Source organism: Haemorhous mexicanus, chromosome Z (genome assembly GCF_027477595.1).
Source record: "Haemorhous mexicanus isolate bHaeMex1 chromosome Z, bHaeMex1.pri, whole genome shotgun sequence".
Taxonomy (NCBI): Eukaryota; Metazoa; Chordata; class Aves; order Passeriformes; family Fringillidae; genus Haemorhous; species Haemorhous mexicanus.
In genome coordinates, this window is record NC_082381.1 from 79,514,314 (window position 1) to 79,801,355 (window position 287,042).

Here is a 287,042-nt window from a genome sequence, read left to right on the forward strand (position 1 = left end):
TCCAGTTTTTCCTCGGGCTGCATTATTCACCAGTTTGAGAAACAACTTTTTTTTAAGGTTTTCATCAAAGCCTAAGCTCTGCTTCAGCTGGGCTTCAGGCAGTTCAAGCAGCCAAATTCTGTTATGTCCCAGTTATCACTATTGTCCATCTCTCTCTGTGGAGGGGGGGTTTTCCAGCTTCAGAGAAGTAGGAATTTTTTTATAAAATAATTTATTTTTGAAAAAGTAAGTTTATTCTGTGGAAATGCTTACTGCTTTTAACAATTTATTTACTTAAGAAATGAGATGCTGTCAGGTGCTTTGTAAGTGTTAAATGTAAAGTGGGATCTCAGGTGTGTGTGTGTGGGGTGACTGCCTTGGGGCAGTGGTTAGGGAAGAAGCCTGGTGAAAGCTGCTGTCCTTGTTAATCTCTGAATAAGATCTGGAGTTTCCTCACAGTGGGTCTTGCTTTCTCCTGCCCACACAGCAGCAGCATGAAGCCTGTGGAAAGCTGATGGTAAGAAATGTCTTCTGACCCTGAAGAAAGCTGCTGTAGAAACACATGAAATCCTGAGTCCCAGGACAGCAGACAAAACTAGGGAAAGAAGTGCTGATAAATAGTAGCCTTTGGCTTTCCCCCTAACCTCTACCTTTGTGTACTTCCTGATAATTTGCTGTTTCAACTTTTTTCTCCCCTGACTCTGGGCTCTGGTCTTCTCTGTTCCTTGTCTTTTTGCTTGGTGACTTCAGCAACAGTGTGTCCAGAAGGACCAGGGCAGTGATTGTCCTCCTGTACTCACCTGGTGAGGCCACACCTGGAGTTCTGTGTCCAGTTCTGGGCATCTTAATTCACTGTGGACATTTCAGGTGCTGGAGTGTGTCCAGAGGAGGGGAACACAGCTGGGGAAGCATCTGGGACATAAATTCTCTGAGGAACAGCTGAGGGAGCTGGGGATGTTTATCCTGGAGAAAAGGAGGCTCAGGGGGGATCTTGTCACTCTGCAACTCCCTGAAAGGAGAGTGTAGCCAGGTGGGGGTCAGGCTCTTTTCTCAGGGACCAAGTGACAAAACAAGGGGTAACAGCCTCAAGTTGTGCTGCAGGAGGTTCAAGCTGGACATCGGGGAGAATTTTTTATTGAAAGGGTGGTTAAGCACTGGAATGGGTTGCCCAGAGAGGTGAACCATTCCTGGAAGTGTTCAGGAAACAATTAGATGTGGCACTTAGTTCTGTGTTTTAAGATGTGGTTGATTAAAGCCCTTTCCCCTCTGATTTGATTCCCCCGTGGGTTAGTCAAAAGTAGCTGCCTTGATGGCTGAACTGAAGCAGCTGGTGGCCTGCTACAGTTCGTAACACCTGGTTTGTTAAGGTGATCACAACCTGGTGCTAATTTACCTTGAAACTTCTCTTTGCCAGCTTCTAAAGCAAGTTATAGTCCATGCAGCAGGGAGAACTTGCAGCTGAGGGTGATGATTTTACTAGTTCTCCAATATAAATAGGTTTTGTGAGCCAGTGCTTCAAGGACTTGCTATCTCTCACTCAAGCTTTTCCTACAGTGAGAGTATTCTATACAACAATAATTTTCTCTTGGGCTTTCTTGCGTGTTAAAAGAGTTGAGTTTGTGTTGCAGGTCAAAGAAGCAGCTCTGTTTGGGTATTTATTTTTCCAAAAGTGTAGACCCATATTATTTACAAGGTTTCTTTATGTGTATGTTATGTGATTAAATAGGAGGAGTGGGAGAAGAAAAAGGTATAATTACACTAACAGTGCGATGGAATAAGCCATTTTTATGGCACAATGTACTGAAGTGTTTTTGGTCTTTCATTTGTTTTCTTGATTACCACCAATTCGTCATTCAGTTAATTCTCATGTAGTGCCTCTAATATCTGCTCAAAAAGGGTTTGCCATCATCTAATGTACTAGTCCTTCAAGATTTGTGTTCTGCTGCCCCTTTCTTTTTTACATTTATTGAAATCTTGGCTTTTTTTGTCCCTTTGACATGGGATTGATTTTGAAGGTAGACGTTAAAGAAGACTTTGGTGGTTGCAAAGTGCTATGACAAGCAGTTTATAAGCTTTCTTTGCTACTGCCAGGGCATCTTTATAGGTCTTTCTTTGGTTCCTGACTGTTTAAATGAAACCAAATCATGTCTCAAGCAGCTTTTAGAATCCTGCTTTGACTCCTTAAACTTCTCAGGACTTCAGACACTTCTGAAAAATACAATTTAAGTCATGAATAGGTTTTGCAGTGCTAAACAGAACAACTTCTACACACTATTAAAAACCTCAGGCCTTGTGTTTTCAGAGAACTTGCAGAAGATATTTATCAAAGACAGATCATTTTTCCAAGCAGGAATCTTATGGTAGCCCACTCAGCAGTGTCAGTAAGCCAAGTCCTTGGCAGAGAAGTCACACTGTTGCCTGAACAAAAACTGGTCCAAGGGAGCTTCCTGTCCTGGAAAGGTTTGGGATTCCTCCGGTCATTACCCTTTCTCAGTGTTCCTAAGATCTTGCATGGATACGCGCTTCATTTCTCTTCACTCCCAGTGCATTTGATGTTGGCTGTGGGCCACAGGCTGGGAGCACCTAGTGCCTCTCAGGTGAGGTGGGAGCCGGTCTCCATCCTGGCAGGCCATGAGCTTCACATCCATGGCCGAGCTGAGCGTCCTCCCCTGGAGCCTGCTCCTGCAGTGGTCCCACTGTGTGTGCCAGGGAGACCTCTGTGGCGGGAGATTTATCCCTGGAGTGCAGCAGAGGAGGCGGGGGAGCTGTGCAGTGAGAGTCTGGCTCGTGCCCACCAGTGAACGCGCTGCAGATGTGTCTGGGGCTGCGCCTGTGCCTGCGTGGGAAGGAGCAGCAGCTGCTCACAAAGGTCCCACTCAGCCCGGAAAGCGCCACGTCACGCGGGCAAGCGGTTCTGCTTGAAACAAGGGAGTGCACGTGACCTTCCTCAAGCTGGAATACATACAAATAAAACAGGCCTGAAATAAAATGCAATTATAAACACGTAATAACAACTGGGGTCTGTTTGTTGGATATGTTGCAAACAGGAAATGGAGCTAAATTCACTGCATTGGTAGATGCCTCACTGCAAGGATGTTGCCTGATGTTAGGCTCTAGCAATTGAGAGCTTCCTTCTGAGATCCAGCTGAAGATTTGCACACATTTTAATATACCCAAATCTGAGATGCTCATCAAAAAACATCAGAATGTACAAGCAGTACTAATATGCAAAGAAATTTGCACACAGCATTTATAGACATTTCAACCAGCTCCTAACATTATCTTTTAAGAGGAGACAAAGTTGTCTTTTGATTGTACTGAAGTATCCTTTTTATAAAAAATTTTAAGTTCTTTCTTTTTGGTCAGTTCTTTCTGCCAAGATCACATATGGCTGACAGTCAGCACAAGGGTTAAGCATTTGTGAGCCACACACAGCAGATACATCTGGCACATTTTCAATTTCTCTGCACAGGGATAGAGAGAAGCAGCAGCCTTAATTGAAGTATGTCCTCTGAAGGTAATTGCTTCAGAGATAACTAGAGGTACAAGCAGTTTGGTGACTATGCTGCTCTTAGTGTGTCTTGCAGGCTCTGTTCATCAGCAGCACAGAAAGGAGTTCAGAAACCCTGTGGGGTTGCAGTAATGAATGAGGTTTAGTTCTGCTTGGTCCTCAGCTCTTCACTTATACAGTCAAATGAGTCCCAGCTCTCCCACATCAATGTCTCTGAGCTGCCCAGGGCTCTGCAGATTTGCCACTTGCCTGTTTCAGATCTGCAGGAGCTGTCAGGGCTGCCGTGGGAGCTGCTCTGCTCCCAGGCTCTTCCCTTCTCCAAGGCTAGGAGCCTCATGTCCCTGGGCTTCCCTCTCTCAGCCCTGGGGATCTATCAGGTTCACAAGGCAGCACCACTTGTGGTGTTCCCAGATGAGGTGGCCCATAGTGAGCACTGTGAGTCTGAAAGCGAGGGAGACAACCAAGTGGCATGAGAGATGAGGAAACACACAGATGGCTGATGTGTGCTCTTCTCTGCCTGCCCCAGAGCTCAGGGTGTGCCCCAAGAGCTTGGGATGGAGGCGGGCAGCCAGCATCAGGGACTGCTCAGGGAGGTTGGATGTACAGATCCATACAACTGAATGGGATTCACCCCAAGGAGCTGACAGTAAGGGACAGATTCAGCTGGGAATAACCACAGTGACTCAGAGACGGCCTTGGGGACTGGGCCAGTGTTGTACCTCTCTTTGAGGAGGAGAGCAGGGTACAGTCAGCCTTGTCTCAAATCCTGTGGAGGTGCAGGAAGTGCAACCTCTTGAGGCCACTCCTAACATGTAATAGGGCAGGAAGGCACTAGGGAATGGTAATTCATTAAATCCAACTTGGCCTGACTGACAAAATTGCCTTTTGTGATGAAATGCCTCCTGTGGGGACTGGCAGGGGAGTAACAATGGATGCTTGGCTTCAGAGAGGCTTTCAACACCATCTCCTCCTTTTTGGGAAAGAAGTTGCAGAAGAGCTTATCAGCACTAGCAATACATCAACATGTGAGGTATGGCTTGGGGTCCCCTGGTTCAGAAAGAAAGTTGAGGAAATAAGATTCAGCAAGGGGCAGTCAGGATGCTTCTGGGCCTGGGGGACATGGTTACAAGAAGAGGTAGAAAGAGCTGGGATATTTTAATCTAAGGAAGAGGAGGACTAGGGGTCCACAACTACTTGGTAGGGGAGTTACAAAACTAGCAGGCTCAACTCCTCTCAGTAGCAGAAGATAACACACCAGTGGGTGATAACATCAAACTGCACTTTCGGAGTTTCAGATTGAACTTCAGGAAAATTTCCTCCGGGAGGTGTACAGCCCTGAAATAGACTAACCAGAGGCACTGTGGTAGCTCCGTCCTTGGAGGTCTTGTGCACTGGTCTAGACAAAGCCACAGCTGACCGGATCCAGTGTTGGCAAAAACCCTTCTCCAAGTGGGAGGTTGAGCTGGATGACCTCCAAAGGTCCTTTTCAGCTAATATTTCTGTAATCCTATGATCAGTTTCATTGCTTGGACTGTGGCTGCTAAGTTGGATACTCCAACAAGCTTCCTGCTCAAAAGGTTGGTCAAATAGCAGGGAAACAGAGGGTGGTCTGCTCATTTTCTTCAAGCAGCAGAAATTCAGATCTCACAATACTATTCAGCTTTGTCCTGAATGCCCCAAATTTTCACATGTGCCAGAAGCTTTGATCAGTTCTTTCACGGAACTGGATTTAGATGCAGATTTTCAATGTCTAATTTGACAGATAAACTGGAGTTATTGCCAACCAAACTGTCACAATCAATACTTCTTTTGCAAGATGGTAACAACATCAGGCAGATAATGCACCAAGGGTCTCATCCAGGCAGCAAACCCCAAGGAAGGCACCTGCCTGCAGTTTGGCATGAGGTATGTGGGGAGAGGCAGAAATGCTGCACCTCTGCCCACTACTGTCAGAATAGCAGAGCTGAGAAGTTTTTTGAGCTTTTGCAACGTCCTTCAAGTCCATGGGTGTTATTATTTATAGTTATTTTCACTTCTTCATGAAGAAAACTCTTGTTGTGGATACTTCTGTTAAATAAAAGGAGGTGAGAAACTATTTTTCAAAACATGAATTTATGGGATATTTTCAGCAAATACATACACCTGTTGCTTTCTTCAAAGACAGGACAGCATATCTGCACTGGTGAAATACTTGTCTTTCCTAATTTATGCACATTCATTTCTATGAATGAGTATCAAGGAATTCAGTGGAGTAGCATGAACTTGTATTCCCTGCAGGGATCTCTCCTGTTGTACTGCTCTGCGCAGTAAGAGACTCTTTCATTTACAGCATAATGTTCAGCATAGGTTTTTGTGGTGTCCTGTTTTTCAATTCAACATCATTTAAGTCCAATAAGCAAATTGCCACCTCTGTCCAGCCTGCCTCAAGAAAAGAAAAAGTCTAACGCCACTTCAGAAATTAGCAGCCAGAGCACCCATCCTAACAAACATTTATTATTATGTAAGGAGAAACATCAGCCAGGATCATCTACTTTCAATCTAAAACAACAACAAAAAAGAAGAGTTAGAAAGCAAACTCAGCTGCAATTCTGGTTTGCTAAAGAGTTGTACTCATATCATAAATTGTGGTAATTGTTTTTTAATTAAATTAAGTGTGCACATACCTATATAATTAAAAAGCATGTAGGCGTTCCAGATTTCTTTAGAAACTACCCACCACTTTCAGTCTTGCTGTCTGCTTTAAGCCAAAGGGCATGTGAACCAACCTTTCTGAATCTTTTGGAAAAGGAAGGGGAAGTTTTAAAACAGGTGCTCCAAGTTTTCAAAAAGAGTGTTTTACAGCAGCCACTGGAAACTGGATCCCTGGTTACACAGCGGGATGTGCCAGAGACAGGATGGAACAGAAAGGAAGGGGTAGAGCTTTGAACTGAACTCACCGAAAGCAGAGGCTGACCCCAGTGCCCAGGGAAATCAGTGGCTCTGAAAGCATTTGTTGCCTTTGGAAGACAGTTTGTTCTGTGTGACTGTAAAACTGTTACATCATGACAATTCTTGTTCTTGTTGCCCTCTGTTAATAAGTGATTGTAAAAATGTTATATTGGTTCAATTCTTGTCCTTGTTGACTCTGTGTATGTGGATGTGAGGTCTCCAGCTTTTATCACAGAACAGATCACATGCATGTTTCAGTAAGCACCCAACATTCAAGTTTCTGTGTTCTCTAATGCATGAGCTGAACTTCTCGAGTTTTTACATGAAATGCACCTTACTTGGGTGCCTCTTCTAGGACTGAAGGGACAATTCTTAGTCTCTGCTCTGTTTTCTCTAAAAGAGTCACTTTGCTTTCTTGTTAGCCTTCTTTCGTGACCTGCTGTATCACATGGTTCCTAAAAAACTCAACCCAAACCAAAGTAAAATGCACAGTATTCCACACAAGTCAGGTATTCCAAGTTGTAAAGAGTCACTACATATCTACATCATCACTTGGCATGCTCTGAGATGGATAAGCTTCTCCTTGAAGCTCCAGGAGCTTGTGCAATGGCTGTTAAGAATGTTACTTTGAAGGTAAGGAGAGACTGTCAGTAAATCAAGTCCCATCTCCTGACCAAACCCTCTATCTGTTACCCACTGTGTATCACGGGTTTTGGCTACATTGGATTTTCTGGTAAGACATCCTGCCATGATGTATGGAGATGGCAGGAGACTGAGAGCCTTACACTTCTTTTTCATGCTTCACTAACCTCATTTGGATGAGATTACTGTGGTGCTGATACTGTGCAAGGGCTCTACATTTCCAAGGCAAGTATCCTGACTGTAACTCCCAGCCATTATACTGAGATATTTTCCCTCTGAAGATGCATTGACATTGAAATGAAGTAAATTCAGAATTTATTTCAGGACAGACTGAACTGCTTAAGAACATGTCTGTGCAGAAGAGCACACACATTTTCCTGGCACAATTACACCAGTAAAATAAAGTGCTAGGCACCAACACAGCTCACTACAAGGGCCCTGTTGTTTTGGGGTAGAAATAGGCTTTCTTTTCCTATTCTTTTAAACTCCTTCCAAAGGGATCTTGGAAGCTTTCCCAGTGCTCTCTTCTGCCTGGGGGAAGATTTGGAGGTAGGCGAGGAGCACCTGAGCCTTTGCTGTGGCTTCACCCCAAATGCCACATGTAAATCTGGAGATGCCCTGGGTCCGTGATCCTCTTGGATGTGGGACATGAGTTTTTACAAGGGCTAACAAAAGCTCATGACAGTCCCTGCCACTAGTTATACTTCTAGAAAAGCCCACCACCCAAGACCGGCTGGGACCCCACTTCACCATCACAGCCCATCAGGCACACAAGTTGAACACTTTCACAATCACTTATACAGAAGAGCCATTTCTGATTTATACCTCAAAGACAGTTGCCTCAGAGGTTGATTTAGGTTGGTTTTTTATGTTGGGTTTTGGGCTTTTTTTTTTTTTTTTTTTTTTTTTTTTTTTTTTTTGGCGGGGGGATAAGTCAAGAGCAACAGGAATATAAATGCATGAAAGTTCACTGGAGCTTGTTTCAGCCTGTAAGTGGGTCACAAGACACAAGCGCTGAGTGAAATAACACCCACACAAATCAAATAAAAGAGTAGCTAACCTGTATTTAAAAAGAATAATCTTTCTAGATGCCTTAGTCATAGATGTCTTACCCATGAAAAATTCAACACACCGAGCACTTAGTGGAGAACCAGCCACAGAGTATGCCTCCAAACCCAGGTACAAAATTATCAGACTGACATTAGTAGTTAAATCACCTCCTCCCAGTGCTTCAGGGACCTGGGATGCATGCAGTTTCCATCAGAAATAATGAAATTCATGAGTGTGAACCTTGGAAGTGGCGCCTAGTGGGAGCTTTATGGGAGAAAATCTTACCAAAGTATCCCATTTGGAAGTTGGCCTCAAGAGAAAACAAAAAGAAAAAAATCAACAAACAAACAAAGCACCTAAAGAATGAGAGAGCAGGTAGCTCTGCACGAATCCCTGCACGGACACCAGCTAACACTGCTGAAAGAGAGATGCTGCTGCGCAGAGCCACGAGTTGAGCAGGGTTATCATCCAAGCAGCTCTGACAGCCGGCACCGAGGTTTTCTCTCTGCTGCCGGCAATTACAGCACAGGCCCAACCGGCACCAGGTTTGCTGCAATTACCATGGAAGTTCTGCGTTCCGGTGGCTGTGTCTGGCTGCTGGAGGCTGCGGGCAGACACAGCCGCGGTGTGCGGGGCTGGGCAGCGCTGCAGGGACGGGGCTTGGCTCCGGAGCAGCCCCGCAGGAGCAGGGCTCGAGTGAGCAGGCTGCCTGTTGGAACTCTGACTTCTGGCATTCCAACAGCTGCCTGGGAAGGGAGACACGGGAGCACCATCCCGAAGCCTGGAGGGGCTGGAGGGGCTGGCTAATAAGCTAACAGACCCTTCAGCCTGCTCCTTGCTGGGCTGGCAGCTGGGGGGCTCCGCGTGTGGGGCCCAGGCCTCGGGCCTGCCCTGGCGGGGCTGTCCGGCCCGGGGGTGTTTCCATCGGTACGGTGGCATCCCGGTGTGTTTCCATCGGTGTGTTGACATCCCGGTATGTTTCCATCGGTGCATTGGCATCCCGGAGATGCTTCCATCGGTGTGTTTGCATCCTGGTGTGTTTCCATCGCTGTTTGCCCAGGCGCAATGCCGGGGGCAAGCCCGGCCTGCCTCCGGCTGCTCCGCACAGGCTGGGCTGGGCTCCCGGGCGCTACTGCTCTGGGCTTTTACCCACAGAGACCAGACTGAGCCAGAGCCAGCCTGAGGTGAGCTCCCCTGCCTAATCAGTCTGCGTTTCGCTGCGCAGATCTGCCCAGCTCCTGTTTGCCCGTGCGGCAGCGGTGCGGATGAAGGGCAGCGGCAGCGGGAGGTGAATCAGAGCCATGAGTCACTCGGTTTTAACTTACCTCTGCTTCTCTGCTGGGAATCGGAGATAACTGCAGATAATGCAGTTACTCTCCAGCTCTGTGCTTGCCCTGTCATCGTCCTGTGCTTTCATGGTGAAAGGGAAGAGAGCAGGGCATCTCTCCTCCTGCACAATCACATGGTACCCGGACGTGTCTACAGACTTCTGTCCTCCCATCAGCAATACCTCTGGTTTATTTATTTTTTTTTAATTCACACTAAGGCCCAGAACGGGATAATTTCACAACGAAAATGGTAACAGCTCACACAAAAGACAGCAGGAATGTAAGACTGTTTGCACCTGTCATAATGATCTGTATGTGGTGTCCTGGCATTGCTGAGGAAGGTCAGCAATGGACCTTCCTCAGACAGGTGGTTTTTCCCCACCTATTCAAGCCTGAGTTCCAATGTGCCCTGATGTAGCAGCCCATGAACAAACCGAGGGTGAGGGGCTCTGTCCCTGCAGCATTGAGTCCAGAGCCCCCCACATTGATGGTATAAATTACCAGGGTACAGAGTGGCTAAGGTGGGGATTCTTGGTAGCCAAATTCTGGGGACCAGAGAGAAATCCGACAGCAAATCACAGAAGTGTTTTCTGTATTTAAGATAGCCTCATGTTTGTCAATCAGTTTACAGTCAATGCTTTCATGGTCCCACAGTTCACGAATGATGGGTGACTCCAGAAGTGCAATTAGTAGGGCTTTTCTTATCAAGCTGTAGTTCAGCTGTTTTTGGATGATGATGAGAACAAAAAATACTTTTATTGCCCATAAATACAGACCCTGAAATCTGTGGGAAGTTCCTTTTACCGGTTGAAAACCCACTTTAGAAAGAAAACTAGAACTCTTGACCTTGAAATAGCTTCTAGATTCTAAAAGCAGCACATCTAGCTGCCTGTTACAGACATTAATCATTGCTGTATTTTTCACAGCATGTAAAATTTAAGTAATAGAATCACTGTCCCCATTGCCATTCTTGCAACTAAAAGCTGATAAATAGAAGCACTGACCTCAGCTGGTTGATTTAACCTGATGAGTCATGGTCTTGAGGCCACATATGCTTCCTCTCCTCTGCTAATATTCTTGTTCCTATTTATTTTTTTAAAGTGTGCTGGCATGCTGCGTACCATAGAATAGCTTCTCTAATGGGCAATTCCAGAAATAGAAATATCCCACTGGTTCCCTCTCCTTTGTCAGGGCTTCACAGTCCCCACTTAGTCTACACAGAGCTGCAGCAGCTCAAAAAGATGCCAGCAGAAACAGAGGATGGGCAGAGCTCGGCTGTCAAGCAGCGAATTCCTCTTGAAGTTCTCTGTCCAAGAAGCAACATGGCATATTCTCCCTTTTTGCATTCCAAGGATCTCAGCTGTAGAGAAAAGTGAAGCAGATGTGGGCTCTTCCCCTTCAGCTGCTCTGTGAAGCCTTGTACCTGCCACAGCAGGTGGGTTCTGCCCTCAGCAATAGCTCTGGTGTTGCTCTCAATGAGATTTTTCTCTGCAAAAGTCTCACTTTTTCATCACAGCTGAACAAGAGTTCTGAATCACAGTTGTGTTGGCATTTCAGTCAGGATGGTGGCCCACAGCAGGCTCCTTGCCTTGGACTAGTGTCCTCCTGGGCACCACGCAGAAATGCAGAGTGGAAAACCCTTATCGATCTCCTAGACAGATGTGGTTTGCAGCTCAGTGACTTTGGAAGTTTACACTCACAGGTACAATATTTAATGACTGGTTGTGGCACTTGGTGCTTGGTTGGCAAGGTGGTGTTTGCCAAAGGCTGGCTTTGATGACACTGGGGGGGTCTTTCCAACCCTAGTGATTCTGTGGTGCTGTGAAGGAATGACAGCTATCCTCATTTCTGTACCTATGTTGACCTAAGCTGGTGAACCATGGTCCCGGGGCTGTGTGTGCTTTCTCTACCCCCATCCAGATGGGTACAGGCAGGAGTGACTGCACAGGAAAAGGATGAGATGAGGCTGGGCAGATACATGTGCTCAGCACCCCCAGTCACACAGGTGTCCCATAGCAGACAGGATGCCAGGCCAGGAGGGGATGTAAAGGACTCTGGCACCTTACATCTTGGCCTAGGGAGGAATATAAAATTGACTGATGGAAGTTGTCAGAAGTAGGTCTACCAGTATGTAATCTGGCACCATCAGAAATGGCATTTGCTCAATGACCTTCCACCAGCTCTTTAATTACAACCTCAAAAAGACTGCAATTGATATAATTTTCAAAAGTTGTATCTGTACCCAGACATGGCCCAAGGTCCAGTGGCCTCCATGAAGACAGGAACCCGTCTGGTTTGTAAGACAGAAACTTGTCAGAGCCCAGGCTGTCACACAAGGCCCCATAGGCCCAGGCTTTCACAGCCTGTAGGTGCTCCCAACCAGGCTTGAAATAAAGACCTGATGGGGACTATTTCTCTGCTGGTCTCCAACTGGGAGACGAGATCAAGTGAGAGGCAGAAGGCTCCTTTGCCTCTGCTCCATTCCCAGCTTGCAGACTGGGTACATGGGACATAACTTGGGAGTTACCAACCCATTGCTGTGCTGTCTTTTCCTCCCCTGTGGGCAGATCTGTGGTGCTGCAGCTCCCTAAAGGAGTGGAGCAGGAACAGCTGCTTGCTGAGCTGCGCTGTGCAGGTGGGGAGTGATGGGTTTGCACCTGGATGTCCCTGGATCCATTTGGCACTAGGTACTTGCTCAGATTGACATTGGCAAGGAAGTCTTAAAAAAAAATAAAAAGAAATGAGCTGATGCAAAGGCCTTTGGTGGCCTGCATAGCAGCCACTTGGATCACACAAGTGTCACTTAGACCCCTTTGATACTCATAGTGTTTATGGCACTTACGCTCCTTTACTCCAAGCAAATTAACTCAAAATCAGTCTAAGCCTTTCATTAAACCTGACAGATTCATGATAAGGAGAAGGACTCGTTCATTTCCCACTCTCAAAAAGAAATAGGCATATAAACAGCTTTTGTGCTGATCTACTTCCATGTGGGAATTCACCAGGCTGGAGAACCTAACACGCTGCTGATTCTGGCCCACAGCTGGACCCATCTCTGTTCAGGCATAGCTTTACTCCTCCCTTCTCTGGATGATAATTCTCTGCCTTCTGACTCTTTAATGTCACTGAAATGGGATTTGTATGGGGGATATTTAGCAATATTGCATTAGTATTTGACATTTCATCTCTTGGAAGTTTTTTGATGACGTTATTTGCAAGGACATTTTTCATCACTGTAAATTGCACTCCTTCAGGAGCAGTGTAGCAGTTTAATTTTCTAGGTCTGTCTTTTTGTCTCTTCTTCTCTATCAGGATTTCTGCAGATTTATTTGATTCATAGGTCCTTTGGATTTCTTATGCTTGTTACAACGCACCTATGTCCCAATGGCACAGAAAAACATTTATTTGAAGTAACAGCTTTGGCTTGCAGGGCTTTGGATATGATACAAAAATAGAACTGTGTAGAAAACATTTTTTATTAACTTTTTCAGAGTGCTAGACCCCAGGTAGTTCAAGCTGAATAACAACATGTCTGACCCCAAAAAAGGAAAACAAATATTGGTTGCTAGAAATGACCACTGAGGGAAGATCTGGGAGCTCTGAGAGATTTTTGCTGCTTCACAGCTCTCCATATCATATGCTCTGAGGACTACAGAATTCAAGCATGCAGTTTTTTTCATTAGCCAGTTAGTATTCTGCTAGCCATGGATCTCTCTTTTTTCCCCCTGTGTTCATTTTCAGGGATTTTGTTTGTTTGTTTGTTTTTAACAATGACGTAGAATAAATACTCAAGAAATGTTACAGTGCAAATGCCTCAATGAAAAGATATTCAGACAGGTTGCTGTGGCTGTGCAATGGGAGGCTGAAAAATACTAACTGCAGCCCACACAGTTAGTGATATTCTTGTTCTTCTAGGTGTTTTTTATTATGTTTTTTTCCCAGAAAACTTTTGTGATGAAGGATTTCTAACTGTAACAAATGAATTTTGGGGACAAACCTGTAGGAACAAAAAATATAAACAAAAAAGGTTGCTGCATATACTATACTGTTAAAAGCTGACAGATTAAACTAAAAAGTCTCTCGTGAATATTGACTATCCATATGCAGTATTACAGAGACCTTCCTGAACCACTAAGACAATCTGACAGTGCACCTAATTTCTGCCTTTCCCTCATTTAACAAGATGATTTTTTCTTTCTTCAGCACTTTACATCTGAGATCCCAAATGCCTTGGACAGACATCTGCCATATGGACCCTGGGGATGAAGATGTAATTTTTTGTCCTTATTTGACATGGTAGAATATGAAGACATATCGATATGGAAAACTCAAAAAAACCTGTTGAGGGAGAGCTGCCTTTGAAAATGGTACATCCATTTCAGAACTGCTTGAATTTCCAGAAAAATCACTGCTGTTATGAGCAAAAGCTTTAAAATATCTCTTCCTTTCTTATTTTTTTCCAAGTTTAGAAAAATAGTTACTGGCAGATGGCCTGCACTGCTCAGCACTCATTCAAAGAGCACTGAAATATTAGGAATTTCTATCCATGTGTCCAGGCACACAGAGACCCACATGCACAAGCAGAGACAATTCTAGGCTGGGTTTTAATGTGATTTTTCAAATCAAAGCATACTTGGAGGCAGATGTCAGACCAGATTCAAGCTAAATTTGTAGGCTGAGCTCATCAGAAGAATGGTACTATCTGACTGCAAAGGATTATAATGATGAACATGTGTGACAAGCATTTTATTGAACAACGGGTAGACCGTTTAAGGGATTCGTCTGCAGCAAGTGCTTCCTGCAAGGAGAGGACGTCAGACTGGTTGTTTGTGTTATGAAATCAGGATGATCCCTTTGGTTCTGGTGGACTGTAACTTGTGTTGGATAAAGCAGGGGGAAATCAGGAGCAATGCCAATACCCAGGAACAGGGAAGTGCTGGCAGCTGGGTAGCCTTGGGGCAGTGCTTCTCCAGAACTCCTTAATCTCTTAAAACACTTCTCTTTGCACTGATTAATGTGATACTGACTAGGCACTGCCTCTGCTATTTGTGCATTAAGGCTGTGGACATTCCCTGCTGACAGATTGCTTTGGAAATGTTTAAGCAAGGCTTGGTATCTATTGCAGAGTTATTTGATAACTCCTTGGTGCCAGTGCTCTGCAGAAAGGCTTCAATCAGGGCTTTTCTTATCATCCTGTCGAGACAGCACACACTCAACTATTGTAAATAAAACATTCTGGTTTCTCCTATAGGTATGAGCAGATAAAGATTTTTGTGCAAAGATGAAGTTCAAATGAGGAAGGTGCTTTTGAAATGGTTCAATATATGTGACCACATATTTAACAATGAAATCTAATGAATTCTGACACACAGAGGCATTGCTGTGGGCAAAGGGAGGAATTGATGAGCTAATAACAGAAGTCAAAGAAAAACAAACACAGTGTCAGAGCAGACTTGATAAACACTGCACAATATAAAGAGGGGGATTACTAATTTGCTGAAGGAATTAGCAAAAAGTCTTACCTTGATGAGAAGCTCTAAGATCTCTAGTGACTGATTTATTTTAACCTTAGGATTTATCTATTTCTTTGGTCTCTTGTCTACAGTTAAGATCATCCAGTGGGGGCATTTGCCCTCTGAAACTGAAACAAGTGTTGATCTTGGAATTCCATGGAAGAGGGTCTTTAGAGAACTGTGTCTTATGTATACCAAAATAATCTAAGGCTTTTACCCTCAGGGACTTGGAAATATAATATTTCTATGAACAGTTGTAGCTACGTGTTTGAATCTGAGACTAATATTGACTTTGGTCCCTTAAAGTATTTATATAGAGTACATATCTTAGAGTTTTGCAGAAAATGAAAATTTAATGTATGATATTCACAAACAATATATAGCAAATGTATCTAGTGTATATTTTCCCATTTTAAATTTTAAGTCTTGTTGATAATTAATGTGATGCTGACTAGTAAAGGCCCTTTTGCTTCCTGCCTTTACCTCTCCACCCCATATGTACAGGGCAGTTATGCTTTTGTTTCATGCTAATCAAAACTAAATACTTCTTAGGAGTTGACCTCTTTTGTGCTCTATGGTATCTGTGGAACTTTACGTCCTAGTTAGGCTTGTGGTTTGTCTATGAAAATCCAGGAGTGGCATAAATAGAGAGAAATCCCTGCTGATGGATTCATAGCTCTTTGCTTGTTTTTCGCCCTTGCTGTAAAGATGTAGGGTTTCAGAAAGGAGTGAAAAAATATTGGATCAGGATCATTGTTTTTTCATTATTGCTGCTCCCGTTTGTGGTTGATGATCCAAATCAAAGCTGGAACAAAGTGGAGTGTCACTGCTACAAATGACACAAGGCTGTGCAGAGCCAAATTGTGACTGTGGCTCTAAGCCTGGTGTGACACTTCATTTTCTGTGCAAGGCTCTATCCACCTTCCAAGATTTCTCTTTTTCAGCCCTTTTAGTCTCATATTTACTGCAGCACATTATGGAGGAGACATATGTAATGTGTTCCCTCTCTTGGGCTTTGCTTATGCAAAGAAAATCACTGTCACTGCTGCTGCAGAGGAAGCAGCACGGATACATTCCTTCAAAGTAAGACAGCGTCCTGGAAAAAAATTGCTCTGCTTTTAAAGTAATTATTTCCAAATAAAATTGGAACAGTGTGCCCACCTGAGGACCATGATAACTCTGGGTTATTACTGTAATCATGCTGGTTAATTTTTCCATGTAGAATAGTTCATTTCAGCCTCCTTGTGAATGGAATTTACAATAGCACAGTCAGTGGTGGCTCGTCCTTGGTCTATTTCATACCAGCTATGTCCATGGGGGAGTCTGTGTAAAGGGCAGATATAAGACGAGAGAGAAGATTATTATATCATAATAAAAATGAAGGGTACCAGTTTTGTTCCATAAACACAGCAAAGCACAAATCTTGCCAGTGGAGCTCACAATGTGTCAGGACTCACGCTGCGGTTTTTAAATCACAGCCTGAAATTTGGAAACTGCTGGAGGACAGTCGTAATTCAGGTTAATCAGTCCCAGATACTTATTGCCCCACTTTTTGCTGTCAGTGGTGGCAGCATTATGTACACCCTACCTGGATATGATGATGCTGTGCTTTTTCATTTACACCTTATTCTGTACCTACTGTTAGACAGTCTGTCCCCAAGCCACTAAAAAAGACCTATCAAGTCAGCTACAGGAAAACTTCAGAATAATGTAAACCCCCCACATCTGGGGACTTCAGAGAGAGCTGAGGGCAGGTCACAGCTCAGCCAATCTGCCTGAATTGCTGGATGCTGTCCAGCCATCCCCAGAGCTCAGCAGAAGATGGACACTGCCAGGGTGGCATGGGTCAGGGCAGAAAATCCTGCTTGCTCTTGGAAAATGTGACAAAATTACAGATTACTGAAGATGGCATTGGGATAAAATGTTGTTAGGATGACAAAATTCTGCTGTGTAGTCACTCTGAAAGTACTCCATGTTTCTGAAAATACGCTACTGAAGTTTAGTCCTGCTGGTACAGCCACACAATGTTATATGATCTCAGGAGCATTTGGATCTCAAAAGCTGAATATTATTCAATTGGCCTAATCTGATCTTTTTCTCTGCTTTCTGGGTTCTCTCTTTTTCCTTGGGCTCCAGAACCTCTTCAAGGTTCTTCTGGCTTCCAGAGAACTGTTTTAGTTTCAGCATTCTTCCCTTATCTAAAGCAATTAAAAATGAGACTTTGGGCACTCTCTGGGAGGTGAAGTATGAAAGACATTGAGGGAGACTGCTGTCTACTCAGCCGTGTCTGAGAAAAACACAGAATGCTACTGATGCTATCAACATCTGACCAGGCTGCAAAATACAAATACTGCAATTCCTATATATCAGCGTTGGGAGGGCCATACTCCTGATACCCTATTTAATTAGGATTTTGATGCTCATAGTGCACAAGAGGTGCATAACCTTCAGGAAGAGAAGCAGGAAAAGCAGTGTTTCTAGGATATATAATAGGAGAATGTAAAATATTGCTGACAGCCTCCAGAATGACTGATTCTGGTGGTGGATAAAGCTGACCTTTCCATAGAGATCTGCAGAATGAACCCAACACATATAGCACAATATCTTTTTCCACCTTTTGGCCTGAAATCAGAAGATGTAAGCAGTGATTGATTTACATCATAAAGCCAAAGGCCAACAGCTGCCTATGAAAGCTTAGTAAAAGACATTGTTTATGAGCATTAGCTTTGACTCCAGTGTGTAATCCTGCCAGAGGCCAAATGCTCTGCAGCAGGAGCACCCAGCCTTCAGTGCTTTATATTGTTTTCTTGTAATTGATGCAGAAAATGGGGAAAACGGACACGACTGACTTTAGAGAGATTTAAATGATACTGTTATATGGGAGGAAAGAAAGATAAAGCAGTCCCTTTCCATGCCACTTCTCTGTTGGTGTAACCCCTGCAATGAACAGAATTCCTCTGATTTGAATAAGAAGTGATTCAGGCATAAACTGGTCTTTTGCCTTAGTGAGCTGTACAAATGGGCTGGACTTGTGTATCTTTAAAAAATTAAGATAATGTGTCATCAGAAGTTAGTATATATTGTATATATATTGGTGCTGTATATATTGGTGATTCTGATCCATACACTGCTGCTAAAGTTAATCATAACATTTGCATGGCTATTGGATATTATTTCCCAGCAGAACTAATCACAAGTAAAACTTGTGCTCTGAAATAAGGGGTCAGCAATCTGGTTACCACGGGCCCTCTGGGAATTTTTCATGTCCCACTGGGATATAATCACAGTTTTAAACTGGAGAGTCAAAAGGTATAATTCTCAGAGTTATCCTGCTTCACCTCATCATCCATCTTGCTGTTGTGAGCCAGCACCATTTCCAGAGAGCTACCTGGCAGCACAGAGGAGTGATTTGCAAGCATGTCTGTTCTCATGGGGATAAATAATGAACTGAGCATCATTCAAAGGCAGGTTCCTAGAAACAGGGGGGAAAGTCGCGAAAGGGGGCTGAATTAGTTCCCTGTTGCAGTGCTTTTAAAGAGGCCTTTATACCCTGTGACTTTGCACTGGCAGGGGCACAGGGCAGCATTAGCCACATGGGTGGGGTCTTGAGCAGTGGCAGAATTTGTTGCACTCCCAAATCTGTTGCCACTGTCATTACATTGAATTGTGTGCTGGATTAACCCTGGCCCCGCAGGGAACCACCTAATGGGCTCACACTGCAGAGTGAAGACGCAGGGGAAAACCAGGGTGGGACAAGGTCCTCCTGAGTGCTGTGGGTTGGTGGGGTCGGAGAGGTGTCATTCTGTTTGCCGGCATTGCTGGTGGAAAAACCTCCACTCGCTGGGAGCTGCTCTCCCGCCAGTCCCAGCAGCTATGGCTCGCTCCTGTGCCTGGGATTACCTCGCGGAAACAAAGTCACCGACAGGACTCACACACCTGGTTTTTTGCACCTCATCCTGGAGTTCATCCGTGTGAAAGGGGTCGGGTTTCTTCTCCCGCTGAATGCTATGGCCTCGGCGACGCCACGCACCTCGCTGCTCTGCACGGAGGGTGGTCGGGAGTGTGCTCTGCAGTACTGTTCTCTTTGCATGGAAGCATTATGCATTCACAGGACAATTCAGCTCAGCTCACAGCGTCATTCCCGTGCTGAAGAGTCCTAAGGCACTGCCTGGTGTCTTGTGGTGAGCCTGTCACTGCAACAAGTGCCTGTAGACAACCCTCTGCTCTAAACGCTGAGCTTGATTTAGTTATCAGCCCAGACATTGCCATCACGAGCAATCATCTTCAAAGAAGTGATAGGCAGAGCATCTGGGCCAAATTGTAACGTGATTACCTGACAGAGTCTTTAATAAAGACAATACTTTAGAGACACTTTGGTTGATCTGAATTCTTTTTCTTTTTCTTTTTTTTTAAATTTAATTTTAGAACAGCAGCGCTGGAAAAACACTCCCTAAGCCCTGTACAGGGCCATGAGTCAGGAGAGGATTTTCGCTTGAAAGAAAGCAGAGACACTGACCATTCTCTTTTGCAGTGCTTAAGGAACGCAGACCTGAAAAAGCAACTAAACACTTTAAGAATGCAGTTTTATTTTGATAATCTTGAGGTTTCTATTAAAGGAAAAAAAGAACTTTATTAAAATATTAGAAAGGATCCGCTTAGATTAAAAAAAAAAAAAAAAGTGTAATTCACTGTTCTTTTAAATCATCCTTGGAACTAGCACTGCCCGCTGAGCGAGAACCGAAGATAAAAGCGATACAAGGAAAGCGTTTAAAAGACTTGAAAAAATCCCGATGTGCCCTAAAACATTAAAACCCTGGCAGAGAGCAACGCCTGCTCGGCGGGGGCCGCAGACGCCGGGCAGCTCCTGCAGCGCCGGCCGGCCCCCGCAGCGCGATCCGTGCCCGGCCCAGGTGTCCCGCGAAGGGAAGGAGGGCGGGAGCCCCGCCCGCCCCGTCGGGCCGCCCCTCGCGGCATCCCCGCGCTCCCGCCCCGCCGGGGCCGCCCCCGCCGCTCCGCGGGCCGGGCCGGGCGCTCCAGCCGGCGAGGCAGCGGCGCCGGGCCGGGTGCGCCTGCCCCGGGCACGCCGGGCAGGTGTCGGGCCCCGTCCCGCCGAGGTGAGTGGGGAGCGCGGCGCGGGGGCGGCGGGGGCGGCGGGGCCGGGGCTGCCCCGCCGGCGGCTTCTCTCCCGCGGGGTTGGGCTGGGCTGGGCGCTGCGCTCCCCCCGCGCTGCCGCAGCGGGACGCGGGGGCTGCATCGCCCGGCGGTCGCTGTGGTTATCCCAGCATCGGCACTGGGGGCTGCATGCCCCGGCGGACGGCGAGGCGCAGCCCCCTCGCCGCTGCCTCTGGGGCTGCATCTGCCGGGGGTCGTGGGTGCCTCCCCCAGTTGGCTGGGGGCTCCGTGTCCCGCGGGAGGGCAGGGTGCATCTCCCCACCCAAGGCCTGAGGCTCTTCATCTTACCCAGAGTTGTTTGTGCGGGTTAGCAGCCCCTCCTCCATGTGTCAGTGGGATGCCTCCCCCGTGATCCCTGGGGCTCCATGCCCAGGAGAGCTGAGGGTCGCATCCCCTCGGGAATGCGTACCCCATCATGTTGGGAGCTCAGTCCCCAGGAGGCTGGTGAGTTGCTGGAGTACATGCCCAGGGGCCAGGGGTGTCCATCACTCTGTAGGTCAATGGGGCAGGTGTTGATAGGGTCCGTCCTGCCGGGGTTGGTGGGGTTTCATTCCTCTGGGGGTCAGTGGGCCATATCCCCTGATCTGGGGGTGCTTGTTGGGTCTCTGACCAGCCCTCGCTCTGCTATTCCTGGCGTGCCTGCCTGGGGGGCGAGGGGCAGCTCCATCGCCTGCTGTGACACTTTGTCCTATCTCCCGGCGTTGATTAGGTCATGTTGTGACAGTGCCTGTTACTGTCTTGCAGTACACAGGACCCGGGGATGTGAGGAAGAGGGGCTGCTGTTGCGGAAAAAACAGCAACCACCCCCCACTTCCATGTACAGAGCAGTTTAATAAAATCAGACAGCATGAAGCATGTGGCCGATTTTTCCCCCCCCAATCATCAGAAGGTAGTTCTCTGTGTCATTAAATACTCCTGTTCGCACAAAGCAGACTGTGATATATGCAGTATTGTAAGCCGGGGAGCAGTTGTGGATGAGATATGTAAGAGGAAAACATCAAGAGCTGACCTCAAACTCTGAAGTTAACTGTGCTGCCTCTCCTTCGGGTGGCCTGGGGTGCTCTCTTCAACCTGTCTCAGTTTGTAGCTACCTGACCATTCTACGTGGTCGTAAAAGGCTCCGATGCCCCTTTGAAGGCACCATAAAGCTGTAAATGGGCTTAATATAGCCCATCCCGTTAACCTCAGTGCTTTCCCTCGGTATCCTTTTAATGAGCAGCAATGCTCGTGAATTTCTCTCAATTCAAATTGGGCTGTCAAACCTTCTCTGCCTCTGGCTGGGAAAGAGCGCTGTGAAGGCTTGGGAGAGGAATGGTCCCAGAACTGCCTTCAGTCCCTCGTCCCTGGGGGCTGCGGGAGTGTGTGGGGGATTGCCAGGAGATGTTGGTCTGGCCAGTGCAGTGGCAGCGGGTTCAAGCACTGCCCCTGCACCAGCCTCATGTTTTCAGTGGAGACATCAGAGTTAGCCTTCGTTTTACTGCTGGCAGAGGGGCAGTTGGAGTGGCTGTGAGCAGGTGTTACCAGAGTGCTCCACCACCTTGGTGCAGGCTCCTTCTGCCTTCATTTTAAGGCACACTGCAATGCCTGTACACCCTCTGCAACTCTCACGTTAGTGTGCAGGATGCATGTCCTTGCAAATGCCGTGCTAAGCCCTTGGGATGACTCACAAACTTTTGTTGAGTGCCTGCTCCCTCTCTTGCATGGGTCTTTGCACTCGATGAATTATCTGGGTAGCCAAAGCTCATGCCAAGTGGAAGAAGAGCCTGTGATATTACCAATATTACTGAGTTAATAATTTTCTGAAAAACAAAATGCCTGAACTCAAATAGAATGGAAAATGTGTCTTTGAAGTCTTTTTTTTCTTTAAAATTATTCAGTGCCTAGCCTGGAGGAAATCTGTTTTTTTAAACTTTTATAAAACTCACGAACATTTTATAGAAGTGGGAAGGATTTCTCTTCTCTTCTCTTCTCTTCTCTTCTCTTCTCTTCTCTTCTCTTCTCTTCTCTTCTCTTCTCTTCTCTTCTCTTCTCTTCTCTTCTCTTCTCTTTTCTCTTTTCTCTTTTCTCTTTTCTCTTTTCTCTTTTCTCTTTTCTCTTTTCTCTTTTCTCTACTTTGGTTTTCATGACATGAGGTCTTTTCTATGCTCCCTTTGAAATGTTGACAGGGCAATGCTAGTCTAAAATCTTGATGTGTGAGATGTTTAGTCTGGTGTACCAGCTCCTGAGCTGGCAAATGCAGCTGCCAGCAGCTCTGCCAGCAGCACAGCAGAGCTGGGTCCAGCCAGGGATGCCCAGGCCTCTCAGGGTAGAAATGAAGGCACTGATTGTCTCAAATGAGTTGAAGTAGGGAGAGAAGGTGAGAGTCTAAGTGGTATTGAAAAGGATTTCCTGGGAATGCAGAGAGCTGCAGCTATCTTGTGTGGCAGGTATCTACTGCAGGGGTTATTTGGCAATGCTGGTGACATCAAACCTTAATGTTGTAAGGGTCAAATTTAAAAGCTATTGCACATCTTCATGATATTACCATAGGTGTTTTACTAGCTTTTCAGTAGGTTTATGAAATATTGAACATCTCTGGGCAGGATTTTGGCTGGGTGCAAGAGTGCACACTTGTGTTGGGAGGTAGGGAATGCTTTAATATGAGGTCCATCTGTCTTAATTCATCTGCACAAGCATTGGGAAATGCTTCCTGTCTTTTAAATCCAAGTCATTACATCTGTGGAAAAAACCCCTTTAAAAAAAATTATAGTTCTTGTACACTGCACACTTTGTGTCCTGAAAGGACAGTTGAGTTGCCCTAAATGAAAAGGTCTGGGTTTCACCACAGTAATATGTGAAAAGGTCTTATAATGCAGACACATTTCTAAACTGTTCTGAATGTTGTTGCTAAAAGTAGCTTCTTTACTATATTTGTACACATTTCTATACTAGCTAATATTTCTGTATATTATTATTGTCTGCAGTATGGAACTTGTTCTCTTGCTGGGTTTCCTGCAGGTGTTTGTGGGTGCTCTGTGTAACATTATAACCTGAAATGAGTTCAAAGCCCTCATAAACTCCATTAGACAAGTGTAGAATTTAAAAAACAAAAAAGAAAAAAGGTAGTTTTAACTGGGCCATGTTAAGTCAGGAAATACAGAGGCTGAGGCTCCAGCAGCAATATTAACTTGGCTGCAGTACACATCCTGTAAGCTCTTTCATGACATACACCTCATAATGTAAACAGGAATAAGCACGTAGATTAACGTATGCAGAGAATGAGTAGAAAAGAGTGTTTTCATGGGTTTGCCCCCCTTGTCCCTGTGACAGCTGGGTCTTGCACAGAGCCTGGGAAAGCCTGGCACTGCCTCACACCAGGCTAAGCAGTGTGTCCAGTGCTGACTCAGGCATACCCGACTGCTGATGGGGTGAGAATAGCAGCAGCAAATGAGTAATCTGGGGTCTGTTTCTGTCAAAACAATAGCACGGTAATGAAGTGCATTTTGTTCTTTAAGGTCTGAGTTGTAGCATGTATGATGCTTGAGCGTTCCCTCTTGTGCCTCTCCCCGCTGGCGTGTCTGGCCCTGCTGAGGCTGCTGTGGTTTAATGAAGTGCAGTGGCTTCACTTTGGTGAGCCTCAGCTTTCTGCTTCTATTACCCACGTGTTATAGTAACAGCTCTCCCGGCTAATTTTAACTAGATCATGTACAAAAGTGATTAAATGAATATTGTACTTTAATACAGATCTTGCAATGGAGCAAGCAGTATTGCTCTTTCTATGATGTTGTCTTAATTAAAAACTGTATTAATAATATATTTCACTGAATTGATAAATTTAGCCTGAAGGTCACATAGTCTAATATGACCTTCACCATGTCACAAGACATTATATCTTGTGCAGTTACCACTGCTCTGAGCTGGAGATTTGCATGCGATGTGGTGTCATCTAGGGCAGAGTCTGTGGTCCTTCAGCAGCAGCTTCCAGCAATGACAGAGGTGGTCTGGGTGAATAAAATTAATTTATGGGTCCTCTCCAGGAGAAAACAATTATCCTTTTCTGTCTAAAAAGGGCTCCTAATCAGTATCAGCACACTGATATTGCTGCCTTGCTGTGACATTGTAAAGCTCTGCAAGGGAGGTGGGAGCAGCTGTAATACTGCAATCTAATACTTCTCCTCTGATACCTGCCTAATGGCACCTCCTCTTCAGTGCAGCCTCCCAAGGATGCTGCTGGAGCATTGTCATAAGCCATGCTGTTGAGCTTTAATTTCATTATTGTTCGATTTGGCCAGCATTTTATTCACTTTCTCTGCAGTGTTAGACAATTTGCAAAGAGAGTTAGTAGCTGGGTGGGTAACAGCACTTACTGTGTGCACTTAAGCTAAATTTCTCTCAAAATGGAATTGTATTAAAGTAATTTGGTAAAACTTTAAAATTACAGTGAGGCTGCTTTTGATAATAATTGAGTTGTTCCCCCCAACTAACTGTGTTTATTAAAATTATCATGACCTCACACAGAATGGTTCAAATCAAACTGTGTGTCTGAATCCCACTGGATTTTGGTTCTGGATATTTTTGCTGTGTGGAAAAGGAAGGTAGGCACTGCTTTGGGGTCTCACCATGGTGAATGGCCAGCTGTCCCCTGTCAGCTCTCACAAGGGGAACAGTACCTGTCAGGATTTGTGCTGGGGGACTTGTCAGAAAGAACAGCATTGAAAAATGAGAAAACCATGGAAAATAGTCTCTTAACTACATTAAAGATTTGTGAAACTTCTGTCATTCTGCAAAAAAACCCTGTAATTTTTACACAGTGGAGCTGTCCTCCCTGACTCAGACTGGGAAAAAGACCTATTCAATGTTACATTTTAATCATATACAACACAAAGACTTTTGCTGTGCTGTTTAAAATCCAGCTTTCTTTCAGGCTGTGTTCTGCCGGGATGTTTTCATCCAAAACGGACTGCTGAGGCTGACAGGAACAGTCTGAAAAAGCAGCTCTAACCTTCCTTCCTGACACTTCAATAGTGACACCCACTGTGGGAAACCAGGGCATAAATGCATTAACGCTTGTCACTGGGGAGAAAATCCTCTCCATGATGGGGACCAGAAGAGAGTGATTCCTAGATTCATGATACAAATTGATTCATTATTTATTTCAATCAAAGTCTGTAGGTGCTGCTACAATGAAAAATTAAAGTGCACTTTACAGGATACACATGAGCTGACACCCTGCCAAACCCAAAGCCTTCCTGACCTACAAAATGAAGGAGAGCTTTGATGCTTCCTCCACTTTTTGCAAATTCTCAGACAAACAGTCTTTGTCCAGAATTTCAACAGAGGTAGGACCTCCTGAAACAGATGCCAAACCCACTGTGTTCACTGTTGCCTTCCAGGGAAAACATCCTGCTCTTGCCTCCTGGTATTACAGATCTGCATGAGAGCAGCCCAGCTGCTTGGTCTCCTGTAAACACTTTGGACTTCACTAGGTGTCCTCTCATCTGTGCCACCATCCTATTGTATGTTGTGTAAGTTCAGCAAAGCTCTCATCTTCCCAGATGGGTAGGTAAAGGACAGCTTGTTTCCTGCTGGAGCAGGGTTTTTCCGCTCCTCCAGCTGTATGCAAATACAACACTTGTATAAATCAGTAACTGTGATTTGACTGAAGAAACACACTCCTGCTTCTCTCTCTGCTTACAGGGCAAAAGCGTTTGCCTGGTGGTTTGCCTGGTGGTGTGGGGAAAGTCTAGCTTTAATAATGATCTGTGTATTTTACTGGATGTGCTGGTCTTAGTCTCACCGAATGGCCAGGATTGGAAGGAACCCGAAAGGTCAGGGAATTCCAACCTGCCTGCTATGGACTGGGACATCTTTCACTAGATCAAGTTGCTTCCAATTCCATCCAACCTGGCCCTGAACACAGCTTCTCTGGGCAATCTGTTGAAGTGCATTGCCAACCTCACAGCAAGGAATTTCTTCCTAATACGTAATCTAAATCTTCTCTCTTTCAGTTTGATGGAATTCCCCCTTGTCCTGTCACTACAGAACTACACAGTCTCTCTCAATCTTTCTTGCAGGCTCCCTTCAGGTCCTGGAAGGCCACAATTAGGTCCCACCCCACAGCCTTCTCTTTCCCAGGCTGAACAATTCCAAGTCTTTCTGTCTTTCCTCATAGGAGAGATGCTCCATCCCTCTGATCATCTTGGTGGCCTCCTCTGGGCTGACTCCAGCAGGTCCCTGTCCCTCCTGTGCTGGGAGCCCAGAGCTGGATGCAGTGCTCCAGGTGGGTCTCAGCAGAGCAGAGCAGAGGGGCAGAATCCCCTCCCTGCCCTGCTGCCCACAGGGCTCTGGATGCAGCCCAGGACACATTTGGCTCTCTGGGCTGGGAGTGCCATGGCAGGGCATGTGCAGCCTCTCACCCACAGCACCCCAAGTCCTTCTGGGCAGGGCTGCTCTGGGGCTGCTCATGCCCAGCCTGTGCTGGTACCAGGGGATGTCCCAGACCAGGTGCAGCACCAGCACTTGGCCTTGTTAAACCTCATGGTGTTCCCGTGGGCCACTCCTTGAGCTTTTCTGAGTTCCTCTGGATGGCATCCTGTCCTTCAGGTGTGTCAAACCACCTCAGCTTGGTGTCACCTGCAAACTTGGTGAGGATGCAGTTGATCCCTTAATCTATGTCATAAATAAAGATAATAAATCACACTGGTCCTAGTACAGACCACTGAGGGACTCTTCTTGTCAGTGATGTTCATCAGGACTCTGAGCCACTGACCACTACTCTCTGGATGGAACCTTCTCACCAGCTTCTTATCCATCTAACAGTCCACCCATCAAACCCATGTCTCTCCAATTTAAAGAGAAGGATGTTGTGGGGGATCATGTCAAAGACTTTACAAAAGTCCAGATAAATGACATCTGTAGTCCTTCCCTTGTCTGCTGATGTGGTCATTCCATCACAGAAAGTCACTGGGCTGGTCAGGCAGGATTCACCCTTGGTGAAGCTGTGTTGGATGACCCAAATCATCTCCTTGTCCTCCAAGTGCCTCAGCACAGTCCCCGGGAGATTCTGTTCCATGATCTTTCCAGGCACAGAGGTGAGGATGTCAGGTGATTCCTGGAGTCCTCTTTTCTTCCCCTTTAAAAGATGGGTACAATGTTTCCTCTTTTCTGGTCACCTGGGATTTCACCTGACTGCCGTGACTTTTGAAATATCATGAAGAGGGTCTTGCAAACCACATCAGCCAGCTCCCTCAGAGCTCTGGGATACACCTCACTGGGTCCTGTGAACTTACACGTGTGGTGGTGCATTATTTACATTATGTATTCAGGTGGTCACAGACCTGGTCTCTACTTAGAGTGTAGGGACTTTGATCCCCCACAGTCTCTATCCTGCTGTCCTCTATCCACTTGAGGGATGTGGGAAGATAGGTTGCCAGTGAAAACTGATGACTGAGATCCCTTGGGGTATGCATTTCCCAGTACAAAGATCGAAAAGAGACTTGGCACCCATGGGTTTTGAGAAAGCTTCTGTCCAGAGTCTGCAGCAGAACATAAACCCCAAAGGCTCTGCTTACTTAATGCCACCCCAATGCTCTGATGCACACGGTGCAGCTCCTTTGTGTCCCCTGCACTGGGGAGGAGGGTGGATGGCACCCCTGGCAGCCACCTCTGCTCATTGTTGTGCCTGGCTGTCAGCACATCAGCTTTAATCAAGGCTGGCAGGAGCTTCAATGGCGACTGACCTCATGTTAAAGTCCCTGTCTCATCTGAACTCAGTTCCCTTCATGAAGGATTTCAGATGACAAGTGGGACAAGTATTAAAGTTTAACCAGCTGTTCATCTTTAAAATATTAATCCTGTTCTTATGCTTTTACCTGTTTTCCCAGTGTGCCTGGGTTTGAAGGAGTTTCACAAGTGATGACTGCCCAACTTGTGGTCATCCCAGATCTGCAGTGCCAGTTTCCAATTTTCAAGCCCCCTTCACAGGTGTTGCTGCTGGGAACATGCTCACCATGTTTATCTGGGTATACAAATATGCTGAATTCAGGCCAGCTTTCAGTTTTCTTCCCAGGCTCTCAGCAGCATAGATTATATTCCCCTTCTCTTAATCATCTTCCCCACCCTTTATTCTTCCTCCATATGGGTTGTATTTCAATCCTTGACTTCTTGGGGTGAGGAGCTGAGCAGAGAAATGTCTTCATTGCTATGATGGGGTTTGGGCTGCGAGATGACATGTGACACGTCCTATTCCAGCAGGAATCCATTGTGGAGTAGAAAACATCCTCCTATTTATCTTCTGAATAAAGCTACGAGCGTTTCTGCATGGGAAATCTCTCCCGTAGCTCAGCTGGAAATAAATAAATGCAGCAAACAAATGGGTGGCACTATTCCAGAATGCACAGTTATTCAGGTTGGTGCACCGTGGCTGCAGAGAGGTGTGGGGCTCTGGGGAGCAGGGTGTGATGGGCTCAGCTTGGCCTGCAGCCTTGTCTTTCAGGCCTTGTCCACATGCTCATCCAAGGATTTAAACCTCTGTGCAGTGAGTAGTCTGAAGTGTGGTGAATCACAACTCCTGGAGGTGTAGGGTGGAAAAGACCTGCTGGGTCACCTGTGCTTTACTTTCAGGAGGATACTTCCTAATTAAAGCATGACTCGTGATTGCAAGGTGTCTTATTTGGATGGTTGAATAAATTGCTGTCCTCTCTGTGAGATGTGAAAGTGTATTTACTAATGTGCCTGTAAATGTCTCAGCTGTGAGGTTGTTATTTACTGCACTATTGTAATGCAAATGTTTGTGGTTATGTTTGCACTGATCACACAGAGAGTGCACACAAATTTTATTTCTTGCGGTATTTAGGCTTGCTAGTTTTTTTACTTCCTGCTGTATCTGTTCTGTTAGACACTATATCATAGAAATTGCTTGAAGTGTAATTGCCTGTCACTCAAGTGCCATTTTACAATATAGAGCTGTATCAATTAAAAGATTCTTCCTCCTCCAATTCATTTTGATTCTTAGGGGTAGATAGCATTGTTTGTCTGCGGAGCATTCCACTAAACCATTTGGTACTTTGTACATTTATTTACATTTAAATGTATTCCATGTCAAAGGTAATGGCCTGTTGTTACAGTTGCAGAAAGAACATTCCTTGTCAGAGTCTTCTGGCTGGCTGTGGTGCTCCCAGCATGGTGGCAACCTGAGTGCTCCAGTCTGATAGATGTGAAATCACTGGTCGTGATGACTGTGAAATCACAGCCAAAGAGGGGGCAGCTGCCCTCTTCTCATGTGCATCTAGGGTTGGGAGGTAGGGAAAGGTTTAGGTGTCACAGCTGCAAGTTTCTTAAATGAACTGCTTTTTCAGGTTTGTCAGTCTGAAGAGCAGTATGTCCTACATGACTCTTTTGTAGGTGTGGGCAAGCATCAAAATTGGCAGCTCAGTTTGAGAAACACAGGGAAACTGTTTAGAATTGGTATTTCTTGTTTGGAGTGGTCCTCTAGTGGAATCACTTTTCAGTACATACAGACACTGGAAAAATGAAGCCCGTGAGTAGGAGGCCTTGACTGGGGACAGCTTGCTTTGAAATTAATGATTTTATCTGTGGCCTTTTAATATCTCCTGTAGATGGGAGGATAGCTCAGGAGTAATCTCTCTGATGGGAGGCAGGACGTCCGGCTGTTTGGAAGGCATGATATGACATCTTTAGTGTCTCTCCTCAGTGTTCCTAGGGGCTAATCCTACCTTGGGGTAAGGGATGGCCTTAAATTTGATGGAGCTTGGATTAGATGTCAACTGATTTAAGTAGCTAATCTGTAATGAGTAAAACTATTAGTCTGAGTCATGTAGGTATGCAAGGAAATACATTTTGAACTTTATGTACTATTAGATAGTCCAGAAAGTGGACATTATATGAGCTACTGGCAATGATACTGCCATGGGCTCATACTCATAGGGATCTCTGGATCCATTGTTTTGTTGTTGTGGGTGGGAGGGAGGTGGCTGTTCCAAGACCTACTGTAAGCTGCCAAAACTGATTACATTATTATTTTTTTATTTTTAACAAACTAGTTAATCTGTTAAAACTGAACTTCAGGTTTTCTATGGAAGACCTAATACTTGCCTTAAAATCACCTGGTTTCATTTTGGTCTGTAATTGCCTGGAGTTCACCTGGCTGCACTGACTGCTGAAAATGGTTGATATTTCAAGGCCATTGTGTGAGCTCTGAGTGTTAGTGTGTATGTAGGTTTTGTCAAGAGTCAACATCCCTTATTTGGGGGGAAAAAAGATCCACTGGGGGCCATTTCTTATAAAGCCAGAGCAAACCTGGAGCAAAACCTCATCTCTTTTGCAGTCATCTTTTTCTTTCAGCTCCCACTTCCATTTATTTCATGATGCTGTTGGCACTGCAGGGACAGTTTGCTCTTCCTCAGCTGCACTTGGAAACTTTCTGTTTGCTGGGAGGTGCTCTTGGCAGTTTGCATTGAGGAGCAAACTGTGATTTCAGTTTAAATGAACACTGCTTCTCTTAAATAAGAACTTGTTTAAATAAAGTCAGGTTAAAAAACAACTAAGAGTCTTTATGGAAGAGCTTCCAGTTTAAACACGGCCTGGCAGGGATGTGCACAAGCCTGCCAGCATTTCAGAGAGGTGACCCTTTACAGCAGTGTCCCCGTCTCCTTGTTGAAGGTGCTCAGGAAAGAGCAGGTTCTCAGTTTCCCTTAAACATTGCCAAATTTTGAAAGGATAGTGAGAAATGTGGCCTATCTGGTGTTGATAGAAAGTGAATGTCGATTTTTTTCAGAAACCTGCTTGTTTCAGTGAAGAGTGTGTAGGAATAATCATATCTCATGTGTTGGGAAAGGCTTATAAAAGATATCCAGGACAAAAAGCAGCTCCTTATTCTGGGTGCTGGCATGCTTTTTTCTGGCTACCTGCTGTGTCAGGTATAAGCTGCTGCTCAGTCCAGGCCACTGTCTGAAGTGGTGTCCCAGAGGAGTTGTGTGTCCACAGGTGACAAGCCTGGAATAGTAAACCCTCTGCCCGTGCTAGCAGTGCTCTTGTTACTTATTGCTCTGCATTGCAGGAGCCCAAACTGATATCCAAAATATGAGTTCCACCTGCCCCTTAGTTTTTCTGACCACTTTAGTATTTGTAATCCCCCCTTTATGCTCCTGTTGCTATGAAGAAAGGCAAAACAGGCAGGACACCCTGATTATGTGCTCGAGAAGCAATTAAATGGTGTTGGAAATGCTGCCAAAACATGAAAAGCAAAGGAAAAGGACAAGTCTGGGTAAAAAATTATTTTATGTTTCTTATATTGTGTGTATTACTAATAGATGGAAAATTATTTCAGACAAAGCTGTGAATTTTGTTAGCCCTTCTAAAAACACTCAAATTTTTTTTAAAGCTTCCCTGTGAGTATTATGACCAACCTCATTTCACAGCTAGATCATCATCTCAGTTAAATGCAACGGACAAAATCTACAAAACCCAACTGCTTAACATTATAAGCAGTTTGCATAAACATGAATTATTAAGGTCACAAAAGCTCCTAGAAACCAGCTGAAATGAGTGCACTGTTGCATTTCTTTTTTTCAAAACATGCATTAATTAATAAGGGGCTTAATGCCCCAGACTGTTTCTCCCCCCTCCACGCCTCCATCAGATTTTGCTTTCATCGAGTGGAGGGGAAAGTGTCACTTCTCTCTCTTCCTCCTCCCTTTTGTTTGGCTGGAGCACAGGAAGGTGCCAGACTTCATCCTTCACAAGCCAATCATTCACAGCTGTGATACCCTGAAATGCTCAGGCAGGTTGTGTTGGGGCTATTACAACAGCAGCACACCCTCCAGAACAGCCAGGGGTTTCATTTCGTGCCTACTTGGACTGCCAGAATAGGAGCAGGAGTCTGTAAACAGGCTGCCAGGAGCTAGACAGCAGTCACATCCCTGTGTTTGGGCAGTGCAGAGAGGGCAGGGTGCTGACAGGAGAAATGTGGAAGAGGAGAAGGTAATGAAGGGACAGCCCGGTTTGTGTGGGTGTGGGCATCGTGTCATGTGCTGGTCCCCTCCTGGTGTGGGCATGGGCAGCTTGTGGTGGCCATGGAGGCATTGGAGCTGTAGGAAAGTTTGATGGGAGCTCCTCTCCAGCCCCTTCCAGCACAGGAAATAATTTCAGTGGCTTGAGTGAGAAAAGGGCTGCTGTGACTGACGGGGCCAGGCCATCCTTGTGTGCAGAGTCAAAGCACATGTTAAGTTCAGCACCGGGAGATACTTGCAGGAAGGAGCTGAAGAAGAAAAAAAAAAAAAGCAGGAATAGAGCAGTGTTAATTTTTAAAATGAAATAATTCATTTGTGGTGCTGGCTGTTGAGGAGGCAAGTCAGATTAACTTTGTGGGGGGAAGAGGCTGCAGTGATCGAGTGGGAATTAAGAGAGCTTCAGTGGTGAGTGCTGGTGGTGTAGGTGGGGTGGGGGAAAGGCTGAATCTGATGGAACTTTCACAAGAAGAAGCTGCTCAGATGAGAGAGCTTACTTATGGGACACTGTGTTTAAGAAGAGGGGATGCTTTCAGAGGTGGTCCTAAAATGGGAAAAATACTACAAGCGAATATTGCAAGTGAACTTGTGTGTAAGGTGGTTGAGCCTTGGTATCCTGGAGATAGCAAATGGCTTGAGAGTTTCTTACGTGGTTTGTACTGCAAGTAAACCCCCTAAGGCAGACCCCTCTCTGTGCTTGTCACAAGTCAGTGTGGAGAAGGTGGGGACAAGGGCTGATGGTTGACATCTCTTGCTGTCTGTGGGCCTGGCGTCTGCAGAATAAACTCAGGTAGGCAGGGTTTGGATTACTGAACCCCAGAAAAATGAAATCTTTACTTTTGGCCTTGCTGTGACTCCATTTTGCTTGGTGCCCTAAAGAAGTACAGCACAAATGCCAAGGCATCTCATGTGAGCTTCTAAAAACCTTCCCAGGTACCACACCTGCACTTTATCTGCAAGGAATCCAGTTCCTGCAGCCTCCAGAGAAACAGTTCAAGGAAACACAAATGTTAAAGCCATTGTTCAAACACCTCTGCTCTGGGGTGGGTACCTAGTTTTAACTTCTCAAACAGCAAAGAGGTTCTTTGGGATGAGTTTGGGGGCCAGACTGCGAGGTGGGACACAAAGGCCACAGTGCAAACATTCACCCCAAAGAATGATGGTTATTGGGCCTGCCTTGTTAAAAACCAAGAAAAATGTTTGTGCCATGCTGTATTCCATCGTGGTTTTTGAAAATTAGCCTCATCAGAGGCAGCTTTTGATATATAATAAAAAAACTCTAAGCAACAAAGGAGCTTTAAAAGAAGCAAAGATTTGACATATTTGTTAATATTCAGGGTAGCAATGCATTAATTTTAAGGCATGCTTTTTTTTTTAATATAATGAGGGCACTAATTAAAATTAATCCATTTATAAATCTTTCCACATCCAGTTTAAAGTGTAAATAAAACATTTGCCTTGTCTGTCCCTTTTCTCATCCTGAGACAATATAGACCATGTAACTTTTAACTCTTTATGGTAATGAGTAGATAAAACTATCTTAAATGATTTGCTAAAAGATATAAAAATTGGTGGCACAGTGGACATAGCTTTTAAAGTGCAGGAAGGATGGCAGTGGAAATGTTGGGAGTGCTTCAAAATGGGTTTTAATGCTTACCTTTGGGATCTGCAAACCTGAGCAGTTTCTTGCCCTGGCTGTCTCCCTGTCCTCCATTCCCACCCCTTTCACAAAAATGAGCTGTCTGTTGGCTGCCTTCCTTGAGGTGCATTTTTCAGTATGATAATTTGCATTATAAAATACAAAGGGATGAATTTACTCCAGTTTTGCTCCCAAAGTCAGGCGGGATTTTAGAGTGAGGCTGGAAAAAGAGAGGTAGAGGACCAATCCATGAATATGCCATATTTGATTAATTTATGTGATTAAAAATTAAAAAAAAAAAAAAAAAAAAAAAAAAACTCGGAGGCTTATGGCAAAGAAACTCTTTGAAGTTTTATTTCTGTGACATGTGAGACTGCAGCATTGCCAATGCTGAAGGTATTTTTCTGTGCCTTGTTTAGAAAGGAAGCTAAACACGACCTTGGGCCTGTGATTGTTGGTAGCTCCTTAATGTATGTTAATTAGTAGACTGTGAGAAAAGTAGTACAGCTGCTCAGGGAACTATATATTCTAATTTTTTAATGTGTTCCAGATATTATCAGTTGTGCCTACAGATCTTTGGTGCAGTTGTGGCTGTGTGGAGGTTGCACGTGTCTGTGTACCACAGTAAGGCACTTGCATATAGAGTGCTGGCAAAACTGCTACCCCCTCCCACCCAAAAAAATCCCAAACAACCAAAAACCCCCTGTAGGTGATACTTCAAACTTTAACATGAGCTGTGTGTCTCTGCTTTGTCTCAGGCCATGCCAAAGTGAGGAGATAGCACAGAGCAGGTCTGTTGTGTGTGAGGATGCTCCCTTCTGCTTTCATATGCAGATTTTTAATAAAGCAAGTATGCATCTCTGCTTCTTGTCATTCCTGTCCCTCGGAAGTTTCATGTCCCTTGCTATCTTCTATCAGTTTTCTGCTCTTTGGTTTTGATGTCTGTTCTTTATAAATCTTCCAGCCTGAAATCTGCCCAGAACTGCCCCCAGTCTTCCTTGGCAGGACTAAAGCTCAGCAGCTGCAGACAAAGTGAAGGTAAGAGGAAAAAAATTGCAAATCCTGAGAGAAAAATATGCAAAGCAAAGTTATGCTGCCTTGGGAAGGGGCAGCTTGCTATGGGTCTCCTGCAGACAGAAGTGCTTGGTGGATTAGCAGATGGAGAGTTTAGATTGTTTTTTCCAGCAGTGTTTGCACTCTAAATATTTATCCACGGTGCACAGGATCATTGTTCCACCTTTCCAGAGAAGTTGTGCTCAGGTAGGGGGTTTGAGCCCCCCTTCCTCCCAAGGGTAATGGGATTTAGATTTGTGATAGCAAGTTTGTGGCTCTTAAACAAAGTTGCTGAGAAGGACTGTTTTAAGCTGTGCTGCTGGTAATCAGTCTGCTCTTGTGAAAGCATAAAGAGACAGATGTTGCAATGCAGGAGTTAAGGCTCCACTGGGTGTTTGCTTGAGGTGTTCTTTCTCCATGGGTGCTGTCATGGGACATGGGGGAGTTCAGGAGGACATGGCTGGACACTCACCCTCCTCATCTCCAGAAAATGAGAGGATTTCTCCCTGCAGAAAGCAACTTCTGCATGGTGCCATGGAGGGCTTTTTGTCCTGTATGCTCAATTTTCGGTTTTAAAGTGCTGTGCAAAATGACTTCTTTGCTTCCAGCTACAGATTCAGAACTGCAAACCACCCACCGTACAGCTGCTAATGCACAGATTATCTCCACAGCCAACAGCTTTAAGTAATCAAACAGAGATAATTTTACCTCTGTGACCCAACAAATAAACACCAGAATCAGGAAAAATCCTTTCGCCCACACAATCCTACCCAGGCTTTCAAGGGCAGAGTGAAGAGTTTCATCAGAGCCCACAGAGGTGTCAAGGTCACCAGGTTTGTCCCATCCTGGATCGATGGTGAGCTGGCAGTGCTGTGGTGTGGGGAGCTCTCAGGAGGTCATGATGCTCTGTAACCTGATGAGACCATCTCTTGCTGCTGCTTCTGCTGCAAAAGACATTAGATGAGTAGAGCATAGACTGGAAGTTGTGTTTGCAGTCCTGCTTTTACAGGAAAAACTGTGGTTTGGATAGGCTTTTGTTGATGACTTCAGCCTTTAACTTTCTGTTCTTTGGAAGAACACACATTTCTCACAGCTATCAGGGGTTTAGCACCATTAAGAAGACACAACTGTTACATATTGTAACATCGCATCTGTGGCTTCTTTCTCACTGACCCGTCGCCACCAGTGTTGAGAAAGAGAAGAATTGTAGCCCAGAAGTTATATCAGAAAACATTTTTTTGCGCTTTAAAAGTCTGTTTCTTTTTGCTTTTATTTCCCAGATCTGCTAATTGTGACCATTTTCTTAGAAATGAAGTCTTGGTGTTTCTTTAATTTTAGTAAATTCTCATTGCTCTGAGCTTTCCCTGCCCTTTCTCCCTTTGTTCTAGTAAACTCATTTCCTTATTCCTGTTATTAAGGATACTTAGCATATTGTCATTGGGAAACAGCACTCATTTCTTCATGGAAAGAAGCTGCTTAATGTTTCATGTGTTGCAGTGAATAATTAAATAAAGAAAAATATATTAGCTCACAAAACTTGTTGGCAGCTGAAAGGAAGAATGCATTTGCAGTCTGCTGGGGAAAAGTGACACTCCTGGCCTGGTGTCTTGAAGCACAAGGGTAAGGTTTAAAAGCGAATAGATCTGGCCTGACATTTAAAAAATCCAGATTTTTTGACTTCACATGCACTTATAGCATTAATCTTTAATTGTCATATTCTTGAGCTACTGGCTGTGAGATCAGACCCAGAATTGGTGGGGCTAAGGAAAACCAGGCTGGTAAGTGGAATGAAATGTCAGCAGGGACCACGACCTTGTGAACTGTCAGGGATGGAAAGGCTGTCAGCACTCAGGCAGGCAGGGGGCCTGGCAGCCTGACAGTGTATGGCACAAGCAGTCTCCATGTAAATAAGGGGTTTTATTGCCCTTCATAGTCCTTTTCATCCTTCCTGGGCTCTACAGTCATTGTGCCTTTCCTTTTGATTTTATAACACATTTTGAAACACAACTGTTGGGCACTGCAAAAGTGGGGTGAAAGACTGGGCAGATGGGACTTCTGTGCTGGGAGAAGACTGACTGCTCCCAAATGATCTAAATGAGCCATGGAATTTTTTTCTTTCCAAATGAATCCAGAACTGAGCTGTAGTTTCTCAGTGACCTTTGCAGTTTTACAAAATGAGATCAGACACTTGCCATCCTCATGGCCAAGAGAGCCTTGTTCTAACAATAATTCAGGGCCCAGTTACAAATTGGGATCTGTGCTGAGTGTCTTTTTCTTTACCTCTTCCCATCTAGTTTTTCCTCTCACTGCACATATAATCTCAAATGGATAACATGCTTCAGTAGAATTTGCTGAGACCAGAGACTGAGACTAGTGTGGAGCAGGAGCTGCCTGTGCCATTGCACATCCCTTTGGATCTGGTTAGTGTTGGTCTCATCAGCTCAGGTAGGGGCCTTTGTGCTCTTTTTCTGGCCCTGTCTGCTGACATTTGGAGTCTGGATCCCATAATTTCTGTCTGTATCGTGCAATTGCCTTTTGCATTTTCTTTTCTGTATGTGACCTGCAGCTCTGGCTGCAGTGGGGACACGGTGAGCAGGACTGCAGGGATGGTGTGGATCTGGTGTGCTTGATTCTCACCAGAGCGACTGCTCAACAACCCGAGAACATCTCGCAGCCCTCCAGCCTTCACGTGCTCTGCTGCTCTGCCAGTGTGACGGGCCTGACCTCTGCTCAGAGTGAGAGATTGGGTCCAATTCAACTTCTACCAATGTGGGGAGAGGCCTAGGGAGCTGTTGCAGCAACCTGAAGAGTCTCCAAAATGAGGAGAAAGGGGACATTTTATTTCAAAAAAAACACTTAGAAATTCTTGTCAAGGGTTGCGCTGAACCAGTGCTATTAACTCTTTTCTGGCTTAGCTAAGTACTGCTGAAGTTGTGACCTTTTAGATCATGTCCACCAGTTCTTCTCTTTAAATTGAAAGACTCTGCACTGAATGGCTCATACTTGGTAAGAGAGATACAGAAAAGATGAGAAAAAGTTTAAGAGGAAATGTGGTTTTTAATTACCATTTCCTGCACCTCATCTTTGATAGCTCATCAGCTTGTGATGGGCTATATGGCAGAGAGGATAGAGAGGCAGAGAGGACAGTGCCATTTAAAATGTGCTTCTTATTTCACTGGCTTAGACCTTTCCTGTAGACTTGATTCAGCAAGGTAAATAACCACACACCTACTTTGAATTGCATGAATACTACTACTGAAATTAGCGACACTCTTCCTGCGGTTCATTTAGGATGCATGGTTGCAGCTGACCCAATTCCTGCTGAAATAAGTGGAAGAATTTCCCAGTACTCTATAAACCCAGGTCAGGTCCTAAATCCGCTTAACTCTTTGAGTGCCTGCACTGCTGTCTGCTTACCACAGTGTCATGGTTTGGGAGTGGTACAAATGCTGGCATGCATTGCATTGACCCGAATTTTTTCTGTAAGGTGCACCAAAAGAGGAGCTCTCCTCAGCCCCAAACACTCTGCAGTTCATCTTCTGATGCTGCTCTGTGTCACTATGTAAGTCCTCCCCTGCCTTCACTACTCTTGTTTTCATTCAGCAGAATCTGCATCTTCCCTCTGCAGGAGTAACAAGCAGGAGGGGTCACTGCACTCGAGAGTCAGTAGGAAGGCAATGGCAGCCAGACCCGGAAATCCAGTAACCCTGGTACCACTGACCTCAGGATTAAACCCTGCTCACTGAAACATGAGCCCTGACTGCCAAATTGCCCGTGATAAGCTTTAAAGAACTGGGAATAAAACCATGCCTGCATCTATTTTCTTTGCAGCAACTTTTTAGCTGGAGGCTCATAACTGGCGGCATCAATGTGAATAGAGAGCCCCCACAAGAGACCTGGCAGCACTCAGCTGTGCTCCAGGATCCCATTCTTGGGGTTTTGTTTGTTTGTCGTCTGGATTAAGGGGATTAAAGAATTAACCTTTGTACAGCCTTTCAAATAATAACTTGTTTGTGCTCGTACTGCATATCAGGGAAGGATTCCCCTCCCGCCTCCTGATTTTGTGATACAAGTGAAGATCTGAGAGTGGTCAGGCTCATGTAAAATTGTGTCTTGTGCTTTGATCCCTCCTAAATTCGGCTCAGTGCTCTGTTCTCTGTTTTGTGGTGTTGCTGGGACCAGGGTAGGGTACTTGCTTCAGACCTCTATCCCAGGAGCTGGGAGCTGTCATGTTAGTGGGGGGTCACAGTCTAAGCTGCCAGATCCTCGTCCAGCTGCTGCGCCTCTGGGCTGCGTTTTTTGTAATCAGAAATAAAATTCATGCTGCCAGATGGGACCCTGCTGCATGTCAGTCTGTCGCTGGCTGGCTGTGGCCATTCCTTACCTCCTGCTCCGGAGTGGCTTTTCTAAACAGGTTTCAGAGGTTTGTAGTTCTCACTGCAGCCCTCTGAGTGAGTGACACTGTCTTTTTTGAGATTCTTTTGGGATTTTTTGGGGGATTATTCCAACAGTGACTAAAATTTTCAAAAGCATCTAAGTGATTTAACAAATTTATTGGCATGTGTGAAAACAAGACTAAGGAAGACTTGAGAGCTGTATTTAGCTTGAACATTTTTCTTCTACTCCCTGTGCATATTCCACATGCAATTAAGGGAAGACCGAAGGCGACTTTTGGGACCAGCTGGTCCCACCTGCAGGTACATCATCTGCAGGCATGGCCAGTACTTGCTTTCCTCAATATGGTGCAACACCTGCATGGTCTGAGAGATGCCCAGGAGACAGTCAGGCAGACACAGAGATGTGGGTGGCCCTGGCTTCAAGATTCTGTCCTTTGCACTGCTTCCTTGCAAATAGCACTGAACCAAGAGACACTGTATGTGGGGGTGGGAGTTTCAGGGACTGGATTTTTTGGGGATGGGAGTCCTTGGATGGAAGTGTGTGAGGAAAAGGCATTCCTCTGGCAGTTTTCCCCCTGGCAAGGAGGCTGACCTGCCTGGTTCCCTCATGGGTAAAAGCAGCTCAGTCTTGTGAGTGCTGTTCCTGGAGGTGTGGCAGTGCCATAGATTCCAGTAGATGCTACTGTCAGCATGGCACTCTGCAGACACTTGGCGGGGGGGGGGGGGGAAATCTGTAATTTTGGCTTTTCCTGTTCTCAATGGCCTGGATGTAACAAGGATGATACAACTTTATCACCTGGATCAGGTAACAGCTTTCCCATCTGGAGTGTCATCACATTCGGTAACTGTTGCCCCCTCCAGCAAACTACAGCTCTTTTCTAGATAGAGCAGCCAGTGTAAATAGTAATTTAAAAGCTACAATACCTAGAAAAGCCATGGATTTACAGGTCTGTATCCAAGAGTCTCTACATGAGTGACCACTGCTTTTCCTCCAAAGACAGCACAATACTATGTTAGGCTCTAACAAAGGTTGTTACCATCAAGGACTTTACTCTAGGGAAATAGCTCTTAAAATAACTGCCTCAATATTGCCTAAAAATGTACTTTAAAGAGAATCCTTAATCAAAGTGATGTAACAACAGGAGTATTTACTTTTCTACTCGACCCTGGAACAGATAAATCACAGAGACTTAGCCATTTTCTGTATTTTAGAGGGAATTCTATCTTGCAAGAAATTTGTCCTACCCTACTTAAATTTAGAAGATGTGAGTCCCCTTGTGTCTTCTGCACAGCAAAGGGAATACAGACTGAGCTTGAGCAATACATGTTAAATTTGCCAGCAGTTCTCCACTGCAATAAATACCTCTTGCAACACAACACTGAAATCTGTGGATTGCAAGCCTGTGCTTTCTGGAGTATAATATACTTCATCCACTCCACCAAATGCCCATAAGGAAATTGTAAGTGAAATTAAACCACAATATATGAGAGTGAACTTGCACAGACAGTTCATTTAGGACAAAAGCACCTCATTCTGCCTCCTGACTGTACAATTTTCAGAAGCAATTCACAGCAAGTACGTAATAGTCACATAAGTTGGGTTGGACATTAAGCTATGTGGTGGGTAACATGAAGAAATAGATGGAAATGTGGTTACAAATTTGAAACTTTATCTTTGGAAACTCTGTGTAGCATTTTTGAGAGCTCTACTTGACCTACAACTGCTGGGTAGAGGCAGTAAAAGTGATATAAAGGCAGTGAAAATGAATTAATTTGAAAAGTCTAAGTGAATATTAATAGGACCTGCTATATTCAACAATTTGCAAGCGTGTCTGGCATTTATAGATGAACTGTGCTGTTTGTTACATATTACATTAAAGAAGAATCCTGAACCAACATATCAAAATGTCAAACTAACACAGCATTTTTCTTTGATCTCCTTTTTTGTTAAAATGAATTATTGATAGCCTTTTCCGTGGCTGACAGGAGAGATTTCTGATTTTTATTTGTGTACTAGATCAAACCTCCTATTCCTTCTGTAGACAGAGGTCTTTACAACATCTAGATATGGTATGTGCAATTGCAGACTTCAGATTCTTTCTAGCAGGGAATGTTCTCCCCACCCATCCCGTGCTGCTGTGATTTCTTAAGCTGATATTTTCTTTGGACGTCTTTGAGCAAATACACAGCCCACCCTGGAGCCAGCGGTCAGGACGAGGGTGCAATGGCTTTGTGTGGGCCCACAGACCACAGTGGTGGTGGGTGTGCAGCTCCACAGAGGGATCTGGAGCTGGTTTCCCAGGATCTCTGGAGAAAAACCTGTTTGTCTTTTCAGAGATGAGGCTTGGAGAAGGTGTTTTCCAGAGTGAGGTTAGATTTATGCCAGGTTTCAGAGAGATGGGGTGCATGGTTCTGGGAGGTTTTGGTGGTACCAGAGGATAACAACACCCATATTATCCACCAGCACCTGGTTTGGACATCAGTAAAGCCTTGGTCACTGCCAGAGCTCTCAGCTGCTCCAAGTTTTGTGGTTTGCAAAACTCTGTCCAAATGTCGAATTATAGTTCCAGCTGCTTAAGGATCCACCTCCCTCCTGGAACTTGGCAGCCCCCAAACCCTTTTGCTGCACTTCACCTGCAGATGCAGAAGTGGTTTTGGCTTGTTTTCTTTTAAGGTCAGAGGATTCTGTCAGAGAAACAAAGCTTCCTCCTCATGGTCTTCTGTTTATCCTGTTTAGCATTTTTAATTGCATCCAAAAGATGGTGCTTGAGTTTGGCAGCTGTTGGGGCTTTTCCTCCAACATCTCTGGGTTTATTCAGGCACAAGAAAGGATTGTGCAAATTGTAGCCATAAGGCTCATGAAAGATTTTAGATTTGCATGGATTTAAATTGTTTCACTTGGTTTAAGTCAGAATAAATTGACTGGAAATGTGGATGAGGGTGGCCCTAGGCAGAATGCTGCATGGAGGACAGAGGGACACACTTATCTACTTATACTCCCCCATCCCCAAATGTGTTTCTATTGCCTGCATCCCGTTACAGATTTGAGAAACACATTTCCCTCCCTGCAGCTGTGGAATGGGGGACCAGCAGCCCTTGTCTTTCTGTGCCTCCAAGGAGATGCAGAGCCTGTGAGTGCCTTTCCCTGCCTTCTGCTGTCTCTCAGCCAGCAGGTCTGCTAGCTTTCTTCATGCTTTAATCAGGTTTTTTCTCCCCGTTCTGCTGACCCAGTTTAGGCTCTTTGAAGGCACGGCAGAGCTCCCCGGCGGCTGCGGCTCTGCCTCGGGGGGACGTGGATGGGCGGCGGAGCTGAGCAGGCGAAACGGCAGCAGCAGCACTCAGCCCAGGGGAGGAGGGTGCTTTTGGAGGTGTAGGTCTCCTTGGTTTGCTCCCCTGGGCGCATCTGGGTGCATGTTTTTCTCTCTTAACTGCTGCATATGGTGTGCTGTTTTCTGTTTTGTTGTTGGTGTTTTCTTGGTTGTTTTTTTGGGTTTTTTTTTTGTTTTGTTTTTTTGAAAAGGAGGTTTCAGTTCAAGGCTGCTGGAGCAGTCTGCAGTGGGGTTTCAGACACGCGTGCTCACACTTGGTGCCTTAATAGCACCTGACATAACCTGGTCACAGACACAAGCCAGGAAGATTATCCATCCCCCACCGCTGCTCCGTCCTCTCTCCTGTCCCCTTTATGTAGGGCACCCTGTATCTCAGGCAGCATCCCCTGCCTGAATCCCTTGAGGAGCCTGAGGGGAGCCCCTCCCTGCCTCCCCTTTTTATCCTGGGGTCTCAGTTTCGTGTTCAGGTGCTGAATTTGTGGCTCTTTTCTCTGTGTGTGGGTGGGGATGCCGGCTTTGCTCCGACTGCACAGGGATGATTGCAGCTCTGCAGTAATAATTACATGAGCCAGGCTGAGGAGTGATGGTAGGGGAGAGGTTCTGCGTGGTGGGATGACTCAGGGGTGGGATGACGCAAGCCTGGGCCCTGACTTTCTCTTTGCAGGCTGCAGAAACTTCTCTCCAAAAAGCTGGTGTCTAGGTGGGGAGTGATTTACCACGTGGCTGCCAGTATCCATTCTCTCTGCTTGGCACTGGCCCCACTTGTTACTGCAAAGGCCTACAGGAAAAGCATGAGACCATTTGTTTTCATGGTTTTTGTTGGTATTTGGTGGTTTCCTGCCTGGCTGAAGGATCTCAGGTGGTGTAGGAGGAAAATAAGGACCTGTCCTCGTAAGATGCTGTTTGTGATGAATTCCCTGACAGTTTACTTTTTGGAACTTTTATTACAAATTGATTTTATTTCATCCCATGCCCCACTAACCAAGAAGAGTAATTTTGGCTTGCATCCAGATTTACTTTAACCTGCATAGACATTTAACTTGTGTAGACATTCTTTGGGGTATCAGAGGGTCTTCAGAATAAATCTGGTCTGGTGCTGTGGCAGTGCTTTGGCTTATCCTTGCTGACCTTTCAGCACAGGAGACACCACTTTGTGTTTCCTTTGCCATACCTATGGTTCTTTCATGGCTGGTAGGTTAAATCGTGGGCAGGAGGTCACCCAGATGGGGACTCCTGGTAGCTGCCCTTCTGTTAGCACTCGTGGTCTCGCCCTGCTGCACACTGTTTCTTGGTTTGTGGCCGCACTGCCGAGACTGTTCATAGCCCATCCCTCCTTCTCCTAAAGGCTTCTTTAGGTCCAGGCACTCAACCTTGTAAAAAATGGCACAGAAAGATGCACTTCTGGGACTGCCTAGTGGTTGGCAGGTAGAAACCAGCTTGTTCCAACTGAGGGCATTTCCCACATGAGTGCTTTGCTGTTCAGGCTCTCTGTGTGGACAGTTGTGTGCAGGAGATGCCATCCCCGTGTATTAGAGCAGAAAGTGCTTTTGTATCTGTTGCACAGATGATGTATTCTTATTTTGTGACCTCTCTTTTTGCCTGTCCCTTGTCTTCTCATACATCTTCATAGGGGCTAATTTTAAACACTGGACCTCTTTCTTCTAAATTCTGTTGCTGGTTTTCTCATGCATATTTGTTATTCAGTGAATAAAGCAGGGAACTTCTGAAAATTAGTGTGAGTTGTATTTGTTAAAGTGGGTAGGTAGTGGCTCTGGAAGTTTTCCCACAGGGTTATTTTGGTCCTGGCCCTCAGGAGCTGAGCTGCTGGCAGGGCTGGGCTGTGCCAGGGCGCCTGGTGGTTTGTGGTACACACGCAGGCTCTGCAGCAGACCCCTGGCTTCATCTTTCACTTGAGATCGTGCCAGGATTTAAGCTCTGCAATGAAAGAAAGTGCAAAAACCCTTCTCCATACACATGGTAGTAATACTTTGAGTATATTTATAGAAAGGGCTGGTATTTTTTCCTGTTGGTGTTAAATTATGGTAAGAAGGATAGAAGTGTTACTACAATGCAGTTCTTCATCTCCTCAGAGCATTTATTCTCTGTTGTGTAGCAACTCTGTGTGATAATGATGTTGTATGGTCATTTTTGTATCATTGCTCTCCTGTGGTCTAGGTCTTGGAAACCCCTCTGTGCCACCACATTGCTTACCTGAGGGATTATCAGTGGGGTTTGTGTGTTTGTCACACAGGTTTGAGAGTTGTGTGGGGCTAAGGCAGAGGTAGGACATGGCATTGATTTTGGACTGATCCTGTGTGGACTCAAGCAGAACCAAGCCCTGAGACCAGGTGCTTTGCACTGCCTCCACAGCAGAAGAGAATAGTAGGAGCAGCTCAGCTCTTCTGCCAGTGTGCTAGTGCTTTAATTTTCAGTAATTTCTCCAAGAATCAGCTGTTCATATTTTTTTTCCCCCTGTGCAATGGCTGACTTCTTAAAAGCAGAGGCTTGATTTCTTGCAGGCTGTGTTTTCTGTGGTTTTATTAATTTAATCAGTATACAGGAGTGTGTATATATGTGCTGTCACTTGACCAAAAATAAATGCTGTCAGAGCTTTTGCTCCTGCATTCAGGGCATAAAATCTGGCAGTGCTTTGAGCAGCTCAGGTAGCCTTCACACTGATGAATAGAAAAATCTGGTCAATTGTTCCTTCAAAAAGCTACCTTTCTTTTCGAGCAGCTCAGACATGCACTCAGGTATATAATACAGGCAGCAGAACTGAGCTGAAATTAATCCAGTCTGTAGTTCCTACAGTGACAAAATGTCTGGAAAACTTCATAGCAGGTTGCCCCAAGATGGCACTCTGTGTGCATGTCATGCTAAAATAATCTTATGGTTGTGAAAGACCATCTTTATGCACTGCATATGTCTCTTCCTGGAGAGCTAAGGTACAAGCCAGAGGTGACAGACATGCAGCAAATATTGTCACCCAGCCCTTGAGTGATGGTCAGTGAGGGCATCAGGAGCATTGTCAGAGGTGATGCAGGCAAAGATGGGAGGATCACAGCGGAAAGGGAACTAGTGGTTTGTGACCAGAACATGACCTAATATGTTTTTATCCTTTTACATGCTTTTTTTGTATTGATAAGGTGGTGTAATTCCCAGATATACATAATATTTCATGCAATTGTTTTGCTATTCCTTTATCTCCTCCGGTGCAGGGTACAATTCTTTGACTGGGAGACAGTCATGCCCTAAGCAAAATCTGACTGCTGAGGAAGCAGCATTTCCAAGGGGTAGGTCCAAAATAATAAAATAATTTCCTCTTCTTTTGACGGTGGAGAAAGTGCTGAAATATTAAAAAAAAAAGTGACAGGATGGAGGGGAAAATGTGGTACCTTAACTTTAGGTTAGAGATGATAGGATCATTGTTTGGCTTGAGTTGGAATGGACCTTAAAAATCATCTCGTTCCAACCCCTCTGCCCTAGGCAGGGGCACCTTTCCCAAGAGCAGGTTGCTCAAGGCCCCTTCCAGCCTGCCCTTGAACACTTCCAGGGATAGGGCACCCAGAACTTCTGTGGGCAACCTGTGCCAGATGCCTCACCACTCTAACTGAACAATTTTTTCCCAATATCTAATTTAAACTAAATCTTCTCTTTTCAGTTTGAACCATTTCCACTTGCCCTGTCATTCCAGGCTGTTGTAAATAGTTCTCCTCCATTTTGTTTGCTCCCTTCAGGTACTGGAAGGCCACAATAAGATCTCCCTGAAATGTTCTCCTTTCCAGGCTGATAAACCCCAATTCTCTCAGCCTTTCCTCACAGCAGAGGTGCTCCATCCCTCTGATCATCTTGGGGGCCTCCTCTGGGCTGACTCCAGCAGGTCCCTGTCCCTCCTGTGCTGGGAGCCCAGAGCTGGATGCAGTGCTCTAGGTGGGTCTCAGCAGAGCAGAGCAGAGGGGCAGAATCCTCTCCCTGCCCTGCTGCCCACGGGGCTCTGGATGCAGCCCAGGACATGTTTGGCTAAATTTTGGAAATTCTTAAGCCCAAGGGGATTAGCCAAATTTATATTTTAATGAATGGAAGATTGTCAAATATGTTTAACTTTGTTTGGTGTCTTAGGTAGATTGTGAGGGACTTTTTTGCTTCTCCTTGCGGAGTAATATTTGTGATTCTGCTTTAATGTTTTTCCTTGTCTATCCAAAAAACTGGAAAAGAAAATTTAAAAATAATAAAAGTTTTCTCCTTATTCAGTTCCTCTGTAGCTGTCATTTATAATTCTTTAATGATGTACATGCTTTGAATAAACCATGTATTTCAAAATGGTTTGTAGAAGGAAAAAATCCTTTCACACTTTCGCATTGTATTCTTACAATAACTTTTAACAACCTATGATTGAAAATTTGTCTCCATTTTGAAACTTTCTGTAATGGACTGCGATAAAATCTAATTCTGCACTTCACATACTCCATGGGCCAAACAGATCCTTCATTTAATTAATTCCATTAAGCGGGTTTTGCAGAGAAAGGAGTAATTTACAGGAAGCTCTTGGCCCTGAACCCCCTTCCAAGAGACTGGCAAATTAGGAATGGCACAGGGATGTGGCAGTGGGTGAAGCGTCCTTCTCATGGGTGGAAGGTGAAGCCTTGAGGGGTGGGCTGTTTTCTGGAGCACAGGGATGTTACCCAGCAGTGCTGCTGCCCTCTGAGCCCGCTCAGGTGCTCGCCCCCCGCTGCCTTGGCGTGTCACCCGAGGGACGCTGCCTGCGCTGATGCAGACACTGATTGTGCTGCTCCACGGCCTTGGCAGCGCTCACCAACCTGGGTTTGATGTGGCATGACAGGACACCAACTTCTGCCCTGGCAGCGAGGCTGTTCAGGTGCCGAGCAGCCTGCCAGGGTCTCCCAGGACGCTCGAGCCGTATCCGTGCGTAATGGCCTCGTGCAGTTCAGTGGAGCACGCTGTCTGAGATGCAAGTCGAATTTCAGAGCAGGCTTGTTTCCCTCCCCTCCCTCTCCCTCCACCAGCGTCCCTTTCACCAGCACAACGGGATGTCTTCCTGCTTCCCCATCGCTCCCAAAAACACACAAGCCCTCCTTCCTGCGTGGTGTAACTAATCTGGTTTGCTGACTGAGATCTGCCGGGGCCTTTAAAGTGATGCCAGCTACTCTGTACTCAGTGTAGCATGGCAGCATTTCAGAGTGAAGCTAAAAATCCAAATCCAATAAGCAAGGAAATAACCATAAAGAAGAAGCCCTGATTTCCATTCTGTCCATCAGCTTGCTGCCTGATGGGGCAGCTTTGCACTAAAAGTTGGCCATGGACCATATGTTAGAAGTATGAAGACCTCTTTTTTCCTACTTTTTTCCTCTTTAAGCTCAAATCTATGAAGAGATGCATTTTTTAAAATCCTATAGGGAAATCACATTATTTTCAGGGATGAGCTCTCAGGCAGTTTGGATTCCTTTTTCTCTCTGTTGGGATTAGCAAACAGCAGCAAAACTCACACTTCTCTTCCTAAATCCCCCTTCAAAATGGAAGGAAGGTTACCCAAGCTCAGGTTTTGTTCTTTTGAGATTTACCTGAAAGACAGTTTCAGTGAGGGGGTTGTGATCCTGTAAGGTGCTGGCTTTCATGAAAATTAGCAGAACAATTTTGTGAAAAATATTTGCATTTCAAGCGAATGCAGATTAGTAAGACTTTTATGGTGAAAAAGACTTTTATGGTTTTGTTAAAAAAACAGGTTAAATGATTTCTTGTTTGTTAAGTTTGTGGAGAGAAGATGACTTTTCAAAAAAGCATTAAAGAATCTCCAAAACTACAGAACCTCATGTGGGGGAACAGGATATGACAAAAATCCAGAGTAATGGGGGCACCATCCACAGTGCCAGAATGGGTCCTGGAAGCAGGGGAATGCTTGCTTTTGGAAAAGAATGGAACAGGTGCTGGAAACTCTGTGGCTCTCTAAAATGGCAGAGTGATGTTCTCTTCTGCCAGAGCATTCCAAGGGAAAACTGTTCTTATATGGTTTCATCAGGCCAATTTTAACTTCTATTTTATTTTTATTGTACAAGACAAATAAAGAAATTTGCCAGTGTAGGGAGGATTAAGAGTGGATAATCCATTTTTGTGACTCATTCTGATAAGAAAAGAGCCCATCAACTCCCTGTAGCCTTGCATCTGAAGACAGTTGCTGACAGATTGCACAAAATATGTCCCTGCATTTTTAGGACCCTGAGACAGCATCTTGCAAGCAGATAAAACCAAATAAAACCTGACAAACCATCTTTGTACTGGAGAGATGAGAGGAAAAATGCAGATACTTTATGTTAGAGGATTTGAATGTGAAGCTATGAAGAAGGGCATTGAGTTATAGCTTAAACTCCTTAAATGTTCTCTTGAACATGAAGGATCCCAGTTAATTAAAAGTTATTGCATAACTGCTGCTGGGGAGTGAAAAGTTTATTTTTAATTATACTGTCTTACATAATGGTTACACGATGACAGAGGCAGAGAAAGCGATTTAAGTATACTTTTTTATTACAGTGAAATTAAAAAGTGAGGTGTTGATGCATTAATTCATCCTTGACTTGTCCCTGGATCTGTTTCATGATCTCTGCTTCAGCACGCAGTTTTTGAGGACAGTGTCTGTTTGTTCTGGACTTGTACAGCCCACGGCTGTGATGATGACTTCTTGAGCATGGTATTCATCAGGATAATAAATAATCTTGTCCACTTTCAGCTTCTCCTTTGATCTTAGAATGTTTTGGCCAGCAGACTGGTACACATGCATCTGTAACTAATATGCCAACAAATCACATCTATAATTTATTGTAATCGTGGAAAAACTATTTCAGCTGGATGATTTCTTAAGTAATTTATTTAACTCTGGTTATAGGACTGTATTTTCTGCCTTGATACAAAGAACTGTTGGCTTTAAAAGCTGAGCATGCAACAGTACAATTAAGTATTTTATTTTAATGAGAAACAGCATCTACAGAAATGTAGCAAACACAGAAAGGGAAAGTAAGATAGAGGGGAACTGAATATTTGTGTGTAACATAAGTAAAAAAGAGTCTTGTTTTCTGTCTAACTTAAAAATATCTCCTATGAAATACTCCCTTCCCTCTTTGAAGTCTGCGTGTGCCTTGTCAGTGTTTGCCAGCCCTGGAGAGGTACCCCTGTGGGGATTTGGGTCATGAGAACTTTCCTTGCCTCTGCATGCTCAGGGAAGGGGCTGCTGGAGGCAGGCAGGCTCTGGTCCAGCCCCTGCTCCATGTACAGCCCCTCTGTGGGGCCTTGGTGGCTGAAACGTTGTGTCCTGAAGTGTAATGTTCAATTTATCTCAACAAAATACTCGTCTGGAGGGACCACCACCAACTGATCAAGCTGAAGAAAAAACAGATAGGAAAACCTCAGCTTGCAGAGTGGTCCTAGGTTCACCCTTGTTAGAGTTTAAAAGGCTTATTTCTGGCCATGAACAAACTACTGTCCCTTTACTTCTGCTTTTACAAGCACCTTTCCTGCAAAAGGACTCATGATGATGATTATTGCTGAGCTGGCCTATATTGTGTAGGGTTTTTAAGCTAAATTATGATAGACACCATAATAGCTCTAAGGAAATCTGGTGTGAGACTCCTCTGCTTTAAGGCCATGGCCTGCCCTTCCCCCTCTTCAAATTCTGTAATTTCTTGAAGTGCCTAAGAATTTTTTGAGTTGTAGAGGACAAGCTGGAATTGCTTTACCCCCTGACTTAATGGGGCTTTGAACAGAATCTTATGGCTATTGAGTATTTCTGACAAAGTCTTGTCAGAGGTTTAGAGCTTGCTTTGTAAATGCTTTTATTAATTAATGTCTGCCTCTCCTTCATGGCCTTGGCTATTATTTTTTTTTTATGGAAGCCATCACAAAGGGTTTAATTGCAGTGATTTTTAAATTATTTTGTCTTAGAAGCGTTTGTCAGGGAAAAAGCATGTGAAATTGAATGGATGTAAAAATTAATAACATCAGATCCTTTCAATAAAAGGGAATTAATGCAATGAAGATGTGCAATATCAGATTGTATCTATGAGGTCAGATATGCAGAGATCCCTGTCTGAGGTACATGAAATCATGAATTTAGAGGGAATGACAATATTGTTTGTTGTTGATGTTACAATATGCTTTCATCCTGTTGTTTGGTGGGGTGGTTAACACTCAGAGGTACCCTGTGCCTGGTGTTATCATGCATCTGTATGAACAGCAGGCTTGTGCACTGCCCTTCCCTCTCATGGTTGTCCAGCTATCTTCAATTGTCATCTAAGTATAAAGCCCGAAACTCAGTAATTTGATTGTTCATTTGTAAGCTTCTTATGTAAGTGTGTGCTTCTTATGTCCTTTAGAAGGGCTTAATTAAACTCTTTTTGGGTAGCTGGAAAAAGTAGGACAGGAAGGTAGGATGTCAAGTAACTCTTCAAACCAGTCTGATTTCCCATGACCAGAGTAGGTCCTGGAAACCCTGGACTGGGATTAAGATGCCTGCATGATTTTGAATGCTAGAATCCTGCATCTTTGTTTTGGCAAATATCAGGGATATATGGCATATTGTTTATCATAATTTTCCTTAAATATTAGTGGGGAGTGAGTGCCAATTGTAAAACTGAAAGAAGAGGCTTAATGGAGAGGCACTGAGGCCAGAGATGGTGTTGGGGGTGGGACTTGATAGGTGGAGTGGTTCAGCTCCACATCCTCAAACTCCAGAAACATGCCGTCTGGGGAAGGCATACAAAGGAGCTGCAGCAAGCAGCAAATAACCCCATCTGTGCCCTGGGAATACATAATGGTGTGCATTTGGTGTTAGATGCAGCATTTGGACAGGATGGGGATGCAATAAAAGACTGCAGAGAGCAAATACTGCTGAGCCCTGACAAGCCTCATCAGTTGGCCAGCACACCAGAACCATCACCTTCTCAAAGGCACTTTGCTTTTTCTTTCCTCTTTGTTAATTAGATGCAAGAAAAGAGTAAGTCTGTTTTAAACACTGGCTTACTGAGCTCAGCCCTGAAAACTGAAATCTGTCTGCAACTGGGAGTTGGCTTCTGCTCCATGGTTCTCTGAGCAGCTCTTCAGCTGCTCACTCTCTCAGCTGGTTTCCCTGGGGTTTGGCTGAAAATCCTCTGCTGCTGCTGCCTCCTTGTGCCTGTGTGCATCCCAGGGGGAGGCAGTCGGTGTCCTGCTTCCTTTCTGGCATTTTCACATGGGAGGCTTGTAAGTTTTAGATCAACCAGAAACCAAGACAGGGTAGAACTTAGATTCACTTGAGAGGGTTTCTTTTTTTTTTTCTGTTTTTTGTTGGGTTGGTTTTGTTTTTTGGTTTTGGTTTTTTTTGAGGGGGGGGGAGGTTTGGCAGGGGGAGGGCAGTGGCCACAGATTTGCTAATTTGTTTTTCTAACTCATGAATTTCCACCCCCCTAAATGTAACCAGAAAGGAGGCGGCATCACTTGGCAAAGGAACATTTAGGTTAAGTTTCGTTTTGCCGGAAATGTTTTTTCTTAGTTGTTAAAAACAGATTGAGGTTTTTGACACAATGTGGTGTCCAGCCCAAGTGTGGGTGGCAGGGAACACTTCATAGGGGGGTGCCAGATGTTTTTCTCTGCCTCAGGGGAATATCTTTGAAAATACTCACCCTTCTGGTGAGATCTGCTGCTGCACAAACTGCAGAAACTTAGAGGGATCCCAAACATTTGTGCTGCCTGTGGACACTGAACTGGTGCTCTTGTACATCCAGAGCTCAGTAGGAAGCCAGGGGATCTTCTATCTTGATCCGAAGCTCCGTGACCAGACATGTCTCTGACTCATCATCTCCAGTGCACTGCTACTGCAAATTATTTGAATTTCCTGTGATTCTGTAACCAAGGTAATGGCACTCGTTGTCACTGGTGGAGCTGGCTGTCCTGTTTCACTCATGGATTTTCTTTCTGATGGTACTTTGGGAATGGTTGTCTCTGGCTGAATGACACGATCTCTGTTTTGCTTGGTGATTGAAAATGTCTGCTTTGCTCTTGAAATCAGAGCTGAAACTTCTCTTCCGCTGATGTTTGCTTTACCCACGCCTAGCTGCTGTTAGACAGGTATTGACTTCAGCTCCGTGAATATCTGTTTTTCTGCACTGTGCTTTGGGGTCAGTATGGAAAAAAAATATGTCTGTGCTCTTAGAGAGAGCACAGCATTCTGTGGGAGGGCTCTCAGCCTTGTAGGGATTTGTGTCTGTCTTCTGATGGGTGTCTATTTTTGTTTTGAGGAGATTTCTGGACCAGAATGTCAACAAAATGTAGGTCCAGAGGGATAATGGGAGTTGTGGGATCCATTTGCCCATCTTAGAGCAGAACAATATGCTTATTTAGCCTATTCAAAAAACCTAAGGCAAAATCATCTTCTTCTAGCTTGCTCCACTGCCCTGTCCTTGCAGGTTTTTCTAATGTGTAGCCTAGATATTCCTTGTTGGCAATTAAGCTGATTAATTTTTGGTTTACTCTCAATGGACATAGAGTACAATTCACTGCTGTCATTTCTGCAGCCTTACACAGCTTTGAAGACTTAATGTGTTCAGTCCTCTCTTTCTGAGCATACATAGACTTCTTTCTTTGAGCCTTTCCACAGAGGGACACCCACTCCTGCAATAAAATATCCAAAATCTGGAATATCTCTCTTGGTCACCTACTAGGTTGTCTGGGAATCTTTCCTACTGTGTGCAGTGGAGATGATTCATGGAAAAATGCTGGTTATAATCTGTCATGGCTATCTTTATTTCTAAGGGTTTTTTTTTTTTAACCTCTTTATAAAGATAACTTTACCAGATATGAGTACACGTAAGCAAAAAAAAAAAATCATCTTTAACACAAAATATTATTGAAGTTCTTTTTCATACAGCAACAATTTAAATGCTTCTTACTCCCTTTCAAAATATAGGATGGAAAGATTTAGGGAATTGGGGGCATTTGTTCTTCCTTCTTACCTCAAAACCCTGCTGCAAAAATTGTGCATCTTCCACAATACCACAGGGCAATTTTGTAAATGTGGGGACAACCAGAGCTTGAGTTGCTTTGTGGATTTGAATGACTTCAGACTATTTTCTTGCAGCTGAATATTTGACTGTGTGGGAGGGTTTTCTCTTAAAAGCAATGAAAAAACAGGGGGGAAGAAACACTAAGCAAATTATAGTTCCAAATTTATTCAACAGATCACAGTTTCTGTACCATGGATACAGATTATATCACTAATATTTTGCACAAAGAAAGGAGGTAGTGCCACAGACCTGCAATTAATATTTCACTACAGCAAAATATTGTGATGTAGCTGTCCTGATTTGCAATATGCACAAAATCAGTGTGTTCCAGGCATTATTTTGCATTCTGCTTCAGTTTCTTAGGAGAAGTGTTGCAGCAGAAACTGGTACTTAGTTTATAAAAAGCACAGCCGGTATCACTGGGAGGGATTTTTGTGCCATGTGATGTGGCGTGGCGTGTCCTCCCCTCAGATTATAGACAGCCAGAGTTAATTGCCAGTGTGATGCCAGGCTGTAGCCAGCTCCATGGCTGCCTGGCCTGGCCTTTTGGGCAGTTTCCCATGCTACACACTCCAAAGTTTGGGCTACTATGAAAAATACGGTGTGAGCATCTGCCTGCCTGGGCTGCTGCTGCTGCTCCCTGTGGAGAGAGCTGGGCCCTGGAGTGGAAGGATGTGCCAGTCCCTCTTGGGTGCCCGTGTCAACAGGCTGGAAACACTGAGCAGCCATGCAAGGAACAGCCTCTGGGTCTGGCCATCACAAAAGTGTGCAGGCTGGAGCAACTCCTCCAGCTAAGACAAGTTTTAGTGTTTTGGGTATAACAAAGCCTAAACTAACCTAAGGATGTGCATTGCAGAAGGCAGGGGATTTTCTTTTTCCCTTTTCAACCACTTTTCTGCAAAACATTCTAAGTGTTTTGTTGCAGACAATAAGGATGTTGTTGAAGAAGGTTGATAGGCACTGCCTGGGCTTGACACAAGTGCCTGTGACAGGAACACAGTTGGTATAATGACTTACATGCAGAGAACAAGATCTCTGCATCCAAGACAAAGTGCTTTGTATGCAAGGACTTTGCTGCCCACAGATGCTGGGAGAATTCTTCCTAACAGCTGGGGGGCTCACAGTTTTGGGTGAAGGCTTCTGTTGTCTGTAAGGGCTGAGCTCCGGAGAGTAAAACCAAAAAACCCACAATATTTACCAAGGAGCACTTAGTGCTTCTACTTAGCTTTGCATTGCCATCTCTTTAGAAATGTGAAATTCTACCTTATAAATTAGGGTGGTTTTTTTTTTTCCCCTACCTCTACATGTTTCCATCACCATCATATTATGGATGTTACCAGGTGCAGATGGTCATCAAATCATCTTCATATTCCTGCCTGTGCAGCAGTGCACCTTCCTCTGTGTCAGGATCCCATGGGTAATGTTTTGCATGCATGCAGCTCATTTAGGGAAGTACTTGGAACTTGCAGACCGACTGGGAATTGAATTTTATTTTCTCTCCCATGGTAACCACCAGTTTTTGCTCAGCACAAATGGCTGTCTTTCATCAGAAGACACATTTTTAATGGAGAAATAACTGGTAAAAAAAAGCAGAGCTGCCATGCATTTAGAGACAAGATGTGCCTTAGCTAAATCATTACTTCTAGAAAAGTTGTTTAGCCAAGCTGGCACCCAGCTGCCTTCACCCTGGCCAGCAATAGTCTCCCACCAAACCACAAGACTCTGCCTGGAATTTTTCTTAAGAAGTAGTCCTTGCAAATCCTCATCTCCAATTGCAATTTTCCCTTTCCCCCATTTCCCTGATTTTGCTAAATCCAGGTATCCTTGGTATCCCTTGCCTGCTATATCTTCTCTGTGCCTCAGCCAATTCCCTACACTCTAATCTTTAATCCTTAGGTTGTTTTTCTTCTTTAGCCTGCGGTTTTGCATTAGTTAATCTGGGTTTTGCACGTGCCTGGTTTATCTTGCAACACAGTGGGTTGCCCACTGATGGTCACCTTCTCCACCAGTGCAGAGCCACCTCTGCAGCTCTTGTTGGCACAGGAAACATGCTGTTATGCTGTTAGAAGTGCAGCAGTGACTGTGGGAATTGTAGACTGGCACAATTTAGGACAGGTCAGAAATTCTCCTAGAACTGAGCTGGGCAATTGGCTGGATTGAAGTTGGCACAGAACAGCACCCAGACTTTGAGCAGGGGCTCTCCCAGTGCAGCTGAGCAATCCTTAAGATGTTTCCTTCGTTTCTGTGTTGATATATAATATTTTCAGCGAGTGTCCAGGCAGCCCACCAAATTCTGTTAACAGTCTGATCCTAAGGGGATTAGCTAATGACTTTCCATACTGATTGGGTAATGACTTTTTGGAAAGTGAGAACTCAGCAGAAAACAATCCTGGCAATTACAGTCTGCTCATGTCAATACTGCAAGTGTTGCAGAGCTATTCCATGAATAAAATGGCTTAACTTCTCAAATTAAGTCCGTGTCTGTCTCACCAACCTCCCTACAGTCTCCTATTCTTGTCTGATAGAGGAATATCAGACAAGATATTTTATGCTCCAGACTCTTTGGGGGTGAGAGTGGTTGTAATTTCCCTGAGCAGACTCTTGTTCTGTCTGCTGCAAAAGCTTTTGGTGGCATGCCCTGGATCCTGTTGGCATTTCAGGTGCAGCCAGCCCGGTGGGCTGGTGGCACACTCATGTGCTCCCCAGGTACTCAGTATGCTACTGAAAACAGCCAAAAAGCTTTCCCGACTTTGGAAGAGAAGACAGGATTTCAGACATCCAAATCTAGCACAGGCATCACTGGGGACATAAATGCTCTTTTGAAATGTATGTTTAAAAGGGGAAGTCTCTAAGCAGATCCCTGAATGAAGGTCTGGAAACAAGGGGAGAAATAGTTGCATATGTAAACACTCAGTTCAGAACGGGTCAGAAAGAGGGCAAGTTTGCAACCAGCATTCTGATAACTCTTCCAGAAAAGTGGAGCACAACCCCACATTGACCATTAGGGTATGCGAAGGAGAACAATTATGCTATAAGAACAACTCAAAATAGAAACAAAATACACCCAAGAAGGGTCCTCAGCCATACCAACACTTAAGTCTTTGTTCCCTCTGGAGACGAGAAAGGGTGTGCAGCACAATCTTCCTGAAACTTGCAGTATTTTTTACTTTTTCTAAGCACTCGTTTTGCCAACAAAACAACAGTTTAAAGATGTGTTAGCAGCTGCATCTGCAACTGCATCCTTCAGCCATTGTTATGCATAATTACTCACTGTTTTATCAATTCTTTTGTGCTCCCAGTAGTCTGGTTTGAGAGCCAAAGCACATCACTGAGATGTCTGCTTGGGTCCCATCAGAGGCACTGAAACTTGGCTGACAAACTGCTTTGTGCTGTTTGTTTTACCCTCGCTGCTTGATGCTTGATGTAAAAATCAAATAAACCCCTCCAGCCTGTAAATGGGATGGCAAAGTTCATAGGTAACAACAGTGGCCTGCCTGCCACAGTTTGCTTTCTAATATATGGAGTTTATAAAATACATCTTTAGAAAATAGTTAGCAGGAGGAAAAACTGCAGATAAGCAGTTTATTGGAACCAAATGTGGCTGCTCCATTCTCTTTCCAACTGCTATTAGGGACAGTCTTAAGAATGTTGGTAGCTTAGTTATAAAGAGCAGCTAAATATTGGAAGTGTTGGTACATCCTGATGGTGAGCACAGAGAAATCTTATGCTTGTTTTCACTGTTACATATTGATTTGGAGATTTTTTTGTGCCATGTGCCGCTCACCTCTCCCATAGCTGCTTGCCTCCTCCTTCCCCACTGTCACTGACTTGCTTCCCTGAGAAGAATAATGCCTATCCCAGGTTTCAAAGGAAATTTGTTCAATGAAATGCAGTTACATTTCTTCTTAATTTTGGCAGCCATACTTTTTCCACTCATCTTCACTGTGGTGCAAAAGTCAGTAGTTTCTAATGAAAACTAATTTTTACTCCTTCTCCTCCTCCACAAAAAAATTTGAAAAATACAATGACAGATCTTTTTCTGGAAACCAAGTATGATATGATTTGAGCTTGCACACCCAGGAAATTATAATGCAAACTGATTTGCAGCCTCTGAGTGTAGCGGCCTTTGCCAGCTGTTGGCCACAACAGAGTGCTGTTGTGTGCCCTCGTTGTCACTGTTGTCACCAGTGGTGCTGTGAATGGTGCCAAGTGCATCCCTCATACCCTGCCTTGGAGGGGGGGACACCCCTCTTAGCTGTCCCCAAGAACAAGTCCCCACCACTGCCACTCACATTCCTGGGGTGCTGCCTGAGCAAAGACGCCTCCCCTTTCCCTGTGCTCCGTGTCGCTCAGCTGCTTTTTTCCTGCTCTGGTTGGGGGCAGGCCCTGCTGCCTCTTGGCTTTCAGTGCATTCCTCCAGCTGTTGCAGTTGTGTGCCTCTCTGCCTCTCCCATTTTTTCACGGCCTGAGTCATCACCACAGCTCCTGAGCGCTCCTGCACCTTCAGCATCTTGAATCTTGGTCTGACTCTTACTGCTTGGGCCAGTTTCTGGTATTTTCCTTCATTGTCCTGATTTTGTAGATTATAAATTTAAATGAAGAGGGGCTCTGATTTTCCACTCTCTGCTGCTCCCGGGCCCTTGCTGCATAGTAAGCGACCAGCTGACAAACACGGCATGTAACATCATGCATATTCCTGCTGACATTGTTGACAGCAGAGCTCATGCATAAAAAAATTTATGCCATAAAGCATAGGTAGCTCTGCAGACTTCTGCTCTATTTAATGCCCAAGTCAGAATATTGGTCAAAGCTTCTATAAGAACGAGAAATGACATTTCCCCATCTGCTCATGTGAGGGGAGGAGTTTATTCTTTGAAGAGCAGAATAATTGTTAGAAGACAAATGAGCAGGCTAAACTGCAATATGCTTCAGGAGTAATTGCTCCTGAGTTGCAAATGTGTTCAGTGAACAGGGGCTGTGTAGCAATGCTGTTGGGAACAGGTATGAAAGCTTTTTAATGCTGCTGGCAAAGCAAAATGGTGCTTCTTTTTGACCATGAAGTAAAATAAGAGAAGGATTTAATAATAATTTTAAAATAATGATTAAGAGAAAAATTGTTGTGATTCTTATCTAACTTATTTTCTGAAACATGCACATTTGTTAAAACAGAGATTGAAGGATGAGGTCTAGAGACATAATGGTCCTGTTCTATGTAGTAGCCTTTCTGCTGGTTTTTGGCAAATCATGTAATTGTAAGATAGGCTGGGTTCTCTAAAGGGATTCTGGTTCCCACCCACCTGCCATGGGCAAGGGTCACCTTTCACTAGGTCAGGTTGCTCACAGCCCCAGTCTGACTTTGAATGTTTCCGGGGATACGAAATCTACCACGTCTCTGGGCAACCTGTGTCACTGTCATAACAAAAAAAATGATTTCTTACATCTGGTCTGAATCTACACTCATTAGTTTAAAATCTCTACCACTTGTCCTGTCACAACTAAAAAGTCTGTTCTCATCTTTTTACTGAAAAAGAAAACTAAAAAACTAAACTGACTAAAAAGTCTGTCCCCCTTTACTGAAAAGCCACAATAAGTTCTCCCTGGAGTCTTCTCTTCTCCACGCTGAACAGTCCCATCTCCCTCAGCCTTTCCTCACAGCAGAGGTGCTCCAGCCCTCTGATCATTCTCAGTGGCCTCCTCTGGGCTGACTCCAGCAGGTCCCTGTCCCTCCTGTGCTGGGAGCCCAGAGCTGATGCAGTGCTCCAGGTGGGTCTCAGCAGAGCAGAGCAGAGGGGCAGAATCCCCTCCCTGCCCTGCTGCCCACGGGGCTCTGGATGCAGCCCAGGACACGTTTGGCTCTCTGGGCTGGGAGTGCCATGGCAGGGCACGTGCAGCCTCTCACCCACAGCACCCCAAGTCCTTCTGGGCAAGGCTGCTCTGGGGCTGCTCATGCCCAGCCTGTGCTGGTACCAGGGGATGTCCCAGACCAGGTGCATCACCAGCACTTGGCCTTGTTAAACCTCATGGTGTTCCCGTGGGTCACTCCTTGAGCTTGTCTGGGTCCCTCTGGGTGGCATCCTGTCCTTCAGGTGTGTCAAACCACCTCAGCTTGGTGTCACCTGCAAACTTGGTGAGGATGCAGTTGTTCTCACTGTCTATGCTGTCAATGATGATATTAAATAGTCCTGGTCCTAGTACAGGCCCCTAAGGGACACCACTCTTCACTGATCTCCATTTCAGCAGTGAGCTGTTTATCCATTGCAAGATGTGACTTTGTGGCAAGAGCTGCCTCTCAGTTTGCTAAACGACCCTCGTGCACTCAGGGTGCAGGATCTGCATTCAGCATCAGCACTTCCTGCCACTGAGTTGTGGTGAGACTGTTCACCCAGTCCCCTCCTTTCCATGCAAGTCCTCTCCCACTTTGAGGACACCATCACCCAAGGGGACAGAATTGTGATGATCTTTCAGTGTTGAAGGTTCTCTTCTCTACTGCACCTCAGTGTTCGGTGCTGAAGCCCAGGTCTTGCCCTCACCTGCCTTGCAGAGCCATCTCTGCCAAACATCACAAGTATCTGATATGAAATAGAAAATGTTAATGGAAACTATCCAAAAGGCAGGTGGCCAGGGTATAATCCCCTGCCTGTGAGCTATTTGAAAATAGTGTAACAAATGTGTCATATTGCCTCTCAAGATCCCCTATTCATATATTTCTAGGAGAAACACTGTCAATTTTTGTGCTGATTTTGTGAACTAAGTTTAAGCAAAATTTCCTGTTCCTCCACTTATGCTTAAATCATTCCCAGATATATCAATGTAGGTGGGTTGGGTCATACACTTATTTACACATGAATGAAAAACCACATGCACAAACATTCAGCATTTTATTTTTGTAAAGATAGGCAAAACTCCTTTTCTTTCCCTTTTTAAAAATTTAGGTCTGCACTTGAGTTTTGATGCATTTGTTACAAATTTCTGGATTAGTGGTCTAAGTTAGAAATCCTTTGTTTTCCTACCTTTGCTGTCACTTTTCTCGTTTGTTTGAATTTGATAACGCACAATGAAAGGCCTGTGCATTGCTGCTGCCTTAGACCCCGTGCAATGTCAGTCCTACGCTGCCTCATCTGAAGAATTCTGATCTTTTTTTACCTGAAGGTGCTGAACGTGATTTAGTGGGTAGGTGTGGGCTGCACATCCTGGATCCCTGTCCACTTCTGCAGGCTTGTGTGTTTCATGGCATCATGCCGCCAGCTGCACAGAGGAGCTGTCAGTCAACAATCCATGAGCACACCTTTCTACCAGATTCTTTCCAGAGGTTTGTTCTATGAAAGACACATGCTTGAAGGTGGTGGTGACACTAGTATTTACTATTTCCTAGTATGTAAAGGCACTTTGTGCCAAGCTGTTTCAAAGGCACTCATGAAGACAATGGATCACAATCTGTTAGATCTGCAGAAGGGCTGCGCTGGTGAGCTGGGGTTAGTGGGTCCTCTGGGTATCCAGGCACCTGGCAGTGGTGTGTTTTTCAGCAGTAAATGTTCAAAGCAGGAATTTAAAGCATTCCAGTGCCGTGTTTCCTTCTGGGCAGAAGATATTTGTGCCGACCTGCCTCTGTGTGTCTGTGGACTGCTGTTAGTGCTGTCGAAATGCCAGCTGGCTCCGGGCATCCGCGCTCAGTCCCCCGCCACGAAGGCATGGGCGCCCTTTGGTTGGGCCCCAAAAATAGCTTTTATTCATTTATTGAAAATGCAGTAATTATAAACATGCTAGTTTAATAACTGTGTTTAATTAATGGTGGGTTAGTAAACGATGCATGGAGAGGAGGTTAAAATTTACTACAGGCTATCACTGTGTAGCTCTTAATTGAATTAAGTGTGTATTAAACTGGACCTCTTTCCTGTCCCTGGAGAAACGAGCTGGGTGCACTGGAGTGTATGGATGCTATTGATTTCAGAAAGCTCTGGTTAAAGGCAGTACAAAAATGCTCTGTGGCCAAAGTCCAGATCCTTCTGCATATATAATAAGGCCAAGGCAATGTTAGCACAAAACGATAGAAAGCATGATATTTACTTAAAGAATTCATATACCTGTTATTATTATCACAAGTCATTTCCCAAGAAGGCCTAGTGAAAAAAAAAAAATTCCCTGCAGTAAAATTTTAGCCTTATTTTGTAATTGTTAGCTCTTTGAATAGTTTTTATATAGAAGAATAGGTTGTGTCTGGTTTTTCTGTGTATATGTAAAAGCATATAAACACTTAAACACAGTGTCAAAAAATCTTAAGGAAGATATCAACAGGTTTTTATTTTGTTTTTTCCAGCCCTCTGTGTCCAGCAAGACTGTTTATAGCATAAGTAGTCCTCCAGGAAGGTTTGTAACAGAGGGAATGAAGGCAAGAGCTGCCATGTGTTAGGCACGGCATCCTTGTGCCCTGTTTCTTTTAGAGAAACTCATGTCGTGCTTGAAATGAGTCTCTATAAAACTTGTGTTCTTAACACAGAGAGCTGCATGTACATGTGGAATAAAGGTTGTCTCCATTTGCAAAGGGAAAAATTAAGGAGAAGCTGCAATTGAGTTTGCTGGGAAATTTGGACGAACACTACAGTTCAATGTAATAGAATAGGGTTTTTTTTAGCTTTTGTATTAAAAGCTTCTAATTGACTTTTTAATGTATTTTGAAGGACAAACGATATATATTGCAAATTCATATTTTCATGTTTTATGAATATGTGTTCTCACTGTATTCATGTACCTTCTTCTAGCAGAATCTTCTGGATGTTGCTTTGGCTTTGCATTATAAGCTTTAAAAGTAGTTCTCCTGGAGCCAGCTAGAGTTTTAGCCACATGGAAAACCATGAGTTGGCCTTGGATTTTATTTTTTTTTTCCCCTCAATATGAGCAACTTGTATACTCAGGAAGAAGCAGTTTGCATCAACTCATGGGGACAATAGCCCAAATAAAAATTTTGCAGAGAAAGAACGCGCTGGTATTTTTTTCACAGATCCACAGCATCAGGGCACAAAGTCTTATCTGAGCTGTTGGATATCTGACTCAGAAAATGCAGACAGCTTGTATTTGACTGTTTTTTTTTTCCTATTGTACAGGCTGCAGAATCAGAAATAATATAAAGTGACCATTAGGAGAGAGCTGGGAAGGTGTCATTGACCATTTGACCAAACCCTCAGTTACAGCATTTTTTCCAGAAAAATGGCATTTTCCTTCAAGTCCTTAGAAAAATTCTCTTTGAACTTAAAAAGGCAGATATTGTGCAGAATTTATCTGCCATGTTTGTTAAAAACATCTTTTCTAGTTTTATAGAAAACTAGGTCACACTAGGGTGCACTGTTTCTTTTTGTGTCTTACAGACAAAAATGTAATCACAGAAGGATGTTCTAATGAAGCAATTAACAGAGAGATTTGTAAAAATATTTGAGGAATGTCAGTTTTCCAGGAAGTCTGGCAGTTTGGGAAAGGACCAGACTTTTAAGAATATCTGAAATGCTTGAACTGTCAACAAGAAAAAGCAAAGTAACTCAAAAAGTGATTTACAGAAACATATAAAGAAATTTAGTGGGTTTGGAGGTCTGACAAAATTCAGGAAGCAGTGGAAGAAGTATTTAGTGATAACTTCTGAAGAAGGGCAAGACAATGGAATATAGAGATTATTCTTTTTGGTGATGTTTGTGCCCTCTGGGTGCGTTTGGTCCTGATGCTGCTCATACTGGGCTGAAGGGTGAAGTTTCCACCTATGTGAAAGCTCTGTGAGTTTCTGGAGCCTTGCATGCCTGGATCTTGGGATAACACCTGTGCAAGGAGATCTCTTGTTCTCTGGAGCGCTCTGTGCAGCCCCCACCTGCTGGTTTGTGGATGAAAGAGCTGCTTTAAATACCAGTACTGAGGTTTGTGACACTGTGGCACAGTAACACACTTCTCTTTGGGTTTGTGTTGTGAATATTATGCCTCTGGTGTTTTCGTGAGAAATGTGCCTGGTGAGAACTAGAGCAAGCCAAAACTGCTAAAGCTTGCATGCGTGGTAATGTTATCTCTTTCATGGGCTATTGCTCTCCCACAGTATAATTTAGTTGAGTATAAGTTGCTTCAAAGAAATCCTGCCGGTGTTGCTGCTTGTTACTCTACAACGTTTGGGTTAAAATAGCAGGGAAAAAAGGGTGGCTTAGCTTTGATGTCTGATACTGTTAGGAGTGAGTTGCTCTTTCCTGCTTCAGAGAGCTTCTCACAGCTGTTGAGAGAAGTACTTAGCCCCAAAATGCAAGACTTGTATCCCCCAGGGCTGGCGGAGAAGAGGTTGTGAATAATTTGACTTGAAGTCAAGGTGGTGCTCGGTGGAGCAGGAAATTAGGAGTGCTATTTTTAAATGCTGAAGAACTTATTAAAAAGCAGTAATAGTTTTCATTAGACAAAGAGCTTTGAATTTGGGAGTCTCATGATTTGAGGTGGCATCATTCATCAAGTAAGTGTTTTTTAAAGAGTGCCAAGTAAATCTGTCTTTCTGGAAGGGTTGGTGACTATCAGGAGAATTAAGTAAGGGATGCGAAGCTTTTTGACATAAATTTTGGCATGCCAAGTATGTCTCTCTAAATTGGCAGCTGGTGTTGCCACACATTAGCATTTAGAATAAAATAAAAATGACAAATTTGTCTAATGTGAGAATGAAACTAACACGGAAATTCTGCTCAGTCTACATCAGTTTGGTCCTCTCTCTCCTCTGCTCTGTGCCTGTGATTTTCCAAGAATTTTAAAGATGAGAAATACACAAGCTTTCATACCCCCTCCCCTTCTAACACCAGATGGAAAATGGCCCAGGGATGTAAGCTTGCAGCAAAAGGAGGGATAATTCAGATATTAGAGAAGAAAATTCTGAAAAAGGGTTGGGGTCACTTAGCCAGACAGGCTGGGCAATCCACACCAGTGGAGATTGTTGTGCAGAATTTGCAGGGATGTGCCATCTCTGTCCAACACTATTTCAAGCAGGGAGGTTGAGCAGAGGCCCACTGAGGTACTTTGCAAACTAGGTTAGTGTGCTTTCTGTGACAGAAAAAGGGCAGTCAGCCTTTGAAGATAGTTATACCAGGGTAAAATCAAGAGAGCAGAAGTCTTACCTTCCTTTGTCCTTGCCCAAGACAGAAAAGCGTGTTAATGCAAAGAATATTTGACATTAAAAAATTATGTACAACCAGAGCAGAATAAGATCCAGATCCCCATGGCTGCAAAAAGTCGCTTTGATTTTTTTCCGGACCTTTGGGTTTCTTAGCAGCAAGTTCTCTGCCTAAGGGCTCTTCAGAAAATGGGTAGTCTAAAGCTGGCAGGTCTTGAGATTAATTTTATATTTTTCTGCTGAGTGTAAGTCCAAGAAGACATGTAGTAATCGTGATAACACATTTACAGTCACACTAGAATGCCCTGACCCTAAGCAGGTCATAAGCTTCAAAAAGTAACTGTTTTCTGTGATGTTAAAACAGCATTTATTCTTTGGCTTTGTAAGACTTTATAGTTCAGTAGAGTGTGAACAAAAGTGCTATTTGGTGCTTCAGGAAGATTCTTCTATTTATTACTGCCCAAGATATCTCTTATCTCCAAAACAGAGGTGACTTTTGAGGTCTCATACTCTTCAGCACCTGGTTGTACATATTTGCACAGAACTGTAAATGAGATATTTCCTTCCACTGTTGAGTCACTCTTGTCCAACAAGTGGTATATATGTAAGTAAAACCAAAGATTTTTTTTAAACTCATTATTCAATGGAAAGCTGATTAATGAGACCTTGAAACCTAATATCCCCAAGAGACAGTTCACAGCACTGCATGCAACCTAGTTCATAGCAGGCAATAAAAATCAGAGGTGACTTGAGAGTGAGCCATTATATTGTGCTTGGAGGGAAATTCAGGCTCAGACACACGGTGGAGTTTGCACTGGGTAACAATTCATACAGGTCAGCAGACTGTGGTAACTGGGGCTCAGTGACTGCCTTTGACAGACAACAAGGGTCAAAACCAGGCTATTGTTGGGCTCCTGCCCTGCTCGCTGCCAGGTCCTGCACCTTCCCTTTCACAAACACTAAAGCCTCTGTGGCCAGGCCTCCAGCCTGGATGATTTCCTGGGGCAGTGTCAGGGGCCCTGCCCCAGACCAGCTATTCTCTGAATCCTTGGGATGAGAGAGCATGTGAGGACATTGTGCATTCCCAAACAGGCAGCAAGGAGCTTGCTCAGCTGTGATGTGATGACTGGCTTGGGCTCTGAGCTTTTTTTCTAGATAGATTGTCAGATTTTGAATTTCTTCTTTCTCACCACTCTCATGACAATAAATGTGTTGTGTAGCTTCCAAGACAAAAAAAAATTGCTTCTTGGTGCCAGATGAGGTTTGCTTCTACTTTAGTGACTCACAAAGTAAGTCTGAAGTTTGCTGAGGCTGCTTATGGTTTTTAGAAACCATTGCTTTTAGCATGAATTTGGTTTCTAAAAGCCCTTTAGAAGGGGGTTGAAAATTCTGCCTTCAGCCTCCCAAGCCACTGCTGTGGTTCAGACTGGTGAGGCTGTTCAGTCGTGGAAACTGGAGCAGGGTAGATTTTGATAGCAAAATAATGATGGTAGGAAGGGAGGGTGGAAGAGGGCAGAGAAGGGAGAAGATGTGTGGAAAGACATTGTCTGGTTCTGGTTTGTGTGTGTGTGTGTGTGTGTGTGTGTGTGTGTGTGTGTGTGTGTGTGTGTGTGTGTGTGTGTGTTTATGTGTGTTTATGTGTGTGTGTGTGTGTGAGAGAGAGAGAGAGAGAGAGGGAGAGAGAGAGAGAGAGGGAAAGAGAGGGAAGACTGGGTCTTTGCTGGAGGAAGAAATCAAAACCCCTCTCTGAGAGCGTGGTCCTGCTCTTGATTCACTGCATGCCAGTTGAAAAGGGCAGCCCGGCTGGATTTCTGTCTGCTGTCTTATAGAAATCTCTGTTCTCCAAAGCATTTACTGCCTTAAATGTAAAGATTATCATTACAGCTCACACTCCTGAGATGTCTGAAGCAGAGGCAGACTAGTGACCGCTCACTTGATCTTCATTAAGGTGCATTTCAGTGGTTTTTACCTGAGTGTACTGGAGCTGTTCTGGGTTGTGTCCCAGCTGTAGTCCCTTATTTGTTGTCCTGCACTCCCAAGTTGAGGTCAGATGGAAGGAGTTTCCACTCCAGCAAGTCCCTGCTGCCCCGAGGGGCTGGTTAAAGCCTGTGGGGTGAGTTGGTGCCCTAATGAGCTGTGGGCACACGGATAATGAGGCAGAAACTAAATCTCCCACATCTCTGTCCGTCTTAAAATTATGAAGTGCAACATAATTTATCTGAGCAACCTTATTTTCAGCATTTTCCCTCTTTGAGTGTTGTACTTCTGCTTTGGAAACAGCTGTTTTATATTTATCCCTCTCATATGATGGTCCAGAAAGCTTGCATGCATCCACTTTTTAAAATTTTTGTCCATAAGTACAATTAATTTCTAACTAAAGGTTAGCAGTTTCAAAATGCAACTGTAAGAACATGGTGTTCTAATGGGAGAAGAGAAGCTGTGAGCAACCTGCCTATCCCCAGGAGAACTGCAAGGCTGGAAACCCCAGGGATGAGTAGCTGAGATGGGTTAAACAAGGGCTTAATTTTTTCTTTGAAAAATACTATTACCTAGTGTGTCAAGTCTATTCAAAATAATCCAAAATATCTCTTGGCAGATTATGGTTTTAAGAAATCCCATTTAATTCTGCTTATTTCCTTATTGGATTCCTGTTATGGTTTACACTTTTAGGCTTTCTGTAGAAGCAGGGCAAAATTTCAATCTGTGTGTTTTGTCTGTGGGGAATAGAGAGTCCATAAATTAGCTATTCCTTGTGGGAAAGCCTGCAGTGGCAATTCCTGTGGGACATTGTTCCTCTGAAGGGGAAACATCTCCTTTTCAGGCTTGGCTCCTGCAAGGCACATTGGGCTTTTTACATCGGGTTGAGGACCGGCAGGATGAGGATGTGTGGTCATCAGCCCTTTCTGCAAGAACAGTATCAGACACCCAAACTCTTCAGATTTTTAAGGCTGAAGGTAGGGGAAAAGGCAAAAGAAAAGAAAAGAAAATATTTGGGGATTTCTTAGTATAGTTCTCTGGAACTTTCACAGGAATTTAAATATGATATTCCAGTGAATATGTCTCTTTAAAATACTGGATTTTCCCAGTGGATGAGAATTCCAATTTTTTTACTAACTCTACTTTATTGTATTTTAAGGTTTTTCATCTTGAGGCTGGGCATCTGGGTTCAGTTTTTGTTTTATGAAAAAAGCACTGGGACATTTAAATAATTCAAGGGAGAAATTATACGCGCTCAGCAAACAGATGTCAAAAAAAATGAAAGAAGCTTAAAATCTAGGCCTCCAAAGTCACTTCCATATATTTCCTTTTTAGAGAATGCATTTTTAATCAGCTTTTAGAAACAAAGTGCTGTGCTGACATATATGTACTACTTACCCAGTGTTTCATCATGGGACAGAACAAAGAAACTGAAACCAAAGTTACAAACTACTGTATTATAATATGCTAAATAAATACTATGATACCACATTGGCTCACCTGACAAAGCTCAGAATTACAAGACTGCTGTGTTGTTGTTTCCCAGTTTATGTGAAGATAATTGAATGAGTTTCTATGCTTTGAAACAACAGGAGTTCATACAAGGGCTCTGGTGGCTCTGATAAAATCAAAAAGGGAATTGAAGAAGAATACCCTTTCCCAGGAAATACGATCACTGTTCTCATTGTAATTTGTAATTATAATTTCTGATTTATCTTTCATAGTCTCGTTCAGCACATTTTCCTATGAAATAATTTCAGGGGTGAAGTTTGGATTGTGGTGTGTCTCTGCCTCCCTGCACACAGCACAGCTCTAGGAAGGCTCCTGCCCTGGGTATCGTCTAAACTGTCAGCCAAAATATGAAGAAATGCAGCAATCTGAAGGGAGTTTTGAATGTTTTAGTAGAATAATGGAAGAAAAGTAGGTGAAGACAGACAGAAGAGGACCTTGCCCTCCTGAGGGTGGTGCTGGAGGGGTCAGCCCAGCTGCTTTTGAGGCTGCTGATAAAGCTGTTGTTGCCACATGGTTTCTCGGTGCCGCCACGTCATTAGTTTGCATTTGAGTTTGAGGTGTTTAAATCCTGGTTTAGCACCTGGGTGGAGTTCTGGAGAGTCTGATCTCCAGGGGCTGCAGGTTTGCCTGGGGCACCTGGGAGAGCAAGGACAGTGCAGGGTGTCCACCGTGCTGTTGCCTCTCCCCTTGGGGAAATGCCTCCACATATCGCAGTTTCCACTGGGCTTGGAGCCAGCTAAGGAAGATCTTCGAAGCTGACTGAATAATCCAGTGAGGGACAGAGGCTGCTACACCTTTCACTGGCACCTCTAAGGGCGGATCAGGTTCAGTGGAGCAAATCTTCTCCTGCCACTCACTGCCATCAGTATGAAGGTGATTTCTGGGTTTGTCACCTCTCCTCCGTTTTCATTTTGGTGGAGGGGATTGCTCAGATTTTATGGGGTCTTTTTAAAGTTGTGTGTGACACTCTGCTCCTCCTCTCTTTTTCCACCCTGCCCAAATTAAACCACGCTAGCAGCTATTGCAAAAGAGATGTGATTTAATCAGGTCCATGCTTGCTTGTTGCCTGAACAGGAGAATGTGGGACTAGCAAAGCAAGGAAGGTTGTACCTGCTTTCTCAGGTGCTAGGTAGAAAGAATAACACTTTGTCATGCTCTGGCTTTCCTGGCTGCTGGGTTGTGAATGCTTGCTGGCAACTCTTCATGAGCTTTCCTGCTTGGGAAGAGTGGTTCTTCCTGCAATTCCAGAGTATTTCCTTTTCTTGGTTGTTTTTCTTGTTGGCTCTGAGTCTTCCCTGCCTGCAGGTTGCTCATAGTAAAACATTAGTCACCAGTAAAACTAATTTTTTTTTTTCATAGATACATAATGCAGTGATATGGCTATGAAATAACTATCTTTAAGAGCATCTTAAATGTTGCTTGGGATGCTGTGATGACTTTTATGCCGAAAGTGTTTAAGAAAAGTATTTTTAAATACAAAGAGTTGGGTTGAATTTTCTAAGACTGAAATATATGCTGAACATTGAGATAAGTAATATGGTCTTTGGTAATATTCTGGTGAGAACATATAGGTATTTCAGCTCCTGATCCCAAGCGTGTTTCTAAGCATATGAAAAAACAGATACATTGTAAGTCTGTTGATATGAGCAATATTACATAGCTCCTTAAGTGTTTGAAGGATTAATACTTGAGTTTTTGATAACTAGACTTTTGCCTATGCTACACTTGCTTTTTTCTTAAGAAATATTCCCAAATGTGTATTTAATTTATAATATATGAGTCCAATATTGTAGTAGCACTATACTTGGTTTTAAAAAGTCTGTTTGGTTTGAATAAGGCTCACTTTGAAGCTTGAGCTTGATGGTAAATTTTGGGGTAAAACGGGGGTGTGTGGTAGTTCTGTTTTGTGTCTTTTAGTGGTTATATCCTGCTACAGAGAATGATTATGATGAGGGCTTCTGTGGGGGAGTCTTCTTGTTGCATGTTCTTAATCTTTGGCATGTCTCTGAAAGCCTGCCTAGCTTCTTTCAGATATGATCTGCAGTTACACCCATCTGAACAACATAATACATGAAAGTGCATATGATGTGTCTTTAGGTCCAGTGTGTGATTAATACACCAATACTGTTTGGGATAGTAAAGATTATTGTGTGTGTTTGTGCTGAATGGACTCCCTCTTTTGTTCCTTCAGCCCAGTAAGAACATTGACTCAGAAACTTGAATATTTAAGATGCCTGAAGGCAAGACTTTGCTCTCCACGCTTCGCTCCTTGTCTTTGTAGAGATGATGACTGCATAAAAGCACATGATTAGATGAAGCATTGAATCATTATTATTAGAGCATAACATTTATTTATGTATTTTTAATTGGGGCGCAATTCAGCACTGAAGTCTTTAAAAGCAGCAAAGAGATACAAAAGAACTACCATGACAGCAACTTCTGTGTGTGAAACCTTTGTCCCGGACTTTGTGCAGATTTAGTGAGATGGTATGTAGTGTAAATGTGTAGAAAATGAGTATCCTGAACAATACATGGTGGTGACAGCGTTCCTGAAGACTCTGCATGTCTGGGCTGCAGTATCTGGACTCTGATGAACATTGTGTGCAGAATTCCAGGAAGACAAGCATCTTCTGAATGTCCCCTGAGAGCACAGGCTCTGCTGGCTGGGGGTAGGTCCTACTCTTATGGCAGCAAATACTTCTCAATTACCGGCTAGGTAAAATCCCCTTACATTCTAAGAAGCTTTCTCCATCTGTAGCTGCACTCTCCCCTCCTTTTTCTTGACAGATCATTTTCATTTAGGTAAAAAACTCTGTTTGAAAGGCACTAGACCAAAGATTGCAGTGATTACCTCATCTAGTTATTTCTGGAACCAGAGTACCATCCTGAGCTTGCTTGTGTGGAACTTCAGAAATAGCCATAAAATTCAGCTGCCTCCAAAAGCATAATCACACATTGCCCGAGAAAGGTCAGAAGAGGCTTGAGAGGCTTCCAGATCCATGTTCCAAAAGATATGGGTGCAGAAAGACATTGCTGCTGTGGTCAGTACTGGGGCAGGTCCTGTGTGATGTCTTAATCAATGATTTGGACAAGGGGAATCAAGAGCACCCTCAGCCAGTTTGCAGATGGCACCAAGCTGGGTGTGAGTGCTGACCTGCTGGAGGGCAGGGGGGCTCTGCAGAGGGATCTGCACAGGCTGGATCCATGGGCCAGGGCCAACTGTGTGAGGTGCAACCAGGCCAAGTGCTGGCTCCTGTCCCTGGGTCACAACAACCCCCTGCAGCTCCAGGCTGGGACAGCGTGGCTGGAAAGCTGCTGAGTGGGAAAGGGCCTGGGGGTGCTGGTCAGCAGTGGCTGAACATGAGCCAGGGTGTGCCCAGGGGGCCAAGAAGGCCAAGGACATCCTGAATGGATCAGCAATGGTGTGGCCAGCAGGAGCAGGGCAGTGACTGCCCCTCTGTGCTGGGCACTATTGGGGCTGCACCTCGAATTCTGCTCAGTTTTGAGTTCCACAGTGCAGGAGAGACACTGAGGTGCTGAAGTTGGACTCAATGACCTTGGAGGTATTTTCCAACCTAAATGATTCTGTGAAAAAAATGGATGCTGTGGTCAACATCAGCAGCATCTATTCTCTGAGAGGTGATAGCTCTTGCTTCCAGTGAGTTTCACCCGCAGGGTTAACCTTCAATTTGGGAAAGAAAAATTCAGTCTGGTATGCATGCTTTGGGAGGCTGCTGTAGGGAGTTCAGCTGGAGGTTAAGAGGACAGAGGCAGCAATGACTGTGTTATGGTTCAGTGGTCTGTGTCCTTCAGAGGTCACAGATGAACCCTTTGTGCCTCAAGAACCTCTGCATTGGTCTGAGAGCAGGAACGGGAACTAAATTAAAACTGAAGAGACTGAGCCTCCCTCTGTGGAAATCCTGCTGTTGGCTGTGGTCAAAGCCATGTCCTGGTTTTGGAGATGCATTCCCTAGAGGAGGTGATGAACAGTCAGCTTCATGTGTGCTCTTGTCTGTCAGGGCTATATGGAGGAAAGCTGAGCTCTGCTGGTGTGTCCAAGTGCTTCATACACCTGAACCAGCCCTTCATGGAGGACTGAAGCATATGCAGTGTTGAAGGGAAATGCAGGTATTGCCTCCAGGTAGATATTAGCGGTAGAAATGTAAACTGTTACCTGGAAGTCATTTGGTTTTTCACCTACCGGCTGAGTGGGAAGTGAAAGAACATTAGTGATGATGAGTAAGTGAGCAGCGTTACGGGATCTGCCTGTCATTGTCTAGGGTAAGTTTTGGGAGGAAACTTCTGAAGTGGTCTCTAGAAAGCAAATTCAAACTGCCCCTCTTCGAGAAAAGTGGAAAAAACTGTTTATTTAACAGGCAAAGTACTCACAAACATGAAAAAATGAACAGCATTAAACAATGTAACCTCTCACTGTTCTGAAGAGATGGCAAATTCAGAGAGAGTCCTTGTCACGGCTGTAGCTTGGCTCACTCAGTCTCTTATCCATCCCTCTGGTGCTGGAATGCAGCATCCCGGCCCCGGAGGGCCACACGTGTGAGCTCCTGGTGCCATTCTGGGTGTTCAGTCCAGAGCAGGGCTGATCAGTTCCAAGAAAAGCAAAAGCCACAGTCCAGGGAACTTCTCTGCCTAAGCCAGCTAAAACCTGACTAAAAGCAAAGGAGAGCTCTGTTCTGCTGTCTGTCCGTGCTGCAGACAATGCAGTCTGTGGGCAGGAGTGCAGGAGAGTGAGTGCAGTGCCTGCAGACAAACCACACACTTCTTCCCTCCCCTTCACTCTCAGAACTGTCTTAGAGGTGCAGAACTTTTTGCTGGGCTAAACAGGTGAATGGGGATACAATTCAGCATCATGAAGTCACCCCAGGACACTGCCAAAGCCAAGATGGAGAGGATCTTTCTCTGAAAGTCCTTTCCTAAGCTCTACTTGGCACACTTGCTTGGGAGCACTCACAGCAGACTGTTAATTATTTACATTGCTCAGGTCATCAGATTTGAGATGATTAATGGATTTTGGGAATAGCGATGTTGAAATATGTCTTGTTATAACTGGTAATAACATTAATAATAATAATATAATTTTATTTGTCTTAATTCAGACTTATGGGAAAATGGAAAACTATTTATTTATTTATTTATTTATTTAAAATTTTAGCCTTTCCAGTAACATGGTGAAATCCCATCAGTCCACCTTCCAAGTGTATTCATTTTGCAGTGTTGTAAGCTGTTTGTTTTCTTGGTGCTTATCGGCATTTAATTTAAACAGTTTGTTGGGGACATTTGTTTGTTTAATATAGAACCACAGTATTGGAACACAAGATGTTTGTGGTTTGTTTGTAATACTAGATGCATGACTCCTGCAGACAATGTAGTCCAAATTTAACATGTTATTTACATTTTCCTGTTTTATGAATAATTATTGCAGAGATCTTTCCCACAGGAAGATCTTAAGAAGAGTGGAAGCATTTAAAAATAATTACAGATCTACTTTTGTGCCTATTTTAATATAAGTGTTGTTTTCAGAAAGAACTGGAGTGTACTGTAAATTTCTATAGAGTGTTCAAAACATTCCATGGAAGGCTGGTCCCTCAGGAAGACTTGCAGTTGAGACATTTGGGGTTTTGGCTATAAAGGTATAGGTAAATAGGGGCTTGTTTCAAAGTCATACAGGAGTAGGTGACATTAGCGAGGGCCTTTAAAAACTGTGTGACTTAGGTGCCTAAATGTAACTTTGAAGTCCAACTCTCGTACTTATATCCTTATGCCTGTAGTTATGACTAGTTTTCCGTGTGAAAATGTGTGTGTGTGTGTGTGCGTGAGTGTGATATAGAGCTGTGCTATTTTCAAACTTGGAAAGGGGATGCTTCTTGGAATCTGCATACTTAAAATTAGATTTTCTCTGTTGTTACACAATTGTAGAGTAAATCCAGAAAAGCATCAGTGACTAATTATGTTACTGCAGATTTTTACTTCTATAAATTATGTCAGAAATGAATTCTGAGTACTCTGAAAATTCATAATGGTGCTTCCCAGCATCAGCTCTGAACTCTTCAGCAAGTGGAAGAGATCCAAAGGATGATTAGGCATGTTGATGTACAGAGGAGGCTGAATAATTGCAGAACTGGATGGGTACCATTCTTCAAGAAACTCTTTAAATACAGTTCTTTCATCATTGAACAAGCTTGCAATAACTTGGTCCCTTAAACATGCTTTTTTTTTTTTTTTTTTTTTTTTTTTTTGCTATCAAACTGAATAGTCTTTAAGGGCTTAGAGGTAGATAAGTAGTTTTAATGATCTGACAGCCAAAGAAGTTTGCTTTGATATAGTCTGGGACACTTGATCATGTGAGAATTAGGTAATTTTTAGTCTTGTCTGAAGTAAGTTGTTTCATTCTGGTTTAAATGAATGCAAAAAGGCAAGCCTGTCTTACTTCAATACTCAAATTATGTTGTGAATAAGAATATTGGAAAGATTTAGAAAATCGCTTAGAAATTGTGAAGCTTCTTCATTTTCCCACCTGAACTGGACTTGGAGAGGAGGCTGCTGGAGACAGTTTGTGCATAAAGAGGATGAGGATGAAAGAAAATAATTTGATCATGCTAAAGGGCTTCTGTATCAGTATCAGAAAGACTTTTAGATTTGATCCTCTCATTAATAATGGATGGCCAGACGGATGCTTCCTCCTCTGCTGTCTCTTTTTAATTCATCTGAATGATGGTGGAAAATGCAGCCCAGTGGTTTGAGCCCAGCTGTCTCTCCAGTTTAAAAGCCCACTGTGTCTGTCTCTGAATCTCCTCTTGCAACACAGCAGTTTTGGTATGTTGAAAAGTGCACTTGGGAGGTTTCCTTACCAAACCAAGCAGGTCAAACAACCTAGTTATTTAATACACAAAAGACCTAAAACTGTGAAGCTGTATTCTCACAGCCCTGGCTCAGCATTTTATTGCCATCTGCAACCCAGCTGCCTTTGGTTATCCCTGCCTTCAGAGCAGGGCTGTATGACTGCTCACCATCCCAAAATACATCATATTTGCTGTGTCCAGAGGACACCTGCCTCTTAAACATAGGCAAGACTGCAAGGACATGCCGTGAGGGAAGGGCTTGTGCTGCCTGACCTGGAGTGGGAGCTGGAGACTGTGGTCAATACCAGGGTTCACAGCTTCACTGTTAACTGCTGACATACAGTAGATGTGTTCTTCAGATTTCACCTACTCATGTTATTTTTAGTAATATCATTAAAATCCCACCATGTTCCTTTAACATGGGTCTAGTGGGAAATCCTTTCTGGAATATCATGATCCTTGATTTCTAGTATAATTTCACTTGATATGTTTTGGAAATGTATCTCTTTTTATGAGCTTGCTTATGTTGTATGGACATAAAGAAGGAGGAAGTGGATGGCTTCAAAGCTCTAGAAGGAATAAGCAGCTTCTACCAAGAGGCAATGATTGGTTTTGTGAGACCAGAGGCAGCTCCTCCTGAGCAGTGCTGCTGACAAAGAGCATACCCTATGGCCTTTGAGGTAATACTGGTGGTGGAAGCTGCTGTGGACTTCACACTGTTACTGGGCTGCGAGTGATGCAGTCCTGCAGTGCACTCAGATGATCTGGAGCAAGGGTAGAAGGAATGAGGACAGCCTTGCTCTCATCCCATCCTCTGGTGGGACATGATGCTCCACGTGATGCCTAGTAGTGGGGGCATATATTGGCCTTACAAAATTTTCCAGTGGCCCTTTGCCTAGGGGAAAGCTTCAGATAAGGCTGTATGGCATGCCTACTTTCTTGTAGCTCCATTCCCTCTTTATAAAAATAGGCACAATCTCATCTCCTTAAGGAAAGATTTTACTAACTGCCAGTGTTATGGGTACTGTGAGAGCACCTGGAAATAAATAACTCCTGTAGACAGCATTTTGGTGGCAAAGTTTTCAAAACAAATCCAAGTATATAGTTAGGTTTTTACCTTACTGTTGTGCCCCCCTTTAGAGTGTAAGGTTTCCTGCAAGAAGTTTGCATTTCCATGCTTGGCTGTTTCAGTGCCCTCTTGGTGAACTGTTCTTTGTTCTCAGGGCTTGCTTGGACTGATATTGTAAATGTCCTGGCAATTACTAGGTTTGATTTAGTAAGTCTAGATGTTTGCACAGGTCTTTTGATCTTTAATATAGTGGACATAAATACTTGAAAATCAAAGCAGTTAAGAAGGCATTGCAGGGAACCTGTCTGCAAGAATTGATACAGTTTCACCGCTGCCTTTATTTAGCTATGCTATATTAGACTTTTCTGTGCCCAGTTTGCCTGGTTAACTGGTTTAAAGCAGGTTTCATCTGATCATATTCACATACCTCTGTTTTACTTGGCCACACATTTTTTAGGCCATGGAGTAGAAAGTGCACTTGAAAGATGTCAAGCATGTAGTCTGAAAATAAAGACCTACAAGAGGCCAAATAACTATTTTCTTCTTAGAGGGCCTGTTCTTCTCCTTTGGCCAGAAATGGAGCCCATGGTGACAATCTCAGATGAGGATTCAGCTGATGTTAAAGAACAAAAATCCCAGTTTTAATATTCCTGTATTCCTCTTGGTTACTTGTGTGGAGGTCAAACCTGAGGCTGTGGTTTGACTGCACAGAAAATCCAGCTTTAGGACTCCTACAGCTGTACTAAAAGCATTGAGGCCATGAAATATAAAATGCTGACTGCTATAAAACTTCCTGTCAATTCAAATTTGTTCAAAATCTCTCAAAGCCTCCCAGCGTAAGATTTAAATTTTTATTGCCAGGTCAAATATCAGAAGTCTTCCTATGGCTGGCATAAAGCTGACCTGTAAATGTGCACTCTGGCTAATTCAGCAGAAACATAACCGTGTGCCTGGATCTGATTTGTACCACTGGGTAATCCAGAATAAAACCGATTTGCTGCTGTCCTGAAGGATTTCAAACCGCAGACCATCACAGCAAAACCATCTTTAAACAACAGTGTGTCTTTTAGTGAAAAACCTTGATTCAGTTCCGAAGTAGTTTTCTTCCTAATGTTGCCTTTTTTTTTTTTGCTTGTTTGGTTGTTTTTTTTTTTTTTTTTTTTTTTTTTTTGCTATTAGTTTCTAACTAATAAGTAGAAACTACACTTGAATAGAAATTAGAATATTAATGTTTTTTGCTGGTAGTGGATTATTTCTCTGGTGCTGAAATGCCCAGATGACTTTAGGAAAACAAGTGCAATGCCTTCATCTATATATATAAAAAGATTTACGGTATATGTCAAACATAACCTTTAAAGCAATTATAAAGTCATCTCACTCAGGGGATAAAAACATATTTTTTGAATAACTGCATGTATGTTTTTCTGGAAGTTTAGGCCAGGCTGGAAATGCCAAAGGGGTTATCCTGGAGGATTGAGTCTTGGCCATTTGCACAAATCACGTTTTAAAAATCAGTAATGGGACATTTTAATGACCCTCTACATTTCTGTTTCCCCCTATGAAACAGTGATTTTTGGAGCTTTTTACATCATTCCTTTGAGGACAACATAGGAAGAAAAAGCTCAATTTGTCAGAAGAGAAAAAAGCTTATTGTTTATGTACTGAATATCCACATATGCTTTTTGACAGTTCCAGTCTCAACTTATTTAAACAAAATATTCTTATTTTTCCATAAGCAGTCATTTAAGACAGCTTTTGTGCTGCCTTAAGAAAGCCTCAAAGAAGGAGCCTCTCCTCACCTACATAACGTATGTTTAACTTGGTATTTTGAACTAAAAGGCTGAGATGAAGGAAGAAAATGGATTACTTCCTGAGGCATAACTAAAAACTTTCACTGAGGAATGGAGAAGGAGATAGCCAGTTTATTTATGTGGGTGGTATTTCAGCCTTTGAGAGCACATCTTATGTGGACGTGCTGGGTGGAACAAGGGCAGGTAAAAGCTGATTTTTCTGGCTGTGAATACTCCAGGGATGAAGGTGAGAAGAGCTGATAAACACTAAGAAGAGCAGAGAGCTGTAGAAGCTGCATGTCTGTGGGTATAAACTGATTATGAATACATTTAAGCCAGAATACAGACCATTTCCAACTATGCAAAGTGTTGGGGCAGCTTTCCAGCAAAATATCAGAGATGTAAGTGTTCTTTACTTCTATTTGAAATTCAATGAGTTTTATTGATTAGAGAGTGAAAAAGTTGCTATGATACCTGGGGTCTGGATTTGATGATGCCCAGGAGGATCTTTGTGGCTGGTAGCACAAGGAAGGGTACCAGGCAGCTCTGCTCACCAGATGCTGGTGGCACACCTCTGGGAAGAGGTGTGCACCCAGGCTGCAGCCATTCAAAGTGGCTGGTTGTTTTGTGGTTGGATGGAAAGGAGTAGGACTTGGCTGTTGGCACTGCTGAGAGGGGACCATGCTTCTATCAAGGTTTTTGCAGCATCTTTTTGATCCTCTGAGGGCATCTGGCTCAAAAGCTTCTCTTCTTGCAAAGAAGAGCACTTGTCTTGTGCTGTGGGTTGGCTCTGGGTTCAGTCCATGGGCTGCCACAGCAATGGAGTATAAGCCTGAGCCCTAAAACCAGTACTTAGCATGGTGATAGTCTTTTTAAGATTAAAGCCCATGAAAGGCTGATCCCCTTTGTGGGTCCTCCTCAAACTGAGTGGTCATGCTGTCTCTGCACCATGATCCTTCTATTGGAACAGCATTAATACTGTTTCCATATCGCACTCAATATATTAATTGACATTTCCCTCCCCAGTACTTTCCCAGTTGAGACGTTCTGTGCTTGCAAACAGCCTATCTGCAAAATCTTAGTTCACTTTATCCTTGAAACTGCTAATGAAAAATCTCAACAGACCACATTACTGAGATGTAGGTAAGATGGGAGATTTAATTACCAGAGAGTGTTAATCAGTAGCCTCAGAGGGATTCAGAGCAACCAGGACAAAATCTCTTTGGTGGAATGTTGTCCCCAGGAACAGGGACTCCTTCTCACAAGACAGGGGACTTTGGGCCCAGGGGGTTGCCCGTTCCTAGTTCTGGCTTGTTTTAATCCAGACAAGTCTAGGCAATTCCAGTGTGGGCATAAAATTAGAGTCTTTTGTGTATAGGTCTGTACTCGATGCAAGGCAGGTGGGGTGGTCTGGCAGATCTGTCACCTACAGCAAGTAAACAAGATGGTAGTGACTCCATTAAATTTTCTCACGTGGGTCTTGAGTCTATTTTGTGGAAGTCAAGAGTAAAAATAAATTTCTTCTTAGCATTGAGATTTCCATTTTTATCAGGCAGGTCTATTTTTTCACTTGATGAACATCTTACCGCCTTTCTATTTTTTGCATTCATTGGCATTGGACCCCTGAGCCGCTCTTCTCACCAGCACAGAGGCGTTCCTCTCAGTGCTGTGCTGTCTGTTACATCTGGAAGGAGTATTTCCTATTTATGCTTGTCTGGAGTAATTTTTCCAAAGCCAGAAGGTTTTGTTTGAGAATATCAAATCCCTTGAAAGTACTGTATAATTATCTACATGATTAATTTAAGTGTCTGCCATGGCTCTGCAGTGAGCTCAGGGGAGTAGACAGGCAACCCGCAGTGTATCGATGCCCACAGCTTTTCCTGTGGGGAGAAGGAATGGGATTTTGAAGGCTGCCTGCCTCCGGCAGCGTGGAGGGGGCCGTCCTCCTCTATCTCTGGAGGGATGTGTGTGCATGGAGGGGGAGAGCCCTCCAGCAATGCTGCTAAATGAATGATGGATGAGTTTTGCGTGGAATGCAGATGCCTTTGAATGCTCCAGACGGCTAACTGCAGGATTGAAGCTGAAGTCAACATCAGTGCCCTTTGCCAATGCAAAGGAGATTTGGAGACTTGAGCTACAACTCTGAGCTGCCTTCAAGGAGCCCCAAGATCTCCAGGGACCCTGGCAGTGCTTTTGATCTGGGGATAGTTGGCAAAAGACAGTCCCCATAACATGTCTACCCAATGTCAAAACTGATAAACAGCTGATAACAAAACTTCTTAAATTATTAGGCAAAAGGGGCCTCAAAGAATGATCTGGTCCAATCTTCTTTAGAGCTTGAATGGTTTTGAACCCTGTATGGTCAGTGAGAGACATACCAAAGTTTGCTGTTAAAGCAAAGGATGTCATTGTCACAAGGGTGTCATTATTATAGCTCACAGGACGATATCCATTAAATGACCTCTTAATGTACTCTCACTAGGAGAGAAAATTATGTTGAAGGAAGTAAAAGTAAGAGGGATTGAAATGGAGAGATCTAATGTATCCCACAGCCCAAGAGATATTGGCTTCAATCATTGTTCATGGCAGATCTCTAACCTTCTGCAGAGACCATGAGTGTTAGAGACTCCAGCACCTGAGATGGTGCTCCCCAGGGTCTTGATATTCTTCATTCTTCTGAGTGTTACCTAACCACTACCCTAAATCTACCTGGACGTGATTCACATACATTACTCCATCACTGACAAAAGGAACAAACTGCTTTTCTCCTCATGGTCACTGTGGGGCATTGTAAAATATATGAGGATCTTTAACTTGTGCTCTCATACCCTACCTGCAATATCTTTTCTTTTTAGCAGGTCCTAATTTTTTTAGTATTTCCTAGTAATTCACACTTTCAAGACTGGCAAGTCATGTCAGAACTCTGTTCCTACAGGGCAGTTTTGCTGCTGAGACATTCCCAGCCCTGTGTGAAGCTACAGAAATACTACATATGCCTGGTTACTTTGTCCCCACTGACACATTCTGACAGTGATCCTTTTTTTCCTCCAACAGCAGGAGATTGACAGGAATGATTCCCTATAAACCCTGGAAAATGTTCAAAGACAAGCTGTGTGGGGCTCTGGTGTGGTGGAAGTGTTCCTACCCATAGCAGGGGGGCTTGGGACCACATTCCTTCCTAACCCAATCCATTCTGTGATTCTGTGGAAATGCTGCATCTCTTGCCAAAGATTTGCCACATAGCCAATCCTTTCTAAGTGAGATATTCCTTTTGTAGTACTCTGCATTTGTCCTTGATGAACTTTACCCTAATTTTTAGAGTATGTTTTTCTGATTTTTGCCAAGATATTTTAGATGATAATCCTGTTCTCCAGTGTGTCTGCAGACACACCCAGCTTTATGTAATCTGCAGATTTAATATGTGTACTCACTTTCATTGTCCAGGTCACTAATGATTGTGCTGAGCAGAACTAGACTATATAGATCCAGCAGAGCTCCACTTTCAGCTCCTTCTGTTTCACAGAATGTCATTAATAACTACTCCCTGGGTATGGATTTATAGTAGCCTCATTTAATCATATTTCCCTAGTATATTTATGAGAAAGTTGTTTGAGACAGTGACAAAAGCTATGATAAAGCCCAGATAAATGATATTCAACAACTTCTCCATTATGAAAAGAAATTAATTTGATTTCACATGATTTTATTCTTGCCTCTCCTGTGTCTGCTTCTGCTTGTATTTTTGTTCTCTTCCATGTACATACAAACTATTTCTCTGTTAGATTTTGAGTTTTTAGAATGATTGATGCTAGATTGACTCATGTCACATTTTTCTGCTGCTTCTCTTTCTAGCCTTGAAGACAGCCACTGCATTTGCTGTTGTCCTTAATTCTGGCCCCTTACCTATTTGACTACTCACAAGTGACCAACTATCTGAGACGGTTTTAGCTGGTTTTGTAGGAAATTTAAATGGTGACTTTTCCCACTCTGCTGGACTGGAAATACCTGAATTGAACTAATGTCTTACTCTGTTACAGGCAGAGAAGAGGATAGTACGCCTCTGTACTGATATTGTGTCACACTATATACTAATCCCCTGTGCATAGTTGGTAATTTTAACAAGGACTAAAAGAAAACTCAAACCAGTGTTGCCTCTTTTGGTGTCATTTTTCAATAACTTTCTCTCTGAGCAACATTTTTAAGGATTGCCTTCTTGGTATTAATATGCATATAAAGGGTAACTTTTTTTTATCTTCTGCAAGTTTCATTTCATTTTTATACCTGATGTTTCTATTATTTTTGCCTATGTTTTCACACTATTTTTTTAACTTGTGCTCAGTAACCTTTTAGTGTTCTTTCTTCTTGTCTTTGAGGAAAATAAAAAGCTCATGATGCTGCCAAGTCTTCTGATCCTTCTTCATTGAGATGCTATTGTGCTTGTGCCTTTTAAGCACAAAATATTGTTTCTTCGAGAAACTACAGCTCACCTTGATTTTTTTTCCTTTCAACTCTTCTCCCTGAATTCTCTCCTAGAAGGTCTTTTTTAAAATGTACTGAAACCAGGAATTTCTGTTTTGCTGTTCCAAATGCCTTGATTTTACAGGCATTCTTACATGAGTTTCTTTCTACCTTCTTACCCCCAACACATCTCTCTTTGGAGGCACTTCCCTGCTGATTCCTTGACCCCATCCATTATGTGAGAATGTTGTTCTGAAGGCACCATTCTTTAGTTTTCCTGGTGCACAACTCACTGAGCAGCATCCACTGCTAGAAAATAAAGCCCTGAAAGAATCTGGTCAACCAGACTTCACTCATGTCAGAGTTTTTTTTCTTGCTTCATAGATCCTAATGATCCTGGCAAAAAAGCCTGTCTCGCCCTGTTGCCTGCTAACCCCTGGCTCCCACTGACTCCTGGCTATCTGTGTGCCTCCCTCACCAAACTGCAGGAAACGGGGGAATTCACCTGCCCTACTCTTTTCCCAGGAAACTTCATAGTCACTTCTCTTAGACGCCTCACCCACAAGGTGGCTGTGAGCCACTGCTGCCACGAAGGGGGGGGTCCATTGGCGTCCTCACCGTTCGTGTTTGCTGCTGCCCATCCCTCGTGCAGCTTGGTGAGGAGCTAAGTCCGGGAAGAGACCGGTTTAAGTCTTTCCCAGCCCAAAATCACTGGCATGGACGGCAGGGCTGTCAGCTTCAGCCGCTGGTGAGGCCGGTGCCCCTCCGGCGGCCCTGGGCAGGAGTGTCTCCCGCACTCGGGTCAGAGCCCCGGAGCTGCGACTCCCATCCCTCGTGCAGCTTGGTGAGGAGCTAAGTCCGGGAAGAGACCGGTTTAAGTCTTTCCCAGCCCAAAATCACTGGCATGGACGGCAGGGCTGTCAGCTTCAGCCGCTGGTGAGGCCGGTGCCCCTCCGGCGGCCCTGGGCAGGAGTGTCTCCCGCACTCGGGTCAGAGCCCCGGAGCTGCGACTGGAGCATCCCCTGGCTCTGCAACCCGCTTTTCACCGCCAAGGTCAGGAGCTAATGGTGACCTTTTATTCCCTTGCTGAGGAGAGCAGCTGGTGCCCTCAAGTGGTAAATCGCAGGAGGAGAGCGGCCAGGCCGTGCGAGCCGGCCTTGGGCCTCAGGGCCGGGGCTGAGGGGCGCCTGCAGCGTCTCGGGCACTTCTAACCACGCTGTTTTATCCTTGCAGGACGAGACGCCGCGGTGATCGTGGTGGGAAGGACGCTTTGGTCCCGACGGAGCGGGGACACCGGCGGCAGGCAGACCCGGACAGCCACAGACGTCACAAAATTGACCCACAAGCCTGTTCATAGGGCCGGGGTAGCGCCTGGACACCGAACATCCTTCTTTGTTCTGTGTTCTTGGTCAGCTGGAACCCCCCAGAAATCTCCGTGAGACTAGATGGAGCTTGCTTTGGACCTGCAGCCCCACTCCGGCATGTCCCCAGGGGCTGCGGGGGGCCGCGGCAGACGACAAGAGAGCCGAGTGGGGCCGGGGCTGAGGCCCTGAGGGGATGCCCAGGGAGGGACAGCGATGCCCATCACACAGGACAACGCGGGGGTCTTCCTCCCCCTCCTGTGCCAGTGGCTGCAGAACAGCCGGCGGGAGGGGGCCGAGGGAGCCGAGCAGCAGCTCTGCCGCTCGGCCGTCCAGAAGCTGAGCGAGTACATCCAGCTCAACTTCTCCGTGGACGAGAGCAACCTGCAGCCAGGGAGCTGTGGGACTTTGGATACGGAGATCTGCACCATGTACCTGGCCCAAGAGATGCGGAAAAATGAAGTCCTGGGCTTGAGCTTTGGGAATATCCCTGCTCTGGGAGACTATGGGGAGAAGCGTCGGGGAGGAAAGAAGAGGAAGGCGCATAAGGGGCCTGTGCTCGACGTCGGGTGCATCTGGGTGACTGACTTGAAGAAGAACAGCCCGGCCGGGAAGTGCGGGAGAGTGCGCCTGAAAGATGAGATCCTTTCTCTGAACGGGCAGCTGATGGTCGGTGTGGATGTCACCGGGGCAAGGTAAGGGTGGCAGAGCCGCCAGCAGCAGCTGCCTCTGGTGCCACATGGTGCAGGGCACATTCGATACTGATGAAAGCACAGGAGAAGAGGTTTTGGCCTTTGCTTTCCAGCCCCTGAGAGAGCCCTGGGTTGGTTCTTAAGGTCTCGTAGAAAATAAATAACAAAAGCAAATTGATAATTATCCTACGTGTGCTACTCACACTTCTGCTGGAAACTTTTCAGGGGTCACTGGGTCAAAAAATTATACGTCATAATCACCACAGGGGCTGCACTAAAGCAGGAGCCTTCCTGAGTTTGTATAAAACTGTTTTCTTAAGCAAAAGTGAACACAGATGCAGCAGCACTGGAAGATATTTTTACAGGTGCTCATATTTTTTGTTGAATTATTTCAGTTGAAGGAAGCATTTTTGGCAGCTAAATGTTGTCTGAGACTTTCTCAAAGCAAGACATTTTTGTGTTTTCCAGTTTGGAACAACTTCGTTTTAATAAATTCCTTTTGATTCTAATGCATTTGCTCTCTTCTGATGTCTCCTGACCCAGAAAACTTGAAATCTTTAAGAGTTCAAATCAAAAATTAGGATTCTTGCAATGATTCAGATTATTCTTGTGGTGTTGTTTTTTTAATTCATATATTCCATGCTGTAAAATCAGTTATTGTCCCAGTTTTGCTCTTTGTGCTCTTTTCTCACATTACCCTTTGCAAAGGCAAAGCCCATTCTCTGCTGTAGATGAGGATGCAAACGTTCATTCATACCTGAGGTTACAATGTACCTGAGGGCATGAAATCCTTCCCCTCTTGCCAAAAGGGAATTTATTTTGGGGGTGGACACTTTTGGAAACGAATTCCTAGTGAAGTGACCCCAACAGGCAGGATCACTTCACTTGAATGTGAAGTTTGGGCTGGAGTTTGGGCTGACCATCACTCCCAGCTCTGACACGTGGCAGAATAAAAGCAGTGACTCCTCAATCTGTGGGTGCTGGGCAGGTCAACTTTCTATGGTTTTACAGGTACAAAGACAGCCCTCTGTAATTCCTAGCTTGTGATTCAAAAAGTGTGTACATATTATTACTGTGGCAGTATCAATCAGTGGCATGTCCAAATTTGAGAGTGTTTATAGTTTGCTGTCTCCCCTTTGTCAGATGTCACTGTTTCTAAATACAAGGGAATTGCTTGCAGTGGGCAGCAATAATGTTATCTTATTAATAATGCAAAATTAGAGAAAATAGCCAATGAAGTTAAAAATATTTGTATATCTGTCCTTTTTGGCCTGTCTCTGAAGGCTTAATTTAAGGCTTGTTACTTTTGGAAAGCTCTCTTACTAAACCAGCAAGCTGTGACTGCAGCTAATGGGAACCAAGTGCTCCATTTTCCTTACTTTTTTTGGCCATTACAAAGGCAGAGTTTTGGTAGCATGGAGCCAGTGTTGTTCTTAAAATCCTGTTTTAGAATATTCAACATCCAATTTAGGCCGAAATTTAGGACATTTCCTGTTTTATTTTCAGCATCCAAAGCATCCTTGCCTAACTTGCTGTTGACTGCTATTTGACAAGGGTGATGTTGATGGATGACAGTTTGGGACCTTGAGGATGCTCCCAGTTTGGAGAGCTGGCTTTTTCCTATCAGGGAGCTGACTGGCAGCTCCAACCTCATGTTCCCACATTGTGCATCTGGAGTGCTTGAGGATGCTTTGAGAGTCTTATAGTAGCTTACTCCACTGGGGTGCTCAGAAGGGACATAATTCTGTCTAACTTTATAATAGTGTGAAAGGCAATGTCAACTTGCCTTCTGGAAAGACTGCTTCCAAGAAGAAGCTTTCCTAGAGAATTCCATATTGCTGCTATGGTGGAAGTAGCAGAGCCCTTTTCCCCTTGGTTTTTCAAGGTATTGTTGGGGCAGGACAGCACACTAAATAGTAGTTCTGACTCAGATTCTGACTGCCTAATTATTCCCTGGCTGAGTGAGAAACACTTCCAGGTTGATACAAGGGGCTGTGGATGCTCTGATTTGTGGTGTGATTTACTTAGTGGAGACTGCACATGGTCAGTGAAAGTAAAATTCTGCCTGAGCTCCTGCAGCACCAGGTTGGACTGGGCAAACAAAATCACTGCTGGTGTGTTTATTCCACACCTGCCAAGTGTTCCAGGGCAGCCCCATCTTGCCTGATGAAGGAGTTTTTCACACTGATACTATGGGGAATCTTCTGATTTATTCCCTTAACAGTGGAGGATTTGGCATGGGGGTCTCACAGCTCTGCCATTTCCCACCTCTGCTGCAGGTTTTCAGAAGTGTTCTGACATACCCTGGGCTTCATGTAACCTCAGGTGTAGCTCCAGCCTGTCATCCAAACCCTCCCCATTCCAAGGGGCTAAACTAATGCACCAGAAAACAGGAGAGAAGAGGTGAGGGCACGCAGTCCCTCGTTGCAGTCTGAATTGCTGCTAGTAAAGTCCAGGGTAAAGAAGCAAGAAAGGCTTTTGCATAATATCCACAGATGTTTAATTCAGCTGCATGGTGAGATGTTCTCTTCTCAGCCCCACACTCCCCCTCAAGGTCTCACTCTCTTCCCCCAAGGGGCCTCCCAGCTGACCTTGGTCTCCGGGCTGTATCAAGGTGAGGCCCAATCAGGGAAAAGGGAGGGAGAGCCTTAGGAACACCCATGTTGAGGCATAGGAAGAGGGGAAGGAGCCAATGGCGTGTAACTTTGGCTAAGCCCCTCCAGGGCCTCCACAGTTCCTTCTGGTGGCTCTCTTATGGATATGGTCAGCCTCTAGGGGATGCAGGGGCAGATGACTGGAGCTGGAACAGATTTGGCAGCCCTGGACAGACAGAGTAGTAATGGGGTCAGATGCAGTAAGAGCAGTACAACACTTCCTGGAGGAGCCAGCTGTGAGGACCACTCATCTGTCTCTCCTTGCTAGGAAAGCTGAATATCACTTCTTTAAAGAAAAGTTGTTTATTTAAATTCCACCTGATTTCCATGTAAACAGCAGAGACGGGTTGATTATTGCTGAACTTGTTTCTTTTATTTTTTTTTCCTTTCTTTTCATTTTGAGGAACATTATGCAGTAATAAAATCATCAAAGCTCTTTGCTTAACAGGGTATTATTACATTAGAGAGGAATAATGTAGGTGGTGTCATTTTTGGTGATGTTAGTGATTGAGGGAAAATTATTGCTCTCTTTAGAGTTAGCAAATTGTGTGTCTATCAAATACAATTGCAGAGAAATGAGCTGTATTAGAATACTGAACAAAGGTTAGTCACAACTCTGCCTATTTATTTATCTTCTGTCTATACAACTGTATCTCCAAAATATGTGGGTTATGTTCCCCCAGACATCAACTTCCTATGTATTTTGGATTTACTCTACTCATTTTGGGCTATTACTCACTTACTGAAGGGAGGCTGTTAGTATTCCTACAGATGACAGATGAATCCTTCATTTCTTGAACATAACTGAATGGGGCTTCATTGAGCAAGTCCTTGGAGCACTGCAAAAAAATTTATTTTTTCATGAATATAATTCAGTTTGAAATATTTGATTATGAATTTCATCAAGCATAGCTGCAGTGCCTGGACACAGCTACTACATATATTTAATATTTAAAATCAGTGTTAAGTAGATTTGCAAATTCATGCTTGTAAAAAGCAGAGTAAGATACATTACCAGTGTTGACAGTGTGGTAGAAACATGAGTTATTATTATAATTTGTCACTGAGAGAACCCAACCACTCCTTCAAGATATCATCTTTCTCATTGCCAAAAATTACCAAACATTGCCATATGTGGGAATACAGTCAGAGAAGTGGTTGGCTTCTTTTTAACCCACAAACTGGAGTTACTTCCAAAAAAATGAAGAGAAAAATATTTTGACCGCCATACCTTTGCACAGTTCTTTCTTAGTCTCTCCTCTTCAGTCAGTGTCCAGGGGGGAGTTGCTAAGACTCCTCCTCAGAATAGATAAGGCATGCCAAATTTCAGGGGATTCAGTTTATTTTCAGAGATGCTGAGAAAGACCTTCAGGATTCAGGTCTGCAATGGGGAGGGAGCTTGAAGTGCCACTACTGAAATCTCTTACTTTACCTGAAGCTGAGGGTTTTCAGTAGAGCCAAGGTCTTTCCTGAATGCTTGCTGCTGCTGCACATCTTATGTTCACGCCTCCAGGACAGCTGGAACTTGAAGGTAAAGTCCTGCTTCTCCTCACACGTCAATACCATTAGTATGTGTGTGAAATACGGACATTCTAAGCACAGTCCTGCCTCTCTGTAAGCGCTAGCAGCTGATTACAAAGGACAATTCAAAATGTCCGAAAAAATTACAGGTCTCAAAATGTGCATAGCACTTTGTGTTGCCTGCTGTGGCAGTCATTAACAGTCCTGGGCTCTGCTGGGTGAAATCTTGATGTTCTTTGTCAAAATAAGGGTTCTTGCTGGTGCTGGAAACAAATCATGCAGTTCTTGGATGATTAGAGACACATTCTGCCCTGAACAGGGGTCTTCATGAAGGCATCTTCTTTCTTCCTGTGCTGTGAGCCCTGCAGATAAGGGGCAGACCTGTACCTGCAGAGCAGTGCATGTGCTGTGGGGCTAGGAGCAGTGAAGTATTTGCTGTGTCTGAGAAAAAATCTGAGTGTGATTTGAAAACTCTTTTGTCTGAAGACAAACACTTTCAAGGTACTTTTTTATTGAGATCCCCTTTCCTCAGAAGTTTGAATGGGATTAGTTTTTAAACATAAACTGCTTTGCTTCTGCAACAGAAATATTTTCTTGCTGGGAGAAACATCCTTCCCATCCAGATATGGTCACTCTTTGATATTCAAGTGCTCCAGTTTTGAATTTCCATGGGGCACTGCTTCCTGCCATGCTGTGTCGAGGCACTGTCACTCTCTCAGGAGGCTGGCTGTTCTTGCCATGACTACTCTGTCCCTGTCCTGGCAGCTGCAGTTGTCTCTGGAGCATCTGCAAGATTTTGTTGCACTCTGTTACTTGTCAGTGTGTTCAGAAGGCATCCGTGTGCTCCTACTGATGTGTGGGGATGGGATACTGTGGGAGCTCCCTCAGCACATCAGCTGCAGCCCTCAGGACATGATTTGGGTAACAAGTCCATTCCTTAGTTGGGCTGGCTGTTGGGGTGTATGAATGCCTGTGTTATGGTGGTAGGAGGTAGTTCAGGTCTCTCTGCGTATGATGGGATTGTGTTTCATTGGAGCTTTTGAGGATTTATCTTCCTGGCAGTGCAATCTCCTTTATACATCCTTTTTATTACAGAGAAATCACCCCAAGAAAACCATCGCTGGTCATCAGAAAGCTTTGTCTAACAGCACTTCCACCTCCCAGGCACATCAGGTTGCATGGATCGATTGCTCTGCTTTACTGTGTTTCCTCACCTCCTTCCTAAAGCAAAGGTGCTGCCAACACAAAGTGCTGCTCAGTATAAGCAGCTGCTTTTCCTCATGTTAGCAGGGCCTTCTCTTGGTTATGTCCACAAGAAAATATTTTTGTTTTAATAGGAAAAATAATGGAAATTTATCCTGTCCCTTTGCCCTTGGCCAAGGGGCAAACATTTCTGTGTGAGCTCCTTGTTAAAATATTAACAGCACTGACTACACAGTGAAAAATAAATACAGTGGTCCTGGAGACTGCAGCCTTCAAATGCAGTCTCAGGGAATAGAGTTCTCATAACTGACCTAAAAAATACCCCCAACCTGTCGTGGAATTGAATTAGTTTCCTTTTTTATATCATATTACTGATCTTCATGCTGTTAAATGATGGATCAGGGCACGGAGGTTGAAAGCTGGGGCTTGTTATCATGGGCAAGGATGAGAAGCCTGTGCTGATGTGCCCTCCAAGCTTCCTGGCACATGAGTCCTGAGGATGGAAAATAAGCAGCATATAGGGATTTTGGCTGAGTATTTTCTCATCCTGTTGGGCTGCTGTTGGCTGGGATACAGTAAATGTGTGCTGAACCTATGCAAAATGAGAGAAAGCCTATGGGTGTCTAACATTTGCAAGGCACAGCCTAAGTCTCACTGTGCTCCTGAAGTCTGGAGCATGCAGTCCTCTCTGAAGCATGGCTGCTGTATTTTACACTGACAGTGGATATAAATCCCCTACTTGATAGTGGAAATAAATTCCTCCCTCTTTCCTCCCTTAAAATATAGCAGGACTAAGAAACTAAGAAAGAGATGTTTTTCTTCCCTTCTTTTATGTTTCCTGGAAGGTATGAGCAGACTTCGCCACACGTGTTGAGAAATAAATTGCTCTGAAGAAATGAGCTTTATTCCAAATCCTCTCTTAAGAGCCAAAGTCTTAAATAGAAGGTCACTAATCCCTAGACTCAGCAGAGATCATTTAGCTGGTTTGTCTTCTTTGCTTTATTAATCTGAGTTTGTGTTCACTCGGTTTCCCCTCCTCACCCTCCAGTTCCTGCCGTCCCTCTCATTGTCCCCATGCCAAGCTTCTGTGGAGGCACAACTCATTCCCTTGTGGAAGTGGCCATTAGCAACATCCTATTACCACAACTGCCTCCTTAACAGACTTTCTGAACCCGTCATCTGCCTCAAATTTGCATCTTATTTATCTTCTTGCTCAGACAAGTTTTATCTAAACCCCATTAAAAATGACAGAAAGTCTTCCACTGATTTAAATAGCTCACATCCTCTGTGTTTGCATGTTTGTCCAGAAATTTAGGGATCGATATGCCCGTCACTGCCTTCTACATAGTGTCAGCACTGAACAACACACCTGGCCTCTCTCTAGAAATCGTGATTCCCTGGGAACACACATGTGTATCTAGACAACATCCTCAGGTTATCTGCCAAAATTGCTCCCAGCCCTGCCTCTGCATGCTTGCTTTTCAGAAGCATTGCATCAGGCTTGAAAAGACTTGGACAGTGGTTGGTGGTATTGCCTTAGGAGGTGTAAAAACTTCAGAGGTTATAGAGACGGTTTTTTCTGTGCTTTGTTTTTGTTTTAATGAGCTGTGGAAATTCTGATTAGAAATCTGTGCCTTGCTGCCCAGTATATGGCTGTGCCTCTCCATTTAATTTGGTGTTCTGACCATGCTGTAATTACAAGAGAACAAGCCCAGTGTTTGGGAGGGAGCTTTGCCCTCCCTGCTTTTCTGTCCCTGCTCATCCTCTGTGTGAACAGGCTGTTTTGGTGAGTCAGCCTTGTGCCTTGTCACTTACCTTGATACCAAAGTGCCAGCAGAATTCCTTTTACATCCTGAGTGGGATTTTCAGCCTGACACACAGCCAGTATCTCATGCTCTCAGGTCATCTGGAAGTACAGTCAGGGTGCAGCAGAATGTAGCTAATTGGCAAACTGCTGGAATGTGCAAAATAAGAGTCGCTTTTTTCCACTGCTCAGCCAAGTAACAGGTGAGGCCTTCAGCCACAGCATCAGTTATTTTCACAGCCTCTCCAGCAGTGTGTTTGCTAGCACAGAACAGTGCTTTAGCCATCAATAATTAAAAATACAGATGTTCAAAGACACAAGCAAGGAACATTCTGTGCCCATTATTCCTACTCTTTCTATAATGCTCGTGCCCAAACACACCAGTTTGCCATGTGCAGTCATTTACAGCATTTTCTAAACTGTAAATGTGACTTTCTCTTCATATTCTGGGAGTCCAGAATTTTGCACAAAGCATGCTGTGGGCTAAAGATTGATTTTCTTGAGACAGAAGCTCTGAGCTGCTGCAAAAGTAGGAGATGACTGGAGCCAGGTTACTGAGTGGCAGTGAGAATCCTGGGAGGTTGTCCTGTACTGACTGATGTGCCATGAGCCCTGGAAAGGCATAGCTTCTCCAGTCCTCATTCAAATAGTTCTTCTTACAGCGTGGTCTACTGAGCAGCATTCTCATTCTTAGATGTGTTTTGTGGCTGCTCTGCAAGGCAGGACATGATCATACCTTCTTGACAACCTCTGGGTGTGACTGTTGCTGTCGTGAAAGATGGACTAGAACTGAACTGTGACCCTCCGGAGCTAAAAGCATTAACAGTGATGGCAGCTTAAAACCCACTTATCCTCTGTCACTGGAAATCTGGCCTGGACTGGAAATGACAGGAGCAGGGAGGATTGAAAAATGGTGAACATTTTTTCAGAGACAATTCCACAGTCAGAGGCTCAACATCAGCCTCAGAGAAATGGTTTGTCAACATGAACCTGCCATCTGTGGACATAAGTGAGAGGATAACTACTATAAACACAGGTGAGATCAGGAAAGAGACAAGTATATAATCACAGAGACAGCTGTTGCAGTGGATGGCTTTTGGGATGGGATTTTTTTTTAACATGGAAAGCTCTTGGTTTTTTTTAGCTCATGTGACACTTTCCTCCAGCTCCAAGCAGTATCACATGCTCCTTGAAACTTATTTTTCTGTCTCATTTTTATCAGATGTGGGCTAAGAGGCGAAGGGCATATATATCAACTACAGACTCTACAGTATTTCTCACTGTTCTTGCTTCTTTCTCTGGGTAAAATGTATGATGTTCAGCAAGATCATGTAAGCCTCTGAAGGAAAACATGTTTAACAGACCAGTAATAGGGAAGGATAAGTTGGCAGGCACTGTGACAAGATATGGGGCAGTTCAAGAATGCTTGTACCTTCCAAAACAGGACAAGAGTAAGGCAAATTGTGACTATTAGCAGCAAACTTCACCCTAGAGCATCCAAGACTCAGGAATCCCATCCAACTGAAGCCTGTCTAACAAGAATGTGAGAAACTAGAGGTGGATGGAAAATGGATTCAGGCTTTTTCAAAATAAAACAGAATTGTTGAAACATGACTGAAAGAGGTTACTGTTTCAGATGATGCCTAAGACTCATTTCTATTGTTTAAAAAGGTGTCAAGGTCTGGTTTTAAGCCTTCTCCATAGTCGGTACTATAGATAACCAGATGATCTTCAAAAAACCCAAACAAACAAACAAACATCTTGTAAAATAAATATTTGATTAATATAGTAATAACCTTGACCTATGTTTCCTATGCCATTACTTGGTCACTGGAATAGGTTCATTCTAGCAGGGTAACAATTTGATGAAACAAAACTCAGGGAAGTCCTCCTGCCCATCCTTCTACACGTTCACCAGTGTCTCTTTTTGCCATCATAACTAAAGGATTACTATTAAGTGCTTGCCAATTTTTCATAGCCTGGGCTATTTTTATTCTGGTAGCAAAGAGAAAAACACAGACATGTGGTAGCCAGTAAACTTTGTGGTACCATCTATCTGAATACAGAGCCCTAGGCTAGAGGTTGGGGAATTCTTTCTTGAAAACTCATGGATGACAAATCGAGCCAAACCAGTGTGTGATGTTCCCACTGAAAATGGTTTCTAACAAACACTAATTGTTCTGCTGAAAACAACATTTCATCTGTGGAAGAGTTCTACTAAAACAGACTTTTCTCGGTTTCCTCTAGAGGGCAATGTCATATAAATATTTTAAACAATTTCTTGGTTCTGTCAACCGGGAATTTTAGCCTGTCTTATCCAGGAATTTCCAAGACAGCAGTGAAAATTGTTTCTTTGCATGCTTTTAAGATGTGTATATACGTAATATAATCTGATTCTCGGGCTTGTAGAGTGCAGTAGCTAATCCCTTTAAGAAGCAAGAAATATGTTGTGTATTTTGGGTAGATTTGGCTACTCTGGAATACAAAGAAGGAACTGGTGATGAATACTTGACTCTCTTCTATACCTGAGCAGCTTCAAGGACTTTGAGGAACTGCCCTTTATGTAACAATTGTAAAAAATATTATAATCCAGTCGTCTAAGAATGAAATTACCAGTTGTTGTAGTATATGTCTGTAGCTGGAACTTCAGAGCAGAGGATAAATCTAAATACCAAGTCAAAGTGATTCATAAGACCTAGGAAACAGAAAGGTATTGTGTTATTTATTTCCACAAGAATTAATGTGTATATTAATTAATTACACATTAATATAATTAATGTGTTTACTTACTGTATTGCTTGTTTGATGGATGCAAGTAACAGCACAATTTCCAAATTATTTGTCCACATAAACAGCTGCTGAAATTAGTATGACTCAAAGGTGGTCACTCTGGACCCTAGTAATTTAATTTAAGGGATATTTTTAGTCATTGTAGTATAAAAATGATATCTATAGATAAAGGCTGTTTTCCTTAAAGCTCAGGTGTAGGATTTGAAAGATATTTCCATGGGCATAAATTTCTTTTCTGTCATCTGTATCATTATCTGCCTTCCTTCTCCCAAACTGATGTTAGTAAAAGGAAAATTTGCTCTTGATATTGCATCATGAAAATGGCTTTCAGGAAATCCTTTTACAGTTTTGTCTCCTTTCCTCTCCTGATGGCCACTGGTCCTTTGGAGATTCACCATAATGGCTTTACTGGATTGTCTTGCAAATCCCATACATTTACTGAATTTGTGTGTTAACATTCTTGATAAAATATTTTTTCCAAAGTAGTAGCAGGCAATCTGCAGTTATCAGGTTCTCTAAATGAATAAACCAGTTAGTTTGTTTTTCCCCAAACAGGAAACACAATTAATTGAAGTAAAACACTTATTCCCCAAAGTGCTTTATTTTGAAAATAATGGCCTGTGAATAAAAAAGCAGTATTTGCATTGGCTTCAAAGCCTGCAGGCATTAGGTAGCAAAGATTTGCCATCTACTTCTGAGTAATAGCAACTCTAAGAAAAATCTGAGGTCTTCTGTAGGTTTTAAAAGCTTAAATAGGTGAGAATTGCTTTTAAATTATTGCTGCTGGCCAGGCAGAGCTTTTTCCTAAACTCTGCCTTAACAGAAGTATGATAAGCAGTTTGCAAATGTTAAGTTCCTGGGAAAAATTTTTAGAGACCTTAGAGGAAAGTAAATATTCTTAGTTTCATTTCTCCTGCTGCACTAGAAGCTTCATGTTTGAACCTTATATTCATCACCACCTTCATTTAGGGCTTAGATCTCACCCTCTCTACATTAGCTGGTGGCTTCATGCTTAATCACAGGGGCATTATTCCTTGCCGGGCTGAAAGGAGCTGTGTTTGGGGCTGTAGGTGTGTGAGGAGGTTGTTCACTCTGGGCTGGGATCCCTGTTCGTGGGTAGCCCAGGGAATGTCACGCCTGCATGGCTGCAGCTACTGAAGGAGCCACCAAGGCTCACAGCTTCGTCTTCTCCTCACCCCCTCTGCCTTCCTTGCTGGTGGGTGCTCTGCAGTGCAGCTCTCTTGCTGCTCTGCCCGACCTCTCTGACAATTCGTAACACCATGGGCTTTGCTGGAATGCCTTCCCACTCCAATTTGCCTTCCAAATTTCCTCCTGCCACTGCATATCTGTCCCAGCTATACACTAAATAGTCTAATCCCCAGTCTGGTATTCTGTTGTGGCCTGCATTTGGAAAGTAAGTGGTGTATACAGCAGAGCAGAAAATTATTTAGTAATCCAGTTTCATCACAATGAACTATGTGGTTAAAATAAATCGGATTTCAATAGTTCACCAGTTATGCTGTGGAGAAAGAAATAATAGTTAAAAAAGGTGTACAGATGCTAAATGGATTAGAACGCAATGGCTGGTGTATGGAATTCTAAATCAACAAGGGTTTACTACAGGGCTGTGTCTTTAAAAGGACTCTATATTGTAGTGTGGATGAGAAAGGCAGAATATCAATGCTTTATAAGAATGATTTTGTGGCTTAAATGCTTGCTCTGATGACCTGAGAAACAAATTGTAACCTGTGGAAATGAATTTAGGGAGCATTGTCACTAAGGAAAAAAAACATGCAAGTTAGAGAAGTAAACATCTCTTTTCAGACAGGTAGATTTCAGATGAGCTTCAAAACAAAAGAGGTGAATAAGAAGGTAGAAAAAATTTAGGATGGAAGGAGGATTTAGAAATTCATTATTCCTGGATGGATGAATAACAATCAGAAGTGTTTTGTTTGATATGTAATTAAATTAGATATCATTATCTGTTAAAACCATTCAGCCAGCTCTAATAACCAATGAAACCAATCCTGAGTCCAGGTGTTAGTTCCCACACTCCCTGAGGTTTTCCCGGCCTCAGGGATATTCTCTCATTTAATGATAGTATCAATAATAGTATTAAAGAATATGAAAAGTAATAGTCTCCCTTTTTATATAATCTTCAACATGCAGAGCAGCACACCTGGGATGCACTGTCCATGTCCTACATCAGGGGAATCATGCGTGACTTTGCAAAGCCAAATGGAGATCTCCTCTAGATTAAAAACTGTCATATACAGTGCTATATATGGAGTCATAAGCTGGTGTAAGAATCTGGCATGAACGCAGTGTAAAGAACTAGTTTAAATTCCATGTAAAGTTTTGACTTCTTCACATTTTAGTGACATTTGCTATTTGCTTGTAGCTCATGCGGCTGTCTACAGTAGGCCCATACTGGTTCCGTCTTCACCTTCCATTTCTCTTCCACATGCTTCTATTTTAAATCATTGACTTATAAGTTATGCTTTCATAAACTGTATATGACTTAGAGGTATGTATCTAACTCCTTTTCAGGGTCTGGCAGCCTAATGGATAGCACGTGTGGACTTAAGAAATGTTGGGTCCTGGTCAAGCCTTTTGCCCACTCTGTGAACGAGTCACGGCCTTGGTGACAGGAATGTGATGACAGCAGCTCACTTTCTGCAGGTGCTTGAGCTCTTGGGGGGAAGAGCACTTTATTAAATGCTGGGTTTTATGGCAGAGAGTTTCTTTCCAGGTACTTGCTTGTCTGATGCAGGGTTATAAAGTCAGAGTACCTTCACAAGGGCTAAAGTTCTTTGAAATACCTATTTCTGCAGAAGTGCATTTGAGCAATACCAGTAAGCTCTAGCTAAGGAGATACCTGCCTGGTTATGAATTTAGCTATTATCCAGTCTTCCCAAGTATCTCCAAGAGGTGTCTGTCTACAAGAGCAAGATTTGTTTACATGTTGAGTTTCCTAGAGTAATGACAGAATGGAAAAACTGAATTCTTTTTTTCCGAGGCCTTGAAGCCAAACCCCTGTCCTTTCCTGTGCCTACTGCTTGCTATGTGGAGAAAAAAAAATCCAAAAACAAAACCAAAAAATCCCCATAGCCTTGTACTTGTTGTGATGATCTAGCCAACAGACAACTGAAGTCTGATTTCCATATACAGTATTAGAGATTTGTGATGAACTGAGAAGGTCTGAAGCCAATCCTGCTGGAGCTGCCAGTTATCTGGTTGGAGTGCTTGCTTCAGTTTATAAAACTTTGCATGTTATACCTTACTGCATTATCTTTTAGAGCTGAAACAGTAAAAAAGTCTCACAGGACTGAAGACTTTGGATGGAGGTTTTTTAAGGAAAAAGGGGCCACTTTATGGCGTTATTGGGGAAAATGTGATTTAATAGTTTCCTGTCTAACACAACACGTATTTTGTGAGAACTTCCTTGCAAGTATGAACAGGCTAATTGGGAAGCTGAGGAGGAATTGGTATCAAAAGGTAAGCGTGTGAGAAAGAGAAAAACAGGATTAAAAATAACCACATTAATTCATTGCATGGCAGACACATCCTGGGAGCAGCCTGGTAATGCAGGGGCCATTCTGCTACCCCAGCTCCTAAACTTTACCCTCTCTCATGATCACTTCACACATCCCCCTTGCTTTGTGGCCCCCAGGTTGCCAGTCAAGGAGCCCCTGGGGTATGCGCAGGAGTGATGTGGGAGTTTCAGGTGCAGACACAGGGAGGAAGTTTGTATGTAGTCCATGGAATACTGTTTCTTGGGTTCCTCATTGTAAGTAGTCCATGGAATACTGTTTCTGGGGTTCCCCAGGCTCCTTCTCTTAGGACTAACTTGATGCATGGAATGGGATAAAAAAGTGAACGTGAGGTTGGGCTGAGAGTTTCCTTTTTTGTCATGTTTTGCTGCATGCTCTTTCAGCAGCATTCATCAAAGTAGCCTAGAAATTGTGTCCTGGAGAAATAGTTTGATTGAATATTAAAGTTTTAAACTTAGCATTGCTCTTATTTTTCCCCAGGTTGCCTGCATTTGGAACTTTTAACCTTTAGATTGTGCCAATTGATCAAAATGTTCCTGTGTCATTACTAAAGCTTGATTTTTATTTTTCTTCTCTTTCAATTGGTGGCAAAATCTGCTCTTGACTTAGGAGGAAGGCTTGGAACCTTACCAAATGAAAACGTGAAGCCAAAGAAGAGCATTTGTTGTTTGGAATACCCCTCCCTTCTTAGTACAATCAAAAGGCAAACTGTTTTTCATGCCTTGTAAAATGGTTACATATTCATTCAGGAGGTGAATCCCAAGTGTAGGAGATAGAGGAGCAGTTCCTTATTTTCATATGTGTAAGCATTATGGCAAGGCAGATTGATTAACTAAAGAGGTTACTCTTGGTTTATGAACATGTAAAAGGAGAATTGAACCTGCAGGATGTGTTCTCAAATATGGTCAGCTACCACAGATTGGTCCAAAAGAAAACACCACACCTCAAAAAAAAAAAAAAAAAAAAAAAAAAAAAAAAAAAAAGCTAAGGATATGTCATAAATCTTCAATCCAAAAAGATTAAGAGATAACCTAGGAAAAAATCCAAAACGGATCAGAAATCCAAGAACGATCCTGCCCATGGAGCCCATAGGCTCAGTGTCTGAGATCTGCAATCAGTACCAGATGCTGCTGATATGTGATGTGGATCTTGTAACAAAGAAATGCTGGCCCATTCAGCCCAAGCAGGAAGCCTTGCAGATTAAATTTGTATTAGTTGGAGCCTGTAGATTGCTTTTGCAAGCAAAATTGAGCCTGGGTGTTAAGATGATCTGGATCAAGAAACCCAAATTAGGTTTTCTCCTTAAAGAGGAATGAGCACATTTTGGCACCAGTTTTCATAACGGTTTTTAGAAAGAAAATATTTGGAAACAGATGCAGTATGTTTCTGTATATTAAATCCAGTCTGTGAAATAAAGCTACTCTCTCTGACTGCACAGAATGGTCAGAAGACTCCTGGAACAAGATCCCCCCTAAATTTTATGTGTGTTTTAAGGAAGACTCTTTGAAACATTAATAAAGTGGCGAGTGGATGGCATATTCTGATATGTGCTGGGAAGTACTCACAGATGAAATGCAGCATGGTTTGCAATGTTTAAAAAGCAAACAAGATAGATCTGGGCTTCCACTTGGAATATCATAAGGATCACAGCATATTACATTAATGGAGGTTATTCTAGCATAAAATGAAAGCCACAATCTCTGCAGCCCTGGTCTAGGACACTGGGGAGGGTAATATAAAATAACTCCAGGGTGGAGCACAGGTTGCTGGACAGCATCTGTTGTAACCTACATTATTTTTGTAGTTAAAGCGAAGGAAAAATGTTGCTTTCACAGGAAATCTTAGTGAGCAAGCACATATAGGCAATGAATTGGGAACTTGGGAAAGTTAATTCCTGAGCTGAGAGCTTGTGTAGCCTGCTACACAAGTCCTGCTGGACAGGGTGCTGCCAGTGCAGGTAGAGCCTAAGCATCCTACTGGGTGTTTGCAAAGGGGTAAAACACTCTGTTCCCTGGTCTGCTCTGAAAACACACAGTGCAGAACTTGTGTTGCTCACCTTGAGATGTGTTTGAGAGTTGGTGCACACCTGGCAGCCTTCTTTAGCAGAGGGTCTGGCCTTGCTACCCCTGGCCAGGCATTATCCTGCAGTCAAGGTAGTGACAGGGGCTGGGAACTGGCACAAGCCCTGCACTCCATGGCCCCTTCCTCTCTTGTCTTTATCTTATGTTTAATCTTCCTTTTGCTTTTTCTGGGATGTGTGGTCATGTTCCATTTTGTGTCATGGCTAAATCACTTGCAGTGCTGGAAGTGAGGGAAAGCAGGGTGAGCACCTGGAGGCACCATCCTGGAGCAGATTGCCACCAACACCTTGATGGGCTAGTTGGTCTCTTGCCTAAATCAATTTCCTCTGGTAGTTTTAGAAATCACAGTATGAGACCTGAACAGTCACAGCTGTGCAGAACCCTTCCAACTTGCAGCAGCACCTTGCTACCTCCAGATTGGGGTTGGTGGGTCGGAGGTACATTTTTCTCCTCTCTGTTGACCCTTTGGGATTATAATGAGATGTACATCATGTTCTATGTGTACAGAGAATATTCAGATTGCTGTTCTTGTGCAAAGGAAATAAGCCCCCCTGATAGCTGCATTCCCCTAGGCTGCTGAGCACCCTGTGCAACATTTTACACTCAGCAGAGCTTAGTAGAGTTAAAAATAGTTCTTGTTGTCAAAAATATTTCTTGGTAGTAAAAATGTCCTTAGGATACTTTGTGAAATGGTAACCTTTGGACATAACAGGGTAAGGAAAAATCAGAACATAGTCTTTAATGCTGAAAAAAATAAAAGAATTTGTCTTAATTGTGCAATATAGGAGAAATTTTAGGAGCAGAGAAAAGTGCCATCACTTTGGGGAGGGGAAGAATGGAATTTAAATGGAGACCTAAGGGTGAGTATGTAATGTAAGATACTATATCTTTGTTAAGTATTTTTTTCCCTTCAGTGCTTGAAAGTTTATCTGGAAGAAAATGTTTGACTATGTGTAGTGGATGAAAGTCTTGCTGGGAGTCTTTGAATTCAAGGCACGGTAAAGCCTGGCTTTTCACTTTTTGATTTTAGTGGGTAATGTAATTCTAAATTTGGCCTGCAAGTTATAATTTCTAAAAACAAGCTTGGATGCATGTTTCCACCCTGGAAAAAAAAACCCCACTCTTAGTGATAACAGATTGTTTTGAGCAAATGCATGTTCCTGTGTAGAGTCTCAGAACTGGGCCATACACTGTAAAGAAGTGAATGTATTAAGTGAACAGGAATTTAAATTAAAACAGAGGGCATTACTGAGAAAAATGCATACAGTAAATAGGGATTCCAGTGTGACAGACAGCTTGTTGATTTTTTTTTCATTCTAATAAATGTAGCTAGAATTAAATGTAGCAGATAAGGTAAATTGCTTAAAGGCCATATGATTTCTGGCTTATTGCTCTCTGTTTTACTTCAGCTATACCAGTACATGTCATTTAATCTGTTTTCTGCTCTCCAACCTGAGCTATTGCTTTGTATTTTGAAATTAAATGCAGTATACTTAATGCCATGTAAATCACCACTGTTTTGAACTATGTGATATTGTATTGTTCTGGCACTACAAATTTACCTGAATTAGAGAACTGCTCAGGGAGAAGGCCTTATCCCAATTTATAGAAGCTTCTAAATAAATTCTACAAGCACATAAGGAAAATAATTAAAAAGTTTGGTCAGAGCTATATAGTATAGGTACATTGCATCATGGCTTGGAGTTTCATGGAATATTCTCTAAAAGTGAGTATTTATTAATTTATATAATTGATTTTTAAAAATACTAGCTTATAAATAAACTGCAAATGCATAAAATCAGCTCTAATATGATTGCTTACTAAATATAAATATTTCCACAAACAGCTCTCTGCCCTCAGAGCTCAACCTCTGGCTAATGGACCATATTTTGAAGATCATATTCCAGAAAGGGGCTTGTGGGGAGCAGTGGGAGGGGGTTATCAATACAGTCATCTTACCTTATATCACTGCAAGGAAACTAGCAAGCAAAAAATGAAAAGAAGAGAAAAAAGAGTCTACTGGAGACTAGTGATCTTAAATAACATTTTAAATAACAATTAGCCTTAACATAGGAAGTCACAGTGTCAGCCCTCAGGGACAAAGACCCTATGTCTATGTTTTCATTACTAACTACTGACTGTATTTGGAGTGCTATAAAAATAATAATTATGGACAAGTGAATAGCAAAATAAAATTAAGAGGTTCAATTTCTTGATAGCTCTCAATACAGTTTCCCATGGATTACTTTCCTTTTAGGATTTTACCTAAAAATCCCTGTCTTCTGTTGTAGAAGACATTTCTGACTGTAGCCCATGTAAGTAAGGAGCACAGACAAAAAGCTTGATGACACACAGAGACAGGGCATCAGAATATCTCTCAAAAATCAGTAAAAAAGCATCTAATTTCCTACTATTTTGTATAGCGGCAGGAATAAGTGAGTGTTTACAAATAATTCTAGTTTAGGTCTTGTAAAGGCCTGTCTGCCTGCAATTTGCACATAAAACCCCACTAAAGATTAAGGACTGGGTTGTTTTCAGCCAAACTTGGAACTACTTGGAATTTTTTTGGTCATTGAAATTGTTCTGCAAACCTCATGAACTTGCAGGCGGCACAAAAAGAGGAGAGGGTAACTCCCAGCTGAGCTCTGGGTGGCTCTAGGGGCATGCTGGCTGTGGGCTGTGGTATTCAGCTCTCCAGGGCTGTTTATAGTAGTTGTGTGTTGGAGCTTTTAAACTTGCATTTTTTAAAAAACACAAACCAACCCAAACTACATTTGTTTTGCTTGTGTGCAGAAGAAATGGAGAGGGAAAGGTTTTCTCTGTGGCAGTCCTCTCATAGTGTAAGAGCATGCGGAGCAGAAATGGGACTTTCTGGAGGTGGTGGTTTCAGAGGCTCGGGAAACTCAGTGGCCTGAATGCCACAGATTGGCTGCATGAACTGTGAGGAGAGCCACACAGAGAGCAGAGAAGGGGTTTTTGTATTTACACTGTCACAGCTGGGAGCAGATTGTGGCTTCTGCAGTCCTTGACTCCACCCTAGCATGCTGGATGCCCATGCAGTATTAACCCTCTTTTGTGTCATTTTTCTGGTTTTTGGCTGAGTCCTGAAGTTTGTTGTTTTGCTTTAGGAAAAAGATGGAACATCATGTTGGTGTCCTGGCTTATATGTGGTACTGGTGGATGCTTATTGTGTTTTGAAAGGAATTTATTTTAAATATGCACATTTATTTTGATGCCCACTAGATCCACAAAAGTCTTGGATCCTGGGAAGATGCTGTATAATTAACTTCGTGTGTTGTGTGTCAGGGATGGCAGACATCTAGTGCCCAGGACACAGCAGTGTTGAGAGAATGCAAATGTCTATGACTGTTGTAAAGAACAAATGTTTCTGGTACTTCCAGCTTCTGCAGAAAATGCTTGAGATAAGGCAAGGTTTAAAAATGGTGCAGTTTAAGCTACTTAGGAACAGATCTAATACTTAAGAACTCTTCTCAGTTGTTTCATCAAAGTGTTAACTTCTTATACTCAGACATTAGTGAAACTGATTTTAGTGACATTTAGTTTGTACTAATGTGGCCCTGTGGTGATTTGTGCTATTTGTTGTTTTCCTGAAAGTGAATCAAGAATTTATTTGTGCAGAGACAATCATAAGGAAAGAGCCAAAAGTAATGGCAGTCCCAGAAATGCCATGCAGTATTGCCCCTGTGGTGTGGCATGGGATCCAACTGTACCTTTATTAGCTAAGCACTGAAGTGCCTTTTACTGTAGCTTTCTTTTGGCTGCCTTGGGAAATGGTTTCCTCAGTCCACCATCCTTAATTTTCTTAATTTTTCATTTTTGTACTCCTGAAATTCAAGCTAGAAATTAATATGATGCCCAACTCTGTAGGGCAGAAGAGAATGATCTGTGCTAAGTAGTTCTTCTTGCATATGTATGAAGCCAATTTTCTTTAGACAGATTTCTTTAGATAAATCAATGCTTTATCTTTATAGAACCGTATGACTCAAATCCTGTTTTGGCTTATAGCACAACAGATTACTTTGAAATGCACAGCTGCGTGTATGTGCGTAAAATATGTAAATGCTATCAATATTCTTTAAAATAAAAGCTAAGAAGATTTAGGGCCCAATCCCCCAAATTTCACTGGGGTGTTGGCTCCTAAACAGTCCTAGAAAAGCCCTGCACAGCTGTCACCAAGCTGTGAGATGTCTAATAGTTCTTGATTTTCCTGATGCCCAAGAGACAGTTTCTCTTCCAGGTGCTCTCTTCCAGGGTGCTTCAGTCTTGCCTGAGCCTGAGCAGCTCATCTGTCTCCTTGTGCCTTGGAGACCCTGTATGCTATTTCCCTCTCCACTGTGCCTCCTCAGGCCAGTCAGCAGGAGAAACCACCTTCTCATTCCCTAGGCTGCTTCTGCCAAGGTTTTACCAGGCAGGACTTTGCATTTTCCTTTGGATTTGAATAGGAAATGTAGGTCATATTTTGTGGCCCATAGGATAAACATTTGCTGGATCCTTCTGGACTTCCAAGTATGATAGGAGATTGTGCAGAATAACTGCTGTGGTCTCTTTTCTGTTTATGACTATAGCATAAATAGGTAGTGACACCAAAGGAGGCATCTCAGGGTGTGATTCCTACTCCAAACTCTTTTGTATTATTATAATAACCAGGTCATGGGCAAAGCACAAACAGTGTTTGGGTGGGGACTCAGAACAACCTCTCCTCCCACATTAATATCCTGAATTTTGGATTATGTTTTGCACAGAGGAATACATGTAAAGAAGAGGTGATGGGGAGGCCTTGGGCAGGAGTCATCTGGGGGCTACTTATTTTCCTAGGAAAATAATGCTGTTGAGCATTTCTCTCCTCTTGAACAGAGGCTATAGAATTTGCTGTCCATATCCTGGATGAACTTCTGCTGCTCAGAGGATGCATGCAGCCATCACAGCCTTCTCTCTGTTCAAAATCTGGTCTCTGCTTTTTTAATGAAGGGGCTTATGAGTTTGGTGTTTCTTTTTCCTCAGGAGATGTCAGGCCATGAATCAGGGTGGGAAGGGAGGCATTTCCTGGTTAGCAGTGTTGAGCCCCAGAAAGTCGTACATCCCAAGGATTGAAAGCTTCCCTTTGGGTAAGCTCTAGTTATGTTAACTATTGGCGTGTTTCATTTTGGTGCCTAATTAACTGCCTGTGCTCCCGGGAGCTGAAGCACTGACATCAGGCCATGCATTTCGCTCCAAGGAACACAGGTTAGAGGCTCTTCTGTCTCCTTCTGAACTCCTGTCTTCCTCTAAACTCAGAAGGCTGAAAATCATGCTGAAAATCCTGAAAAACAGGAGGGACAGTTATTTCTGTGCAGGGTAGTACTTCGGGGAGCCAGAACTGCTGTGGGCAAAGCTAAGCTGTTAAAAGATGGCTTGAGTACAGCATGGGACTCAGTGGAAGAATTTAATCCCTGTCCATCTTGATTACAGTTGTGATCTGCTCACTCCTTGGGCAAATATAGTTATATCTTTTTTTTCTCCTCCTCCCCTCCCCCCCCCCCCGCCCCCCCCCCCCAGTTATAGCAATGGGTTTTCTACCTGTACATGGCCAAAACTTCTGTATCAGGAGATGGCCATGTCCACAGCTGTATAGTTCAGATGGCAGAAAGTAGAAAATATAATTTTGGCTGCTGTTAGGTCTGCTGGGAATTGGGAATTTGCTGCCACACACCTGGAAAATGGCCGTGAGATGTTAAATGACAGCCTGTGATAAACACACTTGGCTTTGGCACAACAGGCCAGGCTCTGGGGAAGGAAACCGTTCCTGGCAGTTTTGTGGAAGCAGCAGTGGGGATTTTAATTTGAATCCCGCGAGTGAGAAATATTTTCAACGGGGGAAAGGCGGGGGCGGGGCGGGGGGGGGGGGGGCATACACAAGACACCTCTCAACAGGAGCCTGCTTTGGGTGGAGCAAGTGTGAAAAGCACCGTGTCTAGAGCAGGTCCCGCTGGAAAGCGACCTGTGAAGGTGCCCGAAGGCAGCGCAAGGCTGCTCGGCACATCCCCCCGGCGGGGGAGGCTGAAGCTGCGGGAGGGGTGGGCGCCGGGGGCGAGGGCCCGGCTCTGTCCCCAGGCACCGGGCGGGGTGGGTGCCTGTGCCCCGGGGTCACCGCTCCCACCTGCGCGGCGGGCGGGGCGGGGCGGCGGCTCGGGGCCGTGCGTGGCCGCCTGCAGCCGCGCCCCGCGCCCGGGAGGCGGCGGCGCCGCCGACGAAGGTGCCTCCCCGCCGGCAGCAGCGGCAGCGGCGGCAGCCCTGCCAGCAGCAGCAGCAGCAGCGGCAGCGGCAGCAGCAGCAGCAGCAGCAGCGGCCGCCGCCGCCACCGGCACGGGCACACGCACACGCACCAGCACCAGCGCAGGCATCAGCACAGGCACCAGCACGGGCACAGGCACCGGCACAGCCACCGCCGCCGCCGCCGGCTCGCACCGGCTCCGCGGCTCGGCGCCGGCAGGTGATGGAGCGGATGAGCTGGGGGGGCGGGCTGCGGGCACCAGCCGTGTCGCCCGCGGTAGCGGGGAGGCTGAGCCCGGCGGAAGGACGGGAGGCGAGGCGGACAGCAGCGTGGAGCCGCAAGTTGTACCGGCGGCCGGAGCGGGGCGGGTGTGCGGCGGCCCGGGGGGACCCGGCTGTGGCTGCCGGAGTCCGGAGGGTCTGTGCGGGCGGTGGGAGCCGCGGTGACCCGCGGGCTGCGGGACTCTCCCCACCCCGTGCTAGGGGCCTCGGGCTCGGGGTTGGGCAGAAACTTCATTTGGGATCTGGCAGCAGGGTAGGCGTTCCCCTGGGGACAGGACTCGGTTCAAAACCACTAAACAGTTCGTTTGGAGAAAATCTTAACAACCCCAGGCACAAACTGCTTTCCTGTAGGACACACGAACACCAGATTTTTGAAATGAAAGAGCTGCTGAAAGCCTTGCAGAGGAGCTTCTCTTGGCAAGGCAGCGTACCGAAGGCTTTTAATAAGGAAAATATAGTCTTTCAACTGGATGCAAAAAATAGAGCTGAATTATTACTTCCTAAATCTATCATGATTCCTGGCTTTCAGTTAGGAGAGCTTTTGGTGGCGTTCAAGTGCCACAACCATCATGTTCTTTAAATATCTCCTAATACCCGAGCAAACAAAAGTCTGTTGGTGTTTAGTGTGTTTAGTACATGAAGGTCAGAGCTGTACTTCATTCTTATTTCGTAGTTTGTGGTGATACAAATCCAGTGCTTCTGCTCAGCTGAGTTTTGGCAGGGTCCTCTCTTGCAGCGGAACTGGGGGACCTTCTAAATGAAGCTAACAAATAAAATATGCTTTGAAATGGAGTGCAGATGGGAGGCCTCCTAAGTATTGTGTTGCACAACAGTGCGCTGTGTGTGCATTTGGCTCACAGAACTGGGGTTTGTGAGTGCATCCACAATCTGAACTGGACCCTGTGGTGTTCTGAAATATCATGCATTAGTGTCTGAAACAGAAGCAGTTCTGATGATAAAGGTTAATTAATCTCTTTCCTGACAGTACTTTGGTGCCTGACACCTCTGGTCAGCGTGTTTCTTAGAAATTTGTATATGTCCTAATTTTCAAATTCTGAGATACTCTTAAATTGTGATTAAGAGGATAACTGGTGTTTGCTAGCTCAGGTGGGTGGTGTCTCAACTTTTTTAGAGCTGTTTAGTGAGTTATGCAGCTGTTCCTTGTATTGTACAGCACCTGTGAATTGCCGTTTCATACTGACTGATAGCAATAGACTGATAGTAACAACCTCAACAATAGAAATTGAGGTTTGCTATCCCAATTCCTTTATCCCTGCATCGCACCCTTTCTTCACAGTAGGGAGTGTCCCTTTGGCTCCATCTCCTGGCTCAAAAAGAGGATCCCCCTTCATTGAGAAGGTATGGAGAGATGGGAAGCCTGGGTGATATTGGTAAAAAGTGAGTGAAAAGGGTGATGAAGACTTTTTTTCTTCATCTTGAACTGTGTGGTCTTGGCATCTGTTACAGCAAGGTCCCTCCACTCTGTTGGAAGCTGAAAATTAGGTTCTCACTTTTATTTCCTGAAAAGAGAGCATGTCTTTTATGCTACTTCTTATGTCTTGGAAAGATTTTTCACTTAGTGACTAAATATTATCATGGTATTTAGAAAATCATAATTTAGAATTTCTTTCCTCTTATGTATCTGCTCTCAACAGAAGGGTTAGTCATCTCTCCTGATACATCTCTCTGTGTGATCTTTTAGTGGAAATGTGTTAATGATATATCCTTTATGTCATGATTTTTCTGCATGGTCAGGAAAGTGTCTTGCCTGCAAATTATTAATCCACTTGAAATAGAAAACCTGTGGTGCTGTGGAAGGATCTTGCTGTGATTTAGCAGATGTACGACTATGATTGACTTTGTGTGTGAGCAGAAGGAATCCTATTCTGCGAGTACAGTGAGATGGCAGGAACTTTCCTTTGTGGAGCATCTTTTGTATGCTCTCTCTGGTGGAGAACAGCTTCCTTCAAATGCCAGAGACAGGAGGAAAAGAGCCTTTGCCAGACTGTAGAACCAGGCTGCTTGTCCTGCTTGTGACATCCAGATTTCTGTGTCCACCCACTGTACTCAAACTGAAAGGGGAAGGTGTTGGGCTGTTGTGTCACTGATGGATGTTTAGTGTTTGAGGTGCTCGTGAGAGTAGCAAAGCAATAAGGTATAACTTCCTAGAGCTGGTCAACTATATGAAATTAGGAAGATCTCTTTTGTTTCTGTATAGATGACCTCTGTATTCCAGCAGGTGCCAAACAGTATTGTCAGTGCCATATAGTGCTTTGTTGTTACTGCCTAAAGTATGATAAATCAGTGGGTTTACGGTAAGAATTTACAAAGACAGCATGGCGTGGTCTGGGTGCTGCCTGTGGTTTTTTGTTTGTGGGGCACTCTCAATAGAGGTGTTTCTGACCATACCAATGGACAGCAGTTTTCTCTGCCGTGGGGCAGAGTGTCCCCTCTTTGCCTGTAGGGACATTCCTTCTAACACATGCAGTCTGGCAGCAGGGGAACTAGGGGAAGGGGATAGATAGCTCCTGTGAGCTCTGGTGGCTCACAGCTTCTCTCTGGTCATCCAGAGCCCTTCCCTTGAGGCTGAACATTGACTCTCTGAAATTATTTTTTTTCTGCAGAGTGCGCTGCGGGGGGTGGGGGGGAAGATGATTCTCAGCAGATTAGCTCTGTCTATCTTTTAATGTCTGTGCTTAGCTTTTTACCAACCTTTGTGCTTGATAGGATCACAGAGCCACTAACACCAGCCCTCCAAGGCTGAGCTGAATTATTTTCTGACTTATGTATCACGAAGAGATGCAGCAGCTCAAGAGATTCCAGCTGCAGAATGTGTGTGTGTGCAGCATGCCTTGTTCAGATGTTATTTCCTTAATAAAATTGCTCATTTGGCGTGAAGGGTTGTTGGCTGGTTTGGGTGTTAGGTTTTTTCTCCACTCTCCTAGCTCTGGGATACAACAGTCAAGTTTTCTTCTCTGGCTGGTTCTGTAAGGTAATTTAAGGTCCACAGTCTTGGTAGAACTGTGAATGCCGGGAACTTGAGGTGGTAGCCTGTTTGACATGTGTGGGTAGAAATGGATGTTGCTGTGAGTACTGCATGTTTGCTAGGGACTGCACAAAGGCAGCAGCCTCTGAGGAATGCTGGCTGAAAATGCTGGCTGCAAGCATCCTGGTTAGGTTTGAGTTACCTGAATATGCCCTGCCTTCACACACAGACTCAGACACATGCACTTTCATTCAGTGTAGGCTGAGATTTCTTCAGAGTTTTGTAATTTTTCTTCTTCTCTCTTCCTATTTCTCCTCCCCCCAACCTTTCCCTGTGGTAGCTGTCACTCTGGTGCAGAGGCTGGGTTTGCAGCAGAGCCTGCACTGCCTGTGAGATGGTTCACAACTTGTGGAGCTGGATTTGGTACCTCCGCTCTACCTGATGAGCAAGAAACATTTTGCTCATCATGGGAATGTTATCACTCATGGAGTGGTTGCATTCAGTGTTTTGCTAGGCTAAAGACTTGTAACAGCCTGAGACTGCTAATGAGGAATAATATATTCAGTTAAAATACACAGTGGAATTCTATTATTATAGACCAAAATGTAGTAAATGACGAAGAGCTTAGTCCAGGATTCAGAAAAAATGTTGTCTTTTCTGCAGAGTGCTTTGTGAATGTTGATAGTGATCAGTGGTTGAAGTCACATGAGACAAAATCTGGCGCAGATCCTGGTCTATTTTTCATAGTTGTAGAGAACTGGGGTGTATAGAAACACTCTGACTTGAGGATACAACCTCAGTCCATCTAATGTCTCAGAGGCCTATCTGCAGGACTAGTGGTTGTGGGAGGGTGATCACAGAACTCTGTGTTTTCTCAGCTCAGGTCCAGTAGATCCCCTAAAGCCTTAGGAGAAGGTGGCTCTGCTCCCCCTAGACCTGCATGGGACACAGTGTGGCTGTGTTTGCTTAGCCCTGCACTGGAGTGAGCTGGCCCAGATGTGCTGGCTTTGGGGCATGTCATACCCATGTCATATTTTGTTTTTTCATATACAAATCTCCTCCTGACAGTAACTGATTGACTAAAACTACTGTTATGTAAATCCAATGTAAATCTGAAACATAAGTTGAGCATTGCAAGGGGAAGGCTTTTAGTATGGCTGCCAGCATTGCTTTCTGAAAATTTAGATCCACACTCGTGTAGTTCACTTGTCCCGCAACATCTTGGTTTGTCCCACATGTCCCAAGAGCACGAAGAAGCTCTTAACTGCAGATGAATTCTGAAAAGAGCTGAAATTTGCAGTAATTTGCAGAATTTGACCTTTTGTCTCAAGAAACCGTTTTGTGGCTTCCAAGTACTACTGTGAGTATATACAAAATAGACAGGGAATGTAACTGCAAATCTCTGCAGCTGCTGGTGAACTGGGAAAGCAGCAAGGGCAGTGTTGATGTTGCTGACACAGGAATTGTAGAGAAGAACAGGAATCTTGTCCTACTGAACAGGAAGGAAGCTTATTTTCAAGTTCTTGTCTGTAAGGATAGTCAAGAATCCTTTGGTGGGGCCCAGCTTATGTGCTGTTTGTTCACAGATTATCTTGTAGTCAACTAATGATACTAGGCAAAAGACCTTTGTCCTTTGTCTTTGAACACTGACCTTCCTCTTTTGGGGCAGGATATTTTGCGATGTGGGTTGGTCCAGTTATAGCTCTGGTGCTCTTTTAGGTCAAAGCTGAAAGTGGGGGATGCAGCAATGAAAGCAAAAAGTTACTGAGATCCTTAAACACACTAACATGTAGGAAACAGCTTTTAAAAGACCTTTTTAAAATATGAATGAGCGTGAGATGTAAATGACTTGCTAAGAGGCCAGTTTTCAGAGACAGGATAGCCATAGGGGACCGCTTGGCTTGTACTGTATATTCATCCTATTGGCTGAAGTTCCTGGCTCTTCCCCAGATTCTTTAATGTGAAAATATTTATTGAAATTGATGTCTTGATTCTGTAGGTCTTGACCAGTGACCTAGGGAGAAGTGTGACATGCTGAGCTGATACTCAGGCTTTTTGTGGTTGAGTACAAAACAGATTTGTTTATTGGCTGAGTGGCATCTCCGGTGTAAATTCCCCACTGCTTGGTTGATGATGAGCCAACTGGTAAGAAATTGGGGAAAGTTGCTTTCTTCAGCAAAGGGAAGTTATTTCCTGTATCTCTTCTGGGAAGAAGACTGTGAAGGATGTAGAAATGCTTTATGCATGAAACCACTTCAACTTTTTCATGGTGTTCATGAAATGTGAAAAAAGTAAAATGCTTTTGTTAGGCACCACCTGCTTAACAAGACACAGCAATGATATAAGACCTAAAACTGTGCTGCCCTGATGAATTCCCAGTGCTGATATCTGAATAGCAGAGTAGGGAGTAAGGAGTGAAAAAGGGCTTGGGAATGGAACACTCCTCTAAGGGTGGTGGACACATCTATGAGAGAAAGCAAAGGAGAAGCACTGAAAAGTGCCTGCTAGCAGTGCAAGTAAACTGAGACAGGTAGGATGTGTCTTGTCGACAGAGCAGGTGTCTGTCCATGCAGCAGCTTTTTCTGTCTGCTTGAGATATTGCTGGGGTCTTCCAAGGAGCTCAGAAGTTATGGGGCTTCAAAAGGGAAAGCTCCTTTCAGGGCACTCACTCTCTAGCCTGACTTAAATTATTTGTGATTTACACCAATCTGTAAGAATGTGTCTGCTCTTTCCTAGCTGTAGCTATGTTTTAAGTTTTGGATGAGGATAGTGTCTCATTTCTTCTCATGTCCAGCTGCTGCAATCCTTTAAAAGTGTTGCTTTCACTTAAAAACCATGATGTGCCTTCCATGAAGCAGAAGTTTAGACCAGCCAAGATGGTCTTTGGGGTTATCCTCCAGCAAAGAAACTTCTAAAGAAGCTGCCACTCAGCCGTGATACTTGAGCAGCCTTCCAGAAACAGCTGCTGGGGATGTAGAAAGCTGAACTTTTCATGGCTGAAAAATTAGTTTTGCTGTTAAAACTAAAATTTAAGAGAGTGCAGGTGCCTGCAAAGTGCAGCAGCTGGCTTGAGCAGCCAGGGCACTTCTGGAGGAACAGGGAAAAATAATTTTATATTGTCTTGCAGGAGCTCAGCTGCCCTGTGAAAACAGTGCAGAATTGGGCAAAGGCAGTTATTTGTGCTTCAGGTGAATTGCAAGAGAGTGCTCAGGGAACATGGGCACACACTGATAGTTTTAAGGACACTTCAAAGAATTAATTATAATTTAATTTGGAACTCAAAAGCTATGATATACAAATAGTTTCCACTCTGTGTTTCCATTGCTTAGCAAAACCTCCTGCTAGTGCTTGGTTAAGAGCAGGAAGTTGTTGTCGTTGGTGTTGCAATGATGACTTTCAGAATTCTGTCTAATGAAGAGAATGTCAGATCTGCCAGTCCCAAAAATGCAGCACAGTGAAAGTACTAGATTGTGATCCGAAGAATAGAGGGACATTGGTAATTTTTGTTTGTATAATCTGTGTAATTGACTAATGACTCATTTTATTCTCATAGATAGGGAGTTTAGGTGACCTAAAAATACCCTATATTTTTTTGTATGGTTTGAAGCTTGAGTAGAGTACAGTAACTGCAAATATATATATATATATATATATATATATATATATATATATATATATATGAAGCCCCTCTGTGGGCAGAGTATTTGGCTGTAGGAAAAAAAGTCTGAAATGAGCTAGTTGTTCTGTTTGTGTGTTTTCTAAGTCTAAGGTGGTAGTGGGATGGTAAATTTGCAGAAGAAACGCTTGCTTGTAGGGGTAGTTCTCCTTCCTTGCACATTGCCTGTGGCAGAGGCAGTAGGCAATGGAAGTGATGTGGAGTCTACTTGCTATCCTGCTACAGAGGCATTTTGAGCCTTTGAGATGCTGCAGAGATGCCTTCTGTAGAGATGCTACAGAAGGCATAAACATCCACAGGTCTCTATACTGCAACATATGGAGAAGGTATTTTTATATAAATATTTGAGAAAGATGTTTTTGAGTTGTGTGGATTTTCCAGGCGTCTCCTGCCTAATCCCACTTCTGATGCAGTGCTCTCGCACTCACCTCACGCTCACTCAGCGTCTGCAGGAACACTGTCTGGAAGGGTAATGTCAAAAGCATCAGTCATGGGTCTTTATACTGATTGACATTAATTAGCCTCTATGTTTTCCTTCTCTCACCCTTGTCCCCTTTTTAACTTCATGTTTTTCCTTTGAAACAGAGATTAATTTGGAGTAGCAAGATAGTCAACCGCCCTTATTTGAACCTGCCTGTGCTCTTAATTTTTTTGGGCAGTGTTGGGGGATAGTGAAGGAGTTCAGCCATGAGGGTGAATAATTTGCTATTGCAGTGATGGTTTCTAAAGCCCTCAGCCCCCAACCGCCTCCTTTCCTTTAGAAGTGTGTCTCTTCTAACTAATTTTGAGAGACCTGCTGTGCTTTTCACCAGCCTCCCTTTGTTGACTTTTTTTTACTTGATTTGGGGATAGCCTCAAGTTTTCTGGGGAGAAGTCATCCCCTTTTCAACTCTGTAGAGATTTGGGAAGCCAAAGTAGCTTCCACTGTGTCTCTGTCATGAGTGTAGATTCTCCATACACATAAACACCATGTCTCCGTGGTGACAGCACAAGACCTGTTGGCAGGTGGGGGAAGGTCTGGGAGGTTCTGGGGTAGCAAAGCAGCTCCTGAACCTTGTTTGGTGGGCTCACTGGGCTCTAGATGGTGAGGATGTATATTATCAGGACAAACTTTGCATTTTTTGCATGGTTGGCCATGTTTTTGGCTGTCTTCAACAACCATTCTGTAGACTTTCAGGTACTGAACAGTCAGTCCCCTACCTGCCTAGTATTTTTTTTCTTTTTTTGCAAGCCTCTTTTCAGGTTCTGGCCTAAGCCTCTTCTTAGATGGTTTGTACTGCTGTATCTTTCCTTTTCCCCCCCTCAAAGAGAGCCATAGTTTTGCTCTAGTAGCAAAGCCATCGCCTTTTTGTCTCATGGGAGAGGTCATCCTGCTGACCTTTCCTTGCACTATTCCAGTGTCACATAACCTTTCTTGAACTCCATAACCTGAAATTGCAACATTGTTCCAGCTGAGACCTACTAGTGTTTTGCATATTTTCCCATTCCTCAGTGAGACCTTGAACAACATCTGTCTTTTTTACGCTCTTGCCATGAGCCACTAACCCATCCAAATCTTTCCCTTTCTATATCACTTCCAACTGTTGAGCTTTCAAGCAGCAGAGCATATTTCTTTAATCCTAAAGTGCATGACTGCACTTGGCTTTATTACAAGCTGTACCTCCTGTCAGTTGTTTTAGTCCTCAAATGTTCTGAATACACTTCGGCCCATCCTCTGAGTTGACAGACTTTCTCAACTATATGTTGTCTACAGATTTCATTCACAGTCCCCTACTTTTCCTATCAAGGGAATTAGTGGAATTGCTAGATAAGACTGTCCCAAGGCAGATCTTTTAGGAAATCTGTTTATAGTTTGTCTTTCTCACCAGAATTTCAACATCTGCACAAGCTTCCCTTCTTCTGCCTTTTGGGAGGTGGAGCTTGGTTTGGCTTTAACCCTGGTCCTAAATAGTAAACAGGATGCATTCTGGAGCTGGGCTGGTGGGTGATCCACACGCAGACAGGCGTGTGGAGTGTTGGCAGCAAAAATACATGTGTCAGGGCTGTGATGGTAAATATTTCCTCTTGGACAGAGAAAAACAGCTTTGTGTTCTGGTCTGTTATTATCAACACTTAGCAGTTCCTGGAGAAGGTTTATTTTCATCTTAGAAAAAAAAAAAAAACAAAAGAAAAATAAACAAACTCAGAAAAGTAATAGATACATGCAAACCAATTATTTTAATATAAAATGGGAACGGCATTTTTAATTTGTACTCTTATTAACTGTAGGAATGACCAGAGCTGAAAATATCACTTGTGTCATCTCTAAACGTTGAAGGCGTAACTGAAATAGAATTGTCACTATCTCACTTTCTTATTTGAATGTGTCTCTGGCAGAAATGGTCTTGAAAATCTTGATCTATGTCTTTCTTTATGATTAGTGCCAAAAGACCAGAATAGATCATCTCTGTGAGCCTCACAGAAGCCCAGTTTGAGTTGGGAGAGGATTACTGTGGTCTCCCAGAGCTTTGAGCAAGCAACACAGCCATTTCTAAAAACATCAAACACACCAAGTGGGTCATTACAGAATGGGGGGGGACACCTGCTATATTTTGAAGCAAATGTTGTATATGCCTAAAATGGCCAATAATCAAAATTATTAATGGAGGACACAACAGCTCTAGGGCATTAGCTTTATACATTTTGTGAATACATGTGTCAGAGAGAGAAGTCTGTACTTGCATGATATTCAGTAAAATCAGTGTTTGAGGAAGGTGAAGTACTACAAACCCATTCTTAACTGCAATGTTTCCTTTGTTCAGTGGCTTTAAAGCACACCTGGAGAATTCTAGCACATAAAAGGAGCAAGCAGGCCACTCCTGGGCCCGGAGGGGGATTAGGAACTCTGTGGCATCTGTGAGATGTTCAGCTGATGCAGTGAGAGTCTGGACTACACTAGTTTGAAAATGAACAACATTTGCCATCCAGCCACAAAAATCCATGTGTGACAACTTACTCTCTGTGGGTGTATTTGAAGAGACAATTTAGAGTTTTGTCCTTGTATGAGTATCTGGAGGAGGACAGATCCCATCCCAAATAGTTTTTTTTCTCTTAAAGAGTCATCTAAAGGTAGGATTTAAAAATTTATATTTTTTCAGTTCCTGTTCCAGTATGTTCCCTGCTGCTGATCTGCACATATTTGCTCATCAGAATGCCAGCGCTGGGTTCACAGAATCTGTTAAAGTAATGGAAATGTCATATGATTGGTTGTTAGTATTTAAGTCAGTTGTTTGTCAGTTGTACAGTCTATGGTTTCTTTTTTTTTTTCTTTTTAATGGCTCTTGAAGCCTTTATGGGGGCTGATCCCTTTAAGCTGCATGACAGAGGGGTTTTATCACTTAGTTCAAAAATTTTCTGCTTGAAGTCCAATTACTTTCCACAAGGTGTGGAAAGCCCCAATTCTCTACAGGGGTTATTCAAGGGAATGTTTGTACTTTGGGTGGCCAGTATAAGAGGCTTTGATCCTTAGATCTGCTGAACTGTGAAACTTGTGCAAAAAGTACTTTCCAAACATAAGCCAGTTTTTGTCCTACCACCTGGATTCACCTGGTTTGTTAGAAGTAATGGAAGAGGAAAGGCTGCATGGGGATGACTGCAGCTGTCTGTCTGAAACTTTTGGCACTGTCCTAATTTTTGGTTCTGGTGCTTTCTCCTATTGGAACAGATTTTTGAGACCTCACTACCACAGCTGTGGCGTTGCGTGGGCTGCATAGCTGCATACCAGCCCGAGAATGTTAAACAGAGTTATAATAGATTCTTATTTTCACCTCGTGATTTAAAACAAACTCTCCAACATGTGGTTGTGGCTTGTGTGTTGTCACTTTACAGCACTTGCAGTTTCAAAACAGATGACTGGAACAGTCATCTTAAAAACAGTGGTTTTTAAGAGCACACTTGCTTTTTCCCCAGGGTTTTCCTCCTAGTGGCAAAGTTCCCTTCTTGCTACCTCCACTCCAGCAGGGGCCCAGGCAATCTGTCTGGACATGCGGTGCTTCTGTTCCCCAAAGTCTCCACTACAGAGCTGCTGCTCAAAAATTAACTATTTCAAGTATTTACAGTATTGCAGATGAGTTTCCTGTGCTGCCAACTCAGTGAGGCTCCTGGTCCTGTGGCAGCACATGGCGAGGAGGCAGCAAAGCTGAAGATGTGCAGCAGAAATGTCAAGTTTGCCTTATTGTGCAAAGATTTACAGTGTTTGCTGTTGTGTATCTTAGCCTCATTTAAAGTACTCACTTAGGCATGGCTTGTTGATGTAAAGCATGCCAAGTCTCCATTGCTGAATTTGCAGGGGAGACACAGGGCCAGAGTCCTGTCTTAGCTACCATATAGGATTTTCCTTTAATGAGGATAGTGAAGTAATTGCTTATTGGGACTTTGGGACCAGATCCTCTCCTAGAATAAATAAAGCTAAGCTCATTTAGAGCAATTGAGCATTAATCTCTATAAGACTTTTCCAAAGATATATTGCAGTGAACATAACAAGGAAGGGAGCTCATTATTTTCCAAGAGAAGTGACAGATGAGAGTGCATTTCCACTCCACAATTATCATCGCTTCCTTTTTAATCACATCACATCACTGAAAACATCTAGTGGCCACTGCAATGGCAGTATTTGTGAATGGAGGCTGGATGTATTCAAAACAGCATGAGTGCAGCAATTTTTCTTCTTACAGTGTGTCTTGCCAAATACCTAATTTTCAAAGATTAGAGTCCTGGAGCGCGGAGCTGAGGGTCTGATTGGCTGGAGGACATTCACGGCTCAGTAATGAAACACTGATGTATAAAATGGTAATTGATCCCTGGAGCACCGTGAGCACTGAGCCAGATGACATTATGTGCAGATTCCAGCACGGCAACAGAAACTGTGCAAATGTTGGCACAGGGGGTTAAAATGTGAGATTAACTAACCATGTTCTGCAGAGATGGGGCTAAAATGAAATACACCGTTCAAAATATTTGGGGTGGTTCATCAGAGAAGAGGTTTTCCATGCAGTTCTAATCTCTGTATGTTTGTTTCACAGATGCAGTCAGAGGTGACTTCTTCTTTAGAAAGGACTGCTGCAATTCACTGCTAAGTCCAAGCCTGACCAGTCACAAAAAAGTCACTTTGGAAGCTAATGGTATTTTTTAATGCGCCTGTATCTGTTATATGTTACTTCTGCAGACTCTTAAGAATATTGCTTGCTGAGGAAAACTTTTTTTATAGCGTCAGAAAGGCTGCTGCCGCAGTTCAGTTCCAAAATAATTAAAAATATAATCCCCACCCTGCTGCTGTTTTTAGACATTTGCGTTTGGCCTGTATGACTTGTCCCTCCATGCAGTCCTAACAGAACTGGTTCTGTGTGAGTAGTTAAGCAAGCAAGACATTGCAGTTGTGACAATGGATTTTGTGCCCCTGGGTGCACTGGGAGGCTGAGCTGGAACTCCCCTGTGGTTTCTGATCTTCCTGGAGTAATGGTGCTTCTGTTGTCCCCACGGGCTGCTGTAATTGCAGGTTCAGTACTTCCCATGTTTGTTGCCATGCTTGGAGACTATCCAGACTCCTTTCTGCTGCACTGAGGGAATAAGGGTCACTTGAATAAACTCCTTTCTTTCTTGTGTGGGTGGGAATTGCACCTGTGTGGTTTATGCAGAGGCATCTAAACTCTGGATGTCTGAATCTTAGTGCAAAGGCTGTTTGAGAGTGTGCTCACTGCAGGCTGGACCCCACCGTACCTCTGCCATACTCCCCATCTGTTGTGTGAGCTCACTGGTGCATACAAAATATTTCTGCAGCTCTTCCAAGGTAATAAAAGTCATCAGTGTGGGTGGAACAAATATCTTTCCTTCATCAAAAGCTTGGAGAGGTTGAAGGTAGGATAGTAGCCAGCCTCTGGTGTAGGAGAAAAAATTGTGCTTGGGGCAATCAGCTAATCTTCACCAGTTCTCTGCGCAACTTTGGACAAACTTTCTTTGCTTGCAGAATATTTGACTGAAAGCAGTCTCCTTGTACTGGTAGTTTTGGGAAATGTGAAGCTAAATTGGTGTGTGTTTAGAAGGGTAAAACTGTTTGATTCCCACAATCCTAGAAGCAGTCCAGCTCCCTGCCAGCCAGGGTCACATTGTATCCAGTTGGGTGGTAGAAATTCCTGATGTATGAAGTGACAATCCATTTTCCAAGCTATTGGATAGTCTCCAAGGTGGATTGCAGGATCTTCTCTTGATTTCTTTCATCAATTGCCTATTGTGTCTGAAAACAATTGCTTAGTTCTTCATTTTAACCATGGCAAGACTGTAAATTAGGTTGCATGCTTTCTTTCTGTTCGAGGTGGATTTTTTTTTTTTTTTGTTTGTTGGCTTATTGGAGGTCTTTTCATTGGTCGGTGATTTTTGTTTGTTTGTTTTGTTTTGTTTCGCTTCTTTTCTTCTTTTTTTTCCTTTTTCTTTTCTTTTCTTTTTTACTGCCTTGTTGAGTCATAAATCTGGTGGAAGTTGGTAATTCTGCCTCCCCTGTGGTTGATCTCTGGAACAGACACCCCAAGGAAGTGGTCACAGCACTATGTCTCTCAGAGTCCAAGGAGCTGCTAGGTTTAGCTAAAATTAAGGCAGTTCTGTGAGGAGTTTGGTGATCTGTATGGGCCCCTTCCAGGTTGAAATGTTCTGTGATTCTTTGTGCACTTTAACTTATGCTTGCTAGGATTTGCATGTACTTATAGATATCTTGTGAAATTACAGGCTGGTACTTCTGTCTATTCAGCATAACCCACAAATAGGACATCCTGAGCTCAAATCAGTTCAGGTAGTTACAGTTAAGTGCTGCTACATGAGTTTCACTGTGATCTTGGGTGTTGATTACATCATTTTGGCCTAAATTTGTGGGGAAATGGGGTTTAAGCCTGTTGCAGGTAGTGCTGGTGTCCTGTTAGGCTGTTGAATCATTCCTGTTTATGAGCCCAGGATAAAGTCCAAGTAGAAATTGTTAAGGTGGGTGCAGTGGATCTTCAGTTAACTAGTGTGCCTTCTATGATCCTAAAAGCCCATGTGCGGAGCAGGCTGTGTGATGTCATGTGCAAAGCAGGCTGTGTGATGCCACAACCTAAAACCCCACTTTTGCAGGCAGGTGAAAATGCAGAAAGGTACCTGTGCACATTTTTAGAGCTCTCTGTTTTCCAAGCTGCTGGAGTTGCAAGAGGACTGTCACCTCTGCAAAAAAGTGCAAATGGCAAGAAATTCTTGTTTCTGTTTGATTCATAATTCCCCTGTATTTTTCACTACAGCTGTTGCCTGTGGGGTTTTGAATTACTTGGTTTGGACAAGAGTTGGCCACATGAGTGTCTCACTGACTCTCCCATTCTGCCTCACTGTGTTGTGCTGTTGGTGTTATGAACATCCCAGGATGATGCTTAAATCCAAATAAACACAGTTGCCATGGCAATTAAAAGAAAACTGGAGAAGCACTTTTGTCATTCTTGTATAATGCCTTGTATGATGCCATGTTTGTAGAAACTTCACCTCTGAGTAGGATAATATAATTTTTTTAGGAGAAATAATGAAATAAGAATCTGATGGATAACCACCTAGTGGTGATGGAGTTGTTGCACTTCATATTTGCAGCCTTTTGGTGCCTTACAGAGCTCTGGGTGCACTGAGCAGAGCAGGTTTTCTTTGGTTTCCTTGAACATTTGTTTTGGTGAATTTTCCCCTCCAGACTGTGCCACTTGCTGTGATTTGTGGTGGGTCACTTCTAGTCTGCTCAGTTAAATGAGCAAAATGTCTCTGTTTTCTTCTCCTGACAGCACCATGGCCATCACCAGCTGACAGATGCTCAAGAAGTTAGGTCAGTGGTGCTTCACTGCCAGATGACTGTAGTTAAAAAAATATTTGTAAGTGGCTAGAACTCTTTTTTATTCCTTGCGTATTGATTGATTGGCTTTTAGCTGAAGCCAGTACGTATTTTAGACAGATGAAAACCAGATTTTTTGTGAGCATTCTTCTTGTGTCTGTTTGCTTTAAGAATGCTTTTAATACTTGGCTCAAAGGAATTTAATCTTTTTTTTTCTTCAGAAGATGATCATTTTATAGCATGTTGAACATTAAAGTTAATACAGGTATTCAGAGTGGATGAACGGTTTTTTTGTACATACATTTTTAACACAAAAATACCTTGCATGCCAGCAATGCCATCAGCTTATTCTCTCCCTTTACCTTGTTCTTAGACCATTTCAGTTCTTTAATCTTTTACAGATGTACCTCCTTACAAGGAGGATTGTAAGTCTATAATTTGTAATAAAGTTCTGTTTCCTTTACATATCTTATCTTGACAAAAACACATTAAATATAAACAGGGAAAATTAAAAGTATAATAAGTAATTAAAGACAATGTTTTAGTGTAGACATCATAGAAGTAACGTACATGTGTATTTTAGATTGTTTTCTAAAATTTGACTATGGACTAATTGCTGAAAGTATTGGAAAGATTTGAGTATGAAGAAAAGTAACAGTGACTTTGTAACAAAATTGGGGAAAGTGTAAAATAAAAAATGGTGTGGTGATCATCATCCTTTAGTAGCCTGCCTCTATGAGAACTATCAGGGGCTTAATGCAGAAGTCACTTGATGAAATTTGTTGTGTGGTAGGCCAAAGGTCAGTCTTGAGAATTGCAATGAGCTCTTCTGGCCTTGAAAGCTTTGAATTGAGTAGCTCTAGTCATGTTTCTGGCAGTATAGGACACAAAATATGGAAAGTCCTTATTCTGAAGAGTTTGCAATGCAAACAAGAGAGATATGGAATAAACAGGATGCGCCAGAGAACTCCAGAGAGGAAATGACAGGGATGTCATTGTTTGTGAAAGTGTCATCTGTGAGAAAGCACTGTAGATTTATAACTTTGGGGCATCGTGTAAGAAATGAGCAGAGAGGAGTACTTGAAATGGGTGGAATGATGCATAGGAAGAAGAATGATGAAAAGCATTTGAGAGAAGAGGGGAGTGGAAAAAAACCCCACAAGGATAGGCCAGTTGCAGTCTTTGGCTGACATATGGGAGAAAAATGAATGAAGGCTGCTTGGACTTTAAATAGGGCTGACTCAGTCTGGACTTTCAAGGCAAGGCTGCTGAGTGAGAACTTTTTGCACCAGAAAATGTCTGTGATCCTGTGGTGTCTGGTACCCAGACTGGTGACAATACTGAGCTTCAGTCTGCTCCTTCATTCAACCCACATTCTGCTGGCAGGACTGAGTTCAGACTAGGCAGGTACAGCAGTCCTCTTATCTGTTAGCAAGGGGAAGGTTGAAAGTGGTGACTGTGTGCCCTGGTGATAGAAGTGGTTGAGGGACTGGATTTTTACCTGCTTGGGCCTGAGCATCTGAGATTTTGTTCCCAAACCAGGGCTGTGGCAAGCAACTCTAGGGATCCCTATTCGAAATAGTCCAGTTTAATATTAAACTGAGAAAAAGATGTGATCTCTTCTAGGTGTTTAAAGATCTGCTATGACAGCTGCCAAGTACAAGCAGTGCATTTAGTGTGGCATGGCTTCTGTTTCTTGCCAGCATGTGCTGCTCCAGGTATGCATGGATATGTACCTGCTTTGTAAATACACTCACAGGTTTGTGTGCAAAGATCAGACCCATGTGCATGCCAGGTGTGAACTTGGCAGGGATCACTTGCCTTGCTGGAACCACTGGACAGAATTACTCTTTGTATTATAAAGACAGTTGCAGTCTATATTGTTCTGTTTAATATATCTTTTAAATGACAGGGATTCCACATGATATATTCTTTCTTCTGTGTGCACTGAAAGCATTTTAAAAACCGTTTAAATATAATCCATATTAATTTGACTGTATGGATGCCTTTTTCAAAAGAACTGAGAACAGAGAGAAGAGACTTTGGGAGCATGCCATGTGCTGCCTCCCATCAGATGCCAAAATTTGTTAGCAGATGAGGCTTTTGGATATTTTCTTGGCGGTCAGGGGGTTCAGACCAGTTTCGGCACAGGATGTGATATTCCTGTGGGTGCTGTAAATCCTTTATATTTGCAGCACAATTGATTGTTCTGTCTGGAAGAGATGAGCAGTAACACAGGCATGTCTCCCCCACACCACTTTCTCCGCTGTGCGCTGGAAGACCTGCATGCTGTGGGTGACTTGCAGCGATGGCCAGCATTTGGTGTGTGTGAGCTTGGTGATCATTGCTGGAGGCTGAGGAGAGCTTGGTGCGTGATGGCCAGAAAAAAAATTTTTAGACACAGCAATAGTGAAGATTCTGGGCCACTTAGCAAATACACATGAGAAAGGAGTCCAAAAATATGTGTGTGTGTAGACAGGCAAGGTTTGGGTGACTATCTCCTGAAGGTGCTCTGAGATCTGGTTAATGGTTGCTGGTTGAGGTAAGTCAGTGTGATCAAAAAGGATTCGATCTGTGCTGTGACAATTTGGCTGCTCCTCTGCTCTCTTGCTGCAGCATTTCTGAAGAAGGTCAGTGAGGCTGGTGAAGCCTCTGGAGCACAAGTCTGATAGGAAGTGGCTGAGGGAACTGGGGGTGTTTAACCTGGAGAAAAGGAGGGATCAGGGAGGAACCTGATCCCTCTCTGTAACTACCTGAGAGGAGGGTGTAGCCAGGACTAGGTGGGGTCGGTCTCTTATCTCAAGTAACAAGTGACAGGACAAGAGGAAACAGCTTCAAGTTGTTCCAGAAGAGGTTTAGATTGGATATAGGGAACAAAGTTCTCCACCAAAAGTATTATCAAGCACAGGCTCCTTAGGGAAGTAGTGGAGTCACCATCCTGGATGGAGCTGTTTGAAAGAAATGTAGATGCAGCACTCAGGGCTATGATTGAATGGTGGGCTTGGCAGTCCTGGGTTAATAGTTGGACTCAGAGGGCTTTTTCAACCTAATTAATTCCATAATTCTTTATTGGCCCTGTGAGAGGAGCCCTATTCATGTAGCATTTATTTGGTTCCTGGCCTATAGCAAAAATTGTTAAAATTGAAGCATTATTGATCATAAGTACTACATTATTTTCCTGGATCTTTTTCTCATCCATGCAGAAAAATGAAATACTGCATTATTCATTTTTTTTCCCTGCAGTACATGGTTGTCTAGTATCTCCCGATCTTTTGAAGTCTGCACTCTGAAGACCACACAGCTGAAGTGCTAACTTGGCCTTAATCCAGACTTTGAATCAAAGTCCCATTACGTTGGTTCTTTGTTCAAGGGATGAAACTTGTGTTTCTGTGAGACCTGGGCTGGGCACACAGTGTGGATGCTGCTGCCAGCAAGAGTGAGGTGAAGGGGTCCCCTTCTCCCCCAGCTGCCAGCTGCTTGGCAGAAGAAGCAGAAGTCAAGGAGTGAGCTAAAGTGGAGCCTGAAATGTCCTCAAAGCACTGGAGAGGACTTTTGGCCTGGTTACGGCTTTTTAGCTAAAGGGAGAGTGTCTTTTTTTGGCAAGGCAAAAGTCTCATGAAACAGGTCAGATCAATCCATCTGCTTTTTTGCTAGAAAAGCAAAATTCAAATGAGACTCGTTATCTGCACAGTTTATATATTTAGGAGTTGCGTTAATTATCCTCATTAGCTTAGTTTCTTGAGAGAAATGCTCTTGATCTTACCCCTTGTGCCAGAAATACAATCTGGAACGAGTCTGTGAAAATAAATAACACATTGATATGGTTCATGCAATGACTTCTGAGTACCCTTCTTGGGCAGCATCTGTCATTGTGATCATTCCTGTCTCGCCTTGTTGGGACCCTTCAGATTATCTTTCCTGGACTTCAGCTGGTAGAAGCTACCATTTAGCAAATCAGTCCACGTGATTAAGAGGTACTTCTCTCTGATAATACTCCGTGCAGCTTATACTTGTCAGACACTGGAATCTATTTACTGAATTCTTTTCAGACAAGTCGTTTTTGGCACTTTGCAAAGTTTCTTTCCATGTGTCCTCACTGGCTGAATGCTAATTTATTCAGAAAGGCTCAGCTCCAAATGCACGAGACAGTATTTTCAGTGTTTCCTACTGTCTGGACAGCACTGCATTTGGAGAATTCATGCCTCCTCTCTCCTTTGTGTCCTTAAGTTCTTTTGCTAAATGTGTGATGATGTGACACAGACACTTCATACACTTACATTAAATGGCATTGTATTGTGATGGGAAAATCAATCTCCACTCATAGCCTCTCCATTGGGAAACACCCGATAAGCTCATTGTATCTATACAATAAATTGACTTGAAGTGCCTTTGACAAATGACATCTCTGAATTTTCTAGTCTTTAGTGATTCCTCTAGCCTGGAGGATACAATGAATTAGCTGATCTAAGCTGAATTATCCTAAATATCCTGATTATTTCTACTGTTTGAACCAATAGTGGAAACAGATGAAAATTTTGAGGAGAAAGGGATAGAAATTATAGGGTATGCAAAAAGAGAGATTGTCAGGTCTGAAGGGCATTTGTTTCCATTTAGTCTGACCTTGTGTATAAAAAGTAGCTGTAGACCTTCTTGAGTGACGTTTGAAACATATAATCACTTAGTCCAAGCTTTGGGATGGGATTTTGCTCTCAGTTCCAAATTCCATAAGCAGCTCAGATATCCATCTGCATGGCTCTCAACATCGCAGCACCCGATTATTCACGGTGGATTAATGAGATGCAGAAATTAAACCAAGGAAGTGCTTTTGATCTCCTTTTCAATCTAAGAAATAAGGCACAGTGTCCCCTACTCCCCTTCCCCTGGGAACTGCTTAGTTTGAGTGAGAGTCGCATTTAAAACGTGTGTAAGCACCAACAAGGGCTTGTGTGCTCTGCCAGCACAGAGCTCCGTCCTGCCCTGGCACCGGGCGTGCTCCACAGTGACTTACCCACATGGCCTGGATTCAGGCTGTGTTTTCCAGGGTGTCTTTGCAGCAGCACGTGCTCAATGCCACTGCCCTCGTGGCTGGGTCAGGAAGCTCAGTGCTGATCCTCATGCCAGGACATGCTGCAGTGACTTGTGAACTGCGTGTTCTTCGTTAGACCTAATTCCCCTCAGGTCTGATCAGTGAGGTGATCTCTGGGTGTGCCAGGCAGTCATGTGCATATGCACAACAGGCACTGTGTGCAGACTTGTGGCTGCTCTTTAATTATAAAAAAAATAGTTTAAAAGTGGTTAGAGGAGGCACACCTAGTTTTGTTGGGGTTGGGTCTCTGGGACTGGGGCAATTGCTCATAGGCAATTGCATGGAAGGACCTTGTTAAAGCCTTAATCCAAAGCCTTAATGTTTTCTCTTTCATGGTGTAGATTTTGCTTTTTTGTTTGATTTTATTTTTTTTATGAGAGGAAAGCTAGATGCATCCTATTAATTAACTGTGGATGTTTCATTGCATCTGATCTGACTCATGCTTCTTCAACCCAAATTTCAGACCTTTGCTAAAGAGAAGATCTTATTTCTTGGGAATCAGGTCATTGAGATCAGTTAGGAAAGGAAGCAAAACAAGGCCTCTGAATTTAAGGAACTCTCCCAGTGTTGCCTTGCTCTTAACTGGGCAGTGTTTTAGCAAGGCAAGGTGTTACTAAATCTGTCTCGAGTTTGGAAATCTTTGTGAGATCCTACTAGTCAACCAGGTTTGAGTTTGAAGAAAAACAGGCAATTAAGTGGGGAGGCATCAGTTTCCCCTGCCTACCACAGAGAGCCGGCTGATGTCCCAGTAAATTACAGCTGTCGGGAGGGGGTGATTCATCTCTGCAAGCAGCACAAGAAGTGGGAGAGCAGTTGTTTGGTGAAAGCAATGTTCAAGCCTCTTAGCACACTTACTATTTTCCTGTAGAAACCTGGGGACGGATTAGCACATGGTGTTCTTCCTGAAGCCTCCTGAGAGCTCTTTCAGAGGGAAACAGGAATATCGTGTTTTTCCTCCCTTTCCCTTGATCACGGCCATGCTTTCTCACCCTGCCCTTGTGCTGATGCTTCTCTTGGCATGGGTGGATGGTCAAACAGGTCAAGGGACTAGAGCTGTTGAAAACAAACTCTTTGTGCTACACTCCCAGGTTGGTTTTTCATACATCAGCCCAGACTGGAAGTGAACTTGAGACATCATCTGGTCAAACGTTTCGTGGGAACAGGAGTCTGGATGGGCTTTTCTATCTAGCATTCTGCGTGCTCACATCTTGGAGACGTCCAACAATATGGACTCTCCTACATCCCTGGGATTTTTTTTTTAAATTTTTTAATTGCATCATGTCCCTGGTTTGCTGATAGAGCAGCTGCATGGCCATGGCACGTGGATGGGAGTGCAAAAGCATACAGGTGCAGCACCATGGTGGCACTGATTCTGCTTGTCTTAATCTTGCTTGTGCTCTCAGCTCTGCTGTGGGTTTGCTGAGGGGCCTCAGGCAGTCACTGTAATCCATCACAGGTTTCTCCATGACAAGGCTAATGCTAGTGACCTGTGTGGAGCAGAGGGATGCATCCAGCTTTAGGTAATCCAGTTTAGCATGTGGACTAATAAGGGCTGAGAGCTGAGCCCAGTTTGTTGGTGAAATACTTGTTTGTTTCTTATCTCCTCATGGCTCTGGGGCTATGGGCGAGCCCACATCTGTGTGGGACATAAATTCACATTACATCCCAGTGCAGGGACTGATGAAAGCTGAAACAGCTTGGGCTATCAGTTATGTGCCTACAGGGAACCCAGGACATGGGATTGTGTGAATGGTGTGCAGTGATGAGAAGGACATCATGGAAACCCTACCTGACTGTGAAAGTAAATGTGGCTGCTGTGAAAATAGACACAACAAACTGGATTACACTTGAAAGTGCTCTTATTCACTGCTGAGTGATGAGCAAAGTGAATTTTGGCTGTGAATATCATTATGTGATTTATTAGTAATCACTTCCATAGTGGTTTTCACCTATAGATCTAAAGTGGCAATTAGTATGAAGGCACAAAAATATTTTTCTTACTTTACTGAGGCACAAAACCCTCAAATGACCTGCTGCAGGGCATTTCATGAGTCAGGGGGTTGGGCATGAAGTCTGCTTTGGGGAGGGTAGTTTTCCTGTGATTGGTGTGTGTCTGCCTATGTGATTTGATTAATAATTGTGAATGTGACTTGAAATTTTATGGAGTTGTTTGCTGATGGTGGGTCGGAGCATTGCCAGGACTTGCTGACAGTAGAGGCTAATTCATGCTAATCTGTAGTCTTGGTATGGTTTAATCCAATTTATCTTGAGTAACATGTTTCTCCTTTTAAATCCTAGTGCTCCTTTCTATTGCTTTAGTTAACAAATAGATACCTGCATGTTTTAATGGGAAATACAAAAAACCCTTCAAGCCTTGAGAGCTCTGTAGGTGTCCTAGCTGCTCTTAGTTTGCCGCTTTCTTGAAGTTAGAGCTGGTTTTCCTCCTTCTCCAATTAAGTCAGATAACTAAATCTCCCTTTTTTAGTCATAGCCAACATTTTTAATCCTGTAGCTCAGCCTGCCAGAGTAAGTCCTCTACATTTCTCAACACAGCAGATCCCTAGTAAACATGGCATTAAATCCAATCCCATGCTGCTTCTCTCTGTTCGCCTGTCTTTTCTTGACCTGTGCTTTTATGCTGTGTGTTTCCTGTGCTAATGGTTATTTTATTTAAATGCCAGATGCACTGTGATTATACTTTTAGCTCAAAGTATAGGGAGGGTTTTTTTAAGTGTTGGATTTAGTTACATGTACCTGATATTTAGAGTACAAGCACAAAGGTGTTTTGACTAAAGCTACCTAGACCCCATTTGACAATCAAATAAAAAGCTGGAAGTTTCAACATGTCTTCAGCAATACTAATTGCTTCCCCGCTTCTGTATTCATTGCATGTCCTTTGTTTGATGGTGAAAGCTTTTAAATCAGCCATTGCATCTTACCTGAAGGGTGCTTTGCAGTTGCTAAGTGTAGGTAGGGAATGATGTGACAAGGAGCTGAGTTGAAGAACTTGAAGTCTTGTGGAGTTTTATACGTGATGCTTGATGACTTCCATGTACCAAACAAAATTTGAAGGCACTACAAATAATGCTTCACTTCATGAATGAAGAAATACAGACATCTCTTCCCACTTGGATGCTGTTCTTGTTCAGGATTTCTGAACTGTTTCCTTTTTCCATAACTTCTCCTCATGGAAGGAACTAGATTCAAATAGTTGTTTACTGCTTTTGGAACTAGATTCAAATAGTTTTTTACCAGTTTCATTTTCAATTAAATTTGAATTTGCTGTGTAAAAGACATGAAGATGTACTCAAGAGCTTACTTAAATGAAGCTGTGCAAGAAAACCCAGTGCAATATTTGGATTGCTTTATGACACTTGAATATGAAGACTTGGGTTCTGTGGCTGCAGTAACTTGGCCTTTTGCATAGAGTGGTTGGCACAATTTTATGCTTATTTTATAGGACTCGGGACTAGATTTACTTTCTTGCTAAATTGTGGCCTGAGGCAGCAGAATAAGTGATGCTGTGGGCAAGGCCATACACTTGTGGCTGGAGTGTACAAAGCCAGCTTGGACACTTTAGCCTGCACACAAGTGCATCCAAGATGTCTGTATCATGATGTTCCCAGCTCCTGTTTGTGTCATCAGGGTGCCTTTTTGACAAAAGGCTGTGATGTACAGGGTTTCTGTATGTTTATTACATCTCATTGATAACTGTCAGTTCTGAAGACTGATTATTAATTAGTAAAGAAATTGTTGGGGAGGGGGTGTGTTTAGGGAGTGGTGCTGATGCTGTCTGTTGTGATGTCTGGAAGAGATCCAACAAGGCATGCATCTGTCTGCCATATAGTTAGAATGAGGTCAGGTCAGTGGTGCAGAGTGAGATTTCCTTCTTGTCTAGGAAAGGAAAAAAATAAGAGAACGAGGAGAGAAATAAAAATAAGAAAGCAAAAGAATTCCCCGTTTTTGGGGGAATTGTTCCAAATGGGCAGTACTGTGAAAGTAAGAGTTGGCTTCTGTGTTATAAGTATTGGGAGAGAGCTTGCAAACAACTGCCTCGGTATCTCATGCTCTTCCTTTCCAGAATTTTACTTTTTTTTCAAAGGAATGTTTTCTTTTCCCTCTTTGCTTAATTACTGTTTTCTGTGAGGAAAACCTCAGTGAGAATCAGTAATTTAAAAAAAAAAAAAGGAAGTCTTTGAAAAACTGTAATTTTAAAGGTATGGATGGTGGGGATTAACTTTTGCTTCCTACCTACAGTGGTTACAGGGCGTTTGCAGGCTGGGTGTACAGCTTGGGGCTACCGTGGTCCTCCAGTCAGGGGAAGCCCTGATGCCTGGTTATTCAAGGATGCTGGGAAGAACACACCTGAGAGAGCCTTGCCTGTGTATGTGCCATTGCAGTTGTGTACCACCACGGTGCTAGATGCTTCTAGAAATGACACTGCACTGGTGGGGGATTATTTGTGCTGTAGAAGTGAAAATTTCTGGGCCTGGGATGTACCGTGAAGGAGGGAGTAGACAGGGAACTCCACAGGGGCTTTTTTCTGCCCTGTATTTTCCACAAGAGAAAAGCAGACCTGAAGCGTAGCTGCAACTAATGGGATCCTGAGCTGAACTTTGCAGCTTTCCCCTGTGATCGCGGCAGACTGACCGAAGCTCTGCTCTCAGAACTGGCTGATTTCAGGGTGTGTCATTGATTTGTTCTGGATGGTGGCAATTCTTCTGACTTCACTGCAGTTTTTTAAAAAAGGAGTGGTTTGTGTTTTTCATCCAAAACAAAGCAAATCCACAGCAAAATTGTGTTGACTGCATTGACCCTGAAATACAAATAATAAATGCCCTGATTTTTGTTGAGGACAAACCAATCCAGCTTTAGTTCAGGCACTGCTAACTTGCTATCTTTTTACTCCCCACAAAAAATTATTCAGTTATGATTTCACAGAATTGGAGGTAAAATTTAGTTCTAATTTTAGAGCTAAAATTCTACCATTTTAGTTATACAGGCACTGTTCATATCATGCTGCAAAGAAAATGTAAGAACTTGAGTGTGCCTCTGTAGTTATTAAACGTTTGCCATTGGGGATAAAATTGGAAGGAGGAGGAAAAGCCAGGCTGAGCCAGAGGGTGATCAAAAGTCCAAAAGGTCTCAGAAGCTAGTGTGCCTGGGAGTGTTTAAAAATGGGACACTGATGTCAAAGTCATTTTGGTGCTTTAAGATGTGCCATCCTCAGAGTTCAAGGACCCTGGAGCCAAAATGAATGGCGTGGGTTGGGAGCAGTTTATAACTTCAAATTGTCACTTAATTTTCTTGTTGTTATTGTCATGCAATTAATGTCATGGCCATTGAGCTAAAAGATGAGGGGTTTTGATTGGATTTTTGGGTCTGTAATCGCTGCTGTGATGTGGCTGCCTGGAGGCAAGGACTTGCAAACTGATCTTTCCAATAGAAGGATTATAGCTGAGGAGGGAGTGCTGGGTTTAAAGAAAGAAAAGTTTAAAGCTGTCATATAGTGGTTTCCACTCAGATGAAAAAGAAGAGGATTATAAAGCTTTTGTAAAAAAATAAAAAAAGTTAAAAAATAGCATTGTTAAAGCACTCATAATGGAAAAATCACTCTTAGGGAAAAAAAAACCTCTTGGGACTTGCATTTTGAAAGCAGTATTCCCCACAAGTAGAGGGTGAAGTGAGCTCCCAAAAGGCATGACAGGCAGCTCTCAGGGCTATGCATCTCCAAAATTCTGCTCCTGAGAGAATTTTTCTCATCCAAACTGGTGGCTGAGTTGCTGTTGTACAGGGCTACTCTCACCTGTAGCCACCCTAATCTGAGTCTGTGACAGAGGACTTCAAATATTTTGTTGGTTGTCTTTCCTGTCACTGCATTTTGGACCCTCACATTTTGTGTAAAAAGATCTCTCCTTCTATCCTTATTGAGGCTTGAAGGTATTTTTTGCAGATAGAGGAGAGGTCAGGCTGCTTCTGGGACGTTGCTGGGCATGGGGGACTCATGCTTGGGGTAGAGAAGGGAGAAAATGAGATGGAGAATATGGAAACACAGATCCATTTGATGAATGAGGGGAAATACCTTCCTTCTTTTCATATTCCCTTGGTGCTGCCTTAAGCCATTAGGTCAGGAAAGGATTCAAATGTTCATTTCAGACCCTTGATGTGCTGTCAATTTAGCCCAAGTAGACAGGCCACTCAGATACCTGAGATGTGTAAATCCAGATTTATTTCCTTGCTCTTTTTGTGTGATTTACCCAGGATTATTTGTATTATTTACCCGACTTTCTAAAGATCAGTGGTATTGCAGCATCTGAAGATTTTTCACTGTTGTGCTCCATTGGGTCTCTGAGTAGCCTGTGTTTGACTTGGATCAAAGCATGAAGCAGTGTCACAGGCTTCAATACTCCCTGGTAAGGGCCCATGTATTAAGTCATGACAGGTGTAAAATATCTCCATTTTGTGATTAAATTTCTTTTCTGTTCATGGTAGTATTTTAAAATACCACCTTCATGATAACAGCTTCTTTCCAGAGCATGTCTGCATCAACTGGAAGGGTAATGGCTATAATATTAATTGTTACAGAAATAAATTTTTTTTCACTTATTAGCAGAAATGAGTTAAGTGAGGTAAAACTGGGTCACACGACTGCACAGCATGTGGAAGGCCATGCTATAACCCTTGGCTAAAACACACATATCCACATTTGGTTTTAAGATGCAAAACTAGAAGTTGAATGCCTTTCTAATTGCCAATGCTAATTGAATTACTGTGGCATTGTGAAAATCTGTGGAACGAGGACATGGGAAGAAAGCAGCTTGTCTTGAGGACCTAAGCTGACTGGCATCGCTGCGGGTTGGTGTTTCTTGAGAGGCTGGAGTTGCCAAAAGTTTGCAGACACTGCTAAACATGGTTAAGGGACCAGGTTAGCATGGGAGTCCTGCCTAGCTGACAGCCACAGGGATATGCAGGATGCTCCTTGAGCTAATGTGGGCCAGGTAATGGAGAAGGCTGCTAAAATCCTTGAGGCTACAGGAGCAGTCAGGTCCATCCCTGCCTTCCTAATGATGGCAAGGAAGCAGAAACATTGACCCAAGCAAACTGAACCCTCAGTTTGTTTCACACCAGGGATCACTGCTGTACAGCTGGCTGTGGTTCTCTCTCTTTGTATTTGGCTTTTAAAATTCAAATGCTTTGGCCAGAAACATTATAGCACAAGTCTGTGTCTCAGAGGACATCAGTCTTTAGAGACATTTGGCAGGACCACAGAATATCTGGAGTAACTTGCTTTTTCATTCTGTAAACCCTTATGTAAACACATTGTTTGGATCACTGGGAGTTGATTGTTTAACTTTTCTCTCTACAGTTTGAAAAGTACCAACAACCAAAAAAAAAAAAAAAAAGCCCAAAAGGAAAAAGAAACAAAACAGTACTTATTGTCCTGGTGTGCCCATGTAACGCTTTCCAAATGTAAAAGCCTCTTAGGATATGGAAAAGCAGCAACACTATTTATACTGCCTTTATGAAAAGACTGATCAAAGGAGCACAACTGTGCTTGGCTTTATTTAGCGTTGATGACTGCATTAAGGTCAGGGTGCTTATTATTTTATTGAATTCAAAAGTTGTGGGCTCTGCAAAGCATAAAGCCGGCTGAGGCTCTGGTGTGTGCTCGATTTATATCGTATTATGTGCTGCGCTATCACAACATGTTTTGTGCTCTGATGGCTGCATTTCTTTGACTTGTCAGTCATTTGGGGAGTGTGCCTTGTGTTTGGGGCTTGTCTGTCTCACTCTCTCCCTCTCTCTCTTTTTAAAAAAAATTTTTCTCTTAAACCTTGCTGAAGGGTGTTGAGAATTAGGAAGGTTTGACCTTGCTGGGAGCACATGAGTTTTCCTCCATGGGAGAGAGCTAATCCCAGCTGTGTTCAGCTGATCAGCCAATACTCTCAGTGCACAGGTGCAGAGAGGTTAAAAAGCATTCATGTGCCCTGACTCATCCTGCCCAGCTGCTGTGGTCAAGCAGCTTTCTTGGCTGCTAGCAAGGCTCTGAAGAGATCTGTGGAGTAAAAATAGGCATACAGAAAAGCCTGAAGACATGAGATGAGGGCAGTTTCTGCTGATTTCCCATACAGACATGATATCTGGTACCAAAATGTCTTCATGTGTTGTAGAGATATGGGACAGAGTGTGGGGTTAGTGCCCTTCTTCCTGGGGTTAGGGAAGAGTGCTCAGATAGATAATTAAAAGAGTTAATATTAAAATGGTGGTGTGCCAACTGACTGCACGGCTGATTAAAGCTTTAAGAGGTGGATCAGATTAGGTCCCAGACCAGAAATCTCACTAAAAAGCTTTGCATAGCTTTTTATGGGAGCTATTGTCTCTTCTTCTGCATACAGGGTAGTGACACAGCTTTTGTTCTGTCCTGCGGACAGTGGCTGTGAGCGGGCAACATGGTCTAGCTCTGAATATTGCTGGCGTGGGACAGCGGCCTTTTGACATGGCATAGATCAGCATTTTATTGTTGAGATTTCTCCTTTTGTAACTGCTGGTCACATTGGTGGTGAAAGCAGTGCAGCATTTAATGCAGACAAAAGCAATTCTTACGTGCTAGGCAAGTTTGAAATAATCTGGTTTTCCCACGTTTTCTGGACTTCAGAGGTTGGCTGTGATTAGTGGCCCCCTTCTCCTCCTCCAGTAGCCCCATTTCTCACTTTATTTATCAGTTACTGTTTTTATTACCTTCATTTAGTTACTGGGGGGGGGTCTGTCTCCTTTTTTTTGCTTTCCTTTAATTGCCTTTTCCCTAGTTGTAGTTTGACCTTACCACCTGATTGGCAGTAAAGATGATGTGTGACCCTGAAAATGGAAGGTGAATCATTCTTTCCTAGTCTGGTCTTGTACCACAAGCACATTGAGGCAGCAGTGGCCATGGTGGGTCTTGTGCCTGCAGTTCTTGTTGTCTGCCTGGCAGAGCTCTCCTGCTGTTGCATTTGGTGAGGGCAGAGCCCAGCTGACCCACAGCCTACCTACATTAGCCCTGGTCAGATGAGCTGGAGGTGCTTAAGAGCTTCTCATTTTCCAAACACTGAAGACTTTGGTCAGACTAAAACTGGCAGTTACTCCAGTAACAGCACTTCAAATAGCATGTGGGATCTGGGAGTTCTCCCCTTGATCCCTTGGAAGGAGGGCTGATAGTCAGGACCCTGGCAGAGCTGCAGATGGCCCTGTGTTTTTTCTGTCACATCTTTGCCTCTGTGCATCTCTGCATGTGTTTGAGACCAGAGCTGTGCACAGGGCACACTCACACCTTGCCTGCCCTCCTGTGAGAAGATTAAAGGTCAGCCCTGGGTGCTGGGAGCTGCAGGTCTGCTCCTCTCATGAACAGAAGATGGAGCTGAGTTGCAGGGATGCAGGTTGTGTGTGGTCCTGGATGCTGCAGGGTGGAGCACATACAAAAGATGGGCTTGCTCTCAGTGTCTGTAGTGGGGGGATTCACAGCAAGTGCCTGTAGAGCTCTGGTCTTGCAGCTGTATCCTTGCACAGCTATGGTGTTAGAGATTAATGCACTGTTGATGCTGTGAGGTCGTGATTTGATTTAATTTATTTCATATTGAACTCATTAACTGCTCTCTGTCATGCATATTTTTGACCAGCAGTGAGCAAACTGTGATGTGGGTGCCAAGGATGTGTTAGCAGACATTGAATAGTGTGTAAAAGGGTATGATGGGATGGGTGGGGAGACGCTTGCCAGCTCCTGACTTCCACTAAGTTTCCACTGCAGGCTTCACTGCTCATCTGGGGATGAAATGCAGGATCTGGCACTTGAGTCTGCAGGGAGGCTTGACCCATCTTGGAGGTGTCATGATATAAAGCAAGTGTTCAGCTGCTGTTATCATTTCCTTAGGTTAAGAAGCTCAGTTTTGAATTCTTTGTGACAGGATCTGTAAAGGTACAAAAGAAATTCATAAACTGAGTAAATCAATAGCTCAGTAAATCTAATAGGGATTTAAGGTCTGCCCTCCCTTCACTGAATTTGAGTAATGATGATTATATGAGTTTAAGCTGCCAAGTTTGGACTTGAATCCAGACTGCTACTTCAAGCCTTATGTCCTGGCTTTTAGCTTCTGGTCCAGATCCAATACTTTAGGATTAATATATGTATATTGGCAAGTGCAAGTAGACCTTAAAATATGGTAGATATTGGTGTGCTCTGTTCATACCTCTGTTTCATATATATGCATCAAGGCCTTGATTTTCAGATAAAACTGAATAAACTGGAGGAGGTGACAGGCTTTTATGTACAGCAAATGGCTTTTGTGACCCATTTTGGAGAGAACTGGAAGTTTTACACTGGCAGCTGCTGGGCAATACTGGCCTCCGCTCCAAAGAACTGACTTAGGAAGGTACAGAAGGAAGATAAGTGGAATGTATTAAGTAAGTTGAAAAATTAAAGTGAAATGACACAAAATATATAAGTAAGTTTGGTGTGATAACTCTTTTCTTTATAGGACTTCAGCTATTAAGTCAGATGACTGTTGCTTTGCTGAAGGCAAGTCTCTCTAGGTGGTAAATTGTCCTCAGTCCCTCCAAGGTTTAGGTCTTTTCTTATGAAAGCAGTCCCTCTTGCAAACTGAATTTTGCCTGTGGCAACTCCTCTAAGGCATCAACTTCAAGCCTGGTCCAAAGCTAATTAAATCCAAGAGTATTGATCAAATAGTTGGCCTTCTGCTTTGGCTTTGCGTTCTCCTGGCTTGAGCAAGGAGCTGCCTTGAAACCTTGACATCCACTGATGTATTTAGAGCTAGGGAAGGAAAGAAGAACTTGTGCTTTTCTTCTCTTACAGAAAAAAGTGGAAATGCTGTGGGAGATTGAGGAGAAAAACATTTGGAGAGGAGGGCTAACCTCTAAACTGGGAGGTAGGCTGGGATTTTCAGGGGCCAGGGGCATGTGGAGAGCTGACAGCATCTTCCTCTGCTGTTAGCCAGCACATTTCCATAGAGTCCTTGCCAAAAACTTCCCCAAAGTGAGGGACTTTAGTCATAGCCACTACAACAAGGGCTTTGTGAGTACAGTACTGTCCATTGTCCCCTCTTGCTTTCTGTGTCACAGGCAGCTTAGGCCAGCTCTGTTTTTGGGAACATGTAGTGTCTTATGTGAAAAATGCAGTAATAGCTGTGGCAGGGCAATTCTGCCTGGTCAAATGAAACAGGAGTTTGCAAACAGCATGATGGGAAGACAGAACTAGTACTGGGTCAGTGCCTTCAAAGTAGTCAAGAGCTTTCTGTTTACCTGCATGGAATATGTGTGTTTTATGTATGTACAAGAGAAGTGAAAAATCCAGTAGAAAATACGTCAGATTTAATCAGACTTTTGGAGTTTGATAATCATTTTGATAACTGTAATGGTTAGAATAACCATTTTGTCCTATTTTTAAATATCCTATGACTTTAATAATATCTATATCATTGTCCTGCATTTAATGCCAAGCTTTACGTCCTGTAGTATTTTAGATTTAACATGTATTGTGTTAGTCATCCAGACCCTAGACTTTGAGCTGGCACCCAAGCTGCTTTTAACCAAATCAATTGCCCAGCACACTGCAGAATTTTGTGTGGGTATGTATTTCTATATTTGATCAGTCTGAGAACACATACCCCAGACAAAGAAAAATTGTTCATGGGAGAGCAACTGCCGCAATATTTCAGAGTAAGTGCTGAAGCAGCCTAATTTTAAGATTTTGCATATAACAGATTAAGCTGTTAATAGCATCTTGGCATCAAGATAGCACCAGAGAAAAAGGAGATAATCAACAGGTGCTCATCCTTTGGTTTTGGTATTTTCCTGTTTTTGTTTTTAATACCTCATTCCTTATGCATATTGGGGGTGGTGCCATTATTGTCATGGAAACAGGGCATAATGGCGATTAAAATGGATGTGGGTCTTTTGTTTCTGGGACCATGTGGTTGCTGAAGTGTCTCTTCTTGTGCTCAGTGGCAATTTGCTGACATTATCTGATGTATGTGACTTCCAGGAGCGCAGCCAGTGGAGATCACGTGTTTTGTTGCTTCTCATCTGAGTAAACATCAACAAATGGGACCCACAGATTGCCTTTATCATTAAACACAAGGGTCTTGGGGAAGTGGTAGTGGTGTTGGATATTTCTGTCTTCAAAGAAGCTGGTGTTACACTGAATTGCTGGTAGGGAGGAGGTGGACCCAAAACCTCCTTGCTGCAGAAGATTGGTATTAAGTGAGAAGAATGTGGAAGCTGGAAGTCCTGGGGCATTTGTTGCTGTGCTGGGTGTCAGGGCTAAGGGCTTCTGTCCTGGCTGGCAGGAAGGAGAGTGTCATGGCTCCTGATGAATGGGGATGTGTCTCTAAAACAAGACACTGTGCTCTTCTTGGCGAAGCTCTTCAAAAGGCAGGCGTGGCTCTGAGCCATTACTGTGCTCCCGGAAGGAAATCCTGGTAGTGCAGGGCAGGTGGCAAAGTGCCAACTGACTTTTAGGGAGGGTAAGGGTTTGTCAGGGCTTTACTGCTCGAGTTGGGGGTGAATGAGGACAGAGGGCAGCCTTAGGGCTCCTGTAGTTTTGCAGTGGCCAAGGAGGATTGAAAATACCACTATATTGAAGTGCCTGTGGCACTTCACTTACTTGGCATGGACATGTGCAGTCTCTGCTTTGCATGTGGGCTATCTTAATGCCCTTCTGTGTTGCTAGAAGAGCAGAAATGTCATGCTACAAGGATGTGATCCAGCCCCCTGCTTGTCCAACAAAGAAATTCTTGTTGCTAAACAAAAGGCTTTCCTAAGAAATATATAGATGCCCAGAGTTTGAATTTATGCTTTTCTCTGTGGGATGAATCATTGCACTGGTTTTTAATAGAGCCCCTCTGGATTTATGTGGCTGCTGCTCAGATTAAACTCTGATCCGGTGTGTGAAATAAGATTCAGTAGTTGTTGTGCTCTGCTGCTGTCCTGACACTTGCAGAGAATTGCTGGTTAAAGTCTGCTTCTGGCTTTTTCTGTGCAGATAGCAGTTACTAAACACATTACGGAGCATCCTCCTTTCAGGTGGCACTGGCTGTCTGCACGTGTTGCTACTTGATGTTTTTTTAAGCAAACATCCAATACCTGCTGGCTTGTTGGTTGTATTTTGTTTAATTGAATTCAGTCTTATGTGAGAACATGCTGACAAGTCCAATCAATACAGTCAGTGAAAGTGTAGGAAGAGGAGGGGAAGGAAATCAGCTATATGACATGTTATAAACTAATAACGAAGTTGTTGTGATGATTTGTAATGGTAATTTTTACTTCCCCCTGTCAGAACTTGCTGCTTTTTTTCCCCTCCCCGTAGTTGCTGCCAGGTTCTGCCCTGAAATTCAGAATTACGATTTGTCACACCTTGGGAGCAAGCAGTGTCGATTCCCTTGGGGAGGGGAAGCAAGCTGGAAGAGCTGGCGGCGGAGCTGGGTACTTTGGGTGGGGCAGCGAGTGGAGGAGGAGCAGGAGAGGACGGGGGATTGGGGTTGTAGGGAGTGCCAGTGGTGCTGAGCCCTCGGATGCATCCCTGCTGGTCTCTGCTGTAAGTAAACCTGCATGTAAAGCAGATAAATGGAAGTCAGAAAAAAGGGAAATTTCTTTTCCTGTGATGCTGTTGCCTTTGACTTTCTTGACTTTTTTAAGAAGCAGAGGCTTATCTGCCAAGTAAACCCACTCTTTAAGAAGCAGGGATGGGCAGGAACTCTTGGAATTAAAATTTGTGAGCCTTGCAGTCTGCTTTTCTGCCCTTTGCATATCTTGTAGGGGTTTGTAAACTTTGTTTTGCTTGACAGCCCGTCTGCATCTATGAGGGAGGGTTTGCCTCTGGCTAGTGTGCCCTTTGCATTAAATTAAGCAATCTCTGCTTCTCTGTCCTGCAAAAGTTGAACTGGAACAGCTGTACAGCTCATCTGTAGTACAGCAACTATTTTTTTTACCCTCCCTCTTTACTTTTTTTACTGCAGCTTTTGTTTTCTGTGTCTTCTCTTGTGTGTCTGTCTTCCATCCCCTTGTGCTGTCACTGTTGAATATTCAAACTCTTGATCTGCACATGGGCTAAAATCATTATTGCTTTGAACTTACAAATGAATTAAGTGAATTCCCACATCCAGCACAGTAAAGGAAAATATTCAGTTTGAAATATAATTTGGAGCCTATAGGAAAATGCATCTGATGAAGTTTGTGCTAATTCTATAGCTTCAGTACCAAAGCACCAGCTCTGTTATCATCAAGAGTATTGAGTGCAAGCTCTGTATTTTCATAGTAACTCAGTATGGCTAATTAGTTTGAAGGCTCTTTGAAGAAGCCGATGTATTGACTAAATAAGCTCTTATTTTTCAAAGCAAGTAAAGGCATTCTTAATTTGCAGAGCCGATAGTTGTGAAACTGCCTTCAGTTTGCATACCAGGAGCCAGTTGAAGCTGAGTCTGCTCGGATTCAGGCTTACTCCTGCGCTGTCTGCCAGGGTTGGTGTCAGTGTGCTCGAGGGAGGTTTCTGGGTCTTTGGCACAGTAGCACAGCATAAATGTGTGCCACTGGGCTGGATGTGCCCAGGAGGGGGATGTCATGTAATGACTGCCTCTGCATCATTGAAATCAGGGGCAGTATTACCAGTCTGTTCCCTGTTTGCAGGCAGTTGGATCCAATAATGAAGAGCAGCTTTGAGTTTCTAACCAGATGACATGGCTAATCCTTAGGCATGTATAAAGCGGCCGTAGTTATTAGGAGATTTGTGGCTTTGAAAGTTCGGATTCCCTTAGTGCAGTTTGTTAATGGCAAGGATTTGCAGTAAGTGAATAATAGATGAAAGTCATCAAAAGGCTTACAGGGGATTTCTTGTGACGTGGTGCTGGTCTGTCTTGTGCCAGAGCTGCAGATTTCTGGGTGGATCGTAAAATCTAAAAAAAAATTTTAAAAAAAAAGGAAAAAAAAGGCAAGAGAAAAGACAAAAAGGAGGGCAGTCATTCCTGTTTTGTGTCACTTTGGATGATCAAGTTGATGGCGTGATGCTTTGGGAAGTACAGCCACAATGCAGAGTGCTGTATCCTTAATTCCCTTGGCTCTGGCTTTTCCATGGGCCAGCAATGCCCCAACAGCAAAACAGACCCTTCATAGCCCCAGGGTCTGGCAGCTGGAGGGGAAGAGGTGCCCCTGGCCATCTTCCCTTCTGCACTGTGTGAAGTGAGCAGGGCTGGTGCTGCCCCCCCTCACCATCTGGCACAGCTCTTCACTGGACTCCCAGGAGTACTTCTGCCTGTAATGCCTCTGGTGCCACAGCACCAAGCATTTCCTACAAGGCAGGAGCTGCTCACCCCAGTGGGGTCTGCAGCTGTGGGTGACGCCTCTCCTATGGGACTGTCCCTCCTGCTTAGGCAGGAGGGTGTCCCAGTGCTTGTGCCAGGGACTTTGCTCAGCTGGGGTGGTGCACAGCAATGCCTGCCCTTACCTGCTTCTGTGGTCATAGATTTTGTCCTTAGTCACTGGGCTGGTGCACCTGCAGACACCTTTTGGATCAACCCCTGGCCAGAGCCCAGGTCAGGGCTGCAGGCAGCTCCTCCTGAGTCCATGAGGAGCACAAATCAATGAACAACTCTCTCTCTCTCTTGTTATAGTTTGATAGAGGTATGAGGCAGAAAAAAGTTGGGCAGAAAAGTTGTGGGGTGGTATCCTGACATGGGATGAAGTGTGAGAGCTTGCTATCTCCCATTTGTTTTAAATGTAAAAAAAATGCATTTAACTCTGCTGTCGTGTTCCAAGTTGAATTGCACCTGTGTTGTGTTTGGCAGCATCTAATTAAGCTACAACTTGGGGCAAATCCTGATGAGTTTTGGCTGCAGAAGCAGCTGGGGAAGATTGATTTGTTGCTGGTAAAAGCCAGTTATGTGAATAGCTGCAGAAAGCAAAGTCCTATCCACCCTCCTGACTGTTGAAATAATCTTCACTTCCGGGGTGTTGGTGAGGACTGTCTCAAGGCAGTTTCTGTGATTTTATTCTGCATCATGGCCTGCCGGAGGGATGCTTGTGTGTTTTGTAGCTAGAAGTGTGGTTATAGCAGCCTACAAGATCTGTATTTAATCCAGAAGCTCCACTGTGTGCGAAGCATTTGTTGGGAAGTTGAAGTCATCTGCAAGCTCTAATCCATGGGCCCTCTGAGGAGGGCATGTCTGTCTTGTTTGTGTTTCAAAACCAAGTGAAAGTTGAGAAATGTTTATGGCTACTGCCATGTGTGTTCCTTAATTCTTCTCCCTTTTGGCTTCATTCAAACTCACTGTGTTAAAAACAAAGTGAGGATGTAATTAGAAGCTCGTTTATGTGAGGATCCATGTAAAGAGGCAAACTCCCTACAGGCAGATAGGCACATGTATATCTGGCATAGTTCAGTTCCTGCCATGCAGGCTGTTGTGTTGCAGAGACCTGCTGTAGTTCCCAAAATTTACTTGAGCATTGGATTTTGGGGATGTGCAGTGTCAGTGGAGGTTTCATCCTGGGGGCAGTTGTCACCTTAGCAGGAGTGACCCCTGGGTCATTGACAGCCTCAGCAACTTGGTAGATGCTGCTCTGTTGTTGGTGATCTGCTTCCGGGCGGTTAAGTGCCTGAATGCAAAGCAGTGCACTTGCCTGGGCTCAAGTAACCTCCGCCCCATCACTGGGCAGCTCACTGGGAAATGTTTGTTCTCATGGGGAATTGTAAAACTGAAAGAGTGTCAGCATGGTTAGCTTGTTCTACAGAGGGTGAGTCCTTTATTCTGGCCAGACAGCAGGAATATCAAAGATGTGTTTAGGCAGTGGGAGAGAGAAATGGTTTGGTGTGACTGACGGAAATTGTTGAGCAAGAGATGGTGTTTTGTGCAGGGTTATTATGGTTGGAAACCTGTCCCAGCATGCAGGGGAAGCACGGTTCAGCAAGCCCATAGTCAGAGCCGAAAGCAGTTCATCCCCAGGATTTACTGTGTCCCCACCACAGAGAGCAAAACAGTGAAGTTAAATAGCTAAGTAAACCTCCTGTCCCTGCAGGCAATGGACCTCAAAAGGCAAAATTATTGTTTGCAAGAGTGGGTGCGAGTGAAAGGAGACGCTGACAGGCTGGTGGGGAGGGCTGAGTCTGGGCAGCCTGTAAGCATTGTGGTCGTGGGTGACAGCATCACTGCGCGTGTTGAGAGTCTCACTACTTGTGGAAAATTCACTCCTTTTCTTCCTTGGGCCTAGCTGTCCTGAAGTCACAAAAAGTAATGTATGTAGGGGTACATTTGTGAGAGTTCAGGCTCTTTCCCACCTATTAAGGTTTCTTGCAGTATTGTCAGATCATACTTTCCAACTTTTCCCCTGCTCTGATAGAGTGTTCGGTTTTCCATTTTGCTGTTAATGAAGACCTGTATTTCTTATCTCAAATAATGTTTCTTGGCTTTGTGGTCAAATTGCAAGATCTGGGGATGCTGAATAACAGGAAAGAGGAAGCAGTTGATTTAAGTAGCTACCATTTGCAGTATTAGGAAGAATCCTGGAAAATGCTCAAAGCCAAGCAGTCCTCTGAAGGTGAGTAGCCCTTGCTGCTAGAATTGGCCCCCTCAAATAAATCTGAGAGCTGTGAATTTGTTCCTTCCCTATCTGCCCCCCAGCAGTTGCAGGGTTATTTGAAGCCTGGCTTCTCTCTGTTAATAGGGCTCCTCTCAGGAGCTCAAGTGAGCCTGCAATAGCGTTGGAAATAAGTGTCTTCTTACCCAGCATACTGCTTCCTGCTGTAAAAAAGACTTGATTAAATTTTCTGGCTCTCATTTTCATTGCTTGCAGACATCCAAACCTTCTCTTTTCAGAGGAAAGAGGTACATTGGGAATTACAACTAATGTTAAAACATAAATAATGTGATTTGCCAAAACAATGTTGCAGAGATTGTTATTTTGTTTTGTTTCATGTTTTTTTTTTTTATTTGTCCCCCCATTTGAGATACCATTGTAAAACTTTGCTGCTGGAATAAAAGGTATTTCAGTGAGATGTGTTTGTTCTCTTACCTTTTGGGCATTTGTGATAATTTCTGCATGGGGAAAAATAGGCAAAAGGGTGATCTCAGCTCCCAGAAACAGCCTGTACCTGCCACTAGCACTTCCCTGTGCTGCTGTAGCAGCACTGGCTGGGGGCAGATTCAGATCCCATGGTCTTGCAGCCCTCCCACCAGCAAGCTTGGCATCAGGGAGTTGTCAAAATCACACATGGAAATTTTTGTGGCATCCTCCCCGGCAGTTCTGTCTGTGCAAAATTCCTGGATTATGGTAAAGAATATCGTCTGTGCTGAACTCATTCAGTTTTGAGTACAAACCATTTCTCTCCTGTTAAATCTATTCCTGGCTGTCACTGCTTCCTGGTGTGATTTGAAGCTGGGAGCAGAATTAGATAAAAGATTTGCAGGGAGGAAGAGGGAAGGATGTGAGCTGGATGCTTAGAAAGTGGTTGTTTTAGAGGGATGATCCTAAAATAGCACTGAGGAAAGGCAGAAGCCCTGGAAATAGGGTGGTGAGGTGTAAACACAGTGACAAGATTTGAGAATTCAGGATGAAGTTGCAGCAGCATCATACACTGGAGGTACTTTGTACGTGGGTCACACATGGATGGCTTTTGACCCTCTTCCTTCTTCTTTCATGTGAAGCATGTATGCTTTCCAGCTGGATGGTTTATTTTGGACACTGCTCTCAGGCACATGGTGTGATTCTTAGGATTGTGTCCTATGCAGGACCAGGAATTGTGCTTGAGGATTCATGTTGGATCCTTTCCAACTCAGAAAGTTGGAAACTTCCAGCTCAGAGTGTTCTATGATTCTGCTCCATGTTTTACAAATGGGCTTGTTTGGGCTTTCCAGTAATGGAGTCTTATACCTTGGTAGGAACAATATGTCATGCAGGAAAGAGCACGTCCACCTCTGGGCTTCCAGAGGAAGGGGATTTGATGCCTTCTTTGGTAAAAGCATAGAAGAGGTATAAAACTCAGCCTGCCTCTTAAGTGCTCAGTGAAACATCAGTTGTACAGGTAGCCACTGGAAACTGGGAGGAGTTGCACAGGACAACCTTTGGAGCTTCAAGGATCTTGTATTCTAAAGGAAGTCATCGTGGTGGGAGAGACTGTATCTGATCAGTAGCAACACAGCATAGGTCACTCAGCAAACATGGGTGATAATGCCCATGTGAAACTTGGTATCATTTTGGTCTGTTACAGCCAAGGTTTTTGTAATTTTAAATTGATAACTAGCCGCTTTAAATTGTTTAGGATATTGTAACTGGAAGTTATATTTGCGAATGTGGCTGCATATCCAGCTGAATGTCTGTTTGCAGCAGAGCTATAAGCTGACAAATTGGAGCCAGGATGGTTTTTGGATTAGCCCACTTCTGTTTGTACACTCTGCCACTAACCAAGGAACAAAGAGGATTTAGCTCCTTAACACCCATTAGTCTGTCTCTTGGACCCAAACCGAAAAACCATGTGTTTCTGTCTGCTGTGACTTGTAAATGCAGATGTGGAGGTTGTTTGTTCATTAAGATCAGGGCCTCTGTAAATGTTGAGTCCAAAATCTCTGCAGTTGGAATGCAGCATCACTGCTCTGCCCTGCTAGGACAGCCATACATCAGCAAATCCCAAATGATTTTATGATGCCTGCAGCTGCAAAATCTGCTAGGTTTAGGATGTCCATCAGAGTTTTGGTAGATCCTCAGGTGTGGAGAATTTATAAAGCTCCTCAAGTCATCCTGTTCAGCTGCTTGTTCTGCGAGGGGAGAAGGATCACTGTGGCCATTCACATCCTTTTTCCACATGCAGTGTAATCTGGGGGTCCCTGCTCTGCTTGTTGGTCTCCCAAAGCCCTGCATATGGTTTTGAAGCATCTCAACAACGTTCAAGGTAGAAGTATGTGAGTTTTGTGCTGTGCCAGCATAATTCAAATGGTCTTCTCTCCCCACATTTGGTGGGGATGCGATTCAGCTGGGCTTCCTTTTGTGCGGAGAGGGTGGCTATCCTTTGGGTTTTAGAAATGGGAGGTATGAATGCTGTACAGCCAAAGCCAGACACTGCTCCTGTCTGCAAGGTGTGTGCAACTCCCTTGCCCTGGGCTGCGGACATGTCTCTCAGCCCTTTTTAGGTGAGGGCTGTTGGTGGGAGTGGAAGTGTGCTCCCCTACCTCTGCCATTCTTCTCCTGTCCCTGCCCCTGTGCTGCTGGGACCAGATGGGGTTGTTGTCTGTGTTTAAAATCCTCATCTTGAGGACTGAATTTTTAAAAGTTTGCTGTAGCTGTATAATTTCAGGCTGGATTGTTTCCTTGGGTTCATTTGTTCTGTTGCCAGCATGACTGTGCCAGCACCTGAGCAGGCAGGATATGGGGTGGGAGGAAAGCTGTAGTGCTATTTGGTGTAGGCTGATCCCAGATATAAGTTGATTGTGAAACTGCAGTATTTAAATCCAGTGGCTTCACCACCTCAGACCTTAGAGTAACTCTGTGGAATGCCATGTTGTTGTCCCTATCTTTCTAAGGAAAGACTTGCCTGGGATACTGTCAGGGATGTAGAGTACAGGAAGAGGAAAGGAATTCAGTCTTCCCAAATTCAAAGCCACATCATTGCATTGGTACCAGGTGGCGTGAGATGTCTCACCAGGCTTTATCTTGGTCCTGTGTCACAATTCCAGAAAAAGCTGTAGGCAGGCATGTAGTCCATGAATGTACAACGGCAATCCTCCCTCCACTCCCTTTCCACCATTCCTGACAGTTCAGGATTTCACAGTGCTCATGGAGGTCTTGCCCAAGGCCTCCTGCCAGCCTTGTTAAGTATACCTTGAAACATAACTTACAAAGTTGTTTTTTCTTCAAAATTGTGCTAAATCTAGTTGCATTCTGTGCTATAATTTTAATTGTGAAAAATATGGCATAGACAAAAACACTGGATTCAGTTTTGTTTTTCAGAAAGCTGCTTGAGAAAAACACAGTGTGCCACAGAGAGCCATGGCCACTGTGAGACTTAGGGCTGTTGCTGCTTAACCTTGGCCACAAGCTGGGGGCTGAGGGTTGCTCATTCTGAAAAGGGAGATGGGAGCACCTTCTGTGTTCCTTGCGCTGTTTGAATGCTCTCCCTGGGTGTGATTAGGAGCTGAGCTCCCCAGCTGGCTTCTCCTTTGCTTTTTCTGCCTTTCCTCAAGTTTATTAAGTGTGGCAGAGAACATTGTGTCCCTTGTGTGTGCCATTGCCTGCAGAGCCTGAGGCAGGAAAGGGCTTGTTGGTGACGAGATTTTGGATCAAGTTCATTCCTGGTGTGCTTCAGTTCTGTGCCCAAGACTGTTGAAGCAATAGCCAGGTTTACAAACACTGTTGCTTTCTGCTAAGGCTGGTGAGCTTAATCCTCCAAGGAGGTGGATGAGAGGGCTGGTCATCAGGTGTCCTTGCAGTTCTCAGGAGGTGGAACCTCTTGCAAGCTTGGATGTAGCAAGGTTTTCCCTGGTCTTTGTAGGTTGTAGGCTGGTGTTCCCTTTTGCCTGCAGACATTAAGACAGACTTGACTCCTGGCTGAAGATGTGGCGATCTCTGGAAAATTCCCATTGGTGCTTGCCAAAATGAGTCCTTAGTGGGACAGATGTTCTTGCACAGTGACGGCACTGAGGTGAGGGTTTCATCAGGAGCATCAGTCACTATCTGTTAGTCATTAATTTGCCTTACCTGAAAAGCAAGTTTGCTCCTTTGCAGACATCATGGAGAAATGTTAAGTTTAGCTTTTAAAATCCCCCTTGAGTCTGGAGGTTTCAGTTCTGCGAGGATCTGCACTGCCCTTCATGTTTCCAGCCTGAAGAAGGTTGAGTTTCAAGACATTTTACCATGCCAAACTCCTTTAGAGAAGAGCATAAAAATGGTCTGTCTGTCCTGCAAAGGACATTATAGGTCCCAGGAGGGCTAGGCAGGGGCTCTGAAAGTGGTCGTCTCGACTGAGGTTTCTGCTCAGTTTCTGCCTCAGTTTCTGTCTTGGTGAGCTGCATGATGGGTTGGCTGGCGAGATGTCAGTGATACTGTGTGTATCATTTCCAAAGCACTTTCTGATCTGTCAGGATGAAGATTTCTGGAGAAATGCTAAATAGTATTATTAGTGTAAAATAAACATACTTCAATATTTCTGACCCTAAAGTGGATCCAGATGCTTTCTTATGGCTGCTGGATGTGCTTTGATTTTCCATGGCTTAGTGTGGCTGTCTGTATTTGTTAAAGTGAGATAGGATGTGACAAAGAGCTTGTCACAGCATGCTCTTGTCAAGTCAGAAAACCTTTATTTTTATACATGCACATGCTCAAAAAAAAAAAAAAAGTAAAAAAAGACAAAATTACTGTCTTAGTCTAAGGCACTATTTCCGAGTCTGACACTTCACATGTGTGCCAGGGAGGTTGGAATAAACTCAGTGAGTTTATCAGTTCTTATGATCACAGCAGTCAGTTCAGCTGTGTAGGGGAGAAATGGGATTTGCCTGAATAACTCAAAATATTCTCCCAAGGAAGTGAACATGTGTCTCTGTCTTTATAGCTCTGATACAAAAAGGGTATTAAATGCCCCTTGATACCAGCTACAGGTTGCATTTTCCAGCCTGTGGTTGAGCTTCGTGAGAGGTAACTGTCCAACTCTGTTTCAAGTCTAAAACAATTTTTCTCTGGTTTTAAGGATTATTAACATTTTCATGGTTTCTCTGCTACAGAGAAGAACTAGTCTTCCCCACTGTTTAAGGGTTACATTTATATGGGTTGGGGTTGTACCAGCACTGGTGCCAGGGTGAGATCAAAGCAGCAGGAGCAGCTGGGTGGTCCTTCCTTCTGAGCATGCCAGTGGGAAATGTTTCCAAGCCAGTATTACAGGGATTTTTTTTTTTAGATCCTGTTTGTGGAGATGATGCTGCAGTGTCTGAGGGGACTCCCAGCTATGCCAGGGAGATTTGACACTACCTTGCAAAGAGTGGAAAATACAGAAAGTGTGGATGGGTGTTCTGCTGGTAAAATGTTTTGGTTTGGTAACTGATACTGACAGATGTATGATCAGCTAGTAAAATCTCTTGCATTCTTAAAATCAGTGATAATAGGATTTGTTATGTGTTGTGATTTGGTGGCAGCTGGAGTATCTGCTCAAGGTTTCTAAGCTGGTGTATGAGATCCAGAGCTTTCACCAATGTGTATTCCATCCTCTGCAAACCAAAGTGAGAACAGAGAATCTCATTTTCCAATAAATTTAGATAAATCAAAGCTGAATTAGGGATGCTTTTTTGTCCACACACCTTCTCCATCCAAGCTGAGGTCTGTGTTCAAACGCAGTGACAATTTGGAGGTTGCTGCTGATTCTCCACATCTGTGTTGCGAGCTGCTGGGTGTGCTCATCAGCTCTGATCCTGTGCTCCCTGAGACACTGTTGGTATATTGATTGCAAAAATCTCTGCAAGTGCTCTATAGGGAGCAAATCTAAAAAAAACCCCAACTTTTCTGCATTGCACACTTTAAACCCCTTGAGAAGGGGAATTTGAAGTACTTTCCATATTTTTGCAGTTTTCTGCTGTCCAGAGACTGTATAATTACATTTTTTTGAGTCTGTCCCACTACTCCCTTCTGGCATGGGATGCTCCTAGATTGATAGATTGATAGAATTGATACCTAGATTGATAGAAAATACCTAGATTGATAGAAAACAAGGTAAAATATGAAGGTTCTCACTCATTTAATACAACCTTACCTGCACTTTGCACAGTGTTGAGAGCTTGCTGTGCTTCCCTTGTAGTTTATTTTTTTGCTTTTTACTTAAACAGGAAAGAAATGGCAAAGGAGAAGGAAGCCAGCCAAGTAGCTGGCATGTACTTAGTAGAAATTGCAGGTGGATCAGGCTCCTTGGTTATCATTCCCACCTTGGAAGAGCAATACAATGAAATGACCACAATTTCTTAGTATATTATTTTCGACTTGTCTCCTATCTTGTGGTATGAGTTTAGTGTTCTATCAGTGCTAGTTTTCCTGGTCTTTGGTTTGAAAGAAACTCTTGAGATAATGGTGCCACTTACTGCATCCCTGGTCCCAGCAGGACTTAGCCTGTCCGGAAATACCCGACATGATCCAGTGTATGCAGTGACTTGCTGCCATGCAAAGGTGACTGCTCGCTGACCCAGAGAACACCTCTTTTTTTTTTTTTTGCATAAGCCCATGAGTTACTACAGGCTGCATGCCTGGAACATGCAGGCCATCTCAACATATGGAGTAAATCAACACAGCTCTGCTGACTTCAGTGCAGCTGTATCTATAACCACTTGCTGTAACCCTGCTCCAGACTGAAGGGATGATTATGTATGAAGAGTGGATAGGAAGAATAGGAAAAAAAACCCTCCTTTTCTCTTACAGCTTTACACTTTATGAACAGAATAAATGGGCCATGAGTGGAAGTGAAATAGTAAATTTTTTTTGCCTCTTTAGAATTACTTTATTTGGACATATGCAAAGTTCCCTCTTGTTCTCCATACTTCCTAAATCAAGTAGTTGATATGCATGCACTTGGTTGCTGTCATTAAAAAAGACATCAGTAATTAGTTCAGAGATTGGTGTTTCAAAAAGCCCCATATACACGCACCTGCACAGAAACGAATCGGGCAGAGTTGACACTGCATAAAGACAGGGTGGGCAGCACCCATGCAAGGCGCACAACTGTGGGAAGAGGAGCTGCTTTCCTGTTTCCCTGTGCCAAGAGAAACAGTGCTATCAGGCTTATGTGTGATGGATCAGAGTGCACTGGTATTGCTGCAAGCAAAAGTCATGAATTTTAATCAATTTTACTGGCTGCCTTGAAATTTGAGTTGAAAGATAAATGTGAAAAACAGGCAGCCCATATTGTTTCTGGAACATAACTGCCCCTTTTCAGTTGATTAAAAGAATTCGTCTTTTAACTTGATAATCAAAAATACTTCTATGTTAGCTCAGGATTTTTTTTTTCTATGCTAACCCTTCAGGTCCTGCCAGCTTCATGTGTCTCCCAGAGCCAAGTGTCACCTTGTGGCCGCCCAGACAGTTGACCTTTGCTGCAGAGACTTCCCAACTGGCGGGGCTTGTTGGCTGTCTGCTTTCAGCCATTTGGAAAAAGATGGGTTTAGGGCTTTATTTAAATATTCTTTATGTCTGGGGAAGGGGAGGGAAAAAAGGATTGCCTGGTGAAAACTGAAAGGACTGTCCAGGGAGTTGGAGTTCAATTTATATTCATTGGGAACTTAGGCACAGCAAGCATACTTGTCCTTCCCATCTGTGGCTCCAGGGCTGCTTTTAAGGTTATTTAGTTGTGGTATTCATTTAAACATCAGTCTTCCTAATTAAACATAAGTGATTTGAATGCCAGTGTTGTCTGTGGGGGACATCGAAGCTTTGCAAAGAAGTGGAGTGAAAATATCAGCCCTTGTCCCTGGACAGAAATACACACCCATCATATTACTTCCAGCCCCTGCCAGGCTGGTCTGGCTTACTTTGAGTAGCTGAGAGTGCTTTCCTCACTCCTTTGCTTCAGGGGTTATCGTAGCTGCTTTTCCTGTTTTGCCATTAAGTCACCTCTGTGCAGGATTAAGTTTGAAAGATTTATTTTATGGCCAAACAACTTTTAAGAAAGGGAAATGGAAAATTAGCCTACAAGCAGCAGGGAGGGAAAAACTTGGTGGCAGACTCCTGAGTGGTTCCTCCTCTCTCTGCTGTGCTATTTTCTCTTATTATCTGTGGTTCAACTCTACACCTAAAAGCTGTAGGTTCAGCAACTGCTCTGTATTAGTGAAGATTTCATTTGGTTGCAGCTGCAGCACAGGCTTATTTAATGCTCTGGGAAATTCATTCTGGCTACCTTCACTAGAGAGAAAGGCAATATAGTTTTGGGGCCTAAATTAGTGTGAAAGGGCACATACAAACCTGCTATGTACAAATTCCAGCTTGTTTGTACTCTCAGTTGGTTACACCCTTGGCTCAGAACCCAAATATTTCAAGAATTTGGGTTGAGGTATATCCTTTCCTAAAAGAAGCCTGAAGTTAGATTCCCCTTTTGCATCAGTGGGTGCAGTTTCTGTAAGGTCACAGAGGGTTTGTTTGAAGCAGAAATGTTAATTCCTCCAAGGCATGTCTAGAGACTTTGGGAGGGGAAGTGATGCTTTGCTCTGGTAGGAGAACCTGGGGGCTGCTCCTTGCACAACTGAGATGACTTGGCCCCTGTTTTGATTAGAATATGCTTGTATGAAGGAAACCCACCTGATTTCCACATCTCTGTAAAGCATCTGGGATGCTTTGTAGTGCTGTGCCTTGCCGTACTGGGGCCATTGGTGTTGTGCCTGCTTACCCTAGTGGCTGATTTTTTTATTTTCCCAGTGGCCTTCAAAGCATGTACATATGCTGAAGCAGAAGATTAGTTTCATTAAGGAGGCTCATTTCAGATGCAGATGCTCTATAGGCTTCTGCACAAATGAGTCCTGCCTATTTTTAGAAAATATTTCTTTATTTTAATACTCTGCTGGAAACATTCTCTGCTCTCTTTTCCTTACTTCACCTTTACATGTTGCTGCACTGCAGATAAGGAGGTCATATCTGGTGGCATTTATCAGCTGTCATGTTATGCTGTGGTGGGATCAGCCTGGGTGGCTGGTAGGGCTGTTAATTATTCCTGATATTTTCTTCAGACACTGAGGAAAGAGCATTTGCCAATTCCTCGCGTTATCCTAACATGTCCATACACCAGGTAATCAGCTGGCTGAGACAGTGCAGGAACATCACAGGGCGCAGCGAGTTGGGATGCTGGGGTGGGATGTGGGCACTGCAGGGCGAGTGGTCAGTGGTCCTCACACATCCCTTTCCTTGCAGTTACCTAGCCGAGCAGTGCTGGAATGGCGGCTTTGTCTACCTGATCATGTTGCGCCGCATCAAGCGCAAAGCGCCCCTGCCTCCCTCCAACGGCAACAACAGCAACAGCTGCGACCCCAAAGCCAAGCCCAGCCCTGAGCCCGGAGACAGAGCTGCTCAAAATGGGAAAAGGACCAGGAAGTTCGGAGTCATCACCAGGACGCCGGGCAGCAAGGACAGCAAGGAGAAGCTGGGCTCAGAGCACGGGAACGGGCACTGCACGCCGATGGAGGTGGAGGTTGCTCAGCCAGAGACCTCTGAAGCAGAGAGCAATGGGGAAGAGCAGCACCAGGGCACCGGGGCACCGTACCGGGGCCGGCTGTCAGATGATGGCATGCCAGACATTGGGGACCAGGCTGCCCAGGTAAGTTTGATTTAATTCTTCTCGAGAAGAACACAGCAGGTGTGCAAGCAAATTAGGTTGATTTCTCTAGCAATTCTCTGGTTTCAGTGCTCTGACCTTGGGCTGAGCCTGTAGGTGACAATACTAGCTGTCAGGGCACCCGGCTGTGGGATGGCATCTAAAACACGGGGGCAGGACGATTGGAGAGCTAAATAGTAATTGTTGGAAACCTCTGTCATACTCCATCTCTGATGGCGGGTAGGTCCTTTTATCTCTTGACCTGTCAGGGTTGGCCTCAGAATTTTTTGTTGAGACAACTGATGACCCTACAACACTGGAGCAGGAGGTGTCAGTAGAAGATGGTAATTTTTGTCCTTTGGAGCTTCATGTTTAGCTCTGCCTGGACTTGATGTCACCTTACAATTCATGTTAACATTGGGATTGAAGCTTCCCTTTTTGATGCACCAGACCACATTGCATGTATTTGTGATATGAAACTTGTTTGGCCAGTGTCTGGGAACCACATGGAAGTAATTGTGGATTTTGCTCAGAGTTGATGAGATAGACAATTTGTTAATGTTTGGGACGACAGTGGGATTGGGGTTTTCATTGCTTCTCTCTTCGTTCTAATGGAGATCTTGGGGTTTGTTGGCTGTCTGGAATTGCAGCATTGCTGGATGGAGGAAAATAACCCAAGCCTTGATCAGGTTTCAGTACGCATCTATCACCAGAAGCACTGTCTGCCAATCTTTCCAGAGGCACTGATAGTATAAACAGATGAAGGCTGCTTTGCTGGGCTTGGGGCTGGCTCCAGCAGCTGGTTTTGGTTTTAAGACTTCAAAGCTGGTAACAAAGCACTGCGAGTGGACATCTCATCACTAAATTCTGTTGAGAAAAGCAGGGAATTAAACGCGCCCTCTGAATTAGTGCTCCTCATCCACTACTCCAGGGTAGTGGTGATTGTGGTTGTAACGTTACAGTAATTTAATTTAAAGTACTTTGTAGGAGTTAAAAGCAATTAAAAAAACCTCTGTTTTTTAAAGAAGCCGAATTGCAAAAACTTGCTCTTTGCATCAGTGAGACATGTTGGATTCTATGGTGCAACAGAAAGGGTAGGGTGTTCATGTGTGTGTGTCTTGCAAGCCTCATAACTGTAGTCATTCTGAAAGAAAACATTAAAAGTTTAAAAATAAATAAATGAATTATTTGGTATTTTGAAAGTTCTGGTCCATATAAAGGCTTCTTGAATCTGTTCTGAAGATGTCTAAACACATGTTGTAATTTAAGTTGATCAGACTTTTTTTTGAAGTGGAAAGCCAAAAATATATATGTAAAAAAAGAGAAACTCTTGATCCAGAGCCATCTCGTGCTAGTGCTACCTTGATGTTTTGCATAATTTTGGTCTGAGGAGTAAATTGTTAAATTCAGAACATATATGTATCAATGTGAGCAATAAATACATTTTTAATGCAAAGCACATATAGGATGGCTTTGTGAAACGTAAAAACATAGCTGAGGTACTGGAAAAATTCAAGAGCTGTAATCTGTTCAGTTGTGGTGTAGTGTCATTTAGTAAAATTGCTTCTCAATTTTTTTTTTTTTATTATTTCCTTCCCCCCTAATATTTTGCTTGGAAATATGACCTCCATCTGTGTCAGTACTAATTACATTTTCCTGACATTTGAATGAGGAGAAATGTGAATATCTGGAGCTTGAATGCATGCCTAGTTCATCCTTTGATTTTTAATGACAAGGGGGGGGCTTATAGAGGCCCATCACTTACAGATGCTGTGGGGCAGCTGCTATCAGAGTAATGAGTGGCTTAATTAAGTTTCTTAAGTATTGAATAGGGACGGTGAGTAAAATTTTGAAAATTATTTGTTTCCTGTTAAAATAAAGAAAAAAAGCAAGGAATGAATATGCTTGGCAGCCTCAGATCTCACTTCCAGCTCCATTTTCAAAGCATGACCTGGCACTCCGGCATGTGAGATCCAGTTGTGTCAGAAGCCTTTTGAAAACAGCATCCAGAATGTCCTGTCAGAAGTTGCAGCCTCCTTCCAGGCTTCAAAGTGCAAACCAAACCTCCCATAGCTTCACGATGAGTTATCTCCTCCCAAGCAGAGACAGGGTGCATTGGCAGGGCACCCTCTCCATGGGGAAAGCAGCTCCATCTCTGCTGCCTGCCCCATGCTCACCATCTCCTCCACATGTTGGCTATTTGAATATCCACTGCTGTCAGCCCTGTGCCCTTGGGGAGCACTATATTTGCTTTCGGGGGAGACGCAGCCTGTGGCAGACTAGATGGCTGCAGGTGGGAGGAAAGGCTTTGAGAGGCCACTCAGGGACCAGCATGGATGTGGGAGGACCTCGCTGGTGGTCTCTATTGCTCTTTTCCCACCCCAGGAAGCAGATTAGAGCTTTACTGAAACTGAAATGTGGAGTCCAGGAAAACTCCTTTTTTTTCCTTTCTGTAGAAAATTAGTTTGAAGTTGTAACCAAAATAGGGGACAAGAGGTTGGGTTGACCTGCATGTCTTCAGCCACTGCTGTGCTGATCCCAGTGGCCAGCTCACTGCCATTGCCTAGGGGATGTTGTGCTGGGAGAGCTGTTGAGGCATCTACACTCCATTTCTGTGCCTTTTACTTTCAGGGTGCTTCTCCCACAAGCATGGGGTTGTTCTGCCATTTTGTCTCCCATTTTCTCTCTGCATGATGCTCATAACAGCAATGCTGGATCATGAAGCGGCAGGCGAGATGAATGCTGTTTGTCGAGTGAACCTGCCAGGAGATTCCTGTGTTACTGGTTTGTGTGCATGTGCCAGTCCCCTTCTTCAGGCTTGCTTTCATCTCTCAGATCTTGATCTGTCTCTCCTTGCACTTGGCATTGCTATCGCTGTGTATAAACAAATCTGCTAGGCTGTCTGCTGGTGTGTAACCCTCAGTAAATATTGTACCTGTCAATTAGCAGGCAGCATTTAATGTTTACAGGTGGTTAAGTTATGCTGCAATATTTTTAGGATGAACCTAAATGACTTTTAAAAATGTGGGGATTCAAAGCAGCAAAGCTGTGTATCTGCCTGACAGATCTCTAAGATCTGGGAAGCAGACCTGACCTTGGAGAGGACCCAGGCTGGCAGCAGTGGGAGTCAAGGGCAGTGATTTAAGATTAGGCACTCTCTGAGCTGGAGTAATGACCCATCATATCCTGTGAAGACTGGGAGCTTAAACACAGATATCAAAGTTTACTTCTTCTATTCAGTGATCTGATACAGGGTGTAGTTTTGCAGGGTAGTTATACAAGCACAGATGGAAGAGATGTATGGGAAGGAGCTGCTGGAGTCCACTAAAATTATAAAGAAAAGGAAACTGTGAGCTTTCCTCCCAATATATCAGTCCTGTGGTTTCACTGTGTTTCATAGTATCAGTTTTGTTCTCAGTTTCTCTGTCCTGGTCTTTTTGGAAGATCTGTGAGCTGCTTTCTGTTGTTGTTCAGCCCCTAAGGAGTGTCCAGAAATGGCCAGATACAGCTGGCATGGGCAGGGATCAGAAGTAGGATTGAGGTTTGCAAAACCAGATTAGGAGTGTGAGGGGCTGGAGTCTGGTTGTCAGAGGGGACTTAAACTGATCCAGGTTTTGCTGGCATGATGAGAAGTTTGGCTTTCAGGTTTGGCTTTCATTGAAGAAGCCAGAGGAAGCTTGGACAAAGATGAGTTATACCAGAATAGACTAGCCACCTTGGCTTGCTCCATCCCCAGCAGGATGCTCTGAAAGCCCTGAAAAACCCAGCTGTTAAAAGCAAAAACAAGGCACCCCCAGAATGACCTTGAATTCTCTTCTTTATAAGCATCCAAATTATTAAGGTCTTTACATCCAAATCCAAATTTATCAGTGACTGGTGGAAACTGTGTAAAGGACATTAGGCAGAGAGAAAATGCTTTATTAGTTAAGGGAGGCAGGTGAGACGGCTGGGGCTGCGCATTTCAGTATTTCTCCAGTGGCAAAGACACATGGCAGGGGAGGAGTTCAGGGTTTCTTGGGTGGTGGTAGCACTGTGGGGTGGGGTTGTGGTGGGATGCCTTTCCAGGATGGAAACAGATTAGCTTCTGGTGATTCTGCAAACTGTGGGATGCTTTTCTGAAGTCTGTGCCATCTATTAACAAAAGGAGAAAAAGGGGAAGGCAAGGTTAATGCCATGCCTCCTAGAGGTTTTTGGGCAGGTCTGGATTATAGCAGTGGTTCAGGATCTTGGCTCCGTGCTGTTAACCCCATTGCTCTGGTCTCAGTCCCCAGAGCAGTGTTCCGGCCTAGCCAGCTTTGCTCTTACAGACCAACTGAGCCCAGCTTGCATGGACCGCAACTCTCTCCAGACGTGTGAGCCTGTGCACAAGTGCACACAGATGTGTCTGTATGTAGAGACCCAGCCAGAACTTGCTTTTGTACTGCATGGTACATTTTATCAGCAGCTCTCTTCATTCTTTGGGCCCATTATTGCTTTCTTACTGACATGGCTCATTTCAGGTAGGGATGAATGCTTTTGAATTGCATTTTACTTTGCAGTTAGGGAAGGCTGACAGCCATTCTACAGCAGTAGTTGCCAATTAGTGTTGGTAAATGCCAGAATTACCTTGACTTTTGGTTAGTGGAAAATGTTCCTTATCTTGCCAAGCAGAAGAGGAAGGGTAATAGCACATTACAGGAATCAAAACATGAGGTTTGAGATAATATAATGCTTTAAGCATTTTACTGTTTTGTTAAACTTGATGGGAAAAAAAAAATTCTCACCCTTTCACTGTACCAAAATGTATAACTTGCTGTGAGCAGGGTAGTCCAGTGAAGCTACTGAAGCTAAGTTGCTTTACATCATTTTTTTTTTGGCAGCCTAAGCAGTAATTACTGTTTCATCAAGGCTTTTATGGGATTCTTGTGATGCACGGTTTAGACATAAATAACACTGGTTTTAGGTGTTAATGTAGATACTTTTAGTCATGTAAAGGCCTTCCTCAGAATCTGATTCAATTCTTAACATCTTCTTTTATCTGTTGTGTTTTCTTCCAACTATCATTAACATGGATCCTGGGGCTATCTACTGTCTTGAAGTTTTAATGTGCACTGTGATAAGCATGTCTTCCCTCTTTGTTGTCTGTTTTGGGTTGTAAGCTCTCTTAGGGACAAGGGCTGTCTTTTAATTGCAGCTGTACAGCGCTGACAAAACTTGGCCTTATTTTTGCTTGGAGTTTTAGGAAGTGCTTTGATGTAACTAGCAGTGAAATTACAGTTAATATTTTTCGCTGCCAGTTATGTTCTACCTTGCCATAAAACAAGCACCTTGATTTTCTGGGGATAAGTCGCTTGCTGCCAAATTTTTTCAACTGACTTAAGATTCTGCCTGCCTTTGCTGTGATTTAAGTGATAGCTGCAGCTGTTTTGCTGTAGACTTTAATTTTGAATAGCGACCTGTTCTTTTATCTTCTTTTTGTACTGAATTTTCCAAGGTTGCTTGGATGTAGAGATAGTCTGGTAATGGATAAGTTATAATGTGTTGGTTTTACTGTGTCACCTTGAAAGGAGGTCTTCACTCTTGGAAATGAACTATCCCCAAAGGCAGCACGAGAATCTTCAAAGTTCTGTTGCAGGGGGTTTCAGCCATACTCAGCTATCATAAGCCATAGGTGAAAACCCTCCTATGAAAGCATTTCCCACCCACACAGAAAGTGGGTGTTTGGGCCTTTTATCTTAATATTTTGTGTGCCATATACAGCAAACCCACAACTCAAATGCAAATGACTAGCTTTAGCTGAAATTCAAGTTCACACCATTTTATGTTTTAATCATTTAGTGTGAATAGTTGAAACCAAGTGGACATGCCTAAAAATAGAGTATGTTTTCTGCTTAGGTGCTGTAATGTTTCAGGCATTTGCTGGAATTATAAAGCTACATACACTTAATTTTTGAGGCAGAGTGCTGAAAGCACTGAGCAAACCCTAAAGATTCCTGCTGTGGACAGATGTAATACCAGTCCCCGTGAGACACCCCTCTTTAGCTGACGTCAGTGTGTGGTGACCTACTCTAGGCTGGGCTTTAATCTGCTGCAGGCTGCAAGGGTGTTTTCTGAGAAACTTCAGACTAAGCAACCTGCCATTCCCAAAAGCCCACCAAGAGCATGAGACTTAGTGAAGTACTCAGTAGAGTGCAAACACCTGTAGCCCTTAAAAGCCTGAGCCTCCTCGGGGGCAGTTGCCAGGCAGAAACCCCCTAGGGTCAGAGACAGAGGAGAAAATCCTTTGTCTGATCTCACAATAATGATTCAGCTGATGGCAAGAGTGGAATAGTTCAGAGGGGTGCAATCCAGATGGTGATGGTTCAGGATGACAAATGATTCCAGCAGGTTTTTGTGAGGGGTGATGGTATAGTTCAGGTGCTTGCACTGGCTGATAAAATGTTTAAAGCCCCTGCCAAGGAAATGATGTCAACAAGCAGTCTGTCTTGGGAGATGGATCCCTGGGTGACAGTCTTGCTTAAAGTTGTGAAATTTTCATCCACTCTACTGTGCTGCCTGTTTTGTGTATTTTAATTATGTGTTTGTGTTTGGGGGAGGGTATGTTTTTGCTTTTTACTGTTCCCCAGGTTTCATCCCCTAGGACACTTCTCTTTTCATGGGGAAAGTACACACATTTTAGTGAAAAGATGCCAAATGTCTGAAGGCTGTTTGTCCAAACAAGGGGACTTGTGAGATCATAAATGAACTCTTGAATGAAATCACAGTTGTGTCTGTGCTTCTGGCTCCTATTTTGAGGACATGGAGAATTTATATCATCAATACTGTGTGATTCCTGTTGAGTTTGGGGATTTTCCCCCTCTTTTAAGTAGTGTAGGAGACACACTGTATGGCTTGCATCACCCAGAGGCAGAAGCTGAAGGCTTCAGTGGTTCAGCATTAAGAAACTTTCATAGGCAGCAAGGATGGAGAAAGAAACTCCTGTCTTGAAATAATTTATTGATAAGAAATTTAAGATTATTTTCCTCACCTGCTTTTGATTTATCTTGGAGTTGTTTAGCTTGCTTGTGCAACAATGAAAACAAAAACCAGGGTAGTAGATGAAAGCAGGAGTCCTGCTTTCAGATCAGCCTTAAAAATAACATGGCTAAGATCAGATAAAAAATACACTCATTATCCACTAATGAAATAATTGTTTTGTTATGAATCTGCAAAAATCAAAAATTTTGGCATGATTTTCTGGTGCTGAGTCATTCACATTAATATCTGAGATGTGAAGAGTGATGGCTTTTGACTGTATCTTAAGACTGATGCGTTCAAGCTGCTCACCTGGTATGTGATGGTGCGGGTTAATTCCCCAGCTACCCATCTGTCTGTCCCACCTGCCTTCTGGGGAATGGGGAATAGTGGGAGGAGGCATGATGTGATCCAAGGTGGGGCAGGGAGCTGGGAGTAGTGCTTTTAATTAATCTCACATCAGTTAAGGATGCTGGGCAGTGGTGTGTGCTGGGACCATCCCAATATTCTCCCTGTTCACGTGGAGAGGGTTTGTTGTACTACAGGTATAATGTAGTGTGTTTCTGTTCGGGGCATTTTATGCTGGTTTTCAGCTCTGTGTTCAGCATGCTGGTTGCCAGTTGCTGTGAAGCTTATTGAAGTAAATTTTTATAATGCATGGAACTTGGAACTTTCTGTTAAATGTTGCTTTTCCAGAGCAGTTGCATGGCTGGTGAGGAAGATCTCACTGCTTACTTCTGCTGCTCCTAATGGGAGACCCTGAGAAGTTTGTAAGAGGGAACTGGTCCCTGCAGACAGACAGTGAAAGTCCACGTTGAATTGCAGAGGGAAGGAGTCATCCCGTGGGCTGCATTCGGGTCCATGTCAGTCAGTGGGTGTGTGCATACAGACTTTGCATGGTTATTGATATTCTTATCAGGACTTACCTCTGTTTTTGTTTTAAAATTGTTGCATATTTACATCAGCTTCATCTGAATTGCTGCTGTGACAGAAAGTGTTTTTTCATAGACAACTATTTTACATTTTCTATTTTACTGTCTGGCTTTATAACTACTTACGGTGTTTCTGTTTTCCATTTGTTTACACCTTGCTCCTGCCAAGCTTGTCTTTTATGAAAGATTTCAAAGCAATTTTTTTTCTTTTGTATATACAGATTTGCAGCTTCTTGAACACAGCACAGTCAAAATAAGTCAAACCCCTTTTAAATCCCCTGCAATTAGCTAGTGAAGGGGAAGCAGGGGAAAGAATGTCTCCAGTGTCTTTTGCTCATTTATTTATTTATTTTCCTCAACACTCGGAGGAAAAACGTTCCTTTTTGTTTTATTAATGATGTGCTTATGAAATGGAGTGTTTGATGGTGTGCGCTCAGAGCAGGCGGAAGGCGAGCTTCCCCACGTCGCGCTGGCAGCACGCTCCCTTTCTGATCTGCAGCACTCTTAGTTTATTCCAGATGTAGGCTTGCTCTCAGAAGAGGCTGCCTGATGTACAATGGCTTCATGGTGGAGAAAAAATGGCCTGTGGGGACCCACTGGAAGCTGCCAGTTGTATTCTCTATTCTCACTTGTGGTCTGTTACATAAGATGACCCTTCCCCTGTGGGCCCCCCACTTGACAATTAATCCAAGTAGAATATTCATACTGTCTTTTAAAACATTTTAATTATTGTAACCTAGGCACTTTGAAGTTGATCAGATTCAAGCGGGAAGATCTGGTCCAAAGGGCTGCCTGCTTGAAAGAGCCAAGCTGGGAGGAAAGTTGAGTCACTAAGAGTGATGTAACTGCGGAGAACAGAAATTAGCCATTACCCCAGCTGCAGCCTGACTTGACCATTTGTATTTCTGCTTGCTCTGTGAGGGAAGTAAAAAAATGCAAACCTGGAAGGGATTTCAAGAGATGACCCAATCTCATCTCGGCCTCCAAGACTGACTTTGACAAATGTTGGTTCATCGTGTCCATGAAATTCTTTGGTTGGAGGAATCCATGTAGGCAGGGCTGTTGCTGCCTGGGATTACAAGTGAAGTCTGAGTTAAGGTTTGTTCAAATCTCTAGCAATGAATTTTTCCTTCTTATTGCTTTGAAACTCTCAAAGCAACCATGTCTTTCTGAATGTCCATCTTCGCCAAATCTCAGGTGAATTGCATGGCATTCTTTGGATTGTCTGATACAAGTATTCATCTCATGGTGAGAAATGAAGCTCACTTCTCAAAATTTGAACAGTTTAATAAGGAATAATAAGGGACAGATCAATAAAGCAAAAGTAACAGCTCAGGGTGCATGGCAACAGCCAGAGGCTCACCCAATTTTTTAGGCAGCAGTCCTTTATACTGTTGCAGTTGCGTCACTTTCTCAAGTGACTTTGCACGTTTTCAGAGCCAGTTTACCACAATCCGCCTCAGGTTGCCACAGCATTGTGTGAGTCCACAACTAAAGTCTCCAAGGGTCCATCTGGGGGACAGTCCCAGGCGATCTTCTGATGCCACTTTAGACTCCTTTCATGGTATTTTGTTCTCTGCCTGTGCTGTCTGGGTTATACATTTTTCAAGAGTGCTTGTATCTTGTGATACATCCTTTGCAAGCACACTTACATCTTGTGATAGCCTTGCTTTAGGCGCAGTTTTAGTTACACTGTTCACAAAGCAGTTACGATTTGCGCTTCATCTACAGAAGTAGTTACAATTTATAATAATTTGCAAAAGCATATACATAGTAGCAAAAGCCAAGTGTTGCATAGCAGATGGTAACATCCAGTTATGTCAGGAGCTTGTCCTCAAGTGCTGCACCAGGTGCTTGTGACCTGCCTTTGGCTGAGGAATACAGTTCAGTCTCCTAAGGAGTAAGCAAGGCTGGATATCACCTGATCCCTAGCTGGGTAGGAGCTGGTAGTGCCTTGCTCTCTGTTCTTGATGAGGATTTCTGGGGTTTGAGACTGAGCTGGCATCAGCACATCTGTGCTTTGTGTTTGAAGTGCTTTTACACCAAGAGCTGTGAGCACACATGTACAGATTTCTTGTGTCACTGGTGAACAAAACTGGGAGGAGGTTATTCTGAGTTATAAATAAGTGAAGCTGTGAGAATTATTCTGGGAGGATGGGAAAATTCAGATGTTAATAGAAATGTGGAACTGACAGCAGCTGAGCAGCAACCGGAATCGTGCAGCCGATCAAAGAAGAGCAGTCAGCATTTAAACTCATCCTCTGGGCAGGGATTAAGCAGGCTCCAAGGGCAGTGACATCAGACCTGCAAAATGCCAAAACTAACTACACTTGGAGTTTCCTTTGGGTATTGCAAGTCTCTGGAGTGGAGTGAATGCACCAGAATCCTAGCTTTCATTTAAAGACTAAGTGAACTTGTAGTCTTTTTGTTCATGAAGGAAAGCTTGAAAATAGGATACTTCAATAATTTTCAAAAATAAACATATTCATTACTACTTTTTTTTTTCTTTTCTTATTTTTTAAAGCATTTAAAGTTTTTGTAGTTTAACCTGGGAGTCCCCAATAACTCAGCAAAACCAGCTTTAAGTAAAATTTAAATGCATTTATACATCCTTAGAATTGGCACAGAGCTTTACTATTAAATCTTTCCTGTGATGGATTCACTTAAGATGTACGTTCAAAGCAGCACCATTTTTAGCCAGCCGTAAAGTATCCCATGCTGCTCTGTACAGAGAACACAGCAGCTTAATGGGGAGGGGAAGGGGATTCTTCTGGACACCCCCTTTCTCCCGAGGCCTCAAGGAAGGGCTGGCAGTCTGCTCTTTCTTACATAGCTTTCAAAATCTGGGAGTGACATCCCTCAGAGGTACATGTGTGTTGGTGGGGGGCGTTTGCTTTCAGTGCATGGTTAAGTGAAGAGCTATGAATGTTTTATGAAGGAAAGGGAAAAAACAGTGAGGGGTTCTGATTTCCAGCTGACAACACTGAGTTGTTTATTCCCAATGAAATCTCTGCAGCTGACCAAGGACTGAAGGGACAGCGTTTTCTTACACAGGGCTTGGTGGCAGTGGCATTTGAAAATGAGTGAAAGAAATACACATTTGGGCATGTGCCAGATGGTTTTGTTGTCTTTGTGGATGTGTTTTTTTGCCCATGTTTACACTGAGCAGTGCTTTACTTCACAAGTGCTTTTGATTACTTTGCAACAGCTTTTGATTTTAGTGGGCTTTCAAAGAGAATGAGATTGGTACTTGAATCAGGAGCAGTAGAGTCTTGCCGTTTGCTCTTATTAAGTGCTCTGTATATGAATATTTGAAAGTTGGTCAGTTAAGAATAAATTTGGGAATTTTTTTTTCAATAAAATTTGTGATAGAGAAGAGCGCTGAGGAGTGCAAGCCAGGCACATCGTGGGCCTTGGTGTAACTTATGTTCCAAAAAGCTTTTCCAAGTCATTAAAGGCAATTTTATGACTGCATTGTTAAATTTTATTGGAAAGTCTGCTTCCAAACTGGGTTTTAACAAAGGGACATTTAAAGTGGCATCTTATGGGGAGAATGGATGGTTATCCTTTCAGCCTGGGCTTGGTTGGGGGAGGTAGAGAGATTGTATTTCTCTGCTGTACTGTCTTCATTATGTGTGCAAGGTACTTCACAGCAATAAAACTTCTCCAGAGCATTTTCATGCTGTAGTTCAGTTCTGTTTTTTAGCTAGATAAATATAGTTGACTCTTGCCCCTGCATTTAACACAGTGTCTCATGTGTCACTCTAATTTATTTTAAAGCATCCTCTGTCCTGACATGTCCTGTTATTCAGCAGGAGACTGGGCCTTTTTAAAGGCATTGAAGATACCAGTTAAACCTGCTGGGATATTGCCCATCTGCAAGGCTTTCAAGTTAACAGATTACCCACAGGTGTATGTTTTCAGGCTCAAACTTTTGGGTCACCTCTTATGGAACCTGGTTTGGTTTTTCTGTTTCTCCTGCCTGTGGTCTAAGGGCTGGCATTCATTAATATCATAGTTATTGTTATTATTAATATTCATGTTAACATTAGTAATGTTAGTATTAGACAGATAATAATTAATTATTATTATTATTATTAAGAGTAGATAATAATTAATTATTCTTGTTATTTTTTTACTTTATTCTTAAGATATTCTTGTAGCTACTGACCTCTTTGTTCCTTTATCTGAAAAAGTAATATTTTAAAAGTTTCAGGGATCAAGTGAAAAAAAACTCCACATTTTCTTCACTTAATAGTGTGATGAACAACAGTGGCCTAAAATCTGCAGGTTGCTGCCACAGCCCTTGGGTTTGCCGATATATTTAGCAGTTCTACTTCTCAGAAACAAGCAGGAATTTGTGCATGCTCTTCACAGTTTGCTATGAAATTTTAATCATCTTTGCTACTTGGGCGTTCGGGTAGTGCGAGAATGTTACTTGTGTGCATAACACACCCAGTCAGAAATAGCTGACCTGGTGCCTGGTGACTACAACACATGGCTTAAAAATTGCCTCCGAATTGTGCATTTTGCTGTCTTAGAAGCTTGAAAACTTGCAAGGGTTTTTCATAATCATAATCCTGTAGTCCTGGTTCTTCCCCTCTCTGACAGCATCCTGGCAACTGCCTTACTTGTCTTGCTTGCTTGTTTTTCTCTTTCCTTTTTTGCTCTGCTGATACTGTCACACTTATGTTTCCTTGTGCCCAGTCCTGCCAGTAGGACTCATGGGAGCTAGTTTCTGTTTTGCATTTCCTATTGCTCTGAAGTTTGTAAACTGCTTTTTGGTTAAATCTTTACATCAATTAAAAATATCCAAAACCAATAAAGGTGTCCTGAACATTGCTTATTAACTTGCTTATACTGAAAATTATTCTCCACAGTGGGTAAATTTATTATTTACAATCTGTGCCACAGCTGCCCAGTAAGAAATACTTGATTGGCAGCTGATAATTTGAAGTTGGTGGTTTTTTTCCTGTGTCTCAAATCCTGCAAACCCCTCCAGAGAGGGAAGCACTGCTGTGTGATGCAAGTCTGGTCCCTCCTGCAACAGCAGATGCACCACCTGATGTTCAAGGTCCCCCTTGAACCACGTCTTGGTCCTCTGCAGCCCTGCACGGCTCATCCTTGAGTTTTGGCGAAGGGGTTTGAGGCCGCTGGTTGCTCTGGAAAGGATCAGGGCATTGAGAGCCTGCGTGGCTCAGAAAACCTGCAAACACCCCTGCAAGGAAACTTCTACGTGCTGACCCTGCTCTGTGCTGCCTCCTCCTTTCTGCCTCCTTCGCTTGGACCACAGCTAACATAGCAAAGCTCAGCAGAAACACCAGTATAGCCTGGGCTATACAGGTGTGTGGTGATGGGCAGCTAGGTGCTAAATAGCTCCCTCCCATACCCTCACAGCCCTCTCTTGGTGTTCCAAATCCAAATTGAAGGACTTTCTGCACGTTTTCTCTCAGCGAGAAGGTTGCCGCGTATGGAAGATGCACATCCTGAAGGGGACGGACGGGCTGGGAATCCAGATAACGGGAGGCAGAGGGTCAAAGCGGTCCCCTCACAGCATCATCGTCACCCATGTGGAGGAAGGCGGCTCTGCACACAGGTGAGGTGACAGTGGTGCCTTCACAGTGGTGGGTGGGATGGGATAACCACAGCCATCGCTGTTTTCTGGGTTCATGAGAGGAGTTTGGAGTTTTGCCCTCCCGTGGTGTGAGGGTGAGAATATGGCATTGTCAGACTAAAGATTTATTTTTGTGTTTGATCACTGAAGCTTCTTCTAGAAGGTTTTGTCCAAACTGTAGACAGATCAAGCACTTCCTTGGTGGTGGAGGGAAAACCAGGGAGCCTGATGGCTTGTTGGGCTTTTCCCCCAAGGCCATTTTTGGAAGATGTGCCTTTCCCATGGGACCAGTTGTGCAGCCCCAGGGTGCTTACTGACTGCCCTGCTGTTCCTGATGGGGTGGAGATGGGGCTTGCTGCTATTCTCTTACCTAATCCAATGGGTCACAGAGAGGACTTGTGGAGTCTCAACCTTCAAAGAGGGTGAGATTCCCCTCTGAAATTCCCCATGTTATAACAATGATTTCAGGTGGGCTCCTTTCTGAGCCACTTTTTCTAGAAAGTAGTACAGCACTGATCCGTGCAAGCTCAGCATAGTGAGATTGTACGTTGTCCATGCCTCCACATTCCACCACATTCCAGCGGAGCTAGGCACTGTGGTAGAACCACCCTGCAGCTCCGTGTTCCCACTCTGTCTCTGCAGGGACGGCAGGCTGATGGCCGGCGATGAGCTCCTCATGATCAACGGGCAGTCGCTGGTGGGGCTCTCCCACCAGGACGCCGTGGCCCTCCTCCGCTCGGCTGCTGGCCTGGTGCAGCTGGTGGTCTCTAGCAAGGTACAGACATCTCCTGGGTGGTCTCACTAATGTACATACACAAGTGTTTGAGCAAGTGCTGCGTGAAAAGGGTGTATTTTCCATAGGGAATCACGTGTGCACTTCTGCTGCTCTAAATTTAATGCACAGTGAGAGGAAATATATCAGTAGCTGCCATAAATCTGTGGCAAATCAACACAGTATAGACGAAATTAATGATTTGCTTGTACTGTCACTGTCACTCAGTGTGCAGATGAGTATTTATTCATGCAGACGTTACCTAAGTTTTGGCCAAAACCATTTTCTTAAAATTACATGCTAAGTAAAGCAGACTGTTTTGAGCCTCTTCTGCTTCCTGCCTGCACAGCCTGTGTACCTCTCATTTCTGTCCTATCTGTGTGCCTGAGATTTCTTGAAAATTATCTCTTGGCTTGAGTTCCTTATTTTGTCCTTGTTAATACCAGGGAATGGAGCTCTTGCAGATAAAGGGACAGGAAACTTCAGGGAAATGAGAGTGGAACTCATTTATCAGTTTTACTCTTCGTTCTGCCTTGATCACAGAAGAGGTTGAGGGGATATTACATAATATTTTGCTTCTTTGCTTAAGAAAATCCTGCTCACTTCCATTTGCTTTTCTCCATGGAGCATATCCTGTTGCCCCTGGACCTGGGTTGCTGCAGGTGTTTGGTGTTTGGCCAGCTGACTCCCAAAAGCACGCAGTGATCTCAAATTAGGACCTGCCTCCAATGTGGTGGTCACCAGGGCCTTTGAGGTGGTGACAGGAACATCTTGGCCCAAACAGAGCACTCATATACCTGTATTTCCAGGGTGTCAGCAGGCCACTGTGTCAGAATTTTGAATTTTTTTCTTAGCTGCACCTTCAGATTTCCTCAGCCATCCCAAAGCAGGTTTCTGTGACTTTAATTTCTGGATGCTCTTAAGGCTTCCCTGGATACTGCATGCACATGTTTTTCAAGAGCCTCTATTCCACCATATCCAAAGTGAAGAGCCTGTCACTTCTCTAACATTTCTGTTAGACGTTGAAGTTCATTGCAGATCTTCTGTAGAGTCACAGTCTGGCGTTAACCCCACAAGTGTTTATTCTGGAAACACCACACTTTGTCCTGAAGTAGGTACATTTTGTGTTTCCTTTAGACAGCTGGACTCTGCCAAAGCACAAGGCAGTAGACTGCATTTATTTCTCCTTAAAATTAAGTGCTTGTTCCTATGGTGACCTCACCAAAATAACCATCATGCATAAACTTAGGGCATAAAACTTCAATTTCCTGATCAGGCTGTAAGTCTGCTTGTCGTGCGCTCTGTGCACTAGAACAGTTTTCATGTCCATGGAAGGGGTACTTGGAAAGGCAAGCAGTAGGGAATACAGCCTGTCCTGTATTTCTAGCAGCCCCAGAAAAGGTGTAGATAGGTGAAGTGTTCCCTAGTAGCTCCCTCTGAGCATTTATTGTTTGTTAGTATAGGAATGCAGCTTTGCCTTTTGGTCTGGTGATCAGTAACACAGAATTTGTTCTGTAAGCAGTGAGTCTGTCTGGCCACTTCTTTTGGCTGAGACACATCTTTGCCTGCCAGAAAACATGGCAAAGACTGGAAGCAGATGCTTGAGCATTGGGAATGAGTTGGTAGAGGATTATTGGGTCAGTTTTCATTGTATTGTCCTAAGTAGCATTGTCAGTGTATTATTCTTATGTCTCTGTTTCTCATGTAGATAAGCATGTAAAGGGAACATCCACAGGGAGGGAACAGGAGCACAGGGTGTGATTTGGGTTGCAATGGAATGAGTAATGAGGTCTGTCAACTCTCAGTTCACTCTCAGTGACATTTACTAAATCCAAAGTGGGGAGGAGCAGGCTGCCAAAGAAGCATTTATTTTAAATTCTTCTTTATGAAATCTAAATGTTTTAAATGTGTATTTGGCTATGTTTATTATATATACACTTTAAAACCAAGCCTGCTTTTTATAACCAGACTATTAGAAGTTTGAGCATGTGGAAGTGTATAACACAGGGAGGATTACCCGAGAGCTCACACTGGGCAGGTGAGATGGGGCAGTTTTACTCTGGCACTGGTGTTTTTCTGCATGTGATGTAATATATTGTGTTGTCTCTCGGGTAGGAATCTTCTGAAGGGGATCTTCTGAAGTATCCATCTACCAGTTTGCCAGACTTGCTTAGCACTTGCTCAGTCCAAGACTCTGTCTCTTGCACTGACAATAAGGAAAACGAAGAGCCAGAAGAAGAAGATGTGAAAGGAGTGAATGTGTCTCCTGAAAAACTGGTTGCTGTAAGTGTGGTTTTGGTGTGACATTTTTACTCTCTCTCTCAAAGCCTGTTTGCATCTGTCACATTCTTCTTCAGCCTGACATGGAGCATGTCCTTGGGACCAGGCAATCCCATCCCACTCAGACCTTCTCTGCATGGGATGTGGGGGAGAAGCTGGAAAGTGGATGGCATTTACCACAGCCCCTGCCATCTCTGACCTGCAGCAAGGCAGCAGCACAGGGAACAGGAGCTCTCGAGGCCTCCAGCCTATGTTGCAATCATGGTTTTGTTTTTCTCTTCAATTGTTTTCCACCCACTTCCACTGCTTTTGTTGGATCTGATGCAAAGTCTCTTGCCATGCTTACGCAGTTACATGCTCTTCTTTCCCCTCCTTTTGTAACAAAACTTCTTTAACAGTTTATGATCCAAGTCTTGAAGTTTGTATTTGCTCTGTCAAAGCCAACAGACACTTTGGAGGAGGGATAGGAATTTCTGGCAGTGAACCATGGTTGAAGTTCTGAATAAATGCTGCTGGTTGATAATCTCACTTGCATTCCCTTCAGGGCTGCATTAAGAAGAGATTAAGTAGGTTATTGTTTTTTATTTGTAATGCAGTAGCTCTGTGAAACTTCATAGATCTTCTGGGCCTTTTTTGTATGGTGCAGACAAAAAATAAAATTATGTTTCTAATCTAAAGAGCTTGTGGACTGGTTTTCCGGCAAGGGAAGGCAGGTGGATTCACTTACAGGTTATATCTATTTCTTATTTTCCCTTCTTGTCTTCACCTCCCACTCTCTTGTGTTAAAATAAATCAGTTAAATCTTTGGATGGCTCAGATATGATACTGGTTTGGTGATTTGTTTTGATTTTATCTTTTTGCACTTACACCTGAGCAAAAAGGCTGTTCCCCAGGAGGAGTCTCGTGATGCTGGTGTTTACTTCCTACACATCTGTCATCTCTGACTTACTTTGAGTAAATGTTTATAACACTCTCGCACATCTTAATACTCCAACAAAGTTTATTACTTCTTCGCTGTCTTCTCTTCTATGTGCCAGGGTGTCTTTTTTGGGGGATGGAGGGAAAAACAAATAAATGTGGGACTCTTAGCATGCTGATGTTGGTGTAGTGTTTATGTGCAAACTTGAGTGGGCATCTCGATCAAAATACTTTGAATTCTTCTACATACCATTCTTTCCGTTCTGGTAATTTCTAAGAAGACTATGGCTCAGCAGCACTTGTATATAAAAATCAATTTCAACAAAATTTAATTATATGTGGCTTCAGGATTAAGCTCCTTGGCATTCTACTGACTCTTTCAGCACGCACTGGGAGTTGTCTGTCACTTGCTTTGCTCATGTCTATTCCAGCAAAGCTCTGCCTGGTTGCCAGTGATGGCTTTTTCATCAAGCGTTTCCTTTCCAGATTAGCGTAGTGCTCAGGGAAGCTCAAGATGGTTGAGGTGCTCGTGACCATGAGGACACAGCTGCATGAGCCTCCCAGAGCCCTTCTGCTTGGACTTGAGTTGAGAGCCTGCCCTGATGTCCATCGCAGTGCCACTGCAGCTGGCAGTGGTGGTGGCCTCTAACTCAGAGCCAGCTGTATTTGCCTGCTTGTCGGGCACTCTCACCCCTGATGGCAATAGCTCTTTGCTTTTGGAATACATCATTGGAAGGTTGAGGGGAAATCACAGAAATATGGGTACAATAAACACTTTAGAAGAATAGCAGCAGGGTTTTTTTTTCCATTGTCTTTTCTGCTTCTAGTAATTTCTTTTGTTGAAAGGATGTAATTTAAAGAAATGTAATAAGTTATTGGTGACTTTCAGGACCTTTTCTGTTTTTGCTTGATCTGCAGATGAAATCATTGCTTTTCTGATCCAAAGCACAGAATGTGTTTGTGTACCCCTTGCAATTGCTGTGCCAGCCTCGCAGTGCAGACAGGGCTCTCTGCAGCCTGGGGTGGGCAGTCTGTACTGTATAAACCTCTCAGCTTTACCTTCGTCCTCATCCATCCCACTCAGGTCTGGGCAGCCTGAGCTGGGCTGGGCTGTGCAAATACTGCATACCACAGAGGAAGGTAAATGTATGGAAAAGATAAAATTCATGTGGCTTTTTTCCACCTGGCAACACTGGGGGGGATTTTTCATAGCAAAGCTTAGAAGCTGATTTCAAGGCCAGTATGAAATCAAAGCATCACAAGATTTTATTTTAAAATTTATATAAATGTATAGTCCAACTTATTATTGCAAAATTGCTCTGGAAATCACTGCTCTGTGCTGCTCTCATGCTTTTGATGATATTCATGTGTCTTCTCTTTTTCTCACATATATTCCATTATATCTGTACTGTAGATAAGGGATGACAGTGTGACTGAGGATTAAAGCAGGAACTAAGCTGGTCTATTTTTAATCAGTGCAAATGTAATTGTATTAGACTTTCAGGATGGGTGGTACTCAAGGTCTGCACCAGGTAAGTGAGACTGTGAGTTCAGCCTAAGCGTCAGACGTCTTAGATTTGAAGCTGACTCTCAACTCAGCCCTGCACAGGAGTTACCATTCTCCCTTCTGACAATAGGTTAATGAATTTTCTTTTTTACTCTGCGGGTCTTTGGAGGGGCTTAAAGGAGTACTGTCAGGTGCTGGGTGGTTATGTCATAATGAGTAATTCAGCATGTTTTATTGTCAGCTGAGGCTTCACTGTCCCTTTTCTGACCCAGAACAATGTCTATCTAATTCTTAAACAAGTATAGAAGATACTAAAAAATTTGCAGGAGCTTCTAGGTTTGTCAGAGGTATTGTGTCATTAACTTCTCTGTGAATCTAATTCACTGCTGAGTGTTCAGAGCCATAATTAATAGACCTGATGGACTTATGCTTTAGCACCCGATTGCCTAAAGACTGGACCACACAGAAAAAACAATCACTTGGAATGAAGGTTTGTGTTCCAATACTCATCCTTGTAGCTCGTTGGAACTCAGCTGGACCAGGCTCTTAAGGAAAGTGATGTAAGTTGTCACTGTTTTGAAATGGGATACCCCCACATGGTCCCTTCCAACCTGGCTTATTTTAAAAATCAGTGAAAAAAAAAAAAAAAAAGAAAATTAGCTTTTCTAGATGCTTGTCACTAAAAAATTTCCCAATGAGCAGTTGTTTTCAAGTATTTTAAGTTCTGCTCCAGCATTTTCAGACAGGAAAATAGAGTCTGAGCTAGTCAGCTTCTGCAGGACACAGCAGAAGAGTTTAGTGACACTTGAAAACTGTAATTTAAGAGAAGTATCATTTTAAGTCTTACTTGAAAGTCCGCTTGTTAAGTTTCATTAATAAAAATCATGTAATACAATTTAAAGGGAGTTCTGCTTTTACAGTCTTCTTATGTAAAGCCCTATTTAACGTGAAACATGCCTTAAAGTTTTAATTTCATTAAGACTTGTGCTGCCAGGCAGAAAAAGGATTACATTAATGTCCTTAAAGTGCATTTCTTTCTGGAGTAGTTTGTCCAAAATGTTCCTTAACTTCAGACACAAAGCACTGGCCAGAGAGTTGTGTTATCCTAAATGGTCCTGAGACATTTTGGGGATTTTTAACTCCTCCACCCCAATCCATATTTTGCCATGTGCAGTTGACACTGCTGTTCTAAAATGTCACTATTTATGTCCAAGTGTGAAATAGGATAATATGATAGTATTTGCCTTGGATGATTTGTTTTTATTTCTAATTCACTTTTACTAGTGTTTCTATTGCTTGAAATTGAACCTGTCATTGCATTGCTGGCTGGTGGAGCAACCTGGGAAGTGAACTCTGAAGAGAATGCTCATCTACCAAGATTTTACGAAGTGTCCAATGAATCTGGGGGATTTTTGGTCCCTAGACAGAAGCATGTGCCATTCTTAGTTCCTTCAGAAGTTACTTGCCTTTGTGTGGTTCAATATTTGATGGTCTGAGTATTTTTTAAATATTCAGCTTCAGTGACCAGCTTTATATTAATGGCTTCAAATTTATAGGAGTTAGTAAAACACAGCAAGAGGGTGTCTGCCTCAGAAGGTTTGGATCTCTAGTTGCTGGAGGCAGGGATGGAAGGCTGGGGACTGCTCCTCTGTACTTAAATCTTATGTTCTCCCCAGATTCTTAAATCTGCCATTGCTGATGCTGGAGGCAGGACCCTGAGTCTGTTCCATGCAGAATAGAGCTGTAAAAAAGAAAAGGGCACCCTCATCTCTTCCTTTTGAGGGGGTGCTGGGAAGGGAATTTGCCTCCCTATGCCCAGGCTCACCATGCAGGCAATCCTTGGGGCCACCTTGGCAGCACCCCCAGCTGCATGACCCTCTGCTGTGGGGTGTCAGGGCCTTTCTACTCATATTTAATAATTTTGAGATGACCTGAACTGTGGGATGTGTGCCTTCACGTCAGGGCCGGGCGCATTGCACACAGAGACATCCATGACCCTGCAAGGTCTTCACCCTCCTACCAGCAAGGGAAACAGGATGGCTGCTGTTAAAGTTCCCTGCGTGATCCGGGTTACCTGATCCCTGCCAAAGCCCACTTGTGGTTTTCATGCAAGACATGTAGCTGAAAGGGGATAAATAAACCTGTTTGGTGAATGTGAAGAATTGCATTTATTTAACTCCACTCCCTCTCAGTTCATATTTTTTTCTCTGTGCTGTAGGACTGACTAGTTGTTTTCTGCCATGAGCCTTTCTGTCTTACCAGGGAATCCACACATAATTACCTGTAGCCATGCGAGCATAATGAAGAACAGGATAACAATGCCATAACTTTAAAAACAGTCTTGGGGTCAGAAGTTCTTCTGGAAACACTGAGAGAGAATTTCAGAGAAAGCATTAGCATTGAGAAGGAACAGGAAGCATAACTCAACAATTAAATGTGTGCAGGGCGTGGAGAGGGGCCCTCGTTACTTGGAGTACTGGAGTGTTTGTTCCCATTAGGGCACTGCAGTTTCAACACAGGCTGCAGAAACACAGCTCACTCCTCAAACAGCGCTGCGTGGCTAGGAGAAAAGCAAGAAAAATATTTTCCTGGCAGAAATTTGCTTAGCAATGAAAGGCTTTACTTAGAGGTGGGGAGAAGGGGAAGAAATTGAAGAGCCTGGTGTGGGGTTTTTTTATGTACTGGGGGGGGTTCAACAACTCTTTTCCTCTTTGTGGTGATGACTGGCAGTGTTTGCAGATCCTGCCCTGTGCCCCATCTCTCTTGGAAGGGGCAGGCAAGGGCAGGGTCCAGCTGTACCTTGGCGTGGCTCATAGCTGCTGCTCAGCTGTAAATGCTGAATTAGTTGAAAATCTGGCTGTACTGTACCTTTCTGAGGTACAGCGTATGCCCAGCATATTGATGGGTCTTTGCCCATGGAGTGCCCTTCCCTCATGGTGTGGCTGATGAGACACACTGGGTCCTACAGTGACTCCAGAAGCAAGTTTTCAGAGTAAATATAATTAGGAATTTGGGCAAGAGAAAATGACAAAATGCTTGGAGACCAAGTCTTGTTCACGCAGTGTTAGGGCTTCTAGAAACCCTATTACATTAAAATGAGCAATTGCAGTTGGACTTGCTGTGGGGGGGGTTGCTCAGCAATGTGCTGGTTGTGGTGGTGTGACTCTGGTCAGGGCTGGGGGAAGGTGTTGGCACACGTCACTTGAGCTGGGGGAGGAGAAAGAGTGCTGAAAGGCCTCCAGGGGTGCAGCATCACTGGATTACTGTTTTTCACACATTGTAAAATTCACCTGTCAAGGAGAAATTAACATGAGTGCGTTCTTCATGTCAGGAGGGAGCTCCTCAGAGCACTCCTGTCATTCCCTGTGCCTGGCTCCCAGCCCTTCTGGGCCTTTTCCTACTGCTTCCATCTTAAAGGCAAAGACCAGAGAAAACTCACCCAGGGTCCAGCACTTGAAGGGTAGATGTGATGCTGTCTACAAATCATTAATACCTCCTGTTGCTTGGGCTGCTGGAACACAATCTTTCTTACTTGACCATAAATAACAATGTGGACAATGCTCAGAGTTACAGTTTTTGCTCTTCCTATGTGATATATTTGAAAACCAAGTCAGCAAAATAATAGAAACACAAGTTTATCTACTGTACAGGTTCTGCATGGTCTTTTTTTTTGTGAATGAGGGCTTTTCCCATAAAGCATCAGATACAGTACAGCCTGTCTCTCGTTTGGCTGTTTGGATAACTGCCCAGTTTTGAAGGAGATGAACTGCCTTTAACAAGCTAAAAATAACACCCTCATGGCACTGGAACAAGAGAAATGCTGTCACAGCCATGCAGTTCACATACATTAGCAGAAGGATGATACACACTCGAGAATTTTTGAGTTAGTGTGAATGTCTCAGAACCACATCTGCAAATTTTTGACTGTGTGCGCTGTCCAGTCTTGGTTGGAATCAGGTGAAAATAATTTTGAGATGTGCTGTGCAGCATCCATAATTTATGAGGTTTCAGATCCTTGAAGATGCAGGTATGAAAGACACTTCATCCAGGTATGAAAGACAATTCTTACATATTCCATATTCTCTTGTATACTTAGGATGGTATAAAATACCAGTTTGGAGCTGAAATCCAAAGCTCCCACCAGTGGTGTCATGGGAACACTCTCTGCAGCTGTTGGTTGACGTCGGTATTAAGAAGGTCTTGTTTCATTCTCAGGAGAGCTATTTGTTTTGAGGAGTGATTATTGCATATTTTGTCCTTCACTGGGAATTAAAAGATAGTAATTAAAAAAAAAAAAAAAGAAGAAGAAAGAAAAAAAGATAAGCAGATTATTGTTTGTTATGATGCAAAGGCTCCAGATTTGTGGTAAGCCATGAACTGAGCATGTATTAAACAAAATAATGGAGTAGCTGAACCAGATTTCACACTGCTTGAGTTCCATGTTTGTCATACAGTCGTGGAATCCCCTAGGTCTCTGCTGTTTACTAAGACTGGTCTTCTGGGATCTTTCTGCAGCACATAGAGACATCTCGAGGGCAGTGACTAAACTGCATGGAAAGCATGTGTCCTGCTTTTTTTTTGTGTTTTGTGGGGGGGAAAGGATAAAGCATAAAAAAGGGAACAGCAGGGATCTGTTTGTGTGCATTTGATTTCCTTTAGCTCAAAAGCTGTTTCTAGTGGAAAATCATAATATACTGCAGAAGAAGAGTAATCTTGTCCAAAAAGGATTGGGAACTGTTTTGCTGGGAGCATCTTACTGTTTCCAAGGCATGTGTTGTCTGCGATATGTGTTTCTTGGAAAACATAGCTGTGTTAGCCGTTTCCTGCTTTTCTTCATATTTAAAAGGATATTTTTTAGATTTTTTTTCTCTTTGAAACAGTATGAATAATATTAGTGGCTCTTTGGATATCTGAAAGTGGAGCGTGCTTTGCTTAGCTGCATCTCTGACCAGTGAGTCATTGGAGCCAGGACAGCTGGGACCCTGCGTCAAGAACCTGCCAGCATCTTCTGAACAGTGGTCAACACATGGTTTCTCCTGGTGTCAAACACACTCAAGAAGGTTTTGGAGAGTCTTGTAAAAAATATAAAATTACTGAAGATGAGAGTAGCTCAGCTCTGCCACAGTGCATTTCCAGTCTGTTTACAGAGTGAGCATAGACAGATATTGCTGCTGTCTTTGTGCTGTTGAATGCCAGGTTTTGTTTCTTGTGCGGGTTTGTGTATGACTCTGTATGTACTCTACTCTTGTATATCTACTCTGTATCTACTTTTGTGTATCTACTCTGTAGATTTTGAGAAGAGACACAAAATAACTGTTGGGGGTTTGTGCCTACTGAAGTGAATAGTAATTCCCTGTCTAGCAACTACTGCATTGTACTGAAGGCTTAGGGTCGCTTTTGAGTGCAGGCATTCAGTAAAGTGGCAGACTAGACAGCACTTTAAAAGCTTTTGTTTTGTTTATTTGGCATTTCCACCTATTCAGAAAGCTGGGCAGCTCCCGTTCTTGACTGTTTATCAGATTTCCTGATCTCTTGCTGCACATGAACCAAGAGTTTTCCAACAGTTTCTTTAAAATTAAGTAAAGGAGGGCTTGGGTTCCCATTCCCTTTGGCTTGGCAGGAGGAAGTATGGGCTGCTCCTTGTGTTACCAGCATGTGTATTTCCCAGGTGAGCTTCTGGGGAAGGTGGTGGAGGATTTGTTTCACCAGTGCAGCCAAACACATGCCAAATTTGAGCCCTCTCGAGGCCTCTGTGGTAAATGTGCAGAACTACTGTCTGCCTTGTCAGCTTTGCCCTAGGGGAGCAACCAGGGCACTGGTTTCTATAGAGGTGCCAGTTCAAGACCCTGAATTAGTGCTGACCTGAAGGTGATGTTCCTTCTCTTTTCCTCCACCCTTCACTCCAAGTGGTTCTCTGCTTTTCTGTCATGAAAGAGAGGAGCAGCAATGCAAGTGGTCTTTGGAAGAGGGGAGTCCTCTAACTTACACCAAAAATTGCTATATCTGGATTTCATTTGGACTTCTTGTGAGCCCCGTGGTTCAGTTTAGGAAGCTCCCTGAGCTTTGGGATGTACTGTGTTTTGGAAAAATGTCCCTGGGTGCTGCAGCCCCTGATGCAGTGTGTCCCTGCTCATGAGCCTTCTTCTAGGATCTGTGTAGATTTGTACATGCCCTAAAACAGAGCAGTAAGGCATGGAAAACTCAGTGCTGTCCAAGATTAGAAAATCCATGTCCTCTGCATCACTTGCAGTGTTAATTCTCATAAATTATAGTGCTGCAGTTTGTAATTTATCTGTGAGATGGATTCAATTAAAATGAAAAAGAGCTAATTTAAAAGTGAAGGTATTTTACTTTCTGTGCAAGGCAAAAGGGGCATGTGGAGTTCCCTGCCTAGCGGATACATTTAAGGCTTAAAGCATGCTGTGCCCCATAAAGCAATAAGTAATTGCACAAATAACTGAAACAGCTAGAATTATACCAGATCGTGGAAAAAAAATCTTGAAAATTTTTTTAAAGGTTAAAGGCTTTAAGGCATCAGCTTGTCTCAAGGGACTAGGAAGAAAGACTTTGTGCAGGGAACCAGGTGAAGGTTTGCATTGGGTGTTTGGGGCATTGCTCTGAAGAGTCTGTGCTGGCTCCTTTGTGGAGGCCTTGAGTTCCTCCTGATGGCTGCCCCACAGACAGGGGTGTTGGGGCAATTAATGGTTAAATATTTGGGGTAGTGCTGCTTGAGGGAAAGTTGTCATGGGCGAAGACCAGGACGGAATGTGAACGGGACCAGAGCAGATGTGGAATTTTTCCACTGAGCTTGTGCTGGTGCACAGCCATTCCTCTTTCATGTGGCTGTTCTGAAGAAGGGCAGTAGTCTTGCTGGTGGACTTGCTTTGCCAGTGCAGGTAGGACAGAATTTGTCATGCTGCAGACTTCTCAGCCTGGTTCTCACTGCTTCATTCCCAAGCCACCAGGATAAACTGGTCTGCATGCTACTAGCACTCCTCAGCAGAGCCAGCCAGGCTGTGCTGTGGGGAATTGGGTGGGCTCGCTGATGGGGAAAGGCAGCAGCTGAGGAGCTCTGCAAGGGCAGCAGAAAAGCAGTTTGCTTATTAAATTGTATCAACCTCTGTGTGCCGTCTTGTTTTTGTAGATCGGCAAGGGATTGCCAAGCTGTTTGCGGTTAAACAGTCCAGACTGTCATAATCCTGCTCCTTATCTCACCTAATTAAGAGCCCGGTCACGCTGGAGCTTTGCCGAGGCGAGGACTCCTAGGGCAGTTGTTCGTTCTGGTGCAGTGCCAGGACCGCGTGTCCCTGATAGTGCCGTTTCCTTCGAAATCAATTGAGATGTCACCGTCACTTGATCCCAGAGCTACTTAATGAACTGGCAAAATGGGCTCTATTTTTAGATCTCCCTTTAAACTACTATGCGTGTTAAAGCTCCCCTTGTCCTTAAGACTGGGACAGCACTGGGAGGGATTTATTGGTTTAGTTTAATAAGAGACCTACAGGACTGAAATAATAAGCTTCATTTCCTTGAAAGTGAGGAAAATTAAAATGGCATGGATAAATCTGGGCAGCCACCTCGAGACAGTAAAGCGATATGTTCATGGCCAGAAGGATAAGGTGGAGCTGGGTTTTTATTCTTGTCTAGGTTATGAGAGAGCCAAAGATTACAGACGCACGCCTTTGGGGAGTTCTTGCAAGCTTTGTAGATCAGATTTCTGAGTGCTTTCTGAACAGGATAAAACTCCTGGTGGTTTATAAGGCAACCTCAACAACTTAAAGAATATCTACTTCATTGCAAATGTTAGTGTCTTCTTCTATGTGTTTATAATTAGTGTCAGAAAAATGCTTCTGCTAAAATAAAACCAAACACGGATAATTCCAATGTTTTTGATGACACAGATAATTTACATGTTTTTTCTTCCTAATTGTAGTCTGAAGCCTAGTTGGATAAACTATAATTTCAGGAAGCTGTAGAGAATATCTTGAGGCTTTCCCTAGCCCTGGTGTTTGCACACATGTGACCTCTGTGGATCATACATGGGGTTTGGGGTATGCTATCTGTAGGCTCACAGGCTCCAGGATTGCCATGAGGGGAAGGTAGCTTGGGGTGCACAGTTTTAATGCAAGTGGAATTGTGTCCTGTTTTTCTTCCCACTCCACTAGATGAAAATGTATGTGGTTGTGGAATGCACTGGTACTTTTCTGCTGCAGCACAGTCAAAATAAAAATCAGCAAAAACCCCAACATATCAGCAACAAACCAAACTCAAGCCCCATGTAGTAGAGGCCTAAAATGTACTGAATAGGTCACCCTTGAGCCTGAGCTCAGGGTGGAAGTTGGCCCAGGCAGAGATGATTTCAGCATCTCTTTGTATAATACTATAAACTAAGTAAATTTTTCTCCCTTCCTCTGAGCTGGAGGAAGGGGTCCAGCTTTGGGCTGGGAGCTGTGTGGTCTTACCAGGTACAGCTGCCCATATCTATGCAGACTGCGAAAACCAAACAGCTTACAGCTCCAGACTTGATCTGTGTTGTGCTCAGCTCCAGAAAAGTCAGATTGGACCCATCCCCATCTGTTGAATGCCCAAAGCACGCCAGCAAAACTGGCTGCTTCAGGGAGACATTCGTCTTGTTTTTCTTCATCTCTGTGCTTCACATATTTTCCCACCACAGAGTAAGCACTGGCCCTGTGCAGCAGTTGATTTGTACACCTGTAAGACACCCTGTGATTTTTGTGTCTGTGCAAATCATTTCTGCCCTTCTACAGGGTAGGCACCCTCACATCATAAAGAGTGTTCCCACTTGTATGGCAAATTTTAATGTGTCTTTGTGAGATCCATGAGGTGCTGTCTCATTTCCATGTGCTTCTGCTCTCTTCTGGGTATCCCAGAAGTCTCTTGGAAGGAGAGCTTGGGATACTTTGGCTGTGGCCTAATTGCTGATGGTTTGGATTTCTTAGGTGGGGTTTTCAATCTGATGTCTTACATATCTTCTGGAATCAGGCCCTTTTCAGGGTGACCAAATCACGAGTGCTGGTTTTTTTTCAGACTGATGACTGAGTTGGATGGTTCTAAGTTTACATGGAGCTGTGAGCTGCAAAGCATTTGATGCTGGAAATGGACTCTAAAGTAGTTGCTGCAGTGCTTTGAAAGATCAGCAACTATTAGCTAGGATGTACAAACTGTGTGTAAATTAGTGTAGCTATTCGTGTTGAAGGGGAAGGAATAAAAAGCAGTTCTCATTCCAGCTTCCTGTTTCTGCCAGTTTTATGTTTTCCTGAGGTTTCTACTGTTCAAACTAAAATCACGAAGTCTAGACTTCGCACAAAAGATAAACTTTGGCTTTGTTGGCATGGGTATTAGAGGGGCTGGGGGATGGGAGGCAGGTTGTGGGAAAGACTGACGTTTTTAAGATTGAATAGCAGAAGCAGAAATTATTTTTACAGGAAAGCATTTGGCTACTTGGGTGGGGTTTTTTTAAAACTGACTTCCAGCAGTTCACCAGCACCTTCCAAAATGCAGGGGCTGCTTGTCCCTGAGCACAGGAGAGCAAGAGGCAGAGGACATGTGGCCGTGCTGCTTACCTTGTTACTTGGCGTCCAGGCAAACACAGTCGGTAAAGAGACTCCTCCTGTCCTGGTGCTCTTACTCAGGGTTGTGGGGTTGTGATTCCACCTGTAAACTTTAATTGCTCATTTCCAGGCTTTTAAAGTGCTTAGCTGTAATAACTTTATGTTAAATAAGTTTTTCATCATCAAGCTTTGCATTGGTGCTCAGCAGACACTAACAGTAAAATAATGCTTTTTAAAAGTAGTTTTCTCTGTAAAAATATGATGTCTCTGGAAGCCTGCAGAGCAGCACAAATGGGAATAAAAGCTAAAATTTTGTTCAAATACTTGCAGAAGCAACTGAATGAGGTGCCATGGAGTGCTGGATGCATTCTGGAGGCATTAGTATGGTGTCTTGCAGAGGAGGCATGACCATAATGTCTGAAGGCATTACAAAGAATTACTTACAGAAAATACTTTATGCAATGACATATTTTGCAAAAAAGATGACATGCAATGGAATTTTCTGTCCCATGATGACAATGAGAAAAATGTCATCAACATCTCAGATTTACAATAACTTTTTTGGTTTTAAATTTCTTTTAGGTGATGGAAACTGAGAAGTCTCAAGATCCAGCTTGTGCAGAAGTGTCCAAAGGAAACAATCAGAGTTCAACTCTGGCAAGTGGCATACTGAAATACAGAAGTCGATCTCAAGGTAAAGCTGGACTGATAGAGGATAGCAATTGTAGATTTTTATTGTAGTGTTACTATTTTAACCCTCTAAAAGTGAGATAGGATTTCTTTGAAATCATATTAGTTTATTTTGGAAGGAAAATCCCATTGGTAGGATAGTTCCATTCAGCCTCCTGAGCTGAGCTATTGTAGGAACAGAAATATTATGCAAATTTTAGAAGTGTCTTGTTTGTTTGTTTTTTTCTCTTTTTTGGTTTTTTTTTTTTACTGTTTGCGTTGTCTGTGTATTTCATTGTGCTCTCATCGAAATGCCAATTACAGTGACTAATCCTCAGATTTTCTGTTGCTTTGTCCTCAAGTCTTAACAGTAACCTGTGTGCAGAGCTTGATCATGTTCTCAGCCCTAATGCTTTCTGAGGCTCCCTCCCTCCTGTATTCACCCTAATTTCTGACTACTAAGGTATTTTTAGGATACTCCAGAGGGCTTCTCTGCTTGTAGTCCCTGAGGCTGTGAGCTGGTGGTCACTGGGGATCCAGACCCTGATGCCCTTGGACTGTGGGTGAGCCTGGAGCATCCCCCAGCCTGGACTGCAGCATGAGAAGGAAGGTGCATTTGGAGATGGGCAGAAAACACAGAATTACAATTTCTCTCTCCCGAACAGAGAGAGAACTGATGGGAAAGGGTTAGTTGTAGGTGCCAGGGAATGAAAGAATGCCAGGATGCTGGTCCTGCCAAGATTGCTATCCTGTCTGTGTGCAGCAGCAGCAGCCTGTGTGCCAGGGGAAGGGGAGTTGAAAAGCAGAGATTCCAATTTCAGATCCCAAAGCAGGGAGCAGGTTTAAATTGCTCTCTGGGCAGTGGGTACAAATTCTGCCTATGGATGTGTCAGCAGAATTGCTTTCACGCTGAGTGAAAAAAAGGACCTGCCCCAGCTCTGTGCTCTATCCCTCCCTGGCACTGGCAGCAATGCTCACACAGCTTCCAGGCAGGAAGGAGGTGGTAGAAAATGTGTTTGGGGCTCTCCTGGGCAAATTTTCAGTCCATCTACCTCAGACCATGACTCCCTGTTCCTGGGGTACAGGCAGTGAGGATGAAAGGAAGTCAGAGCTGTTGCTCTCTGTGGCAGCTCCAACGTAAGGCTGGTTTAAAGTAATCTGAAATCCTCATCATGAAATCCAGCTTGTACAAATTCGGCATGTGTCTTGGGTTTTCATCTGTAAAATAGGAGTTAATGTCCCTTCCCTGTGTGGTGTGGAAATGACAAGGATAAATGTGCGGGAACTGCTGTGACTGGGGATTCTGCAGGGACCTTGGAGAAAATGAGAACTGGAGGAGCCCTGTTGCGAGGAGTAGGATACTCTGTGGCTAATTACAGGATGTCCTTCAAGACAAATAATTCTGTTTCTTACATGAACTCTGCACTCTTCTCTTAAGACAAATCTACAGAAGAAACCTAGAATTGTTGCCAAAAGGAAAGAAAATAGCATTTTTTTTGGCACATTTTTGCTTTTTCCATTCCAGAAAAAATTCCCTCAAAGTGACATGACACCTCCAGAAATGAATACTGCTGCAGTGTCAGGTCTTTTAATTTTAAATACATGAAGCCTGAGAGCTTAGTGCACTGGCAAGTGCCATTGGGTGTGAACAGATGAATTTCTTTCCTGTCCCTGAGCTACCGACTCAATTATCTTCTGCTTTTCCTTAATACCACGAGTTCAGTATCAAAGAAAGATTGCAGAAAACAGCAGGAAAAGTTCTTGGTTGAGTGTGATCAAAACTGGTTTCCAATTGCCTGGCTCGGAACTGCTTAGTATTGTTTTAAAGCATTTTAATTTGGGATTCGCAGGAGGTGGTTATTGCCTGCTGGTGAGAGAGGCTAAAGCAGCTCTCAGATGTTGCAGGATGTGTTTCTGTGGTTTTTCTTAGGTGCTGGATCCCGCTTGGAGTCTGTGGGAGAAGACGATGAGCTGACAGTGGAAAATGGTGAATCGAATTACGAAATAGCAGTGAAATATTCCCGGGGTGGAAGAAAGCACTCTCTGCCCCAGCAGCTGGAGTCAGCAGGAGCCAGACAGGTGAGCAGGAGGGCAGAGCTGGCTGTGAGCACCTCATGGTGCGTCTGCCTGAAGCTCATAGAAGTGGGCGAGGGTCATGAAACAGGATCACATAGGTACATCATGGGACTGAAACCAAGCCTGGACACCAAACTGGGATGGCCACCTGTGGAGAGCTTCTTTGAGTGTTGTGAAGGAGAGTACTGCTTGCTTGTGGACACAAGGTCCTAAGGCTGTTCACCTTAGGAGTTTCAGTTCTAGAGATCTGAGGACTTAAAAAAAAAAATTTAAAGAAATACCTAATGCTCTTTATTTTAATTATTTTAAAATGTAGGCCTTTTCCTCCTCCTATCCTTTCTCTCTCTCTTTTTTTTTTTTTTTTTTTTAGCAAATAAGGACTTGATTATATCATGAGGTTATCTTTAATCCTTTTAATTTAAGTTATAACTGATTCATTTAAAAATGATTCTACTGTGTGAACTGTGGGAAAATTACTGTGGCAAGATTCACTTTGATTGTAGTGAGCTGGGGTTTCATCCCTTGAACATTTCTCTGAATATATCTCTAAGATACTGCATCCCTCTTCTCCAACACATGCAATTTTCCCGGTATGATATCTGCAATATCTTTGCCAAGCAATCAGAGCAATTATCCTTGTTTGTTGATGTTAGGACTACCATATAGTGAAGAAATCCACCCGTTCCTTCAGTGCTGCCCAGGTGGAATCTCCATGGAGACTGACCCAGCCGTCCATCATTTCCAACATTGTCCTGATGAAAGGGCAAGGCAAGGTGAGGATTTCTGCATGTTTCTCACATGTAGCAAGAGCTGTCATTTAAGAGGCGTCTTCTGTACTTCCAGCTGCTCTCAAGGTAGCTGATAATAGTGCTAATGATAAACAAATCCTATTTCCAAACATAAATGCCAAAGTTACACCTGCAAAATACAGGGGATGTGATGTTCATATCGTCCACTTGACACAGGGTGGCTTTCATTTTGGTTTGGTGCATCTCGCCTTTACTGAGATATCAAATATTTATAATGGATCTCTAAATATGTATGTTTATGCAAAGTCAGTGCAGCTACAGAACAGTACCTGTTCACATGTATATTTATGGACAAGCATATTTTCCCTCTGTGGAAACTGGATGCGTTTTTAAAAAAAATAAATTACTGCAAATTAAGCATTAAACCTGGAGATAGGTTACTGGCTGATTGCTTCTCTGAGAGCACTGAATTCCATGGGTCAAAGAGTCGTCTTCTCTCCCTCAATAATGTGTTTACACACTTGCTAGATACCAGCTGGCTGAATGCTAAGAAAGAATAGATAAGCATTAACCTAGGTATACATTGTTTTCCCTAATCAAATCCATGCTAGTATTGGAGCTGTCATTTAAATATGCTAAAAATATACATGTCCTTTTGTGAAATAGTCTTCAAAGTCATCAGATGGATTTGTTTTGGACTAAGAAGATTTGTTTTGACTTTCAAGCTCAAATGCAAAACTAATTCCTTGTTGTGCTTTATGTTAGAAAAAGAGTTAGAGATAGTTACTTCTATGGGTTGACTGGCTCACAGTTGCTTTAACTTCCCTTGGTTTAGGAGCTGTGGGTCTTTTATGGTGAGCAAATATTTCTTCATTTCTTATGTACTTATTTTTTTACTCTGTTTTTCTCATGAAATTAGATTATTTCTCCCATGGGATAAGCCACCCTCTCCTGCCTTTCTGCCTTTAGCTCCAAGATTTTAGGAAGCAGCTAGGAGAATGCAGATCCTACAGATCATGAACTACTTAAAGCAGCTGCCATTTTGTGGCCTTCCACCCACTTCATGGGCAATCTCCTCTGTTAGGGATTGCACCTTGTACAGTTTGTGCAGTAGTGCTCAGTTTATTATCCCTGTGCAGACCTGGGACTTGAAATATTTCTCTGCAGAGTTGCAATGTTGGTGGTGGGGAGCCAAGGCTTTGCCTTTAGGTTTGCATCCAGATCTGCAAGGGGTGATTTCCTGCTGTGGAGTGGCAGCGCTTGTCTGGGAAGGTGGGCTAGTGTATGAACTGCTGTACTTTGCAGGCATATTTCTCCCAACCCTCCCACAGAGCCTTGGGGAAACCTTCTGTGTCCAGGCACGGGAGTGCCAGGGGCCTCCTGCCTTCTGTAGGTTGATTTGCAGTTGATAATTGCACAGTGTTGAACAGTTACTGGAGTTGTTTTGTTCTGCACAAGGGAGCTAAGTTGCTGCCTGTCCAGAAATTAGTAATGTCTTACCAAATTGCTGGACTCGGTAAGGTACTAGACTTGTGCTGGCCTGATCTGTGTTCATGTTGTGAAGCTAAAGATCTGATTGTTGTGTTGGATTGTAAAGTCAGTGCTTGCCTTGGTAGCATCCCTCAGCTGGAGAGTGCTGCCCAAGGCAATAATAATGTCCATTTCTTCAGATCACTAAAGCTCACAGTTCCCCACATCCTTTGTCCACCTAGTCAGTGACTTTTCCCTTTATTCTGTAAAATGCATGTACAGCAGTGACTAGAGGGGAAATATGGGAAAGGGTTGTGGACCAAGGAAGTGATCTGTCTGAGAAATAACTCAGCAGAAGGGGGAGAGGTTCATTCTGCTGTGTTCATCAGTTCTCAGGTCAGCTTTGTGAGATGGTCCCATAGCCTGCTGGGGTAGTGCAGGGGTAACAGCTGATGGATGGAGCCCTGGGGAATCTATTGATCTAGATTTATTTAAATACAATGTGATATATGTCTCCAGAATAATTAAAAATGTACATGTGAGTGGTAGCCCCCACATGCCATTCTCCTTTCAGCTACATTCCTGACATTGCAGCACTGACCTTATGTCATGTTCTGAAGCTTTTCTTCTTCCTGAGGAAATGTAGGATCTGTGACATAAGAGAAACCTATAGTTAATCCTGGATATAGATCTGAAGGGTCGGAATTGACTGTCTGCTAATTCAAAATGAATGTGTTACTGTTTTTAAAATGGGAAATGTATTGACCCCATGTTTTGAAAAAACACAAAATATTTTCAGAGTTTTTTGCTATACCAGCTTAGGGTGCCTGCTGCTATATTTTTGGGCTGATGAGTGTGTTGATAATGAAGTGAAAGTAAATGAGGAAATGGAATGAGAAAGTAAGTTGACCAAACAATTCATCAGAAGATTTTAGGTTTTCATCTTTCCCTTGTCTTGTACATTACTGGCAGTCTTTCTCACACAGATGATGATTGAGTAAGGTGCCAGCTGTGTGTCTTCTCCTCTCTTTTCTGTAGGAAAAGTGAAAATCTCTTCACTTCTATTCTTTCTGTAGGGTCTTGGATTCAGCATTGTGGGAGGTCAAGATTCTGCTCGTGGACGCATGGGGATTTTTGTGAAGACTATATTCCCAAATGGAGCAGCGGCTGCTGATGGAAGGCTTAAAGAAGGTATGGTAGAGAGAATCCAACTTCACATAAACAACCACAGTGGGATATTATTTCAGTCCAGGAGGAAAATTCAAGTACAGCTATGTTTAGGCACCTGGCCAGCAGCAAAGAGGCTATGGAAAATGTAAAATGCCCTGTTTGTTCATCCTGTGGAAGATCATTCACAGCAATTAACCTGACTGTATTTCATATTGAGAAGGGAGAACTACAGAATAGTGGTGGCTGCTTTGTTTTCCCCTTTCTCTTTCATGAACTTTATTTGCCCAAACAGCAAGCTGCAATTCTCCAGTTGGAGAGGGTCAGTGACAGCAGGAAAATATAGATAGCCAACAACATCTGGTCTAAAGATGCTGGACTAAGAAGGTGTTATATATAGGGACGTGTCCTGGAGGGGCTTTTTTGAGCCCTTGTACTCTCTAAGCCTCCTGTATGATTTTGATAGGACAAGAAAGGACAAGAATCACAACCACACCAAAAAAAAAAAAAAAAAAAAGGATGGGATTGGCAGTAAGATCACTCTGGTTAGAGAAGGAGATATAGCCAGATTTTAATAATATAGCCAGATTTTATTACTGCTTTTCCAGTCTTGGTGTCTGAGCTGAATGCATAGCCTGCTCTGTGTGTGCTGCACCATGGTCTGACTGCTGTGACACAGCATTCTGACAGACAGATTATTTAGTGTTGAAAACACAAAGTGACCATGAGTTCAGAGTGGTGGTTTATAACTCTTCTACAGGGGTTGTGTTACTTTCCTTCCACAGAAAGCTGCTCCTGTGTTACTTCTCTCAAGCTGCTCCTGTGTTACTTCTCTCCTCATATCATCATTCCCCTCTTTCTGTCTTATCACACTTGTTGTATTTGAGGCTGCTTTTGGTGCCAACTCTCACACTTGCTGCCAGAGGGAAGCTCGCATCCCTGCATCATAGGTTGTGCACTTGCCGTGGGAAGCCAATAAGTAGCAGCTGTCCCATAAACCCAGCAATCATTTGCAGGCTATTCATATCTTGAAAATTCTTTTTTTTTTTTTTTTACTGAAGCTAGGAAAGGAGAGGAGGGGTAGACCTAGCTGACAATATTGTCCCATGTCATTTTGCATAGACACAAGTAAAATAGCAGGAAGTGGATCTGGATCATGCCGACCCTCGTTTTAATAAAATGAAGGTAGATAGCTCAGCTGGGTATAAGTAGTAAGACCCAGAGCCCGGAAGCTGGTAGAAATCTGACAGGACATGTTCCTTGAGGTGAAAAAGACATTTGTTGTCACAGCGTGTGGGCTACCACATGCTTCTCTGTCCGCAGGCATTTAGTAAGGGAACACATTTGGTTTCTGCCTGTGGATGCTAGGTTCATTTTCTCAAACAGGCTTTGAAGTGATGTGCTGTAGTGTTTCGCTTAGTTCCTCATTTCTCTTGTTACTGCTTACAAAAAAAAGGCAGTTTTATAGTACCTTTGGACTTCATGTCATAATAATTTTCAGACTTCAGTTAAAATCCACAGCATTTAGAGCTTTTTGTGGGAATGGGAATGCCAAGTTCAGAATCTGTGCTGGAAAACAGTTTTTACTTTGGTAATCCATCACTAGTAACTTGTAGAGACATTAGTACAAGTGAAAATAAATCGAGAACAATAAAAGGCTTTTTATTGGATAGTTAACTGAAACCCTTATAGTTGTGGATCACCTCATGTTCAGGAAGGATGTTTTAAATCTTTTTAGTCTTTACATTGCTGACCTCATTTTTTGTATCTATTTACCAGGAGATGAAATCCTGGAAGTTAATGGAGAGTCTCTGCAAGGACTGACCCATCAGGAGGCCATCCAGAGGTTTAAGGTAACGTGGATGTAGCACTGAAGGGACTCACACTCTCCTTTTCACTCATTGCCATCTCTTACCCTCAGCTTGATACTCCCGCACTGCCACGAGTTACCGTGTGCAGGTTTGGTGACAAATGTTGGTGACCTCACGGTGGTTCTGTGCTGTCTCTGCAGCAACTCAAGAAGGGTGTGGTGACACTGACGGTGCGCACACGGCTGCGCAGCCCCAGCCTCACGCCCTGCGTGACCCCCACCCTGCTGAGCCGCTCCAGCTCCCCCAGCGCCAGCGGCAGCGTGCCTGTCCCTGGCCTCGAGGAGCCCGAGGGCTCCTCCTCCAGCCGCAAAGGACCTGGCCCCAAGGACAGGATCGTCATGGATGTGACACTCAATAAAGGTGAGAGTCCATCAAAACGGTCTGGGAGAACAAATCTCTGCTTCTTAGGGGAGTTTTCAGGAAGAGGTTAGAGATTTTTATGTCTGATGCGCCCAAGTATGCGCATTTGACATGGAACCACAGGATGAGGGGGAAAGGTACCCTCTAATGCAAAAACTTCTGAAGAGTTCCTCTTTCTGCATTTTGCTTTTCCAGAAGCCTCTTATGGGTAGCAGTCAATGTCCATGCTGCTGAAAGAAGGAGGCTGTGTGATACCAGGCAAAATGTAAATCAGCCTTGTGGCAGCCCAAGAAGCTGTGCCCCTCTCTTTAAAGGGCATCTCTGGGGAAGGCAAAACTGTACAATGTTGAAAAGTTCCCCAATAACCTGTTTGAACTCCTCCATGAGGGTTGCTCTCATTAATAATTGCTCATTATAAACTTAAAGCATATGTTATATGTGGTAGACACATATGCCTACTTTTAAGACTTATAATATAGTGATTTTAAAGGTTGGATTCAGAATTTTGAGAGAGAATGTAAGATGTCCAATGATCCTTACAACAAGGATGTTGTTGCCTGAAGAAAAGCAGAGGTGAAAGTGGACAGAGGTGACTATTGAACCAGATAGAATGCCTCACCTTCCTTTGTGCTTCTTTGCTGAGGAGTGCCATACAGATATTTAACAAAAGAGAGCAATGCAATTGGCAGCATCTTCTGTGCTCATGTTTTCTGCAGTAATTTTAAGTGACATCTTGATTGGATTGCTGCCTCTCCTCCTTTGTGCCTTGGACCAGATCAGACCTTGTGCAACATTTCCAGGAGGTTCCCACGGCACACAGAATATTTTCTGAGATACATCAATCTCAGAAAACAGTCAGGATCAGCTATTTTCAATCCTGATTTCCACTTGTTGGTCTTAGCTTCCTGACTGACTGCACCTAAGGCCAGCCCTGAAACAATGACACGAGTCCTGAACTCAGATGGGATGTGGGAACACAAACACTTGTGTGTCCTTTGCGATTACAATCTGCCACATTTCTTTGTACTTCTTGTTTTTCACAGAGCCAGGGGTCGGGCTCGGCATTGGTGCCTGTTGTCTCACGCTGGAAAACAGTTCACCTGGGATATACATTCACAGCCTGGCCCCAGGATCAGTGGCTAAAATGGATGGCAGATTAAGGTTGGTTAAAGCAGAAACATGCTGGAGTGGTTTTACAATAAAATTGATTGAGATTTTGTTTTCACCAATTGGTTTATGTAGCAGGGAGGAAATTTATACTTAAGACTTCACCAAAAAGAAAACATTTAAGTTAAGACATTCCAAAGTAGTATTTAATGCCCAGGAAACGTTATTCTTTGTTCTGGAAACAGCATGATCGTTAAGGTCTGGGTTGTTTGGTTGTTTTTGGGGTTTTTTTTAATTCTCTATACAGAAAACTGAGCCTAATAGCACCCTTTGAAAAAGGGAAGCAGCAAGAAGTGCAACCTCATGCTTTTTTGTGAGAGCTACGGCCAGAGACCCCAGACTGGGAGGAGATTTGCAGAGCTCTGGTAAAAGCTCAGTCACCTGAAACTCTCCTAAAAAGAGCTGGGATAAATGTTCCTGCAGCTGCCTGTGCCCATGGCTTAGGCCCTTACTCTTAGTCTGGTAGGATTGTTGCAGGCTGACCAGCAGCACTCTGTCATGGAGCTGGGATGTGTTTAAGAAGCAGTCATTCCCAGGGTTCCCTTGGGCCTTACATTGGATTAAGTAACAGAAACTTACTTGCTTTTCCTCTTGTGGAGGCTTCATTTTTGAAAACCATTGGAGGAAACCTTGCCACTTTTTCCATTCCTCCGTAAATGCTGGTGGATGCTGGGAGCATGGCTCCAGAGGGAGACTGTAATGAAGAGGTGCTGGGACTGTGTGATCCTCTTTGAGTGTGTAGTGTGAGCACTGGTGCAGAGAGGCTGAGCAAATGCCTTGCTATCACATGGCTAGAGAGTGCCTTCTGTTTCCTGGCTCGCCAGGGAAAACTGCAATAGAAATTTGATTTCTTGGAGTAAGGGAAGAAGATAATTTTATTGTGGCATTGCTGCCAAAACTCTTGAAAGTTCCTATAATATAGAAATGTCTACAGGAGACAGCATTTAATGGTAACTTGCTTTCTTGCAGGCCCCTTTGGAAAACATTGCAGTGCTGGTTATGTCTGTATGTAACAGCTGCATTGTTTATTAGGTTTATGTGATTGATTATATCCAGGCATGCTTCCCAGATTTTTAGCTTGCTTCTTTGAGACATTGCTTCTGTTGTCCCATCAGCGATTTATGGCTTCATAGGCCAAGACTTACAGGGTGGTTTTGATTTTTGGAAAATGTTGTTAATCAAATGTTGGCTTTGCAATGCCAGGGGAGGTTTGAATCCAGCTCTTCTGTATCTAAGCTCCCTCTCTCAGTCATGTGGCTGTGTAAGTGACTCCGTTTGTATAAGTCTAAAGGATAGGCAGAGCAGTGAGATGATTGCACAACTGATAAGTCACCCTTTACTTTTCTGAGCATATACCAGAAGTGCAGGTTACTAAATTGCAACTGTTATTTTGCCTTTGGTGTGTGTACTCATAGTGTCACACACCACAGTGGCATTGTCACAAGTAACCCAACACAAGCCAGCCAGTAGTAGATTCATTGAGAGGGTCTGTTCAAAGCAAATGTTTCAGGAATTATGGAGAATGCTTTAATGATATCCCTAGTTGATGGTATTTTCTTTTGAATAGTTCCAGATGTCTGAGCACCATAAGCAAGAATTACAAAACTGAGAAAACAGAACTAAATAATCATAGAATCATGAAATGGTTTGGGTTGGAAGAGATGTTAAAGATCATCTTGTTCCAAATCCCCTGCCATGGGCAGGGAATCTTCCACTAGGTCAGTTTACTCAAAGCGCCATCCATCCTGGTCTCAAACACTTCCAGAGTTTCTCTGGGCAACCTGTTCCAGTGCCTCACCACCCTGATATTTAAAAAAAAAATAATTTCTTCCTAACACCTGATCTAATCCTGCCCTCATTCAGTTTGAAGCCATACTCCCTTGTTGTATCACTACATGTCCTTTTAAATCACACAGTGTGTTTTCCTTTCAGGAGAGTTTTGTTTTGGTTTTTTCTTTGTCCTTTTTAATGGATTCTCTATGATACTTTTTAACAAATACAGGCTTACCAGGCTCAATCTTTTCCTGGTGTAATTTCATAAACTCATATCTAAATAATGAATTTCTTATCAGTGTTTCTGCTAATTCAGTATGGTGTGTAGGAACAGCCCGTCTGAATCCCATTTTTCCTCTTCTGTGCTCAATAAATATCTGAATGTAGAATTGGAACTGAAGTTTGCTTTCACCCTGGTCCGAATGCAGACAGTTTTCGTGGTTGATTCAACAGAGATTCTTGCACTGACAGTAAGTGCAGAAGGGATCTCTGAGCCCTCCCTGTGAACTCAGGAGGACTTAAACCATTCACATCACTGGTAGCAACACCTTCTTTGAAAGTCACGTCTTTTCTAGAACACTTATGTTTTTGAAATTCTTGGCCATCAGTTGAAAGCACAATTTATTTTGCGTGGAAGGTGGTTGTGATTAGGTGACTCTGTGTCTCTGTGCAGCCGGGGTGACCAGATTCTGGAGGCGGATTCTGTGAGCCTGCGTCACGCAGCGTTAAGCGAAGCCTACGCAATCCTCAGTGAGTGTGGACCAGGCCCAGTCAGCCTAATCATTAGTCGTCATCCTAACCCAAAGGTGAGCAGAAAATGAGTGAGTGTACCAGGATTGTTTTCATCTGGCACCGTAATTTGAGTCTTGCTGTCGGAAAAGCAGAAAATGAAGAAAATGGCTTTTTCTTGTTAGGGCATGTGTTGTGCAAGATGTCAGGACTGTAATGATGCTTCCCAGTTTTGTAAGTCATAGCAATGTTAGACTGTCCCTGGTGTTTTTCACTTAGTCACCCACTGATCAATTGCATTTTCCTGGAACTGCTTGAATGAAGTGTTCCCATCTTTCTTGGTACTTGGATGAAGTAGCAGCACAAATACAGCGCAAGACCTCTTCTTCCTGAAAGTTATTTTGCAGTTACTTTGTCTTTGAGTAGAATATAATTTAGGGCCAGGAATATATGTATCAACAGCTTGAATTGATCAGCTGTAATAAAGTAAAATCTATCCAAAGATCAAAGTTATCCTTCAGGAATTAAAACATGAGAATATGGAGCACACTGCTACTGAATCTGTGTAAGGTCAGTTTGGAAATAAGGCTGTATTTACAAAGTAAGTGTTCTCAAGCATTTTTTAAAAATTGATGATAGAAGATGAAAGCCTATTAGCCAAGCTATAGGGAATAACAGCTTCTTTTATTTCAGTATTTCAAAGAATTTCATGAGTGTACGAAACCTTCCTGTTTAAACAGGAATGAAGCTGTAAAAATATTTGCATTAGTGGGTCCAGAAAGCTTTGACTTTTGAACTCATAACTACAAATGGACGCCTTAATAAGGCCATATCTAGGAGAACTCAAGTTTCTTATTTTGTAATTAATAGTGTGTTTTCTGCTAAATCAAATATACAGTTAACAAACAGGGACCTGCTTGCCAGAGTTTATTATCTTTGTTGCAAGGTCTTGTGCTGCTAGAAAGAAAGAGGCTGTGGTTCTATTAAAGGTAAGCATGGCAAGGGTAAGAATTTGGCTCATGGCCTAAGGTAACAGTATTTCTGGTGAGTCTGCGTGCTGCACTGAACCAAAACAATGGTTCAATGTGATTGCATTGTTAAGGCTTACAGACTTTTTGGATTGTCTGTAAGAAGCATGAAATAAAAATGCCATGCTGTATAGCCTGCCCTTTCTCAGGCTGTATAGCCTGTCCCTCTTCTTGCTGTGGTGGGGTCTTGAAAGCTGATGAGTGACCTAACCTGGTGTCTGCTGAAAGGATGAACTGAGTTAAGCTAATTGCTTGGTATTACTCAGTAACAGAGGGAAACTATTAAGTGGCTCCTATTACAGTTTTCCATAAGTGATATTTAAGATGACAACAAATCCTTTGCCAAGAAATGTATGAAAAACTCTAAGTTGAGCTGGAGAGACCCTAAAGCATTTTTCCAGTACTGTATCCATAGTCCTGGTAGGATGGAATCCATAATCTCTCATGGCTGGATCTCTGGAGGAGTATCCATATAGGAACCCATATTTGTTGTTATGTTACTGTCACCCATTTTCTGAAAGCACTGGGAGATCGATAAATAAGTGTGGGTTTTTTATTTTGTTATTTTATTTTATTTTATTTTATTTTAATAATACCCCAGCATGCAGACTGGAGTTAGGAGTTAACTTGTCCCTTTCCATTTTGAACTGCCTGAGCATAAAGGATGCTAAACATCAAAGCTGGCAGAGTTTGCAGAAGCATGGGTTTTTGGTTAACTTGAAAAATGTACTGCAGTGTGTCTGGGACCTGTTTTAATTCTTGGGATATGTTTTACCCAAATGTTTGGGTAAAAGGCCATGGATCACAGTGTGAGGATCTGGTCCATATTCTGCAGGAACTCCCAGTGCCTCAGGAGCCCAGGGAATTTTGGTTTGCTGTAAGGTCATAACACAGTCTGGAAACAGAGATGTGTTTTTACAAAGGTTCATGTTGTTTTGAACATTTTTGTACCTAATTTCTTATTTTACAACACAAAAGATCCACAGTACATTTTGCTGCTGAGTATGTTTGCTTTGGTGTTTTCAGGTACTTCCAAAAGAAATACCACAAATTTTTCTTTCTGCTTGTTATTCTGACTGAATATGGCATTTATGCTGTGTTTAAACTGCTGAGTTTGCTTCAGAATCTCTCAAAACTTCATGGTTCAGGAAGACTCAAGTTTGTAGTCACTATTTATGCTGAATTTTGATTCATGTAAAGCAATGTGCATAGAAAGTATTTTTGACAGAATTAATTTGCTTTCTGTTCTTAAATATATATTCCTGCAGACTAGTTGTTCCTGTATAAAATCATATGTTTTCCAGTAATAAGAATTAAACGTATGGCAGTAATTATGGGCTAAATTAGCACATATGGTAAACCAGTATTTGTTCTTAAACCAGAGAAACATTAATTTCCAATTACTGATTCAGGTTTTCTTTTTAAAGGCAAGGAGAAAAGAAAATTAAAAAGACAGCTAATATTATGGGAAGTCTGGTGTTCTTCCGGTGGGTTCACTGTAGAATAGCTTCCGATGTATGCCTGCACAAAGCAGTCTTTGTCTATTTTAAAGTCACATATTCTCAACAAATCAATACACAGCTTTTAATTGAGTTAAATCTGGGCTCTAATAACTTCATTTGATTTCTTTAAGTCTGAGACTGTTGTATTTGTTTATATTGTGTGTCACTTGGATGCAGTCTTCTTGCAGCTGGCAGGCTTCTGCTTCCCGGTTTTTGCAGGAAAGTGGCATCGAGAGAGTCTGAGTCAGGGGACAAGGGCTTAGGAGCGCTCAACTAGGTCTTCTTTATTGCATCTTTAAAAATAGTGGCTTATATGAAATGGATCGTGTACTTGTGATAAGTGGTAAGACTCTTGTAATTTCTTGTACCCTGTTTGAGCTTTGTCTTCCGCCCCACTTCAGGTTTCAGAGCAGGAGATGGATGAAGCAATCGCACGTACTACTCACCGAGAGAGCAAGGACTCCAGCTCCTCTCACGTCACAGGTAGCAACATGTTCTCTTCTCTAGTGCTTCTTCTCTCACCGATTCGGGAGCATCTAAGGGCGTGCTCTGAAGTTCCCCAGCATTTATATTTTGAGAGCCCTCAGAACAGCAGAACAGTGTAGGGAGTGTCATCACTCTGTCCACTGCAGAAATTTTAGCACAAACATCCAGTTCAGATGGATCAGCTCTGCGGCTTATGTAACTTGCTTTTGTTCACTGGGCTACCGCAACCTGAAAGTAGGGTTGTCAAGAGGTGGTGGTTGTGAACTTTTTTCAAGATGAGGGGAAGCACAGTGGTCCAGCAGGGAAAGAGCAGGAGGGATCTACTCCATCTGTGTATGCTTGCCCTTAATGGCAAAAAACCCCAAACAGTATTGTGACCATTGCATACTGGACTATGTGTTTTAGCACCATTTTGATCTTTAAAGTCATGTCAAAATATGTACTCTGGCATCTCTGTGATGTGTTTGAACTCCAGCATTTCCCAAAGTCTGGCAGATGAAAGCAAACTTTTGGCAATGGCAGAGTGACCAGTAAGGTGATGTTCAGACAGAAATGTTAGATGTGTTATGATCCCCTTTTTCTGTGTATCAGCTAAAAACTGCTTTGAAGTTGACCTTGCCAGTGGCTGCTGATTTGTCTTCTGAGGTTGCCCCTAGTCAGCAGCTTGCTCCAACAGATGGGGAAGACCATGTCCTGCTCCTCTCTTGCTCATAGCACTCCCCTGGGCCTGGCTGGTGTAACATGTCTCGGTGGTAACATTCCATCTGATCTGAGGGAGAGCTTGTGAAATGCTGAATAAATCTCACTTTAGAAGCAATTCAGATACTAAATAAGTGGGATTAAATGCAGCCACCAGCTCAGGAGATGAATGAGAAGCCTGTTTGATTATATGGATCACAACTTTAATTTTTGGCATCTAACTAATCTGTGTTTAACAGGAGCTGTGCAAAAAAGTCCATCTCCTAGTGTGAAGGCCAAACAAGGAGAGACCTCATCTCCCCTCAGCTGGACTATGAAACGCTTCTTGGAGCCAGCAAGCCGGGTAAAAGAATTAGATGCAATAAAAATAGAGCCTGCTTCAAACTGAGCTTTTACTGAAGCTCTTACTTGGTCAGGGGCTTCAAAACCAAACCTGCATGCTCCTTCCCTGTCACATGAGCTCCATAAAAGGGTTTGTTTCTCATGTCATGCGTTTAAATTGTGAAGAGAGCAAGTTTCTCTTTGTCTGTGTGACTGTAGCCTTTGGGAGTGATGTGCAGAGCATGGCAGAGAAGGATATGGGGTCCCACCTCCAAGGCACCCCTGCTCTGTGGGACACAAAGTTTGCAGGAAGGACCTGAGCCTGTCGCTAGAAAGCTAAGTCCCCTTATATAGCCATTGCAGTGGAAGAATCTGTTTTTCCTGGTAAAGCCAAGGAAGCCATTGACACTGTGTCTGGAGATACAAAGCCTTCCCTTCTCTCAGTGTAGAACAAAAAGAACTGCAAAAGTGAATAGTTTCATCCCTCGTTTCTGCACTGACCCACACCTGCAAAGCAGCAGGATTTGGAATTCTTTTTTATTTATTGTATTGGCTAAAAATGTGTTGGTCTGCAGTGTTTCAGACATCCAATGTCAACAGTTTGGCTCTCAGTATACTGACAAGTGCACTATTTTAAAAATAGGTATTAAACTTACTTTATTGACACAGCAATACAAGTGGTCTGTGTGGGACTCACATGCAGGCAGGGGCTTTATGCGTCAAGGACAACTGGTCACCAGAGTCACTTCTCTTCAGCAGGGATCCGTCAGCTCTGAGGCAGAGCTTTCCCAGTACTTCTCCCATGATGGTTCGAGCCATCTCCCCTTCTCTGATGCTGTCCCTGCCTCGTGTGATGAGGAGCAGCTCCGTCAGAAGAACCGGAACAGCTGGCTGGACGATGGCTCTCTTCTCCCTGGCAGCCTGAGTAAGTGATGCAAGTGTGTCTGGTCATTGGGCTAGTGGGGCAGAGTCACTGAGTGCTGGACTCCTGCACAGGAGAGTTGTGGTGGTCCCTGTGCTGGGAAGAAATGCCAGGCAGTGTATTGTAAGCCATTGTTGATTATATGAAGTTCTGGAAAATTGAAGGAATTTACAACAATCCACAGAAATGCCTGTTCTCGTGATATTTTGTTCAAAACACTGTTCTGATAATGTGAAAATTACTTTGATTGGTTTGGATTAAACTAGATTGACAGCACTGCAGAGTTTGATTTTTTTTTCAAATGACTGATCATCTTATTTATTACATTTATGGAGACTGTTCATAGCTATCTCAGAAACTTTGAGAGGGTCAATATATGTATAAAAACAAACAAATGTGCAATTTTACATCAGATATTTTGCATGTGTATCTTTCTCCCCCTAAAAACTGACTGAAAGAACCTTGTGTGTCCTTACTGATGTGCACCTGATCACAAATTCAAAGGATGTATTTGTTCTCCCTTTCCTATGTTTCTCAAGTAATTTCTTTGTCTCATCTTATTTTCTGTGGAAATAATTTAATGTTTAAAATCATTTTTACATTTCTAACTAGCCACCAAAAAAAAGCAAAACAAAATAACTTCCCACAAAGTAGATGCACTCCTTTCTAAGGAGAATGTGGGAAGGGTTCTTGGTAATTTGAAATTGATTGTTGTGTGCTTCAATCTCTGTTCAAGACAGCAATTTTTACTCTCTGTGAGTAAATGCAGGAGTCCTGAGCTTAGATTTTAAAAAAATTCGAAAGAAAATCTGTTGTTTAAACTAAAATACACATTTGAATTTGCATCCCTTTCTTCGAGTCATAGTCATAATTTAGAAATAAACTGAAAATAGAACTAGACATGCTAATGAACTGATTTGAGGAATTACCCATAAATTGTAGCTATCTGCAGTCCTCTTGATGTTTACTGTAGTTAGAGGGAGGACATGGAAAGCCTGCTTTTTGCTTTGTGAAGAAGAGTTAAGCTTCCTCTGTAAACAGACCCACATGTCTGCTGTAGTGAGATGCGCGGTGTTAAAAATCATCTGTAAGTGCAGTTAAAGAATAACTTTTTTTTTTCCCTAGCTGCTAGAGATGCAGGAGTGACAAAAGCAAATGGTTTGGCTTCTCCAGCTAGTGGGAGGTCATCTGGCCATCACAACAAGCACGTGGAGTCTGTCCGACCCGGCATCCTCAGCGACAGCCCCAAATCTGCCCGCAGCCCCTTTCACCGACAGAGGCGGGTTGTTTTCTATGATGGTGACGCCAGTGATGACGATGAAAGTTCCCACTTGCACAGAAGCCAGAGGGCCAAGAGCCAGGAGGATGCTGGCATTGTCATAACAACCTCATCTGTAGAAATCGATGATGAGAGCCAGGACAGTGAGTCATCGAGATACAGTGGCATGGAGACATCTTCCCCTGTCTTCAGCAACTCTGTGGAGTCTGCAGACAGCACACTGGAGCAAGTTGAATCTCCTTTTTTCCCCATCATAGCATTTGATTACTCAAGTGTGCCTGAAGTTCGTCTTGGCAGCCTGAGTTTGAGGGAGCTCCGGGAAGCACAGCTTGAATCCAAGAGATCTCCAAAACTTGAGCACAGAGCAGTCACTAGAGTGAAAAGCATGATGAGTACTGAGTGCCGAAGCCTTCAGAGACACAGGACAGAGGAGCATGGCTCTTACAACAAGCCTGTTGCCAGGATGCTCCCTCACAGCAAGAAGTGTGAAGCACCTGATGTGGTCGGGCAGGGCCAGGTTGAAGTCGTCACTCTGGTTCGCAATGAGCATGAGTCATTTGGCCTGGATTTGGAAATCCAAGCCATGCCCTTAAAGGTTGTCGTCACAGGGATGCGGCCAGGGGGACCAGCAGAAATGGTAATGTGTAATTTGAGTGCCTTATAGTGATGTGCTTTCCCATTGTGGGGCTGATTGTTATTATTTTCACGGTTGTTATTAAGCAAGTGGTCTGTTGAGAGTAAGCACAACTGAGGTGTTTGTCCTTCCTGGGCAAAATGTCTCACCCCATGTTGTTCTGGAGCTGCTGCTAAATAAATTGTTTCTGATTCAGAGATGCACTCAGGCTAATTTGAAGCTAAGAGAGGCAGGACACAGATCCACTGAGATGGCCCCATCCCTCCTTGCAATTGCAGTTTTGAGGGAATGCAATTTTTGTGTTTATTTTCTAACTAAGGGCAAAGACAAAATAAGTAAATCCTGGTGGCAGAGGATGGTGGTAACAAATGTATATTATGCTTTACTATTTTATATGCATGTGTCCCTGTATTACTGGGATCTGGAACCAAGAGGCTTTAGGCACTGGCCAGGTTTGCCAAGAGCTGCAGTGGAACCAGCAACACATTGCTCTTCTGCATCTCATACATGCCCATACCAGTATGGATACGTGCTTCATGCTGGTTGTGGAATTGCTGCATGCAGAAGTTCAGAAAGAAGAATAATACTCTGGTGTACAAACCTGGCTGTAGCATTTTTAATCTCATTAGCGGCCACTAGAGAAAGAGGGGATATGGCTTACCAGTTTGAATAGGGCTGTGAGATCTGGGGATTTGGGTTTTGTTCCTGCCTTTTACTCAGACTTGTTTTGCAGTATTTAGAAACAAACTTTTGCCTTAAGATATCAGTTCATGTCTGTTCACTGGTTTAAGAGAGTTCCACCTGAGAAGTAGTTCATTCATGGAATTAAAAAATGACACACAGTGTTCCAGTCCTGAAGAAGCAGGGGCTGATCCATCCCATTTCATTTAACTAAGAGGGCTATGTCCTCTGTCATGATACTCATCTCCCAGAGAAACCAGCAGATCTTTTGACCTTCCTGTTTTAGATTGATCTTTAATTCTCCTCCTGGCAGAAACACAGTCTGTTCTTTATTTATGTGCTGGCAAACTGACAGCAGTGGTACCTGTGCTCTGCAGTGACGTGAAATAGGGGATGTTGCTCATAAGCTACTAATTGCTTCTCTGCAATCTCTGCAGGGCTTCTGATGTGTATTTATAATTTCCTTAAATCTCTCTTTGCATCAGGGATCAATGGGCAAGATGGCTGTAGGAGATGAGATTACCACTATCAACAGCATCCCCGTCAGCAAGATGATGTACGAGGAAATCTGTTTGCTTATGCAGTGTCTTCCCACATCCGTAACCCTGGAGATCCAGAAGGCAGCGTCAGGTGAGAAAGCAGTTTTGCTTTTGTACCATTTATTCTGGGTACAAGTGAACAAAATGTCCTCGGATGTGCTGGGCCTGACCTTCTGCTGTCCTAGCTTTCCACATGGATTCAGAGAAGAGGACAGGGGGGCATTGTGTCTGCATTGGAGAGCCAAGCAAAGCACTTCATCACCAAGTCAAGCTTCAGAGTCCTCTCTGGCACCATGATAAGGGGAGAAAACCTACTCCTGTGTGAGGTATTCAAAGTTCCCACATAGAGCAGGTCTCTCCTGCCAGTGTTTGCAGAGGTCTGAGTCATTCGATGCAGTCCTGGAACTAAAATGGCATTGACTGTTGTCCTGACAACTCATTTCATTGCTGTGCCTGTTCATTAAATATATAGGCCCCTTATAATCAAACCTGTCTCTCTTAAATCCGAAGTGCTAATAATGTTTTTATAAATGGACAATAAGACACTAAAAACCTTTTTTCTTTCTTTTTTTCTTTCCTTCTGTTTTACTATGTCAGAATTCTCTAAAGTGCAGGAAGATGAAACAGAAAACTAAATTCTTACAAAAATGTTTATTTTTATTTTCATTACAGAAAGTTTTCTAGTGTGAGTTGAAATACTTGATACCTCCTTGCTTTCTGCTCAGGGCTGATTTATGCTTCTACAGCAATATATGAATCCCCACAGACTGTACAAGTTATGTGGTGTGGAAATGAGTGTTTGAAAAAGAAAAGCATACTTTTCAAATTCAGGAAGAACATAATATTTTACTTTGTTCTAGCTTATGATCCTCTTTGTATACCTTTGTGTACCTGGGAACCTAAAGTGCTTCCAGATGCTTGACTTCCAGTTGTTCTTTAAAGAATTCCAGGCTTGGCAGGATCTTGTTCTTCTTTCCTTAGATTGCTGTGGCTTTTCAAACCAATAGCACTGGGGCAAGGACACATTGGCAGTACGTTGTGAGGCACTTCACCCTTCCCCTTGTCCTATCCCACTGGCAAAAAAGGTGGTCTCCATGTGATCCACCATGCTGAAGCAGGGGAGTACTTCAGATTCTAATCTGGCTGCTTAAGATTGCCCTCCTGAGGTGTTTTTCCCTTGTTGATTCCAGGAGTAATCAGCACTTCTTAACATGGATACCTAAGTTAAGTGATGTAGGTAATCCTGCAGGTTTGTCTGAGAAATACAGAGATGTGCAGGCACCTTTAAATGAGCAGGAAGGGACGCTGACACTGAATAGCTTCTCCTTCTCCATACACTTTCTGGCCTCACGTCATAGTAATTGGCCTCTGGAAGACAGCTTGAATGGGGATGCATGTCTCAGAAGCAGTGTAGAGAGGTGGAATCTGGTGCGTAGGGTGAAGTGCTGGAAGCTGAAGATGTGGAGAAATGGGTGAGCAGGAATGTGCCAGAGTGCAGCAGTGACAGGGAGCTTGGTGTGCTGCCCAGGAGTGGGTTAAACATGTTCTGGAAGCCAGGAGAGGTCTGTGCCAGAAATGCAGTAAAGTCCATGTGCTTAATGTGTGCATAACGTCACCCATGCATGTCACATTGAACACCTGCAAAAGTGCTGAGGGGTCAGAGCCAAGTTATTTATGCACAGACTGTCACTGTGTTATCTGGTCACCTTTGCTATGTCAGGGCTTTCTGTGCTCCCCAGGGTCTCTGTTGGAGACTTCAGAGATGAAACAAGTGATGAGAAGCAGTGCTGCTCAGCGTGACTTACTGCATGCTGACATTTTGGTAGTTGGCTGTTTGACTGCTGCAATTTCAAAGATGAGAGTTAAACAGATCATGACTGCTCACCTTGGATAAGTGGATTGCTCCCTTCTGTGCACTACTCAAATACACATGGTTATGATTAATTTGAGTTGTTGTAAACATCATTACAGAAGAGGAGGAGTGCAGATCAAAATGAAAACATGTAGTCTATGTGGGTGTATATTTTTATAATAAAACCTGGTGTTTTCTATATCACTTCTTATATTTGACAGGATTTTGCCTCTTTTTTTCCTTTTTTTTTTTTCAATCGTGATGCAGCTGTCAGCAGATTTACAAACCTCATCCTGTCTCCAGGGGTAGACACTCAAAATCAGGCCAATGTCAACAGCATCCTCACAGCAGAGGAAGAACAGAGTTCTGGGAAGCGAGAAAGAGCAGGTCTGCAGGCTGCTGTCGGCGGCTGCGCAGCGGAGAGAGCAACACTGCCGCCTGATGCCGCGAGCAGGGACGTGCACAGAGGTGGCCCGAGGGCCAGCCGTGAGGAGGACTGCGTGGCCATCCCTGTCACTGACATCGATGACCTGCTCAGCCAGATGGGTGCCCCCGAGGGCAGGGCCTCGCGCACCCCTTCGCGCGCAGAAAGTCCCCTCCGGGACGAGTACACCACCATGTGCTGCTGTGGCACTGACGAAGGCTGCCCCGGGTCTGAGCCACGAGCACCCAAGGAGGAGCTGCTGGAAAAAACTGTGAATTGTGGAGCTAATGCACAAGGGGTTTTGGGGCTGTCTGTGTTGGACTCCATTAACACAGGCAAACTTTTTACTGTGAATAAAAACTCTTTAAATAACTATTCTAGGAATTTTAGCAGTTTAAATGAGGATGAGTTGCCTCCAGCAAACTCTCTGGAAGGTAAGAGAAGTGACCTGTTTCCAAAGTCAATGTATGGAGCTGCAGAGGATTCTCACTCGGATGCAGAGTCTGTCACAGAAGCCTTTGACAGTGCTGGTGAGGTTTTGCTAGGGCAATGTGCTGCTGCTAATGCCCCCACAGGCTCTACTGTAACAGAGTCAGATGAGGAGCAAATTGAGATTTGTTGCATGAATGACGAGCTGCAGAAGCCCGCTCAGGAGCAGCATCACACCTCTGGAACAAGCTCATCCTCACTGTCCCCTTGCAGTGGCAAAGTTTTGCAGAATGAGGGCTGTGCAATGTGTGGGTCACTGGAGACAAGCATCAACAAACTAGGTTTGGAAGATCGTGGTGGTCCCACTCCATGTCCTTCACAGTGTCCAAACGTGTCCTCTGCATCCTTGTGTTCTCCTTCCTCAGTTCTCCTGCCAGAAGAAGACATCCTAAAGAATTCAGTCAGTATCCCTGAAGTTTACTCTTTCTGTAACAATGGTGCCTTACGTACAGAAGAACAGATGGATTTGGGAAACAGTGATGAACATAAGAAATGCTGTGAATCCATTGAAGAGAAAGGGTCTCTGCACTGCAAAAAGACAAGCTTTTGCTCTGCTAGAAATGTCAATGTTTTGGAGAACAGCTTGTTTGAGAAAGAAGGATGTCATGATGAACAGAGATCCAAATCTGAAAGTGAAATGGCAGTTGATGACTGTAATCATGCTGTTCATTATTGCTCGGTGAAGAAAGAAACCAACAGTTTGTCCACCTTGTCTAAAACAGACAGCAATCATGTGAATGCATCGTCAACAAGAGGAATATCACTCAGGTCACCCTTTCCCACTAGATCTAAAGATCCAAAGGCTAATGCAACTCATGAATTGCCAGGAAAAAATGAGAAAATTAACTCTGTGACTTCAGGAAGGTCTTCAAATGGAAAAGTCCAAAGCTCAGGCACAAATCACTGCAAAGGAGCTGCAGTACCGCACAGCCCATCCTCACAGAAAAAATCCTATCAGGAGACTAAGGCAATGGCACAAAAAAGTATAATGGACACCCTTTTAAATAATCAGAAATCTAAAGCAGGACCAAAGCTAAAAGGGTTCACCATCAAAAGCAAAGCAAAGACAAATTCAGATTCTTCTGGCATTACTCCTACCAAAGTCAATGGGGTTGATCAGAAAAGGGCTTCTGTTTCTCCACAACTATCCCCCAAACTCCTGGGAAAGAAAACACCATTGTCCCGTAACTCACCTACAAACTCAGATCCTGGAAAGAGCATTTCAGCAGCCTCAAAGACTCTGAAATCAGAGCTAGAAAATAAATCATCTTTGGTAATTTCTGAAGATTCACTTCTGCCTCTCCTGAATGGCAGCAGCAGTCCAACCACTAGTGTTGAAATGAAATGTGGCTGTGGGGAGCTATCATGGGGAAAGCCGAAAGAGAAGCAAGTTTCCATGCAGGCTGTGGTGTGTCTGGGTAAGGATGCTAAGGTGGATGATTTCAGAGCCAGAGACAGTCAGTCCATAGTCACTTCACCTCCTCAGGGAATACCAAAAGCTGAATATGTAAAAGGGAGGACTGATAACCCTGGAGGAGACCTGAACACAATCAAAAGCATCCATAGTGCAGATGACCTTAGGCAACTAGATCTGCAAAAGGTAGGAACAGCTGCTGGAGCCTGCTCTTCTTCATTAGGGTCCCCCTCAGTTCAGCAGGAGCACCTGGAAGGGCAGGAGATCCAACGCACCTTCATTGAGGTGAAACTTTCTTCCTCATCATCCCCTTCCTCCTCCTCCTCCGCCTCATCCTCACCAGCATCATTTTTGCGGCTGCCATTGCTGGAGAAAGCAGAAGAGGTGAATGCAGAGGTGCCTCGGCTGACTGAGGAGATGGGGACCATGCAGTATTTCTCAAGAGGAGATACTGCTGGAGACAGACGTCTCTGTGGCTTGTCAAAACCTGTGACAAGGACCTACTCAATGCCATCCCAGTTGTCGGGTCACTTGAGGGAGGACTGCCATGTTGCAGAGGTTCACCCTGTGCAAGGCCCCCAGGGCCAAACTGCAGAGGAGAAATACCCACAGGCAGCAACAGGGATGTTGAAGATGGTTCACCTGAATCTGCCTAACAGCCAGAGTGGAAAGGAGCAGGCTTACGTCTCCAAAAGTGCCCAGAAGGTCCATGGCACATCCCCCTCAGCCAGTGACGTTAGCTACCCCACTGCTGATAAACTGAGAAGCTTCAGGCGGAATTACTATTACTATGAGCTGAACTGGCCACATGAGCCGATTTCATCCTTCTCTGTCAAACAGAGGATCAAATCCTTTGAAAACCTGGCAAATTTTGACCGGCCCTTTGTGAAGGCCATTGATATATGCTCGGCTGCAAGGTTGCCCCTTGCCAGGAGATCATGTGGTGGGTTGGCCACCACATCCAGCTCTGCTGAGTCACCGTGGGCACTGCGGCGCAGCTTGAGCTCCTACGGTGGCAGTCCCAGCCCAGCCAGCATCGTGGCCAAGTCTCCCCTTGGCACACAGCCTGTGTGTGTGACTGAGGGTAGCAAAGGGGATGCAAAGCCCCAGAGGAGCGAGGAGGATGGCGCTGGGGCAGTCATGGCCGCCTTCCCCACCTCGGCCTCCCAGGTGCGCCGCAGCCGGGGCCTGGGGCGGCCGCCACTGTCCCGCTCCAGGCTGCGGGAGCTGAGAGCCCTCAGCATGCCCGACCTGGACAAGCTGTGTGGAGAGGACTTCTCAGAGCCCCCACAGGCCGCCTGCTTCAAGACAGAGCTGGAAATCACGCCCCGCAGAGTCCTTGGCACACCTGCCCAGAGCGGGGCAGCTCCAGCAGCCCGCTGCAGCCCAGCGGAGCTGGGTGGGATGGAAATGAGAGCCTGCAGCCCCCGGGACAGCGGCTCAGGGACGCCGGGCTCTGCCTCGGATGATGACATGCCCCATGGCATCTCTCTGGATGGGCGAAGCAGCTGGTCTATCAGGTTGGTGTCAGCTTTGCTGTCATTTTTTCATCCCTGCCCAAGGCAATGCTTCCACTGTGCCGCAGGTCTGCCCCAAAGCATGTTTCAGCCTTCTGTCCCCTCATAGTCTGGGGCTGCCATTCATGACCTTGATGCTTTGGAGCTGCCATGCTGCTGTGTCTTGGCTTCAGTACAGAATTAAACATTTTATCCTGGAATGGTGAGGCTCCTTTTCTGTGGCCCCTCTAGCTGGTTTTGGTCAGTTTTTGGGCATGTTACAGCACAGCAGTAGTGGTGGAGAGAAGGCTGCACAGCATTGCCTGCCAGCACAGCCTGTGGTGACAAATGAGCTTGTTGTCCTGCCAGAAGTAGTCTTCAGATGTAGCTGTCTCCTGTTAATGTCTGTTGCTAAAACCATTAGGGAAGGATGAGGGGAACAGAACAGGGACTGACTTTCAAAGTTATTCTTAAATAATCTTCTCTGCCCCTTACTATTCTCCCAGCATACACCATTTCTTACCAGTTTTCAAGATTCCTTCTTTATCATTTATCCTAATACAGCCTACACTGTATACATGAAATGTATCTCTACAAAGTTGGGAAATACAGAGCTCTTCTGTCTTTTTATGTTTATTTTAGTTTGGATCAGCTGCTCATCTCAAGCCTGGACCAGCAAAAACTGCAATCTGTTTTGTCAGTGGTAGTACCAAAATGTGATGTTGCTGCTATGCTCCAAGAAGTCAAAGCACAAGTAAAGGTAAAAACCACAAGATAAAACTGGGTTATTGGTGGATTTTTGAGGGTTTTCTTAAAGGTAGATAAAACCTTTTCCAAACTGTTTCAGGGCTCCTCCAGTAGTCCCATGACAGGCTATTACTATCAACTGTAGTTGATGTTAATTTTACTAATGCTGGTTTTAAATGCCTGCTATAAACCTGTGATAATTTGGAATTGCTTTTTGTATAAGGAAGTTCAAAAGTAGTTGTGAGTCACAATAAATAGACCTATTTTAAGTGGAAAAGTATTCCTCCATCTGGACTCCCCAGTAACTGCACATCAGAATTTGTCTTTCCATCAGCCATCTAGGTCAGACTCAGTTTCCCCACTGTGCAGGGAATGCTCTGCTCCTCTTTGTGCCTGGTGCCTTTTGCTAGAAGCTGCAATCAAGAAATTGAATTTATTTTGTTCAGTGCTGAACTTGAACACCAGAATGCGGCTGCTGAAGGTTTTATAAGAGACCCCTGTGACCTTTCTGTTCTCTTCTGTGGAAACTGTTTTTTGTATCAAGATAACCTGCTTCATTATGTAGGTGTTTGAAGAAGGCTTCCAAAGTGAAGTGCCTGCCAGAGCATTACTTCCCTGCTTTTGGTGTTTCTGTTTGTGGGATACATCCACATCCTTTTTAAATCAGAACAGAAGTTGATAAAATAATGACAGTGCTGGAAGGGAAACTGCCATCTGGTCTGCATAACTGCTGGCTGAGCTGCATCTAGAGTGTTCTTGAGTTTTGTTCACAAAGATTGCAATTTCAAACATAGAACAGACTGGGGGGAAAAGGACCTCCCCAAAATATCCAGCTTTATCTCCTTCCAGGGGACAGCACAGCTAAAGAATGCAAGTCTCAAAAGTTTGGTGAGCCAAGAGGGCTAGCTAGGTTTACTGATAAAATTAAGATTGGATTGCACAACTGGACAGAGGTAATTAAGTGTTCTCTAAAGTATTTTGAATGTGTTTTTTGAGAGATTATTTATTTATGCCACTTTTCAAAGCCTGAGAGCTCAAATATTTATAAAGCTGAATGCTTTTTGGAATGCACTCCTTGTCTGCATAGTTTCTTATCCATATTTAAGCCCAGTGTGGCACATACTCTGGAAAATTTTGTGCTATTCAAATGGTGGATTTTGAATGTACAATAGAACAGTTATTCATAGTTATCCAGTTGCTGAAAAATGAGACAGACTGCCTGATTTGGACTGAGAGCTTCTCTGGGAAGACTTTGTCACCATCTTTTGCATTAAACAGTGCTGAGTTTACTGCTACCATTTAATAAATGCTACTAGTATTAATTAAAAAAAGGTAATTTTATTTAGGTCTCTATAACTGGTATCTTTGTCTAATAGACAGAGATGATTACTGGAGGCCTGGTGTGTCCTTTGTGTGTCCAAGTAAAGCAGTAAGCATCTACAGCCAGGTCTCTGCCCAATATTATGTGTGCTGGCAAGGAGCAGCTTTGAGGGCTGGGGAGGGAGGGAATGCACCTTGGGAATGGGAAGCCAGTGTCCAGACTGTGTTGTTGACTGGCCCAACACATATGATCCTTGGATAACTCTTCTAAAATCTGAACTTCTGACTTTGTTTCCTTCCTTCACCAGTGTAAACAAATTAAGTTGAGATATCACAGGTTGGGAAGAGCTGATCTCTTGAAGGAAGCTATCTCTCTTAAAAGTCAAAGATATATGTGTTTCCATTGCTTGGAAAGGGGCTAGTCTAGTTACTTAACTGATTTTATTATTTCTAGCCAGACATAAAGATGTTCTCACTTGAGCACAGGTGAACCGGGTCTTAGCATTTACAAAACTCTGTGGACAAAGATGTTCTGGCCTCACTGCTCCTCTCTCCTTGAGTGCTGATGGATCAGGATGGAGTGATGTGGAGCAGGATGACATCAGTTTCTGACATTGCAGGAATGTCTCTAGTGTAGGAAATCTCCCACAGACACTATGTGGCAGAGAAACATGCCATGAGACCAAGAATTTGACTGTTGTTTCACCACAAAGTCTAATGACCTGTGGCTCCCTGTGCTGTCTGAAACAAAAGGCAAATGCTGAATTAATATGTTTAGTGAACTAAATGTATCATTTAACACTAAACAGATTAAGAGATTGGATTCTAATGATTTGCTGTTACTTTGAGTATTGACAATTTCTGGAAATAACTGGTGTTAAATGGGATCCTGGGGAAACACTGAGAAGTCTGCTTTCTACTTCCTACATCTGATGCTCTGCCCCACAGATAAGTACTACGTGCTTGCTCCACCAAATTCCTTTCTGTAGGTCCCCTTACACCACAAAATGTGATCTCTGTGACAGTGTCAGACTTGTTGGATGCAAACCTGCACCAATCTTTTTTCCTGTGCAGAATGCTCCCATTTCTACAACAGCACAGCTCAGTTGTGTTTAGGTCACTAAACTTCAGGCTCCTTACTTTCATCTCCCATGAGAAAGATTTTTCTGCTGTCCTATCTGACCTTCCCAAGCTTCAGTAATGTAGGCACTCCCCCTTGCAGGATTGTGCAGCCCTGCTGAGAAGAGGGTGATGCAACTGCCCTGCATTACATCTATGTTACTCTTTCAAAGAAGAAGAAATTGGATAACACAAGTGTTAGTAATTCACTGAAGAGTACAGTGCTTGGTCCAGAAAGGTGTACGGGAATATTTAATTTTGACTGTAAAATGTTGAACAATGCAAAACTGACTACAGCCTGTAAAAATTAGACTGCCCAAGGTTTAATGCCATTTCACTACCTTAGTTTTGACTTTGTTTCCTAGCCTTGGACTGACTGAAGAAACCTTTCTTGTCACCTGAGTTCTTCTAGAAGGCTGCTTCATTCTGTAACATGAAGTGAATGCATTTAATATCTCAGTTTTAATTCCTTGAATTGTCTTTTTCCACCTGCCACAATTTGTGGGTACTGGGAATTTGCCATTTATATGGGTACTTGGTCTTAATCTTTGGTTTTGTGTTTCTTCTTCCCCTTCCTGTGCACCTCCATTTTTCTTCTAGAGCAAAGAGGACACATACTTTGTAGTCTTGCACAAAGAAGAAGGAGCTGGCCTGGGATTTAGTGTTGCTGGAGGAATAGACTTGGAACAGAAATCAGTCACAGTAAGTGATGGCTGCAAGTCATTTTTCTACAAAGCTCACTTTAAAGTAGGCTGGTGATTAGATCAAGTGCTCATTTATCAAGGCTCACTGCAAGTCATTCACAGTGTCTCTCAGAAGCAGCAGCTTACCATCTGCTACTGAAATCAGTGTGTCTGGGAAGTGTAATTTTTATTATTGGAGATGGATATCAATTATGCTTTCAGGCTTTAAAAATCTGTTACTGGATGGGGTGGGCTAGATCTAAATCCTATGCATGTAAATAAAATTCTGCATGCAGGTGCAGTGCACACAGCCTTTTAGGGGAGACTTTAATTTCCAGCCCTTGAAAGGAAACTGTGCAGCAAAGTTTTTGAAGGATTTTTCAGATTGCAAGACCAATTGTTGCAGACCTCAGCAAACATTATGGATTTCATGTCACGAGTCTGTTTTGAGTTAGTAAGACCTGTAGGTGGTCAGTAAATGAGGGTTGTTGTCTGGTTAGGGTTTTTTTAAGTCTTAAGCAGCATTCTGAACCAAGGATAGTGTCCTATTAAGATACTGGCATGTAAAAAGTGACTGTTCAAAAACAGATCAGTGAGACAGAAAAATAAAAAAAATCCTCATGTCCTGTGTGATTTTTTTTTTTTTTTAAACACAAAATATACATTTAAATTCTGCCCTGAGAGAGATCTATTAAATGCTGAGGTTAGAAGTAGGGTATGTCCTCAGTTTTGGGGCCTGCAGAAGCCCTTGCAGGAATCTTCTGGGTTTTGCATTTAGACAAGACCCATATAAATAAATGTATTTTATATTAAAGTGTCATTAAGAATATGGTCAAAATCTAGAGTGCACACCTCTACTTCTCTCACTGTTGAAGTTGTTCCTTGTCTCTGGCCCAAACAGTGGCAGCTCTGAGCAAGAGGAAGGCTCTACAGTATCCCACCCAAGAGAGTTCCTTAGAGAATTCCTTACCTAGAGATTGCGACACAACCTAAAAAATAAGATTTTGAGCTCGCTCAGACTGAGGAACTGATGACGTCCTTTTCCTGAATTCTGTTAGCCATGAGACCAATTGAGTGTCAGTTCCTATATTTTCCTGATGCTTTTTGTTCAGAGGGTGTAAAGGGATCTTAATCATGTTCTTGACCTACTGGGATTCTGGGTCCTAGCTAGATTTAAGGTTGCCACAGGGTGCTGAGCTGCTCAGATGGGCTGTTATATCCACACTTGGGTGAAGAAATGGAAATGCCTAGTTAGCTTCAAGGTACTGAGGAGGTGAGCAACTGAGGGAAGGCAGCATATTTTTGGGCATGACCCCTGTATTCCACTTGCATTTGCATGCCTTCGTCTGTTATTGAGGCTGTTATTCCAGCTTTGAATGCTGGCTTAGACTGGCTGGAAATTTTTCTCATTGGATCTGTGGGGTTGTAGCAGGTGCCCATCTCAGCATGGCCCTACAATGAGATGGAATAGGAGCCAAAAGGCTTCTGATGCCTTGATGCTCATCTGGGTATTAGGATAAATTCCTAAAGATAATGCAGAAATGTGTCCACAGATTTGCTGCCTTGAACATTTGTTTGGCAGACCTAGTACTGTCTCCATGGGAAACCATATTCTGGCTGCTAAAATTAGAGTGCCTAATAGGCAAGTCCTTAAATACTGGGTCTTGAGTCTTTTAGTCTGTTGCTTTTTGTAAATGATACACATCTAAACTTGCTGGAAGTTTTCTCAAAGTTTAATCCACCCTGAATAGAGTATTTTTTTCTCTAGAAAAATGCATTTCAAGCTGCTAATTCATCCTTTTCCATCTATTTGCATGATATTTGATCAGCCATATTGAGGCAAACAATTAAATACTTGTACAGCTGCAGTAAGTCAGAGCCTTTCTGTGCACAGATGTTTAGAAATGTGCATTTGAAAACAGCACAGGATGCATGTCCCAGCCAGTGGGAACTGGGGGAGTGGGTGTTGCACACCACAGTATTCTTGGTGGTTGCTGTGGCACAGACATGGATTTAACCTCTGTGTCACTTAAAATATGTTAACTGAAGGCCTTTGAGGAGTTTAGTGAAATCATAAGTGATTTGTGATATTACATTCCCTAGCTGGTTTTGGTTATCTTTGTCTTAGAAATGACCATTCAATAACATCATCTCTGAATTCCCCCATGCCCCAATGGAGCTCTGTCTAGTCACTTTGAGGGTGTTCACTGGAGCAGATGCTGTGTGCTTGTTAACCAGGTAGTGGGCACTGGCTGCAGATTTTGGCAGTGTGTCTCTGTTCAGTGTGGCCTGTGGAATGCTGTGTGTGGTCATGAGGTTAAGGCAACCTTGTTAAAATTACCTTTCTTGTAGGTCCACAGAGTATTTTCAAAGGGAGTGGCATCTCAAGAAGGGACTATCCATCGAGGAGATCTTGTTCTGTCAATCAATGGCAAATCTCTGGCAAACTCTGTCCATGGGGATGTCCTGAATACTCTTCATCAGGCAAGGCTGTACAAATATGCAGTCATTGTCATCCAGAAGGAAAAAGACAAAACAAACAATTCCTCCAGACTTGAGATATCAGCTACTGGCAGAAAATGTGTGGGGTCTGGAAAGGATGTTTCCATGGAAATAGGAACAGGTATGATCTTAGTCCAAGAATAGTTGGAAGGATTCCTTTGCAGAGCAGACTGAAGGGAAAAATGTCAATGTGTTTTAGATTAAGAGCGTCTGTGCCTTATGTGATTGAAGGGAGAAAATTAAATTACCTTTAAATTCTATTTGTTCTCTTTGGAACCTAAATACAGTTTGGGGTTTGGTTGTTTGTGTTGGTCTTTTTTTTAGTTATTGTAACAAGGTGCAAACTTAGAAGACCTAATTTAGGGTTGAATCCAATTTCTACTTAGGTAAGTGGTTCCACATATTCTTCCAATCCAGGATAAACTCCTTTTAAGTAATAACAGTAGTCAATGCAAGACAGAAAACAACCAGAAATAATTTTTAAAAATGTTAAAAAGAAAGTTCCATGCCCTGCCATTTATTAAGCGTAGGGACTAAGCTTGTTCTTTGTAAAAACAGATTTCACACTGTTTCTACTAGAAACATAGAAAACAATTTTTTTTTTATTGCAGAAAATGGAAGTAAGCCTACTGAAGTCAGCCATCCCATAGGAAAAGTAGGGACAAATGGTTTAAGTGGAAATGTATTAGTGGAATATTAGGTTCCTGTTCAGTAACAAGACAGCATTTTGGTGTAAAGGCTGCACCTGGGGTGTTAGGAAGAGACCCCTTAAATTTTTTTTGAGATTTAAGACCCAAACCCCTTCCGCACTTATCTAGATGGTGCTGCTTGGGAGCAGGGCATGACCAGGGGCTTTCCCCTGCCCCCTCCAGGGCGCCACCAGTCACTCAGCTCTGTCCACCCCGAAACAAGGACACAGAGCTGCCACTCAATTCTTTTTAATCTGTTGGATATAATCATTACTATTCTTACGGGGATTTTTTTTTCTGCAGCAGTTTCTTTTGTTTTATGTTTACACTGGGTTTTATGATATGACTTTGTAACACAGCTTAAAAAAAAAAAGAAAAAGAAAAAAAGCACTCTGTTAATTAATGGATCAGCCTTTCTGGAATTGCTCCCATGGATATAATCTGTGTAATTACTTCAGAATCCCTCTCTGCCCTAAACTCCTTACATCCTGCACCCTGACAAATGCAGAATATCTGCTGGGTCCAGGCACTAGGGGGCAACATTATCTCATAAACAAAATAGTGTTGGGTTGTTCAGAATGTCTTTCCATCCTTCCAAGCTAAGGGCATCACCAGATGTTTTAGATAACCTTTAAAGCTGTCCAAGATAACAGTTGCAGTAATTTGTGATAACACAGACTACCCAATTATTACATTCACACAAGGCAAAGAGGATCCTGCTTTCAAAAACTTCAGATTTATTTCCTCCTAACCAAAATCATGTTTTAAGTCAGCTACAGCAATATTGCACTTCAGAAATATCTGCTATGTAGGAGACATGGTACAACTACAGTTAATTATAATTAAATACATAGATAAGAGACCAGAAACAATCTTTCACCCTAGTAAGTGATTGCAGATTTTTGCTGAAGAGGATGGAACATGTTTGCTTAATTAGACATTTCATTCATTCCTGTTACTTAAAAAGATGTAATTCATTGAGTAAGAAAAGGGAGCAAATGAAAGAAAAAGAAATGCTCTCCACTCCCTATTTTTGTATTTTTTCAGTTATTTTGTTGGTATTGAGAGTATTTGCTAAATTTTCTAGGTATAATTTTGCTCAAAAAAAAGATGCCTTGGCAGGTTTTTGTTGAACATGTAAAATGAAAATGTCCCTGTGTGTAAATGCATTTTGTACTGTCTCCCATTCACAGCTACAATAGAGCACCTTCCCTTCTGAGAAACTTGGTGGCATCTCCTTGTCTGAGTAACTGAACTCTCAATTGTCCTGTCACTGCACCAAAAGCAAAAACCAACCAAACACAACTTGCTATTTACTGTTATCTGCATAACAAGATGCTGTGCATGTTCAATTGCAGATCCAAACCTGGACATGAATGATGTCATCTGCGTTGAATTATTGAAAACCTCTGCTGGTTTGGGATTCAGTCTCGATGGTGGAAAAGCTTCCATTGCTGGAGATAAGCCCTTGCTTGTAAAAAGGATATTTAAAGGTACTACATGCATGCAGTGAATGTTATCCCATTTTCCTTTTGTCTGTGTGTTATACAGACAGTTCAATTACTGTGCTCAGCATTTTTTTGAAGCAGGGGTGGGTTTTGTGGCGCTCATTTATTGCCACTTACTAGGCCAAAGTGGTCATTTAAAGAAAAACGCTCCTGGGAATGGCTAGGGATTGCATCTGCTAGTAAATGTGGAGCAATCTACTTTACTAAGTATGGGTCTGTCCACTATTCTAGACATTAGACTATAGCAGCAATCATCTATACAGTGGTCTGAGACATTCATGCCTTATCCAGTTCTCTTTAATAAGCAATGCATAGTGTATATAATCAGCGTGGTACTGAAGCACCACCCTGCATTATGCCCAGTTATGAATTTTACCATATTTCTATCTCTTTGTTTTCTTTTTAAATGGTAATATTGGGTTTTGCTAAGAATATGGGATATTTGTAGTCAGAAACTGCCGTTGTGGGTGCTTTGTTTGTCAGCAGGTAGTTAAACTTATATAAACCATACATAGAAAGAAAACAAATCCCAGAACTATGCTGTCATTTTCGTATGTCATATGTCAGTTTAGAGAAAAACAAGGCCCTTTCTGAAGGTGGCTGAAACTCTGGACAAAACTACGTGTGCACAGCATTTTTACAGAATTACTTTTTAGTGATTTTTTCCCTCATCAAGATAAAAAATCAAACACGTATTTACTGAATTGTTTACTAGTTTCTATGTGTGTGTGTGTGTGTTTTTCCCCTCTCTAGAAAGTGCTTCTTAGGGTAAAGGGCATGTTTAATTTTTGAGCTCATTCATTTACATCCTTACATACGGTCCTTTTCCCATCCCTGTGATGGCTCATGCTAGTTTAATTATCATTACAGAAAACATACTTTCATCAGCAGTGAAGGGTATGCGTATGCCTCTCTCTAGAAGCTTTCTGTGAGTGGTGTTTGTCCAAAGTTTGCTGTCAGTGTTTGATTTGTTCATCCCAGGTTTTACAGTCTGCTGCATTACTTGCCTATTACCCTGTTAAAGCTGAGAAATACATCCATGCCACATACAGCCTTCATGGTTATTTTATCAACCAGGTTTTCTTACAACAACAGAGTTGTAAGCATATTTCATACACTTACATTGTTTCTTTCAAAACCAGACATCTTTTCTGAGAACAAGGCTTATCTTGGTTACAATAACCTTTTCTGTGAGATGCTGATGGGGTAGCTTGCTAGAGCTGGGGTGAAGATTAGTGAGTTGTATTGAAATTGGATGAAGTTGGAAAAAATGGTTTATTTCATCCCAATGGAAAGCAGATTTTTGTGGGCTCACTTCTTTTTCTTTTAACACTGACTTTTCCCCACTTTTGCTTCTAGGTGGTGCTGCGGAGCAATCTGGAAACATAGAAACTGGAGATGAAATTCTTGCTGTTAGTGGGAAGTCATTAATTGGGCTCATGCATTACGATGCCTGGAACATCATTAAATCTGTGCCAGAGGGGCCTGTTCAATTGCTAATCAGAAAAAACAGAACTGCAGTATGATGGAAACACTACGTCTAATCACACTTGCTAAGACAAACCATTTATAACTGTCTAAAAGCTGTCTTTGCTTATAAAGCCACACAGAAGTGTCTTAATGCTTTACAGAGAGGTGCTAAGAGCCTTGGAGAACCACTGAGCAAGCATGTGATGAGCTTCAAAGATCTCACCTAATGATTGGGGATGAAGGAAGCCAAAAGTTAGAGACAATTTTGTATTATGGGGCAGTTTTATTGGAACTTCAAGACCTCTCCTGGGTTTGATTTAAAGTATTTTGACTGAGATAAATAACACTGTGCCTGTCCCTGATATTTTTAGTATCTTGCAGAGTGTTGGTAGTAGAACTTGTTGGTTGCCATCCTGTTGACAAGGGTGGGTTTTAGACTGTACTATATCACTTAGCTGTAATAAGACTTAAGGACACTTCCTTGGGGTCTGGTCCTTTTTTTTGTTGTAATAAGAGAATGTCTGGAACAATCTCACTTTATTCTTCTAAGTGCAGTTTTGCTAAAAGTGCATGACAAAAGAGTATAATTTTGCACAACTTGTATGCCTAAAATACAAGCATTTTATTGCAAAGCTGAAAAATCCTCCTTAAATTAATGAACTAACTCAGCATCCACCACAACTGAATCTACTTCTAGGTGCAACTTGTATCTGAAAGCACTTGGTGTTAATGCAGTAGAAATCTGTAAGAAAATCATGTCCATATAATAGGTGATTGTCCACCAAGATGTATACTGAGTTGTTAGTTATGATTAAAATGGGGGCGATAAAAAGCTGGGGTCTGAATTTTCAAATTTAGGCTTCTAATGTTAGGCACCTTTAAAATATATATATTTTTAAAAGGGGGATAATTTCAGGTGCTGAGCACTTACAGATCCCACTGACTTCAGTGACTGCTAAGAACGTCTGCAAGTTGGGCTGCTTTTATTTATCTTCAAGAGGTTTAAAGCTGCCCAACTTGAAAGACTCAAGCTGAAAAGTGGTGATCTGAAAATGGGGATTATAACAGATTAAATCTGAGCTGGCCATATTTGTGGTGGCTTTTAATTGGTCTTCTTTGTTTTCTCCTGTTCAGTATTTATTTTTGCTTGTGTGAGAGTGGGTTGAGAATATGTGTGTGGATGATGCAAGTACACCCAACTGTGTCAGGACTGGGTTGATACTGAGGGTTCTGAGTGGTGAAAATGAAAACTCTTTGTCTAGGTGGGAGAAACCATGGTGTTGGGCACAGCAAAAGAGAAAGGGTTGCAATGCCACAGGAGCTTAGTTTGGATTTTCTCACCTCTACTCACAGAAGAGGTATCAGTAGTGGGCCATGCTGCTTAGTCTGCTGTGCTGGGAGGAGAGTGTATGGGTGCAAGAGATTAGACTCTGTTATTTCTCTTCCTACATCTGGGATAGCTGAACAACATAAAATGCATACAGGAGGAAATGGGCCAGTGTCCTTATCAGCTGAGAACAAGTTGTTTGTTCCAGAGTGCTCAGGTTGTACATCACATTAGGCTGGAGAGTGCTTGCAGCCAACATCCCCAGGGTGAAGAGTCTTCAGCCTGGAACCAGTCCAAGTCTGAAGTGCTGCCTCTGTTTCAGTGAGCCAAGACACTGCGTAGCTGTTACAAAAAGGTCTGGGCTTGTCACTTGGCCCTTCCCCAAGATCATACTGTAGTTCAGTTTATTTACATTTATTCAGCAGTGCTTGAAGCAATTGCTTCCAGGTTAGTGGAGCACTCGCTTGGGTTCATCTCTGTGACAGCTTCATTAGACTGCAGCTCATGATGAGCAGAAAAAAATTCAGTTCTGCAAGGCAACCTGAGACCAGATGAACAGAAAACCTGTGCAATGCTTGCCTGAAATCAAATAAATAGGTTTAATTCTTTTTCAGTGACGTATTAGCACGTGAATCCAGGGAGAGATGCAGCTTTTGGTTACAGGAAAGGCAATACTGTATGTAGTCCTACAGCTCCTTTGCCTGCAGGATTTCTGCTGAAACTAATTCAGGTTCAGTGCTGTGAGATGACTGTGGAGTTGGGTCCCCTGTGAACCCAAAGCTCAGCCACTCTGTCGGGACTGGTCCATGCCTCCAGTCACCTCCGTGGTGGGAGAGGCTTCAGGAGGATGCAGCTCTTAGGGCTGGAGGACCACACAGATTCCAGGCCAGTGATGGGATAGAAGAGGTTACCCCTGCATATTTGCAGAAAAACAGGGAGAAGATAATTCAGCAGGGACAGCTGAATGGTGGGGCCTTGTTCAGGAATGACCAAAATCCGACTGTCATAGAGTGTATAATAGATACATAAAATGCATGTGGAATTTAATGCAGCATAGTGAATGCATACCTGTATACGTATAGTACGTGCAGTGCAGTACTGACTTTTTGCTACTTTAATGTGGTAAATCACAGTTGTGTTTTAGGCAATGGCATTTTTTTCAGTCCACAGTCTAGAATTCCGAAGGTTCCATGGCAGGGAGGCATATGTCTCCCTCACTCCTAAACCGGTGTGAGCTCAAACGTAAAGTCTTCATTTTGTAAATTAAAGTTAATTTGAGGTGTCTTAAGATGATACGTGGTGGTATTTTCAGATGCTAATTTGCAGGTACTGTTCATTGTGCGTGATTTAGAAGGCTTTTTTTTCAGTAATCAGATACTGTTCAGTATTTTATTTTACATGCACGTAGATAAGTGTTGGCTGAGTAACAGCAAACAGAAATGGGGATTTTTGTGTGTGATTCAGTAGTAGCTATAATTTAAAAGATAGGTTTAATGTTTAAAATCTGATAATAGTTACTATGGGTAGAAAGATAACACTTCTCTACTAACATTAGAGCAAGCAGAAGAATTGTATTTAACCCTGATTGTTTCTGTTCCTGAAAATACCTTTTTTTTTTTTCCCTTGTGAAAGAACATCTTCACTGATGTTGGTATGATTACAGTAGCATTTCCTGACATCTCTCTAGGGGTGACATGCCCTGAAAAAGCTCCAGGATTTATGCAGTATGGGTGTCTGCTTTATTGCAGACAAGATGGTTAGACCAAGCAGATGTAGTAAATTTTTGGTTACACACCTGGCAAAGTAAATGTTCTTTTTCTGAGAGCCTGGTTGCACTAAAATGATGGAGGACGTTGCATTAGTTCATCGGTATTCAGTAGGATCACAACCATTTTTCACCTTGCTGTTTGCATATCAGTCCCCATGGTGATCCTTCACCCTGCTGGAGTGTTGGCCAAACTCTAGGAGAGCCAGAGACTTGGCAGCTACATCCTAGGAGACCAAAAAATCAAGATGAAATTATGCATTTCTTCACCAGGGAGCTGAAGGCATTCCAGACAAGGGGAGTTTCCTCCTAGATGGAGAAGGTTTAGAGCTTTGGTGCATCCAGGCCTGGGGCAGCTGAAGGGGCACATCATGGGTATGAGAGCAGTGAGATACTGCCATTGCATATTCTGCAACCTTTTGTACCTGGAAGCTCTTTCCAGCTTCTCTAGGGACTGCATCTGTATTGAAAACTCTGAGATTAGGGAGGGAAAAACATTTGATCATTTTCTCGCTAAAAAAATAATAGAAGGACAGATAATTATTAAGAAACTGTTAAGTGATTAATATTTCCTAATGACCCTCACTTAAAATAACCCTGATAAATGTTCTGCAGTGGTTCTTGTCAAATTCTGAAGGAAGTGTTCCCAGATGGGAATGTTTACCTGTTTCTATGTTTAGGTTATGTAAATGTACAAGTGAAAATATTGATGAAGAGTAGACTAGCTCATGAGAGAAATGGGGATCCCACTGTAGGTAGATTTTGTGTGTTAGTCTGATACACTTATTGTATAATATTGTATATTTACACTTTTATTTATATAAATAAAACTTCTTTTAATTAAAATTGTTTAATATGCCTTGTATATTATAAAAAAGTCAGTGCAATAACATTAAATAGATTGTACATTTTTTGATTTCTGTCCCTTCTATGTCAATCTGAATTGCCATAAACTGTTTTGCTTGGGTTTTTTAGTGATTTTGAAAATAAATTGTATCCTTAGTACTCCTCTAGATATTTAATTTGTTATGTCAGAGTCTGTCTGGTCCAGAGCTGGAACTAGCATCACAGGGACAAGCATGTCAGGGAGAGCAGTCAAAGACTGTGTAAATGCTATCCAGATGTATATCCAAGCTAGAATGAAAATAGTACCCCCTTAAAAACTGCCACTGTGAAGAGGACTCAAGCATTTAAGAAATTGTATGAGATGTTTTATACACTCTGCTTCAGTATCTTGTTTTTTCCTGTCCCTGTTCCAGGAAAATGTGGAGTTTTCATCAAAGCAGCAGTCCCTGGAGCATGCTGCCTATAAACTACCTCCTGCCCAGACCCTGGGCTGTAAGGGAAAATGGATTGTATGTGTAGAGAATGATTTTATAAAGCTAGGCCTAACCTGGGATTTGTTCTAGTTTCCCACCTACTCTGGGGATAAAATTCCCTTCAAAGCCACAGTGAGTTGGTGGAACAGGCTGGGCTGGAGACATTCTGTGGATGGAGTGGAGCTGAAGTAGAGCTCAAACTGGGAGGTGGAGACCACAGCCTCCAAACTGGGGAGATCAAGTGGGCCACTCTTTTAGACCCAAGTCACTTCCCAGTCACTGCACAGCAGGCCAAAGCAAGCCTTCCTCACGGAAAGATGAGCCAGCCCAGAAAGTTCTCTCAGCCGCTCTGATGTGTGGAATGCTGGAGGTGCCCAGAATGGTAGGCTGCCTGGCAGCACACGGACACGTCAGCTGATGGCTGCGGGGAAGGCTGAGCTGGAGGAAGGGCCTGGTGAGTTGGAGTGTTTATATCAGCACTGCAGGCTTGTGTGGATTGCTCTGTGTTTGCCTGCTGGGTTGGGCACTGGCAGCAGCACTCCCACGTGGCACAGGGCAGTCCTGACCTTTCCCTGGTGTACCCATGGCACTCGCCTGTGCCTTGTGCCAGGCCTGGCAAGCCTCACCATTTCCTCCTGCGCACAGTGCAGCCTGAAAAGGGCCAGGTGGGGTTTTGTGCGAGGGGAAGGAAGGCATTTGCCCTCCTCTGCCAGTGGTGTAGAGGGCATTTCCCTCATGCCCAGGTTTGTGCCCCAGAAGCCGCTGTGCTTGCTTTCAGTTTCCTTCTCTGGGTGCCAGGCTGCAAGGGTGCAAGTGAGCAAGAACCGCTAAGCTCTCAGCTTCTGGTGACTCATCCTGTGGGAAAGACCAGTGTGGCTGGCTCCCAGCCTGCCCTCTGGGCACGTGGTCTCTTTCCTGGGCTGGAGGGGAAGAGGAGGAGCTTTGAGGTATGCCTGTTTTCCATTTGCCTTGGGACTTTTTTTTCCCCCATCCCTCTCCCTTGCACACAGCTGTGATGATGAGGGATGCCGCAGAGTCTGTGCTGTTGTGTAGTGAAACTGCAAGGCATAAAGCCAGCAGATTGGGAAGGAGGAGGATGGGAAGCTGTAGGATGGTGTGTGTAGTACCCTCAAGCTTGGTTCAGCACATCTGTCCCCAGCTGGAGCCTGGCTTCTCCCCCCAGGGCCACGTGGTGAAAAGGAAGAAGATATTTTCAGTCATAATTTCCTCTGCCTTTCCGCTCCCCGCTGCTGTCGCCAGTGCTGGGCCAGCCCAGCTCCTCTCCTCTCTTTCACTGACTCCCCCTTATCCATCTTCTTGTCTGTCCTGATTTCTCCAACACATGGCCTGAGCTGGGGTTAGCAGACCTCAAACCTCCACGCAGCCTGGCTCTTGTAAGATTAATCTTTAATATCTTTAATTGAAATCTTAATTGCCACAGCTAAGTAAAGAGGAATACAAAAGCAAGAAGACACTATAAACTTACCTGTGAATCGATTAGTACATGTGACTTCATTTATCCACCAAGACATGTGAAGTACTAGAAAATTTTTACTTCTCTCAGTTGTGAAAGCCTTAGGGCACAGGAAAATGAGGAACTTGAAACATGATTCTACCTAAAAAGTTACATTTCATTTCTCTTTTTTTTTACAGCTTTGCTGCTGTCCCGTTCCCTATTGGCATCACTGAATGCAACCTGAATAGGGTCTGTGATTCTGGTGCATCTGTTCCTTCATCTCTATTTCCAGGAATGTATCAAAAATGCCACTTCACCACTTTTGGCCAGACGCTAATGGTCGCTGTCCCCAAGCTGGGATGCTATAAAGGAGGGCCCTTGGGGAGAAGGTTCCCACAGGCCACCCTGAAGTCTGTGGCTGACCAGGAGCAGGGCAGGTGGTGGCTGGGTGTGACACCCATGAACACAGAGGCGTGATGCCACAGGGCAGCACATCACTGCAATGACAAAAAGAAGTAAAACCTTCCCAGACCATGCCCTGGGCTGCACTTCATGGTGCCCATGGCCATGCAGGGTCAGCCACAGAGACAGCCATAGCTGCACAGGTGGCAGGTCTGCCCTGCTGCCTCTGTGCTGCCAGTCCCTGGCCCATGCCTTCTTGCCTGGTGCTGGGAAATTTTTGGTCCAGCATTTGGGTGCTTGATTTTTTCCTTTCTATGCAACACTGCATTGCGTAACTGCTTTTACAGCCCCTTCTTCCTGTGTCCAGCAGCCTCATAGCAATTGATGCCTGGGGAGCAAATGATCTGCGTTATCTAGGACTGATTCCCCACCACCTCTGTTAAATGAGGTGTTTCTTCTTCTCAGAAGCATAGCTGAAACCAGACTGTCTCCATCAGCCTTTGGTAAAAGCCTGGTCTGGACTCTGTTTGTAGGGAAAGCCAGTCATTACTTCCTCTTTCATGTAGCTGTGTTTATTAAAGCACTTGATCCAGCTAAAAGACTTTACAAATTAATAATGATTGCAATAATTAAATTTTTTTCCTTTACAAAACCCCTCACTTTTAATGATGATATGAAAGAACATTTCATGCAAATAAACATCATACTCTAAAACAAGGAGTTGCCCTTCCATCCCATAGAGTGTAAAGCTGTGACTAAAAGGATATTTTGTGTCAGCCAGGGTATTTTGTGAAGTCAGTCAATATTAAATGCAGAATTTCCTGCCTTTCCACTGATAGTTGCATATGTGCTGGCCTCACCCTCTGTGCAACTGAATCAGTCTGATACCGTTGCACTGAACAAACAAGTTACCTGGTGCTGAAATTCCTTGGATTTTTCCCTACATACCAGAGCCATTTCCTTGATGTGCTATGGTGGTGCTGGCTAATGCCCAGTGTCCAGCTGCTCTTGTGAAAAGTTGCCTCCCTAATTCCTGGACGCCAGCACAGCAGACATGACTGTGGCCTTCTGCCTTTGTTGGGGCTTTGTCACATCGCTGCCAGGAGCAGAAAGCAGAAGGTGGAAGCAGAATGCTGCCCTTAATTTCTACTATGCAGCAGGGGACTGTGATCCCAGCTTGGACCTAGGAGCTGAGGGAGGTAGTGCCAGCATCCTATGATTGGCCTTATTTGGGGTTGCTGCTGAAAATAATTATTTTTCCTCAGATTTGCAAGCTGGCCTGTCCACTACAAAAAGGTTCCTTGCCCCTTCAAGTGATGACCATGTCATGAAGGAGCTGAGTCTCTGAACCTCATGGTGCTCCCACCATCCTTTCATGGGAATGAGGGAATGACACCAAAGCCACCAAAGATGAAATGGCTGAAGCAGTTTTATTTATTTATTTATTTATTTCATGGGATATCTCCTGTTGCTGAAGGAGTGACACCAACCTCCACGCTCTCAGAGGGCTGGTGAGAATTGCATTGCAAAGAGCCCATGCGTGAGAAGGCAGGGCAGCCTTGGTGTGGCCCGTTTATTACGCGGGCCAGACAATGTCCTGACGCACTTGGGTGAGGACCCTTGTTTACAGCTGTAACAGATTTTGGGACTATTGCTCACTGACAGTCCCACCATCAGACAGTCACCTGCTTCAGGGGAAACCCTGCCAGACTGAAAGGCAATGCATTATGTCCCCAGCTCTTCCTGTCCGGCCTCCTTACGCCTCCATGGATGCACATCATGCCCTCACACTCGCTTGTGTTAATGGGAGGAAAGTGATTCAACTTAGTCCTATCCAGCAGTGTCTACTAAAAATAATGAGCACCATATGAGACATTGTTTTTCAGCTGATTTGCAAAAACATCTCATGAGGGGAAGAGGAAGCATCTCCTTGTCTGGCACTTTGTTTGGGAAATACCACTTGTGCATCCAGCCTCAGGTGTGAAGGACTGAGCTGGCCAAGGGGGCCAGGCTGGTTTTCACTTGGGGGACCACCATGCAAACCTGACCCAGGGCTGCACTCCAGACAGGTGCTTTGGTAAATGGAGAGTGGAGGGTGGCAACTCTGTCAGTTTGCTTTGCCAGGTGGGTTTGTTTTGCTTTTTTGATATCATGTGCTTTTTTGATGCTTGTGGGTGAGTCAAGTGCATTTAGATTGCAATGCCATGCCCCAGTGATAGGATTTTTCTTTCCCGCTGCCCTTTAGGGAGGAGCAAGTTACAAGCATCATGCTATGTAGGTGACTGGACACTGCTCTGGAGGGCTGGAATAGGGCCATACTCCATTGGGAAGCAGGTGAGAGTGTCTGAATGTTTTCAAAAGTCTGATGAGTCATGCAAGTATGATTTGCTGGTGAAACTTTGCAAAACCAGACCTCTGTGCAGCACCTACGGTAGCACTTTTCACCAGACTGATGCCCTCCAAAGTAAAAATCTTCTGGCTTCTGCTGGTGACTAAGATGGAAGAAACAGGGAGTTGCATCTCTTTGGGTTTTTGTCTGGTTATTAGAAACAAGTCTGTTCGGCCCAGAAGTTCTTAATCCTCCTTGCACTGGGGACATGAGCTACAGGGATGGGGCTCCTTGCCTGTGAAGCTGGAAAAAGCAGCACAGTGAGTGAGCAGGGAGCCAGCTGATGTGCTTGCCATAGCAGGGGAGGACCTTAGGCTCTCCTCTGCATGGACACATCTTTGGGTCCCAGCATTAGGGAAGAAGAATGTGCTCTGCACTATCCCCCTGCTATTCCCTTGTGTTAAGCAGCGTAATTTCCCACTCTTCCCAAATTCCATCTTCAAACTGTGGAGAAAGTAAAACTTTGCCTGACAAAATGCTGTATTCCTTTCTGCCTGCATCTTGGACCAAACCCTTAACTTGGATGTCTGTCCTTTACTAGGAACACTCCTTTACAAAGCTGCAGCTGCTCTGGTAGCAGTAATGGGCCCCAATACCAGCCAAACATCTGCAGCCAGTAGTTAACAAAAAATACTAGAACAGGTGTCTCAACACAAGGTCATTGTGGTTTTTTCCTCTTAAAGGCAGAAGGCAAAGCCTAATCTACCAAGGCATGCCTGCTGGCACTCTGCTCTTGCCATCCTGCTTTTGCCTGCTGACATGGAAGCATGGAAGGTATTTTCATAATAAAATCATGATTTCGCAATCCACAAAAGAAAACCCGAGTGATAGAAACCTTTGTGACTCATTTTTCTCATAAACATTTTGTATTTATTATCTTAGCAAGCACTCTAGACATACATGCACGAGGCATACAGCAGCACATCTGGCACACATCCAGAACAGGCCTTAAGGAAAACAAACTCATGTTGATAGTCATAAAGCAGATCCTTTGCAGAAGTAACAAAAGAAATCTAGGGTGGACATTTGCAAGCACTTGGTCATATACTGGCACTGACCTCTTGCATCTGTCCTTTTTTCCTGAGTTCACTGCCATTCTTAGCAATGCATAGAAAAACCTAAAACATTTCAAAAAAAGCAAATAGTCTTTGCAAAACCAGGCAGACTGTGCTAACAGTAAACTTGGATATCCCCATGACAATGCATTTATGAGTATACTATTTTTTGGTAATATTTATATGTGCTACAGCCTGAAGAACAGGGTGGGTTCTACAGATCCACACCTCATCTCCTGTGGACTTTGCAAGCAGTGTTCATTGAAAAGAACAGTTTTATTCACATACTTTTCAGCTACTAATGTGAATGCTAATGCTGAATTCTTCTGAGAGTTCCAGACAGGCATAGTCATTGTTCAGAGTCCTTGATGAAGATTCCAAGACTCCACCAGGTGCAGGATATACAACAGCAACCCTTCTTATGAAGCTGGTGCTGTCTTTGATGAAGTTTTGTCCAGCTGGATGCAGTGCTAGCCTGGGAGCTGGTGTTCTGCTGGTCTGAAATTCTTTGCCTTTATTTTTTAGTATCTGAAAAACTGACCTATGTACATGTCAGTAAAATGCACTGCTTTGCAGTATAAGATAAATAACAACTATTTTTGAAATATTTTGTTCTCCCTGAAAAGGTGCTGGCTAGCTCAGAGGGGAAGGGAACCATGCACGTGGCTCAAACCAACAGCAAAAAAGCCAACAGGTTAAGTCTTTCCTGTGGAAAGAAGGCAAAGTCAGTCAGCTTCTGCTCAGTGACAAAAGTCAGTGTCAATACATAACAGCCCCTGCAAAGCTGGTTGCAAGAGTGACCAGAGTTACAAAATGACAATTTTGCAAAGGCAGATTAAGAAGATACAACAGAAAAATAAATTATAAATACAAACAAGAATTCATCACAAGACAGGAGAAGGCATAATATGAATAGACACAAATAACAAAGTGTAACTATACAGCCTTAAAAATGCAAGTGTGCTTATATTCCAGGGTAGTTAAGAGAAGGAACTCTCATCAGTGACCTTAGAGGTAGCTATGAAAGAGCTTCAGCCTTTTTCTTGCTATCTTGGACCAATGAAAAATATTGTTTAGGATGGAGCCTGACATGAATGGAGTAGCAAAGTTACTGTTTGCCTTCACAGCAACCAACATGTTCAATTCAGCTCCTCTGAAGCCAGCCAAAGATAATATCCCCTAGTGAAATGGGTCATTCCCACGTAAGCCCTCAGTGGTGATGATCCATCACCATCCACTGGATGTGCTGCCACAGCTCCACCATTCTGGAACTGAAATGAGGAGGCCATGAAATGAAATGGAAAGAAAGTACAAGGTAAGAACCTTTGTCTGTAAGTATAACTAAACATTAAAAAATCTAAGGCTACTTTCTTGTACCACAGAAATGCTAAATTGTATTGATATTATTTTTTCAAAGAGAGGTAGTTACTTTCTTTGAATAAATAACATTCTCAGCAAAACTTGAGATTCAACTTTAGGATCTACTTCTACTGAAGTTATTTTGTTACTTATAAAGACACAGCAGAATTGTACTGTTATCAAGAAATTCTCTGTAATATTGAAAGAATCCTTCCACAATTACCTATGTATCTGTGTATGTCCAGATACATATCTTATATAATGCCAAAGTATGCTTCCCTCTCTGACACATAATTTATTTCCTTTATCATCAGAAAATACTATCTTTTTTTTGTTTATATAATATCCTTTTATATTGAGTTTTGTCATGTTTTGAAAATTTTTTCATACTGTGTTTTGAGATTAAACAAACAGCTTTCAATTAATAGTTCTATCAGATACTCATGACATGCACTAGCAGTGCACACATTTATATTTTATGTATACATACTATATATATATATAAACTTATACTATATATTTATACTATAGACCTAGACCTATGCAACGCTGTGTTAATTCATAGAATTACAACTTTTAGTCTGCAAAACAACATCCTGTAACAAATACCCTTCCAATAGAGACAGTGGTTGTCTTTAACAAATTCTAACAACCACCACTAGATCCCTGTCCAGCAGGATCCACACTTTAGAGAAGTGGAGCAGTCAAAGGTCCAGCAACTGGCTTTTCCTGAGTGGTATGTGATCCCAAGTTCCAACAGACTGACACTTTTTTTGCTTCATCCTGTATGTGGGCTGAACTCCTCGGTGAAACATGGCTATGGGACATGAGGGTGACCGGGGAAACCAGGTTCCTGAAAGTGTTCTCAGACCATGGTGAAGGGCAAGTTCAGTCTTGTCCCAGATCTCCCCACATCACCAGCTCACCCCAAGTCCCCACTGCACAGTTTAGGGGCTCAGCCCATCATTATCATTTTCCCCACCAGACGTTCATACGCCAGTATTGCTGTAACATTCTTCAGAGAAAACATAGGATAGCCATCCTCCAGCAGCTGCAGTCAGCCAAATACAAAGAAGCGAGATTTGAGGTTTCTTCATCTCCCAATGTCTGTGGAGCCTCTTCTTCCAAACCCACAAAGGCAAGATCCTCCTCCGTTCCGCTCGCCGTGTCCTCGGGCAGCCCACGTTCCGGGGCAGAAGAACTTGGCAAGCAGGTTCAGGAGCCTCTGCCGCAGGTCCCACCTGTCTCCGATGCGGGTCAGCTCCAGAGCGCACTCCGCCGCCGCCTCGCGTTCTGCGGAAACGCGCCTGGTTAGCGCTTTAATGAGATCCCCACAGAGCGGTACATTTTTTTGTCCAATTTTTTACTTTTTCCTCATCATGAAGCACATCCCACCCCGCACCCTTTCTGGCCCCCACTCGCTGTATCCCTCTCGCCTCCGCACGGGCGCCCGCAGCCGCGCCGAGCGCTGGCCGCCTACCCGGTGCTGGAGCCGGGCAGCAGCGCCCGGGCGCAGGACGGTGTGTCCCTGCTCTCTCCCGTCCCTGTCCTTGTCCCATGCCATGCTGTCCCGTCTTCCTCTTTCCCTTCACCTTCCGGTACCTGCAACAGAGGCTGGCGGCGCGGCTTTGCGCAGGGTCCGGCCAGGCATCATCGCGGCGGCGGGACGAGGCTCGGCGAGGCACGGAGCGCCCAGGCTCGGGGGGACACGGAGAGCTCAGGCTCGGTTTGGCGGGCACGGAGCGCCCAGGCTGCTCTCGGGCCGGTGGCAGCAGCGTTCTGCCGGCCCGGGGGCGGAGCGCGGCGCTAAAAGCGCGGCTGCGAGTCCCAGCGGGGATTTCCCTCCGTCCTGACGCAGCGAAAAGGCGCGGGGATCCCGCCCCCCGCGCCCGGCGGGCAGGCGGTGGCGTGCCCGGGCGGCGCGGGGCCACGGCCGGGACGCCGCCTACGCTACCGGTCCGGAAAGGGCTGGAGGGATGCGGTGTGCGGGGCAGGAGAGATGGAAGGATGGGCTGTGCGCGGGGCAGGCGAGGTGGAGGGATGGGGAGTGCTAAGGGAAAAGGGGATGGAGGTGTGGGATGGGCTTGTGGTGGGTCAGGGGAGATGAACGGTGGGGTTTGCGTCATCTGGGTAAGAAAGAGGCAGAGGGGCGAGGTGGCCTTGATCTAGGCAAAGAGAGATGGGAGGGTGGGCTGTGCTTGTGGTGGTCCTGGAAAGGTGGACAGGGTTGCAATGATGATGCTGAGGAAGAAGAGGTGGAAGGATGGAGACTGCTTGGACAAGCAGAAGGAACAGATAGGGCAATAACAGATAGTGTTATTATCACAGAAGTATAGAATAGTTTGATTTGGAAGGGACTTCTTAAAGGTTGTCTAGACGAGCTCCACTGTATTTTGCTGCTTGTAGCCACAGAGACGGAAAGATCTTCAAGTAGATCAGGTTTCTCTAAGCCCCATTCAACCTAACCCTCGATGTTTCCCTGGATGGAGCATCCACCACCTCTCTGGGCAACCTGTGCTGGTATTTCACCATACAAACGAAAAACTTCTTCCTTATAGTTAATCTAATCAATTTAAATTAGTTTGAATTATTGCTCTTTGTCCTATTGCAAAATGCCCTTCTAAAATATCTGTCCCAGTTTTTCTTATAGGCCCCCTCCAGGTATCGGAAGGCTGCAATAAAGAATACCCGAGCCTCCTTTTCACCAGGCTGAGCAACCCCAATTCTCTAAACCTTCTTTCTATCCAAAGTGATGGTGACCTTGCCCTCAAACCAAGCATGGGGAAACAAGCTAGCCCATACTCATGTACCACTTGCAACAGCTTGGGGCCAACCCCCTTCCCCATTCTGCATCTTCCCTGTGTCAGTGCAGGGTCTGCATGGCATGGCTCTGGCTGACACATGCCAGGCCACACTTACCTATGCCTGCTGTAATTTTAGATGGTGCTTTTTGCAAGAAGCAAGAGCTGGAACAAAGTCACCCTCATGTCTTTGTGATTGTTGCACAATGTTGAGAGAGCTGCCAGTGATAGGTGGATCACTCATCTGCCTCCTGTCTCTGGTGACACATGCCATGGACTTCTGCTTTTAGGGGAAAATCAAAACTGCTGGATGTAAAGAAAGCACAGATGGGTCAGACACAACAAAGAACAGATTTGTGGCTGAAAGTCTGTAAATTACTACCTCTCCCATCAAAACACAACTTAAAATGGCATAGTGCAATACAGACCCACAACAGGATGTTGAGAGGCTCCATTCTATGGGGTAGGACCCTCTGAAGTCAAGTGTCTAGAAACGCTGGTGACTTTGAAGTTCCATTAAAAGGGGAATTGTTCACCAGCTCAGTGCAGACAGCCTTTTCCCTGCTATTTCCCAGAATGATGGCACACTTGAAACACGGCTGATTTCTCTCCCTGTGTAGGAAACCTCAGGCCCCTTGGTGCCCAACAGGAGGCAGCTGGCACAGTGGTGCTGCAGGGCTGGCATGTGGGAGGGGCAATGGTGCAAGCTCATGGACGGGGCACTTCTCAGGGTGAGATGTCTAAATGAAAGCCATGGCTGGATGAGGCTTTTGCAAGGCCAAAACAGTAAACTGGCTCTGTCAGCATCACACAGTGCACCCTGCCAGATTGTGACCTGGTGTCAGAGCAGCTCGGGTTGGCCACCGAGAAGTTTCTAACATTTTTGAGGATGTATTGCCTTTGTCTCTTAGCTGGTATATAACCTACATGGCATGTGGGCTAATTTCCTTGACCCACTGTTTGGGGTCCCTTCGGCTGTATGAACACTGCTGTTAGTAACTCAGCCCTGTTCAGGCAGAGCTGGCCTTTGACAGTCATTCCTGTTACATAAGAAACTGTGTCTTCAAAACAAGTTTGTTGGGTTTTAGGAGACAGTAAGGCAGGTAAACAGGTCAGGAGGATGTTTGCATGATGCATCATCTCTGGTGGAGGAGGTGTGGTGGCCTGCAGCATTCGATGCCCGGGGCTGCATCTCACAGCTGCAGACCCGCAGTCCGACAGCTACTCCACAAATCATGGAAGCCTCTCCAGAATGTCAGCACAAGGGGCTGGGGCCTTACTGAGACTGCCTCCTTACTAAGGGGCATGCCACGTGCCCCTCCTGCCCTACGCAGTGCTCAGCAGTGCCCAGTGCAGGCGAAGCATGCCCAGACACAAGCCATGAGCTCATACTGTTCTCGTGTGCTGCTGGCATGTGTGTGTGACTCTGCACCTTTGTTTTGCATGTTTAGACAGAGCCAGGTATGACCTGTGGCTTGTTCTTCTCTGTGAATCTGGAGACAGATGAAATCCTTGGGCAAATTATTTAAATTACTCTTCCTCTAGTGAAGCCAAAATCAAATTAACCTCAGTCCCATCCTGCTCAGCAACACTTCCTCACCCTGAAGGCAGATAAGCTTAAAGGGCAGCTTGTCTCTATACTCCTGCAGCCACACAAAGAGATGGGCCCTTCTTTTGGGTGTATGTGGGAGAGATTCTTTCCTATCAGGGCAGCTGGGCACACACCAGTGGAATAGTTGAGTTGAGAACATTAATTTATTTTCCTTGTTTTATTTTAAAGTAGTGATAAAGGTAATAAAAATGGGATAATGGGTAATAAAGGATACAACGTAATACAGAAGGTTAAAAGGTAATAAAAAAGGGCACACTTCAGTGTGCAAAATGGGTTAATAGACCAACCTGTGAGCCCGAGTCCCTGAAGTGCTTGTCTCCATCTTGCTGCAGTCAGAGCCATGTCTCTGAGTGCAGTGGTGTAATGCAGGGAGACCCACTGCAGGGACTCCCACTGTTTAGAGGGGAATTGCCTCAATTTCCAGATCTGGCTCACATCCTCGCAGGGTTTTACTGGTGTGTGAGGGAGTTACTGATGTGTAAATCACACCCATTTTGGCGGGAACAGCACACGGTGGGGCTGCTGCTAATTATAGGATTTAGGATTGGGCAACAGGTCTGAGCAAAATAAAGTAGATTGTGGTTTCAAAAGCCACTGGCGAGCTCTGACGTTTTCTTGTTTCGATTCCCCTAAATAAAGAAGTGTATCTGTGGGAAGCACAGACCCCTGGGAATCTGCTCTACCAGAGCAGCCACAGAAGTTGTTTCTTGCTGTGGCCACACTGAGCAGGACCACAGGTCACCAGGTGGGCACAGCCATGTCAGGAAGCAAAGCACCAGCCCAAGGAGCACTGCCCAGCTAGAGCTGCTGTTCTGTTTATTTCTGCTTAGTACCATTCAAAGTTATTGCAATTACACAGCTGAAAAGAGAAAATCATCTTTAGATAATAAGTTTCACTGGTGTGGGTGATGTGGTTTTATCAGGAACGTGTCCATAAAAGACAGCATGTGACATACTCTCACCACACATAACAACAGCGGGCAGGCTTGCTGAAAGGAAATCGAATGTTGCAGAAACGAAATCAAGAGTGGGAGAGAAAGGAAACTAGGTGGTTTTTTTCTCTGAACTCAGTTATTTGTGCTGAATCATTTTCAAGCTGTTTCTGTGCCTTCCTCTAAGAGCTTTAATAAATCTCTGATATTGCTTCATCATTGGAGTTTTTCTTCTCGTCTTCTCAAGATTGTTGTTGACAGTTCTTGTGTTAACTGAGAAGCTGTTTGTTTTTCTGTCTCCCTTTTCCCGTTTCTGCAGACTGCAGAGTCGACAGTTCCTGTTGATCCGTGTGTGTCTCTGCACCCGATCAGGAAACTTGGCTCTATTGTCAGGAGTACAAACCAAGGTCATTTCAGGAAAGTGCAGTGGCATGTGGCCACGGGCCATGGCGAGAGGGTGATGAGAGCCATGGACAAGTTTTTGTTTGTTTGTTTTTGTGGTGTTTTGGGTTGGGTTTTTTTCTGTTTTGTTTTGGTTTGGTTTTTTTTTTCTTTTGTTGTGTTTTTGTTGGTGGTGGTTGGTTTTTGGTTTTTTGGGGTTTTTTTTGCCAGGGTTTTTTCATAAATCACTCTAATTCTCTGGTTTGCTCTTCTCAAGCACCTTTCTTCCAGGGATCTCTCACTGTTACAAGTTAAGCTTCCTAAATCCTCCAGCCTTAGGCTTTAATCTCAGCCTCTCTTTTCAGGGAAATGGCTCTGTGTTAATATTATTCTGGTGGCAACAGCAGTAAAGCTTTGGCCTCCAGCAGCTACTGCTGCTGACACCTCCACTGTGGTGAGGGAAAAGGTTAATGCAGCTTTCAGAAATTAAGTGAAATACTACTGCTAATTTGACTTTGATTTGACAATGTGATCCCATACCACCCAGGAAAAGAAACTAAGAAGAACAGCACATCCACTGCTGGGGTATAACCCTACTCACACAGATCTCATGTGCTGTTTAAATGTTACCTAATGTCCCACAATTAATTCTTAGACTCTCCTTCATATGCTGTTCTTTCTTGCCTGCTTTCCTCGAAAGCTTAAATGCAAAATTTTCTTAGTAAAAAGTGAACTGTATAGTTGCTCATATATTACAGTTCTCTGTCACTGCCAGAGGGTTAAACACACACCTTTTCCTCTGTGACCACCTTGGTGCAAAGAAGGCAGCACTAATTCATTACTTGCAAAATGCTACTGAAGAATTGCTCACACGTGTCTGATCTGGTGCCCATCCAAGCCAGAATGGCCCAGGCAGTACTCCTGCTGAGTGCAGTAACATTTGGTTGAGGATGGGGTTATATAGCAGAGAGACTCCGTTATATGGCTGGAGCGTAAGAAAGTTTGTATTTTATGCTCTTTAATCAACGAGTATTTTTAAGGAACTTTTGTTGACATAATTTTCCTGGTTTTAGGCTAAGATCAGTTTTAGATGGGCCAGATTATCTGGTGAACTGAATATTCTGCGAAAGCAGAAAGCAGAGCTCCTGCAGGTGGCTCCTTGTAAAGTCATTCCCAATTCATCCTCTTAGTAGGCACGAAAAAAGTTTCTATCTTTCTGAAAAGGTTGTAAGAGATGGAAAGATTCACAAGGTGCTTTGTTAAGTGGGTTTTAGCACCTGTGAAGTTGACAACACCCTCATAAAAGCCAGTCTTTGTGACTGCTATCAAGAGGTAGGAGTTAGTAAAGTAAATATTGGTGTTGATCACTGTTTATGAGGCTGGTATTTGCTGAAGAGCTCTCCTCCATGTGTGTAGGTGTCTGTGCAAACGCCAGGCATAGTGTTAGCACAGCTGTGCCATTGCTGCTGGGTTTTTGCAGAGGTCCTCCCTTGGACAGTGACTGCGGCTGTTTTCTGTCTTGCTATCTTTACTGAGAATGTGAATGTGCTCCATTTCTGAAATTCTTTATTGCTTCCTGCTCTGCCAGATCTTTTTTGGGTTCTGGCTCCCTTGTTCTTCTGGTTCCCTTGTTTCCTGCACCTCCCCCACATTTTATCATAATTTTTGTGTATAGTCAATGCAGCAGGCTTGGGGTTTAAAAAAAAAAGGGAAATCCCATTTGTGAGACAGTTGCTGCTTTGCTGGCATGCTGCTGCATTGCAGCTGAGGCAGCAACCTGGTAACCTCCACATGGCTCATTATTGGTGACTTGCTGTGAATCAGTGAAGTCTAACAGGAGAATTAGAGAATCCAAGCAAGCTTTTCTGGACGCCAGCATGGTGATCTGAGATTCCCAGTGTAACACAGCACCAGGGCCTCAGTGCTGCTGTGTCTCCCCTGTACCTTTCCAATGCTCTCCAGATGGGACAGGTGCTATTTTGCATGGGCAGGGAATTTTCAGACTATTACGAACAACGATTTTTTCGAGCTGGATTTTGGAATTTCCTCTTTTGAATAAACTCTGTTTGGATAAAGAACTCCTTAGTGCCCCTATATCCCACAAAACAGACATGAAGTGGAAAAGGTTTTAACTGGAGCACCTCTCCTATGAAGAAAGGTCAAGAGAGATGGAATTGTTCAGTGTGGAGCAGAGAAGGCTTAGGAGTGACCTAACTTTGACCTTCCAGTAGCTGAAGGGAGCTGACAAGAGCAACGGAGAGGGACTTTTTATAAAGGCATGTAGTGACAGGACAAGGGGGGAATGGCTTTAAACTGAAAGAGTGAGTTTGGATGAGATATCAGGAAGAAATTCTTTACTGTGAGGGTGGTGAGGAACAGGCTGCCCAGAGAAGCTGTGGGTGCCCCATCCCTGGAAGTGTTCAAGACTGGCTTGAATGGGGTTCTGAGCAGCCTGGTCTGGTGGGAGGTGTTTCTGTCCATGGCAGAGGGATTGGAAGAAGATCTTTAAGGTCCCTTCCAACCCAAGCCTTTCTATGATTCTGTGAACCTAGAGCAAAAGAGAAAAAGATTTAACAAGATAATGTAGGGACTGAACCAAGGTGGAATGAATATATTATCTTTTGTGAAGCATTCTCCCTTGAAATTTTTAGGGCTTTAAAAAGTGTTCTTGTATTTCATTCACTCTGAGGATTAGAATGTAATCCTTAGAACTCTAAGGATTACATTTGAATAAGGTGGGTGTATGTTCAATGCAGTAAGTATAGGATCCCCTCTACCATTTGAATTGCCTGTGATTTATGTGAATAAGCCATTAGGTGTGTTTGGCATATCCTGAGGCCATGTCTTTGCCATAGTAAAGGAAAAAAAAAAAAAAAAAAGAAGATAATATGATTTAGGTTTCCCTTCAAAATGTCTATTTAGGAAAAACAAGGCACTAATGTATGAGACTTTATTGTGAGTAGATCACCACAGTCCAGATCTCAGGATTTGGCAGAACCATAGGAGCAGGTTGTTCCCCTACTCCAAACATGCACAAACAAACACACACACACACACACACACACACACACACATGCTGTTGTTATGTATCCATTTTAGGGGATTGCAGTGAGTTCCAGCAGCCTCCTGCCTCCAGAACATTGCTGGGGGAGGCTGGACCATTTCCATTTCAGGATCTGCATGCTGCATTGCGGCAGTGTGAAACCTCTACACCAGAAGTCCCTTTGTGGGTTGTGCTGGTAGAGAAGCAGCACAGGCTGAAACTGTCTTGGTGAAAGCTGTCAGGGTGGCAACCAACTGTGAAGGCAGAGGGACCACTTGAATCATCACTAGTCTGACAACAGATTCAGTTATGAGAGTGCTGACAACATCCCAGGTTTTGAGGTAGTTTCACTTTTAAACTTCATGACTGATAGCACTGAAACAAGCTCATTTCTGTTTCTATTTTTTATTTGCAAACACACAAGGAGGAGAAGAAGGGGCTGACTTTTGCTGCCTTTTCTGAACGGGAGACAAAAGCCTCCCAGGAGATGGGAAGTCCCCTGCAGCTGCTCTGCAGACAAGCCCCAGGAGTCTCGGGCATGAAGAGCTGCAAGAAAAAAAATGTGTTGATGGCAATGTCCTTTCACAGAAATGGAAGGAAGCTTGTCCCTTCCTGTCAGAAAGGAGTCTCTTTGGGCTCCTAGTGCTTTCTCTGAGAGTGGGAGCAGCCCCCAGAGAAGAGGGGGAGATGCTGGATGTGGTTGGACAGAGTGGTCACACACAGAGAGGAGTGCTGTCCTCCGAGTTCCTGTTACCATGCTGACCTAGCCATTGGATCCATCCACATCTTGGCTTCAGGAAAGCCCTGCTTTGGGGGAGCAGCTCCATGTAGCACCATCAGCTGCAGATCATAATCCCCTCTTTGCTTTATGAACCCCACACTTTAGATCCTGCTTCGTGTTTTTTTCCAGGTTGCATCGGGGAATGCAAAACCAGCACAGAGCTGGTTTTCCATATCCACGCTGGCTCTGAACATGGGGGTGAACTTCTGCCATGCATCCATAACTTTGTGTTGTGGGAGGTGTGTCTCCCCACAGCCCACACACTTTTGGCTGTGGTTGTGCTGCTGTGGGGTGTTGGTTACTGGTATGAGAGGCAAAGCTGTGAGGGTGACCTTTGGCATTAAGAGTGCAAACAAAAAAGTGAGAAATAACAAGTCTCCCTTCAAGGGTAAGGACACCGTGTTCTTCCTCACCAGAGACCTCTCTGCAGATGCACCGGCTGACTCCAAAGAGAATAAAGGAGAAGTAAATAGGGGAAACAGAAAAATGAAGGTTGCACTTAACAACAAACTATTTTTTTGTACTTTACAACCTGTTTCTATTCTCTGAACCCTATGTGCTATGGGGAAGACCTATGTCAGCTACTCCATGCCCCCCTCATGGGTGTGGGTGCTGTGTGTGTGCCCTGTGCCCTGTCAGGGCTGTCACCATTCCCACATTTTGCACCTGTGCAGTTGAGGGGTGTGGATGGCCAGAAGGAGAAAACAGAAGGGGGACAGTCTGACCAAGAGTGGGGGTTGTGTCACGCAGGCGCAGGTGTAGGAGCTGACCTCACATGACAGCATCTTGGGTTGCATCCTGTTTTGTGGTCATGATGCCATCTGCCCTGCCTATTTCATCATCTTGCGGTGGGCTATGGTGTGTGCAACTGCAGAAAAGTGCACACAGGCTGTGAATCCGGAAGGAGCTCTCAATCTGCAAAGACACAGGAAGTCAGAGTTTCTTTTGGTGTTTCTTTTTTGTTTCATTGTTTTAAGGTTTTCTGGTTTGTTTTTTTTCTTTTGTTTGTTTGTTTGTTTGTTTTGGAGGGGGTTTTTGTTTGTTTGTCGGGTTTTTGTTTTGGTTTTTTTTTTTTTTTTTCTTTATTCTGTGTGCTGTTTTGGTTTTAACACAGGGCAATTTTATTGTCAGGCGTTTTCAGGTGTCCAGCAGGGGAGAAGCTGCTGCGGTTATGGCAGAGCATGGTGATGGAAAGGAAGAGGTGAGGGAAATTCTGTGCTGAGGAGGAGTCAGAGGACCTTGGGGAAGGGTGAGAAGTGGAGAAGCCTACCTGCAGTCCCAGGGTGTGGGACCAGCTGGCTTCAGGACTAGCAATGTAATCATTGCACCCTGAGCTGCATGTTCCTGCTGCCCAGCAGAGGCCACATGAAGCAGAAATCACAGTAGATGTAGCAATTGTGGCATCTGGGTCTCTACCCAGGAGTCCACAGGCTCACAGAACTGCAGGCCAGTAAAATTGGCAGTGATAGTGTCAAGCATAAAAATCCAGAAGGCTCAGATGAGAAATACCCACAGAAGTCTGGATGCTCAGTTGAATTAAATAACGTAAACTTTCAGTTTTGGCTAAGGGCTGACTCACTGCGAAAACCACCTTTTTTGTGGTATCTCAGTGATTGTCAAAAATTGGAAAATGACATCATCCATCAAAACAAAAAGTAAAATACCTTGTCAGGCTTTTAAAAGCCTCAGTTAAAAATGTCTTCACATTGTATATGTGAAAACACACTCACAAGAGCCATCAGTCAATGACTCTTTTCCGTTCCGGGTGGCACAGAGAATCTCTAGAAACCCTCTTTGTGAATTTATTCCCCAAATGATGAAGCATGCACAATAAGGAACACACTAAATCTAGTATTGGCATCTCTAAAAATCATTGCACCTATCCATGGTATTCTACACAGTGCGTATTTCTGATTTTCTTACTTCATTTTTTTCTTTTCTTTTTTTAACTATTTTTTTTTTAATTGTAATGTGTTTTGAGCAGTAGTTCTGGGTTTTGAACAGCAGTTTGTTTCTTCCTTCTGAACGATATCCTAACAACCAACCGCATCCTAAAATTAAAGCAAAAAATTGCATTTAAGCACTTCCGGTAAACAGTAACCATACTGATCTTCAAATATTTTTTGTTGCTATTTTTGGTTTAGCTACCCTCGGTTGTGAGATATTCGAGGTGAGGGTTACTGGTTCATGACACTGAATTGACATTATTATTACTAGTAGTAGTAGAAGTAGTAGTATTGACTTCATTAATGTGTGAAAAATTGAACTACTAATTAACAGATAATTTACAACATAATGTTTGGAAATGTGAGGTATACATGTAGTTGGAGTAATCACCAAAATTATACATTTCACCTGATACTTACAGGACCTTAAAGGAAGATCGCATTTTTTCATAGATGAATGGGCAAAGTGACCTGCCATCTGAAAACCTCTAAGGTACAGATTTCCCCCTAAAACCAGAGCCACAGTATTACTTCTCTTTCATTAGTACAGTGTTCATTACTAGAGACAGATTGCAAACATCCCTAACTGCGATTTCCTGTATTCATTCTAATATGAACCCACCTGGAGTATTGCATTCAGTTTTGGGACTGCCACCACAATAAGGATATGGACCTGTTGGAACAGTCCAGAGGAGGTCAGGATGATGACCCTGTGAAAACAGCTTGAGAGAGTTGGGATTCTTCACCCTGGAGAAAAGAGGTCTCTGGGGAGATCTTTTAGCACTTTCCAGTACCTAAAGGGGCTACAAGAGAGACGGACAGGGACTTTTTACAAGGGCATGTAGTGATAAGACAAGGGATAATGCCTTTAAACTGAAAGAAAATAGGTTAGAGTAGACATTAGAATGGAATGCTTTCTGTGAGGATAGAGAAACACTGGCAGAGGTTGCCCAGAGAAACTGTGGGTGCCCCATCTCTGGTGGTGTTCAAGGCAAGGCTGGATGGTGCTCTGAGTAACCTGACAGAAGGTGTCCCTGCCAATGGCAGGGGGTTTGGAATAAGATGATCTTTAAAGTCCCTTCCAACCCAAACCATGATATGATTCTATGATTTCATTTTTCAATTATTTTTAATATCCTCCCAACAGAAGAAGACCCTATAAATTCAACAGGTTGTAAACCTAGAGTATGAGAAAATGTGAACCTAGAAATGGAGCCAGTGGCAGCCAGGAAATGGGGTCTGTTCAGTGACCTCCCATGGTACCAAGACCTTGGTGGTTACAGACTTCTCCCCGGAGCAGAACATAGTGTGCTGTCTATAGAGTAAGAAAATGGGCAAGTTTCATAAAAGCAGAACCTCTAGGCATTGCAGTTGTTATACACAAAGGTATTTTCTGCCTGCTATATTCTTTTTGTTTACTTAGTTCTCATCCACAGTCCCAGGGGTTTGGTGCTAAGGCATGTTTCAGAGCAGCGTATTTTGGAGGGAGTGCTCAAGGCAGCCTGCTGCTGAAATGCTGTGCTCTCAGCCACAAGGAGAGAGACTTTCTAGTGCCCTTCTCTTAATAGCTAAGGTCATTTCAGCTGGATGCATCTGGCTGCTGCTCCATCCCCACCAACAACCAGTGTATGGTCACAAGGTCTTCAGCACTGTGTCTCATATCCTCCTAGGCAAACTCAGGCAATGTGGACTGGATGAGTGGACAGTGACATGAATTGAGAACTGGCTGAGTAGCAGATCCCAAAGGGTCATAATCAGTGGCCCAGGGTCTTGTTGGAGGCCTGTCACTAGTAGTGTCACCCAAGGTTCGGTACTGGGCCCAGTACTCCTCAGGGACTGGGAGGAAGGGGCAGAGGCCTCCTCGGGGTGTTCACTGGTGACACAAAGCTGAGGAGTGACCGATACCGCAGAGGCTCTGCAGCCCTTCAGAGGGACCTGGACAGGCTGGAGAGATGGGCAGGGAAGAATTGTCTGAAGTTCAAAGAGGCGAGTGCAGCGTCCTGCCCCCGGCAGGAACAGCCCCTGGCACCGCTACAGACTGGGCCCAACCTGCTGGAAAGCAGAAGGACAAGGACCTGGGCTCCTGGTGGACAACAAGCTATCCATGAGCCAGCAGTGCCCTTGGGGCCAGGAGGGCCAATGGTGTCCTGGGATGCATCGGGAAGAGCATTGGCAGCAGGGCAAGGGAGGAGATGCTGCCCCTCTGCTCAGCCCAGGTGAGGCCTCGTCTGGAGCGCTGTGCCCAGCTCTGGGCTCCTCAGTAAAGAAACCACGGAGCTCCTGGAGTGGGTCTAGCAGAGAGCTACAAAGGTGATCAAGGGACTGGAACATCTCTCTTATGAGGAAGGGCTGAGAGGGCTGGGCATGTTCAGCCTCCCAGAGGGGTGACTGAGAGGGGACCTCATTAATGTCTGCCAGGGTCTGCAGGGAGGGTCAGAGCACGGACCAGGCTCTGCTCAGAGGTGCCGAGCAGCAGGACAAGAGACAAAGGGCAGGAGCTGATGCACAGAAAGTTCCACCTGAGCATGAGGAAGAACCTCTGTGGGGGTTACTGCACTTTGGAACAGATGCCCAGAGAGGCTGTGGATTCTCCCTCACTGGAGATGTTGAAGAACCCTCTGGATGCAATCCTTGGCAGTGTGTCCTAGAATGGCCCTGCTTGAACAGGGAAGTTGGACCTCATGGGCCTGTGTGGTCCTTTCCAACCTGACCCATTCTGTGAAATGTGATGGAAGAAAATTCTCAGCGTGAGTCAAGGAGTATTTGAAAATAATATTACTGGCGTGGAGGGTCAAAGTCACTGTGTTCTCTGGGATAGCTGGGTCAGTAAATTTTCCTGTGGTTGCAAAGTATTTAAGCACATGCAGTAGGCTTGAGGGAGAACCAGCACAGTACATTAAGCATTGCCAGGCAGGGGCAGCTCAAACATGCCTGTAGTGGTGGCTATGGGACATCTTAGAAAGATGTTTGGACCACCAAAAGCAAAAAGGGCGTGAAGTAATATTTCTTTTATTTTATTCTACCAGCTTCTTGTAATTTAGAAAAATAAAGACTCCTTTATTATGATGATACATTTAAGAGATACGTATTAAATAAATATAGTGATGATGAATCCTACAAGAGGAAGTTTTCTTCTGAGCCCATTTGCACTTTTGACTTGGACTCTGCTTTTTGGTAGTGTGGTTAAATTCTGCACAGGAGTTAGCGACCTGCAACCTGGTTACCCTAGCTCTGATTTATCACCTAATTGTTTTTCTCGAGCTCTGCCAGTATTACTCATTTGTGATTTGCATCATTTGCAAGACACGTGAGCTGGATAACTATAGTAGACTTTCAGAAGTCCAGGAATGATGAGACATGTTCACAAAAATAAACCTAGGCCAAGCTTGCTCTGTCTCTGAGGATGTTTGGTTAGTCTGTTTCATTTATGCCCATTGGCATGAAAAATCAGCTGATGGGAGGGCCTCTTTAAGAACAAAACTGAGAAAAACTGTTTTGCAAAGGAGAAAAGCAGTCATCAAAACTTGTCTATGTAATTATGGACTATACAGATCTTATATTTACTGAAACAGAGGAAATGAAACAACTTTAAACTACATGCTTAAAATATGCTTCAGCCAGTACCCAACACAACTAAAATATATATTCATTTCTCTTTGCTTTAGCCTTAATTTATGTTTCCACGCTTTAGTAATTTCTGGCAGAGAGAAAAGGATAAGAGGCCTCTCCACAATCCCTTTTTATTGTGTTTCTCTGATTGTTTAGCATTGAATTATCAGGAATTTTTACTTCTGTGTGTAAACTAGCTGAAGACAATGTTAGTGATGGGGAAAAGGGATCATTTTAAAATATTAAAATTTAAAGTTTTAGAGAGAGGACAATTTTACATATTTACAGTTGATGAAGCATATATATGAACAGAACCGTGAGGAAAGATGCACTCAATTAAGACCATTAAATTATATTCTCAGAGAGTCTTAAAATGTAAAACCTGGGGGGAAAAAAGGGAAAGAAGAACAGGCCTCCAAGGACTCCTTATGGGAATCATTATATTTGCCTCTCTCCCTCCTGCAGACACCAGAGGAGTAGCCACTTCTTGTTGTGTGGGGTCAGAAGCTCTGCTCATTACTTAATTGGTAGATACTATGCTGGGTGGTTGGTCTCTGTTTAATGTTGATACTTACTATTGTAAGTATCCATTGTGTCATGGAGCTTTGGCCAAACCACAGCCACTCAGTGGAAATCCCCAACAGGTAATATTTTCTCGTTCCTTTATTCCTTTGGCATTTATTTTACAAAATATATATGGGAGATTTGGGGTTTTTTTCAAGCTGTTGGTGTGCAAAAAAAAAAAAAAAATTGAAGGAGAGGCCACCCCAGGGAAGGACATAATCATCAGATAAATAATTGTACCCTTTCCCTAAGTTCTTATCTTTGGCTCACAGAGCTGGTAACAGAGCCAGGCTCATGGCATTGTGACAAGAATGCATGAGCAGGGGATGGGAAATATCATCTTCTCCTTTGTTGCCTCAGTATAACAAACCCAATTACCCAGTTTAACACTTGCATCATTTGATTACTATCCTTTCCCCCAGTGCTCTCCCCCAGACTTAAAATACTGCTGCATGTCCTCAAAGAGCTGCTCCAGTGGGCCACCTGAACCACCACAGTCATTTGGCCCTCTTGCAACATCTCCTCCTTCTCTGCAGCTGGCTTGCAGATCCCTCAAATCCCCATCCGAATTTCTGGGATAACAGGAATTGGAGTGAAGCTGCACTGAGAGATCCCACTCCTCTTTGTGTGTGTGTGTGTGTGTGTGTGTGTGTGTGTGTGTGTGTGTGCATGCCCGGAGGGGTGGGGTGATAAACACTGCTGCTAGCTCAGAGAAGTGGATTCCCCTCTGCAGTGGCTTCTGCCACCAGCCACAGGAAAGTGAAATAATCACAGGAACTCTCACTGGTGTTGCAACTCTCTGTGTTGCAGTTTCATGAGCAATTGACTTCACTACACAGCCAGTTTGATTTCTTCTGTTCTTAATTTTTTTCCTCCTTTCCCCCTTCCTTACTTTTTTCTTTTTTTTTTTTCCCTTTCTCTTTGTTTTCTTCTTTTAGGAGATGACATATTTTGTATACTACCTTTTAAAACATTATAATTTTGCATTGTAGGACTGATCAGATATCTGCAAAAAATGTTTGTACTGTGCCCCAGGATGGGGGAGCTGTAGATGAAATTTCATTTATTTGCTCACTGAGGTGGCCTGAAAAGCCTGATATTCAGGTTTACTCAAAGAGGACCTGAAATGACTCATGGTCCATATTTGACCCCATGTTTGAGGAAGATACCCTCATGACTGTGAACAACCTGTTCAACAGGGCAGCAAAGGCACTGTAAGGAGCACTTTGAAAAAGGCTTTATAATTCTGTGTTTTGGCCTCTGCGTGGTAAAACTAATTTAATCAGTTTCCTTTCTTGTACTAACTAGACCATAATAATTATCAGTCATGCTTACATTAAAGAATTTATTTTAAAAAAGGGAAATTTAGAGGCAGAAAAGAGCTTGATCTTCAGAGGAACGTGAGCAGGCTCTGCATAGAAAAGTGCTGATGCAGTGATGTTGGTGCAACAAGTTTCCAAACAGCCTTTGTTTGGACACCTTTATATAGTCTCCAGATGAAGGAAGGGAGACAAGTGGTCTCTATTTAACTTGAGCATAGTACCTCAAAATGCCTTTCCAGCCCTCAAAATCAATGGAGAATGGGTGCCTACTGATACTGTTTTTCAGTTCAGTCCTGAGAAACCCGTGAGCATGCCATATAGCACCTCCATTGCTATGCTGCCTGCATAGGTTTCATGGGCACTTAGGAGTGAAAGATGACATGAAGAAGGGTGCAGGTAAGGTAGGGTGGTGGTCGAGAAAGTTTTGAAGTTACCAGAGCCTTTCAAGCTGCTTTGGGATGAAGGAGGAAAAAACAATGAGTGAAAGGAAAAAGTACAAGAGATGGTAAAAGATGAAAGTGTGGGCTAAAAAGGTAAAGGATAAAAGTTTTTACATGTATTGGGGTCAATGCCCATGAAAGCAGTAACAGAAACATGAAAACCTGAATGGTCTCTTACAGCTGGTAAAGCAAAACCTGTAGGAGATGCACAGAGATGAGTGCAACAGCAGGAAGCTGCTACCAAAGATTTTCCCAGGCTAGTTCCCAGGAAAGGGCTGTTCTGTGTTCTTGGAATGGAGACACAGACCTGTTCTGCAGAAAGGAAAAATAATGGAAACAAAACCTCAAGCATTACAAAACATCCTGAGAAAATGAAGGCTTTGCAATAGACAATTCAGAGGGAGTCTGTAAAACCTAGAAAACAGGTATTGCATCATTTCAGCAGGGGGTTAATTTATTATTCCACATGAGTGGGCACATCACTGCCAGCCAGAAGTCACCCAGCAGAGCTGTGAGTCATCCCCTGAAGCAGCCATCAGCCCGGTAAAATTCATGTCCTTTTTCCAGCTTTGCTTGAGTTGTGTATTCATTTGCCCTCATTTTACAAACCAAACCCTAAGTTGCTGATTCAAAACCTACAAAAAAAGCGCACAAAATCTTTCAAGTAGGGGTGAAAATAAATATTGAAATTCTTGGACTATGTGATGACCTTTTCAGATATTACTTGCTGGTTGAAAGGCTTAATCCTGAAAAGTACCTGTGTTAAAGCACAGTGAAATGGGTCACCCTGGTTATGTCATGCTTCTGTAAATACATATATTGAAAGGTCCCCAAAGCCCAGTACATAAATCTTTTCTATTTATAACTTTGTGAAATACCTCACACCTCACCTTGAAGCCTTCCCATAGCAGGTATGTCTTTGAATTGAGTGTGGTTGCTGATGTCTGAGGTTTTCTTCACCTTGTAGTTCAGCCCTGTCTGACTGGTGATAAATTTGTTTTCTCTGACCAGCTACACTAACAGATCCCTCTGGGTGCAGAGGGCTGAGCAGTTCCTTTCCATAGGTATTGTGTGCTGTAATCAAAGACCACTGCAGTCTGATTAAGAAGGCCTTTGCTGTCAGGAGTGTATGTAACTGAATGAACTGCTGAAAAGAAGCACTGTCCTTTGCCTGGCCCTCTCCAGATGTCTTTTATCTTGCTTTATCATTGCTGGTGGGTTGAAAAAGCAATGATCAACTGTAGGTGAGTTTTGCCTGCCTCAGGTCCCAGGCTTTTACTTAATGGCAGCTATAGAGAAAAAAGGTGCTCTGCAAGAAGGGGCTCCACACCAGTTACGAGAAAGCAGCAGGTTCCTTTAGAAGCTTAGCACATTTCTTGGAGTCTGGGCAACATGACTTGAGGGGCTGGATCCCACCTTGGAAAACTGCGTTCCAGTGTGACTGTGTGAGGTCTTCAGCTCACCCCTTCACAGAAGTATTTCTTGATGGATAATTTGATATTTTATTTTTGAAACTCACACTGTAGCACAAATTTCTTCAGTTTGGAGGAAGGCACAACACCCTGTTAGACAGGCAAACAAAAATTCCAGACGGCAGTTTGCAAACAGCTGCATTTTATCTCTGCAAGAGAAGAAAGGAGCAACAGCCTTTAATTGTTTGAATTTCAAAAACTGATTTTAGAGTAGAATTTTGTATTTAGGGATACTTCTTGACCAGAGAAACTGGTTAAGTCTATCAAAATTACATTTTCTGGCTGCTTCCCTGTTGTCCAACCTAAAATGATGGCTCATGGCTAGTGTGGGCTCATGGAAGAGGGCATTAATTTTAGCCAGATATTCTTTAGTAAGAGAAATAATTTCAATTATTGGGGAATAACAAATGAAAATTTTGCTTTTGGTATTTTTGTAGAGAAGCTGGGGACAGGTGTGTGGGGACCTGGAGACAACTGGTTTCATTTTGCATGAAAGCAACACTGTTACAAGTTCTTCTTCAACATCATGAATGTGCCCGAGTGGAAATTTCAGATGTATGGTTGTAGTTTGCAGCTCACTCAGGGTCGAATTTTCTGACTTCACCAGAAAGGACAGTAGATGCAAAATGGCCCTTTTTGGGGGGGTCATTTGCCCACCCTTAAGTAATTTCCAGCGTCAGAGTGAAATTTTCAGAGCTGTGGTGTTCCAAGCAGGCCAGGGACTGAGAGGAGGGACATGCCTGGCACCTGTGCGTTGGCACAGTCCTCTGGCAGCCAAGCCCCAGCTCTGGCCCCAGCCGCCCACGAGAAGCAGATGGGTTCAGTGCTCCTGGCCCCACACAGCTGCAGCTCTGCGGCTGCTGCTGATTTAATCTCGTGTCTGGGCTTCATGCCATCTGTGAGCCTCGTGGGAGGCAGCAAGGAGTTCTCCTGCACGTGGGTGTTGATTCCCGCATGTCTGTGTGTGTTCTCCCTTGGGATCAGGGAGCAGCATCGGCTGCTGCATCCCTCTGGCAGAGGTTACCATCGGGTCAGCCAAAAGGACAAAGGTAGACTCATGTCTGCCTGGAGCTCCAGCATCCCCAAAAAGTGCTGAGACCCCGAGTCTAGATTTCAATGACAGCCAGTGCCAGACTTGGCTCTAAAATGTCCCTGGGGAAGCATGTGTTTCCTTAACTCACTGTCCTGTGGAATGGAAGTTTCCTGAATGTGGACAAAGGGAACAATTAATAGAAGTTACCCAAAAAATTATGAAACTAATAAAATATCTTATGCTTTCCCTCAGTGAGCCATGCCAGATTTTGCATGTCAAGGCTGTTGACATGATGCTGGGTGATGATGGAGATTGGTGCTTGATGTCCTGTTCCAGATGTTTGTGCAATACAGAAATGGCATATCTGACAGACAGGAAACCATCTTTGGCTGGCTCACTTTAATCCTGGCAGCCATGGTCTAACTTCCCAGTGCAGAAGTTTATCTTTCAGTGCTTTATGGTTTTCTCTGCAGCCAGGAAAAGAGGTAAGACATTTTTCACCAGAAGTGCCTATGAATGTGTATGTCACATCCCAGCAGTGCTGGAAAATATATCAAGAGGGTTTTCTGTGGCTTACCATGGCTGAGGATACATGGAAATAGAAAGGACAGGGTCAGAGTTATTTCAAAATGCCAAACCCTGTAGAACTGGACTTCAAGCAAAATCTGGACCTGCCTGTCCAGGTTTTAGTTCAATTCAGAAATAATCGGGCATCAAACCTATTCTGAGCATTCTTGTTCAGCCTGGAGGTCAAACACGTCATTTCTGCACATGCCATGGTTTTCTCTCCAAAACAGGAAAGCAATGATACCTCTGACTGCCATTAACCTTTAGTAAAGCAAGCAAGGGTAGGCAGGAATGACACCTACTGGACACATCTGGGTACCATCTACAGCAGATGTACGAATCTGAAAACAGGTCTTTTAAAGCAAATTACTGCAATGACTGTGCTATTCTGGGGACTTGAGAGCCTGAGTACTTCTGTTCTCTAATAGGGTTGTGGGGCATTGTTGTTGTATTTATAGCAAAGTGAGTTCAAACCCAGAACATCTAAGGGCAAGGCTAACATTTCTCAGGAGAATATTGCACTGTTTCTGTGATTCAGTTCCCTTGACCATAAATTATGGAAGTCCTGTGGTTTCTTCCCTGCTGCATCAAGACTGCATTGTTTAGTACTTGAATTGTGTTTTAGAGCTGAAGAATTATTTAAACTCCTTATTGTTTAAAACTCCTAATTACACCATTATGGCAAGCATTTTAGAAAGGGTAGAAAGGCGCAGCTTGGTAACTACCACCCTGTCAGCCTCACCTCTCTGTCTGGGAATGTCATAGAACAGATCCCCCTAGAAGCTCTTCTGAGGCACATGAAGGACAAAGAGGTGATTTGAAACAGTCAGCAAGGCCTCACCAAGGGCAAGTCTGGCTTGAGCAACCCAGTGGCCTTCTATGACAGAGTGACCACATCAGTGGACAAGGGAAGTATTGCAATTTCATTTGTCTGGACTTCTGTGAAGCCTTTGAGGTGGTCCCCAACAACATCCTTGTCTTTAAATTGGAGACATGAATTTGATAGATGGACTATTTGCTGGGCAAGAAATTGGCTGGATGATTTCATCCAGAGTGTTTTGGTCAATGGCTTAATGTCTAGATGGAGGTCAGTGACAGGTGGTCCCTCATCTCTCATGACCCTCAGGGGTCTGTACTGGGACCAGGACTACTCATCAATGACACAGTCAGTGAGATCAACTGCACCCTCACCAAGTTTGCAGGTGACACCAAGATGAGGTGGTTTGACACACCTGAAGGACAGGATGCCATCCAGAGAGACCCGGACGAGCTTGAGAAGTGACCCATGGGAACACCATGAGGTTTAACAAGGCCACGGGCTGGTGCTGCACCTGGTCTGGGACACATCCCCTGGTACCAGCACAGGCTGGGCATGAGCAGCCCCAGAGCAGCCCTGCCCAGAAGGACTTGGGGTGCTGTGGGTGAGAGGCTGCACATGCCCTGCCATGGCACTCCCAGCCCAGAGAGCCAAACGTGTCCTGGGCTGCATCCAGAGTCCCGTGGGCAGCAGGGCAGGGAGGGGATTCTGCCCCTCTGCTCTGCTCTGCTGAGACCCACCTGGAGTACTGCATCCAGCTCTGGGCTCCCAGCACAGGAAGGACAGGGACCTGCTGGAGCGAGCCCAGAGGAGGCCACCAAGATGATCAGAGGGCTGGAGCACCTCTGCTGTGACTGAGAGAGCTGGGATTGTTCAGCCTGGGAAAGAGAAGGTCCTGGGGAGAACTTATTGTGGCCTTTCAATTATTAATATTTAATAAAAAAGACAGGAATGGATTTTTTTATTAGAACCTGTTGTAATAGGACAAGGGGTAATGCTTTTAAACTAAAAGAGAGTCGATTCAGATGGTTAAAAGTGAGAAAAGTTTTATAATGAGGGTAGTGAAACACTAGGTAGAGTAGGTTGCTCAGGGAGTTGGTAAATGCCCCATCCCTGGAAATACTCAAGGTCAGGCTGGATGGGGCTTTGTCCCACCTCATGGAGTTGAAGATGGCTCTGCTCATAACCTTTAAAGTTTCCTTTCAATCCAAACTTTTCTAAGATGCTGTGATTCTGTGGATTAAAATTTAAGAGGTGGAGGTGGAAAAGGGAAGATGTCTATTTTCATACTAGCAAAAGTTCATCATCCCAGACTATTCTAACAAAAGCAACTTGATCTGACATAGAGTACATAAATGTTAATTTTTTTATCCTGACAAATGTTGGTTCTGGGGCCCAAACTAACAAGGCACAAAGGTGCAGTCCTGCTGTAGGTGGCCTTTGGGCAGAAGGTCCCTATACAGGTGAGTATATCAAGGCCAACACCGCTCGGGCTATGCAGGGTGTGCAAGATGCCACTGCCTTTAATACAGCATGTGGCTTTCAGGTTGAGTTGTTTGGTTTAAGGCCTCTTTTTGGTCTTCACAACTGACTCCTGGTGGGGACATTCAGCCAGGCTCAGATAGGAATGACTGCTCACCTACTGAAGAGCAGTGCATTTGCTGGTGTTAGAGAGGGTGCTGACAGAAGAGGGTTATACCTTCTGTGTTTTCATAGTTCTCATGGGGCTCTTAAGCTGAAACTGAAGGCAAATTCACTATTTAAGGGAACTTGGCTTTTTTAGAAAGTACTATGTAGGTCAAAGCTAGGATAATTATCTGGGGAACTGGCTTGGCCATCTGAGACAGATGCTGAATTTTTTTTCAGAGGATTCTTCCCCCCACTCCCCTCACCCCCTCAACCCCTTTGTCTACTCCTTTATAGTTGCCTGTCTTTTAATTAAATCTGCCATGTCATTGCTTTTCAGTGCTGCAAGATTATCCAGAAGTTTTTGCAACACAGTATAGTGGCAATGAGACTGTTCCACAAATCATCCTGCCTCGTGAGTACCAGTGATTGTGGGTTTATGACATGATATTCCTGTCTCTGAGAGGTGTGACCAAGGCTAGGATAGGGTCAAGGTCAACACCACGTAAGGACAGGTTTACAGGAGAGTTCCATGGCTTGCTGCCAGATAAAGAGAATCTGGAACTGGATTAGAGGGACCACAGAAAGGAAAAGTTTTTAATGCTGCTGCAATGCCTTAAAGTACTGGGATTTATATACAAGACATAGAACAAAACATGCTGGTGAAAGGAAAAAAAATCCTTAAAAAGAAAATCTGAAAACCAAAAAATCCTAAAAATAAAATAATGCCTGAGAAAATGGAAGAATCAGAGAGATGCAGTCAGTAGCACTGCATATGCAGTGCTGACTTCCAGCTATGTATTCAGGGGGTGTTCAGGTTGGAAGTGAGGACCTCACCACACTGGAACTTTTATAGTGAATAATTGGAGATTTAGGCCTGTGAACTGACCATGGTATACCCCATTTCTCAGCCAGGAGATATTCTCTAACAGCTTGGCTCCCTCTGCTGTGTGTGTGAGCTGGTCGGAGACAGGAGGATTTGGATGGGCTTTTCAGGGAAATCAAAAGGGGCTCTCAGTTTATAAAAATTACAAGAGATCTTGTGAATGTGCCTGGCTTTTATTTATTTGCTGTATTTCTGCTGGTGGTGTCCAAGCCCCAGCAGCTTCTCCAGCACAGGTCATGAAAGGCAGGGGTCAGGAGACCACTGCCAACATTCATAGTAACTCAGTTTCTTCACTGGGAGATTGACATTTCCAGTTTCTAATGGGAAGACCTTAATTTTCTTTCCACTCCTTAAACAACAGCGGGATATAAAATTAAAGAACAATGTAAATTTGCCCTTCTTACTGCTAGGAGAGTTGTTCGCTCCTAATGGATAGTTAGCCTACGTATTAACATTTTCTTGCTGGTTTCCTTATCAGCCTTGCTGGTTTTCTGTTTTCATTCAGGGATGGCTTTCCCTTCTCATGATCTTGTTGTACTTCCCACTGCAGGCTGAAAACAAACTACTGATGACTGTGTGCCAGTAGGTTTCTTATCAAAGGTATGTCCAGGGCATTTGAAGTGAGTTGGTTTATTAGCCTCACTTCTGCTGTGTGAATTGGAACAATCAGTATTTCAGAGCTGCTTTAAGTGAACTCTGTTCACTAAGTTAAGATAACAAAATACATTAAACTGCTTTGGGGCTTGATGGTCTCTGCCAGCTTCAGCTGGAACAACCAAGAGGTCAGTCAGCACAAGTTGTCAGGCTGCTGGTTGCTGGCAAAAATGAACTATCAGCAGAAAAATCTTCAAATGTTGTTGAGTTTGTGTGCAAAATACTCCCAGGTACTTTCAGGTTGTACTGTAATAATATCAGAACTTACTAAGAACTTCCTCTGCCCCAGAACAAGACCAGCTGGTCTGAAGTCCAACACAGATTATGTTTGTCAGAGAAGCTGTGGATACCCCATCCCTGAGGCCAAGTTGGATGGGCCGCTGAGCAACCTGGTCTGCTGAAATTTGTCCCTGTCCATAGCAGTGTGGTTGGAACCAGATGATCTCTGAAGTCCCTTTCAACCATTCTGTGATTCTATGATCAAGACTCAAATCCTTCATTGGGTGCCTAAACAAAGGAAAAATCAATTTCCTCCCCCTTTTTTTTAGTAGCAGCCCCATTAGAAAAGTAGGACTTGCATCCATATGAAAGCCTAAAGTATCTAATGGGACCCTTTCTATCAGCTCAAGGGTTTGGGATCAGCATGTAAGTAAAGCAAAAGAAAAACTCTTGACAACAATTAGCAATGGCCTTTGCAAAAGCTCTGGTTTTTTTCTTCAGGAGCTGCTGCAGGACATTTAGAAATTTCCTGTCTAGGTACAGTTATGTAGGTGGGAGAGACCATGAAAAAAGCTGTGCCGACTTTATTGTGTATACCTGAACTCTTTGCTATTTCCTTCCTACTTTGTGGTCATCTAGATTGGTTTAACAGACAAACATTGTTTCAATCTTTGAATATTTACTTTTCATTTGGATTCAGATTAGATACACTCACAGGAAGGCTAATATACTCATTTCAGCCAAGTTTTCATTCCAGAAATTGCTGTTGATTAGCCAAACTGCGACCCTGAAAAACCACTGAGAGATGCATTGGAACAGATGAATTGGCAAAGATAAAGGTGTACAAGACTTTTTATCTACTTTTATACCAGTTTTGTTGAGTCTGATAACATTTGAGCCCAGGCAATAGACACATCAAGTTTATGATGCTGTCTGCATTCCCTGTTGCTTTATCTTCAATGTTACTCCTGTGGAATCAGGATCCTCAGATTAATCAGAGAAAAGTAACAGAAAATAATGAATATTCAAATTGTTAACAGATGAATGAGAAGTAGTTAAGGAAAGTTACTGGATAGTTATGCTTTGATTTTGAAAAGTCTTGCAAATTAATATTAATTTGATTTAAAAATACTAAATGTAATTCAAAGATACTGGAACACATTATAAATCAGAATGTGGATAGTTGTGAGTATGGAATACTTTAAATATGACTGACTACTTCCCTTTCTACCACTGTCATAGTCCAAGAAAACATGAGTCAACCTATGATTGTTTTTCATCTCCGAGTTCAGGGACAGCAGTAACCTGCTCTGCATCATCAGACAGCTGCAGGTGCATTTATTTATTGATCTTTAAGTGGTTTAGTTCTGGTGGCACAGGCATTGGGGCTGTGGGATGGGATTTACAAGAGAGTGTAAAGGAAAGGTTAATCCCCGAAATTAAGCAGATTCTGCTGAATTCTGAGCAAAACACTTTCCTTTCTGGAACTGGTTTGAATTTACACCCTTAAAGAGGTGCATCTGTTCTGTTTTACCCCTGACTGGGAGAGCCTCACCTCTGCTGCTGTTGCTAGCCCTGAAGGCAAACAGGAGGATCAGAGCCCAGCTGGAGGGACTCAATAAAGTCAGATTGATTTATCAGAGCTGGAAGGGAAAGGGGAATTTGATGGGTGACTGAAGACTGTATTAGAGCAGTTACTTCAAACCATGGCAGTTTTTGTGGTGTAACTGTAGGACTGATGTCACCACTAAAGGAGGTGAACACCCAGGGTTTCAGGCCCTTCTTCAATGAACATTGAATGAACATTGACTGAACATTGAATTTGAGCCTTTACTTTAAATGCGTGTGTTTTCATTTCCCTTCTAGCATGTCAGATTCTTACTGCCTTGCCCCCCCCAAAACTCTCCTGTATTTCTTCCTCTCCAAGGCACACCAACCGTCCCAGACAGGCAAATATGTCTTGATTATTTACAAGAACTGGGCTTATAAGCACTGTTCTTTTGCATTTGATTACTTCATGTTTGGAGGCCAGTTTGGGAAGGGTAAAGGATTCCTATGTTTATCCACGTTCAGAGCTGAAAAGGTCTGAGTGCTGTGAGCCGTGCTACTACCTGCTTTGTTGAGGTCAGAGCTGGGTGGAGATTGAATTCCTTGCTAACCAGTTATCTTATCTGGAAGGCATTGAGTTAGGAGACGAAGTACTCAGGTGGTGTGTGTTTGGAGGAGGGGATGACTCCTCACTCCCGTGGTTTGTGGGATCCTCTCTTCCTCAGGCAATGGCTGCTACAGGTGAAATATGAGCGCAGTTAAGGCACACGAGGTTTTTTGGGGGAGATTCGTCAGCTTTCTGCAGAGGCTTCGCTGTGCTGCTGACGTGAAATCACAGCATTTCCCCGGGAACCAAAAGGTGGTGCTGTTACTGCAAGAAAGAGGAGAAAAAGTGCATCCCGATCTCTTCAAGATCGTTGTTGATCAGCTAGGGAGCAGGGTCAGAGCTAAAGGCTCTCCTGTTTTTTGCGGGAAACGCAGTACTCCTGGCTTTCTTAATGTACAGGACAACTGGTGCTGGTGGGTAGAGCTTGGGAAAGCAATAAAACACAATGCAAAAATATGCACCTGGAGGGAGGAGAAGGAAGAAAAAAGCCTGAAGTCACAGGACTTCACCTTGTGAGGTATGAGATAGGAAGCGAGACTGGAGAGGGGTGGCAGCTGATACTGGGCTGGGCTCCGCAGGGCACACAGCCCATCATGTGCTCTGCCAGGAGGCAGCCACAGAGCAGCTGCTCGAGTTAGACATAAATCAGGAAATGGAAGCATTAGAGATCCTCAGAAATATAGGGGAAAACAGTGAGAGAGTGTGGAGACCCTTAGTGTGAAAGCTGTGTAACAGATGTAACAGGAACCATCATAAGATGGTGTTTGCCTCTGTCTTGGTCTCTGGAAAGGCACATGTTGAATGGGACATTGAGCCTCTCAAACCCAGTCAAATCACATTTAGACTAACACAGGAATAGTTTCTAGGTGCTGTGCAGGTGGATTAGGGAGCTGGTGGTCCTGCAGGAAAAAGTGCTGTCCCTTGTTATCTCCCAGTGAGACTCTTTCTTCCCATGATAATCACCATCATGTCAGTGAAGAAGTCCATGTCCAACTTCTGCTTCTCAAAACGTCTTGATGTTGTGGTGCAGCCTAAGGGACACTTGATATGTACTGGATTCTATCCTTTGGGGCAGAAATTGTCCCCAGTCACTGTGGGGAGATTGAGATTTACAAAAATGAGAGATTTCAAATTCAGCTCTGGAGGGGTCCCTCGGGGTTCACTTTGTACAACAGGATGAAGTTCAATTGCACAACCTTGGCTGATGGGAAGTTGCTGTATCAAGTCATTTGAGGAAGCATCTAGACAGCCAAACAACAGCCATTGTTCTCAGGTCATAACATGCAGCAGTGACTGTCTGAGGTACAGGGCATGGCATTCTGCGCCCTCCTCCCCCTTGTTTCTCTAGGCCACAGGTACAGCCCCACTGCAAAAACCTGCAAAAGAGAGTCTGAACTGATGTTTCTCCTCTCTCCCTGTGACTATCAGCCATACTGAATGAATTTTAATTTGTTAAATGAATGGGAAACATTGCTTGGGAATGGGCTGAGCTGTGCATGACACTACCCACACCTAATTTTTGTGGTTGCAGATTAATAGCAGCAGGTGTAAGTGCCTACTGTGTTGTTCAACTCCTGTCTGTGCTTTGGGGCAGAAAGATCCCTTACTCTTGCAGCCTTGCCTGGCTTATCCTTCAGAACCTCTTTCCCATCTGAAAATAAAGGAAAATAACTCTGTGAGGAGCGCTGGATGAAAAAGGAAAAACAGAAGGCGGTTAAAAGTGTAGAACCAGGAGCCTTAATGGGGACCTCCAGCACCCAGGTCCCCCTGGAAATGCTCTGTCTTAGCTCTGCCACTAATCTCTGGTTTGTGTTCCTGCGTCCTGGTGCCTCTTTGGGGCTGTGTCCATTCAGGGCCTGAACTCTGGACACTGCTGTGTGATCTCAACTGTTTGACCTACTAGAAAGCAGCTGCTGTGAAAACTTTTATATCCCCCAGGAGATAAAAACTGGAAATGCACTGTATTTGGTCTCTACTTGAGGATGTTCAGCACTGATTAATACCAAGAGGAGTTAATGAGAGGCCTTGACTAGAGTGCAGCAGTGTAGATCTATAATCAAAATCTTTGTATAATCAGAAACATGCCAAATACTAAATGTTTGTGTCAGACTATCCCTATGACATAAGTGTATTGTACCTGAACATGAGATAAGTGGGAATAAACAGCAAATATTTGGCAGAATATTTGCTGTGTTTCTGTGTGCTGAGGAGCTGTGTACATGTAGCTCAGGGGTTTTGCTGTGCAGTGATATTCATGTTTGTACTGGATGTTTTCACTTCTTATCACCAATGTCTTAAAGCTTGTTTATTGAACTCTGGGTTAGTTTATTCAGGTTTAATGACTCTTCCACCGCATGTTTTCATTTCAAGCACATTTTTGCGGGGGGAACATTTTGTGAGCTGTTTCAGGAGGTTGATCTTGGGTCATTCATTGAACTAGTAGATGGATGATAGGAATGAATGTTATGGTCTCCCTTTCTTTATTTTTATTTTTTTTAACATGTGTTCTTCATTTTTGTCTTATATTCCTTTTTCTGCTTCTGTGGAGGGTTGTTGGTGAGGACAAAAAAGAAAGTGGTTTCTAGAGGATAGCCTTAGCCTACATCAGAGTTTTTGTCCCAGAAAGAGAGAAAGATGTTCTTGTGGTTTGTGAATAAATGTGTGGGATTTAATGACCCCTGCTTTTTTTCTTGGTGTTGGCATAATCTTTTCAAGCAATCATGACAAGGAATTCAATTATAGGATATGTTTGTGGTAACAAAAAAAGATTGTGGCTTCATTAGAAAGCAGATTGGGATGCCCTGCCTTAATTTCTATTTATGTAGGAGACCTTGGTGAATGCAAGAGATGAACACGTGTGTTTTCTGGAGGATACTCTCTGACTGGGGGATATCAAGTTGTAATAAATCTGAGTTTCTGAGTAGTTCCCACACTGTCTTCTCATGCTTTCACAAGCACAGTGAACAGCTTCCAAAAGCCTCTATATCAGACACTTACAGAGCCTGGGCTGGCAGGTCGGGCTGTTTTTCTAAATGCACATCTGGAACGCAAAGGCACTGACCTCTTAGTTAACCAGCAGCTTACAGATGTGTCTGTTCATCAGGGAAAGAGAGAGCTGTGGAAGCTGTCATGTAAGCTGCTTCCTGTGTGTCAGGACGTGGTGACAAATCATCCAGGCTTCAGAAAGACAGGGAGGGTTTCACTGCAAAAAGTTTGAACTTTCTCACTGAGGCACAGACACTGGTAGTTTTCTCATCCACCTGACAGATATTCTAAATATTCATCTGAATAACTTTAATGGATGTTGTCTTAGTGGGACAACACTATGTGTGCAGACACACATCTCCAGATACTGATGCCCATGGCTTATTTTGCATAACATGCAAACAGATTTTTTGCTGTTTTGTAGATAGGAGAGACTGAAAGTGAACCTTTGCCTTGAAGATATCGTGGGTGCTCCCTGAGCATGCCCTGTCCTGTACTCTTGCTCACAGTAGGGAATCTGAACTTAAGATATGACTCCCCTGAGTGGAGAACTGGAGCTGCCAGAGACACAAAGTTCCCACTTTGTCTTTCACAAGACCTTTCCCCACTTAGTAATTAAAAAAGCATGACTGCATAATTGTGATATTTTTGTTTTCCAATTAAGAAGTAAACAAAAAGGCTGGTGTCTGATTTAAACCTGAATTATGAAGAAAAGAAATGAAGTGAAAATAAGAGAAAAGAAAAAGAAAAAGAAAAAGAAGAAAGGAAAAGAAAGGAAAGGAAAGGAAAGGAAAGGAAAGGAAAGGAAAGGAAAGGAAAGGAAAGGAAAGGAAAGGAAAGGAAAGGAAAGGAAAGGAAAGGAAAGGAAAGGAAAGGAAAGGAAAGGAAAGGAAAGGAAAGGAAAGGAAAGGAAAGGAAAGGAAAGGAAAGGAAAGGAAAGGAAAGGAAAGGAAAGGAAAGGAAAGGAAAGGAAAGGAAAGGAAAGGAAAGGAAAGGAAAGGAAAAAGAGAAAAGAAAAGCCATAAAACCACCAATGGGGGGAGTGAGGTGTCTTTTTCTCATGTGATGTAACATTTTTGGCCCTCTGCAATGTAGCTTTTCTGTGAAAAGGTGTTATTTTTTCTGTTATCCTATGGATAACTCCCTTTGTGTTAAATATCTCTGCTCTTCAACACCTGCTCTGCAAGTAGTATCTTAGATCTTAGGAGTATCAAAGGCCAAAACCAACTCTACATAGAATAATCTAGATTCTTAAGAATTTTTCAAGAGATTCTCAAAAACTCAGTGAGATGTTTCGAGTCTTTACAATGTTGCTTCTTATCCTGAAGTAACTTTATAGTCCTGCATAAAGGCTGAAAGGATATTCAATACCTGGATCTGCAAAAGAGTCTTTGCGTGGTTGGGTCATTTCATCCTTTTTTCTAATTTGCACCTCTGAAGAAGAGTACCAATAAACCATTTCCTCATCACGTTTTCATGGTGATAAATTATATACCTGCAGCTGTAGGAGGGATTAACTTCTACACTGCCAAAAGTCAGATTTTGCTATTTCCTCCTCTAATAATTGTTGGGCTTTTTAAAATATCATTGCTAGTAATTTCTTTTGGGATATAAGAGTCAAAGATTGACTTGCAGTCACTGATGAGCACTTTGATGTTGATTTGATAGTCATTACAAGCACAACCAATTGCAGATGGAGAGTTCTTGGAGTGATTTGGTGCAGCTACATCAAGGTTAGGGTAGTTGTTCATAATGTAACTTCTTAAATGATCTCTGCACTTTTCTTAAATTCAAGGGGAGAGACTTAGTTTTGATTCCATTATTTGGGACCGCTCCATAGCTTGGGCATGGATCAAGCTTAGTGCCTTAAATAAGTACAAAGCCAGGGCAGTGAGAAGGGAAAATTGTACTGGATTTATATTGAGAAATCTTTCCCATATGGAATAGTAGTTCTAGGCTAGGAGTTATTTTTGTTCTGATGTTAAAAATCTACATAATGAGATAATCTGCAATAAGAAATTTTCACCAGTTTTTGTGCATGGGCAAACCACATTGACTGAGAAATGTTGCCAAACTTGTCTGCAGCATACAAAGCAATAATACTGTTCTGTGAAAGGAAGTGCGTGTAATGAGTGACATCTGTCTCCTTCACAATATCTGCCATCTCCACGGCAGTAATTGCTACATTTATGTGAGCAAAATGTTTGATTCTAATGTCTGATTTATCAGTGACAAGCTGCATAGTGTGTGTTACAGATTAACATAGCTGATGCTGAAAGATTTTACAATAACTTGAAAAAGCACAGTAGCTGTTCTACTATATGAGTACAGAATAAATTTGTTTAAAACAATAAATCAATATGAAACTCTTCAGAGTTCTGAATGTGTATGTGCAAAAGCTATTTTCATGTAAAAATCAAATTCATGGGAATGAAATTATATCACTCTTGCTTGCTTGCAAGAGCACTCCCATGGCAGCTGTGTGCCTTTGACTGTCTCAGGGGTGTAATGGCTTATTTTTAAGTAGTCTGGTTTATACTAGGTGCTGTGGATTTTAAATACTAGTATAGCTGTGGGATTGCAGCTATATGTGTGTTGCGTGCTTGAAGTCTGTTCAGTGAATAAAGATTTTCTGGAGATCTGTGTGCCATTACACAGAAAATATTCCTTTTGGGGGGCAGTGGGAGAAGAGTATTTTCTGTACTGATTTAATGAAACTGTGACTTCATGTCTATTTCACTTTCAGCCTCCTTCTTTCCACTTCCACAAACATTCCTAAGACTTTCTATACCCAAGTATTCCTGGTCGTATCTGGCCAATTCCTTTGTACCATCTTTTTTTCTATTCTCTGAGGTTTCCTCATGGCTGTTCAGCCCAAATATAACATTTTTACTTATTTCAGCTGGCCAAAAAGGCATAACTCTAGACTAAGAGATGATGAACTCCTGAGAGCCACCTTTTTTTTTGTCCTGATCCTTTCAGCACACAAACATAAAAAGGTAGTTCTTGTTTTCTTCGTGCGGCTTTAAATGGCATAATAGTGAGAGTCCAGGTGCTCCCAGTGGTGTTCGTATGTAGGACTTCTTTGGCAAGTTGGGACTTAAAAGGGAATCTTTTTCACCAAAATGACTACTTCCACTTCTGAGATACCAACCATCACACAAATAATAATTACAATCTGTTCAAGAATGGGATGCTCGACACTATTTTCTACTGCAGAAACAGGTCTCTTCCCTGTATCTGGCAAATTATAAAATCTCTAAGAATGATTTTTCAACACATTCCTGCAAGAATATTGCTCTGAGTGATTCTGCTAACCAGCAATTACACCACTGAATCATAATGGTGTTAGAAAGTATAGCACCAAGAGAAAAAGGAATATCCCTTTTCTGTCTTTTGATCTGTACTCTAATATTTTGTTCATTTTCTGGCTTGGCAAGGCTGTATGTGTTAAATGTTGGAAGGTGACTAATTTCTGTGAAGTGCTTTTTTTTCTTTTTCTTTTTTTAATTTCTCCCCGTCTCTTTCAGTGACCTTTATTCTAACTGAGAAAGCCAGGATATGCATTTTCATAGGGGCAAAAATTAGCTAAAGAAAGAGGCCTAGATCAAGTGGGAGTCATTATATTGAAACAACCAGACGAATTAAAAATGGAGCACAACTGGTATGTCAACAAGTTTGCCTGGAAAATGCTTTGACACTTGCCAGAAATAAGAAATTTTGGCAGTGGTTGAACTTTAGAGGAAGTCAAGGAGGGAAATAGGAGAAGTGAGGTATTTTGAAGTGAAATTAGTTATGCAAAAGTGCCTGTGATCACTTTATTTTTCTGTTGAGTTCCAGTCACAGCCCCAGTGTGTTAGGTGTTGCTCAAAAATAAATATTATCTGCTAGCCTCAGGCCAAAGCCTGGCATGGAAAAACAGCCCCAATCCAGAAAGATGAATGGGCTAGAGTTCTTCCTTTGCTTTTTGATGGACTCAAGTAAATGACGTGCTGGTGGGTCTTGGTCTTTTAGGTTGTGTAAACTTGTACCCACAGATGCATGCCTCAAAGCAGTTTTTCCAAATTACTTGCTTCTGGAATCCCTTTTATCTGATGACCAATTATTCTAATCTGAATCTGAGAACTTTTGTCAAAACTGTTAGAGTTTTGTGATGGCTTTAAATTTTAACAAGTCAGCATTTACTAACAGGAAAAAAAACTTTTTTGAGAGAGTTCCCATCCGGTAGTGCTCAGATCACAATATCTTGTGTGTCTCTGAAATTAAAACAGATGGAATATCTCAGAGCATTTGATCCTGTTCTTCTCATTTCAGATCTTTTGCCTTCAGGAGGTGGGACTTTGAGAAACACTAAATCTGATAAGCTGAATAAGAAACTGTGAAATTTGGAAGCACTGATGGAGACCATTAGGTTTGTGAAGTTTCATCCCTTAGACCTATAAGTGATCAATCTGCAGTCTTCAGTTTAACAGTTTGACTGCAATGGTTCCTCATATGATCAACTCATAAATAGTTAAGATGTTATTTTTATTGTTCTTCCTTGTTTGTTTTTTCTTAGTTGTTTGGGGGTTTTTGTTTTCTTTTGGATTTTTTGGTTTTGTTTTCTGTTTTCTGTTTTGTTTTTATTTATTTATTGTTTCATTTTTGTGGGGTTTTTCCTTCTTGTTTGGCAAAATTCACTTGCATCTGTTAAGGGGCCTACAGTAGCTGGTAAGTGTTGCTGCTGTCCATGTAGTGAAGAACAAGGTGGAAGTACCCTACTCCTTCATGTCTCCATTCCCCATGGGAAGGAAATGGACAGAAAATACTATACTGATCACCTTGAGAGGCCCTCTCAGAAGAAGCCACTGTTAGTGTAGCTGTATCACATCAAGTAAAGAGTCTCAACTTACACAGGACACCTGGCTCTGGGTGTTGCTAATTTTAGACAAAGCAAGGCTCCCTGGTGCAGTGGGAGCTGGGGAAAGGGTGGGAGAATTTTGCCTTCCACTTTGATCTTTGATTGAAGTTTTTTTCCTCGAATAGAGCTGTTTTCTGAGAACCTTGCATTGATTTTGAGCTGAGATCTCTAGGCAGTGACTTCCCATTTCTTAGTTAATTCTATTCCAGGATTGGCACATATGTGTAAAGAAAATACTACATTTACAACATGAAGCTCTGTCAGAGGATGTTTTGGTTGTTCATTTTGGGGCTGTCCTGGCCCTGCACAAGACACCCAGGAGTCTCGCCATGGGCCTGAGAGCATTGCCCAAACACTTCTTGAACTCTGCCAGGCTGGTACTGTGACTACCCTGGGGAGCCTGTTCCAGTGCCCAGCCACCCTCTGGGGGAAAAACCTTTTGCTAATATCAAACCTGAACCTCCCCTGACACAACCTCAGGCCATTCCCTTGGGTCCTATCTCTGTCACCACAGAGCAGAGATCAGTGTCTGCCCCTTTGCTTCCACTTGTGAAAGTGTTAATGGCCTCAGTCTCCTCCTGGCTGAACAGACCAAATGACCTCAGCCACTCCTCACATGGCTTCCCCTCCAGGCTCTTCACCATGCTTATGGCCCTCCTGTGGACACTGTCTTGCAGGTTAATAACTTTTTTATGTTGTGGCACCCAAAACTGCCCCCAGCACTCGAGGTGAGGCCACCCCAGTGCAGAGCAGAGAAGGACAATCCCTTCCCTTGCCCAGCTGGTGGTGTCCCCCCAGGACGCTGCTGACTCAGTACTGCTAGCCATGCATGCAACGTCTAACTCTAACTTACAGTAAAAACAGCACACTGGTGGGCTATAATAGAGCCTTGTTAGGCTGTGTTCAGATGCTTAAATTCAGATGCTTAAGTGACCCTCCTTTTTATCCCTTTTTCTCTTCCCACTCCAAACTACCCCAGCCAGTTGGTTTAGAGCGAGTGGAATATCATATGTTTCCCAAAGGAAACCAACTGCTCAGAAATCAACATGTCAATCTGCTTCAGAGAGGGCTAGTCCCAAGACTTGTGAACATAAGTGCCTCCAGACCACTTGGCAGAGCCTGTGATTCTTCACTTGATTTCAAAGCTGTGCAAAGACAGAGTTGTCAAACAGTGCTGAGCACAGGAGTGTAGGTGGGCTGCTTTCTTGGAGTTGCTCTCTTTGCAGCTGTTCTGCAAAAATTAGAATGTTCTGTCTTCCTCATACTTGGACCAGGTGGAGATGGAAGGTACTGCAAGAGATGATGATGTCAGGAGGTCAGGTCTGTAGGCAGACATAGGACATGTTTTCTTTGAATTATGTCAGACTCAGTAAGATGTGGAAGTCACTTTCTGGAAAAGACCTATAAATGAAGCCCCAACCATTCTTATAAACTTGGCTTTTCTGCAGCAATGGCTGAACCAGCCCTTGCCTTCTGTTGCCTCCTCAGTTCTGGTGTCTGATGTCCTCAGATGCTGTGTTTCACCACACCAGGTGCTGCATGTGGTGATGTGTTTGACCTAGTGTTCGTGCAAGGGGCTCTTAAACAACAACAACAACAAATAGGGGTGGTGGTTTGGGAGCAAAGGAGGAAAAAGGGTGTTTTTACAATGTCATTGTTGTCAAAAGAAATACATGTCTCACTGTCAAACTACATCTCTGATAGCTCTATTTCTGGGCATATTTGTCTTTAACCTTATGTCCTCACAAATGTTATGGAACAAATCTAAACTGCAGGTCATCATATTCTTATCTTTAAGTCCATTCCTTCGATGTGTTAATAAAACAAAAAATCTGTCTGCTCACAGCCTAGTATATTTCCATAACATCAATAACTAAATTAAGGAATACATCAGTGCTCCAAAGACTGTGCTCTTTTAAACCCCCCTTCTTCCAGTCTCATAAGTCCCTTCTCCCTGGAAATTGGGCAGGGGTTTCTTTGTGCTGGCAGTTGCAAGGAGATCTCCAGGTCAATGCCAGCAATTGAATGAAGAGAAAGCAGGGCCAAGATTCACTCCTTCAAGTCCAGAGGTCTTGACTTCATTTCCCTTTGCTTTTGAGCTGTGCACAACACTGGAAGGTTTTTTATGTAAGAACGCAAAGTATAATAAGGCACTGTATTTGGGAGTCTGTTCTCACATAGAAATCTGGCATACAGAAGTTCTTTCCTTTGACAGGACTTTACTTCTGTGAGGCTTCCACATGCAATGTTTAAGAGATTAGGCAATACAAAATGCCAAGTCATCAGCATTTTCTTTCAGTACTCATGGTCTTTACAGCCTTGATGCAGCTTGATGTTTTCCAAGTAGAAGCAGTGTTGTCTTTGTGAATATTTGCCCATGCTACTTGCTGGGCAAATGCTGAGAGCAGTTTGCCAAAAGGTTTTGCTTAGAAAAGAGGTTCTGATTAAGGAGTCTCATAGAGCACAGTTTGCATCAGAACAATCTCAAAACAGCATGTCTGACATTTGCATGTCACCTAATGTTAGAAGATATGTTTATTGTGTAAACTGAAAATAATAAACCCAAGATATGAAAATCTGTTTAGAAAGAGCAAATTATGGATCATTGAAATGGGGGTGGATTTCTCCAACAGAAAAGCTGAGTCCTTAAGAACTTGCCATTTCCATCAGCCCCACAGAAGACTGTATTCCTGAGAACAAGACTCACTTCTTCAGAATTTCTAGTCAGTGTTTCAGCTCAAACTTGTTTGTTAAAAATTGAAATAAATGTACAATGTGGAGCAACTCATGAGCTGGGGACAGCTCTGACAACAGTGCTTGAGACTGCACATTTAAGGCATCAGTAACATCTTCCAGTCGTGCTGGCGGGAGAAAGAAGAGAGCACTAATTCTTATTTGTTTATGCAAGTTTGGGCTGTTTTGAATTATTGATATGTCCCTTGAAACTGTCTCTGATAATTTCCCATTGAGCACAGAGGCATGTGGTGGTAAGCAGAGACCTGGCCTAGCTGCTGGACTTTCTCCTGCTGAACTCAGCATCCGAGCTGCTCATAACAGCAACAGATGTTTCTGCTTTTTAAGGTCTGTGGGAACCTCACTTAACATTTTTTTTCCCCTTCTTCCTTGCAGGAACAAATGCCAACATAGCTGAGATCCAAAAATCTTGACCTCAGCTTTATGTTATTATTGGATGTTATTGCGACTGGATATCCTATTGTCCATTCTCAAGTAATAAGCTGATAGCTTTTAATGCTGTATTTGCTTTTTCACGCATACTTTCTACGTGTTTGTTATTCAGATGCTTCCTGGCAATAAATGAGGGAACACATAATCACTATTGCCTTCAATGCAAGTGGGTCTGCAAGATGCATCTTGTTTCAAAAGTGCTAGGCAAGCTAAGGAGCAGCCCCACCAGCAACTAAAACAAATAATTTCCTTTGCCTTCTTAGTGCTCTAAGCAGTCACCTGGTACATTATATTGCAGGGATCCATGTCAACACTGGGCATAAGGCCTGATTCAGGCCTGAGTACCCAGACACAGATATCTCAGAGTGCTGGGTAGTGCGTGTTAAGCTTAAAACTTTCCAAATGAATGCATATGCTTAAAATATTATTACTATTACTTATTAAAAAAAGAGGGGGGAAAAAGCATTTAAATCCAAGCCTGGCCTAATTTCCTATATGTCAACAATATCTGCTTTTGCCAAGGAGATCCTTGCTAGGCAGGAGATTTGCTTTCAAGAAAAGATGGGCTTTATGCCATATTTCCACAGGTAGCTCCTTTGTGTGAATTAACAGCTTTAATTGCCAGCAGGAGGACCTTAGAAGGATTCTTGGCAGTACTTGATTAGGGGATGTGCCAAATTCAAGCATCCCTTGGCCTCCCTGCTTGTACCAACACTTTCAAGATGTCAAGGCTCTGCGGAGGGTCTCAGCACTGCCTTTTCTCTGGAAGAGAGCTAGACCTTGGTGAGTGGCTGGACATGAGCCATAGGGCAAAGCTGTGGCTGAGCAGTGTATGAAACATGTCCTTGCTTTTGCAGCAGAGTCTCTGCCTTCCCTCCTCTCTGCAGTTGCCATCAGGAGCTCAGAAAACCAGCCAACTAGCTACATCTGTTTCACAGGGCTGGGGAATGGGAATGACATCCTGGGATTTTATTGGATGTGTGCAGTTCCTGGAGGGCAAGAGTGACAAGGAGGCAGTTTTCAGAATCACAGAATCATTTAGCACAGATCCCTGAAGTCACTGAATCCAGCCTTTGACTGATCACCACACTGTCAAGTAGACCACAGCACTGACTGCCCCATCTTGAATACCCCCAGGAAAGGTGACTCCACCACCTCCCTGGACAGGCCATTTCAACATTTAACAACCCTTGCTGTGAAGAAATTCTTCCTGATGTTCAACTTCAAGATCTAGTGGGTCACACCCCAGGTAGGCTCACTTACCAGCTGTCTCAGGAAGTTCTCTTTCACGCTCCCCAGGAATTTCCTAGACCCCTCCTGTCTCCCGTAAGTTTCCAGCAGATATCTGGCAAGTCCAAGCCTCCCACAAGACGGAGGGCTGTCAATGTGAAATATCAGCCAGGCACTTACAGAATAGTTCATCTTCCTCTTCACCCTGGGTGGATGGTCCATAACAACCCCCACCAGCACATTTCCCTTGCTAGCCTTTCCCTTGATTCCTACCCATCATCACTATGCTTGAGTGCTCTACAGCCAAAACACTCCCTGAAATACAGAGTAACCCCACTGCCTGTCCTTGCTCCCCTGTCCCTTCTGAGGAGCTTGTAGCCATCTACTGCAGCTCTCCAGCCACGAGAGTCATCCCACCACATTTCCATGACTATGTCATGTCTTTCCGGCTGCTCAGTGGCCTCCAGCTCCTGTTAGTAACACACACTCTGTGCATTGGTGTAGGGTAACAAGCAGGAGGAGGGCAAGCAGGATCTACCAACTGTGGTTCCCAGCAAAGGAAAAACAGTTATTTCCCCCATAAGCAGTTTTGCCGCTTTTCCTGTTTCATCAGCTGTTGTCACTAGCCCAAACATGAATATGGCTCTTGGTGGTGGTCTTACCAGGAGACTGTGATGGTAGGGTGGGTTCATCATTGATACGTTCATGGTTTAAGGTTACATGGGCTGCAGGCAGAGTGACAAACTGCCCAGCCAATCTGGGTAATCTCAGAATTTAATGTTTTCCTGTTTGGGTGATAAAGAAAAGGTGGTTCTTTGTATCTGTGCACGGGGCTCCCGGCTTTCTGGCCAGTGACATTTCAGCTGATTTGGATGTTTCATGACTCTGCTGTGGAAATGTGTTGCTGTTCCATCCAGGGCTGGCACGGGGGTTAAGGTCTGTCATCCCCATGAGTAAAATACTGTGCTGGAAGGAGAAGAGAGAATTTAGCATGGGAAATGCAAATCCCCCTAGCTTCCTGCTATTGCTGTTTGTTTGGAGATGGCTTAAGATGTAAAAATAAGTTGATCTGTCAGTGTTTGCTTTACTGAATTTTTTACATGCTGGTCTGATACTGTGCAGTTCCTGTGCATCCTGCCTGGCACACAGCACCCATGGGGCAGCAGATCACCCCTGTGATTCAGCAGCAGCAGTGCATACAACATAAAACCCTCCTCTGTCCTGGCCATGCTGGGGATGCAACATAAGGTCAAGTGCTGGGATGATTCCTCTCAACTACCTCTGGAGCTAATCCTTTTGCAGGATGAAGCTTAGCTCGGAACTGCTGGGTGCAATGCTGTCAGCATCTCTTGGAGGCTCTTGCAGTGGGTTCTGTTCCCCTCCTTGTCTGGCACTAGCCTCTGCAGCTCTCCTTGCACGAGCTCAACAGAGAACTCTCAGCTCTCTACAGCCTAGAAACAATGTCACAAAAAATTTGAATTTCAAAGGTTTCACAGAATTCAGAAAACCCCTTTCATCAGCTGTTCTTTCCAAACCTCACCCTTTACATTTTTTTTTTAAATCTATGTATGTTTTTATAAATTCTGTTTTATGCCTAGATCTTGTCCGGCATCTCTGGCACAGTCTGCTCAAATCCCTGCCTTCTTGCTTAGCCCCTGAGAGTTTTCACCCCTTCCAAGGTTAATTAATGAGGTTAAGTTTAAAATGAGGCACAGTTCCAAGTATGAAAAGATCAAAGTATAAGCAGATGCCTTGTCTCTTTGAAATCTGACTTTCAGTGCATCTACCCCTAGAAGCCAGCTCAAGATGGAGACTTTCCTGGCTTCTGCATTGCTTTTCAGGATGCTTGTCACGAAGCTTTTGCTCAGAGATTCGTGGTTTAAAAATGGCAAGGAAATGTTGAATTAAAGGACATGGCAATAAAGTCCCAACTTACATGGATGAATGTGGCTCTGTATGTCATAGTTTTGGAATGACACCAAGTAGATGGGCTTTCCAAAGCCTTGCTAAAGTAATAGCAAGGGAGTACATTATTAAATGTCTCCTGTATTTTATAGGGATGATGCCTTTAAAATAATAGAGATCCTAATACATGTGATACATAGTTTGCTAATGTTTTTTTAGATGTATTCTCAAATGCAAACACTCCCTACATTCTTACAGCAATTAATGCAATAATAAACTACATGGACCTTGTGATTTAGCATATCAATGAAATATTCACACAGATATTTTTCTAAACGTGTGTGAAAGCACACCTGTCTACTGTGCACCTGGAGAAAAACCAAAAGGGACAGCTTGTACCAAAAATTTTGCCTCCACACTGTAGCAGTGACTTGGGTCAAGTCCCGTTGCTGGTGGCTGGTTGTGCTGATAAGACAGCACTTTGTCAGTTGCCATAAGGAGGTTTTTCAGTTTCCCTTCAGATTAATATAAGTAGAGATATCATAAACAATTGGTAGTCTATAAGAAGATTTAAAAGTGAATAGCTGCTCAGTCTGAACCTAGGATATGGGAGAAGGAAGGCATTTTTAATAAAAGCAGGGATGAGGCTTCCAAGAACTAGAACTCCAATCTCCCACTGAGAAGTATTCTTTCTCTAGCTCAGTGAATTTCAGTAGCTTGTGTTTTCAATATTGATACCTAAAGTATTGCTTCTTTCTTTCTTTCTTTCTTTCTTTCTTTCTTTCTTTCTTTCTTTCTTTCTTTCTTTCTTTCTTTCTTTCTTTCTTTCTTTCTTTCTTTCTTTCTCTTTCTTTCTTTCTTTCTTTCTTTCTTTCTTTCTTTCTTTCTTTCTTTCTTTCTTTCTTTCTTTCTTTCTTTTTCTTTCTTTCTTTCTTTCTTTCTTTCTTTCTTTCTTTCTTTCTTTCTTTCTTTCTTCTTTCTTCTTTCTTCTTTCTTTCTCTCTTTCTTTCTTTCTTTCCTCCTGTTCATATGAATTTTCTGGCTCAACTGTGAGGTGCAAAATTCAGCTTAAACTTAGGAATCATTTCAGATGAATTAAAACTACAGTTTTCAGGGACAAAATGGCTTATCAAGGAAATGACTGTGTGTATCCTGTTGGAAAGTTGGAGAAAGACCATGTCCTCTCTCCCATGTCCTTTCCCTCTCTTACATTAGTAGTTTTGCAATTGACCCCAGAGTCAGTGGCACCAGGAACAGACCAAGGGTCTCTTTTTCCTGGATCCTGTACATCCTAAACTAAATCTACATTTAGGAGTGACTTTTCATAGCCTGGCAGGATGGGAACATTTTTATCATGATTAGTAACTCCTTAGGGGGTTTTTATGGACATAAAATGTGATGAACACCACTGTACATTTTGTAAGGATAGGTTAAGAAGGCAGACTGCTTAACTTCTGGTGACCTCCCACAGAATTATGATAGCACTGTGGTACAAATCTGCTGGTCAAATGTTTCCTCCCTGCAATGCAAGAAACATCCTTGTAATTTACATTGGTGTAGCTGGTGATGAAATGTGCCTGAAGCACAGATGTGTGCGAGACAGCGGTCCTGGGGGTTCCTGTGGGAGCAGTGCTGGGATGCTGTCTGCACAGAGGCTGGCTCTAGCTGTGGGACAGGACCTGCTCCTACTTTCTGGCCCCTTCATCTGTGCTAGAAAATTCCTTCATGCAATAGGTGTCCTGATATGAGATTGGTTCTCAAAACTCTGCGCCAACACTAGTAAATACCTCTACAAGTGGGCTATTCTACATTAGTTTGGTATTACTGTGGGTTTTTTGTTTGTTGGGGTTTTTTAAGCTTGAATGTTTTCTGCATTCCACTTGCAGACTGAAGGGCACAGTTCCTACCTTAAACCTCCTTCTGATCATATTCGGTTTTTTTGCTCTTTTTTATGTGTTTTGTTTGTTGCATTTGTTTGTTGGTTTTCTGACAGTCACATTCTATTTGCTGTTATCTGGACAAATGGTTTCTATGAATCATGCTAAATGTTTGTGGTGTTCAAATGACACCATGAACAGATGGTAAATGTATTGTAGCACCACCAAAATACTGTGGCATGGGTAAGAATAATTTGGGATGTACTGCCACCTAATGGCTCTGTTGACTGTAAAGGAAATCAAGAGTAAGCTTGGCTCCTATTAGATTCAGAGAGAAGGTAAAAGGTTTTCAGTTACCATGTGGAAAAGTGTATTTAAATTAAAATGCTGAAAAGAATGTGTGCAGACTTGACTGTCTTTTGACATGTTTGAGGTGCTGCAGTGTTTCGTATCGCTGCTCTGGTCTGCCACAGGAGTCAGTAAGTAGAGGGCCACATTTGTATTTTACTGGCATATAACTTGAAACATTCTTGAGTCTGTGTCATTAAACTTAATAGTGCTTCTTGAAACAGAAGTTCAACAATTTTGCATTCCAGTTTCAGAGAGGTCTTCCTTTGGCTGTAGCTTGACCTCTCTTAGTGGTAAAAGAGAATAAATAAATGCAGTCTGTGGCACTTTGAAAAAAAGAGTTTGTCATCATGTCTCTCACCTCCTTTGCCGAGAACCACTTCCTAAACACCCTTTCTGATGCATTTTGCCATGATTTCTTCTAAGTGCAGAAAAAATTCATGCTCCCAGTAAGTCTTCAAACATTTCTAATGAGCAAAGAGATTTCTTTTTGCTGCCAATTATTTAGCCATGTTAAAGTCTGAGCCTCAAGAGCCATGAGCTGCTGGTCAGAGTCAGCAAAACAGCTGGTGTTCAAGGTATTCCTCTAGGATCCTGCCTGGGAAATCCCACAGAAAGGGAGGCACGGTTCTGCCTGAGCTTTGTACAAGAAAATGATTGTTACTTCCATAGCTGATCAGGAAAATGGTAAATGGTTAACAGTGAGAAGTGTCTTCTCTTGCCTCTGCAGCCCCAGCTCTGGTTCTGTTTCTGCAACATCTAGAACTTTGTAGAGATGTCCTGAACACACCTAAGCACCCTGTTTCTCTCATTGGACCTGTATTCAGTTCCCCTGACCTCTTTCTCCCTGTCTATGTGTCCCTGGCTCAAGCCATGCTCTGAATGCATCTTGTTGGCACTCCACCACCCCAGGAGCACACACAGGGCACAGGGGCTGTTGTGTGTGTTGCTGGCCATACACAAAGGGAGATCTTGGTAGAAGAAACCCTGCAACTGAAATGTTACAGCAGGGTTTGGTTTTTTTTGTCAGATTTGCACCACCCAGGAAATGGTCCCACTTTTTGAATTGTTCCTTGATCAATTTAAAGTGAAGGCCATATGCTAACCCCTCTCCTTGGAGCATCATTCAGCAGCCCTGTGGAGTATGAAGTGCGTGGCACACTGTCCTATTGTGCAGTAGGACACTTTGCAGCTTCTTAATGCTCTTGTCTTCCCCTTGATGACCTCAGGAGAAGAAGAGAATAGTAACTTCTCTTTCCTGCTGCATCTAGTCAGTGGCAGACCTGTGTGCGTGTCTGATATCCAGAAGGCATAAATTGAAGATATTCTTAAAAAACTGTGTTTATCTCTTCTACTATGGTTCACATCTCAGGCTTAAGTAAAAGGTTGTGGAAAGGGTATGACTGCATAAAAATGTAATAGTTATAGAAATAGGCATGCTTGAAACGGCCCAACTGGGTAAATGGTCTAGCTATGAGATTAACTTGCTTAATTCCCACAAGATTTGAAAACTTAAATTCACATTCAAACTCTCTGACATAAACAGTTCACATATTTATTCAAATCCTTTTCTTTAAAGACAACCTACAACATTGTGCTGAAGTTAACTATGCACAGGATGGCCTCCGTTAGTGCAAATGATTCTAATGAAGCAAGGGAAACTCTCAAAGTATTTGAAGAGCACTCTGTCAGTGTTCAATAGACTGCATAATAGCTAATAGCTGATTAATGCTACAGACTGATCAGTGCTATGGACTCGTTCCTCTGGGGAAGCAAAACCCTGCACCACCTCAAAGAAATAACTGCTGGCAGTAAAAAAGTCACTTTGGAAATATGCACAGGGAAGTTATATATAGTAAAGAAAACTCTGCCCTAGGGAAAGCATGTAAAAAAGGGTTATGGGTCAAAAGGGAGTGTTTTCTTCTCTGCAGTAAGAGGATCAGTGAACAGAAATGCAGACTGAAGTTTGTCAGTGTGTGCAAGGTTTCCAGTAAAGAGTGAGCTGAGACAATACTCAGGCATGACCTCTTCTTACCAGCCTGCTTGCCTGCGCCCTAGGCTGAATCCTAGGGCAGGAGGCTTCTGCGGTATTACACATACATGTTTCTTTCCAGCTTCCTCAAGCTTGCAGTTGGGTAATCCTGACCGAGGATCACCCCTGGTCCGAATTGATTTGCACCCAAGGTCACTTTGGCTTAGGCCCTGCATGCCCAATGGTCACAGTGTTGTTTTAGGAATGATTTATCCTCCTACACCCAAACGAGCTTTCTGTCCCTGTGTCGGATGGCACGCGCACAAGTGGGAAATTCAATTTTTCACTTGAGCACCAAAATTCCACTAGGGATGAAGTTCAGTTAAATCTCACGTAACTTTGATCATTTTGAATGAAATGTCACTTGCCAACAGGAGGTCAGAGGAAGCAATTTAAACTGATGGTTTGTAAAGGAAGCTATCAGTTAGGGTTTAATGCATTTGGCCCAAGATGAACTTTAAAGCAGGATCTTAAATTGCTTTTAGGTTGGTCTTCCTCTGAGCTGATTCCAGCAAGAAGAGTGTTGCTGTTCAAATGCAGTAACTGTTTTAGTAATTAAATTTTTTAACTCTATCCTAAAGGACTTGTACAGTACAACAGCAGACAGTTCAGGAGGAAGAGCAAGAGGATTTTTCCAGTACAAAAGGGACAGCAGAATATGGGATGAATAGCTTTTCTGTATACATTGCAGATGTAAGTCAGCAGGAATTATTTTAGAAGTCTTCATCTCAACTAAATAAATTGTGATGTTGACTACCTGCCTGTCCTTTTTCACAGTTTACCAGCTCATTTGTACCCAGCTTGGGATTGATGGATTTGAACCCAAGTGTCATTTAATGCAATGGAATTGGGAACTCTACATTTTCCTACCTGTGAATGCTGTTACTCTCTTGGTGTAATTTCCTTGCTCTTCCTACCCAACTCTGCCTTTCCTGAGGTGACACAAAAACCTCTCCTGCAATCAGGCTTAGTGCTCCCATCTGCAAAAATCCATTTCCTCACTCAACAGATGTGTGATGTGTAAGAGTCACTGCAGACAGCAGCAAAATCTCCATTCAGCAAAAGACATCAAACTTCTGCTTACAACCCAAAAGGCTCAGTTCTCAACAGCCTCTTCTGGATTCATACACAGCTGCTGGCTCTTACCACATCCTGTGTGCTTGGTTCTCGCCCACACACTACAAAAGTGTCAGCAAAGCTGTAGGCACTTGCTAAATCTTACAGTACTGATGTCCTGAGTTGATTAACAAATTATTAGTAATTGTTTTAGTAGGTTGGTGGCCCAAGCACAGCCCTTGGCTGTTCTTGGCATGGAAGGATGTCCTTGCTCAGGGAGAAAGGCTAAAGTTAAGCTCATATGAATTTAACCTCTGTGTCCCTTTTGGAAAGCAATTTGTTCATTTATTTGGGCTCATCTTACATTGATCATGTTTTTCACATTATCTGAGCTACTCCTGGCTTTGGGGCTTGAGTGCCTGTAATGGGGTCTTCATTTCTCTTTTCAATGCTCTCCCTTCCCATTGCATTTAGAGGCTGGAATGCTGTTAAAATCCACGTATGATGAAATTAGGTCATCATCTTCCCCTCAGCTGTTTGTTTCTGGCAGCTGGTTCTCCACAGCAATGCACCAATGGGGCAGGTCAGTAAAAAGCTATGAGTGTGAGGAAAAGATGAGGAGAACTTCTGCAAAACCTGGGATGCCTCCTGGGGTAAGAAAGGCCCTGTAGTTTTTGTCATTGGAGCCTTTCTGAAGCAGAGCCAGCCACATCTGACAGCCAGAAAGCAAGCTGGGTCAGAAAGTTGGCAGAGCTTTTGGTTCTGTTTTGGTCGTTGTCCGAAGCCGATGGGCTGTGAACTCTGAAATCAGAGCTCTCCTTCCCACTGCTGCACTTGGAGGATTGAAGTGTTTATGGTGATGGGCGTGGGAGTGAAAAGGGGTTTGGGTGGAAAGCTGAGCTACTGGGATACACTGGTGTGGGATGAGCTATAGGGATAAGAGGCCATGTCTCCACCCTAGTAACAAGCAACTGCTTTGAAGTGCGGGAGAGGATCCTCCAGAGAAGATAGTTTCCCATGTGGTGTTTTCCTCACCACAAGGCTGCAGATGCTCACTTCCCTTGGGCCACCACCTGCACACGAGGCCAGATGCCACCAGCAACTCATTTGCAACCCCCAGTGGCTGAAGGGGCAAAAGAAGGGATAGTATTGCCATAGAGATTTTCATTTTAGAGTTCTACAGAAGTGGGCAGGATGCTGGGAGAATGTAGCTTAAGAATTCACAGTTGTTAAACTGATATTTTCATAGAGTTGTGGAGGGGGGAAAATATCCTTCTTGTATCCAGTCCTAATTTATTGCTTTTGTCTCTTATTTCCATTTTGGTTTCTTGGGGTGACAGAAGGCACTTTGAAGACATATTTCCCTTAATTTACATGGCTTGTTGTCCTCAGGAACACTGGAATACAATGAGCAATTTTCCACTGCCATTGTGCCCAGTTAAGTCGGCATGTTTCATCCTCATGCAGTAATTTTGTCACGCACAGGTTTTTGGTATTTCCCTTTCTCTCCTCTCCTCCGGCTTTACTCTCTGCAGCTCAAACAGATATGTACATCCCAGACATTTGCATGGATCCAAAATATTTTGAATAAGAAAGCTTTGGGTTACATGTTCTTGAAATTTGCTCACAAATTAACACTTAGAAAACTCTAAGTGTTTGCCATGTCAGTCTGGTTGTTCTTGCAAAGCAGTCCTCATACAAGGGCAGGTTTTACACTCCACATTATTACATAGTTGAACAGGTGTCTTGGAAGTTCTCCTTTTGTCTGAGCCCTCCCTTCTGCCCTCTTGGCTTGGCTGTGACCAGCCAGGGGTTTAGGCTCTCACTGTTGTGCTGAGCCCCTCACCCACACCCATGGGAGCATGCAGCATCCCAGAGCCTCTAGCAGGCAGCTGATACTAATGAAAATTGTCTTTTTGTACTTTTCCCTTCCCTGCTCACTTACAGCTTAGAACTAATTTTTCAAAGCAACAAAATCCTTAAATTCAGCTGGATATTTCCTGTTTATGGCTCTTTTTGCCTTATTTTGACTTTATTCACCCTTAATGCTTTTCTTTGAAGACAGAAATATAGAGGGAGAAAAAATGGGCTTGAATCAAGTCTAATTTATTGATCCTTAGGAATATTTGCTGTCTTGTTGCACTAATGATGGCTGGTTTGTATGAGATATGATGTATTTCTGTGACACCCACACAGCCTTTGGGTGCAAAGGTTAGCCCAAACCTTTTAAATGCCAACTTGCAGGTAACTGTCCCCAGAGCAAAGAGAGACACAATTCTCATGAAAACCCTAGTATGAGACAATCTGAAACATTAAGAGCAGTGATTGTGACTGGGCCAAGAGAGTAGATAGAAATAGACAATAGATAGATAGATAGATAGATAGATAGACAGATAGATAGACAGATAATTCGTCACCAGTGTCATGCTTCTTTCATATCAGGAAAAGCATACTTGCTGCTCTGTATTTCCATTGTGAAGGGCTCACCAGGGCTTTGGCAGCATCTGAGTGTCAAATACCCCAAGGCTCTCTCAGCACAAGCTTGGATCACCCAACACATGCTGAATGCCAAATTATCTCACTGAAATTGGTAAAGGCTGCAGTAAATCAGGGGTGACTGAAGAGTAACCACATATGAACTAGTTTTCCAGTGTGTTGTGCTATTAATGATTACCCACCCTTCGTTAGAGAACAGCACAAGCAGCACAGCTGGTGTATCTAACCATTAGCCAACGGATGTTTTTGCTTCTGTTCTGACTAAACCTCTGAGGGGGGAAGGTGCTCTTAGGGTTACACATTAATCATATCCACTGTGGAGGGGCTGATGCCATCAGTCCCTGGAGTGGGAGCTTGACACCTCAGGGGAATTGTCACCTCAGCTCCAAACCAGTGCTGCTGGGGACAGAGTCACTCATGCCAGCTCAGGGAGGAAGTGGGAATTCTGGGATGTGTGTGGTAAGACAGAGAGGAAAAATGCTTGGAGGAGAAGGCAGCAAGCCAGCAATGAATGGCATAGAGGCCAGGTCTGTCTGAAGACTCCCCAGGCCACCTGTGGGAGTCTTCAGACAGACACTCCTCAAACGTTTCTTCTCTTCTGCAGAGGCACTTGGCTGGTGATGGGTCTGACCTCAGCTGATGGACACACTGACTAAAATCAGGGCAGGTACTGAACACACAGGAGCCATCCTGAGCTGCTCCTTGGCTGCTCCTTAGTGCTGGCCTGAAAACCGGGACAGGATCTGGAGGGCTGCTTCAGAAAGAGAGGCAGGAAGCAACAGTGGGGTGAGGCCATGCTGAGGCATCCCTCGGCCAGTTTCTGTGCTGTGCCTGCTCTGACACCACGTCTGACAGTCTGATTGCTTGTACGGGCTGCTCAGCTTGGAAAGGCGTTATCCCAAGGGTAATATTTCACACACATTCTTGTAATTCATTGAGCCCCCCTTTGCTCTCATGGCAACTAGCCACCTACATGTATTTAATCCAAAAATAAGTGTTGTAGATTATAAATAGCTCCTGCACACACTAGGAATGTATTTCAAGGAAATATTTTGACAGAATGCCTGAAAGAAGAGTCAGTTAGGAAAAGCAGCTTAGTTCAGCTAAGTGCCAAGGTATGCATTGCTAACTTCCCCTGTTGTTCATTGGAAATGAGTTACTATCATTATTGTTCCTTTGCTTGCTTTTTTTTTCTGGCCATTATTTTTTAGACAGAAAAATAGATTACCTAACTTTGGTAAGTAATGGCTGCCAGAAGTATAATAGAAAAACATAATTTTCTGGAGTATTGAGATCCCCCTCATCTCTTTAGGAAATCAAACTGAACTAAATGTCACTCCACAGATACATTTTTTTCCTCTGTATGTATATCTTTTTTGCTTTTTGAGTTTTGTTATTTGTTTTGGTTTTTGGTTTTGTTTTGGTTTGTTTTTTTTTTTTTTTTTTTTTTTTTTTTACTGAAATACAGAATTGAAAAAAGCTATTGTTTCATGTATGGTAAAAAAAGAGAAACACAATTTTGAAATACAGTACTCTGGCTGCAAAAGAACATGTGGAATTACAAGAAAAGTGTAACTTAATTCTCCAGTGTTTTGGTTCTTTCAGACTGCTGCTGAGAGATGCTGAACATTGTAAAGCACTTTCATAGAGCTGATTGATTTATTTTTTCTTTCACAAGGAGTTGGATCGCTGTTATCAGAGTGTCCCAAGGCCTTAGAGACCTCACTGTGTATTTCCTTGAGGACACCTGGAACATGCACATCATGAATCACTGGGCACTGCCAGACATTTTAAGTGACCTTCTTGCAAGATGCAGGAGATCAAACCCTGCCTGCTTGTAGTATTAAAGGGCCTGCAAAAGGGTAAATGTGGAAAGAATGTATCTCAGATTCATAGGTGTAAAGAATGCACAATTTTTCCCTGTGGCAAATCAGCCACCCAGTGACAGGCAAGGATTAGGACTCTTTTAGCCTGAAGTCAAACCAGATGTAAATTGCTTGTTTTGGAGAGAAAGGTCCTTCTCAAGGCAAAATTCTGTATTTATCCTAACAATTAACACCTCAATAAATGGACATCTGAATGTGGATTTTCCCCTTTTCTGGCAGGAAAATTATCTTTCTCAACATGCTCAGTTTGCTTCCTGCCTGCTCTTGACAGACTCTGAAATCTCCCACATCCATCACTGAAAACAGAAATTCAGCACTTTACAAGCTCAAAATAATAGATTTTTGCAATTCTTTTTCATCATAGATTTTCTTCCCTACAAGTGTCCCACACCACTCCCTTAAACTCCTTAATCTCTGGCCATTTGCTGCAGGGATCAGGCCAGAAGCAGTACCATTAATCATTAAATAAACACTGAAAGATTTAGATAATTTCATGTACATTTCACACAGCCATCCACAGAATTAAGAAGCATTCACTGTTAATCATGGAGGGTGCCTAGAGATTCATTTTCCTGTAATGAATGTGCCAGAGCCTATTTCTGAGTAATTTATTGTTGATTTGTCAGAATGGTCAGTCCTCATAGAAAACAGTCTTTTATCTCTGACACAACCAGCACAGTTTTAATGGGAAGGGACTCTTTAACCGAGACAGTTTAAAAACACTTGCCTTTTGACCCCTTTCTTTGAGATGTGATTGAATGTGTGGAGTGTTTTTGCAAGGAGTGCAGAATAAATAAGCAGTGAGTGAGCTGTCACAAGCTGTGGAGTGAAGGTCGTATTCTTCTTCTTTTTTTTTTTTTTTTTTGCTTGTGTTTTGCCAGATTAACTTCAATGAGACGGGTGACTGGTCTGAATCGAGCCCTTTTCTGTGATGAGTTACATGTGTTGCTCTGTAGGGCAGAATGAAACTCCTCAGTCGAAGTCGCCTTATTTAGAAGGAAATCAGATGGAAAAAAATGTATCAGAACTAATAAGGCAACAAAACTATCATGCAGGAGATGAAAAGCATGAAACATACAACCATTCCATGTCAGGGAAAACTGCAATGTTAGTGCAAAACTTTTGCTTCCACTTCATGTCAGGTTGATTTTCAGTTTAAATAACCTGTTCAAGTCTATGAGTGCAGGGGGCTATATTGGTGTAAAGCTAATTTGCCGACTTAAAAATTACATCCAAGTGAAAACATTCCTTTCTCGCTAGATTTAAAGGTAAGGGTCGAGGAGTTGTGCTTGCATGAGTGTGTGACCCAGCTTTTCCAAGGAGGGCAGGTGCAGTCAGCACCCCAGGAAAGGCAGATTTCAATCTGTGGTGTACCAATCATCTCTCAAGCCTCCCTGCACCTGGCTTCGCCCACAGCTACAAGAACTATGATTCCATAGCCATATGAACAAGGAATTTTTGCTTCCCAAGAGCACTCAAAAACGTTGGGATTTTTATCCAGTTGCATCTGTGTTAATGCATCTACCACTGGAGAGTACCCAGGGCTCCACGGGAGCCTGAGCCAAAGAAAACACATCTGGGAGGAGATGCCACAGCAGGGACACGTGCACAGAGTCTCCAGGCTGCATTTGCTTTGGCACAGGCTCCAAGGATTGCCATGAGCAGAGCAGCATGAGGGCTGCTTTGCTTCCCCCTGTGTCACAGGCCTTCCTCAGCTCCCCTGCATAGCTCCAAGCATGGGAGCACTCCCAAGGAATGCCACGGTGAGATACAGAGGGGCAGCTTTCTCACAGGTATAACTACAGCTACCTGAGCTCCCTGGAGCTGTGTCAGGCCATAGCTGCAAAACAGCTGCACAGTCCTTGAGATAATGTTTCCTGCTCTGCAGGTGGGATGGCAAATCTGTGGGAGGCTCCATCGACATGGACCAGATACCTGAGCTGTCTGTAACTTGCTGTGGATGGGCTCATAACAGAAAAATTTTGGGTTAGCAGCTAGGATGGACAGTGTGCAACACTCCTTGAAGAAATCTGCATTGGGGCAAGTAGGAAACTACTTTGTATTGCTACATATCCTAATATTCTATAGTGTGAAACATAACTTCTATAAATATCCAGTATTTTTTCACTTTTAAAGGTGTCTATTTTATTGACTAGCTACTCCCATAAGAACAAATAAATACTTGAGACTTTACATGAGCCACAGATGTGGCTTGACACCTTAGTCACTGGAACATTTTTCCTAACATTTGCAAGCCATTGCAAGAAGCTATTTTAGTCTGTGAGCAGTATTCTACACTACAAAATAAAGGGTTGTCTGTTAACAATATATAATTAAAACCAAACAAAATACCCCACCCTTTATTTGTAAATTTTCAGTTACCATGGATTTTTCACTGAGGTTTTCTCTTTCTCAAGCCTCTGTGTCTAGTCTCTGCAGTATTTGGCACAGAGTTTGCAAAATAAACCCCAACACCTTGCTGGGGTTCCATCATAATCCTAAATGGGTTGATGGTGTCAGAGTCTGGCCATTTACAGGCTGTTTCTGTGGCATGCACACACAGCAGTCTTGAGTATTGCACTTCCTTTGCCAACAGCTTGCGTGCTAGAACAGGGCTCCCACAGCTTTTTTTAGTCAAAGGACTCCTTTGGCTTGTGGAAAGGAAGGAATACTTTCCAGGACTATCTTCCTCTGTGCTGCCACCACAATGTGCCTCTGCAAATAAAAGAACACGTGCTCAAATTTTAGTTCAGTTTGTATCATCAGATCTAGTTTCCCACCAACTCAGTTTCTTCTACATACATGTGGAAAATGCCTGTTGTCAAAAAGTGATTTCTGGGTCAGTGACCTCCATCCTCAATACCCAGGGCTTCTAGAACATGACACTGGCATGGGATGCTCATCAAAGGAGCAATTTAGGTGGATAACCTTGTAAACTTCAGAAGCACAATGCCTTCATTTTGACTCTTACAAGGACTGGGTAGAAGGGGTCTGTTTACCTTGCTGTCCATGCACTTAGAGCACTGTTCCAGGCCTTTCAAAGGAGCCTAGACTGAAAAGGAGCACACATGATCTGCAGGATCGATGGTGTTTGACAGTTGGGATGCCACGGAAGATTTCACAATCTTCAGCTCTAATCTCTTATAACAAAATGGAATTCAAACCTAACACCCGAAAAAATAAGTCAGGTCTGGTTAGTGTGATGCCATGTCCCATGTATCCACCAGGATTTGTTTTTGGTGGATTAGTGCTCTCATTTACGTGTTTTCTTCTTGGTCAGCAGTGTTATTGTTTTAGCTGATACTTTCAAAAGGTGTTTATTTTTGCTGCTAATCTAAGATGAGCCCTGTAATTATCTGTGAAATAGAAGCAATTCCTTTCTGTAGCTGTGATGCTCTCTGGAGGCAGTGCCTGATGTTTTCTGTTTTCTGACATGCCTTTTTCCATGGTTATTTTCAAAACAGTTGCATCACATTTCAACTGCCTTGGTCCTTTGTTGATGTGTTTCACCAAAAATACCTCAGACAAAAAGCAAAGACTTTTTGTCTCCTAGATGGATTAAGGGCCATTCTACTGTTTGTGATGAGAAGTATCTTTCTCTGCCTTAATATTTTTATTAATTACAAGTTTTGTTGGGTATTTTACATGTTGGACTGTAGCACAGAGTAAGACAGCCCCTTGAACTTACTAAGCAAAATAAATAAAATATTTTAACTTCCTCAGTTTCACACCTTTTCAAGTGGTAAAAGAATGGCTGGAGCAAAGAGGGAAGAAGAATAACAGCCTTTCTTCAGTTTTTAGCCCTTCTTCACCTTCTCCTCTGCTCTTTACATCCCAAACATAACTTGGAGCTGCTATGGCTATGCCACTGTTTTCTCACCTCTTCGTACATTTTCTCTGCTCTGACAGATGCTTTGCTGGGTGCTCTACCATCATCTCTCAGGATGTAATACCTGTTTACCCTGTGCAGACCTTATGGTTCCATAACATTTCTTCAGCCTTTTTTCTTCCCTAGATTACCTCTTCTTCGTCCTCTCTTTTTGCTCACTTACTCTCTCTCCCTTCCTGCTCTAGACCTGCTTCTAGGAAATAATTTCTGAGAGCTTTTGCATTCACTCCTAGACTTTGCTCTGCCTGCACCCAGCCTTTTACAGAGTGGGTAACTGTTGATCATGTAGAGGTTAGGAAGAAGTTTCATCTCTATCTAGAGAGAGAGAGGTAATCATTCAGGACTTTTTTTTTCTCTCTCTGTTATATGATTCTGGATTTTTTTCCGAGAGGGAATGCTGCTCTAGGTGCCTCCTGGAGTTCCAATGGTGTGGGAAATCTTTATGCTGCCCAAGCCTGGGTGTGTGTGCAGCAGTTGAGCTTGGATTGTGCAATATTCCTTGAAAGTGGAAATCTGGATTTGGACTTCCAGGTTCAGTTTGGATATTAACCTGGGAGGGAACCTAATACATGAACGACCAGCATGAGGCCTTTCAAAGTATCCACTCAAGATGTTCTCTCAAATCTCTGTTTTCTGTCTGTTTACACCTTCAGCCTTGCTCTGATGTACCCAAACATGTCCGTGCTGACAGCTGGAGACCTGGCACTTGATGCAAACACAATGCTGAAGTGGGATTAAGACTATTTACAATAACTGGTTACTTGCTTTGTGTTTGAAGAAGATGGAAAATACACCAACGAAAATGTCGTTTGTAAACGGATCAAGAATAATCACAGTGCATACTTTTGAAGACTGCAGTGAAACATCTAAAAAAACCAGCCAACTAATCAAAAAAATCCCTGTGCTCCCCTAACCCCCACCCTTCCTCCCCAAACATCATGGTCATAGCTCTTTTAAAGGTGGGAGTAGAAAGGGGGTAAAAATAATCTTCTGTTTAGGATCACTATCAAAGTTTCAAATCTTTTGCATGCATTTATTGCATGTACTGAGCCTAATACAACTGCCCTGGTGGAGATCAATGAGTAGTAGATAATTAATAACAGTTCAAGATCTTCATGCATGAATAACCTCTGTATTTCTAAGGAGTCAGGGGTACTCTGAACACCCTTCTCCTCATGTTCAGAGGCTGTGCGTTTCCACTACAGAAAAAGCCTCTTTGGACTCAGTAATCAAATCTTCTAGGCTATTCCTGTTAGCAGAAACATCCAGAAAGGAACTTGAATTTGTATTATTAATTCAACAACATCATTATGAATGAACTGCAGGAAACAATGCATCTTCTTCCTATGTCAACAGTGTAAATAAAACTTCTGATAAGCACTTTACTGCATTGAATTCCTCATTCTTTCCTTTGAGAGTGTTCCAAAGTTTAGTGTGCAGCTTAATCAACTTCATACGTGCTTGAGTTGGGCAAGTCAAAACTAACATGACCCCGCACAAGAAAAAGCATCCCTTGCACGAGAAATCCCATTCTGCTTATTTACAATATATGAAAACAGCCCCAGCCATTCCTTGCCTGAGGCAACAGGAACTTTTCCATGTTTCCTTAACCACTGTCACCCTTCAACACTTTTCAGGACGAAAGCCTTGTTCTCAGGATGACCCTGGCTGCGTGGTCATTAAAACTGAGATGGAGCTGATGAAGCAAAATGACCAAATCTCCAACTTCAATGTATTCAGCTGCAATATAGTTACCAACTGCAAAGTACGGTGCTGTTTAATCTCTCTTTTCTGTCAAATATTGACGACACTGAAATTCTTTTGAAAATGAAACTTTGGGCCCTGCTTTGGCAAAGAGTTGAGCACAGGATTAGCTTCACCTGCAGGTTACCATCTTTAAATTAGCAAGGCTGTTAGCATGGGTTAAATAAATACATATGTAAGTTAATAATATTTTTTAATTAAAAAGATAGCAGTGTGTTGATACAGTGCTATGTGGGTGGCAAGGATTAAAGAATAGGCAGGGAGACAAGTAAAGTAGTTAAGGTAGTGAATGAGATCTTCACTGAGTGGCAATAGTTCTGGAAGAAAACCACCTTTTTGGAAGCATATTTATGCTAGGCCTACATTCAGGCCTTTTAAAATCAAAGTTGTCCTGCATTCATGACACTTGGGTCTGGGCTGGAAATCATCCAAAGGATTTCGGCTCTGTGCTCTGGGATTCAATCTCTTTAAAAAATGAAGCATTTTGGGAGGGTCGGTGACCACTTCTGGAATGTGTTAAATTAAATCCTTTGTTATCTATAGACAGACATCACAGGGGTTACAGCAGTGCAAACCTCTCTTCATTTCAGGCCTTGTCACTGGATACTTTCTGCTTGGAGCGGGAGGGTAAGGAACACGGTATGGAGACAGGTGTCTCCAAAGCTCTGGGGTCCGGGCACCCAGGTCCTGCTTTTGTTCCTGTTATCTCCAAATCAGGAGAGGCTCCCTGGGAGAGTTGAGGGCTTAGCCCTGTGAGAAAGACCTGCAGCTTTCTCTGACTTCAAGACAGCAAGTCCTGCCTTTGCTTACTCATTATTTGTATAAAGGAAAAAGAAGTAATTATGACAGAATAAACATCTGAAACATCATCTTGAGAGAAAAGCCAAAACAAGTGGGAGAAAAAAAGTCTGCTATGAAGCACTCCTTTGCTTAACTGAGCTCAGGAGTACAGACAGTGTGCAGTGCTGCCTAGAGGAGAGAAATACCTTGAAGCTGGCAGTTCACAGCACAGTCAGCAGACCATGATGACAGTGGATGATGTGCCAGTCAGGAAAAGTGTCTGAAAAATCCAATAATTTCCCAGTTCATCTATAGTTGGGTTTTTTTTTCTGGGTACTGGACAGCATACCAAAGGGATTAACAGTTTAATCATAGCTGATTCATATATGGGGACCTGCATTGTTTATTTATTTATTTTGTTATCAGGAACTTCCTCTTAGAGACATAGGAAACTGAGGTGCAGAATGGTGAAATTGCTTGTTTAAATGGTGCCTGTGGCAGGGTGGAAAATAGAAGCGTGTTTCTCAATCTTTTATTTTATTACTCCTTTTATTACTCCTGTGCTGGTTTAACAGAGGAATTACAGCTCCTTGTATAACCCTGACTTTTCTGGCTGTAATGATATATGAGTACAATCCATTGCTCACATTTCTGATTTTTCTGACTGCAAAATGAGGTCTTTTATACTGCAGGTGAAAGTGCTGGAAAGGCTGATTAGCACCCTGTCATGTCCCTGGAGCTTTTGGTATTCGTAGGAAGTTAGGTGATGATCAAAGCCAATGCATCTGCCCAACACTTTGCAAAGGCGCGGTGGTTCTGCAGGTTCGCTCCCCTGGTCCCAAGCAGTTTAACCGTGAAAACAGGATATGGTGAAGTGGGCCG

The 287,042-nt window shown here is 43.5% G+C and overlaps 2 protein-coding genes across 7 annotated transcripts; one reads left to right on the forward strand and one right to left on the reverse strand.

Annotated features, from left to right (window-relative positions):
* The first annotated feature begins 20,028 nt into the window (after positions 1–20,028).
* Positions 20,029–222,001, forward strand: PDZD2 (PDZ domain containing 2). Of its 6 annotated transcripts, none has more exons than XM_059837117.1 (26): positions 20,044–20,065; positions 34,732–34,805; positions 83,595–84,417; positions 153,072–153,474; positions 166,850–166,992; positions 167,653–167,785; positions 169,898–170,065; positions 182,642–182,753; positions 184,659–184,807; positions 185,458–185,577; positions 188,100–188,214; positions 189,970–190,043; positions 190,202–190,421; positions 191,465–191,582; positions 194,035–194,167; positions 197,022–197,103; positions 198,045–198,148; positions 198,883–199,051; positions 200,174–200,964; positions 202,128–202,272; positions 204,301–207,880; positions 208,499–208,616; positions 211,643–211,744; positions 214,078–214,348; positions 216,275–216,409; positions 217,784–222,001. In XM_059837117.1, exons 3-26 carry the CDS (start codon positions 83,939–83,941, stop codon positions 217,948–217,950), a joined length of 8,031 nt encoding a protein of 2,676 aa, XP_059693100.1. In that variant the 5' UTR covers positions 20,044–20,065; positions 34,732–34,805; positions 83,595–83,938; the 3' UTR covers positions 217,951–222,001. The 6 variants fall into 6 exon arrangements, with proteins under 6 accessions (XP_059693103.1, XP_059693100.1, XP_059693102.1 ...); XM_059837119.1 differs by having other exon boundaries at positions 198,886–199,051; XM_059837118.1 differs by lacking the exons at positions 20,044–20,065; positions 34,732–34,805 and adding an exon at positions 52,310–52,439.
* Positions 222,002–227,399: 5,398 nt separating this feature from the next.
* Positions 227,400–230,804, reverse strand: PMAIP1 (phorbol-12-myristate-13-acetate-induced protein 1). The gene is made up of 2 exons (XM_059874127.1): positions 230,569–230,804; positions 227,400–230,259 (listed from the first exon to the last, which is right to left on the reverse strand). The coding sequence occupies exons 1-2, from the start codon at positions 230,618–230,620 to the stop codon at positions 230,060–230,062; spliced, it is 252 nt and encodes an 83-aa protein (XP_059730110.1). The 5' UTR covers positions 230,621–230,804; the 3' UTR covers positions 227,400–230,059.
* Between the last annotated feature and the right edge of the window lie 56,238 nt (positions 230,805–287,042).

What these genes read in the sequence shown, in the direction of transcription:
- PDZD2 (XM_059837117.1), top strand. Translation starts at nt 83,939, where the DNA reads ATGCCCATCACACAGGACAACGCGGGGGTCTTCCTCCCCCTCCTGTGC. An exon ending in GTCGTCATCCTAACCCAAAG is followed by an intron (nt 194,168 to 197,021) that starts GTGAGCAGAAAA and finishes GCCCCACTTCAG; the next exon opens with GTTTCAGAGCAGGAGATGGA. An exon ending in AAGTCAAAGCACAAGTAAAG is followed by an intron (nt 208,617 to 211,642) that starts GTAAAAACCACA and finishes TTTTTCTTCTAG; the next exon opens with AGCAAAGAGGACACATACTT.
- PMAIP1 (XM_059874127.1), bottom strand. Translation starts at nt 230,620, where the DNA reads ATGATGCCTGGCCGGACCCTGCGCAAAGCCGCGCCGCCAGCCTCTGTT. An exon ending in GCCGCCAGCCTCTGTTGCAG is followed by an intron (nt 230,260 to 230,568) that starts GTACCGGAAGGT and finishes GCGTTTCCGCAG; the next exon opens with AACGCGAGGCGGCGGCGGAG.